General features: G+C 43.5%; 4 protein-coding genes and 1 long non-coding RNA gene across 8 annotated transcripts; 1 reads left to right on the plus strand and 4 right to left on the minus strand.

The window, feature by feature from the left end:
- Positions 1-1496: 1496 nt before the first annotated feature.
- SPARC (secreted protein acidic and cysteine rich) lies at positions 1497-24296 on the minus strand. The gene is made up of 10 exons (XM_055325143.1): positions 24171-24296; positions 14074-14143; positions 12756-12818; positions 12136-12223; positions 10519-10640; positions 8583-8703; positions 6364-6497; positions 5520-5668; positions 3103-3251; positions 1497-2696 (listed from the first exon to the last, which is right to left on the minus strand). Exons 2-10 carry the CDS (start codon positions 14128-14130, stop codon positions 2668-2670), a joined length of 912 nt encoding a protein of 303 aa, XP_055181118.1. The 5' UTR covers positions 14131-14143; positions 24171-24296; the 3' UTR covers positions 1497-2667.
- Positions 24297-54047: 29751 nt separating this feature from the next.
- LOC129509857 (uncharacterized) lies at positions 54048-59917 on the minus strand. The gene is made up of 2 exons (XR_008664423.1): positions 57462-59917; positions 54048-56774 (listed from the first exon to the last, which is right to left on the minus strand). It is a non-coding gene; the product is annotated as an uncharacterized LOC129509857 (long non-coding RNA).
- An 8269-nt stretch (positions 59918-68186) lies between these two features.
- On the minus strand, positions 68187-79807 carry ATOX1 (antioxidant 1 copper chaperone). 2 transcript variants are annotated; one of them, XM_055325738.1, is made up of 4 exons: positions 79671-79807; positions 75055-75130; positions 71254-71420; positions 68187-68325 (listed from the first exon to the last, which is right to left on the minus strand). In XM_055325738.1, exons 1-3 carry the CDS (start codon positions 79674-79676, stop codon positions 71296-71298), a joined length of 207 nt encoding a protein of 68 aa, XP_055181713.1. In that variant the 5' UTR covers positions 79677-79807; the 3' UTR covers positions 68187-68325; positions 71254-71295. The 2 variants fall into 2 exon arrangements, with proteins under 2 accessions (XP_055181713.1, XP_055181714.1); XM_055325739.1 differs by lacking the exon at positions 68187-68325 and adding an exon at positions 68736-70183.
- Positions 79808-94667: 14860 nt separating this feature from the next.
- On the plus strand, positions 94668-132535 carry G3BP1 (G3BP stress granule assembly factor 1). 2 transcript variants are annotated; one of them, XM_055325226.1, is made up of 12 exons: positions 94668-94786; positions 112479-112591; positions 118205-118286; positions 118815-118988; positions 121674-121764; positions 123448-123541; positions 124722-124923; positions 126128-126229; positions 126696-126807; positions 127012-127140; positions 127539-127648; positions 131060-132535. In XM_055325226.1, exons 2-12 carry the CDS (start codon positions 112497-112499, stop codon positions 131264-131266), a joined length of 1398 nt encoding a protein of 465 aa, XP_055181201.1. In that variant the 5' UTR covers positions 94668-94786; positions 112479-112496; the 3' UTR covers positions 131267-132535. The 2 variants fall into 2 exon arrangements, with proteins under 2 accessions (XP_055181201.1, XP_055181202.1); XM_055325227.1 differs by lacking the exon at positions 94668-94786 and adding an exon at positions 95239-95516.
- Positions 132536-151400: 18865 nt separating this feature from the next.
- GLRA1 (glycine receptor alpha 1) lies at positions 151401-236492 on the minus strand. 2 transcript variants are annotated; one of them, XM_055325598.1, is made up of 9 exons: positions 236437-236492; positions 202568-202695; positions 196970-197037; positions 177018-177241; positions 174233-174315; positions 172934-173071; positions 170616-170830; positions 158612-158758; positions 151401-151719 (listed from the first exon to the last, which is right to left on the minus strand). In XM_055325598.1, exons 1-9 carry the CDS (start codon positions 236490-236492, stop codon positions 151429-151431), a joined length of 1350 nt encoding a protein of 449 aa, XP_055181573.1. In that variant the 3' UTR covers positions 151401-151428. The 2 variants fall into 2 exon arrangements, with proteins under 2 accessions (XP_055181573.1, XP_055181571.1); XM_055325596.1 differs by having other exon boundaries at positions 151401-151743.
- Between the last annotated feature and the right edge of the window lie 51866 nt (positions 236493-288358).

The raw sequence follows: 288358 nt of genomic DNA on the forward strand, positions 1-288358 counted from the left end.
TAACCACTATTCACATGTGACTCATGAGCACTTGAAAGTGTCAGTGTCCAATGTGACTAAGGATTGGAAGTTTTAATTTTAATTAATTTAAACTTAAATCTAAATAGCCACACCTGGGTAGTGGCTACCATGTGGAGAGTGAAGCTCTAGAGTAATGCTGTGTCCTCCTATTGCACATACTCTGGCTTCCCTTCTTCTTCCTTCACTTTACTTCTTACTTCTTATAATTTGTATTTAGTTGTGCCATTTTTTTTAAATTCTATTTTTAAGTAATCTCCACATCTAACATAGGGCTCAAACTCACCATCTTAAGATCAAGAGTTACATGCTCCACCAAGCCAACCAGGCACCCCTAGTTGTGCAATTGTTTAATCTATTCCCTGCTAGATCAGAAGTTCTAGAACGAATGCTTTGTCTACTTTGCCACAACTGAGTCTCTATCACCTGGTATGGGACCTGGTGCATAGTAGGTATATCATAAACATTTGTTGACTGAATGGGTGGATGGATAGATGGATGGATGAACAAACCATAAGAGACTCTTAAAGACAGAGTAGAAACAGAGGATTGATGGAGGGAGGTGGGGGATGGGGATTAAGGAGGGCACTATGGTGAGCACTGTGTGTTTATGTAAGTGATGAATCACTGAAGTCTACTCCTGAAACCAATATTGCACTGTATGTTAGCTAAGTAGAATTTAAATAAAAATTAGAAATAAATAAATATGAGGGGGTGGAAAAAGAGGATGGATGGATGGTGGATGAATATAGTTGCTTAGCCTGGTGCTTCTATAATAAAGTACAGTAATGAGAAAAGCTCAGCACACCATTCATAAAATCAAAAGTAAGCTTAGCTATATGTTGGCAAATTGAATTTAAATAAGATAGAAAAAGGAAGGAAGGAAGGAAGGAAGAAGGAAGGAAGGAAGGAAAAGAAGAAAGAAAGAAAGAAAGAAAGAAAGAAAGAAAGAAAGAGAGAGAGAAAGAAAGAAAGAAAGAAGAAAGAAGAAAGAAAGAAGAAAGAAAGAAAGAAAGAAAGAAGAAAGAAAGAAAGAAAGAAAGAAAAAGAAAGTAAGTAAGTTTGGGGTGCCTGGATGGCTCAGTCAGTTAAGTGTCCTACTCTTGGTTTTGGCTCAGGTCATGATCTCAGGGTCCTGAGATCAAGCCCTGTGTCAGGCTCTGCACTCAGTTGGGAGTTTGCTTAAGATTCTCTCTCCCTCTCCCTCAGCCCCTCCCCCTGCTCTCTCTCTCTTTCAATAAACAAATTAATAAAATCTTAAAAGTAAGCTAGATTTGTGCTTATAGGAACTGTACATTCCCTGTGTACAAATACATCCATGGTATATAAAGAAGCCTGTGTGTACATCAAAGCATAGTAGTGTGTTTGCAAAGGTTTGCGGTTGTGCCGTTGTGTGCAGACACGTCCATCCGTGTGCCTGTGTGTCAGGCTAATTAGAGATGTCTAAGACTGAGACACATGCAAAATCACTCAGGAAGGCAGTTTCTAAGTCATTACTTTTTATTTTGAAAGATTTGTCAAACTCCCCACATTGTGGCAAGAGTTTGCACGATTAATAAGAAGCAGCTTTTTCATGAAATGCTTGGAGGTGAACGAGTTCTCAGCCTGTGAGATCCGACCATCCAATGGACTTTGAAGTTTCTCTTGATTAATAGGAGGAAAAACGTGAGAAAGGGAGAAAAGGAAGAACGTGCTGGAAACTGAGGGAAAGACCTCTTGTGACAGCTATCCAAATGTGAAAACAAAACAAAACCAAACCAATTCACCAACACCACTTTTTCTATTTTACAATTTTTCTACACCTTGCTCTTGACCTTGGCCTCTCTGGTCAAAACAGCCTCCCAGTCCTGCGTTTCCCAAAGACAGCTAGGAGGGGAGAAGCCCTACAGGGTGTGGTGATCCACCACCGCCCCCCCCCCAGGGGCCTGGCGGATTCCAGAGAACTGATGTACCACCCCAGCTCCCAAAAGTTTGTACAAACAGCCTAACATGAAGAGAAATGGCACTGAAAGATGAGAGGAAAATGATGAGGAACTAGGTTTATATGAGAATTAATATGTTTTCCTAACACAGACTCAGGTCCTGGCTGTGAGTGACCGCCTTGTCATCTGCAGCTCTGGCTGCTGGGCTCTGCAGGACTTTCTCCCACTAGTTCCCCAGCCCCAGAAACATCCTTGCCAGCATCACGTGCCTGCTACTTCCCTTTGCCCACCTTCAGGCCACACGAGGGCGACCCCCCAGCAGCCAATACCCTGAAATAAAACGAACACAAAGACTAACTTGGTGAGCACTAGTCTCAAACTGAGAAACAGAGAGAAAATCTGGAGATGCAATGTGTCGAAGGCAGATGCGAGCAGATCAAAGTTCCCACCCCTATGCCACTAGGACACGAGGCAGCGCAGCAAATGGCAAGAGAAGGGGACCGTTAGTGGGTGAGCAAGAGGCGTCGACAGCCTTGTGATGACTAAGAATGTCATGACTTGGGTTACAATTTTCATTTTTAGCACCGTTAATGTATTCGCTTAAATCTATATTAGCACCTTGTCCCCAGGCAGAACAACAGACCATCCAAACATTTTAAACATTGGGGGAAACAGGAAGGGAAAGATCAAAGAGGGAGGATCCGGGACTGCAGAAGGAGGCGTGGATTTAGATCACCAGATCCTTGTCAATATCCTCTGCAAAGCAAGAGAAAACAGAATTAGAAGTGAGGCCCTGTACAGAGGAAGACGGCTTCCCCAGCAGTCGGTGGGTCCCCCCCACCCCAGGCCAGCGGTCGGGGGACCAGCCCAAGGTCACCCAGGAGGTTGAAGACTAAGAACTGTGGTCTCCCTGACCCCGGCCTGTTCCTGTCACTCACACCCGCTGCCAAGTGACACTTCCTATCCCCTCTCTAGGTGCCTGCCAGCTACCAAAATAGTGCGAGGCACAGACCAAGTGCTGCGCTTGAGGAAGAGAAAGAGAAAGGGGATGGACCAGAAGGCGCCCGAGAAAGCAAGGCCCACCCGGACGGGAAGAGCAGAAAAAGGAGTTAACGAGGCACAGAGAGGGAACAGGACAGTGGCCCTTTGCTCAGACACTCACGCTCCTTGATGCCGAAGCAGCCCGCCCACTCGTCCAGGGCGATGTACTTGTCATTGTCCAGGTCACAGGTCTCAAAGAAGCGGGTGGTGCAGTGCTCCATGGGGATGAGGGGTGCACGCAGTGGGGCCAGCTCCGTGTGGGACAGGTACCTGCGGGCAAGAGGTTGGAGGGCCTGAGGCATGGGAAAGCCCCCCCATTCCACGAGAGCCAGGGGAGAGGGAGCCTGCCCCACAGAGCAGAAGGAAGGGGTGTGCAAGCAGAACAGGAAGCCGGGATCCTGGTCTACCCCTCACCGTACCGCAGACCTGCGGCGGGGCTTAGAGCAGGCACTGTCCCCCTCTGAGCCTGTTTCTCCTCCATCGAAGCGGGGAGAGTTGACCATAATATCTAAGAGCCCTTCCCGTTCTGAGATCCCATGGATTCGTAACAAAGGCCTCTCGGTGCATTTAACTACTTCCTAATTGGATGAGAACTGGGGCAAAGAAACTTAAAATGAAAATATTCTGCTATTGGTAGGCCAAAATCTGGTATGCAACCACAATGTGTGTTTCTGGTGGACACACATTTGTGTAGCTACAAATGCATAGGAAGAGTCTAAGTGTGCTTGAGTGGCTCAGCCAGGTAAGCTCTCTGACTCTTGATTTCAGCTCAAGTCGTGATCTCAGGGTCGTGAGATAGAGCCCCACGTCAGGCTCTGTGCCTGGGCATGGAACCTGCTTAAGATTCTCTCTCCCTCTGCCCCTCCACACTGCACCCCCCCCCCTTTTAAAAATAAAGTCTAAAAAGAGATATATCAAAATGATAACAGTGCTGCCTTCTGGGGAGAAGTGGGAAGGGACTGGGATTGGCAGGAGGGTCTGAAGAACCGTAACCTTCATGGAGCTTTAGTTTTTTGTATATCATAATGTGTGAGAGGGAGGCCTTCTCGTTTCTCTCCCACCGTCCTCCATTCCTACTCCTCTGGCCAGCCTTGACTCCAGAGCCCATGTATGAATTTTCTCCTTCTTTCCCAGAGCCCTCAACTAGTTGTCCTCAAAATATTCTTCCCCAAGGGGCTGCACTGTGATTCCAATTTTCTCTCTAACCCCCAGACCCCTTTGCCCCTCCCAACTCAGGAGGAATCACACAATGTTCGAATGGGAAGGAACACTCCCTCCTCTTACATAGTCTATCGGTCGGAAAATCAAGGCCCTAAGGGAAGCAGGGGCTCGGGCAAGGTCACCACGCAGCTCTGGGATGAGAAGAGGGGACAGCCGGATCCCCTGGCCCAGGCTGGAGCACTTTCCCAGATGCACCGCCCCCATCGCCCCAGCTGGAAGTCTCTTCTCCTGGTCCTCTCATGGTGGTGGAATCCAGATGCTCAGCCTGAGTTCCAGATGTCCTCCTGACTTTTCCCTCCCCCTCCACCGTGAGTGACTCAGTTGGATCCCAGCCATGGAAAGAGCCTGGGAGAGAAGCAGCGGGGAGTTTCCCAGAGCTCAGGAGACCCCGGCCGCAGGGGATGGCCGACAAGGTGGGCAGACTCCAGGCACACAGCCTGCACCGAGAACCAGGGGCGAGCCTCCAGTAAGGAGCACCCCTATACAGAGTGTGCTCCCCCAGGCATGTCAACAGCATGCCCCATCCTTCTCTGCTCCCGCAAGAACACCCGGCAAAAGGAGACCAGAAAGCTGTGCTGAGGGTCTGACAATCACTACTCGGCCTCACGTGCAGCAGGCCTCCACCTGCACCTTCTGGGAGCCTTTTTACTTGTTTCTTCGATCGTCAGAAGCCCATCATCACCCACAGCGTGAGCTTTCCGGGGTCAGGGACCATGTCGGTTCTGATTACTGTTAAAGCTCCTGCCTGGAATAGCGCTGAGCACGTAACAGACGCTCAGTAAGTGTTTGCTGACAGCTGCCTGACTGCTCTGTGGTGGACTTGCACGGCTCTTCACATTTGGACAAGAAGCAAGAACAATTAAACCAAGGCTTGCAACGTGGATGGGATTGGCTCCGTGGATGTTGCCCTATCGGGGCCGGGTCTCAGGTCCTGCTGAGGGACTGTGAGCACGCAGGCTGCCCCACCTCCGCCGCGCTGGCCCAGGGAGTCTGAGCGCCTCCCTAGCTCACTCTCCCTCAACTAACGGAGACGCAAGGCCAGAATGCACAGGGGTAAGGAGGGATTTTCAGTTCCCTCTGACTTCCACTTCTTCTGGCATGAAAACGTATTTGGCTTTCTTCCCCTCGGTTCTGCGTGTTTTCTCATATGCCTGCTCCTCCTTGCCTCGCCCCCTGCGCAAACAAACTGTGGGCTGCAGGGCTGGGAGCAGCAGAGACGGCCGAGAGGGTTTCTGACCAGACCCAGTGCACCTGCCAGCCCTGACCTGTGACACTGTCTATACCAGCGCCAAGGGATCCAAGGGCCGGAGGCCTTACCCGTCAATGGGGTGCTGGTCCAGCTGGCCAAACTGCCAGTGCACAGGGAAGATGTACATGTTGTAGTTCTTCTCAAAGTCCCGGGCCAGCAGCTCCACAGGGTGGTCTCCAGCCTCCAGGCGCTTCTCATTCTCGTGGATCTTCTTCACCTGTGAGAGCAGATGCTGTGTAACAAAGGATCCAGCGGAGACAGTCCAGGCCAGTCAGGGCCTCTCCACTGCTGACAGCAGGCCAGAGCCAGAAGAGGCCAGCTAAGGCCAAGGTTCAGAATGAGGGAAGGAAGAGGCAGAGATGGGTGCCAGTATCTCATCCACAAAAGCGGAGGCCTGGGCTGATCTCAAAGGAGTCTATCTCCATAGAGCTGCCCCGTCAAACTCATCTGGGGAGTGTGTTAAAATGCAGCTTCCTGGACCTGGTTTCACAGAGACCCTGATTCTATAGGCATGAGGTAGGGTTCAGGAATCTGTACTCTATCAGTACTCCAAGTGCTCCATAGATCCAATAAAGTATAAGATCCACAGACTCTGAAGGAGAAAAGCTTAGGGCTGTCTGTGTCCCTTTGTGTTTAACACTGGGCTAAACCAATGAACTGAGCAGGTCTCTTGATTACAAGACTTCTCAGGGTCCTTAAGAAGTGAACGTATACAGTGGGCCTCCAGAGGCCGTGAGACGTCTGTGTCCCAGCACCCAGAATGAGGGCACTCGTCAGAGCAGGGGTTGAGGCTCCCACCTGGGGGCCTAGTTTTAGGATTGGGACCTTGTGGATCTCAGCGAGCGTGGAGCCAGGAGCCATCTGGCTCAGAGCTGGGCAGAGGCCTGAGACAGGCCAGAAAGGGGCACTTACTCGCAGCTTCTGCTTCTCGGTCAGAAGGTTGTTGTCCTCATCCCTTTCATACAGAGTGACCAGAACGTTCTTGAGCCAGTCCCGCATGCGCAGAGGGAATTCAGTCAGCTCGGAGTCCAGGCAGGGGGGGATGTCTAGGTTCAAAACACAGGAGTTGCCAGCACAGCCCCTGACCCTGCGTGCCTGGGGGCCGACATGCCAGCTAGGCCGAGCTTCCCACCCCGGGCCCCTCCTATAGCTAGCTCCATCAGCGACCTTGGCTCAGTGGGCGATTCGGCCTTTCTGGGCCAGTTTCTTCACCCTAGTGAGCAAAGGAGACCGTGTGGAGGGAAGAATGCTCTGCAAATGGAGACACAAAGACATGCCTGCTGATCTGCTAAGGTAAACGGGTCACTCCAGTGACTCTTGCACCTTTCTGCATGATGGGGCCTGAAAGACAGAGGCCCAGGTCCCACACTGGTGATTCCAACCATTGGGAGAGGTCTGAAGCTGAGAGGCTGAGGAATAACGTCTCATAGGCCCAGCTTAGCTGGGGTGGGGAGGTCAGTAATGCTTACCCACCAGAACATTCTTCATGATAATGATTCTATCCTGATCTTTGGAACTTAGAATACCAGAATGTCAGACCAAGTCCACCCTCTTATTGGTCTTATTGGTTAGCATGGGGAGAAAGGGCTTGCTCGAGGCCACATGATCAGAACCTTATCCACCATCCAGGGCATATGGTTGTCCTGGGGCTTAGAGGCCTATCCTTCCCTCATCCTAAGTCTAGGGGAAGTTCCCTCTGTGGTTAGAAGCACTACCTTCTCCACCACCAGCTGAGGAGTAGAAGGGAACATCTGTAGTGGACACACTAGGAGTTGGAGCAAGTGAACAATATGCCCCAGAGGACAGTAAGAGCCACTTGGTGAAAGGCCCCTTGGCACACTCCTCAATCTCACTGCCCAAAGATTCCCATCAACATTCCTTCCCCAGTCCTCCTTCCCCTCCTCCTTCCTGTGCCTTCTCATTTCATGCCCTGGGTCCCAGAACTGGGAAAGTGGGGCTGACCACAGGAGAACCTGGTTTTCTTCTCCACCTTTGTGCATTCTGTATACCTGAGGCAGGTGAGTGGCCCTCCCCCATGGCATGTGATACCAGAATATACCAGGCACACAATACAACATGGGTGTTATCTTAGAGGAGGACCAGATGTACCCGGGAGGCACCTAGGCCAGTGAAATCTGCACCTGGAATCACTAACAAAAATCTGGACAAAGGGGACCCGGGTGGCTCAGTTGGTTAAGAATCTGCCTTTGGCTCAGGTCACGATCCCAGGACCCTGGGATTGAGCCCCACATTGGGCTCCCTATTTAGCAGGGAGCTTGCTTCTCCCTCTCACTCTACCTCCTGCTCCCCTTACTTGTGCTCTCTTTCTCTCTCTCTCTCTCTCTCTTTCTCTCCCTCTCTCTCTCTCTGTCAAATAAATAAATAAAATCTTAAAAAAAAAAAAAAGCTAGACAATATCCTGGCATTCTTTCCCCCAAATACCTAACTCCCAGGTTTCTAGAAGAGGATGCTTCATCTTTTTCAAGTGGGCAGTTAGGAATGTGATGGAGTGAAAATGCCAAGGATATGGCAACACCGAGTAACAGGGCCTAAAGGGAACTGACAGGCATGCCCCATATTTTAAAGCATTCAAATTCAAATATTTTCAAAACACTTTATAGGTCCAGGGTGCCTGGCTGGCTCAGTCAAAAGAGCATGTGACTTTTGATCTCAGAGTTGTGAGTTTGAGGTTGTGTAATGCAAGAGATTACTTAAATTTTTTAAAAAATTGTAAATGAAACAAAAATCTGTTATAGGCCCAGAAAGAACATCATTTTTGCCTTACAATATTGAAGCAGTAAAGATTTGGGTTAGCCCTATAGAAGAAAATCCTCATCATTAGAGAAGAAGAATGCGGTGTGTTGGATGCCAGCAAGAGGCTCCAAAAATCCACCCTGAACTTGTGCTTCCACAATGGCTCAGTCCTTCCTGGGAGGTGTCCTAAATGCAGAGCCCAGAGGAAGCTACTCATAGACAATCCTCTCCTTTTATAAATGGCAATCCTGAGGCTCAGAGAGGGGAAGAGACTTGCCCAATGTCACCTAGCGTGGGGCGGCAGAGCCTGTGTCAGCACCAGATCAGGGCTCTTCCTGCGAGATGGGAGCCTGGAAGAGCCACCAGGACAGACTCACATTTGCAAGGCCCAATGTAGTCCAGGTGGAGTTTGTGGCCTTTCTTGGTGCCTTCCAGGGTGCACTTGGTGGCAAAGAAGTGGCAGGAAGAGTCAAAGGTCTTGTTGTCGTTGCTGCATACCTGTCGGCAAAAAGCACAGAGCACCTCGTCTTCACTTCCAAAGCCCTTGGCTGGCACCACCATTTTTGCCCATTTCAGAGGTGGAGACACAAAGGGCCAGGCGAGGAATGCAATGAGCCCAAGGCCAAGCAGTGACTTAGTGGTGGGGCTGCAATAAGAACCTGCTCTTTGGGCTCCCGGGCCGATGTTCAGCCCCTGCTGAGAGCCACTGGTGGTCTCTGAGCAGAGCTACAACAGAATTAGGCTGAGACATGGGAAAACTAATCTGGCAGATCTGGAAAGGATGAGTTAAAGATGCGGATGGCAAAAAAGGCAGAGGGTACAGGAGAAAGTTACCACAGAGAGCCTGGGATTGCTATGCTTAGAAAGGCCCGCTTGCGATGTTGGCCCTTGGCTGGCATCATTGGCTGGTAAACAAGTCCCTGTGCTGCCATAAAACTTTCCATAGAAGATAAGGACGCCTCACTGTGCCTAGACTGCTTGTACAAACAATTCGGTTTATGCTGAACGTCTGCTTTCCTTCTGGGAGTCTGGAATCTGGGTATGTGCTAGACAGAGGGTGCCTACGTGACCAGTCCTCAATGAAAACTTTGAGTGCTAAGTCACTAATGGATTTCCTTGAGCAGAAACATTGCTCCATGTGCCAGTATCTTTGTAGCTGAGGAAAGAGTGCATTTTGTAAGACCCCTCATGCAGGTGGAGAAAGGAAGCAAGCCTGTACGTGGGTTCCTCCAGACTCTCCCTGTCTTGTTCCAGTATTTTTTAGCTATGTGTCTTTAACATGCCACTGCAGTAAGTCTTCACTGTGAGTACAACTGTACATTGAGGCATGCGAGTCCTCCTAATGAATCTCTGTACATGGGGGTGGCTGAGCAGAGGTGCTGAGGGCAGAACAAGGACAGTGGCACTATCTCTATCAGGAGGCTGGGAGCCTTGTGTCGAGCCTCCTGTATGTGCTTACTCAAAATTGCTTATATATCGCTGCAGAGGGAGAGCTGATGGGCACTGGAGACCAGTGGGATGGGAGGAAAGGGGTGAGGAGGAGGGAAGAGTTGGCAAGGATGCTAAAAGTTGGGGCCCATAGGAGAAGTTGTACTGGGGAGAGACTAAAGATGGAGAACCCAGATAGGAGGTTGTGGGAATAATGCTGATACCAGATTTGCTATCCTGAGCTAGGCCATCACTAGCATATTGGTTGTCTTGAGTGGGCACTCAACAAATAATCATATGGATGGATGAATGGATGGTTGGACAAATGAGTCCTATTGGAGGCAGAATGGATGGGTTTGAAAGATTTTTTTATATAGCATATGTTGGGTACTAAGTACTTCCTAACAAATCCACACAATAGTCCTATGAAATAAAGCCTATTTCTATACCCACTTTAGAGATGAGAAAGCTGAGACTTGGGAAAGTTCTACACTTAGTTAAGGTCTAACAGCTAAGTTAAAAGGGTGGCAATGAGGTTTGAAGTCAACCTTCAGTCTGACCCCAGAACCCATATTTTTGGGCCTGATGCTTTGCTAGGCTACTCCCAAGCAGAGAAAGCCCCTATCTCAGTGTCTGATGCTCTTGATATATTCCTTTCTAGATCTGATGAGGAGCTGGGAACCTGTTGGTGCCACATAAATTCTTGCTGGTTGCTGGAGAGACCCAGTGACAGGCAGAGGCTTCAGAGCCTTACTTCCACTTTGTGACTACATGGCAAAGGAACTTTTGAGACTAGAGCTGCCCCATAGAGCCACCAAGCCACTAGTGTTCTGGGCAGCCACTCCATGTTTGCAAGGGCTCAATCCCCCAACCCCCTACCCTTACCTTCTCAAACTCGCCAATGGGAGCAGGGCAGCTGGTAGGGTCCTGGCACACACACATGGGCGTATTGTTCTCATCCAGCTCACACACTTTGCCATGTTTGCAGTGGTGGTTCTGGCAGGGGTCTGGTGGAGTACAAGGACATGTAGTTAGCACCACCGGGTCCACCCCAGCCCAACCAGACTGATCCTTGGGTAAAAATGTCGCCCATGGCCCCCACTCTGGGCTTTGGACAACCCTGAGTCCTTTCTCTTCTGCTGAGCCCAGCAATCGGCATTTAAGGGAGAAATTGGCTCCATCTGGGGATTAGAGATTCAGTGTAAGGTCAGGGTCAGGTACTTTTTGGGGAGTTGCAGGCTTAATCTGGGACCTAGGAGCACTGGATACCATGTAACTCCCTTGAGGATTGAAATAACCACTGTGTTCTCAGCTCTCTGTTCCTCAGTGATAGTGAGGCATTTGGGTATTATAAAATAACCTTTCAAGAATGACTTGGAAAATCGGCTGTTGTCAGGGTGCCAAGGAGCTGTGAGGCCAAGCAAAACAGACTTGAGTGGCCATAAAGGAAGAGGGAGAAGAGCCCTGAGGCCCACACTGAACAATAGAGCCCAGCTGTGTCTGGTAAACACCGGATGAGGGTGGGCCTGGAGGAGGGGAGGAACAGACTCAGTAGATGCCCCTCTACTCCAACAAAAACTCTGTGCCTTCAGGATGACAGCTCAATCTAGCCGTTTCCTCCTAATACATGATTTGGGGTATTTTAGTCATTCTTTATTGGATGCTTGCCCTGCCAGGCACTGAGCCAAGTGCTCTGGTGCCTCATCTCATAATCCTCCAGCAGCTGTGTGGTGAGGGTCTTCCTCATTCCTGCATTAGAGATGAGGAAGCTGGGCTCAGAGGAGCTAAGCAGGCTGTCCGAAGGCACTCTCAGCATGAGTCAATAAGTTTAGAGGCAAACCTAGGTTGGTTTGCCTCCTAGGTCCTTGCTTTAACCCCTTGGGTATGATGCCTCTGTACTCTGTGGGAAGGAGATGCCAGCATGGTGGGCTGGAGACGAAGGACATTTCTCTCTTTCTGGCACCTACTCCAAGGGTAGCATTATATGAGCTATGTCGTGAAACCCAACTTTGGAATCAGGGCAAATAGCTGTGAGGGGGGAAAGCCATTTCCAGCTTGGGAACACCCCTTCCTGACACTCACAGAATTGACAGACTGGCTATACATAGATCATTCCTAGATTCCAGAGAATATTCCTAACCTTTGAGTCAACAGTTTCTCCTCCACAGCCCACCCTGAATTTCCTTGGGAAAGAACCGCATGTAGGCTGTCCCCATGCCCTGGGCTCAAGCATCAGAAGACAAAGACTGGGGATCCCTGGGTGGCGCAGCGGTTTGGTGCCTGCCTTTGGCCCAGGGCGCGATCCTGGAGACCCAGGATTGAATCCCACATCGGGCTCCCGGTGCATGGAGCCTGCTGCTTCTCCCTCTGCCTATGTCTCTGCGCCTCTCTCTCTCTCTCTCTCTCTCTGTGACTATCATAAATAAATAAAAATTTTAAAAAAAATTAAAAAAAAAAAGAAGACAAAGACTGGTCATGACAAGACACAAGAAAGGGACCTACTTTCAGCCACCACCTCCTCTTCAGTTTCCTCAGCACCTTCATCAAATTCTCCTACTTCCACCTGCACGGGGTTGGCTCCCACAGGTCCCTGGGGTGGAGGGAGAAGGGTGAGTTAAATGGCTCCTACCCTCAGATGTAAATGCTGGAGGGGATTTCCTTGAAGCTTCGGGTCCCACGAAAGGAGAGACAAGATGGAAAGGTGTGCCAGGCCCAGGGCACAGGAAGCACATAATGTCAGGGTCCAGAATTTGGATGGGCTCTTACAGACCCACTGAGATGCCTCAGAGGCTGGCAGAGGTGTTGGAACAGGAGGGGTACCAAGCCCGCCACCCCCGCCAGCCACATCGCAAAGCCCCCTTTATGTTTAATGTATGGGGAGAGAGTGGGTCTAAGAAAAATTGTTCCATAGCTTAAAAATAAAAAAATTCAAAATCATAGCTTCCAACTCTAGTGTGCCATGGAAGGTTTGGGAAGCATTCAGGAATGCGTCAGGATTGGGGGATACACAGGATTCACATCTGTGCTGTGTATGCACATGGGAAGGGACAAATGCCCATTCCAGGATCGAGACCCATTCTCCAGGGAATGAATGTAGAGGTCTGGGGTCCCCACCCACCTACCTCTGCCACCTCAGCCACGGTTTCCTCTACCACCTCTGTCTCATCAGGCAGGGCTTCCTGTTGCTGTTGAGAAGAAAAAATGGGGTTCAGAGAGGTCAGAACGATGTGTCTCCAGCCAGAGGAGCTAGGAGAGCAGCTCACTGGAGATCCCCAAGGTTATGCCTCAGGGACTGCCCTGGGTGGGGTGATGAGGGCAAACGAGAAGCCAAACACAGGGCTCATTGGAACTCTGGAGCACCCACCTTTATATATTTTATATCTGGGCCATCTATCGAAGATTTAGCTTGGGAAAGCATTTCCATTGCTTTGAACCCCTATGAATCTGAAAACCACTGATGCAGACCAACTCCTTTCATCTTAGAGTGGGACAACGGAGACCCACGGGGCATGAACATCATGGATTTTAACAGATGTCATTAGCTTCCCCAGGAGTGTGATATTATTATGATGATTTGGTGATTCCTTCTTGCCATGTCAACTTGGGAGTAGGAAGAAGCAAGAGGAGCCTGGCTGGCTAGGCCTTCTTCTGAAAGTAATGCTAACCCTGCCAAATCTTCTGGCAAAATCTACCTGCCAGAGCCCACCATCACTCACACCTCCTAGTGGAGAGAGGATGAGGGAATCAGGGGTTGAGAGAAGCTGTCGGCCGGCCGCATGCCTCTTCTTCCGTCTTCCGCTACTGGCTTCCAGTTTAGCTTTGGATGACTACTACTAGCCCCCTGCAGGCAGGTCTTGGCGGGAGTGTCTGTCAGGGTGCTCCACACTCCCATGGCCAAGAAGCAGGGCCAGGACCCAAGCTCAACTAGATTGGCTCTCCTTGAATTGTTTTTAAATCTTCTTGGCATGTTTTCTCAAGATGCTACTGGAGCAGATCCATTCAGATAGCAGCATCTCCAAGACCATCTACTTGTTCTTACCTCCCAGATCCTGAACCTGCCCTTTTCCAGTCTTCCCTAACATCTTTGATTTTATGATTTACAACTGTATCTCCTCACCCCCAATTTGGCCAGATTGGAGCCTGTTGCTTGCCATCAAGTGATCTGGAAACTAGCCAACCCTCTCTGTGGCTGCTATAAGTTCACCTTCTCCTTACATGGAAATCTCTCTTCCCTGGATTCTCCATCCAGCAGTCCTCATCTCAATCTTTCTCCTGTGCTTATTAGTGTTAAGAAAAAAAAATCTTTTTAAAAAATAAGGCAAATAATGAGATAGACAGGGAAGTCCCTGACCACCCCCAAGCATCCAGGGCTAGCAGATTTGGTGCCACTGGGCTGGTGGTGTGAGGAAGACCAAGCAAATATGCTCTTTGGGTACTTACAGGGGCTGCCAAGGCCCTCCCGGCCAGGCAAAGGAGAAAGAAGATCCAGGCCCTCATGGTGCTGGGAACCCTGTGGGGAGACAGAGATTGAGAGCTGAGTGAGTGGAGGAGGGCTTCTTGATGGGGGAGCTCCTTCTGACACTGAATTCCTGTGAGATGCAGGGTAATTTTAGAGGTGTGTATTAAGTTATAGTAAAAGATGGAAGAGAAATCTGCTTCCACTCAATTCTCTTCCAATCCCAACAATATGAAGAGAAACTCTCAGTGTGGTGCTAAGATGTCTCTAATACCTTTCTAGCACTCATCTATCTCCTTTGTAACAGAGAGCAGGTTCTGGCTCAGAGCCTCCGCAGGAAACTATATCCAGCTGGAATTCAACAAAGTTGTTTTGTCTTCTTTGTGTTTATTTTTATTGTTTCCTCCCATTTATGACAAAAGACAAAGATTTCTCCATTTATGGTAAAGATATAAAGTCTCTTTTGTTCTGTACATTTACTGAAGTTTTTTTGTTTTTTAAAGATTTTATTTATTTATCCATGAGAGACACACACAGAGAGAGAGAGAGAGAGAGGCAGACACAGGCAGAGGGAGAAGCAGGCTCCATGCAGGGAGCCCGACATGGGACTTGATTCTGGGTCTCCAGGATCACACCCTGGGCTGAAGGCGGCACTAAACTGCCAAGCCACCCGGGCTGCCCACATTTACTTAAGTTTTTAAAGAGTATTTCCACAAAGGTGGTTGGCTAACTAGTCAAGTTTGGGAGATACTGAGCCAGACCATCTTCAAGGACCCTTAAATCCTTGATGTTCCAGGATTCTTTTTTTTTTTTTTTCCTATTCCCATAACCTTCCTCCTCTTCCTTTTCCTCCTCCTTCCTACTCCTTTTGAAAGGGTGGGAAATTAATAGGCAGAAACCCCCTGCCAATTTGAGACAATGAGATCTACCTTCTAAAACAGAAAACAATAGTCTTGGAGTGTGACCAGTGGGAGCTTGAGGGTAGCCACATTTTTCTCCACTCTACCCAGAAGGAACAGCACTTCTCTGTCCCCTAGGGAAACTAACCAAATATTTGCATGTGTTCATGTTGTCTCCTCTTTCCTCTCCACAGCTGAAGAATGTTAGTTAAGATCTGAAACATGTTCCTGCCCTGGTAACTGCTAAGACATCACTCTCTAAATGCTAACCTCTTCACTCCAAAAATCTCAGGATGCCCAGGGATTTGGGAGCAGAATCTTCTCTGATGGTTCACTGCCAAAATGCCATCCCTCATAGAGGAACTGTAACAAGGTCATTTTATTTCTTGTTCTCACTAGATGGACTTCATTTCCAAATGGCTTTAGAAAGCTCTTCTTTAGATGGATTTAAATTTACCTCCCTCTAACTTTGGTCTACTCTGTCCCTCCTATGCCTACATGAAACAGGAGTGCTCCCTCTGCCCCCCAGTAGATTTTAGGAGACATGAGCAGTGGCCATGTCTTCCCTCTTTTGCCCCCACAAACTTCTGTATTGGGCTCATTATCCCTAGCTCTTTCCAAGACTTTTCAACTGACTGAGTACCTTGGAGGTAGCCTGGCATCATGGAAAAAAAAATACTCCGCTTGGAATTAAATGCCAGGGGTCCTTGATCTGCCTCAAAAATATCCTGGTGTATTGGTTAAATTGCTTGTTCTCTCCAGACCCTGTTCCCCCTTCCATCGGTTGTAAGGGTAGGACTAGGTAAGCTTAGAGGTCATAGGCTGGATTCTTGAAATGCCCTCAAAATGCTGCAGGTACACAATGGTCTTGGCATGTGTTGTCACCTGTGGTATAACCCTTCTTCACTTGGGTTATAGCATTTAAACAGTAGAAACAGGCAGAGGAGGAGCAGACTTCATAATGGCCCTTTATTGTATTAAAATAGACACAAAACCTCATCTCCTATTTCATGATGTGTGTATGAAATAAAACTAACAGAAATTTAATGGAATCCTCCAGGAGGCCTGGCATTGCTTCACCCTGGCTCAACTCTCAGAGGCGTCCAGTCTTTCCAGGCAGTTGTTAAAATGTTCCTGCCCCACACAGTTGTATGCTTGTTTCCCCCAGGCCTAAGGTGGAAAAATCTCCCTGCTTGCTTTCCCATTTGGAAGATACAAGCAAGACAACCCCTGCATATGATTTTATGAATGGAACAGGAGAGAAAGCATCAATGGATGACTTGTCTGAGCCTGTTTGAAGTCAAAGGGTCAAAGTGAGACCAGTAGCTAGAAACACAAAAAGATGTTGTTTGGGCTCCAGTGACAGAAGTCATGTCATTGGAGAGATACCCCAGCTAGGACTGGACATGTAATAAGCTTCTGGTTGAAGAGCCAAGAAGACCAACATCCTCAGAGTCTGTGTCCTTCATCTGAGCAGAGAGAGCAGCTGTGCTCCCTTCTCTGACCAGGGAAAGGTTTGTTGGTCAACTTTTTTGTCTGTCCTTCCTGCCTCACCCCCTTCCTACGCTTCTTTGCCAGTGGCACACTCACCCTTCCTGCTGCTGGCTTTGCAGCCAGAACCAAAAAATAATTCTAAATCTTATAGTGTATTTAGTGTCTAAAGGCCTCACTTATATGGAATCTATGATGCACTGGTGGACAAGGCATGGGTAGGCTCCTAGTCCCACTTTCCTGATGAGCCTGTGGTTGAGAGCAGGAAATCATGCAACATTCAGGCCTCTTGCAAGTCAAACTGCCTTGACAACGTCCCTTCTCATGGAGTTGGGCTAGGCCTAATAGGGACTATGTTCAGTCCACTGTGGGAGTAGAGGAGAAAGGCAGGAAGTGACAGTGTTAAGAAAATGACCCTAAATCTTGGAGAAAGAGTTCTTTTCCAAGTTTGGGGTTATCACCAATCTCAGAACCCTTTCTCTCCAGATGCTTTATCACCAATCCCAGAACCCTTTCCCTCCAGATGATAGGATGAGAGGGAAGGAGAACAGCTGGACTGTTCTTCCCACACAGCCATACTTCCTATACGCATGCAAGATCCCTCCCTGAGCCTCTCTGAAACAGGTCTGGCACCCATCTTACACAGCTAATGGGGTGCCACAGTAACCCCGGGGAGGTCAGACAGAGTCAAACCCCAACATTTAGAACACATACGTTGTCAATCAAACCTAGATCTGGTATTCCCAGTGAAAATATAAACAGCTTTGTAGAAATTACTAGTTTTAAATGAAAACTCCCTCCTTTGTGATGATGTCTATATCTGTCCTTTCCAAAGTGTCTCGGAGCATCCCACTGGAGGCTTAAGGGATATCTTGCTGTCCCATAGTACAGGTGAGAACACGGAGGCCCAGAGAGGGGAAAGAATCTTCCAAGAGCCCCAGGGAGTGAGTGGCAGGGCTGAACGAGGGCCCAAGCAGCCCCGCTCCACCACTGGCCAGCTCTTCACCTCACACAGTTTCTCTTGGCAGCTGCTCCCACCCAGGTGCTCACCTGAATGGAGCCCGGCTGGGCTGTGAACTGGCCCGAGGTACAGGGAAAGTAGACTGGGCCAGGGGAGGAACAGGAGGTGTGTTTCCCTTGGCTTGGTGGTCATCAAATGCGGACACTGCTCACCCCCACCCCACTGCTGCCTCCTCCCCCTGTTCCGTACATCAAGTCCCTTCCTTTTGCCTTTATTTGCTCTGGAGATGGCTGAAAACCCGTCTTCAGCTGCCAGCGGGACCCGAAGCTGAGGTCACTTCTCTCTTTAGAAAGACTCTGGGGATGGAAAAGTACAGCCAGCCCCCCAGTTCATCTCCCTCAAGATATAAAGGGCCTCATCCAGGCTCTCCCTGGACACTGAAAAATCCCTGAATGTCAGAACCGGGGGACATCTGAGAATCATGGAATTTTAGATTGCAGTCTTGGAATCATAGGCTCTTAAGAACGTGGAGCACAGTATCTGAGTTCGATTTGAGTAGAAAGAGGTTTATGGAGCAGTGCAGTCCAATAGAACCCTTTGGAGATGATGAAATTATTCTATATCTGCATTGTCCAACATGGTAGCTATTGGCCACATGTGGTTGCCAAACACTTGAAATATTGCTAGTGTAAATGAACTGAATTTTTCATTCTACTTCATTTCAATTATTAAATTTAAGTAGCCACATGTGGATTCTGGCTACCACATCAGAGTGGTTATACAGGTAACCACGGGTTATGCAGCGTACCATAAAGGTAAGCACACCGGCTCTGGAGATAGAACTCATGGGTTCAAATCCCCACTTGGCCACTTAGCAGCTGTGTGACATTCAGAAAGTGACTTTCCCTCTCTGGGCCTCAACTCATTTCTCCATCTGTAAAATAGAAATAATACACCTACCTTGAAAGGCTCAGGACGATTCATATGAGAGAATACGAGAAGTAAGCAATGTTGCTTGGAAGAGCATCTTAAAAATCCAAGGATCCCAGAATCTCCATCCCCCTCAAAAAATCCAGGGCAAGAACCCCGGCTCTTTGTCTGTGTTTCTCCCAAGGAGAAACGGTGCCGAGGTGGAACAAAGGAGACACTGCTCCTCTTGGTCAAGGGGACACCAGCCCAGCTTCCAGAGAACACAGTGAAGAAGCCTGGGCCCCTGGCTGGCCTCTTAGTTGGGCTGCTGACGCAAACCAAGCATCTCTCTCCCACTGTTTGGCTTGGAAACAAGGGTTCCAAAAAACACACGTTCCTGGTAAACAAGCCCCAAGAGAGAAAAACAAGTCTGGAGGCTAATAAAGGAACCCCCTCTGTGAGCCAAGCCCGCCAGGGAGCTGGGACTTGGAAGGCGGTCTGAGCCAGGCCAGAGAGGCGCCGCCAGAGTCGGTAGGACCTCACTAGCACTCAATGCCAGGGAGCAAGCACAGCCTCTCGGAGGTGGTCTCGTGACATGGAAGTCGTGAGTCCTAGGATGCAGTCTTGGCAACGCTGCTCCCGGCTCACTGCGCAAACTTAGGGAGGGCTCCTCTACTCCCTGGACCACACCTGGCCCTGCTCATCTGCACAATTCAGATCAGTGGTGTTCAAAATTATGTAAGCCCTCTCTTTCAATGAGGTCTTCTGCAAAGTCCAATATTTGAAGCAGCTAAAGGCTTTTGCATTTGTTGAAACATGGATATATTATGATCTGGTCAACAAATCAGTTTGGAATTAAAAAAACAAAAGCGGGTGTGAGTGGAGTTGAGATGGGGCTGAAAGTCCTCCACGCTCAGACACCCCTTGGAGCATCTCTGGGTTCTCCCGTGGGTACAGTTGGAAAACCCTGGGGCAAGGTCATCCTTAAGGATTCTTTCAGCCCTGATGTTCTAAGTCGGCTCAGATAGAAGTCTTTCAGAGTATCACCCCTCCCAACCTGTCCCTTGACTCTGCTTCTAATTTTAATCTTTCTTGCTGGAAGGGAAGAAGCTAAGGGAAACTTTTAGGGTGTTATGGGTGCTCAAGCCTAGGAGTGAAGAGGTTCTGGGGCAACTCCAAAGCAGCCCTGGAGTTTGGGACTAGAATCAGCCTAACAGAGATTCCATAAACGCACCTAAGATGCCACGTTTCACTGTTGCGTGGTGGTTAGGAGAGGCCCAGGGTGGGGCTTCAGGCTTTCCTCCTTGGCTCCCTCTAGGGGCCACTGCTGCATCCGGGTGACCACAAATGGAGGTGAGAAAGAACATCAGAATCCAGGCTGTCACATACCAAAGATAGCAAATACATGGTGAGTATGTCTCCACCTGCTCCTCTAGTGCCTGTGGCAGACATTACTAATCGATCACATGACCTTTTCCCCTAAAGTGCAGAGTGGCATCTGAATCATGAGCAGTTTCTCTGGCTGCCAGTACCAATGGATTTGTGTCGTCAAGCCATGTGAAACCTCTTTGCCATGCTCCTGGTTTTAGAGATAGAGGAATTGAGGCTCAAAGAGGGAAAACAACTCTCTCGAGGGTCATACGGCAGGCTGGTACTGATGCTAAACTTCCAGATGTTTAGAACCATCCAGATGTTCACCTTGTTTTGCATTGTTTCTTTTTTCCTCTGATCAGTCTGGGATTCTAATGTCATGACTAAGATAAGATGACCCAGAGGGATCCCCAGATGAGATAGGTTAATATCGAGTGTCTGAAAGAACCCCGTTCTGGACAGAGTTGGTATCACCATCCATATTTTTTCAGTAGACACCAAGCTGTATGTCTTGAGAGTGAGGGTAGAGCTAATTTCCTGTCTCAGACAGCTCTGACCTAGATAAGAGGAGGTGGCTTTTCTAAATAATTTTGCCAAGTTACTACTTGCTGGCTCTGGCTCTGCTCAGCCCAGCCTCCCTGAGTTCAGGGTTGGGGTCAAGATCCAGGCTCCGTGCTGTAGAGGAAAGTAGCTTCATTAATTCCCAGGTTAGGCTGAAAGCTCAGCTCCAACTCTCTCTTTCCTCCTTTAAAGATGGATCAGGCAAAGAGCCAGCAGGAAGCAAATGAGCAGCCACCTACTGGATGCATCATGCTGCCCAAATGGCAAAGCCCTGCAGGCTGGGATAGGCCACACTGGCCGGCAAAGAGGGAGAAAGTACCCCTGTCACTCATCATCCACAGGGCTTGTTGCCTATGGAGGGAAGTGCACAGGTGTGAAACCAAACTGAGCAGATGAAAACCAACCCGAAAAAAAAAAGAAAAAGAAAAAGAAAAGTTAGGCTCAGACATCAGTTGGCCATGTGACTTTCAGTAATTATCTTCCTTCTCTGATCCTCTGATCCTCATTCTCTATCTGTGAAGATAGAGAATACCAGTGATTTGGTATCGTATGTGTTAACGTGTCTACCTACTTGTCATAACCTGTAGTTCTGTCTGGCTCTGCACATCTGTGTGTGGCTACAGATGGCAGTAGCATCTACAACCCTGACATGTGTCTATATATAAATTATCTATGGCCTTGAGGACCTCTAGGTGAAGCATCGGTCTGTTTTGGCCCGTGTAGGTCAGGGCCAGGGTTTGTATGTGCACCAAGATGTATACCTGGAACTTGTCTGTGACTCAACATATCATTCAGGGGGAGGCATGTGAGAGTATGACCTTCTGTGTTTGCACATGTGTGCAGGCATTTATTTTTAGCTGTGCCCGTGGGTGTCTTTTGGTAAAATCCATGTTTGCAGTCTACATCTTCGTTTGTGTCTGTCCCTGTTTATCTCTACCCTTGGCTACCTATCTAAATAACCTCAAAAGCCAAGTATTCTCCGGTTTACCTCACATCCTGAGTTCTTGTCTTTTCTCCACCATCCTTTCCTATTTATAGCTTATTTTAGCAAGGAAAACTGCTCTTGTAAATAACAGACCCCAGCCATGCTATTGGTTGGCAAGTCTCTACAGATGGATGAAGATTTTAACAGGACTGTTACCCAAGATCCCTTAGCCCTCCTCTCCTGTTTCCTTTTCAACTAGGGGGATAGGGGTTAAAAACGTAGGCCAGCTATTTCTTCTCATGAAAGCAACCTCTGGGATTTACGTTTGCAGGACTTCAGATCTGGAAGGGCCCCTAGAGACCATCTAGATTCCCCATTTAACAAATTAGGAAGCGGAGACCCAGAGAAGGGAACGGTCTTACCTAATGTCACTCACTGTGAGTTATGACTTGCCTCTACCACCGCCTTGGCCAATGCTTTTTTCACACTGGAGGGTACAACACTCTTGGGAAATACGAAGGCGCCCAAATCAAAATGGATTCAAACAATATTTACTTTGCTTAAACGTGCCTGTTAGCATTTTTGATAAAGAGAAGTTATGCACAACCCTGAGATTATGGAGCTGCTGGACCAAAAAGCTGGAAATGAGTTCACCAAGTCTTTGGATGCCATAAGTTTATCAGTTCTAAAAACCCAATGCGTGGGGGGGCATGGAGGGGCCACAGTTTACCAAGTGTTTCCTGGGTCTCATCCTTTCTTCTGCGCAGTATCCCTTTTGAGGTGATTGTTGTTAATTGCTCTCTAACCAAGGAAGAAACTGGGGCTCAGAACGGAGGAGAATTAATTAGTTCAAGGTCAAATGACACCTTCTGACAGCAGTGGAACTAAAACTCAAGTCTTCTAACCTCGGGTCAGGGAGGTTTATCACAGCCCCACAGCTGCCCTGGGATCCTGGGAGATCAGCAGGGCAGGACCTAGAGTTTGCTGTCCTGGTATTTGGGGACTGAGTGGAGTGGGGGACATTCAGAGGGAGCCTGATGTTCTGTTTCAGTGTCCCCTCCCAGCCAGCAGGCAGAGACCCTGAAAAAAAGGTTACCGTGGCAACTCACATTCCTCCCAGAATGAGTCACGGCAAAGAAGAGCCTTTCTGTGGGTGGGACTTGGAGAAAGTTTCAAAAGTTGATTTCTTCTCCAGGCATCCCTCCCCCCTCCCCCCTCCCTTTGCTCCAGGCTTTGTCGATGTGGCAGCTGAGCACAGTGAGTTAACCCTCTCTTCCCCCAACCACTCCCTTTCAAAATTGTTTATCCTCCCGCAAATATACATCTGCTTCCAGTCCCACACTCCATCTCCCACATCATCATGCCCTCTGGCTATTTGGGAAGTAGTACATCCATTTGAGGATATCTTAAGAGTAAAGGCTGTGAACACTTCTTGTTCTCGTTTTCTCTCTCTCTCTCTCTCTCTCTCTCTCTCTCTCTCACACACACACACACACACACACACACACACACACACGCTACCATACAAACAATTTTAAGTGGCTTGCGGATGCCTTTAAGCTCATTCAAAGGCCAGTCCGTGGATTTCAATTTAAGAGACTTTTCCTTGAAAGTTCCAGATGATGTCAAAGACCATCAAGTCCAACCTTCTTACTTTATAGATAGGGAAATTAAGTCCAAAGGACTTACTTACCTAAGACAGCACATAGGATGTGCGCCTTAAGCCTGCCAACCTACTTATTTGCTTCTCCCTCTACTATCAGCACTTGGATGAGATAGAAACTTAACCCCAGGGAATTGCTAGTGAAAATGTCCTCTCTGTGTTCTGTGTAGAATGCTGTCCTTTCTGGGGGAAAATGTGTGTCTTTCTGTTCTCTCTTGGGCAAACTGGGCTTTCTTGAAGACATGCCTCATCTCAGTGCACCCTTTTCCCTTGGTGTCCCTCAGACCCAAGGAAGTCCACTCACCAGCCAGCCAATGAAGCTAACCAAGGAAATACAGGAAAGAGTATGTCCAAAGAGGACTTAATATCCTAAAAGGCAAGATACCATTTCCATATAGAGTTTGGGCTTTCTAAACAAGGAGGCGTGAGAAGGTTGCCCGGGACTCTATCTTTCGTTCCCCCTCCTCCCCTTCTTGGAACATCTTCCACCACACCCAGCCTCCCACAGGATGGAGAGCCTTGGTTGGATGATATCAGATGCCTGGAGTCTTCAGATCTACATAGACTAAGGGCTCCAGCCAGTGAGTTTCTGTGCTTACACCCAGGCAGCCCAGGATGGGAACAATGCCTAACCCAGAAGTGACTGTCTGACGGTGCTATTTCAGAGTGCGTGTGTTGGGGGGGGGGGGGTCCGTGGGGGAGGATTCCAGGGAAACAGAAGCCTTCTCAGAGGTGCTGAGTAAAGGTAGGGACCCCACCACCACCACCACTATTTGCCCTCCAGAGATCAATGTATCATTGATGCAGAGTTCCTTTTGGAAAACAGAACCCCTCCCGAGAACCAAGTCTAGGAAGTGTCTTCTCCTGGAATGAGGGAGCAGGGCAGACTCTGGCTGCCAGCCGTCCCCACGCAGCTGTGACCAGATCAGATTCCTAGGAACACAGGCTGCCACATTTGCGAAGGGAGCACAGAGGTTAAGCAGGCAGCCTCTGAAACCAGAGAGGCAGGCACAGAGAAAGACAGAGAAAGAGAAAACCACTCTCAAAGACACAGTGAGATAATGTACCGCACACCTAAAAGAGAGACCAAGTTATACCACCTGAAAAGCAACAGGCAGTGAGTCTGTGGCCCCTGCCCTTAGCGGGAGTGGTGATGGAGCCCTGAAGGAGAAGCACACCCTGTCCCTGACCCACAGACCTCCCAGCACTTCTCCTCTTTCTGTACCCAAACTGCAGGAGTGAGCTAGGGTGTCAGGGTGGAGCAACCAGAGAAGGGAGAGGCCAGGCAGGGTCGTGCGTACCTCAGTGGCAGGCAGGCAGCTGGCGGAGTGCGCTCTGGGCAGTGTGAAGGGCTGCAGGAATGTGGAGGGTTTAGAGCCAGGCAACAGGAAGCCACTCGCAGCTCTGGGCTGGGTCTGTCTCCCCTCCACCCCTTGGTCCCTCCTCCTCCTCCTCTGTCTCCTCCTTCTCCCCCTCCCTGCCACAGCCAAAGCCAGCCAGATCTTCCATTTATCCCCTCCTCTTCTTCTGGTGGGCTGTCCTGACTAGGCTCCCCAACCCTGGCTGCCTCAGGGGTTCTGGGGCTGCTACCTACACAGACTCCTGGAGTGCCAGGGCTGGAAGGGTCCACAGGAGTCATCTGAAACAATCTTCTCCTTGTTCCAAGGGGAACTGAGGCTTGGAAGGGGCAAGGGATTACCCAAAGGCTCCCAGGGGCAGAGCCGGGCCCAAGTGTCCCAACTTCATGACCAGTGATCTTTCCAAGATTAGGCAATGCCAACGAGGGCATTGCAATTCCAGGGGGGCTGTATCTGTGACAAAGGCAAAGCCAGGACTGGCCTCTGTGCAGACAGAGAAGCCGCCTCTGGTGGCATCATCGCTGATGATTGGGGGTATGATCTAAAAATAACAACTCTGACTCTAGTTGCACCACAAATAGACATATAAGAGATTTGCTTTCTAGCTGGGGAGTCTGTGTCATCAGTATAGAATAGAGAAGGTGACTGATGATAATGATCATAGGAGTGGCAATAGCCACGGCTTACTGAGGCTTAATAATCTTCACCAGCGAGTCCTTGACTAGGTATTGTTATTGTGCCCATTTTACTAATAATGAAACAGAGGCTCAAAACGGCTAAGTCACTTGCCTAAGATCACCAGGTTTAAAGTGGTCTGGGGAGGCTAAGTCCATCACAATTCAATTTGGTTCATTCTTATGCTACATGAACTTCTCAGTGCAACAGGTCTTGGTTGAATATTTATGAGCATATCGGGACCGCTGGGTGGCTCAGCGGTTTAGCGCCTGCCTTGGGCCAGGGCGTGATCCTGGAGTCCCAGATCCAGTCCCACATCGGTGTCCTTGCATGAAGCCTGCTTCTCCCTCTGCCTGTGTCTCTGCCTCTCTCTATGTCTCTCGTGAATAAATAAATAAAATATTTCTTAAAAAAGAAAATTTATGAGAATGTTGATGAATGTATGACTGTTTGTGAGTGCGTTCCTGGAACTTTGAGTGATATAAGAATGGATATCTGGTCCTTGTCCTGCAGGAGTTTTGGGTCTTGCTAAGAGGGCATGCCTTATGCATTAGTCCACTCACATGAGTGATACAGACTCTGAGGGTTCAGAGTGGAGGGATCCCTGGATTGGAGAAGGCTTGCTGGAATAGGTGTCTCTGGGAGCATGGATTTGGCTTGAATAACATGGAAAGGGAGAAGACAGAGAACACTCTCATAAACTTCTACATGATATGGCCTTTGCCTCTCTTGCCATCCTCTCCTTCTTACTTACTCTACTCGAGGACACTGGCCTCAGTTCTTCAAGGACCCTAGCATTGTTCCCATCCCTGGTTCTTTGCACTTGCTCTTACCTCTGCCAGGGCCAGTCGCCTGTCTGAATTTCCTGTGCCTGAACTCTCCTCATCCTTCAGGTGTTATCGTGTCATCTCCTAGAAGAGACCCCCCTACCCCCGACCACCCACTGGAACCAGCCTCCTTACCTCTCTCACAGGCATATTTCACACCAACTTACCCTGTCTTTTTTCCCTCCTATCATTTGTCATTATCAGAAATTATTTGTCTCCCCCACAAGGGGAGGCAGGAGCTTCACATGTCATGTTTGCTGCAATGCTCTAAATGTCTAGAACAGGGGCAGCCCCGGTGGGGCAGCGGTTTGGCGCCACCTGTGGCCGGGGATGTGATACTGGAGAGTGGAGATCGAGTCTGGCGTCGGGCTCCCTGCATGGAGCCTGCTTCTCCCTCTGCCTGTCTCTGCCTCTCTCTGTGTCTATGAATAAATAAAAATAAAAATAATTTTTTAAAAATAAAACTAAAAAAATAAATGTCTAGAACAGTGGCCAACACTGAGCTGGCATTCACTCAGTGAGGGGGTTGTCTTTTAGTAGCATTCCAGCCTGGAATAGTGCACAACACTCGTCTTCCAGAGACCCTCAAACCTACAAAAATTGATTGTAAAAGTTTGGGTGTCTGTGCATCTTTCTGTAGAGAAGGCTCATGGCTTTCATCAAGTTCTCAAAGGCTCTAGTGGGGAATCCAAGAAAGGACCTCTACTCCACATGCTCCCCAAGGCCTCTCCCTGATCCAGGGGCAAAGAGCTGATGCTCAGCCTTGGTGTTCAATACAGGCTGCTGGCGGACTCCTCAGATATATTTCATCATCTGGACAGATGCACATTTTTATAGGATTGGTTGCTATAGCTCCCAGGCATCATGGGGACTAAAATTAACTTAAGTGCTGTTATTTCTTTATAAACTAAGATAATGTTTCTGATGGGAATGAGCCAATGGAACCACTCTCATATGGCCTTTGCTTCAGGAATTGGAAAGCTCACTGGAGCTAAGGTAACACTCTGGGACAGAGGGGCCACTCAAAGGCCTGGTGGGGATAACTTGAGCCAGGATCCCTCCAAGGAAAGCTAGGTAGATTTCATATCTAGGCTAAGAGCACCTTCGGGGAAGCAGGAGCCTCTGAACCAAGAGTGACTTCGACCTAAGAAGGGAAACCGTTAGGACTGGGACTGGTCCTCTTGCCACCACCTAGGGCTCTAGAGGAAGAGAAAGAAGTACAACTGGACCAGGTGTGGTGGACCGGGGTGTGAGTCCCTGCTCTGCCACTGAGTCAGTGACTTTGGGCTCATCTTCACCCCCAATTGTCCACTTGTAAATAGATTAGACAGTGTAATAGCAGCAATAAGAACCAGAAGTTTTTAAACACCTGCTATATGCCAAGCACTGAGCTAAGTCCTTTGCATATATTTTCAGATCTAACCTTTATGAAATAGGAACTTTTATTACCCCCATTTTATAGACATGGAAAATAAAGTTCAGATCATATTGACAGTATACCCAAGCTCATGCACCCAGCACGTGGCAATCCAAAGATTCGAATCCAGGGTCGAGGGACACCAGAGCCCAGGTGTTCAACCAGTACACTCTACCTCCTCCTAAAATTTCCTCCAACTCTGACATCTGTGGGTCCGAGACATACAACCATTTGGTACCCCTCTTCTTAGTTGAGAATGCTGCTTACCCAACATCAGCTTGTAAAATGAGAAGTCCCCACTGCCTTCCCACCACCCTGTCCAGCCACTCTCCAGCCATGCTCGTCTAGGGACTACTTGTTCTACCTGGATCCTGCCCTGCCTGACCCTAGTGCCCAGCCACAGCCTTAGAACTCAAGGGTGCTTTACTGCCTTGGGAATGTCCACGAGTGCATGGCATCCAGCCTCTCCACACCTCCAGAACATCAGCTGCCTCCCTCATCCATTCAATAACTCCACTGCACTGGGGCTCTGGCAGTAAGTAGGACAGAGACACTCTAACAGCTAAGGCAGGTGATGAACTCCTTTTAGGTTGTGATCAATTCTATGAAAGAGATAAACAGGATGAAATGAAAAAGTAACGGGGGCGGTGCTAGGTAGCTCAGTCAGTTAAGCGTCTGCCTTCAGCTCAGACCGTGATCTCAGGGTTCTGAGATTGAGTCGGGCTCAATGCTCAGCGTGGGGGGGGTGGGGTCTGCTTCTCCCTCTCCTTTTGCCCCTTCCCCCCATGAGCATTCTCTCTCTCTCTCTCTCTCTCTCTCTCTCTGAAATAAATAAAATATTTTTTAAAAAGTAATGGGGGTTACTACTTTAGATGGTGTAGTTAGGGTAGGCCTCTCAGAAGAGGCAAACTTTGATAGAAAAGTTGATGGTGAGTCAGTGAGAAGGGCTGCAGGAGGAATACTGCAGATGAGGAGAGAATAAGTGCCAAGACTCTGGGGCAGGGAGAGCTTGGCATCTTCAAGTTACTGAAAGTGTGCCTGGAACTGCCAATCAGTAGAGATCCCCCTTCTCCTGTTCCTCCTCCTTTTCTCCTTCCTCTTTCTCCTCCTCATTCCTACCATTTTTATACCCTTTCAGCCATTTGAAGGTTATTTCCTCGTGTAATATCTCAGTCAGTGACAGAGCAGTCTGGTGAGGGAGTCAGGGTATCTCTCACAACTTATATTGTAGATATGGGGAACCTGGGGCCCCAACCAGCCTGGGGAGCTGGGGCTCAGAGCCAGATATCCTGAACCCTGACTCAGAGGCAGATTTCCAACCCCACTGAGAACTTGCTTGTCTTTCTGCTGGGGAACTCAAAAGTCTCTGTCACCTGAACCACCTGGGGGACCATCTCTGGGAGCTAGGCAGGGCCAGGTAGGCAATCAGTGTTCCCATGTATGGGCAGCAGTACCTGGACAGGGAGTGAGAGGTCTGAACTCTGGAAACAGATCGGGGTGTCTCTGCTAATTGGGCTTCTGGCAAGAAGGAAAGGAACCAAGCAGAAAGTTGAAGAAATAGAAGCTGTGCCAAAAAACATCCCCTGAGGCCTTATGTCAGAAACAGCGTCAGAATCTCAGTGGTTCAGATCTCCAGGCCATAAATCCTGAATGGGCCTGGCAGGTAGGAAGATTGACAAGTTTTGTGTGTGGGAATTGAAGACCCCTGGGGGACCAAGTCCTGAAGGAACAATTATGACTAAACTAGGAAGAAAGATAATAATTTCAGTAATACTGAGCGGACACTGGGCCAGACCCTTTATATCCATTATCCCATTTCATCTTCACTTAAATTTACACACTTAGTGCATTCATTTCCTCCTAATGCTGTAATAATTTGCCACTATCTTGGTGACTTAAAACACACATCCATTACTTTAACAGTTCTGGAGGTCAGAGGTCCTAAAATTGAGGTGTTGGAGGCTTGAGGGATGAACTGACTCTTTGTCTTTTTCAGCTTCTAGAGGCCACTTGCATTCCGTGGTTGGTGACCTGTCCTCGTCTTTCCAGACTGTCGCTCCAACTTCTGCCTCTTTATGAAATCTGTTTCTGGACTTTGACCCTCTTGCCTCCCTCTAATAAAGACTTGGGATTACACTGAGGCCATCTGATCACCTAGGGTAATCTTCCCATCTTAAAACCCTAAATCCACAAAGTCCCTTTACTATGTAGTATAACATTTCAGTTATGGGGTATGGGACACGGACACCTTTGGGGTGCTGTTATTTGACCCACTTGAAGGGTTGTTATTTGGTCTATCTCAATAGTAATTGAGTACAATTGCCATTCCCAATTAAAAGATGAGGAAACAAAGGTTCAGAGAACTAAAATCACTTGCTCAGAGCCCCACAGTAGTATAGCCGGGAATCCGCACAAGTAGCTCAACCTCAGGCCCCCTACTCTCCATTGCTTCTGTACACACACCTCTGCTGATGCCACACTTTGGGAGAGGCTGCATCCTGCCACATCTGCTCCAAACCTAACCATCCTTCAATATCAGACTGAATCTCTCCTATTCTTCAAAGCTTAGAGCTGATAGGCCCATAAGCCCTACTCAATCTTAATACCTTCCCTACAGGGCTAAGGAATTTGAGGATCCTAGAGCTCAAGGTCACAGTGTGGATAACCAGGCTGGGGCCCCGGATCTCCCAACTCTAGGCCCAGGCTGAGGCCAGCTCTGACTGCTCCAAGCCTCTGGAGGCAGGGACCGGACCCGCTGATCCCTTTGGGCTGAAGATTATGTATCAAAACTCTGAAATGCCCTCTTTGTGTGTCTGGCTCAAAATCAAGGTTGTGGAGCTAGCAAGGCCTGGGTGCCTGTTGTTTGTTAATGTATCTATCCCCAGGAAGGCCCTGCATTGGCTGAAGGGCACAAAAACCCCATTGTCATCTGGCCTTCGGTCCCCTGGGCAGAGAGTAGCTGCTGACCAGGCAAGGCCAAACAGAGAGGACGATGAAATTTCACTTCAGTCCCCTCCCCACTTGTAACACTCCCAACTGAGCAGCTTCAGATTTTTTCCGTCAGCTCTTCACAGTTCACAAGGGACTTTTAAATCTTCTTTTAAGATTTTATTCATTCATTCATTCATTCGATTATTTAGAGAGCACAAGCCTGGGAAGGTACAGAGGGAGAAGAGAGAATCTCAGGCAGACTCCCCGCTGAGTGCAGAGCTGGGCTCCATGACCCTGAGATCACGACCTGAGCTGAAGCCAAGAGTTGGACACCTAACCGACTGAGCCCCCCAGGGGCCCCCACAAAGGACTTTTGTACCCATAATCTTACTGAGTGGCGCAGTTAGTCTGTAAGGTAGAAAAGTCAGGATGCGCTAAGCACATGTTGGGCTTGAGCAGACAGCGTCCCTCCGGGACTTGCCCTTGATCACACAGCTGGCCCATGGGGGAACTGAAATGAAAAGTCCAAACTTAACAGGCAACCCAAGTCTCCTTCCAGTGCCCCTGCTGCCTCCACCCAGGGTTCCAGGGAGAGCTTGCTGAGGCATACATCATAGATCCCCTTCTTCACTGAGGTGACAAGTGGCTGACTGTGTGTTGGCCACACTTTCTTAGGTTGACACAAACCCACCAGAGAGACGTGCTAACCCGAGCTCCCAGTTGGATACTGCCCTTAGGAGGATCTGTGCCCTCAGGCCCTGCCCACAGTCTGTCCTTGAGCAGCTCATCTCTCCTCTGCACCTGGCTCTCCTTATCTGTAAAATGAGCATGATTACACTTGACCTTCCTGGGTACAAAGTCAGCATAATATTCAAGCGAGCATGAGTTTTAGAGTCAGTAAGCGGCGCAGCTTTGGAGTCAGATCTCTGGGCTTGGGTTCTATGGCAAGCTGTTGAACTCCGGAACCGTGGGGCACACTATTTAACCTCCAGCGGCAGTGCCTCAAGTGTACAGGCTAAGCCCCTGCTTAATAGGGTCCTTGTGAGGAGTCACAAGAGCATACGTGTCATACATTTGGCTCACTGTTGCATATCCTAAGTGACCCATAAATGTGCACTCTCTTACCATCAGAGCATGAGATTATTCAACATTTCCCAAAAGGTCTTCCAGAAAAGATTAGTCCTCAGGAAGAAGGGAGACCCTGGCTCAAGTGGGTTCAGGTAAAGTGGAGTTTGTCACCTTGCTCACAGATACTCCTGAGGCACATGGGAACATTAAAGCCCCTGAGAAGTTCTGCAGAAGAGAAACCATTTGAACTCTGTTGACCGGTCACAGAGCCCTCTTTTTCGTGAACTTGTGAGTGCCTCCCACAGAGCTTGTGTTCTGTGAAGAACTCCTCGGAAAATGTTTATTGGATCCAATGCCCTTGTCTTAAAAAGAAACTGAAGTCCAGGAAGGTGAAGTGATTTGCCCTGGCCAGTAAATGGCAGTGCTGGGGCTTGACCTGAGCTAATGAATTCTTTGGCCTCTCACTCATTCTATTAAACCACACTTAGAAAAATGCTTTCTGCTACTGATGCGGATACACACTCCCCAAGCATTAAAGATTTGTATGGGCTTGTGTGCAAGTGGCAGGGCCTTCAGCCTTTCTCCAGGGTTCTGTTTCCACGACTGACGGTGCCGGGCTCCCTCTGGCCTGGGCAGGGTTGGAGGAGCTCGGCGGTGGATTGGTTCTGTCTCCACCCATCCCTGGCTCTGTCATATTGCAGCTGCTGGTCCAGGTCCAGGGAACACTCACACGCAGGCACCAATTTTCTTCTGAAACCCCACACGCCTGGAAGTCTTTTCTGAAGGAGGGGGAAAGCCCAATAACCCAACCCTCCAACGTGGCAGATCTTACATGCTGCCTGACGTGGCCTGCAAACCAAACCTCTTTTCGGTTTTAGTAGCTGTGCAACCAGGAGTAAGAAGGGCCCGCCAGCCCGGCGACGTGGCAGGGTGACTCAGGCGACCCAGGGGACAGCTTGGGGGATGAGGAAAGGAGCTGGCCCACGTGGCTGAGCCCCCACCCCTCTTCTCCAATGGTAGTCTCCTTTTCTCCACCATTTCCTGGGATGAGGCCTCATTGCCCTCTTCTGAGGCTGGGCCAGCACTGCTCATCATGCCCTCTCTCCCCACCCCTGGGTCTGACCCCTTTCCTCAGACTGGAGCTTCTTGTAAGGAACCTTCATGATGCTCCGTATCAGTGGTATTCAGACTGCCTTCTATGCAGCTCAGGGAGCTCCATGCAGGAGCCATGCAGATCTCCAGGCCCCCGGCCCATCCCTCCTTCCACCAGAACTGTTTGATATGTGACATATTTGGACTTTTGCCTAAGATTTCATTTCTTAAAATGATTTCACTACTCAAGAAAAAAAGAAGAAAAAACCCTATGTAATGCACAAATTTATCTTCAGCTCTACCAGTGAAGATAAAATGAGCATGGAGAGAGAAGGGCATCTGTCCAAGGATAGAGTATCACAAACACAGACTGTACTGGACACAGCGGGAGGGGGCAGGTTCGAAGGCCAGGTGTGAGCCCCGGAAGACGGCAGACCCACTCCCCAGAAGCTTGCAGTGCGCTCACCCTGGCCAGATGGTGGGTAGTGCCTGCTTCCTCCCAGAAGCTGGAGGAAGGGACTCCATCCACCAGCCCAGTACCTCCCTGGAGGACAAACCAGGGGTGGCTAGGCATGCCAGCTCAGTGTCTTCAGGGACAGGCAGGTGACCGATGGGGGCATCCTTTCTAAGAAATACACCTGGACTACACCAGGGGGGCCTGAGAGGATATGCCACACCCAGAGGGATTCAGATACTTTCTTCCCCCTTTTCAATGTTTCTCCTCCAAACAAAATTCATCTGCTGGAGAAATATCCCCTTGGGCCACCAGTTTGGTACCTTTACTTATGGGGGCTGGATTCACCTTTCTTTAAGGGAATTAACCAGCCCTCTTCTGTATTCTTCTAGGGGAAAGGCTAGCATCTAACCTCCTCCTGGTTTGGAAAACTTGAAAGAGACCCAGCCTCTTGCTTCCTACTCTTCCCTAATCTGTTCCTCTTCTCTTTCATCTTCTCATATATTTTCTCTCCTTCCTTTTTGCTGGGCCTTCCTCTTTCTGTCCTTCCCATCCTTTTAAAAAGAGCACTGGGGGCACCCCGGTGGCGCAGCGGTTTGGCGCTGCCTGCAGACTGGGGTGTGATCCTGGAGACCCGGGATTGAGTCCCACATCGGGCTTCCTGCATGGAGCCTGCTTCTCCTCTGCCTCTCTCTCTCTCTCTCTCTCTCTCTCTCTCTCTCTCTCTGTCTCTATGAATAAATAAATAAAATCTTAAGAAAAAATAAAATAAAAAGAGCACTGGGCAAGGAGCCAAGAGACCTGGGCTGTTCATTCACTCTGTAAATGACTTGGGCAAGTCCTCTCCCCCTTCTGGGGCTTAGTTTGCTCATTTGAAACAGGAGGGTGTTGGATTAGGTCATAATTTCCAAACAGTGAGTGATGAGGACCAAGAGGACCAAGAGTCCAGGCTCTTCCCCTGGAAGCCTCAGAAGCAGCTGTTGTTTGGCTATTTTAATAGCAGCCTCTCATGTGAGCAAAGGATTCTGCAGCTAATAAAACTTGAAATTCACTAGGTCATTTAATTGAAGGCCTTCCAGCCTTTAGATTCAGTGTTTCCTCTTCTCTTTCTCTTCTGCCTCCTCTTCTCTCCCTCCCTGGGATCACTCGCTCAGAGACTAGGGTTTGCTAGCATTGCCTTCTGATCCTCCAGGGCTGCAACCCTGAGTCTATCCTGCTATCTCTCGAGAGGCTGGGCCCTGCAATTTCACTTGCAACATGAAAGAAGAGAGCCTTTCTTTCCTGAAATCCCAGAACAATGAGGGACACCCAAGGGCTATGATGAACCGTGGCCAGCCTGCTCACCCTATCTTGGCCTCTGATCCCGACACAGATCTCCAGCCCTCACTCCCCCACTACACTGCCTGCTTCCCAGCCGCATCCCAAGTTGGGTTATTCTCCTGATTCAGACATTTTTGTGGTGTGAAATCATCTCCGCCCCAGCCAGCTGAAGCCCGGCGCTCTCTCGCAGCCCAGGGCAGCTGGCGGGCCCTCCCTTCCCCGCCACGTCCCACACCCTCAGCTCCTCTCCTCTGAGTGCTCAGAATTTCCACTTGATTTCCTTCCAGTTCTGAAAAGAAATAGCAGACAGAGCGCAAGGGCATGTGGGCCTGTGCCCTGTCCTCCCACCGTAGCTGCTGGTGCACGTCCTGGCACACAGCTGACTCCCGGGTGAAAGTGGCTAAGATGAGTCCGCGAGATCAAGACAGAAAAGCAGAGCCAAAGGGAGAGAGAGAGACACCCGCAGTGTGTCATGATCAGGAGGGAGACAGAGGCGAGGAGGTAGACACAGGGAAGAGAGACACAGAAACAGATGTGGGGAAAACTTACCCAAACTTCGCAGTCACACGGAAGGCGACTGCGTGTCCCCGCCACGTCAGGCTGGAGTGTGGTCTGACCACCCTCCCCTCTTGGGGACGTATTGCTGTCTGACTTGCTACCTATTGATTAGGACTGATTAGGACTCTGGCTCTGCACGTACATCTTAACATGTAGGTTTCTGTGCAGTTAAAGGAAGACGCTCAGAGGTTACAGTTTGGGCACCTTTTAGGACAGTCACCAGTTTTGCAGATGACCTCGCAGTACCTATCTCCCTCTAAATTCTCTTTGAACCAGCTTTACCATCCTCAGTCCCTTTTTTAATGGAGTAAAGAAATCATCGACATGTGCTCATTCTTTATAAGAGTTGTTAACTTTAAAGAGTTATAAGAGTTTCTAACTTTAAAAAAACAACAACTATATTTTGGCAGAAATAGAATGAGACAGACAAGAGAGCGAGAAGGCCTCTAGACACTGAGAGAGCTCAGGAGAAAAGGACAGAGATGCAGACAGAAGAACAGTGGGCATGTGACCCAGTCAAACCCACACACAGAGTCAGACAGCAAGTCAGGGGCAGCCACACACACACACACACACACACACACGCACGCATTGCCAGAGGTAGCACCCACTTGGAGAGGGCATGGGGTGGAATAGAACAGAGATGTGGGGGACCTCCAGATTCGCTTCTTGTGAGCCTAAAATCACCTGTTATTTTATGCTTTTAAAATAGAGAATCAGGGCGCCTGGGTGTCTCAGTGGTTGAGCATCTGCCTTCGGCTCATATGGTGACCCCAGGGTTCTGGGATCCAGTCCCACATCAGGCTCCCTACAGGGAGTCTGCTTCTCCCTCTGCCTACATCTCTGCCTCTCTGTGTGTGTCTCTTATGAATAATTAAATAAAATCTTTTTTTAAAAATTAATTAATTAATTAATTAATTAATTTAATTAAACAAAATAGAATTAGACATAGAGGGAAAGGCAAAGAGCCTGGGAGAGAAGAAGAAACCACCAAAGGGAGACGACATCAAGAGGAGGAGGAGCAGAGTGCCTGGGTGACCCAGTAGGTTAAACATCTCCCTTGGGCTCAGGTCATGATCCCGGGGTCCTGGGATGGAGCCCCACATCGGGCTCCCTGCTTGGTGGGGAGCCTGCTTCTCCCGCTCCCTCTGCCAGCCGCCTCCCCCTGCTTGTGCTCTCTCTCTTTCTCTCAAAGAAATAAATAAAAATCTTGAAAAGAAGAGAAAAAGAGTAGGAGAAACAGAGGAAGCCAGATTCCAGGGGGAGGCTCTTAAGGGTGGGGACCATGAACCATACCTGGTTCCTGTCGGAGGCTGGCGCAGTGCGGCCCTATCAGAAGTCTGTGTGGGAGGCAGGAAGGAAGACAGAGGAAGCCAAGGAGGGAGACATGGGGCAGGCAGGCTGAGGGGCACCCAGACAGAGCAGGGACAAACAGCCCCCCACCAACCGTAGGTGGGTAGGTGGAGGGACAGACAGGAGCAGGCGCTGCACCTTCTCCCTCCTCCCGAAACCCGGGTGCTCAGGCCGGAGGGAGGACAGGAGAGCCACTTAGAAGTTCTAGAACTGGCGATGCTTCTCCTGAACCAGAACCAGCTCTGAGAGCTGCCAGGCCCACAGGCAACCACGTCTAGGTTAGCCTCATTAGGAGAAGGGAGCGGAGTGCTTGTCAAATCCAACCCCATTTAAGAAATGAGTTAAGTCAGGCCCAGGCAGGGGAGACGCTTGTTCAAGGTCACCTAGTTGGTCTGTGTAGCATCAGGACCCAGAACCAGGTCAGTGACTCCCTCTTTGATATTCTTCCCACTTTTGCCACATTACTGCCCATGTTACACATGCGCCTAGAATGACCCTTTTAAAATCCAAATCATTCAGGTCTCTGCCCTGTTTAAAACCCTTGCAAAATCCTACTCCCCAATATCCATTTTCTAGCCAGCAAGATGTGTGGAGCTGGAAAGGGATCCTTTCAGGAATCTGACTCCCCTACGAAGTCCATCTTCTTTCTTTTTTTTTTAAATTAAATTCTTTATATAGATAGGGGCCCACTCCTCCCACCAAAAAATTTGGCCAAGGCTGTGTACACCCTGAGGAGCTCTGCCTGTGACTAAATCCAAAAGTCTCCTGTATTGTGGACTCTCCTCCTCAGATCCCTCAAATGTTTACTCTTAGCAGGCAGAGCAGACTAAGCTGGGTCTCTTCATCTCTTCTCCTTCCCAAGAAGGCAGAGACTCACTCCTGGTGGGATGAGAAAGGACTCCAAAGGACAGGATTACTGTTAATTGCAGTACTACTTTGATTAGCATGTGGAAGTCCATCTCTTTTGCCCTTCTTTTCTTCCTTTTTCCAACTGCCTAGAACTCAGACACAATGGCTGGAATACCAGCAGCCATTATGCACCACAAAGCGACCTTAAGGATGGAAGCCATTAGCTGAAGTGATAGAACAGAAAAAAACAGGTTGGTGCCTGATGACCAAGGAGGTGCCTCATCAACCCACTTTCAGGAATTTTACCTGAGAGAAAAATAATCTTTATCTTATTTAAGTCACTATTATTTTGAGGTTTTTTTTAAAATTTTTTAAATAAATTTATTTTTTATTGGTGTTCAATTTGTCAACATACAGAATAACACCCAGTGCTCATCCCATCAAGTGCCCCCCTTAGTGCCAGTCACCCAGTCACCCCCACCCCCCGCCCACCTCCCCTTCCACCGCCCCTAGTTCGTTTCCCAGAGTTAGGAGTCTCTCATGTTCTGTCTCCCTTTCTGATATTTCCCACTCATTTTTTCTCCTTTCCCCTTCATTTCCTTTCACTATTTTTTATATTCCCCACATGAATGAGAACATATAATGTTTGTCCTTCTCCAATTGACTTACTTTACTCGGCATAATACCCTCCAGTTCCATCCACGTCGAAGCAAATGGTGGGTATTTGTCGTTTCTAATGGCTGAGTAATATTCCATTGTATACATAAACCACATCTTCTTTATCCATTCATCTTTCGATGGACACCGAGGCTCCTTCCACAGTTTGGCTATTGTGGACATTGTTGCTATAAACATCGGGGTGCAGGTGTCCCAGCGTTTCACTGCATCTGTATCTTTGGGGTAAATCCCCAGCAGTGCAATTGCTGGGTCGTAGGGCAGATCTATTTTTAACTCTTTGAGGAACCTCCACACAGTTTTCCAGAGTGGCTGCACCAGTTCACATTCCCACCAACAGTGTAAGAGGGTTCCCCTTTCTCCGCATCCTCTCCAACATTTGTGGTTTCCTGCCTTGTTCATCTTCCCCATTCTCACTGGTGTGAGGTGGTATCTCATTGTGGTTTTGATTTGTATTTCCCTGATGGCAAGTGATGCAGAGCATTTTCTCATGTGCATGTTGGCCATGTCTGTGTCTTCCTCTGTGAGATTTCTCTTCATGTCTTTTGCCCATTTCATGATTGGATTGTTTGTTTCTTTGCTGTTGAGTTTAATAAGTTCTTTATAGATTTTGGAAACTAGCCCTTTATCTGATACGTCATTTGCAAATATCTTCTCCCATTCTGTAGGTTGTCTTTGAGTTTTGTCGACTGTATCTTTTGCTGTGCAAAAACTTCTTATCTTGATGAAGTTCCAATAATTCATTTTTGCTTTTGTTTTTTTTTGCCTTCATGGACGTATCTGGCAGGAAGTTGCTGTGGCCAAGTTCAAAAAGGGTGTTGCCTGTGTTCTCCTCTAGGATTTTGATGGAATCTGGTCTCACATTTAGATCTTTCATCCATTTTGAGTTTATCTTTGTGTATGGTGCAAGAGAGTGGTCTAGTTTCATTCTTCTGCATGTGGATGTCCAATTTTCCCAGCACCATCTATTGAAGAGACTGTCTTTCTTCCAGTGGATCGTCTTTCCTCCTTTATCGAATATTAGTTGACCATAAAGTTCAGGGTCCACTTCTGGATTCTCTATTCTGTTCCACTGATCTATGTGTCTGTTTTTGTGCCAGTACCACACTGTCTTGATGACCACAGCTTTGTAGTACAACCTGAAATGCGGCATTGTGATGCCCCCAGCTATGGTTTTCTTTTTTAAAATTCCCCTGGCTATTCGGGGTCTTTTCTGATTCCACACAAATCTTAAAATAGTTTGTTCCAACTCTCTGAAGAAAGTCCATGGTATTTTGATAGGGATTGCATTAAACGTGTAAATTGCCCTGGGTAGCATTGACATTTTCACAATATTAATTCTGCCAATCCATGAGCATGGAATATTTTTCCATCTCTTTGTGTCTTCCTCAATTTCTTTCAGAACTGTTGTGTGGTTTTTAGGGTATAGGTCCTTTACCTCTTTGGTTAGGTTTATTCTTAGGTATCTTATGCTTTTGGGTGCAATTGTAAATGGGATTGATTCCTTAATTTCTCTTTCTTCAGTCTCATTGTTAGTGTATAGGAATGCCACTGGCTTCTGGGCATTGATTTTGTATCCTGCCACGCTACCAAATTGCTGTATGAGTTCTAGCAATCTTGGGGTGGAGGCTTTTGGGTTTTCCATGTAGAGTATCATGTTATCGGCAAAGAGGGAGAGTTTGACTTCTTCTTTGCCAATTTGAATACATTTTATTTTTTCAGTATGTGGCCAAACTTAATTCTAACTGATTTACCCTTAGTGTTTCCTGTTACATTAGAATAAAACCCAACTGCTTTCTCTTGACCCTCAAAGCCTTATGTAAGCTGACCCCAGCTATCAGGCTTCAGGTCCAACTACTCTCTCCATTGCTCAAACTCTTTACATACCTTCTCTATGTCAAGCATGCTGGTGGTTTTTCTACCTCAGGGACCTGACACTTGCTATTCCCCTGCCTGGAATGCTTCTAGCTCAGGTCTTCACAGACAAGCTACAACCCTGTCCCCCCCACCCCCACCCCACCCATACCAGCCATCCATCTGATCTCAGCTCAACTAATTCTTGAGAGAAACTTTCACTAGCCACCTAATCTCAACAAAATTCATTACCCACCCACAAAGTCCAGTCACTCTACCATAGCACCCTGGGGCCTTTTCTTTATAGCACTGTCACAAGATCAAATGAATAAGTGTATTTATTTATGGGCTAGTTCTCTATCTCACCCTCCCCAGAATCTAAGCGCCACATGAGCAGGGACCTTATCTGTCTTGGTCACTGATATAGGCCTTGTGCTTCACATAATACATACATCGGTTTGACAGTGATGACTTTTCCATTATCAGGAACTCACCATATGAATTTAATGTTATGTTTGTTTTATCATCATTTGACAAAATCAGTCTTTGTAGACGCCAAGGTTAGAAAGTTCAAGGCTTAATGCTACAGTTAGTATTAGGAAATTTACACTAATGAATGTTAGGCTTAACAAGAATTTTTTTTTAAGATTTTATTTATTTATTCATAGAGACACAGAGAGAGAGAGAGGCAGAGACACAGGCAGAGGGAGAAGCAGGCTCCACGCAGAGAGCCCGACACGGGACTCGATCCACAGTCTCCAGGATCACGCCCTGGGCTGCAGGCGGCGCTAAACCTGTGCGCCACCGGGGCTGCCCAAGAATTTTTTTTTTTTTTTTTTGATGTTTAACTACTGGCAAGGTCACACAATGTAATCCTTTCTAAGGACAACACATTAATTTTTTAATGTATCTTTTTTTCCACCTTATTTACACGGAAAGGGATTTCATGGAAAAACGAATTCATTCTATGGCAGGCATGTGCTAAGGGCCGTAAAGGTGCGACTTAGACATGAATTGTGCCCATGGGTAACTGATCTTTGTGGGTGAGAAAAGGCACATGTACACATAGCAACAAGACACTGAGGAAAGTCGTCCAACCAGACCTTGAAAGCACTGCACTTACATGAAGGAGGCAGTCACCAAAGACTCTATTACATTTATGTGACCATGATGCCATTTATGGGAAATGTCCAGAATAGGCAAATCTATATAGAGAGAAAGTAGGTTAGTGGTTCCCTGGGAAGGGGGGGGTGGGGAATGGTGCTAGGGATGGTGATGGTGGGGAGTTACTGCTAATGGGTGTGGGGTTTCTTTTTAGGGTGAGCAAATATCCTAAAGCTGACTATGCCAATGGTTGCACAACTGAGAATAGCCACTGAATTATAAACCTTACATGGGTAGGTTGTATGATGTATTTCTTTGCCAGGGCCACCATAGCAAAGTACTGTAGACTGGGGGCTTCAACCACAGAAGTGTATTTTCTCCTAGTTCTGGAGGCTAGATATCTGAGATCGAGGTACTGGCAGGGTTGGTTTCTTCAGAGGCCTCTCTCCTTGGCTTGTAGATGGCCTTCTTCTCCCTGTGCCTTCACTTGGTCTTCCCTCCACATTTCCTCTTCTTGTAAAGACACCAGTTGTGTGCAATTGGAGCCCATCATAATGACCTCATTTCAACTTAATTACATCTTTAAAGACTCTGTCTCGAAACAAGATCACATTCTGACGCCCTAAGGGTTAGGACTTCAACATATGGATTTGGGGGGACAAAATTCAGCCTACAGCATATGGTATGTGGATTATATGTCACTAAAACAGAAAAAGAAAGAAAAAGAGAGGAAGGAAGGAAGGAACGAAGGAAGGAAGGAAGGAAGAGGGAAGGACGGAAGGATAAAGGAACAAGGGAAGGATAGATCTACCTAGAGCAGAAGTAGAGCATGCTGGGGGATTCAGGAGGAAGAAATTATTGCTGAGGTCTTACTATTGCTCTGCCCCTGATGGGGCTTAAGGATAGAAATGTGGGGACAAGCTGAGAGCTATCTCTAGAGTACTGAGAAGAATCTTTTGAACACAAATCTGATTATGTCACTCCCCTGCCTAAACATTTCATTCCCTGCAGGCTACCCTACAAGCCCCATCAGGTGGCTGCAAGTCCCTGCATAACCCAGATTCTCCAGCCTCCCAATTGCTGGGTCAGGCACCTCCCCTACGGGCTCTGTGACTATTTACGCATCTGTCTCCCCCACTGTACTCGGGGTTTAGAGAGGGAGAAACAGACCTTGTCTCCATTGTGTCCCTAGCATTTGGAGAGCACCCAGTACCGAAGGGCTCAGGTACTCATTCGAGTGTGATTGTATCTAGAGATGGAGGCATGGACAGGCAACAGGAATGCCTCCCTTTAGAACTGCCTTTTTCTTCCCTCCCACCCCCCAACTGCACAGCTTTCTGCCTCCCTGGGTTCTTGGAGAGAAACTGAAATTCTCTGAAGTCATTACTCAGCCCTTAGGCCATGGCTGGCTTGTGAGCCAGAGCCAGGGAGGGCTGGATCGGAATACAGGCAGGGACTCTTCCACCCTGTAAAGTCCTTCTCCACTTTCCAACCCAAATGTTCAGCCCTGACGACAGGCAGCATCTCAGTTGGCCAAGGAATAAGAAAGAGGTCCCTGTGTTCCCTGGGAGGGTGGCCAAGGGCGTAGGTTGCAAGGTGGGGGGGAGCAGTCGGTGGAATGCCCAGGAGAGCCTGGGTCCATTTCAGGGGCTCTCAAACCCCTTCACTTCATGACCTCCCAGGGCCTCTCCTGCTCTTTCCAATTAAGAATATCCCTTCCCTAATGTTTCTCAACAAACTCTCAAAGGTCCAGAGGAAAGGCAGGTGGGGAGGGGCCAGGAGAGAGAGGAGGCTGCTACCTACAATACAAGAGGGCAGTCTGGTCCTGAGTAGGGCTTCCCAGATGTCTGTCACCTGGTACCACAGTCCCCTTACTGCCAATGCCTCATAACACCTATGGTAGTATTTGCTTTACTTCAACTTATCTCTTAAAACCTAAATATACTTAATTTCAAGGAAAGCTTTTATCACTATTAAGTGGAAAAAATTTCACTTGCTGTGCTGGCTGTGTCCTGTTTGTCCCTCAGAGCCACTCTCCACCACTCCTGTCTGCTGTGGGGTAGGGAGCCTGACCTTAAGCCCCCATCAGTGGTCTCCCATGATATCTGTTTCTATCTGGGATTGGTCAATGGGGAACATCAGTGGGAGATTGGGTAGTGAGAGAAAGAAGAATGTGGTTGGAGTATCTGTACCTCCAGCTTCTCCTCTGGGACCAGCACAGACTGACTGTGCTCCTTAGCCCCAAGGCCCAACTCCTGTCTGATGGCCCCTCTCTGGTTCTAAAAACCCCTTGCTCCCTTGCCGTTCAGGCCCTTTGCATTTGTTGATGTCCCGAGAAACTGTACCATCCCTGTGGTTTACCTAAGTGGGGCCTACATCTCTATGAATAGTTCTTTGATTCAGTTATCGGATTATTCATTTTGTTTTTTTTTTTTTTGATTATTCATTTTGAAAGTGCCGTCTGCTCCTGCCAGGCACCTGACTGATAAATTTTTCATAAATAGAAAGTAGTTGACACAGTGCTAGTAAAATTATGCTATCAAATTCTAATTCAACATAAAAAGGTACAAAGAATTTCTGCATAGTGCTATAAAATGATCTTCAGTTTGTATTACATGGAAAACAAGCAACAGCAAAAAAACAAGTTGCAAAACAATGTTTAAAATGCAAGGGAGGGAGAAATAAAAACATGCATGGTTGGACCTTCAAAAACACAGGTTTAAATTGCCCGGGTCCACTTACACATGGATTCTTTTTTGATAAATATGGTACAGCACTGTAAATGTATTTTCTCTTCTTTACTGTTTTCTTCATAACATTTTCTTTTCTCTAGCTTCCTTTATTGGAAGAATACAGTATACAATATACATAATATGCAAACTATGTGTTATTCGACTGACTATTAGTGTCATTGGTAAGGCTTCCAATCAACGGCAGGCTATTCGTTGTCAAATCTGGGGAGAAGTCAAAAGGCACATTCAGGTTTTTGACTGTGTGGGGGTGGGTGCCCTTAACCCTCACGTTGTTCAAGGGTCAACTGTATATGTATTTACTTATATTTTCAAAAAGAAAGAAAAATTAATAGAAATAGTGCCCTTACAGGGAAAGAAGAAAAAGGTTGTTGGTGAAAGCTAGTTCTCTGAATATACCTTGTTATACAGTTCTAACTTTGGAACTATTAACTGTTGTACATAATTAAAAATACTAAAGCATATGAAAGAGATAAAGTTAATTCTAAGTAAATGAGCCTAATTGTATACCAAGTTGGTGGCATAACCATCCTGAGAATTGTTATTTCAAGTACATTTAATAGTGTTTTAGCCATTCATCCTTAGTGAGATATATACTAAGGAAGGCTCAGTGGTTTAGCACTGCCTTCAGCCCAGGGTGTGATCCTGGAGACCCGGGATTGAGTCCCACGTCAGGCTCCCTGCATGGAGCCTGCTTCTCCCTCTGCCTGTATCTCTGCCTCTCTCTCTCTCTCTCTCTCTCTCTCTCTCTGTGTGTGTGTGTGTGTGTGTGTCTCTCATGAATAAATAAATAAAATCTTTAAAAAATAAAAAAAAAACGTTAAATGAAAGACTCCAGTCATCGAGCTGGGAATTCAGCAGCCCCTAGCTCAGGATTTTCTTTCCCTCCTTTCCCCAGCATCCTTTAGAAGCAACCAATCCACTGCATTGCACTCCTTATTCTAAGGTATTTTAGGACAGCAAATGCTCAGTCACTCAGAGTCTTGCCTTCTAGAGGTACTTGATTACAGGAATCTATAGCTAATAGTTTGAACAACTGTTCTGTCACCACATGCCATGGACTGCAAGTGACCCCTTTAGCACTGGAAACAAGGTCACAAGAGCCTTTAAATCTAATCCAACCAGAAAATCAACTCAGGAAACCCATCTTTAAGATTCTGTTCCTCAGGAGCCACTTTCAGTACCAATCTGAATCTGACTCTAGAGGAAATACAAAGGGATAGAGGAACATCTTTTAAATCACCACAAAGAGCACCTGACTGGTTCAGTTGGTAAAGCATGCAATTCTTGGTCTCAGGGTTGTGAGTTCAAACCCCACATTGGGTATAGAGATTACTTAAAAATAATAAAATGACCACAAGATCCAACCACCACAAGAATCCAACCAGCCAAATCCAGAATGTGGGAATTCTACAGGATAAGTAACATAGTTTCTTTATTAAATAAATAGCATGAAAAGGGAGGGGGGATATTTTGGGGAGGTGGCGAGGAACTTCAATAGCTTAAATGAGACATAAGAATAAAGTGTAGGGGTGCCTGGGTAACTCAGTTGGTTGAGGGACTGACTCTTGATTCTGGCTCAGGTCATGATCTTGGGGTTGTGGGATGGTGGCGCAAGTTGGGTTCCATGCTCAGCAGGAAGTCTTCTTGGGATTCTCTCTCTCTCTCTCTCTACCTCTGTCCCTCCCTCTTTTTGCATGCTCTCTCTAAATATTTTTAAAATCTTTAAATTTAAAATCTGTCTAAAATATTTAAAAAAATAAAGTGTAGTGTGTGAGTTTCTTTGTATCTTGATTATATCAACCAAATATAAAACATTTTTGAGATAATCTGGAAAATTTGAATATAGGCAGGGTTTTGGGTGATATTAAGAAATTACTTTCAACTGTGTTAGGTGAGCTGAGGAATTATAGCTAGTTTGAAAAGAAAGTCCTTATCTGCTAGCTACACGTACTGAACTATTTATGAGTGTAATGCTACCATGTATTAGATTTGTTTTGAAATACTCCTGAAAAACAGTGTGTGACAGAGGTGGTAGGTAAAATAAGCTTGATAAAATGTTGAGAATCATGGAAGCTGGATGATGGGCAGATGGGCACATGGGAGGTTAGTGATTATACTCTTAGCTTTGAAGCATGCTAGAACATTTCTATAAAACCTCAAGATAATAATATTAAGTTAAATTGTTACTTCGGAAGGCTCTGAGCCTAAAGTTGACTCCCTTGCTGTTAAAACAAAGATTAGCAAGTGCTGGAAAGGTGTTAGGAACTCAATAGCTCCAAACTAAGACTTTCTCTTTGATGTGATTGGAAGGGCTTGGCAAAAGTTTTAAAAGGAGATAATTTACTTATCTGTGGATTCAGTGCAATTTCATGCAAAAATACTCTTGGGAACAAAACATGGTAAATGCTGACCTTGAGAGGCTCTGGTGTTACAAAGCCAGCCCTGGACTGAGGGGCAGGGGGCCCTGGACCCAATACTCACTAGGTGCTGGTCTCACCGGGAAGCCCCTTGTCTTGATTTCTTCTGTGAGATGGGGGCATCAGACTAAAAGACCTCTGGGATCCCTCCAATCAGGTCAAGCTGTGATTCAGTAAGTGATCAAGGTACCTAACAGCTCATCCAGTCAACCGACAATCATCTCCTAAACACTTGCTATGGACTATGCTTCATGCTGTGATGCACCTGGACTTACTCCCTGCCTTCCCAGAGCTAGCTGTAATCTGCCATTTCCAAGAGAATGTTCACTATTCTGAAAATAGACACTGGCGTAGTGGTACATTTTGGAACGACTATGAAGCAGTTTTCTCCCAGATTTCCTGCCTTCTCAATGTCCTGACTGCCTTCCCAGACTGCCTGCACTTCAGAACAGCGGAGGGAGCAACTGATACCTCCGTGACCAGAGCAAGCAATGCTCTGATTGGCCACACTGAGAGGCCCTTCTGGTCTCTCAGCTGGGGGAGGCCCTTCCCAACCCCTCACAGGTACTAGGAGTGGGAGGAGGGATCCCCAGGGGAAAACTCAGGTGCAATAACTGGAGAAGAGGTCAATGAATGCTGAGGGACAAGACGCAGCAGCGCCACTGCCTTTCCTATCTCACTGCAAGTACTAAAATAAATATATGGAACTTTCCCATTTCCTCTGAGAAGAGGCAACATAAAGAAATCTAGTTGTGCTTTTTAACTAACCCCATCAATGGGAACCAGTCCCAAAAACCTGTGTTAGCCTCTCTATTTCAGTTTTCTTCTCTGTAGAATAGGAATAATGCTCTCTATCCCCATAGAGCAGTTAAGAAGGCTCAGGGAGGTAATTCACGGAAATAGCCTAGCACAATGCCTGGCACATGAAAAAGGCTCAATAAATGGCAGTTGTTTCAGCACCTCTTGTCCACCAGTCCAGCTCAACAGACCTAGAAAGCAACTCCCTGGCTTGCCCTAGAGGGTGACCTTCTCTTTCATTATCTGTGACCCCTGCTCCCAGCCTCCCCATAGGATCTGGCAAATCCAACAGTGGCTTTGCTCCTTCATCTTATGGCTCCTGAGTCATTCTCTGGGTTGAATGCTCAGCTTTGCTTAGAACTCTCAAGAAATCAATCAAATTCTTATTTATGTCCATTCATTAAAATATTAATGGCCATCCCAGCAAATGCTGGGCTGTATCTGCCCCCTTGTCTTTCTTGAAGGCTTTCCCAGTCCCTTGGCAGACACACCCAGCCCTTGTCTCCATTAGTTCTAACCCCAAGTTGGTCCTTTCTGCCTTATTTTAAAGTGCTCTACTCTCATGTACAGAACAGATTATTTTACCCTTGGAATTATAGAGGAACTCCCTAACAATTCTAAACTCTTTAAAATCCAACATCAGGGCAGCCCCAGTGGCGCAGCGGTTTAGTGCTGCCTGCGGCCCGGGGTGTGATCCTGGAGACCTGGGATTGAGTCCCACATTGGGCTCTCTGCATGGAGCCTGCTTCTCCCTCTGCCTGTGTCTCTGCCTCTCTCTCTCTCTCTGTGTGTGTGTGTGTGTGTCTCTATAAATAAAAAATAAATAAATAAATAAATAAATAATAAATAATCCAACATCAGTGGTTTTCCATCACCCACATGGTCAAGGCCAGTATTCTCAGCTCACCTCTAAGACTCCAACACCTGAACCTCAACCTCCACCATTATCTTTTTATTTAACCTATGCTTGATTCATACTTCAGTTATTATTCTATATAAGAACACTCACCCACTTCTTGCTTTCTCCCAAGTTCAACAAATCCTTGTACTTTAACTTTTTTTTCTTTTTTTTTTTTTTCTTAGTAGGCTCCGCACTCACTGTGGGGCTTGAACTCATGACCCTGAGATCAGGAGTCACATGCTCTACCCACTGAGCCAGGTAGGCACCCCTCCTTGTTGGACTTTAGGCAAGTGCTTTCCTTCTGTGTTATAATCTGATAGGCATTTCTCCAGAAATCAGCCAAATGTTAAGATTGGTGAAGTAGGAAGTTTAACTTATGAGGATAGAATGGAGCCTGTGGTGAAGCACAGTACCTGGGTTATTTCAAGACATTTGAAATGCTTAAGAATACAGTGATAGCCAGGCAAAATACATCTTTTGGCTTGGGATCTTCAGAAGATCATTGTTATCAAACTCTTTAAGGAGCACCTGAGTGGCTCAGTCGGTTAAGCCTCTGCCTTTGGCCCAGGTCATGATTCCAGGGTCTTGGGATTGAGTCCTGCATTGGGCTCCCTGATCAGCAGGAGTCTGCTTCTCCCTCTCCTTCTATCCCTACCCACTCACCTGCTTGTACTCTATCACTTTCTCTCTCTCAAATAAATAAAATCTTAAAAAAAAAAAAAACAACACTTCTTTAATAATATGCCCCAATTCTGGGCAGCCCCAGTGACTTAGCTGTTTAGCGCTGCTTTCAGCCCAGAGGGTGATCCTGGAGACCTGGGATCGGGTCCTGCGTCGGGCTCCCTGCATGGAGCCTGCTTCTCCCTCTGCCTGTGTCTCTGCCTCTCTCTCTCTGTGTCTCTCATGAATAAATAAAATCTTAAAATAATAATAATAATAACATGCCCCAATTCAAAATGAAATTAGACACAATATCCTGCTATAAAAATAATTAATAGTCGTGTTTTTTCAAAATAAGTTTATTTTATGATTTTATTTTTTAACGATTTCCTTTTATTTGAGAGAGAGAGAACAAGCAGTGGGGAGGGGCGGAGGTAGAGGCAGGCTTTCTGCTACACAGGGTGCCGGACTCAGGGCTCAATATCAAGACCCCAAGACTGCAACCTGAGCTGATGGCAGATGCTTAACAACAGAGCCACCCAGGAGCCTTTATATTCTGATTTTAAACATATTGCTTTATTTTTGTTTTAAAACCAAAGAGAAGAATAGGCATTGATGATCACAAAAATTTGAAACTGGAACTGGGTTTTTGATGACAATTGCAGATTTGAACCAGCCTCAGCCGTTAATTCATTGAACAATAATTTATTGCCTGATATTAAGAAAAATACCAACTTAAAGAGATATAGTTGTAAAGTCACCATTTTTAAACAGCTCACTTTGAAACAGAGAATAAAGGAGAAACTTTATTCCAAGGTCTGCACAAACAAGTTAGCCTAATAGCTGACCTCTGATATTTTTGTATACTTTTCTTTTTTGGGAATAAAAACTCTGATTTTAACTGGGTATGATGAACAGAATTTGAAAAGCTGAATTCCTCAGATTCTCTTGCAGGTAGGCCATATGACTAAGTTCTGGCCAAAAGAGTATAAGCAGTGGTGCCTAATGCAATTTCTGGAAATGTCTTGCTGACAGGTGCAGTTGGGGTGGGCATTTTAAGCAGCTCTTTGAAACATCAGGTTTAACCCCCAAGCTGGGTGTGACAGAGCAACAAAATTGAGTAAATCTAGGTCTCTTATAATCATGAGCCACAATCCTAGCCCTTGATAACTTGTTTCCATATTGTATTTATAGGAGAGCATAGCAAATTTTTACATAAGACATTGTTACTTTTGATTTTCTGTCACAGTTAAACCGGTCTGATACAAAAAGCTAAACCGATGTTGGCCTAGAATGTGTTAAAACTTTGTTATGGGATGCCTGGGTGGCTCAGCGGTTGAGAGTCTGCCTTCGGCCCAGGCCGTGATCCTGAAGACCTGGGACTGAGTCCCACGTAGGGCTCCCTGCATGGAGCCTGCTTCTCCCTCTGCCTGTGTCTCTGCCTCTGTCTTTCTGTGTTTCTAATGAATAAATAAAATCTTAAAAAAAAAAAAAAAACCAACTTTGTTCTGTGACATTACATGAGATTTAAGAGTGTCTTATTTAAGATTTTCAAGTAAATTTAATATCTAAAACAGCTAAAGAGTAGCAGAAATATACCACTTTGAAATATGCCAAAGTGACATGGGGTGGTGTGTTCTGCTACCCTTCACAATGGTTCTCAAACCTTTGGTCTCAGGACCCCTTTAGTTTCTTAAAAATTACTGTGGCCCTTAAAGCACTTTTATTTAGTGGGCTATAAACACCAGTATTTACTGTATTAGAAATTAAAATAAGACCTTTTTAAAACATAAGAATATATAAACACATCTCATCAGGTGTCAGAGCCACGTATTATGTAACTTCTGGAAAACTCCACCAGACACTTGTGAGAGAAAGAAAATAAAAAAGGTAAACGAGGGGATCCCTGGATGGCTCAGCTGTTTAGCGCCTGCCTTCAGCCCAGGGCATGGTCCTGGAGTCCTGGGATGGAGTCCCACTTTGGGGTCCCTGCATGGAGCCTGCTTCTCTGCCTCTGTCTCTGCCTCTCTCTCTGTGTGTATGTGTTTCTCATGAATAAATAAATAAAATCTGAAAGAAAAGAAAGAAAGAAAGAAAGAAAGAAGAAAGAAAGAAAGAAAGAAAGAGAAAGAAAGAAAGAAAGAAAAAGAAGAAAGAAAGAAAGAGACAAACAACATCTTAGTAGTATCATGAAAATAGTTTGGACCCTTAAGGGGACCTCCAGGTACCCCAGATCCCATTTTGAGAACCACTGATCTAAACCATTGAAATTTTAATCAAATACTTAGGAAGTTCTCCCACACCTTTGTGGCTTAAGAATCTCTGAACGTAAGGATGCCTGAGGTTCAGCAGTAGAATATTTGTTTATGATTTGTTGGGTTTGATTTGGGGCCACCAACACCCATTTCCCCTTCTTGGGGAACTATGCCTTGATTTCCTTCTCAACAATACCTTCTCCTGCACTCTTAAATCCAGCTTAGAAAAAGAGCATGAGACTAGGCTAAGCCATCCCATTCTCCACAGCCACAGGAACCAGGAACCGTTTCAGGGAGGAATTCGAGGTGGAATTCAACACAGAATCTGGCCTTTTCCTTCCAGGCTGGACTAGGAGTGGCTCTTACATCCGTAAGAGCCAAAATAGCAGCATCCTTCCTGACATCTCACGGAGGCCTGCGTGAGCCAGACACCAACATGAAGGAGAACAAAGTGGAGAAAGACAGAGACTGGCCCTGGGACATTGGCCTGGGAACCAGCCTGGGGCAGACACTGCTATTTGTCTGCTCTTTGGACTCATCAACAGACCCTCAGTTTTTCTCAGGGAGCTCTATGTCCAATCCCAAATGTTCAGCCTCCTAGGCTCCTTGGCAGTGCAGGGAGGCCGTGTGACCTGGTTCTGGCCAATGACTTGCAGCAGAGGTCAGTGGCTGGGGCTGCTGGGGGAGCTTGTGGAGGGAGAGAGGCTTTGCCCTTCCTTCTCAGATTGCAGACCTGAGACTAGAAGTGGAGCAGCAGGAGCAGGAAGCTGAGCTGGGGAGGCTGACAGAGATGCAGCCACACCATTGATGGCTTCTGCTCTACATCATCCCAAGGTGGCCAGTCTGCTTTGCAATGTGAGATAAAAGCTTTTGGAGTCAAGTTTCTGCTGATTGCAATCCTTTTGTGGGATACAGTCCTGCTTCTGGACTTCTTGTTAACTGGAGCCAATTAATCCCTTTTTGCTTACGTTCTTCTGGGTTGGGTTTTCTGTTGCTTTCAGGAGAAGAAACCAGATTTCTGGCTCTGAGGAGAGCTCATGGTTATTCAGCAGACAGATAGCCATTTCTTGTGTCTGTGAGATAAGGTGAGCCACAGTCATACCCTTAAGAGAAAGGACATGGGCAGCTCCCGTGGCTCAGCGGTTTAGCGCCGCCTTCAGGCCAGGGCCTGATCCTGGAGACCTGGGATCCAGTCCCACATCGGGCTCCCTGCATGGAGCCTGTTTCTCCCTCTGCCTGTGTCTTTGCCGCCCCTGCCTCTCTCTGTCTCTCTCATTAATAAATAAATTTAAAAAAAAATAAATAAGAGAAAGGACATGACATTTACGGCAAAGGAGACTCAACCCTCTGGCTCCAGAGACACATCAAAGCAGGCAGAGGAGAGAGGAAGAAAGACACCAGGCACGGAGCAGCCTTAAGGGGAGGAGAAAATTTGTTCCAGCTTTGGAAAAGGGCTGAAACAGTGTCTGGAGCTGCTGTCTGGGTCACAAGCATCATTTTAATGACTCTTCAGCCAAGCTATGTAGGGGAGGCTCCTCCAACTTTCAGCAAACTCTGGCTCTTACTCCTCTGAGGCATGTGAAGAGCTACATTCCTCCAGGGGCTGGGCCTCCTTAGAACTTTTCCTCTTTTCTAGAGAGGGTCAGGGAGGGGATGGGGGAAGAATATGAATTAATATAGAGGTGCCTGGGTGGCTCAGCCTGTTAAGCATCTGACTCTTGGTTTTTGGCTCAGATCATGATTTCAGGGTGGTTGAGATTGGGCCCCCATGTCAATTGAGCTCAGCGTTGAGCATGGAGCCTGTTTAAGATTCTCTCTCTCCCTCCCTCTCCCCTCTGCCCCTCTCTGCTCCACTCATGTGCACGCTTGCTCTTCCTCTAAAAAAAGAAAAAAGAAAAATTCATGTAAGCATCGACAAACTTTGGAATTAAGAAATCTGACTTTAAGTCCTATTTCTGCACCAAATTGCTAGAGATATTGAACAATGTATTTAATTTTTCTGGGACCCAGTTTCTTCTTATGAAAAATGATCATGAGAATAGTGATCTCATGGAGTTGTTGCAAGGATCAGATGAGCTATTAAAATGTAATAGGAAAGAATTATGTAAGATGTAACCATTGTGCGAGACTGGGTAAAGGGTACATGGGACCTCTGGGTCCTGCTGTCTTTTCAACTTCTTGTGAATCCATGGCTAGTTCAAAATAAGAAGTTCTAAAGAGATGTTTTTTGAATTAATAGGAAGAAAAGAAGGAAGAAAGGAAGAGACAAAAATCCACAGGTCCTAGCTGTGTGGTTTTGCATTTTCCTGGCAGTTAGGCACTAGGAGTGAGGGAATGAGGGAGTTTGATGGGACAGAAATAGAGTTTTGTATTGATTATTAATCAGGTCCCTTTTAATGCTCCTAGATATATGAAGTAAAGATCATAGAGCTTCAAAGTGACTTGTGATGGTGGGACGTCGTTTTCTTCCATTGGGACGCTGCACAGATTGTGCCATGTGAAGCTCTGGCATTTTCCAGGGTTATGCTCATGACAGAGGCAGGTCAGCGATGCTGTTGGCCTTTCACTGTCCCAACCCCGCTGTCTGAATGGGCAACCCAGCATGCCCAACCCCCACCAACATTCCTCTCAGAAAGGTGGTCAGAATAGAGACCAAAACAATACCTTCGGCCCCTGGGCCTTTCTAGAACCTTCTCTGAGATAAAGTCTCTCAGGCCCATTAACTCATCCCATCCTTCCTTGGCCTCTGGAACAGATTAGAAGCTTCCTGTGCTGGAGGACAAGGAGAAACCCAAAGAGCTGGGGGTGAGCTAAATAGCTCAGGTCTCCCCAGCAACTTCATGATGCTCCTGTCTTGAAAGTTTCCTGTTGTCCATTAGGCCAGACAATTCCTCAGCTCCTTTGCCCAGGGGAAAGGTGAGTGACAGCAGGCGGAAAGGCCTTGTGGCTATAGTGCCACTGTATTCAACACAGCAAGCTGTCACAAAGGAGGACCGGCTGCAGACTGCTTGGGCAAGGTCCAGAGACAGTCCAGAGATGCGGGAGGTTGTGAGATGTGCCCCCACAGCTAGGGACAGTACATTTGCAGGTTTTGATGCTCCATTTGGTCATCTTTGCATTGTTGGAGGATGGCCTCGCATAGGACAGATAGGACAGGTGCTCATGGTAAATCTGAGAGATGCGCTAGTGGAAAGTTTGGTATGCACACCTCAGGGCACATTATTCCCTGTGCTAAAACATCTTGGATTAGGGGAGCCTGGGTGGCTCAGTGGGTTAAGCGTCTGCCTTCAGGTCAGGTCATGATGCCAGGGTCCTGGGATAGAGCCCTGCATCAGGACTCCTGCTCAGGGGGGAACCTGCTCCTCCTCCCTCTGCTGCTTCCCTTGTTTGTGCGCTCTCTCTCTCTCTCTCTCTCAGATAAATAAATAAAAATCTTATTTTTTAAAAAAAGACATCTTGAACTAGACATCAAGCAGCTGATGATGGAGCACAAATTTGGGGCAAAGGGTGGTCTGAACGGATGTGATACCTGATAGGCTTCATCCAGGTGTTGAAGTGCTCCTGCTCCGTAGTGGTCTGTCCTCTTCACTCCAAGAGCATTAGTGGAAGGCAGTCCTTCTTAGCCTAGAGGTCAAAGTGCAGTCTCCACTGATGCACTGTCTAGGTTCATGTTCTGGTCCACACCAAGTAACAGTGAGGTCTTGGGTAAATCGAAATTGCAGCTTCCTGGTCCATAAAATGACTTAAAAAAAAGAAGAAAGGGGATGCCTGGGTGGCTCAGCAGTTGAGCATCTGCCTTTGGCTCAGGGCGTTGTTGTGCCCAAGATTGCGAGTCAGAGAAACCACCAAGGAGCCGACACACATGCAAACACACGAGGGTTTATTTACAAGCTTGAGCTTGGGTCCAAGTATACCCAACACAGCGGAGCAGGGACTTGGATCCCGAGGTGGGTTTCAGCTTAGTTTTAAGGATCGATCTAGGGGACCTCCAGAAGGGGTGGAGGAATTTCTCAAGTTCTGTCTACATTTGGCTTTCAAGGGCATTGAACTCTATTCTTATTGTAATAGGGGCTTCCTGCCCTTGGCTTGGGCTCTGTTCTCATTCTAATATGGGGCTTTCTAGGACTTTAAACTGTAAGCTGTTTTCTTCCTGTAACTGAAGTAAGGTAAATTTCAGCTCTTATTCACAGGGGCGTGGGATGGCTGTACTTGTGCTAACGCTGAACTTAAAATGGAATGGCCTTAATTTTCTTGGCCTCCACAGCCTGATCCTGGGGTCCTGGAATTCAGTCCCACATCAGGCTCCCTGTGAGGAGTAGGTTTCTTCCTCTGCCTATGTCTCTGTCTCTCTTTCTGTGTCTCTCATGAATGAATGAATAAATAAATAGATAGATAAATAAATCTTAAAAAAAAAAAAGAAGAAAGTATGCCTATCTCTCAGGGTATTCATGAAGTGTAAATGAGATCTTGCATGTCAGGTGCTTAACCCACCGCATGGCACATAGGACACATACATTAAATTAAACTATTGCAACTAGTGTGGATGAAAAGCATCAGGACAAGTCAGCACATGGCCCTGCCCTGCTGTAAGTTGCTAGTGACTTCAGATAATCTTCTCAACCTCTCTGGATCCACGCTTCTTCCTCTGAAAAATATAAGAATTGAACCAAAGGTAGGCCCTTCTACTGGAAAGAGCTTGAAAATCTTGTGGAAAGTCTGAGTTCCTCCCAGCTAAGACAGCCCCTGCTTTGAAATGCTGAGTCTTTTTCACTGCCTCAGTAAACTACACTTCCTCTGGGGAACTCCCAGCCCAAGAGGGAAGGCTGCTGAATGACAGCTTTTCAAGATATTTGGCAAGGGTGTTGCCAGCTCAGAAGAAACAATGAGCACAATTCTCGGTTCTGAAGGTAACAAGAAGTCCCCTGCCAGTCCCCAGAGAGAAAGCCCTCTGCAAACTCATGGCAAGGGTCAGGGCTTTCATAGAATTTTAGAAGGTCAAAGCTGGAAACGCTCTTTGGGAGTTTCTAGTTCAGGGGATTTAAGCTGTGTTTTGTGAGTGCATCTGCAGTGCCACAGACTATTACTATTCATCTCATTTTGTATACCTCAAGCTGTATTTACAACTGTGACAGAAAGACAGCAAAGACACCCGCATTAGTCACCCATTAATTTTGACACATCAGAAACCATAATCCATTAATATATTGTGGCAGATTCTGCTGGTTGTCCCCTAAATCTACTCTTCCTTTTTTACCTTTGTTGTGGACTACAGTTGGGTAGGGCCATGGCTACCCAGATTAAAGGCTACACACTCCAGCCTCCCTTGCAGCTAGGTAAGGCTTTGTCGTTAAGTTTTGTCAATGGGATGTGAACTGAGGATGTGAGCACTACTTCTAGGGGGTAAAGTGAGAGAGTGTACGCTTCTCATTCCTCTTCTTGTTGGATCTAATGTGGATGTGATGGTGGAGGTCAGTCAGCCATCTTGGGCTCTGGATTAGAAGTTTGTGTTGAGGTTGATGGACAAGAGAGAAGGAGCCTTGGGTCCTCGACGATCATTGAGCTCTAACCTGTTCACATTGAGCGCCTTACATGGCTCACCTCAGACTTCATTAACGTGAAGGAAACATAAACCTCTATCTTGTTAAACCACTTTTATTTTGAAGTTTTTGTCTTTTGCAACTAAACCTAATTGAACACAGTTGTGTTCTCAGTGACTGACTTTATAACATATTAGTAATATTTTGAGTGTTTACTGAAAGATTCTAGGAAAATATTTTCCACTTGTAACTCCCACTCAGGTCAAGAAGTTTGTAGCCACCCAAATGCCCTTTGTGTGCTTTGACCTAATCCCAACTACCTACTTGCTCCTAAAAGCACCTCTATCCTGACCTTTATAGTAAACACTTCCATAATTTAATGATGTAATATTACCTTAAAAACACTTTGGTTAAAGACTGCTTTTATCTGTTTTACATGGGATGACTCTTAAGACTGTTTGACAGAAGTCTTCCTCTGATCAGAAAGTTAGAAAATGATAGAGAAAGGGATCCCTGGGTGGCGCAGCGGTTTAGCACCTGCCTTTGGCCCAGGGCGTGATCCTGGAGACCCGGGATCGAATCCCACATCGGGCTCCCGGTGCATGGAGCCTGCTTCTCCCTCTGCCTGTGTCTCTGCCTCTCTCTCTCTATCTGTGTGACTGTCATAAATAAATAAAAATTTAAAAAAAAAAAGAAAATGATAGAGAAAGTCTGACCATCTCATTTTACAGGGGAAGAATGTAAGGCTCAGGGAGAGGAAAGACCTTTCTAGTATCAATCAGCAAATTAGCGGCAGAGTGAACTAAGACTCAAGTTCTCTCTAACTCTTTAGCATTTCATTTCTAGTTCTTTCCAGGAGAAAACGACCCTTGATATAAGATACCAGCCTTATCCAGTGACCGAAAGATGGGAAAGAATGCCAACACAGCCTCTTCTACAGGACGTTCCATCCTCCCACACTGAATCTGGCTCTTTCTGCATAGATCTCAGGGCAGAGAAGCTGTTAAGGAACTTGGCAGTGATTTTTCCTGGATGACTTTGCCTTTTACCTAAAAAACAAATGTAAAAAAAAATAAAAAATAATAAAATAATAAAATAAAAAACAAATGTACCAGCAAAGGTGGGAGTCACAGACAGAGGACATGCAACGGAGATGATAATAGTGTGAAGTGGGCATCTCTCCCATGGTGGTGTGTGCACTAAGCCTGACACACAAGAGCCCTAGAGATCACTGTGGTGAAGTATGATGCTGAATCTCTGGGACCAGCAGTGAGAAGCAGAGATACAGTCTGGAGTAAGCCCGAGCTCTTCTCCCACATTCACTCAGCTGTTCTCACTAGCATGGCGATGCTCCTAACTTAATTCCAGGGGAATCCCTTACGTTCATGAAAGTCAGTTATTTTATCTTGTGAAAGATGCCCATCGCACGTTTGCGTAGGACACAGCAGAACCCAATAGCGCCTCATTAGCCAGATTCCACAGCCTTCTCTGTCCTAGATTCTTGGATGGTTTACAGATAGGCCTGTTGGCTTTCCCGTGGACTAGAATTAGCAAGTACCATTTAGTAAAGATGTTGTTACATGTTCCCTGAAGGGGCAGGGGAGGTTCCAAGGACTCAATGTTTAGGAAGCCATGTATACTTTATCTCCTTTTTGAAGAGTCAGGAAGTGCAGTGTTAACATATTGAAGGCTCTGAGAATTCCCACAGTAAAGCATTTTACTTGATTTTGACTGACTTGCCATTTCCAGGGCTTTTTTTTTGACTTTTGGATCTGGTGTTTCACTAGTAGCATCCTGCATAGAACACGTTGGCCAGTGATGCTGCAGCCCCTCTGAAGGATAAAGGATGCATTAATACACATGTATCACACATACCACGTAACTAGAAAATCACCTTTCTGGCCCAGGTAGCCGATCCCTCTGGAAAAGTACTGAATTTTCCCATCCTCCTTATAGCCCCAAGAAGCAATTGTGGAACTGACCAAACCCTGCCCAGTCTGGGGTGGGTTCCCGGGGACAGCTGGTGGGGCTTCACCGCCTGGCACCAGGCTTGTTGTACCAAGAGCCCTGGCCAGCCGGCAGCCACCCAGTGTGTGTCTGGGCTTGTTTTTCCTTCCTTTCCCTGCTCATTTTGGAACACAGCTGAATGGCCTCAGTCTCTCAGGCCTACTCCTGGCCAACACTGGACCCCTCGAAGTCTGGCCAACTCCTCTCCCACTGGCCTTGATAAACACCCCCTCCGAGCTGGGAAGCACAGCACTGGCTGTTTTTCTCCCTCATGCACCCCAGGAAGCCTCTCCTGTGCCTGGGCTTTTTTCCCAGACCTTGGCTGCCAACCCATTTTAAACTCATCCTTAGCCCAGTCAGTCACCTGAAGAAAAAGAGACTCACAGAAGGCTCAAGATGAAAGAGTCTTTAATCTTGTGGCTTTCTGAGTTTTGTTTTAAGCAGGAAAGCCTTATTTTCCAAGCAAATTATTATGCAGAATTTACCAGTTTACAGAACAAATAAGCGAGGACATTTATGGAAGACTTGTTTGTTCCCACAAAACTCTAGAAAGAGACAAAATGTCCACTAGTAGGAAGCAGGCTTAATACAATTATATAGAGTCAAACACTAGAATAGACACAGCCACCTAAAAGTGTGAGGCAACCCTCAACACTAGCAAAAGCCCTAGGAAAAATTCTTATTCCAAATCAACAATATGTGGTTAATAATTTCATTTTAGGACAAACGCGAAGAGAAATTTTCCAGGACATAGGATTTTAAATGATAAAATCCCAGGCAAAGCCCAAGCCAAAAGATGACTTGGTCACCCTACACTGAAGAGAAATTAAGACATTATTTTAGAAAGAAAAGCTTATTATGAATTTTAATCCCAGTTTGTTCACAAATGAAATTGAACTAGTATTTATACTATAAATACAAAAGTAAAACTGTGTGGACTGATAAGAAACATAAAACCACCTCGAGATATAATAAGGAAAAAAAGGCAAGGTACAGAACAAGTGTGCCAAGTGTGCTCTCATTTTGTAAGTTTTCTCTTTTTCTCTCTCTTTTCCCCTAAAGGTCAGAGCAGGGGAGCAGTGGAAGATTTATTCATGTAATGAAGTGAAGTTTGTGACTTCTTGTCTACTTCTGTACCATATCATAAGAAAATTGCTGGACTGATTTTCACTAAATTCTAACATGCTTGTGATGGTCTGACTTAAAATATGAGTTGTTCGGCATACGAAATTTTCATGCTAAGGAGCCTGAGGAGGATACTTCAAAGAGATAATCAGTCATTCTCCAGAGAAGTTGACCCTAGTTAATAAGAGAGGCCCATGTATTCACCAATTGGGAAAGATACACAGATGGGTTCAGGTCCACTAAAAGAGAAAACAAAGAGTGGTTTCTAGTGAGTGTCCAAAATAAAGGGTCATAAGGTAGACTTTCCAAATGGAAGGCTTCAGTGTGTTGGCCTGCTTCCCACATGGGTGAATAGAATTAGACATCCAGGTGTGTAAGTACATGGGTATGTGTGTATATATGCTTCCGAGTGGAGCAGCAATTCCAGATATTAAAGCTTGCATTTGCATACCCCTGAAACTAATAATACACTATATGTTAACTAACTTGAATTTAAATCAAAAAAAAGAAAGAAAGAAAAGAAAAGAAAGAAAAAGCTTGCTTTTGCAGACTACTCCTGTAGGATGCATATGAAATGGATAATAATCAGAGTCTCCAAGGAGGATCATAGATCTGAAATGAACGGGTATTTATTTTTCATTATATAGCCTTTTGAACTGTTGGCAATATTTTCTATTTTTATATATAAGCTTTTTCTTTTAACTTATGAAATATTTCAAGCATACAAGGAAGGTATAGAGAATAATAAAGTTAATGTCTTTGTTTCTTTCTTTTCACTTGTTTGTTATTAAATTGCATGTAACATCTTCATCATGGATTTTCAGAGGAGTTTATTTTATTTTATTTTTATTTTTAAGGATTTTATTTATTCATTTGAGAGGAGAGAAAGAGTGTGTGCACGCACAAGTTGTTGGGGAGGAGCAAAGGGAGAGGCAGAGTCCCTGCTAAGCAGGGAGCCTCATTCAGGATTTGATCCCAGGACTCTGAGATTATGACCCCAATCAAAGGCAGATGCCTAACCAACTGAGCCACCCAGGCACCTCAAGTTAATATCTTTGTATTGGGGCACCTGGGTCACTCAGGTGGTTAAGCGTCTGACTTTCGATCTCAGCTCAGGTCTTGATCTCAGGGTTGTGAGTTCAAGCCCCGCATTGGGTTCTATGCTGGGCACAGAGCCTACTTAAAAACAAAACAAAACGAAACAAAAAAACTTTGTGTCTACCTGCTAATTTTTACGAATCTTAACATTGTACCATATATGGTGGTACTTGGAAAATCCTAGTTCCCTTCTTGTGTCTTTCTTCTCTACTTTCACACAGAACACTTTGGACACATCCGGTCATCAAGGGAGTGGGGTATTGTGTTTTTTGTTTTTTTCCCCCACAGCAAGCAATTCTGTGACACCAGCTGAGTGTCTTACAGTATAACTCAATTCTGACACCATCCTTCTGGAGATAGTGTCAGATCCTACAGGTGAAAGCCTCAGTCCCACAAGACATCCACCCTCCCCACCCCACCCCCGCCTCAGATGCCAGGCCCAAGTAGTACATCTGTTGTAGACCCTCAGCTACCCACAACTTCTGACTTGGCTACAAATTGGAGGTTCTCATTACTCCCTCCCCTTTGGATCTGATCGTTTCCCACAAAAGGGAACTCAGGGAAAAACTTATATTTATCAATTGCAGGAAATGATAAAGGATGGATTTGAATAGCCAGATGAAGGGATACATAGGGTGAGGGCCAGGAGACTCCTAAGCATAGGCGATTTGGGAGCAGGAGAGTGAGGTTCTTTTCTCATGGAGTTAAGCAAAGTTACAGAAGAAGCTCTCAGGAGTGAAGGGTCCTAACAGGGTTGCCACTGGGGGTTTTTAGGGTTGGTCTTTTATTGAAAGCTAACCGGGGAACTTAAATCCTTTTAACATCTCTATTGATATCACCATGGAACAAGAATTAGCGTTATCACCATTAATGGCTTACTTCCTTTTTTAGAGCCTGGTCATTTTTCTTTGTCACAAGTCAATGTTATAATGAGACCTCATCTCTGACACCTAGGACAGGATGGTCTGATTTGTTTCCTTTTTGTTTGTTTGTTTGTTTTTTTAACATTTTACTTATTTATTCATGGAGAGATGCACAGAGAGAGGCAGAGACATAGGCAGAGGGAGAAGCAGGCCCTCAGAGGGAGCCTGATGAGGGACTCAATCCAGGACCCTGGGATCAGGCCCTGAGCCAATGGCAGACACTCAACCACTGAGCCACCCAGGCATCCCTGATTTGTTTGCTTATTTCTGGTTTCCTCTCACCTCCACATTTTTGGGATTTTTGTGAACCTGATCCCATAGCCCCCTACCTATCTCTCCCTACCTAGCCCTATCTGTCTGTCCCTTACTCACTCCTGTCCCTGTGGAGTTGGGGTGCATCAACTTCCAATACATGGATGTGTATTGAGATACCTGGAACTCACCAACCTGGAAGCTTTCTGAACCCCAACTCTTTGGATTTTCTACATGGATGATCATTCATCTGCAAATAAAGACAATCATATTTCTTCCTTCCCAATCTGTGTACCTTTTATTTCCTTTTCTTGCCTTATAGCCCTGCCATCTTTTTTCTGAGGTACTTGCATGGAACCTTAGATGTCCATAGAACATAGCTTAAATCACTGATCTAGATCATGAATTAACACATTTTTCTATGCGGGTCATATGGTCTCTGTTGCAACTCTTCAACTCGGCATGTGCAGTGCAGAAGCAGCTCAGATAACAGACATCTGAGATGAAGGTGTGTCCATACACAATTTAGTGAAAGAAGTCGGTTTATAAAACATCCCTACTAATAAAATGGTTAATGCTTGTCAAATGCCTACTACATGCCAGCTGCTGTAGTAAATGATTTACATGGCTTATCTTGTTTAATTCTCAGAACTGCCCTGTGATATAAATGCAATGATCTCCAATTAACTGATGGAGAAACCATTTATGTCTCCTTATATATACAGTTGACCATGAACAGCATAGGGGTTGGGGCACTGACCCCCTGCGTGCCCCAACCCCTTGTGCGGTTGAGAAAATCTTCGTATAACTCGAAGACTGATTTACTTATTTTAGAGAGAGAGAGCGCAGCAGGGATGGGCAGAGGGAGAGAAATTCAAGCCGACTCCATGATAAGCACAAAGACTGTTGCAGGGCTTGATTCCACCACCCTGAGATCAGACCCAAGCTGAAATCAAGTGTCTGATGCTCAACCAACTGTGCCACCCAGGCATCCCAAAAATCTTCATATAACTTTTGATTCTCCACAAACTTAACTACTAATAGTTGACTGTTGACCGGAAGGTTTCACCTCTCCCTCTCCCTCCAGCCCTTCCTACCATCTCAATGGCTTTTCTGGCCTCTCTAATTACCAGGAACATAGAGGGAACCACAGCTTCTGTTTAGAGCAAAGGAGGAGTTAGATACCCACAAACGACTGCCTGGGTGAGGGCTATTTCCAAATTGGACCCTGGGAGGGGCAGTGACTGAGCACAGTCAGGGCCAGGTCTGTTGGTGGGTGTGGCCTGACTGGGCAGGCCCAGTCCTTTTACTGAGTGGTAGGATTCAGGGACACGTCCTCAAAAATGTAAATTTTGAGATGCATTGACTGACCGTCTATCACATGCTGGGCACTCTGTGAACATTACCTGTGAATTAGGTGCCACCTAGAGCCACGTTTTCCAGATGAAGAGGGATTGAGTAACTTGCCCAGAATCCCTCTGTTTGAGGTACTTGTGCTTTCTCAATTCAGTCCAGCTTTTTCCATGCTGAGCCAGGAACCGTGTGGGCTGACGTAGAATCGGTGGGGTTCCAGAACTGCTTGGACTTTTCCATGGTTTCTTAGCTCCCACTATTAAGAAGGCATCAACAAAGAGGCTAGTGACCAGGTGGTCAGATAAGTCCAGCTCTGTCCCTGAGGAAACAGCATAGGGGAGGAGAGAATTTGTCCCTGAGGAGAGAATTTGGGTTACTCCTCATGAGGTAAGCCAGGGAGGGGCCATAGGGATTAGAAAGGGAAAGCATGTCTCTGAGGAGCCACCACAGGGAACTGTTAGACTGATGGCCTGCATGGCAGGACCAACATGGCCCCAGTCATGAGATGTGCCAGGGATATAAGGATGGGTTCAACACCAGAACCTTCCCTCATAGAGCTGTCCAGGGCGGAGTAAGCTGCTAGTGATGCTCCCTCCTCTGGGTGGTGGGCAGGCCAAGGCTTGGGGCCACCCATCAGAGGGAGTGGACATGGACGTTGGGTTGGATGACCACCTAGTTCTTCTCCTTCCCTAGGATCCTGCAATGATGATGATAGCCAAGCTGAGCACCCTTTGTGTGTGTGCATTATTCACGTCATTCTAAAAAAAAAAGATATCGTTATTATTGTTCCTATTTTACACATAGGAAAACTGAGATCCTGGGCAGTTAAGCAGCTTGCCCAAGTTCACATAGCTGATGAACAGCCAGGCTGGGACTGAACCCGTTTGTCTGCAGAACATGTGTTCTTATCCAAGATATGAGATAGAGACTGCTTCTAGCTGTCTGAGGATCTACCTTAGAATAGTATTAGGATTAGAATGCTAGGAACCCAGGTTAAGCAGACCAATGGGAGATAGATCTTATTTCCAGAGACTCTGACATTTTATTTCAAGGCAGTCAGGAGATTTGCAGACCTCCCCCATTTTAGGTAGCAGATTAGGAAACTCATCTTGTCCACTTAAACTAAGTAGCCATAGCCCCTAAGGACATGGAAATCTAAAATCAGCTCCGACAGACACTCCCTAGAAATTACAGACTTGAGGTTTTTAAGAGACTGGCACTAATTAGAGGAGAACACAAGAGAGGACCGTGACTCTAACCAACTGCTCACACCCACATGGAGCAATGCTGAGATTTCATTTTTACTTTTTTGTAGTCTGCCATGGTCAAAAGGACGTAGATCAGATGTTTTTCTTTTTCTTTCTTTCTTTTTTTTAAGATTTTATTTGAGAGAAAGAGAGCACTAGAGAGGGAGAAAGAACAAGTGGGGGTCAGAGGGAGAGAGAGAAGCAGACTCACCGCTGAGCAGGGAGCCCAAGGTGGGGCTTGATCCCAGGACCTGGGATTCATGACCTGAGCCAAAGGCAGACAGACACCCAACCAACTGAGCCACCCAGGCGTCCCATAGATTGGATGTTTATCAAATTTCAGTTTCAAGCTTTAATTGTATAATGGTGAAAATTTTTGTTCAAACAAAAAGCTTCATTTGTGAAATGCTGTCACCAGGCATTTGGCATGTAATGTTCTTCCTTAAGGCTCAGAATAGCCACATGGGGTAGATACTACCATGATCCCCATTTTATAGATGAGGAAACTGAGTTGCACCAAAGAATCAGTATCTTTCCCAAGGCTCCACAGTTACTAGGTGGTGAAGGAAGAATTTGAATCAAGAGCTGCCAAGTCCAGAGGATGTGGGCCTGGGCTGTAGAAGGAAGCCAAGCTGATAAAACTATCAGTTGAGCTGCCTTAGTTCGGGTCTGGGTATGCTGGGTTGGAAGAGTCCAGCCCACTGAGATTCTCTCTTACGCACTGCAGGGCCCTCGGGAAACCATGCCAGCACCAGAGAGCAGTTTCAAAAACTGGAAACAACTCAAATGTCCATCAACAGGTGAATGAATAACCATTCAGGGCTTGTGGTAGAGCCATGCAATAGAATACTTACTACTCGGTGTTAAAGAGAAAGGAACTATTGATACCCATATTAACAGATGAATTTCAAACTAATCATGGTGAGTAGGGAAAAAAACAGACAAAAATGAGTATATACTGTATGATTGGATTTATGTAAAAGTCTAGAGCATTGAAACTGATTCTGGCAGAAAGCAGAATGGTAGTTGCTTGGGGGGGGGGGAGGGATTGCCAAGAGACCTGACGAAACTTTCTGAGGTGATCTAATCACTATCTTGATTGCGTATCAGTTCATGAGTGTGTGTTTGTGTCTTTAAAAATCACATATGTAGGGATCCCTGGGTGGCGCAGCGGTTTGGCGCCTGCCTTTGGCCCAGGGCGTGATCCTGGAGACCCGGGATCGAATCCCACCTCGGGCTCCCGGTGCATGGAGCCTGCTTCTCCCTCTGCCTATGTCTCTGCCTCTCTCTCTCTCTCTCTGTGACTATCATAAATAAATAAAAAAAATTAAAAAATGAATAAATGAAAAATCACATATGTGGGACTCCTGGGTGGCTCAGTGGTTGGGCTTCTGTCTTTGGCCCAGGGCGTGATCCTGGAGTCCTGGGATCGAGTCCCGCGTCGGGCTCCCTGCATGGAGCCTGCTTCTCCCTCTGCCTGTGTCTCTGCCTCTCTCTCTCTCTCTGTGTCTCTTATATAAATAAATAAAATCTTAAAAAAAAATCACACATTTAAAATGTGTGAAATTAATTGAATGGAATTATACCTCAGTAAATCTGTTTTTTAAAAAACAGTAAAAAAAAATTAAAAAAGTCAAAAATAAAAATCTTGTATTTAACAGGAGGCTGAGCCAGGAGGTGATTGGCTTAAGCTCACTCAGCTTGTGGAGGGGCTCACTCTGGGGCCCACACCACCGTGGGGGGGACACAGTCTCACTCAAGTCCAGCCCCCAGGCTCTACCTCCAGCATCTTGAGGGGCAGAGGGCTTCTCTGTAGCTGTGGGCTCTGTCAGCACTGGACAAACCAAGGCTCTGGCCACAGATGGGTTGTTTGACAGAGGCAAAGCTGCTAGGAGCTTTACCCCATTAGTCCCAGAAATAATGACAATGACAATTATTGGGAACACCCCAGAGGTCACTCTAGGTTGCTGTACTCACAACCAAGGACCTATGACAAAAATATAAGCCTGCTGAAAGGATTAGACCAGGCAATCTCCTCTTCTGAAAGATTAACCCAACAAACATCTACTGTGCACCCAACACACACCAGGGCCTGTCCTCATCCACTGTCTTGTGAGGACCAGATAGGATGGAATGACATTAATGTAAGAGCATGACACCCAGTAAACACCCCCCAAATGGTGCCTATTACACAGCCATCAAATATTCCCTCAGTGCCTGTTCTCTGCTTGGCCTGGTCTGTGAGGATAGGGAAGACACGTGGACCAAAAGCTTTGTCTTAACACTGAAGCTGGTGGGACAGATGCTGTGAGGGCCAGGAGAAGAAATAAATTACTTCCAGTTGTGAGAGGATTCATGGAAGCTGTGGTATGTAAGACAGGGAAAGAAATTTGTACACGGAGACAGGGTGATGGTGGACAGGCAGGCAGAGAAGAACATTTCATTTACCGGGAGCAGCATGGACTGATCTGGCTGCATGAGGGCTGGGTCAGGCTGGGTCAGGCTGGGTCAGGCTGGGTCAGGCACAGGAAGCCCTGAGAAGTATGTTGACACATGCCCCCCCCCACTCCTACCCCCACAGAAACTCCCACTCCACTATGTAAACTCACTTGCTCCATGGACAGCCAGCTGGGCTGCTGGCAGGCCCCTCTGGAGCCTCCAAGAACAGAACCAAGGGACTCAACAAGAAACTCAGGTGGGGGAGGGGGGTGGGAAAGAACTCCAAGGGCCACTTGTCCCAAGCAGCACTGGTGCCTCAATCCTGGGACGTTCTGGATGGGCCAGCCAGCCTGAATCAGGTCTCCTGGGAGGCTCTGAGAATGGAAAAACCCTCAGGTTCATCCCCCCAGAACGCACAGGACGGGTCTTTTTTTTTTTTTTTTTTTTGTATATAAACACAATTGATTTTTTATTGAAGTATAGTCATGGGACGGGTCTTAAACTTGTCCTGATGGTTAAACCCAGAGGACACTGCCATCTGGTGGCCAAGGAAGCCAGATACCATGAAGGTTGGGAGCGTCCCTGTGCTGAGGGCCACAATGGCAGAAATGGTTGAGACTTGTTTAATAATTTCATAAGGGGGCCAAAATTATGCTAGCACACAACTTAGAGTTGAAACAACGTCTTACTTCTGGATACCAAGCTCCCTGAGGTGCAGGCATCATCTGGGTACAGAGGAGGAAACTGCCTCCGGGGAGATTAGGTTGCTTATCCAGGTCACAGCTGCAGAGCTGGGTCACATCCAAGCCCAGCTGCGCTGGTTCTCCCCATCAATACCCAAGAAACAGTTAAAGGGACTCTCAACGTGTGGTACCAAAACCCTTTTAGAAGGCAAAGAGGGAAAAGCTATTTCTGTAAGGAGCCTTTTTCTTTCACTAACAATCATACGGTGAAATTTTCCAGAATCTAAGTGACATGCAATGGCTTCATCTAGACCCAATGGCTAATGGGATGCATACACGTATATTCTTGTTTCAAAAATTTGTTTTAACTTCTAATAAGGCACAACCTACATAACCAAAAGCTCTTTTGAGATACACAGTAAGAATTTTGAAGAGTATAAAAGGGTCCTAAGACAATAAGTTTGAGAATGGCTGGCTTAAAGAAATATATTTCTTTTAATAAAGCTACACACAGTAAAACATTCCCTTTGTTTTGACATATTTGAAAGAACTCTGCAAAACACTAATTTTTAGGCTGACTGGAATTATGTGATTTCTATAGACGGATGGTTAGTGAAATACACACAAATGAGTGAATAAAGAATGGTTTACGGTTGGGATGCCTGGGTGGCTCAGTGGCTGGGCGCCTACCTTTGGCCCAGGGCGTGATCCTGGAGTCCTGGGATAGAGTCCCACATCAGGGTCCCCACAGGGAGCCTGCTTCTCCCTCTGCCTATGTCTCTGCCTCTCTCTCTGTGTCTCTCATGAATCAATCAATAAAATCTTAAAAAAAAAATGTTTACTAACTGGTAGGCATGACTTGAGGTGATTTACACGTGTCACCTCATTTATCCACACACCCCACCATTTGCTGTAGATGCTATTGTTACATTTTATGTCTGTGGACACCAAGAAATTATGTGGCCCAGCTGGGAGATACTGGAGCTTGGACTCTATCCCAAGCAGTCTCCCTTTTACCCACTATTCCAACTGTTATAAGATTTAACATCCCTTAGATGTGATGCACTTGATGACAGACAAGTCTTTCAAGATACTGAAAACAAAGGAGACGGGGGTGTCACCCATGTGGCCCAACATCTTCACTTTGTAGATAGGAAAAGGGAAGCATCGAGAGGGCAAGTGACTTGCTGGAGATCACAGCCCAAAGAATCAGGATCTGTCAGGCCAGTTGCTTCCAGCTGGGAGCCCTTAGAACTCCAACCCGAGTAAGCACTGTAATTACTCTTTTATTGCACGTGAGCAAGTAACATCCAGACATTGCAAGAGACGACACCTCCAGCAAAAGTGGCTCAACTTTATTACAGGGAAGCTAGGGAGGAGCGGGGCAAGTGAGGGTCTCTGTCAGGAACTGCTATCGCTGAGCAGGACTGCCAGGCCCCAGGTCTCTCTGGAAGGCAGGAGAGGATCAGCATCCTGGAAGAGATGAGAAGTTAGGTGGAACAAAAGCACCATCTGCTGTGCACAGGAAGGCATTGCAAAAGCAGCAGGGGTTCACTAAGGGGCAGCTGTGGGAGGCGAAGTGGGAAACCCAGGTGCTAGAGTGGAACTAGCGCCCCGTGTTCAGCCCCACACACTACGCCCACCAAGTCTGTCATAGTGGCTGGCACCCACTAATCTCACGCAAGCCAAACTCTGCCAATGCCTTTTTCTGGGGAACTTCCGGGGCTGCTGGGATGATACTCCTTGTCCTGTTTCAATGCATACAGGGGAGGCAATGAACAAAATCACAAGCAAACAAATCTGCCAATGAACAGACAGTCCAGGTGACTTTATTACCCAGAAATGCTCTATCTCTGATTCCCAAACCTGGCATCACATCGGTCATTGGGGAAGTGTCTTTTTTTTTTTTTAATTTTATTTATTTACTCATGAGAGACACACAGAGAGAATGAGGGGGGGGGGGCAGAGACACAGGCAGAGGGAGAAGCAGGCTCCATGCAGGGAGCCTGACGTGGGACTCGATCCCGGGTCTCCAGGATCACACCCTGAGCTGAGCCACCAGGGCTGCTCCCTGGGGAAGTGTCTTAAAACAGATTGAGATAGATGCAGCAGGGATGGGCAGGGAGCTGTTTGGCAGGTGATTCTCACCCAGTGCTGTGCATCTGAATCTGCAGGAGCCTTTCCATACTACTCATGCTTGCAGACATGTGCCCAGAAAAAATTAGCTGGTATGTAGAAATTGCTTCAAAATAATAGGGGGAGGCGGTGGCATGCATAGATGAAACAGTGATGGCAATGGCTGATCATTGGATCTGGGTGATGGGTACATGGGGATTCATTTTACTACTTGTATGACTAAAATTTCCAAAATAAAAAAGCAAAGGTAAATAAATCAATTAAAAACTCTTGAGAATTATTCAGCCATAGAAAGGAATAAAGTGCTGATCCAGCTACAGCTTGGATGAATCCTGAAGACATTATGCTAAGTGAAATACTACGGTTCCTTTTATTTTATTTTTTTAAACTTATTTATTTATTTATGATAGTCACACAGAGAGAGAGAGAGAGAGGCAGAGACATAGGCAGAGGGAGAAGCAGGCTCCATGCAGGGACCCCGACGTGGGATTCGATCCCGGGTCTCCAGGATCATGCCCTGGGCCAAAGGCAGGCCCCAAGCCGCTGCGCCACCCAGGGATCCCCTACGGTTCCTTTTAAATGAAACAACCAGAAGAGGCAAATCAGAGACAGAATGCAGATTAGTGGCCCCCAGGGGCTGGGAGGGGGGGGCAGTGGAGTGTCCGCTAAACGGGTTTTGGCCGTTTTTTGGGGGGGGGGGGATAAAGCTTTGAAACCAGAGTTGCACAACACCGTGAATGCAGTGAACCCGCTAAATCGTACACTTTAATGGTATGTTATGTGAATTTCACCTCAATAAATTCAAAGACTACTATGAGAAGAAGACACATCCAGTTATACATGGGTTTACAACTGGCAGGCAGTACTCTTTTAGCTGAATAAGATGCACATGCTCAGGCCAGGAGTCTCCAATGCAAGGGGTCTACGTTGGGGCTCCCCCAGGTGTTTTGCCCACTCAGAAAGTTCTGTCTCTTCCCTCCCTCCATCCTTTCTTGTGGAGCGCTTATATCAACCACAATCTCACAATCTTACATGGAGACCCAGTATGAAACAGAGCTACTACCTGGGATGGCTGGAGGGGCCCAGAGGGCCACGCATCAGTCTCCTCCAAAACTCCTCAGGGTGCAGGGACCATATGATGATCACTGATCCTCGCATGGTGGAAACATTATCCTCCCTTTGAGCATAATCCTTCCTATTCAGAGGGATTTCACAGGAATCCCCATAAGGAAGGAAAATAGGATAGAGGTTGTGGCCCCATCTTACAGATGAAAGGCTTGAGTCTCCAGGATGTAAGGAGAAGTATCCAAAGTCATAGCGTGACATGAGGACAGAGCTGGAATCAGAATGCCAGAATTCTCATTATTCATCCCAAGCTCACTCCTGATCATGGGCTGTGTCCATGGACGGACAGGGGATCAGGAAAACAGAGGCCTCTGACCCCTCATGATTTGCATGTGACATCACCACATACACAGGACACCAGCACAGCCCAGCAGTCAGTTGGGAGAGGAGGGTCTCATGGGCCTATTCCCAGGGATGAGGCCACTGGCCACTACAGATTCCAATTTGGGACGCCCTCATCCTGTCTCTGCCACCCTCCTGGGTGGGGCTTCAGTCAAGGCACTTCCCCTTGCCAGGCCTCATGTTTCTCAATGGCATTGAGAGGGCTGATCCACATCAGGGATGTGGCAATCACTGTCATTCAAGCACCAAAGGCACTGCAAGGGCAGTAACAGCTAGGAAAGGCTGTGCCATGAAGGATTCTGAAGCTGGGGTTGTGCAGAGAGGGAAGGAGTGCTGGAGCGATACATAAGGTCTATCCTGGTTCTGCAACCAACTGATTTTGGCCACCTATAAGCCTCTCTGGATTCTGTACAATTAAAGGGGACATCCTGCTTGTATGTGAGGATTTATTCTGCACCAGTCGGGGGCAGAGGGCATGCTCAGGAAGCTGACAGCAGTTCCAAGCAAGGAGAGAGGCCAAGCTGAATTAGCTGAACCTGGTCAGCACACAGGAGCATGAGGCCCAGGAGGACATAGGTGTCCTTGCAGATGGGACAATTTATCAAAGCACTGCTCAGGCTCGTACGCCCTATACTTAAACCCTGTTGGTCATGAGATGCGTTCCCCAAGTCATAAAAGGGACCCTGGGAGACATAACACAGTGCTCCGCATATTCTCAGGGGGCTGTGAGGATTCCCTGAACTCATGATTTGCATTAGCTAATGAAATATTCCATCCAAGGGCTGGGGCCTCACCCACCTGCTCCCTTTGGTCATCATGGGCTCAGGGTCCAGGCCCTCACTACTTGGGGCCGAGGTAGGAAACGGCCTTTCCTGTTTTCTCCAGGGTCTCCAGCAGAATGTCCACGCTGTGCTCAGAGTTGATGCAGACCTTCTTGTTGGGCAGGTCAATGTCAAACTCAACTCCTGCAGGAAAAGGAAGTAGGGTGTGTGGGGAGGAAGCAGAGACCCTCCCAGTTGGGGCAAGAAAGAATGCTGGCTCCAGAATTCTTATTCACAACCACCTTCCCCTTTCCTCCATGCCAGAGATCAGCACATTCTTCCTATAAAGGGCCAAAGTCATGTTTTAGGCATTCTGGGGCCAAATGCACTCAGCTACATATTCTTGTCTCTGTGTGTATTGCTTTTACACCCCTTTAAAAATGTTAAAAACCATTCTCAGCGGTACAAAAAAAGAATGTGGGCTAGATTTGGCCTGTAGACTATAGTTTGCCAACCCCTGCCTGAGACTGGGGCTTCTTTTAAGTTTTCTCTTCTTTTTAACTTCAAAAGTAATAATACACACCATTGGGAAAAAAAAAAAAAAGCAAACATTTCTGAATAAAACTGGAAAGTGGAAGGCCCCCTACTCTCTCCTATCTCCAGAAGTCACTATGAACAGCACAGCATCTACCCAGTCTTTCTCTCAGACAGACAAGTGAAAAGTAATTGTAGTGGGATAATAGTGCAAAATTCGAAGCAGCAACCTCAGTGTCCCTCAGCAGGGGATCGAGTAGATGTATGGGCGTCCACACTGCGGATTATCACACAATGCTACAGTAAACATACTTGAACACATCCTATAAAACTTGTGAAAATATTTCTATACCATGAATTTACAGAATGGAAATTGTGAGCAACCAATGGGCACATTTTAAATGTTGATATTATAAAACCACCCTAAAGTGCTATATGTCAATTTCGAGCTTCTCCCTCCCCACAGACCAGTACATGGGAATAGCTAGAGACGCCATCTTGTGGAGACGATGGGATCCAGAGGGAGAGGCCGCGATAGGTTCTAGGCCTGGCTTCATCACTGACTTGCTGGATGACCACAAACGGGTCCTGCCCAAAATGGGCCTCAGTTTCCCCATCTGTACATGAAGGAATTGGGGGTGGTCAGCACCTGTGATGTTCACACAGGCCATTAGCTGTGATTCCTCAGGCTCAGCACTGCTCATCTAAGGCCCCAACTCAGAAAGCCCTTCTGACCCACCTCAAAAGGCTACCCAAGTAGGGACAGTGGTAAAAGATGGGGCCATCTATCCAAGGTCAAAGGGAGATTCCCCAAACATCAAAGAGCTTTAAAAAGCCCACAGTACAGAATGTCTGAATTTGTACCTAACAGACACTTAGGGAGAAAAAAAAAACATAACGTGTCCTTACACACTAGATTTTTGTCTTTTGATTCAGAAGTTTCTCCCTCCTTGGCACTTGACGGGATGAGCACCGGGTGTTATACTATATGTTGGCAAATTAAACTCCAATAAAAAAAATACAAAAAAAAAAAAAAAAGGAAAAGAAAAAGAAGTGTCTCCCTCCTCTTTGGAATAAATATTTTGGCGGCATCATAAACCTGGAAGAAACTCTAGGATCATCTAACCCAGTGGGTTTTAAACTGTGTTGCTTACAGCCCAGACTCCTGGTCGGGAGTTCTCAAGTCATCAAGAGTGAAAGCAGGCCCACCTGCACTCCTCACTTCATCCAGAATGTGACACTTCATATTGGAGGGGCCCCTGAGCAGTTTTCCTCTTACGGTATCCACGGCAGAAGCTAACATAGGCTGACACGCCCATACCACAGCTGGGGAAATAGGCCCCAGGGAGAAGAGGCTGCAGTCACATGGCAAGTCAGCAGCCAGGTTTTCCCCGCTGCTTCAGACTTTCAAATTAAGATTATGGTTTCCATGACTAGAAACCAGCCATTGACTCACTTTGGGCAAGTCACTTCCCCTCCTGGGCTCTGGTGTCAACACTCCCATTCCACAGATGGAAAGGCCAGCTCAGAGATTGAAGTGCTAATGAGATCAAGTCCATGTGGAAGGCCTTTGAAATCTGGGTATTATCTAGGGTTGTTTTTCTTCTTTAAAGATTTTATTTTGGGGGCAGCCCCGGTGGCGCAGTGGTTTAGCGCCACCTGCAGCCCAGGGTGTGATCCTGGGGACCAGGATCGAGTTCCGCATTGGGCTTCCGGCGGCGTGGAGCCTGCTTCTCCCTCTGCCTGTGTCTCTGCCTCTCTCTTCGCTCTCTCTGAATGAATAAATAAATAAATCTTAAAAAAAATAAGGATTTTATTTCTTTAAAAAAAAAAAGAAAGAAAGAAAAAAAAGGGGGGTAGGCCGGGTGGCTCAGCGGTTTAATGCCGCTTTCAGCCCAGGGCCTGATCCTGAAGGCCTGGAATCGAGTCCCACGTCAGGCTCCCTGCATGGAGCCTGCTTCTCCCTCTGCCTGTGTCTCTGCCTCTCTCTCTCTGTGTCTCTCATGAATAAGTAAATAAAATCTTTTAAAAAATAACTAGAATTATGTTTAATGAAACATTCTGTGACTCTCATGAATAAATAAATCTTTATTTTATTTATTTTTTTAAGGTTTTATTTATTCATCAGAGAGAGAGAGGCAGAGACACAGGCAGAGGAAGAAGCAGGCTCCCTGTGGGGAACCCGATGTGGGACTTGATCCCAGCACCCTGGGATCATAACCTGAGCCAAAGGCAAACACTCAACCACTGAGCCACCCAGGTGCCCCCTATCTAGGTTTTTTTTTTTTTTTTAAGATTTTATTTATTTATTCATGAGAGACACATAGAAAGAGAGAGGGAGAGACACAGGGAGAGGGAAAAGCAAGCTCCACACTGGGAGCCCGATGTGGGACTCAATCCTGGGATTCCAGGATCACGCCCTGGGCCAAAGGCAGGCGCTAAACTGCTGAGCCACCCAGGGATCCCCGCTATCTAGGGTTTTAAAAGTGAAAATCTTAGCACTATCAGAACACTGGTCATATCTCAGTCATTACCTCTCGGAAACCCAGGGCCAGACCTCAGTCTCCCCAGTTGAGAACCAAGGGGGCTGGATGAGAATAATGATTTTCTAAATATGTCCAGAAGAGGTGCTTTAAGAGTTTTGCACATGACTCGAGTCAAACTTCATTTTTTTAAATATTACAATTTTCTAAATGTTAATAGAAAATGACACTCAAATGTAGCATATGCAAAATTATCACACTGAAGACCACCAACACATTAACTAGTGCTGCCAGGACTCTGAGCTAGACTGTGTGGCAAATCCCAGCTCTGCCACTTACTGTGTGATCTCAGCTAAGTTGCTTAACCTCTCTGAACTTCAGTTCCTCTTGCTGAGGATGGAGATAGTCCAAGAAGCAACCTAAATGGCTGTGGTGAGGAACAGATGATGTGGTTCACAGAAACCACACCAGGCAGAGTAAAGGGCACATGCTAAGTACTCAATACATTTTTTTTTTAAGATTTTATTTATTTATTCATAAGAGACACAGAGAAGAGAGGCAGAGACACAGAGAGAGAAGCAGGCTCCTCATAGGGAGCCTGATGTGGGACTTGATCCCGGACGCTGGGATCACACCCTGAGCAGAAGGCAGACACTCAACCACCAAGCCACCCAGGAATCCCCTACTCAATACATTTTAGTTTTACTGTTATTAGCAGCTTTAACTCAAGCTTCTCCTGATCCATGTCTGCAAGCATTTGAACATGATTTAAGTGCGTCAGCCTCCCCAACCTCACCCCTAGCCGAGGGCCACTCACTCACCTCCCAGCTTGTTGAGCACCCGACTGACCGCGTTAGAGCATCCTTCACAGGTCATGTCCACAGAGAACTCGTGCTTCTAAAATAAACAAAGGGGACCATAAGCAAGTCCTTCAGCATGACACACACACTCCACCAGCATGCAGGCCCACCTAGAGGCCAAGACAGAAAGCAGAGACAGGCCAAGATCTGGCTGTCATCAGACTCACCAGTAGCTTGTTTCTGAGCCCCACTCTCTTAAACTGGAAAGTGGAGTTAAGTAAGGGTTTCTCCATCTCACAGGTTGTTTTGAATGAGATAATCCCAGGACACCTGGGTGGCTCAGTAGTTGAGCATCTGTCTTCAGCTCAGGGCATGATCCTGGAGTCCCAGGATCAAGCCCCATAATGGGCTCCCCGTGGGGAGCCTGCTTTTTTCTCCCGTTGCCTGTGTCTTTGCCTCTCTGTCTTTCATGAATAAATAAAATATTTAAAAATAAATAAATAAATAATAAAAATAAAATGTTGGTGTCTAGTCTGACCTTCAAAATCTTGATTCTTGAGCTACAGGGTTTGTCTCAAGACCACTGATAACTGTGATTTGAGTAGGCCCATGGACTCTGAGCAATGCTGATCTGGTGGTCTTATTTATGCATCAGAAGATCATCTTATGCATTAGAATCATCCAGGAACTTGCAAAAACTACAAGTTCTGATCCACAAGTCTGGGCTGGAGTGTCTATTATGGCTAATAAGCTTCTCTGGCATTCTGATACACAGAGATCACTGTTCTCATCCACGTGCTGTCAGAGGCAGCACCCGAGTCCTGGGACGAGAAGGGATGTGCCAGGTCTCCCAGCGGGGTGGAGGCTGGGCCAGTAAGGGAACCCAGACTCCTGGACTCCTCGTACAGGCTCAACATCCTATAGTGTATAAGGGCCTTAAGGCAAGCTTTGTTGAATTCACTGCTGCGACCCGATACTTGAACAGCGCCTGGCACAGAGTGGGTGCTTACTACATTTTGTTGAGTGAACAGATGATTGACACAACTGGTTGAGGAACTCTTTGCTTTCAGACAAAGATTTCTATACCAATACATCTTCTATTTTAAAATCTCTGGAAATAAGGCCGGCCTCAGTTCCCAACTCTGGCAAGCTGTATGACTATGAGTAAGTTATTCAGCTCCTCTTTGCCTTGGTTTCTACATCTGCAAAACGGGGACGAGAGTCCTTTCTCTAGGTTAGTGAGTGGGATGAACATTGTAAGTATGGGAGCCAGCATGCAAGATGGCCCCAGTGACCTCTACCTCCTGATTTATGCCCTGAGGAAATCCCATTCCACAATGTCTCAGGGTTGCTCTGTGTGTCCAGTAGAATATGGCTTCAATTACATCATGTGACTTCTAAGGCCAGGTCATGAAAGACACTGTGGATTTTTCCTGGAATGGCAGAGTTGAGTAGTTGTAAGGGACCACATGGTTCATGAAGCCTCAAGCACTTAAAGTATTTACCTGACCCTTTAAGAAAAAGTGTGGTGACTCCTGCTCTAGAATAACCAGCAGACAATGCAGATTTGTCAACAGTTTGCACCTGCATATACCCATCCAAAGCTTTTTTTTTTTTTAAGATTTTATTTATTTATTCATGAGACACAGAGAGAGAGAGGCAGGGACATAGCAGAGAAAGAAGCAGGCTCCTTGCAGGGAGCCTGATGTGGGACTCAATCCCAGGGCCCTGGGATCATGTGCCCTGAGCCCGCCCAAGGCAGACACTCAACTGCTGAGCCACCCAGGCGTCCCAACCCACCCAAAGCTTTAAAGGGTTTGTAAGACCAATATAAGGCCTAAATCTATTGTGCCTGAGTGCACCTCTGTGCCAAATGCTCTGTATATGGTATTTTAAATTAGTTCTCACTTGGCTTGGAAAGGGAGCTCGAGACCCTATTTTACTCCAAAGGAAATTGAAGTTCCCAGGGGTTCACTGAGCTGCTCACAGTCATGTAGCGAGTCTGTGCTGAGGATATGAACCCAGGCCTTCCTGGCTCCAGGGACATTTTGCTAGTTGTGGAGCAGCCAACTGCACTGCCAGCTGCCACCCTGCGACCCTGACTCTCAGCAGGAGCTCTGGGAGTGGGACAGCTTGTGAAGAAATGCAAGTTTATGCTGCCCAAGAACCTAAGTCAACAGAATATGTGAAGCTTTCTGCCGCTGCCTACAGAGAGCGGGTCTCCTTTCATCCTCCATAGTACAGAGGTCAGAAACCAGGAGGCGGCGTCTGGGTGGCAAAAGTTACAATTCAGTGCTCTTCCCCTCAGACTTGCACAAGTCAATTTGAGGGTGGTAGAAAATCTACTTTGTGGATAGAGTAACCCATTCTTAACAGAGAATCCCAATCCCCTGTTGCCTCAGCCCCTCAGAGCCTCAGACTGGTCTGTCACCTCTAAGACATGTCCTTTAAAGCCATGAAAAAGTCCAGTAAATGTGCAATTCTTTAATAGAATCTCAGAACTGGAAGGGCAGAAATGCAGTGGGGTGGCTGTCCAGCCCCCTACCAGAGAAGGAATTCTCAAAATATCCCGGATATTTAATCTTTGAACACAATGTCAGTCAAGGGTTTACTAATACTAATATTTGAATGTGGACTACATGCCAGATATTGTTCTAAACACTTTGTGTGCATTACCTTGTTTAATCACCACAAGGTTCCCATGAGATGGGTGTTATTATCCCTTGATACACAAGGGTTTGAGATTCAGAGGTTAGGGCACTCACTCAGGGTGACACAGCTAGCGAGGAGCCAGGCCCTATACTGAAAATGTCTCCAAAGCCTAAACTTTTAACCACTGTGGTCCTTGTTAAAATGGGATTAACACCTGCCTGCCTGTAGTTCTACCCACTTGTCCTTGGTCTACACGAGAGCTAACATTTCTTGGGAACTAGCAACATCAGTGACTATATGCTACATATTTTACTGGCATTCTTCCAGATAATACTAACAATAGTCCTTTGAGATCACAGCTTTTTATCCCCATTTTACAGATGATGAAATCAAGGCACAGAGAGATAAAGCAGCTTGCCCAAGGTCACCCAGCTGGCAAGCAAGGGCACATATTTTTCAAAGAGGCCTCTGAGATTCCAAGTTTTTGTCTGAGAAACCTCTCGGGTGACACACTGACCAGTTTTGACCACAGCCCTTGACTAATACCCTCCTTTCTTCAGTTGCTCATCTTGTGAAAGGTTGCCAAGTACCCTCTTCATTCTGACCATCTGCTCTGGAGGGTCTCTAGCTTGTCAACAGAGTGATCCTCAAGCTGGCCTTTGCTTCACTGCCACCCTCTACAAACACCTGGTGACTATCTCAGTCCCAGGGTGATTAATGTTGTCCTCTTAACATTGCCACAGGCAGATTTGCTCAAGGAGGAGGGCCGATTCTGTTAGGTTCTTTGTCCATACTTGTGTTGTCTGAGGATTTGTCTCAAGGCACCTGGCAAGCCCCAAGGGAAAGGACACCTGAGATGGTTGTGGCTTGGCCCAGGGGGCCACTGGCTTACGTGTCAGCTCCCCAGAGCTAGGCTGCTAAGACACAGGGCATCTGTGGAACACCTCTGGGTATCCCCTTGAATCAGAGCCATAAACTAGGCACTCTGGGGGAAATCGCTCAACACCACATGACCCCAAACCAGGATCTACAGGATATACCTGGCATCACAGCTTACTTTCAATCCGGTATAACTACTTTTGTCTGGCATTTATTTCCCAAGTGGTCAGGCCAGAAGAGACTGGGAGCCTGAAGATAAGGGGCTTAATCCTAGCCCTACTCACTGACTGCCTCAAGGAGACCATGAGTAAGTTACTGGGCATTTTCTTTTCTTATCTGCAAAAGTCCTGAATTTCTTATCTACAAAATGAGGTCCTGAGCAACCATGTATGTGCATTAAGCCTGAGTGAGCGGCAAAGGCGCCTAAGACCTACTCATTCCTCCCCAAACTCTGCCTTTGAGCAACTGGCAACTGTGAGCAGGTCCCTTAACCTCCCATGGGCTCATAGGTTCGGGGTCGGAAAGTGATCGGTAGGAAAGGTTACAAGCACTGTCTCCATTCAGTGTCGCCCAGGGCTGAAGTGAAAATGGGCCACAGTAGGCAAGAGGAAGGAAAGGAAACCACGGATCTCTGAAAATGTGCCCCATCCAGGAGGCAACAGCCACCCCACCCCCTCCCCCACTCCCCCCTTCTGGCCAGCTCGGCAGACAGGGGCAAACAGGGGCAAGCGGGGGGAGGCGCAGGGACTAGCCGTCCCGGTTCCAGTTCGCCACAGGCTCGCTCCCCGGATGAGCTCAGCGACTCGGCCCTTCGCTGGGCCTCAGTTTCCCTCGTCTGTGCTGGGAAGGGCTGGGCTTGCAACCACTGGAGGCCCTGCCGCTCCGATGTCCGGAGGCCTGACTCCTACATCAAACCCCTTTCGGATCTGGGGGGATTTTCTGGAGGGTCGCGGAAGCTGGGAGCAGATGGGGAGGGAGGCGGCGAGAAGAGAGGCAAGAGCTCCGGCTGCGGCCTGGGCCCTTGAAGAGCGACGTGTGGCCGATGCGCGGTGCAGCCGGGGCGCAAGCCGGGGCCGGGTGGGCGCGGGTCGGGAGCGGGCACTCACCGGCATGACTGCGGATGGCGGATGGCGGGTGGCGGGTGGCGGCGGCGGCGGCGGCGGCGGCAGCGACGCTTCGGCCGGCTCGGAGCGCTGGCGCGGCTGTATTTCCGGGGCTGGGCGCGGGGGAGGGCCGACCCTCCCGCCAGGCCCCGCCCCACTCGGCCCGCCGCCGGCTAGGCCCCGCCCCCGTGTGCGGCCAGGCCCCGCCCCCGCCCGCCCGCGGCTAGGCCCCGCCCCCCCGCCCGCGGCTAGGCCCCGCCCCCACGTGCGGCTAGGCCCCGCCCCCTGCCCCCCACCCCCACCCCGGCGGAGAGCCACCTGACTGCCGCTGGCCGCCGCGCCTCCTTTCCCGCGGTAGGGGCCGGGGACTCCCCGCTCGTCCGCCGCGCGCTGGGCCGGCCTCCAAGGCCTACTGGCCATTTTTAGACCACCTGCATCGTGTCAGGCGCGTATTCGAGGCTGGGAATGCCAGCCCCACCCCCACCCCCACCCCCCGCAGTGAAGACGACAGACTCCGCCCCTCCCTAAAGGGACAATCCCATTTATTGATGTAAATGAGTCCCAGCCTTGAGCCAGCGCGGTGCTAGGTAGCCAAGATGCACTAGTGAAAAAGACCTCGCCTCTTAGGGAGCCAAGGAAGCAGGCGGTGAAAACGCTGTGTTAGAGGGGCTGTATCGTGGGAGCAGAGGAAGGGTCTCTAACTCAGACTGGAGTGTGTTGGGGGCAGGAGAGGCGTTCCGGCTGAGGAGGCTTCGGGAAGAAGTACTCGAGTCAAGGGTGGAGAGCACACGTTCATCTGGTGAAGATGAGCTACTGGGGAAGGAGGGAGGCAGAGGGAACAGCAAGACGGAAGATGAGGGTGGGCTTGAGAGGCAGGCACAGAGAGAGGTGGAGAAGGATATGAGATCCACAGCCTTGGGTGAAGACAGATGAAGGACACTAACAGAGACAGGCATGCGGAGACTCGGAACTTCAGACACACACACACACACACACAGAGACGAGCTTGGGGTGAGGGGGCTCTCCCCTTGGAACATCCAAGGAACCTGCCGGAGGGGTCCGGTCTGAGTAGTTTCAAAGATGTCCCTCATCAACAGAACTGCTTGGACATCTTATTAACCCAGACTTCTAGGCTTCACCCTAGATTCACTGCCCCTTATTCTCCAGGTATACTTTTAGTCCCCCTCCTCTGCTTGGTTTGGGGAACCACTGGTCGAGGAAAACTATAGTCTTATTACATGAAACTTCTTTAAGAAAGTGTGCTCATGATTGATTTATTGTCTCACCTCCAATTCACCCTTTTTGTTTGCTCTATGAAGATGAATCTGGACTCTTTAAATATTTTTTTTTCCTTTGCCTTCTGGCAGGATTTTTTTTTAACTTTTTTTTAAGATTTTATTTATTCATTCATGATAGACATAGAGAGAGAGAGAGAGAGAGAGAGGCAGAGACACTGGCTGAGGGAGAAGCAGGCTCCATGCCGGGAGCCCGATGTGGGACTCGATCCCGGGACTCCAGGATCGCGCCCTGGGCCAAAGGCAGGCGCTAAACCGCTGAGCCACCCAGGGATCCCTGGCAGGATGTTAAAATTTCTCAGTAAAAGTTCTGGGAAGACCCTGGAAGGGGAACGGTTTTCCTTTCTGGTTCCAGTATGCTCACTTGCCAAACCCTTGCAATGTGAGTGGTTGCCCCATGCCCATCTTCTGAGAACGGCTTCCTCAGCACCAGGCTCCTGCTGTGTTCAGGGACCAGCAGCACCTAGCAGCCTAGCACCTTCCTTGTGTCTATCCTTCCTTGTGTACTTTCAATAGCAGAGTGCCTTCGGTGAAGTGCCTCTCTGTAAATAGCTTTCTCCAGCACCCCAGAGGGAAATTTTCCAGCTGGAGGATGGATGTCTAGCAAGTTCCACCAGCCTGGCATCATAGCCATTTCTCTGCCATTCTGTGGGCCACACGGCCTGGATCTCAGGCTAGGATGAGGCTTGGGAGATTCTTCTCTGTGTAATACTCTATGTTACTATCTTGGCCTTACCAGCAATGGCTGCTCCTTGTATCTGCTGTTTCTATATTCTTTAAAATTCTCTTTACTTCTTACTAGCCAATGCTTCATCACAGACTCATGATTTTTAAACTTTCCTTGTTCCAATTATGGTGTGGTTTCTTTCTCCTGATTAGAACACACTGATACAGGGAGTGACCACAGCTGCCTGCTTCAGTTTAGGGAAGAGGGTAATGGATCCACCCTTGGCCTAGGTTCAAGGAACACAAAATGGAAGGGATAAATCTAGGCCAGAACCTGTCACTGACTCACACTGGCCCTGAGTGAAGAGGCCCACCTCCAGCATGGTGAGTGGAAGGAGCATGGAAATGAGAGCCTTTCTTAGTCTGCTCAGGCTGCTATAACAAAATATCACAGACTGGAAGGCTTAAAAAATATTTATTTCTCCCAGTTCTCATAGTTCTGGAGGCTGGAAAGTCCAAGGCCATAGTGCTGGCTGATTCAGTTCTTGGTAAGATTGCTCTTCCTGGCTTGCAGAGAGCTGCATTCTCGCCATGTCCTCACATGGCAGGGAGAGCTAGCTCTGGTATCTCCTCCTCCTCTTCTAAGGCCACCAGCCCTATGGAATTAGACCCCAGTCTTATGACCCCATTTAACCTTTATGAACTCTTCAAGGCCCATCTCCAAACACTGTCACCTTGGGGATTAAGGCCTCAATGTGTGGATTTGGAGGGAACACATTTCAGTCCATATAAACCATATAGAGGGCAGCCTGGGTGGCTCAGCGGTTTAGCACCTGCCTCCAGGCCAGGGCCTGATCCTGGAGTCCCAGGATCGAGTCCCACATCGAGCTCTGCCCGTGTCTCTGCCTCTTTCTCTCTCTCTCCTTGTGTCTCTCATGAAAAAGTAAATAAAATCTTTAAAAAATAAATAAATAAACCATATAGAGCCATAGACACCAGAGTTTGAATTTTAGCCCTATCATTTGCCAGCTGTATAATCTTTGGCAGATTACTTTACCTCTCTAAACCTTAATATCCTCACTTTTAAAACCAGGAAGTTAAGGTGACTATACAATTTTTTATCCAAACCTTCTGAGAGTAAAAGGGGTTGCCAGGACAATAGGCATACACCATGACTGTTCCAGGTAAACCAGGACGTATGGGTTTCTCAAAGAAAACTATTTTGTGGTATTATTGGGAAGAACATAAATGATACTGTCTACAAACCCCTAGCGCATTACTTGGCACATGATAGGCATCAAAAAATACTAGAATTCTAATTGCTGGAATTGGTCCTGGCCTCCCTGACATGGCTCTTCCCCTACTGGCAAAATGCTCACCCCTTAACCCTTCATACCTCTTTGTGACCTGCCAAGCATTTCCTTAGGTCCAGTGAAGGCAAGGCTCAACATTTTAGTAGCACTGGGCACAACTGTGTACTGGGGCACAACTGTGAAAGGGACGGGGGCACTAAAGGAAAGGCAGAGGAAGAGTGAATAGGTCAAAGAATTAGGGAAGAGGGGAGGTGAAGCAGAGAGAGCACAACTTAATGAGAGGCAGCGTCACGGAAACGGAAACTCAGTGCACTTGACAAATGAGGAGAGGAAAATGTGCGTGATAGTTCCTATAATCTGCATACGTTCCAGTTATTTACATAACAACTAAGCCTGAAATGAACTACAGCAAATGTTATAGAAGTTATCTGGAATGGATGCAGGATTATAGGCTCTTGATGCACATACTATTTAAGAAATTCCAAATAGCACAGAAGGGTATATGGGGAAAATAAGTCTCCCTCCTGACTACCCCTTCTTAAACAAAAAGCAGGGCAGCCCGGGTGGCTCAGCGGTTTAGTGTTGCCTTCAGCCCAGGGCCTGATCCTAGAGACCTGGGATCGAGTCCCTTGTCGGGCTCCCTGCATGGAGCCTGCTTCTCCCTCTGCCTGTGTCTCTGCCTCTCTCTCTCTCTCTCTCTCTGTGTGTGTGTGTCTCTCATGAATAAATAAATAAAAATCTTAAAAAAAAAGTTAAAAAAATAAAAAGTAAAAAAATAAACGGCATCTATATACAATTTTGCAGCTTGCTTTTGTCACTTTACAAAATATTATAGAGTTTATTCTTTACTTGTGGATATCCCCTTCATTCTTTTTAGTGATACATAATGCTATAGTATTCAGTTGTACCATAATTTAACTAGTCCTGGGCAGCCCTGGTGGCTCAGTGGTTTAGTGCCGCCTGCAGCCCAGGGTGTGATCCTGGAGACCCAGGATCGAGTCCCACGTCAGGCTTTCTGAATGGAGCCTGCTTCTCCCTCTGCCTGTGTCTCTGCCTCTCTCTCCTCTCTGTGTATTCTCATGAATAAATAAATAAAATCTTAAAAAAAGTTTAACTAGTCCTTATGGCAGAAACCATTGGTTGGCTAATCCAACCCTCACTACCAGTCTTTTTATCTTGCTACTGTAGAGACCAGATCCCTAAATACCCTAAATGTTTCCTTTCCCATCCTCCCTTGCAGCCAAGTGTGCCCATATGACATGACTATGGCCAGTGAGTCAGAAGCAGAATGTTTCTGGAAAGCTCTTGCTTTTTTCACAAGGAGAACAGATACTACTCCTTTCCCCTTCCTGCTGAGAATACTGGCGTGATACCTTGAGTACAACCATGAGGGAAATGCCAAGAGAATTACAGAGATGCTGGTTCTGTGTGCTCGCTGAACTGATGCCAGCTGCAGCTTGACTGCAGACTTGTTACATGACAAATATAAGCCCCTCTTATTTCGACTGCTACATAGACTACCTGTTACTTGCCCCTGACATATTCTTGATATAGTCTCTCACTGATATACAGGCTGCTTCCAATCTCTTAATGCTAATAAGGATGATGTAATGACAGTCCATATACATAGATCTTTGCTTAAACGTTTATGTAGAATAAATTCCTAAGGTGGAATTGCTGTTTGTTTTCAATTTTGATAGTGAGATTGCCTCTCAAAGAAGTTTTATGAACTATGCTTTCATATCTTCAGATCTATGTGTGCTACTCTCACCCATTTCCAATATTATTGATTTTTCTTTCCTTTCTTTCTATTTTTCTTTGCCATGTGTTCTATAATATGTATTAAGAATCTCAGGAGGGACGCCTGGGTGGCTCAATGGATGGGCGTCTGCCTTTGGCTCAGGGCGTGAATCTGGAGACCCGGATCGAGTCCCACATGGGGTCCCTGCATGGAGGCCTGCTTCTCCCTCTGCCTGTGTCTCTGCGTCTCTCTGTGTGTGTGTCTCTCATGAATAAATAAATAAAATCTTAAAAAAAAAAAAAGAATCTCAGGAAAAAATTTTTTGAAAAGCAGATTTCAGGGCAGCCCCGTTGGCTCAGCAGTTTAGCACTGCCTTCAGGCCAGGGTGTGATCCTGGAGACCTGGGATCGACGCCCATGTCAGGCTCCCTGGATGGAGCCTGCTTCTCCCTCTGCCTGTGTCTCTGCCTCTCTTTCTCTCTCTCTCTCTCTGTGTGTGTGTGTCTCTAATAAATAAAATCTTTAAAAAAAAAAAAAAAAGAAAGAAAAGAAAGAAAGAAAAGAAAAGCAGAATTCAGGAATTCTGAGTTCCAGACTACGCAGGAGTCTTATTACTGGCCTTGTAAACTTGAGTAAGTAGATTTAGCACTAAACCAGTGGGCTTGGGAAATGAGCCCTTTCCCAGTGTTGTTATGATGATAGGAGTATATAGACTGTAGTCATGTGTAGATGACAAGTTCACAGACAAGTGGTGGGTATCTTCTTTCTGGTATATCCTATGTCTGGACCTCACCCTACTGGAGTGACCCTTTGGCAGATGCTGGGGTCAAGCTCTGCAAAGAAAGGCCTTTGTAGCTGTTGTCTATTCTCTCTGGAATACCAAGTGTCTGTTTTTTGTGTTATAGCAGAGGTACACGCTGGCTGCCTCACTGCTTTATCCATCAAGGAACCTTCAGATTAGGATCAAAGGTTCTGAGCTGAAAAGGCCCTCAGAAAAGCCTATGCGTGGGAAGAGAAGGGCTGCCAAGCACAGGTGGCCTGGGGTGCAGGCTTGGTGCAGGCAGCATGGTATCAGGAAGAGTTGCGATTTGGCTGCAGCTGGTCTGCAGACATATTTTATTTAGTTCCTTTTTTTTTCTTTTTAATTTTTTTTAATTTTTATTTATTTTATGATAGTCACACACACAGAGAGAGAAAGAGGCAGAGACATAGGCAGAGGGAGAAGCAGGCTCCATGCACCGGGAGCCCGATGTGGGATTCGATCCGGGGTCTCCAGAATCGCGCCCTGGGCCAAAGGCAGGCGCCAAACCGCTGCGCCACCCAGGGATCCCTTTTATTTAGTTCCTAAAATGCTCAAAATATTTTTTAATTAGTTGACAACATTTACAAACATGGGAGCTTGGTTGCACAACAGTGTGAATATACCTTTAACTCCACAGAATTGCACACTTAAAAATGGTTAAAGTAGTAAATTTTATGTTCTGTATATCTTACAATTTAAAATCTATTTGTAGGGCAGCCCTGGTGGTGCAGTGGCTTAGCGCCGCCTGCAGCCCGGGGTGTGATCCTGGGGACCCGGGATTGAGTCCTTCATCAGGCTTCCTGCATGGAGCCTGCTTCTCCCCCTCTGCCTGTGTCTCTGCCTCTCTCTCTCTCTCTGAATAAATAAATAAATAAACCTTTAAAAAAAATAAAATCTATTTGTAGCATGACATGTAAGCATAGTTGTACCAATGTTACTTTTCAGTGACCAAGAAAAGCATTTTTTTTTAAGAAAAGCATTTTTATGAAATATATCAATTCCAAATAAAGTTTTAAAAAAGAATAAATTTGGGACACCTGGGTGGCTCAGCAGTTGAGCGTCTGCCTTCAGCTCAGGGCGTGATCCCAGGATCTGGGATCCAGTCCTACATGGGGCTCCTTGCCGGGAGCCTGCTTCTCCCTCTGCCTGTGTCTCTGCCTCTCTCTCTCTCTCTCTCTGTCTCTCATGAATAAATAAATAAAATCTTTTTAAAAAAAGAATAAATTCAACTATAGTCTTCTTAGAATATGTTCATTGTATTTTTAGAAGAACCAAGGGGCACCTGTGTGGCTCAGTTGATTGACCTCTCTTGGTTTGGGCTCATGATCTCAGGATCTTGAGATGGAGCCCCTAGTCAGGCTGGGCATGGAGTCTGCTTCAGATTTTTTTTTAATTTTTATTTATTTATGATAGTCACAGAGAGAGAGAGAGAGAGAGGGAGAGAGAGGCAGAGACATAGGCAGAGGGAGACGCAGGCTCCATGCACCAGGAGCCCGATGTGGGATTCGATCCTGGGTCTCCAGGATCATGCCCTGGGCCAAAGGCAGGCGCTAAACCACTGCGCCACCCAGGGATCCCTGCTTCAGATTTTCTTCCTCTTCCTCTGCCCTGCCACCTGCTTGCGTGTGTGCTCTCTCTCAAATAAATAATCTTTAAAAAAAAAAAAGTGAGGACCAGACACTTTTATACCATTAATAAAATGTTAAGAAAGAACACTGAATGATCCAGATTTTGAGTGTCTGGTAAAAAACTGGAAGATCTAGAAACTTATCTGTAACTGGCAAGACAGGCCAGGTAATGCTATAGCAACAAACCATCACAAAACCTTAATGGCTTAAAACAACAGATTTTCTTCTTGTTTATGTCATATGACCATTGCAGGTTGGGCAGTTTGGAGGAGCAGCTCAAGGACCCAGGTTAAGGGAAATTCCCCAAATAGAATGATATTGAATATGGGGGCTGGTGTGGGGAGGGAAGAGCTCAGCAAATAATCACTAGCTCCAAAGACTTCTCTTCCTGGAGGAGAGATATGTCACATTTGCTCACCTTGTTTTGGCCAAAGCAGGGCATGTGGTCATACCTGTCTATAGGAGGGCAGGACAGCATAATCCTGCCAGGTACTTGGAAGGACTGGAAACAGCTATGTCAGAAAAAAATACAATAAGTCATAAAAATGAAAAGTACAGCATAGGCAATATAGTCAATAATATTGTAATAATGTTGTATGGTGCTTAGTGAAATGAGTCAATTGGAGAAGGACAAACATTATATGTCCTCATTCATTTGGGGAATATAAGTAATAGTGAAAGGAAATGGAAGGGAAGGGAGAAGAAATGGGTAGGAAATATCAGAAAGGGAGACAGAACATAAAGACTCCTAACTCTGGGAAACAAACTAGGGGTGGTGAAAGGGGAGGAGGGCGGGGGGTGGGGGTGACTGGGTGACGAGCACTGGGGTGGACACTTGACGGGATGAGCACTGGGTGTTATTCTGTATGTTGGCAAATTGAACACCAATAAAAAATACATTTATTATTAAAAAAATAATGTTGTGATAGATGGTGACTACATTTATCATGGGAACACTATAGAATTGTTGAGTCATTATGTGGTACACCTGAAATCAGTGTAACATTGCCTGTCAACTATACCTCAATTAAAAAAATATATATATATATAAACGACCACCAAGGACTCTTCAGATAAGGCATGAGCCCTTTGGCCACTGCAATACTTCTCTAGGCATCAGGGATTTAAAGCTATGTGTAATGAGACACTCTAGACAAACCTGTGTTCAATTCCTAGCTGTGTTGGGCAACAAACCTCTCTGAACCTGAGTTTCTTTCCCTGTAAGATAAAGATAATAATTAGACCTATCTCATAACATTATTGTGAGAAATAAGATAATGTTCATAAAATATTTAGTTCAGTGCCTGACATACAGTAAATACTCAGAAGCCACGCTTACGGTTATGCCAGGTTGTTTTTTTTTTTAAGATTTTATTTATTTATTTGTTTGTTTGTTTATTTATTTATTTAAAATGTGTGTGTGAGAGAGAGAGAGAGCAGGGGGAGTGGTAGAGGGAGAGGGAGAGAATCTCAAGCAGACTTTACACTGCATGTGGAGCCTGATGTGGGGCTTGATTTCACACCCTGAGATCATGACCTGAGCTGAAATCAAGAGTCAGATGCTTAACTGACTAAGCCACCCAGGTGCCCCCCAAGTTACTTTTTAAATTACATAATACAAGGAAAGTTTCTTAATGTAAAAATTTTTAAACAATCCAGATAAACTGAGTTTCCTTCAAAGCCTCATTATCGGGATCCCTGGGTGGCGCAGTGGTTTGGCGCCTGCCTTTGGCCCGGGGCGCGATCCTGGAGACCCGGGATCGAATCCCACATCGGGCTCCCGGTGCATGGAGCCTGCTTCTCCCTCTGCCTATGTCTCTGCCTCTCTCGCTTTCTCTCTCTGTGACTATCATAAATAAATAAAAATTTAAAAAAAATATTTAAAAAAAAAAAGCCTCATTATCACTGTTTTCCACAGAGGAAGTAACTATCAGATTGCTGTACATTCTTTCAGACCTTGTTCTGTGGTTTCACAAACATTAATAAATACATATGCATATATCATTTTTGGTATTTTTTTAAAGCATGCATGATATACTGTACACAATTTGTAAGATGCTTTTTTCTTATAAATATGGATTTTTTAAAATTTTTATTTATCTATGATAGTCACACAGAGAAAGAGAGAGAGGCAGAGACACAGGCAGAGAGAGAAGCAGGCTCCATGCACCGGGAGCCCGACGTGGGACTCGATCCCGGGTCTCCAGGATCGCGCCCTGGGCCAAAGGCAGGTGCCAAACCGCTGCGCCACCCAGGGATCCCCATAAGATGCTCTTTTTAATAAACTACATGGTCTGGGGATTTATATCTACGTATATTGTAATATATGTTTTTAAAATTTTAAAATCCTGCAGATTTCTAGAATTTGCCATGGATATCAGAATTCTCAAATCACCTGGAAAGCTGTCTCTGTAGCATTACCTGATGGCATACTTGAGGCCCTGAAATAATTCCAGCCTTTCAGGGATTTCTGAGGAGGCCAAACCCTTTTCTTACTTGGGGCTATATTCTTTTTCCCTGGGCAGTATTGAGAAGTAGGTAAATGAAGATGAATTTGAAGTCAGAGAGACCTAGTTTCCAACCTCAGCTGTGTGACCTTGGGCTAGTTGCTTACCCTCTCTGAGCCTGTTTCTGAGAAATGAGAAATATATTTTTTTGTGGGCATAAATGACATCATCTTTGTAGAGAATATTCACAAGGTTGCCTGGCTCATGATCAGCATTCCATAGAGTTTCAGGAAGTCCTATGTTTGCAGACAGTCAATGCCAAAAAAGGAGAAATCCAATTAGGCATGCTTTTTTTTTTTTAAGATTTTATTTCTTTATTCATGAGACAGAGAGAGAGAGAGAGAGAGAGAGAGAGGCAGAGACATAGGCAGAGGGAGAAGTAGGCTCTCCAAAGCAGGGTCGATCCCAGAACCTGGGATCATGCCCTGAGCGAAAAGCAGACCCTAACCACTGAACTATGTAGGCATCGTTAGGCATGTGTTTCTAAGCCAGTAAAGTGTCTCTTTAGATTTTTGTATGCTAAGGAGCAAAAGAAAAAGATGTTTGTAGTCTGGTAGGCAGGCTGATTAAAACTTTGATGTTCATTTTCAAAATCCCTCATATACCTATAAAAGGATAAGGTGTTTTTTTTTAAATTTATTTCTATTAAAGATTTTATTTTCAAGTAATCTCCATACCCAAGGTGGGCTCCAACTCACAATCCTGAGATCAAGAGTCTCATGCTCTAGCTCTACCGACTGAGCTAGCCAGGTGCCCATATTTTATGTTAATACCAGTGTAGTTAACATATTAGCTTTTGGTCTACAATATAATGATTCACCAAGTCTAGAAATTACTCACTGCTCATCAAGATAAGTGTACTCTTAATCCCTATCCTGTTTTAAAGATCAAAGTTTCCATATTTGTAGTTCCTATATTTAACATCTGCACTTAACATTGAATTTCTTTTGAAAAATAATACATGCACATGTTAAAAAAAAATTATCAGTACCAAAGTGTACTTTGGATGAATGAAAACTAAGCTGTTCTCTTACAGGGCCCAAGTTCACCTCCCTGTTAGAAATCATTAACAGTTTCTTGTGATCCTTCCAGACAGATGTAACCTATGCATGTACAGCAACACCATCCAGGAATGTGTAGAGATAACTAGAACAATCCAGCATACCTTAATAGAAATAACTGCCCCATGGATTACTGCCCCCCTTTTTTTACTCGTTCCATTATTCTTCACTTTGCAGATTGCTCTGTAACTGTACACATAGACCTGCTTAATTTTCTCTATGGTTGCAAGACAGTCCACCATAAGAGTAGTTCCATATAGCTCCATATTTGGGTTGTTTCCTATCTCTAGTACCAGCAGTGCTGTAATGAATATTATACTAGATCTTTGTTCACAGGTGAGAGTTTAATAAATGCAAAGGCACACATTTTTAAGCATCCTCCATAAATGATTTGATATATTTGGGGAACACTGCATTGACATTCTTAGGATCATTCCTTACCTAGTAATCCCCCCACGTGCCCCTCCCTCTCCCCTATACCCCGCTAAAGTGTATTTTCTGGGGTTTTGGCCACGTTTCTTCCTACCTTGATTCTCATAGCTTTGGGGAGAATTGGCAGAAAGAAGGGTCAAGTAGTGTACAGGAGAGGTATCCAGATTTTGCTTGCCAGTAGAGAGAAAGACCAGCAGGAGGCTGGGGACTCTCCCCTACACGACTCAGGAAGACAGATCAGGGTCTCTTTGAGAGCTTTGGCACTATTGACTTTTTTCGCCAGAAAATCCTTTGTCATGGCAGGGGTGTGGGTGTCTTTCCAGTGCATCTGTGCATCCCTCGCCTCTGCCCACTAGATGCCTGTAGTCCCTCTACCCAGTTGTGACTAAAGCCACAAGTCTCCTGGGGGAAAATCTCCCCTGACTCCCCTGCTTTAGAACCAGTGCTCCACACAATTCATTGGTAGTAAATTACTCACTGAACATTTACTAAGTATCCAGCACCTGAGTGCTGAGGGTATTTATGATTTTTAAAAAATAATTTATTCACGAGAGATAGAGAGAGGCAGAGACATAGGCAGAGGGAGAAGGACGTTCCCTGTGGAGAGCTGGATGAGGAATTCAATCCCAGGACCAAGCCAAGGGCAGTCACTCAGCCACTGAGCCACCCAGATGTCCCCAGTTTTTATGATCTGAGTGAGGAAGCTACCACAGAATCTCAACTTGCTCTCTCCTGTGGAAGATAGCAATGGCCACGTGAGGGTTCTTGTCTACCTTCTCCCTCTGGTAATCCAATTCCCCTTCTTTTCTTCCAACCTCCCATTATACAACACAGTACATGGACACAGTCTCATTGTAAAACTTTTGAATAATACATTATCCTCATCACTCTCAACCTGGGGGATTCTCTAGGGGAAATAACTATTGTTTTAAATTTAAAATTCTTCCTATGCATTTACATATTGATTTTAACATACTGAAATCAGGCGTTTTGTTTTTTGTTTTGTTTTTGACATAAATGGGAATACACTGTATATTTTGTTGAACTTGATTTTTTTTCAGTTAATCCAAATAACAAAAGGAGACCCACCCATATCTGTATAATTCTATCTTCTTCTTTTTAAAACTACTGCATGATATTCTATATTATATGCATATCACTGTGATGTAGTTTCAGAATATAGGTTCATCAACTGGTTAACCAGTTTGTCAATAGATGAGCAATTACATTTTCAGTTTTTTAAAAATGATTTTATTCATTTATTCATGAGAGACAGAGAGAGAGGCAGAGACACAAGCAGAGGGAGAAGCAGGCTCCCCGTGGGGAGCCGGATGTGGGACTTGATCCCAGGATCCCCACCTGAGCCAAAGGCAGAGGCTCAGTCACTAGGCCACCCAGGTGCCTCTACGTTTTCAGTACTTTTTTTTTTTCTTTTTAACATTTTCAGTTCTTAAGTGTTGTAACAGAGCTGACAATGCTGCAGTTCAACACCCTGATATACGCTTCTTATGGAAAAAAAAAAGTGTGGCTATAAAGCAAGAAGTACTATTATTGTTTTGGATGATATACACAATTTTAATAGTTGACTGCCAAATAGCCTTACAAAAATAGCCGTATCACTTAAAATTCCCTCCAAATGTGATCCCAGAGTAGTCTTGACTCTTATCACAGGCCATCTGGGTTAAATTACTAATCAGCAAATTCAAAGTTTTGCAAATCTCTCATTAGCATTTCAATTTGGAGAGTCGTCTTGTAAAAGGAAATCTCTTTAAGAACCGTTTCAGGGGCTCTGCACTGCCCAACGGAATAAAGCTCCGAATTCCTTAGCACAGCTGACCCCATCGATCCCGGTGTGGGGCTGGGTGGGCGGGGGCCCTTACTCTAGGACACTTGAGCGGCTTTTCTCCTCCGCGTTGGGTTCCACCCGGTGCCTTCATTGTCCTAGACGCCTGTTCCCCCTCCAGAGGGCGGTGGGGGTGGGGGGCTCCCGACCCAGCAAAGCGCCCCGGTCGGTCCAACGGGGTGACGAGAGCCGAGACGGCGTTCGGTTCCTCTCCGGGCCCAGCCCTTACCAGGAGCTCCCTAAGCGTTGAGTGAGCTGGGTCCACCGGGCAGTGGGACCTGCGGGGCCGGAGGGACGCACTCGCTTGGTTTCTGGGGCGGCCGCGAGTCTTGTCTGGGGCCGGTCCCCGCGCAGGGAGCTGGAGGGATGCGCCCGGGTCCCGGCAGGTGGCTGCCGGCGCCCCTTCTGCCCCAGCAGAGACGCTCCGGGCGCTCCACTCCCAAACTGTCTGCAGAACTTCCCCGGAGGCCACGAGCCTGGAACGAGAACCGGCCGAGGCGTCCCTGTGTTTCCTTGCAAGATGCTCATGGTGACCGACAGAGGGCCCAGCGGAGCCCCGAGAGGCGGGGACAGGACCGGGCTGCAGCGCCGCTGAGCCCCAGCAGAGCTTCGGGAGCACGCGGGCGTCCGTGCAGGGCTCTGACAAGCCACCCTTAAGGACGCCAGGGCAGCCCCACACCCGCGGCTAGTCGAAGGCTGGAGGGCAGCGGTGGTGACGCCCAGGATGTTGCCTTAAGCACCGAGCGTGGCGCAGACTCTCCAGGCTGCGGCGCGTCGGCAGCAACGGCCGGGAAGACCTCGGCGAGCGGGCCCCGCAGCCGGCCCGGGCCCCCTGCGCTTGCCACCAGCCGCCGGCCGCACAGACCGTGTCCTCGGGCTCCGCAGCGGCTCTCACGTGCCGCCTCTCCACGCGACCTCGGGAAGGCCCCCTGAACCGCTGTCCCCCCAGAGGGCTGACTAATGGGAGGGCCAGCAAGTGCCCTTAGGCGGCCACATGGAAATCAAAAAAAAAAAAAAAAAAAAGAAAGTTGCCCTAAGAGGAAGAAAAAAAACCCCAAGCAACGGGAACTTTCGCACTTGGTTTCCCTAGTGCCAAACGGTGCAGAAAAGACGGGAGAGGGGGACTCAGGGGCTAGACCCAACGAGCGAGGGAAAGAAAGGACAGAGGACTGGAGCCCGCGGCCGGAGAGCCCCCGAACCGTCCCCGGAGGGCACGGCGGCCCTGGGGCTCGGTCTCCTCGGCGCAGTCAGTCCCACCCCCGCGTCAATCAGACCCTTCCCGCTTCGCGATTGGCCGGGGGCTCCCTTGGCCTCCCCGGCGCCCACCTCCTAGTTGCTTGGGGTTTACTTCCCCAAAGTACACGGGCCCCACCTTGTGGAGCAACCGCTCCTGCACGGACAACGGATCTCCGCCCAGGGGAAAACACATCTTGACGAATGGGAGCGGCCCCACGCATTCATTGGCTGCTCTGGGCATCACTCAAAGGACTCCCCGCCCTCCTTTCGACGTCCCGTGAAGTGATTGGCCGCCCTCCGTGCCAATCCGTTACTAGGGAAACGAGATCCTCAGAGTCTCATAGGCAGAAGTCAAAGCCAATCAAGAGCCACGCCTTCACCCCGAGTCAGTGCCCAATTGCTGCTCGAAGAGCGCAGAGGGCGCAGTTGGGATTGGTCAGCCGGCTGCTCGACCTGGCCGCAGCAAGTTAGGCTGAGGCACGGTTATATAGACCGGCGACGGAGCACGCGTGTGTGCGGACGCAGTTGCGTGAGGGGATTTCGCCTTCCGCCGTGCCGTGGAGCAGAGCTTGTTCCTCTCCCGCTCAGCCGCGCAGGTACGCCCGGGTGTGGGTGTGGGTGTGGGTGTGGGCGGGGCGGGGCAGGGCGGCCCCGGGACCGAGACGAGCCGGGGCGCTTGAGAGAGAAGTCCGGGCGGCGGCGGTGGCGGCGGCGGCGGTGGTGGCCTCCGCGCGAGGCGTGCGCACCGCCTCCCCCCCCCCCCCAACGGCCGCAGGCGGGCGCCCGGGCGCGCGGAGTTTCCCCGCCCCCTCCGCGCCGCGCTCTCACCGGTCGGCGCGCGTGTCCGCGTCCGCGTCCGCCGCATGCGCGTGCCACGCCCAACGGTCGCGCGGGCCGGGAGCGAGCGGCGGCCGCCGCCCGGGCCCCAGGGCCGTGTCGGGAGCCCGGGGCCCCGCGCGGCCTGCTCGCCGGCCTCTCCCGCTGCCGCGCGCCCGCAGAGTCCCCCCCCCCCCGCCCCCGGCGAGGGGCTGCGGCCCGGGCCGGCCCGGGGGCGCGAGGAGGCTTCGGCTTGGGAAGCAGAAGTGCTGCTGCTCCCGGGTTTTACAGGGAGTGGAAAGGGGGAGCGCGAAGGCGCGGAGGATGCGAGGAGGGAATAACCGCTCTTCTTTCTGAGCCGTCGCTGGGAGCCGGGCCCTGTGCTGAGCAACTTGGGTGGCTCTCCTGTACTCCCACGGCGGTCCGGCGAGGTAGGTGCGGCGAGCTGCCTGTTTTGCAACGGACCCGGGCGTCCAGAGGCGGAGAGACGTGGGCCCCGACACGCCGACGGTAAGGGGCAGGCATCGGGGGCCCCCGGCCCGTGGCCCGTTGGCGTCCTTGAGCCGGTGCCCTCGGAGGGAGCACTGGTCCCCGGGGAGGCCAGCGCGGCGGCCTCTGTGCTGGAGCCACTTGTGGGCTTGCAGGGAGGCGCGGCGACAAAGGACACGGAGGGCGTTGGGCTTGCGGTCCGCGTGTGAGCGCACGGCCAGCTGATGGACGCGCGGCCCGCCGAGCTTCCGGAGAAAGCGGCGAGGAAGTGCCGGCGGGCGCGGACGGTGCCCCTGCGCAGGTTTGGTAACTCGCGGCGCGACGGTGGGAAGTTCCCGGCGGCCGCGAGCGCAGGCCCTGCGCTTACACCGTAGACCTTTTTCGTCTTTTCTTAACCGAGGCAGACTTTTGAGAAAGACCGTCCGTGAGATAGTTCAAGACTTGCTCGTTTTGTCGTTGGACAACATGCGGGGCCGAGCGGGGACTTTGTTCAGATCTGGCCCGCCAAGGGTGGGTTGAAATGTGAAGTTGGGGTGGAAAGGATGGTGCCCGGTTACAATATGAATTAAGCCTCTGGCGCTTATGCTCGGTGAATTAGGAGTGATTGAGGTGTGTTAGGAATCTTGCCCTTGGGGCTAAAGTCGGAATCTTCTGTGGGTGAAAGCCTCTCTACATTCATTTCGTTTGTTTACCGTTTACTGTTCGGCTCCCGCGTGTAGTATCTGCGAGTAGGGAACACACCTTCAGAGGGGAGCGTATATATTTGCGATTTCTAAAAGCCGTCATGCTCCCTGTCTTAGTAAAATAGTTGCAGGTCCAGACCATTACTTGACATCACAAACGTCTCTACTTGAGATAGAACTAACAAAAGTTTGGGCTTTGGCTCTAATGAATTAATTTTGCTTGGAATGGCTTTCAACCTCTTTTTTTTTTTTTTTTTTTAATATTTATGATAGTCACACAGAGAGAGAGAGAGAGGCAGAGACACAGGCAGAGGGAGAAGCAGGCTCCATGCACCGGGAACCCGACGTGGGATTTGATCCCGGGTCTCCAGGATCGCGCCCTGGGCCAAAGGCTGGCGCCAAACCGCTGCGCCCACCCAGGGATCCCTCTTACTTGTTTTTTAGAGCCTTTAGGATTAGTCTTTCAATAAGAATTTTTTGCAGTCAGAGGGAACCTTAACATTTACATCCTCGTCAGCAAACTAAAATACTACAAGGAAGCTTAATATTTGTAAGTGTTTCCATTTACCCGTACTTTCCATGTTTCTTAACAGAAAGTAGCAATAAAGGATCAAAATATTGTATGGTCCAAGTTCTTATTTTAGTTGGTGTTGCTTTAGAATATAACATTGTTTTACTTAAAACGTGCCTTCATGTAGCAATTCTAGTTACCTTTATTTAGATGGTCTTAACTATTGAGTTAGCATTTTAGGTTTCGAATTTTAAAACATAGTAACATACATTTAAACTGTTAACTTGGAGTCCAGCTAATGGTGTCAGTGCTCAGAGTAAAATAGATTAGGATGACATTTGCTTGGGCCTTAATTGAGGAAGAATTTTGTTTCCCTTTCAGATATTTCTTAGCCTGTTCTTTGCCTCGCCTCTGGCCTCCGTTGGGTGGAATATGAAAACTGGTAATTTACAAATTGGTAGCCCAGTGTCTCTCTCCATGTATGGATTTATTAAGAACAAATGAAGCAGATTGTAATATATGAGAGTAGCGTGCCTTCCTTCTTCCCAGCCAAGTCAGGTTACTTTTGTTATTGCTAAATCCTTTCTGTTTAGGCTTTTGTACTTCTGATAGAAAAGTAGGCAGTTCTTTGTTCTTTATTTAACTCACATTCAGTTTGCTGTTCTCAGCTGACAGTCTGCTAAGAGTGCATCAGAAGATTTGGTAATGTTTGTTGCTGACCTATTTTGCAGTAGTTCTTGTAATTTTCATTATTTTACTTGTTATAGTACTTTGCATAGAAAGTAAAGGGTAGAGGTTAGTTTAAGCTTTTATTACCTTTGTGAATTGTATATGGTTCATAGGATGAATAGGGCAATGGCAGGTAAGAAATGAAATTTAATATAAAGCCTCAGTTTGTAACTGAAAGCAGTTTTTTTTTTTTGCCCGTTTAATAAAGTTATCTCTGATTTTTTCACATTTTGTAACTCATTTTTTTTTTAAATGTTATTTTAGAATTCGGTCATGCATTGTTCAGCAGATGGGTTTAAAAAATGCCCCCCACCCTTTCAGTTAACGACTAGTGAGAAAAACCTTTAGTTGCAACACTGTCCTTCCAGCCATGGAGTTAAATTTAGACTCAGCAATTGTAATCTCACTTGTAGTTGGTGATCACACACTGGTGGTTAAATTGGGTTTATTATATTTTTAAATCTCAAAAATCAGCTTTGTACTTTTATTGAAATATTCTTGGACACCCTGTTTGTCTTTGGCCAGAGAAGTTGAATTGCAAGCCAGGTAATACGGTGAAGAGCTAGGAATAATCTCCATACGAAGAGTGGGCTTTTATGAAACAAAGTAATTCAAAAAATTTCACAGATTGTGGCCTTAGTTTTTAGATGGCTTTGAATGCTAGATCTCTCCTTTTGTTCTCTGGTGGTCGGTCGTGTAATATTGTTTAACTGTTCACCTTGTTGTCTTTCCGTTATTAATGATAATTTTTTAGAGATTTCTTTATTTTAGAGAGCATGAGCTAGTGAGCTGGTGGGGGCTGGAGAAGGAAAGGGATAGAGGGAGAGAGTGTCACAAGCAGACTCCACAGTGAGTGTGAAGCCCCACTGGGAGCTTGATGTTCCAATCCTGAGATCAAGACTTGACCCAAAACCCGAGAGTCCGATGCTTATTGACTGAGCTACCCAGGTGCCCCAGGTATTTAATAATCATTAAAGTAAATGTTAGAGCTGGTTCAGAAAAAGGGGCCTCCTAGATGGGACACACTTCGGCTTTGTGGGGATGTCATCCTTGGTGGCTGTTAACTTAATTGGCTATGTAACAGCATCCTTGTGTGTTTTGTATAGCCCTTTTATGTTCTAAAAGTGCTTTTACATAGCTTAGTGTTCTTATCTTTTTACTTATAAAAAGAAGTGAAGCTCTGAAACCCAAATAGTTGTATATTTTGTAAAGCTTGTATATCTAGTAGGGCACTGTAGACTGTTATATCTTAGCTTTTTCCTTATTCAAAAACGTTTGAAAGTTTCAGAATTTAGAAGGTGTGTGACAAATACTTTCTAGGCTTTTGTAGGCTATACCTCAAGTATACTCTGGACTCTGAGCTTGCTCTATGCTTTGTGAGATCTGAAGGGTGGGAAATTCATGTTTTTAGGAATTTGTAGATGAGACAGTAGTATTAATTACAAGATAGTTTTACATTTCAGTCTATGAGAAAGAACATAGACTGTTGCCTAATTATAAATCCATCTGACTGACTTTTAACTTTGGAGTGGGGAATGGATGCTAAAAAACCAAGACAAACTAGTGAATTGTTAAGTTTTTCAGCTCTGTCTTGAAGTTTCTTCTTTTGAGTTTAAGATAGCTAAGAAATTGACATTGAATGAAATACTGTTAACTAAATGATTGCCCTTATTTGGATTTCCTTATTTTTTTCCACTAATGTCTTTTTTCTGTATCAGGATCCAATCCAAGATACACCCCATTGCATTTAGTCCTCCTGTCTCTTTAGTCTCTCTCTGATATGTGACAGTTTCTGTCTTTTGTCTTTTGTGATCTTGACCCTTGATCTCAGTTGGGCTACATCATGAGTAAGTAGACTGAGGTTATGAATTTGGGGGAAAGAATACCACAGAGGTAAGACTTAAGTCTTCTTATCACATCAGGGGGACATTAATTTACTGGTTGAATTTAGCCTTGGTAAGTTGAATAAAGTGGTACTTAAAGTCTGCCAGGTTAGGGTTTTTTCTCTTATTTTGTTTATTAAAAACCAGTCCCCAATGCCTGAGTGGCTCAGTTGGTTCAGTTGAGCATCTGCCTTTTGGCTTGGGTCATGATGTCCATCCAGGTCCTGGGATCTAGCTGGCATTGGGCTCTCTGCTGTGCAGGGAGCCTGCTTCTCCCGCTCCCTCTGCTGCTCCCCCTGCGTGTATGCGCTCTCCTCTGTTGAATAAATAAATAAAATATATATATTTTAAAGGTTATATATTTAGAAAAAGTCCCCCAGGGGGAGGAGGATCTGAATTTGTGGACCTATATTAGCTGTATATTAAAGCTACCATTGTAATTATTAAGTATTTGGGGGAGACACTTCGAAGCTATTCTAATACTGTTTCTATAAAGGTTCCCTCCTTTTAGCATTTATTAGTGGATCTTGCTTTTGACTATTTTTTTTTTTTAAAGAATTTATGTATTCATGAGAGAGAGAATGGCAGAGACACAGGCAGAAGGAGAAGCAGGCTTCATGCAGGAAGCCCAATGTGGGACTTGATCCCAGTACTCCAGCCCTGAGCCAAAGGCAGACGCTGAACCGCTTGTGGTGTGGCTATTATTTGTAGTGTTCTAATGGTGATTCTTTATTTCCTTTGTTTCCTCTACCTTTGAAATTCCTCTGTAGGGCAGATTTGTTTTTTCTGTCCAGTTTATTTTATTAAGACTTTATTTTCTTACCCATTAATTTCTTTATTTATATCACTATGGAGTCATGGATATTTTATTCTTTGGGTTCTTAATCCAATGTTATCTAACTTACTTTGATTTTTTTACTTATTTAATTGCTCAGATTGTTCCAGTTTTGGCCCTTGTGTCCTTTTAGTAGTCCCCTATGCTTTGTGTTTTTATTTTATTTTATTTATTTTATTTTTTTTATTTTATATTTTTTTTTATTTATGAGAGTCACAGAGAGAGAGAGAGAGAGAGGCAGAGACACAGGCAGAGGGAGAAGCAGGCTCCATGCACCGGGAGCCCGACGTGGGATTCGATCCCGGGTCTCCAGGATCATGCCCTGGGCCAAAGGCAGGCGCCAAACCGCTGCGCCACCCAGGGATCCCATGTTTTTTGTTTTTAAAAGCATTTTCTTTATCAGGTACCTAAGGCTCATCTTGTATTTTGCCTTTTCCAGCCCTAGGGTCAACCATTTCTCCAAGGAGCTATCATGAAGAATTTTGAAAGGAAGTGACAGGTGGTAAATGAGAAGAGTTTAGAAAATAGATTGAATAGTAGATCCAGTGATGGTGATAGTGCTCTTGCTTTGAGCATAGACAGTGGCTTTTATATTAGAATTTCTCTAGTTCTGGGACACCTGGATTGCTCAGTGGTTAAGTGTCTGCCTTTGGCTCAGGACATGATCCTGGAGTCCTGGGATCAAGTCCCATATTGGGCTCACTGCATGAAGCCTGCTCCTCCCTCTGCTTGTGTCTCTGCCTCTCTCTTTGTGTCTCTCAGGAATAAATAAAATCTTAAAAAACATGAAATTAAAGTTTCTCTGGTTCTAAGAAAACATTTTGGTTTTTCTTAATACCTAAACCAAATTTCAAATGTTTGAATACATAGCATAAGCTTGCTACAAAATTTATGACAATTTAATATATACTCCTGTCAGTTCATAAAAACCTTTGGTGTTTATTTTTTCTTATTGGTCTTTGATAAATTATTAAAATAGGATAAACAGACTACTTCAATATCCTAGCAGTTAGAATTGACGATTAGCATTTTGCATCACTCTTTTAAGTAGGATTTCTTTTCTTACACAGGTTCCATTCCCCTCTTCTCCTAGGCTGTTTTTGTTGGAGTTAAAAAAAAAAATATTTTAGGGTGCTTGGGTGGCTTAGTCAATTAAGTCTCTACCTTCTGCCCAGGTCATGATCTCAGGGTCTTGGGATCAAGCCTGGCCCCTGGCTCTCTGCTCACTGGGGAGTCTGGTCCTCCCTTTGCCCTTCCCTCACTGCTTGTGCTGACTCTCTCTCTCTCTCTCTCTCTCTCTCTCTCTCTCTCAAATAACACTTGATTTTTTTTTTTAAGATTTAATTTATTTATTCATGAGAGACATAAAGAGAGAGAGAGGGAGACAGAGAGACAGAGACACAGGCAGAGGGAGAAGCAGGCTCCATGCAGGGAGCCTGACATGGGACTCGATCGCAGGTCTCCAGGGCCATACCCTGGGGTGAAGGCAGTGCTAAACCGCTGAGCTACCCGGGCTGCCCTCTCTCTCTGAAATAAATAAAATCTTAATTTTTTTTAGGGATGCCTGAGTGGCTCTCTGATTATTGAGTGTTTGCCTTTGGCTCAGGTTGTGATCCTGGGCTCCTTGGATTGAATCCTGCATCAGGCTCCCCATAGCAGCCTGCTTCTCTCTGCCTCTCTTTCTGTGTCTCATGAATAAATCTTTTAAAAAAATTTTTTAAAAAGCTTTTTTAACTGCACATATTTAAAGTGTACAGTAATTTTTGTCATTGTTTATATCTGTGAAACCATCACTGCAATCAATATAGTGAACATACACACCCATCACCCCCAAGTTTTTCCATGCCCCTTTGCATTGTCTCTTTCCTATTTCCTATCTTTTCTGCCCAGAGGAATTTATTTGCTGTCACTGAAAATTGCATTTTATGCATTTTATGCAATCTGCAGTTTTTATGTAAGTGGTATCCTACAGTATGTGCTTTTGAATTTTTTTCTTCTATTCTGTAAGTACACCATAGTTTATCTACTCATCTGCTGGTGGATATTTGGTTTGGTTCTAGCTTTTGGCTGTTAAAGCTTCCTAAGAAACTGCCTAACTTTTCCAAAGTGGTTGTACCATTTAACATTCTCGCCAGCAGTGTTTTGAGGGTTCTACTCTCTGTATCCTGGCCAATATTAGCATTTAAAATTTTTGTCGTTCTACTGGCAGCCCCCGGTGGCGGTGGCGCAGCGGTTTGGCGCCGCCTGCAGCCCGAGGTGTGATCCCGGAGACCCTGGATCCAGTCCCAAGTCAGGCTCCCTGCATGGAGCCTGCTTCTCCCTCTGCCTGTGTCTCTGCCTCTCTCTCTCTGTGTCTCTATGAATAAATAAATAAATAAAATCTTAAAAAAAATAAAATTTTTGTTCTAGCAGGTGTAGTGGTACCTCACTGTGGGTTTAATTTGCATTTCTGTGGTTACTAATGATTAGCATTTTCATGGACTTATTTGGCATTCAAATAGTTTCTTTGGTGGAATGTTTCTTTATATCTTGCTCATACTTTATAGGATTGTTACTCGGTTTTGATAGTTCTTTGGGGATCCCTGGGTGGCGCAGCGGTTTGGCACCTGCCTTTGGCCCAGGGCGCGGTCCTGGAGACCCGGGGTTGGATCCCACGTCGGGCTCACTGCATGGAGCCTGCTTCTCCCTCTGCCTGTGTCTCTGCCTCTGTCTCTCACTGTGTGACTATCATGAATAAATAAATAAATAAAATCTTAAAAAAAAAAAGTTCTTTGTATATTCTAGATATGAGTTTTCTTTTAGATATATGCTTTGAAATATTTACTCCCAGTCTGGCTTATGTTTTCATTCTCTTGATAGTGTTTTGCACAATGGAAAGTCTTCATTTAATGAGATTTATGGCATCTGTACTCTTACAGATCATGTTTTTGGTGTTGTATCTAAAATGTTTGCTTAACCCAAGGTTATGCAGATTTTACAGTTACAGGTCTTGCATAAAACCACTTCAAGTTAAATTTTTTTTTTTTTAAAGGAACATTGACCCTGACCTTCAGCTCTCCGGTCAATGCCTTTATTTATTTATGTATGTATGTATGTATGTCACACACACAGAGAGAGGCAGAGACACAGGCAGAGGGAGAAGCAGGCTCCATGCACCGGGAGCCCGACGTGGGACTCGATCCCGGGTCTCCAGGATCACGCCCTGGGCCAAAAGCAGGCACTAAACCACTGCGCCACCCAGGGATCCCCTCAAGTTAAATTTTTAAAAAAATTTGGAGAGTGTGAGAGTGCATGTACAAACAGTGGGGGAAAGGCAGAAGGACAAGAAGACTCCCCGCTGAGCAGGGAGCCTGACTGGGGCTCTTGGGGCTCTATCTAGGGCCCTGAGATCATGACCTGAACTGAAGTCAGATACTTAACCACTGAGCAACCCAGGCATGCCATTGAGTTAAATTTTAAGATGATGTGATGCGTGAAGGGGGTTCATTTTTTTTCTATATCTGAGTGTGTAACTGATCCACCATTTGTTGAACAGAGATATCCTTTTTCTGTGAGATTATCTGCATTTAATATTGAAAATCCTAATTGTCCGTTTATGTGTGCATATATTTTTCTTTTTTTTTTTAAGATTTTATTTATTCATGAGAGAGACAGAGAGAGAGAGAGAGAGAGAGAGAGAGAGAGAGAGAGAGAGGCAGAGACCCAAGCAGAAGGAGAAGCAGGTTCCATGTTGGGAAAACCCGATGCAGACTCCATCCCGAGTGTCCAGGATCACGCCCTGGGCTGAAGGCGGTGCTATACCACTGAGCCACCAGGGCTACCCTGTGCATATATTTCATAAGTATTCTGTTCCTTGGATCTGTTTGTTTTTACATCCATACTGTTTTAAAAATAAACGTACCTGTGAACAATATCTGATGTTTCTTTTCTTTTCTTTTTTTTTTTTTTAATATCTGATGTTTCTAAACACGTTTAAAAGCTAGTTTTGCAGGGTAGCCGGGGTGGCTCAGCGGTTCCCTGGTGTGATCCTGGAGACCCGGGATCGAGTCCCATGTCAGGCTCCCTGTAGGGAGCCTGCTTCTCCCTCTGCCTGTGTCTCTGCCTCTCTCTCTCTCTCTCTCCTCTCTGTATTCTCATGAATAAATAAATCTTTAAAAAAAAAAAAAGCTGTTTTGCAGTACATATTCAGGCGCTGACTTTTCATTTTAATGTTGTTTTTGAGATCTCTTCTGTGCTGACTTTGACTGCTATAAATAGGATGACTTTGTCTTGGTTTCCCAGGGACAGCCCTAATTCACTCTAGTTAACTTGCTATAATTATAAATATAAATAGTACTGCTTTTCTATCTTTTAAGTGCCCCATTTGATGATCTTAGATAAAGGAGGTTTGAGTAATAGGCATAAATGCAACTTAATCCATCCATTTCCCATATGACAGATACATAGGTGATTGTCTTATGTTTTAGAAATAGGGTGGCAGTTAATTTCTCAGTTTGTCTTGTGCACATGAGTGACTTGTGTATATATCTAGAAGAGAATTAATAGATTCATTGGAACATTTTTGATTTTTTTTAAAGATTTTATTTATGAGAGACACAGAGAGAGAGAGAGGCAGAGACACAGGCAGAGGGAGAAGCAGGCTCCATGCAGGGAGCCTGACATGGGACTCGATCCTGGGTCTCCAGGATCATGCCCTGGGCTGAAGGCCACGCTAAACTGTTGAGCCACCCAGACTGCTTGACTGGTATTTTAATGCTTCAGGATATCTTCCGTGAGAACTGGTAGGTCTTATTTAAAAAAAAAAAATTTTTTTTTCTTAATTTTTAGAGTTTATTTCTAAATATTTAGAGCACTACTTGTGAGTGTAAGGGCAGGGCAAAGGGGAAGGGAGAAAGAATCTCTAGCAACTCTGTTTAGCAGGAGACCTGGGCTGAACGCAGGATTTTGAGATCATTGACTTTGCCAGAGTAAGCTCTATTAAAAATTCAGGTGGATTATGATGGTCTTCATCATGGTTCCCTGCTTTTGGAACAGAAATAATTACAGCTTTTTAGACTCCGTTAAAGGAAGCACATTTAACGTTCTTGTGAACTTAAGCAAAATTATTGATGGAAACTTCTTTAAAGTTGCCATGCAATCTAGTAACTTGGGGTTAAGTAGGAATTTTTTTAAAAGATTTATTTATTCATGAGAGACACACAGAGGCAGAGACACAGGCAGAGGGAGAAGCAGGCTCCCACAGGAGCCCAATGCGGGACTCGATCCCAGGACTCTGGGATCTCTCCCCAAGCAGAAAGCAAATGGTCAACCACTGAGTCACCCAGGCATCCCCATGTACTGTACCTTAATCATGCTTTTCATTGTTTGCTCTGAGGGATCCAAGTGCCAACACAAAATGGTATTCTTGGAAAAATGATTGTATTACAGGCAAAAAGTGCATTCCTTCCTAAAATTGGAAAACTTTTTTTTTTTAAGATTTTATTTGTTTATTCATGAGAGACACAGAGGCAGAGACATAGAGGGAGAAGCAGGCTCTCTGTGAGGAGCCTGATGCAGGACTCCATCTCAGGACTCTGGGATCACGATCTGGGCCCACGGTAGATGCTCAACCACTGAGCCGCCTAGGCACCCTCAACTTGGAAAACTTAAACAGAAAGTATTCTGATACAATCTTCTAAAAAAGCAAAGTAAATAGATATTTTAAGACCAATTTGAAGGTGAAACTAAGAACTTTTTAGGAGAATGCTTAGCTCTTAGACTTTAGCACTGAAAGTTGTGAGAAAATAACCAGATAAGACTTACTGCACTTGAAAAAAATTGAAATTGGATCATCCATACCTGCTGTTAGTAAATACACGGAGATGTTGTATTCTCAGATTAGTGGAAGTATCCCACTCATACTAATAAAAATCATAAGAGTGGAATTAGTTTATTTATGGAATATTAAGTCTAAGCAGATTTTAGGGCAGCCCAGGTGGCTTAGTGGTTTGGTGCTGCCTTCGGCCCAGGCCCTGATCCTGGAGACCTGGGATCCAGTCCCACGCCCGGCTCCCTGCACAGAGCCTGCTTCTCCCTCTGCCTGTGTCTCTGCCTCTCTCTCTCTCCCCGTGTTTCTCATGAATAAATAAATAAAATCTTTAAAAAAAAAAAAGTCTAAGCATATTTTAAAGATCTGTTCAATAGAGCTAAAATATGTATAATTGCATACCACTAGTTTTACTGGTTGTTGGTCGTACCCTTTCTTGCATTTTTTAATTTTGAAAATAATATATGTTGCCCTTAGGGCATTGTAGCAATACAGAGGTGTATGGTGTATGAATTTTACTGTTTTTAATTGTTCCATAGCATTTCATTATGTAAATTGTATAGAATATAACTTTCTGTAACACTGCAAAAGTACTTTTTATACCTTATGCTTATATGTTTTTCTACCTGTGTTTTTTTATTTACACCTTTTGTTTTTTAATAATCATTTTTTGCATGGACAGTTCACGAATAATAAAGTTAACCCTTCCTGAAAAGAAAAAGTGATTACTATTCAGTTTTTAGGTTGCTAGTGTTGGGAATAAAGGGAGATGAATGTTTTGACTGTTATTTTCTAGTAGCTTTTCTCAAGGGAAATAACTCCTCATGGCTTTGATGAGTAAAGATTACTTCAGAAATCTTTCAGTTCAGCAAACTTTTTTACCTAGCATAAGACTAGACTAAAATAGTGTTGCTTATAAGAAAAGTAAAACTTAAATGCTTTAATTTTTAAAAAGAGCAGGAATTTTTGTTTTTGTAAAGATTTTTATTTATTTATTCATGGGAGACCCACAGAGAGAGAGAGAGAGAGACAGAGACAGACAGACAGAGACGCAGGCAAAGGGAGAAGCAGGCTCCATGCAGGGAGCCAGATGTGGGACTGGATCCCGGGTCTCCAGGATCACGCCCTGGGCTGTAGGCGGTGCTAAACTGCTGAGCCACGAGGGCTGCCCAAGAGCAGGAATTTTTATACATAACAGCACACACATAAGTAAGACCATTGTAGATTCATAACGCATGTTTTAAAAATTAAGATAAGTGTGCACTGATTAGATTTTACAGTTTGTGCCGTTAAATCCTGTAGGCACGCAGAAAGTCTTCCCTATGTAGTAACATTCATAGGCTGGATTACAACAATCATAAAGTCAGCTTAGAATTTCTCTGAAAAGTTAGTTTTACATTATTTGGGCTTCTAGAATTCAAAGTACTCTGTACAAAAATTCTCAGAATAATCATCCAGTATTTTAGTACTGCTAGCAGAGTACTTAAGTAGTCTTCTGGGAACAGAAAAGGGTGGGATGTGAAAATGCTTTCTTTAATTAGAGTTAGTTAATAATTAGAGTTAATAGTAACAGCTTACTTTCAGTGCTTGCTACTTATTTTTAAAGGTTTTATTTATTTATTCATGAGAGGCACACAGAAAGAGAGACACAGACACAGGCAGAGGGAGAAGCAGGTTCCATGCAGGGAGCCCAATGTGGGACTCGAACCCGGGTCTCCAGGATCACACCCCGGGCTGCCCAGTGCTTGCTATTTAATAGGCAGTTTTTGCAGTTATGATTTTGATTTTATGAAAGAACTGGGGTGCATAGAGATTAAGTTACTAGCCCAAGAGCACAGCAAGTGAATGGTATTGGAGAATTTTTTTTTTTTTTAAGATTTTATTAATGAGAGACACAGAGAGAGGGGCAGACAGGAGAAGCAGGCTCCATGCAATGAGCCTGATACGGGACTGGATCCCAGGTATCCCTTTATTTGAATCTCAGTACTTTCTCCGTATTCTAAAATTGAGCACTCAGTTTTAGATTTGCTTTGGATTTGGATGGTTCAGTGAAAACCGGTAAACTGAAGGTCATGTTTAGTATTTTTTTCCTCAAGCATTTCTTTTCCTTCTATTTTACTTATTTAGAGACAGTGTGCACAGGGATGTTCAAGTGGGGGTGGAAGGAGAGAGAATCTCAAGCTGACCCCTCACTGAGTGGGGAGCATGATGTGGGCTTTGCTCTCGATCCTGAGATCATGACTTGAGTCCAAATCAAGAATCCGACTTTTAATCCCCTGAGCTATCCAGGCACCCCTGAAAGCATTTTTTATATAGAATTTTGGAGGTGCAGTTTACAAATAATTAAATTATAGAATTTAAGGATTCAGCTTGAAGAATTTTTGCATCATACATTTATAGTCATCATCCCCAAACAGTTGATCCTTTTTTTTTTTTTTTTAAACAGTTGATCCTTAAGATGAGTTTGAACTCTGTGCGTCCACTTGTAGATGGGGTTTTTTTTTTTTTTTTAATAATACAGAATGGTTCTGGGAATGTATTTTCTTTTTATGATTCTCAATGTTTTCATTGCTGTAGCTTGCTTTATTGTAAGAATACAATATATAATACATATAACATACAAAGTTTGTCATTTGTTACTGGTAAGGCTTCTGGTCAGCAGTAGGCTAGTAATAAAGTTTCTGGGTAATCAAAGGTAAACGTGGATTTTCAGCTGTGGTTGGGGTGGGTGTCCATTCCCTTAACTGAGGGGGGGGCACGGTATTTGAAAATCAACTTTACATACATTTTCTCTACGCCCCCCCCCCATCCCTCTCAGGAATTTCTGAATTGTAGCACCACTTTTCTTTTGGGTTTTTTCTTAGTCCTTAAAGAAGCAGTGTTGTGGCTGTTATCTTAATCTAACTTCTGAAAAACCTGACAAATGGATGATAAAAAATCCATTTTGGTTGTATAAAATTCTAATCTTTTGTGTGAGAATGTTGAACCAAAGAAAACTTTATTCTTTGTCAGACATTCAAGTTTTGGGGCTAGAAAGTTACATAAGAAATGATCTCTATTAAGAAACAATATTTAGGAAGAAGCTTGCATTCTTTTTTCAAAATGTTTTATCTGACCCTGACTCATGAGGAATTCTTGAAATCTTGGGCTGTTTTATTTTTTTTTAATTTAATTTTTATTTTTTTTCCTTTGGCTGTTTTAATTTAGAAATCAGTTTCTTTTTTTTTTTAATTTTGTGATACTTTTTTTAAATTTTTTTTATTTATTTATGATAGTCACAGAGAGAGAGAGACAGAGACAGAGACACGGGCAGAGGGAGAAGCAGGCTCCATGCACTGGGAGCCCGACGTGGGATTCAATCCCGGGTCTCCAGGATCCTGCCCTGGGCCAAAGGCAGGCGCCAAACCGCTGCGCCACCCAGGGATCCCTAGAAATCAGTTTCTTAAAAAAAAAGAAATCAGTTTCTTTTTTTAAGCAGTGAAACAATATAGTTTCTTTTCAATAAAATGTACATTATTTAGTCCCATGATCCCATGAAATGTTACTTTTTTTTTATGGAGAGGTAATTGACAGGAATATTTTATTTTTTGACAGGAATATTCTTTTTAAATAGTATTTCCATTTTCCTTTGAATTCATTGGTCTGTATTATAGAAGAGCTGAAAGGAGAGACTTCAGAGCCAGAGCTTCTACTGTAATGGAATTATATGGTGCTTGGAGTGTAAATATGAGCCCTTAGGAGGCTACAAGGGTATTTGAGGCAACACTGATGATTGACGTTAAAACTTGTAACTTGAGTAGCAGAGTATTGAAAATTTGGTTTCAGCATAGCTATTGCATGTTTCTGAAGTTGAAAATTTCAATCTAAAATAAAGTATAACCTATTTAGAAAAAAATAAAAGATGCTAATTGAGAACCCAGAATATTCAATTTATTAAACCATTAAGCTAATAAAGAAAATGAATGTTGGAAACTTGGTAAATGATGTGGATTTTAGTATTGGCTTCAGAATTAATAACAAAAATCCACAAACGAAATGAAGTTTGATTTAGCATATAAATATTTAGCTTTTCTTTTTTCTTGGTTTTAGAGGGATGACCTGAAATAAAACGTTGATAATGGTGTAACTAAACCAATAATGAACTTTCTTTATTCTTTTAATTTGAATTATGTAGGTAATCTCAATGAGAAAAGAGAAGCTTTAGTCTAGAGGTGGACAATAGATTATAATTTTTCTTACCTTTGATAAATAATCTAGAGGATTTTCTTTATTTTGCATGGGGATATTGGATATCAGAAAAGTAGTTGCTAAGAAGATTTTTAGAAATTTGTTATAATGAGACTACTTGGCAGTATCAAAAGATGCAGTTAGGTTGATACTATTGGTCTAGTAATGATGACATTTATAATATTGACTGGGTAATAAGATGAAACTTGAGAAGCAAGTGCAACTAGAATAGAAAAATAGGGGTTTACTTAATGTGTGCTGTTCCTCTGTCCTGTTGTGAAAGTTCTCTTTAAATTGCCTTTTATATTGGGGATATATTGTATATTTTGGGTAATAGAGGGAAGCAAAACTTTCTGTTCAGCCTCTTAACTATGTTAGAAAATATGCAAGTCCAACTAATGGAATGAAAATAATTGACCAGTTTCTGAGGAATTGGGAGAGAATGGTCTTCTGTGAGATCTGGTGGATGATCACAATGATGGAATCACATTGGATTTTTCCTTTTATTTGAGATTTGGTCAGATGTTAGTGACTTTTGATGAGATTAGCTAAGCCCTTTTAAGAAAGTAAAAGTTATGTGGGAACTGTAATAAAAAATGCAGTTGCTCTGGCTTAAATGAAGTAATGGGAAATCTTAAAACCTGAAAACCATAGGCTAGATGACATTTAAGATCTTCAATGTTGGGATCCCTTGGTGGCTCAGCGGTTTAGTGCCTGCCTGCAGCCCAGGGCGTGATCCTGGAGACCCGGGATCGAGTCCCCACGTCGGGCTCTCTGTGTGGTGCCTGCTTCTCCCTCTGCCTGTGTCTCTGCCTCTCTCTCTCTGTCTCTATGAATAAATAAAATAAAATCTTTTAAAAAAAAAGATTTTCAATGTCCAACTCTGAAGTTCTCAAAAATTTAGGATCAGTGAGAACATCTGAAATTACTTTTTTTTTTTTTTTGGACTATGAGCCATGGAAGAAATAACAGCAATTTCTTGTTCTGCCTTTGAGTACATTAGTTTAGGACTTACGATCCAGATTCCTATTATTGATGTTCTCACAACTGCCTGCCGAACTGCTCTCCATTGTGACTGGGAAGGTGTTCTGTATTGACCTCGTTCCTGTAATCTGGAGAAAATGCAGACCAACCTTGAACTAATTTCTTAGGTTTTGGTGAAATAAGTAGTAAATGGGACACATATTCAAGAATAATGCAGATGTACTAGATAAGGATAAACAAATCTCCACAAATTGTTCATAATTGACCGATCAAGTTCATTCTTTCACCCATCCTTTGAGGAAACTGAAATAAAATTTCTTGCCTTTTATACTGTAATTAATCTGTATATATATCTCTTTGTTTGCTTGTATGTTTAACTTCAGGATGATTTTATCTTCTCAAATGAAAAGTTGGATTTTTTTTTTAAATTTTTTATTTTATTTTTTTTATTTATGATAGTCACAGAGAGAGAGAGAGAGAGAGAGGCAGAGACACAGGCAGAGGGAGAAGCAGGCTCCATGCACTGGGAGTCCGATGTGGGATTCGATCCCGGGTCTCCAGGATTGCGCCTTGGGCCAAAGGCAGGCGCCAAACCGCTGCGCCACCCAGGGATCCCGAAAAGTTGGATTGTCTCATACCAATGTCTTTTCAAAAAGTTTTAATTTGATCATAACTGACCATAATTGAGGACTTAACCGTGTGTCAGTTGCCTTTCTTAATACTCAAAGATAAGTAATGATTTTGAGGTGTTGAAATCATTTTGTTGAGTAAGAACATTTTGTTTAACTCATTTTCAGATTATTTTTGGTTTCATCATAAACTAAGCATAGAATTTTTAGATTTTGTGGTTTCTCTATTAAAGATACTAAAAATTTTTCTGATTTAGTTTCACTAAAAACGTGATCATATGTTGTCTGTAGGTCAAAACTATATTTATCACCCTTGAATCTAATGCTGCCACAAATAAGAATGTTTGGAATCTTAGAACTGGAACACTCTTAATTGGGTTTAAAAATATAGAGAAATTATGGTAAGGTACATGATGGAAAATGTGTACCTTTCAAGTTCTTATATTCATTCATTATAAAGAAATTGACTGTTGGGAATAATAATCCCCCCCACCCCAAATTCATCAGATTGCAATAAATTTCCGTAAAAATCTCTCCTGGTGTGTTGTGTGGGTTTTATTTGTTCTTAAAACCAGAACTGTTGACATACCTTGTCTTACTTTGAGTTGATTTATTTAAATGATTCCGTTTTCTCCCCTGCTACTTTCTCGCCTTGTACTTGTAAGTTGACTATATTTGACTTTTTTTTTTTTCCAGGTTGAATTGACCAAAGCAATGGTTATGGAGAAGCCTAGTCCCCTGCTGGTCGGGCGGGAATTTGTGAGACAGTATTATACGCTCCTGAACCAGGCCCCAGACATGCTACACAGGTAAACCTTTTTTAAAAAATTTTTATCCTGCATCATCTAATGTTTTTTAGCATGGGAGTACTTAGTACTTGATTCTCTTATGCATCATGCATAGTATATGCAAGTATGAAAGTCTCCTTCAGAGAGTCGCATATATATTTGCGATTTCTTTTTTTTTTTTTTTTTTTAATTTTTATTTATTTATGATAGGCACACAGTGAGAGAGAGAGAGGCAGAGACACAGGCAGAGGGAGAAGCAGGCTCCATGCACCGGGAGCCCGACGTGGGATTCGATCCCGGGTCTCCAGGATCGCGCCCTGGGCCAAAGGCAGGCGCTAAACCGCTGCGCCACCCAGGGATCCCCTATATTTGCGATTTCTAAAAGCCATTATGCTCTCTGTCTTAATAAAATAGTTGCAGGTCCAGACCGTTCATTATTTGATATCACAAATGTCTCTTACTTGAGATAAAATAAAAGTTTTGGCATTGGCTCTTCTGAATTAATTTTGCTTGGAATGGGTTTGCTTGCAGTGTTGTTGCATAATAGTGCTTTCTACATACGAGCCAGTAAATGATAGCTGTTAAAATTATAATTTTATTTATTTTTTGTTTAGAAGTTATTTTAAAGATTTATTTGTTTGCAAGAGTGATCATGTACACACACAAACGGGGGAAGGGCCAAAGGGAGGGGGAGAGAATCTCAGGTAGATTCCCTGCTGAGCATCTAACCCCTGTGAGATGATCCCAACAACCCTGAGATACGACCTGATCTGAAATCAAGAGTTGGACACTTAGCACTGACTGGACTGCCTAAGTGCCCCTAAAATTAGAATTTTAAGTAGAACATACAAATAGAAGGAAATTAGACTAAGTTACCTAGACTTTCACATTATCAGAAAAATAGTGCCTGAAAACATAAAGGTATAGAATTTGTGCTTTTGTTTGTTTTTTTTTTTTTTTTTGTGCTGTTTTTTTGGTGAATCCTGAATATTTGGTATGAATGTGTTCCTGTGATAATATTTTTATGTTGATTGCTTTTAAAAATTGGGGAAGCTTGGGACACCTAGGTGGCTCGGTTGGTTGAGTGTCTGCCTTGGGCTCAGGTCATGATCCCAGGGTCCTGGAATCAAACCCCATGTCGGGTTGGGGAGCCTGCTTCTCCCCCCTCCTTGCCTGTGCCTTCTGTCGCTATCTCTCTCTCAAATAAATAAAATCTTTTATAAAAAAGAAAATGAAGAAACTTTAGTGGAAATGGTATAGGCTTGTAAATAAAAATTTTTTTTTAAAGATTTTATTTATTTATTTATGAGAGACACAAAGAGGCAAAGACAGGCAGAGGGAGAAGTAGGCTCCCTGTAGATAGCCTGATGCAGGACTCGATCCCAGGACCCCAGGATCACAACCTGAGCCCAAGGCAGATGCTCAACCACGGAGCCACCCAGGTGTCCCATAAATAAAGTTCTTAAACATGGAAAGCTCTACTAAAACCATGTTTACAGATTTTCTTGTATGGACGTGCAAACATTTTTAACATACTGTCTTCTTTATTTTTTACTTGATAATCTGGGGTCCTCTTATAACGATAGTACATATATCACATTCATTTAGTATCCACATAGTTAATTTATAGAGATGTAGCATACGTTAATCCTCAGTGATGAGTTTGTCAGTTGCTTCCATTATTTCCTTTAACAGTCTTGCATTATATAGAACTATAAATATGTCTATGTGGACTTGTTAGAATAATTTTTCTTTCTTTTTTTTTTAAAGATTTATTTGAGGGAGAGCGAGCATGCTCTTGCATGCTCCACCCTCTCATGTGCTTTTAGCGACTGTGCCACCCAGGTGCCCCTAGAATAATTTGAGATTTTGAAATATATATTTGCTAGACCAGACTCTTTTTCTCTATCCTTTGACAAGCTTGTGTATTGGATATTATATGCTATTGGGTGCAAAAGAAAATTTATAAATTTGTTTTGAGTCCTTGCTCTGAAAATGGAAAATACCTCTTTTTTTTTTTTTTTAAGATTTTATTTATTTATTCATGAAAGACACACAGAGAGGTAGAGAGAGACATGCAGAGGGAGAAGCAGGCTCCCCATAAGGAGCCTGGCATGGGACCCTATCCTAGGCCTCCAGGATCACACCCCCGGGCTGTGCTAAACTGCTGAGCCACCCAGGCTGTGCCCCTTTGACCTGTTTTCTTTTGATCTTTACAGAAACCTTTAGTAAGACCTGTTAGGATAACTTTATTTTGCAGATAAAGATGCTAAGGAGTTAAAAATCTGGTGCTGATAGGACTATTAAGTGATTGAAAAAATTTGAAAAGTTTTCTTATTTTTGTTGTTTTATGTAAAAATTTGATTTTATGCCCTCAGGTTAGATAAGTTTGGAATTTGAAAAGGACTGAGAGTTGAAAGATAGCTAAATGAATTGATGTATTTCTTGTCAATATTGATATTAATTGACTCAAAGACCTCTTCCACATTTTATCTCTAAAGTACAGCTTAGATATACAGGCATATCTTGTTTTGTGTTTTGCTTTATGGTGCTTTGCAGAAACTGCATTTTTTTGCAAGTTAGAGGTTTGTGGCAATCTTACATGGAGTGAGCTTATTGGTGCCATTTTTCCAATAATAGTTGCTCACTTTGTGTCTTTGTCACATTTTGGTAATTCTTAGAATATTTCAAACTTTTACACTATTATATTTATTGGTAATTTACGATCAGCGATCTTTTTTGTTACTATTTTGGGACTCATGCCCATTCATATAAGACTGAACTCTTTTTAAAATTATTTTTTATTTTTTAAAAAGATTTTTATTTATTTTTTCATGAGAGACACAGACAGAGGGAGAAGCAGGCTCTGCACATGGAGCCCGATGTGGGACTTGATCCCCGGACCCGGGATCACTCCCTGAGCTGAAGCCAGATGCTCAACTGCTGGGCCACCCAGGTGTCCCTGAACTCCTTTTTTTTTTTTTTTTTTTTTTTTGTAAAGATTTTATTTATTTGAAAGAGAGCAAGAGGGTGAGCACAAGTGGGGAAGGGGTGGGGTTGAGGTAGAAGCAGACTCCCTGCTGAGCAGGGAGCCTGATGCAGGGCTCAGTCCCAGGACCCTGAGATCATGACCTGATTTGAAGGCAGCTGCTTAACTGACTAAGCCACTCAGGTGCCCCAAAACCATGAACTTAATGTTAAATAAAGGTGTATTCTCTGAATTCTCCACTGACAGCTATCCCCCATCTCTACCTTTTTCTTGAAACACAACAATATTGAAATTAGGACAGTTACTTAACCGTTAAAATGGCTTTTAAGCATTAAGTGAAAGGAATAGACTTTCCTTATAGTAGTCTTTCCCTTAACATTAAAAGCTAGAAGTAAGCTTAGCGAGGAGAGAATGTTCAAAGGGGGGATAGGCCAAAAGCTAGGACCACTTAGCTAAGTTGTGAATGTAAAGGAAAAGTTAATGAAAATTAAAGTGCTACTTGAGTGAACAGACAAGTAATAAGCAGAGCAGCCTTCTTATGGTTATGGAGAAAATTTGAGTAGTCTGAATAGAAGAGCAAACAAGCCACAACATTCCATTAAGCCAAAGCCTCATCCAGAGCAAGGCACTTACTACTTACTCTTCAATTCTTTGAAGGCTTACAGAAGTGAAGTTGCAGAAGTAGAGTTTGAGCTAGCAGAGGTTGTTGGTTCATGATATTTAAGGGAAGAAGCTGTCTCCATAAAATAAAAGTGCAAGGTGAAGTAGCAAGTGCTGATGAGAAAGCTGCAGCAAGTTCTCCAGAAGATCTAGCTCAGGTAATTAATGAAGGTGGCTACACTACCCAAAAGATTTTCAGTGTTGATGAAACAGCCTTATATTGGAAGTGGTTTGTGGGAAGATGTCAAAATATCAAGATAAACAGGAGTTGAGAAGAAGTTGATTCAAGACTTGAGTAGAGGAAGTAACTAGATGAGGTAGAAATAGGAGAACTAGAATAGAAGTGGAGTCTGAGGATGGGATTGAATTGCTGTAGTCTCATGATAAAACTTGAACAGATGAGGAATTCTTATGGATGAGCAAAGGAAGTGGTTTCTTGAGATGGAATCTATTGATGAAGACACTGTGAGGATTATTGAAATAATATCCTAGAGGATATTATGTAGACTAGTTGATAAATTAATGGCAGGGGTTAAGAGGATTAACCCTCAATTTTGAAAGAAGTTCTGTGGGTAAAATGCCATCAAATGGCATCACATACTATAGGGAAATTGTTAGTGAAAGGAAGAGGCAATTGATGGGGGGGAAACTTTAAAAAATTTTAAAATTTTTACTTTAAGAATTTGGTACAGCCAATGCCTTCTGCACCTGCCACCCTGATTCGGTCACCGCCAAGTGGAGGTAAGACCCCTCCACCAGCAAAAAGATGAGGACTCACTGAAAGCTCAGGTGATCAGCATTTTTTTTTTTAGCAGTAAGTGTTTTTTAATTAAGATATGTACATTATTTTTATAGAAATATTATTGCACACTTAATAGACTAAGTGTAGTGTAAACATAACTTAAATGCACTGGAAAACCAAGAAATCTTTTTTTTGACTCTATTGCAAAATTCTCTTCATTGCACTGGTTTGGAACTGAACTTAAGATATCTCTGAGGTATGCCTGAAATGAGAAGTGGATTGGCCAGCAGTACTGATTCAGTGGCTGACATACAGCCTTTTAATAACTTGAAAGTTTGCAGGGTACACTGGGGTACCCATGGGCCCAAATCTCCCCACTTTTGTGGGGAACAGGCAGAAACAGGATGTAGAGTGACATGGGGTTCATTTGTGGAAAATTGTGTATCTGTAGTATAGTTATCGAATTGTAATAGCAGTTCTATCTGTGCTGGGGCACTTTTGGTTGTATCTATCAGGTTTTCCTGATCCAGTATTAAAATGAAAACAACATTTTGAGGATATAGATAAATTAAAGCTATCCGGAATTAAAGTCTGAAGCTCTTATTGCATCAGCAAAAATTGCTAAAAATTACTCTTAAATTTCACCTGCATGAGTTACTGGGATTTTATTTTATTTCATTTTAATTTAAATAGGCTCCATGACTGGCATGGAGCCCAAGGTAGAGGGCCTGAACTCTTAGGACCCTGAGATCAAGACCTGAGCTAAGATCAAGAGTTGGACTTAAATGACTGAGTCACCCAGGTGCTCCAGTTACTGGGTTTTTAATGGAAACCCCTCAAATACATTCTCAGATATGTAAAAGGATTGGACTCCCCACGCTTGTGGGATGGTATAGATGTTCTCATCTGTATCAAAACTGCCTGTTTTCTTCTTGAGTGAAAATGGGAACTTCTGTTTTTCATCCTAAAGTAGCCTTCCTAACTGACAAAATCATCCTACTCTGAAATCTGGAGCTCAACATTTTATAAAATAAGTGTTCTGCCTCATTGACCAAAATCTATTTCCATTTGGCAAATAGTGATATAGAGGGGGGGAGATCTATGAATGCATATGCACACAGAAATGAAAAAGAAAATACATTCTTCTAGGAGTCTGCCAGTGAGGCAGGTAGGTACCAAACATGAAAAATAAGTATCTAAGGATACTTGATACTGAGAAATAAATTATCTCTCTGTTTTACAGATTTTATGGAAAGAACTCTTCTTACGTCCATGGGGGATTGGATTCAAATGGAAAGCCAGCAGATGCAGTCTACGGACAGAAAGTAAGCATCCCAAGCTTTCTGTAGGTTGTTACACAGCTAGAAAATAACCCATAAAATTGAGGCAGATACATATTTAATAGATTTACTGTTTATTTATTTTATTTTATTTTATTTTATTTTTTTATTTTATTTTAGATTTACTGTTTAAAGATCAAATTTTTCAATTTCTTTTTTTAGAAATTTTGGTATTCAGAAGCTTCTTGGTAAATATGGTAGCCATTGATAAGCTTTAGGGTGTTACATTTCTTCATTTTGAGTGATGTATTCTGAAGATTTTTTGTTAGGAGATAATTAGTTTTAGCATAGGGATCATTTATTTACTGTAAAACATTTTAGGTTTGTCAATTCAGGACAATTTAAAAAAGCTCAAGGTGGTCACTAGGGATAAACTGTTCTAAGGCAAATCAGTACAGGCTGTGTAGTTTGTAATTTAAGCATGCAAGGTATCTCTACCTGTGTTGTATTGGAAAGTTCTTTGTTGGAGATTGTCTAAATTTTAAGTCATTAACTCTTGCCTTGATTCTTTAGGAGATCCATAGGAAAGTGATGTCACAAAACTTTACCAATTGCCACACTAAGATTCGCCATGTTGATGCTCATGCCACTCTGAATGATGGTGTGGTGGTCCAGGTGATGGGGTTGCTCTCTAATAACAACCAGGCTTTGAGGAGATTCATGCAGACATTTGTCCTTGCTCCTGAGGTATGAAAAAAAGAGACGATGAAAGGTTGTGCATACCTTTTTAGGAACTGTTCATTTTGAAATTTCAAACATAAAAGTTGTAGTAATAGTACAGTAGCTCACACATACTCCTTACCTAGAACCACCGCCAACACTTGCTGATACGTTTGTAATTCTTTTTCTGTTTACCTGTCATTTTAATTCAAAACCATTTGAAAATAGGTTGGAGACATCATGCCTAGTCACTGTCATCCTTAGGTATTTTAGTGAGCATTTCATAAGTGTAAGGAATACTTTTTCATAACTACAGTTTTCAAATTCAGGAAGTACTGATATTAATAGAATTAGCAATCTGTAGCCCATATTTAAATTTTGGTGGTTGTAACAATAATGTCCTATGTGGTATTTTTTTTCCCTGGTCCAAGAATCAGTCCAGGATTCCATATAATATAATATAGTTGTCGTGTCTCTAGTATCCTTTAACCATCAGTAATTCTTTAATTTTATGTTTTTCATGGCACTGACTTTTTTTTTTTTTTTTTTAAGATTTTGTTTGTTTATTCATGAGAGACACAGAGAGAGGGAGAGACACAGGCAGAGGGAGAAGCAGGCTCCATGCAGGGAGCTGGACCTGGGACTTTATCCCAGGGTCCTGGGATCACGCCCTGGGCTGAAGGTGGCGCTAAACCGCTGAGCTATCCGGGCTGACCAGCACTGACTTTTTTGAAGAGCGCTGTCAAAGTGTTTCATAGAATATCTCTGTTTGAATTGTCTATTTTCTTGTGATTAGATCTAGATTATGCACATGTTAGTGTCCTTCAGTGCCCACCCCACATTAGGAAGGCACTAGATGTCATTTAAGTCTTAGTGTTATTAACATTGATTACTTAGTTAAGGTGATGGTCACTACGTTTGCCACTGTGAAGTTAGTATTTTTATTTATTAGTAAACACATTGTGGTTCATTTCTTTGAGACTGCAGTTATCTCGTTCTTCATCAGACTTTTGTGTATGCTAGTTTTAGCATTCTTGCCGTAGTCAGCTGCTACTCTGATGGTTATAAATAGTGATTATCTATTTCTGTCATTTGGTATTCATTACTTAGCATCTTACTATAAAGTACTCCACCTTCTATCTGCTGTCACTTGTGGAGTTTATTTAATGGATTTAACCCACTGATTAACTTAATGGCTGAAATATCCCAGATCTATTAAGTCTGAGCTCCTTCAAGCTGGCTTGTATTTGTCTTGGTGAGGGGAATAAATTTTTTTTTGTTGCTGTTAAATATTTTATTTATTCACAAGAGACAGATGGGGGAGCGGGGGCAGAGACACAGGCAGAGGGAGAAGAAGGCTCCATGCAGGGAGCCTGATATGGGACTTGATCCTGGGACTCCAGGATCACGCCCTGAGCCGATGGCAGAGGCTTAACCTCTCAGCCACCCAGGCGTTCCAGGGGAGTACTTTTTAACTTCTGTGACACAAGATGTTTCAGGGTCATTTTGGACTCTTCCCTGCTCTAGCCCCGGCTCTGGAATCTGCTGTTTCTTCAAGGAACCCTGCTTACTTTTAGTTATCATGCTTGTCATGAATGGGTGGCAATTTATGTTGGCAACTATATTTGTACTGTTGATAATTATATTTGTACTGCCTTCCTGACTGGTGCAGACTGAACACATTCAGGATGCCTATCTGCACAAGTGTGTGGAAGTGGCTCAATAGCGGCCTGCTGGCTAGATGTTTTCTCTAGCATTATCCTTAAGATAGTTTTCTGTCCAGAGTAATGAATCTAAAACCCTGTCCTTTTATGGTATGAATAACTCGATTATCTTTTTGAAAAGCTACATGTTTCATTTTAGTCATAAGTTTCAGAGGATGGCTTAGATTATCTGTAGTATCAAACTTGAGGCACTTCTAACTATATAAAGAATCATGTGGGGATAGGATGACCAGTTATTTCCAGTTTGATTAAAGTTCCTTTTACTATTAAAGAGGAAGAATCTGATATTACCGTAATAAGGTACATTTTTACATGAATTGTCTCAAAGCTAATATTAATACTCAAAGCTGTAAGGTGGTATCCTTTCTTCAGATGAAGACAGTGTTAGAAACTGAATGACTAAAAAACTAAAAAAAAAAAAAGAAAAGAAAGAAACTGAATAACTGGTTGTATTCCCATGCGTCTTCTACCTAGTGTGGGCAAACCTTTTTAGCTATACCACTGTTGAGTGCTTTATCAATATTGTTGGATACAGGGAATTAAGGGAATTTTAAATACCTGCTGCAATTGGTAGTATGTATTTATTATCCAAAAAATGATTTGAGGTGTGTGGCATTGTACATACTTAGAGCTTTACCAATGTTTGGATATCCATTTGTTGGTATTTTAAGCAGCAGTATATTTGAATGTAGTTTTTAATGGCTATAATGTAGAGCAGGGTCTTTCGTCTTTGGTATTACCATTTTGGGCCAAATAATTCTTTGTTGTGACTGGCTGCTCTGTGCATTGTGGGATGTTTTAGCAGCATCCCTGCCCTCTTCTCCGTAGTTTCAGTTGCACTCCCCTGTGTGAAAACTGAAATCTCTCCAGACACTGCCAAATGTCTCTGGTGGTGCAGTATTGCCCTTAGTTGAGAACCACTGGTGTAGGGTGATTTGGTTTTTTTGAAAGTCTGCTGAATAAATCAAAGTTTTTGTTGCCATTGCAGGGCTCTGTTGCGAATAAGTTCTACGTTCACAATGATATCTTCAGATACCAAGATGAGGTCTTTGGTGGCTTTGTCACTGAGCCTCAGGAGGGTAAGTTACTTCTCTCAATTTTTTTTTTTTTTTTTTGAAGGCATCAGGTTGACCTGAAGAAAGTATGGGTTTCTCGGACGTTTTTATTACACTCTGTATTTTCTTCATTAATAACTTCTAATTGTCAAGACGGAGAAAGGGTCTCAGTTTTTAACCTACTTAAGAGCTAACAAGTTAACCTGTTTCATGGAAGACCCAAAACTTCTAAGTCATGAGTACATAATTACTCACTGCAACATGATAATGTATTTTTGCCACAATTTCTTTTTTTTTAATTTAATTCTTGTATTTTTTTTTTTTTTTTTTTTTTAGATTTTATTTCTTTATTCATGAGAGACAGAGAGAGAGAGTGAGAGAGGCAGAGACACAGGCAGAGGGAGAAGCAGGCTCCATGGAGGGAGCCTGATGTGGGAGTTGATCCTGGAACTCCAAGATCAAGCCCTGGGCCAAAGGCAGGCACTAAGCCACTGAGCCACCCAGGGATCCCTTTGCCACAATTTCCACAGGATATCCTGAAGTTCATATGATACCTGCATTGGAGTGGGGTGCATTATAGAGCTGGAACCCTAAGTTTAAGGAATCAAAATCTTTTATAATGGGTGTAAACATGCCTGCTCTTTGCTCTAAAGGGAGACATTATTTTCTGAGGCTGTTTGCTGTTTAAATGTTCCTAAGAAATTTAGGAACTGAAACAAAGGTTAGCCATTGCTTTAGTTGTAAGATGTGCAGAAACACAAACCCATGACAAATTGTCTCTAAACACCAATAATAATTAGTATATTAGTGTTTTCTATATGGCTGAAATGATTCTAAGTGCTTTGTATTTATTGTGTAATACAGCAGGCCTATAGATAAGTACTATTCTCATTTAATGTATTAGAGCACTGAGATGGCAGAGAAATACTTTGCCTGATATTGTATAGCTAGTTAGGTGGTAGACCCTGCATTGAATTATGGACAGTATGACCTAGACTCCCATGTTCTTAACCCAAACACTCTCGTAGCCTTAATTCTGTCCTTAAAGCTTTTGCCGTAATTTTACTAAATTGCTATAATTTACTTACATTTATATACATATGCTTATTTCATTACTTATTTTTAAGTGTTTAAATTCCAGTTAGCATACAGCATAATAATACTAGTTTCGTGTGTATGATATAGCGATTCCATGCTTTAGTACAACACCTGATGCTTATCACAATAAGTATACTCCTTTATCACCCAGCAGGTATTTAACCCATTCCTCCATCCACCTCATCACTCCACCCACAGTGAGCATTGTGAAAGTGAATATAAAGCTGACCTTTGAACAACATGGGGGTTAGGGGCACTGACACCCTCCTCCCCCCCCCCCCCCCCGTAGTCGAAAATTCCCGTATAACTTTTGACTCTCCAAAAACTTAACTATTAATAGCCTACTGTTGACTGGAAACTTTACTGATATATAAACGATCAATTAACACATTTTGTATATGTATTTTACGTACTGTGTTCTTAAAAGTAAGCTAGAGAAAAGGAAATATTAAAATCATAAGGAAGAGAAAATATATTTACAATACTGTATTTATCAAGAAAAATCTGCATGTAAGTGGACCTGTATAGTTCAAACCATCTTCTTCAGGGGTCAGCTATATTTGAGAATTAAATAAGCACAAATTCCTTGAAATTTGTTTTCTTATGTAGAATCTGAGGAAGAGGTAGAGGAACCTGAAGAAAGACAGCAGACACCTGAGGTGGTACCTGATGATTCTGGAACTTTCTATGATCAGAGTGTCAGGTAAAGAAAAAATGTGTTCATCTGTCTAAGGCTGCATGAGAATTTGGGTTGTGTTCTCTTTGGTTGGAGGGAGTTACATATTCTCTCAGAATTATCTCAGAATATAAGTTATTTCCTAAAAGAAAGGTTTTTGCTTTTAGTATCTCTGAGCTAACAAAAATGTTGTAACTTGCTGACAGTAGGTGAAAAACAGATTCTGGGACTTCTTATCAAGTATTTAATGTAAGAAGGCATTGCATTAAGTGCTTTGGGGGAAGTACGTTGAAGGACTTATTTAGAGATCAGGCATAAATTGATAGAAATTCAGACATGAATTAAATGACTATTAAGACAGTAAATGTGTGACTGTCTTAAGCTGTTTTTTTTTTTTTTTCTCTCTACATCCGGAACAGAAATGTTTGATAGGAATAAAAATTAATATTAGTTGCCATGTGATAATGAAACCTTTGGTGTTAGTATTTAGTGCTTAAAGGATATTTTCATGTATTTCTCAAGCTTGGTGATGGACAAACCACACCACTCACCTGGGTTGCTGGTTGAGAATAATCTATTGTCTCACCACAGACATGAGCCAAATTAGATTTCAGGGGGGAAAACACCTGCCATGTGAACAAATATTGTGATTCGTGTGGAAGTTTTAAGAGCTAGTGTTCTGAATCGCAACTATTTTTTTCCTCTAAATTATTTGGGTGATTTCTTTGAGAGGCTTTTTTGATGGTAAAAACTGCATCATATGAAATTTAAGTGCACTGTGTAGTAATGTTTAACTCTATGCACGTAGTTGTGCAACAGATCTCTAGAAGTTTTCATCTTACAAAACTAAAACTATACCCATTGAATAACCTCTCTTCCCCTTCCCCACAGCCTGTCTTTTGTTATGTGTGGTAGGTAAATTGTGAGTTTTTGGGATTGTGACAGAAAATCATGATTTGGTTCATCTTTGATCTGTTTTGATGTGCTTACTTATCAGACTTTAGCAAATCTGATTGCAGTAAGATTTGCTCATTGAGTGCTCTTCCAAAAAGTCTTGTTTTAATATGCAGATGTGGAACTCCTAGATCTTTTTTTGGAGAGAGGGAGCTATTTTTTTGGTTCAGATCTCTATAGTTAATAAAAACTTCGGAATTTCTTGCTAAATCATTTGAGGCATAATGATATTTCTTAAATTTTCCTGTGAAAGCAATGACTTGGAAGAACATTTAGAGGAACCTGTTGCTGAACCAGAACCTGATCCTGAACCAGAACCAGAGCAAGAACCTGTGTCTGAGATCCAAGAGGAAAAGTCTGAGCCAGTATTGGAAGAAACTGCTCCTGAGGATACTCAGAAGAGTTCTTCTCCAGCACCTACGGACATAGCTCAGACAGTACAGGAAGACTTGAGGGTATGCAATGTGTCTTTTTATTCTTACTCTATTTCTGATTTATTTTAAAAAATACCTCTTCTTTTATTAGTGTTTCGTTGACTTCTCTAGGTATGTTTTTCAGTTCAGGGAAATTTCTTACATACTGAGCCATACCTCAGATAAGAAGTAAGATGCATATTTTATAAAAGTAACTCCCCTCCCCTCCTAAGGAAACTTTAATACTCTTTTTTTTTTTTTTTAAAGACCAGAAATTTCAGGTGCTATTTTATTACCGTATCAATAAGCCCTCATTTTAAAAATATTTTATTTCAAATTATGACATGCTTGTTATAACCAACAAGTGATAATATATCTTTTTGAAAAATACTGTGGCATAGCAGACTTTCCTTTTTTCTGAAATCTAATTGAGGATAACCTTAAAGTAGAAGTAGAAACTACTGAAATAATAGCTACTCTTCTAATTAGAATACATGATTTCAAAAGTTTGAAGCTTTTCAGTTATTCCTGAGCCTCATTAGGCTGATGTTAACTGAAATCCCGGAACCTTTACATTTGATGCTCCGTGAGGGAATATGTTTTAATGCTTTATTTATGTAGTCAGGATTCTTACATCATTTATCTAACAATTAATTCAAGTGCTTCTGTGCTAGGCATTGTCCTAAGTTTGGGAACTATTGGTAAAACAGTTTTTGGTCTATCTCTGGCAGTGATTAGGTGAGTAGGAATGAGAAATGTAAAATGACTTTGCTTGCGGGTAGAAAAGTAGGTTGGCTGGATTAGGAAGGAATGACTAGTTAGGTGGCTATTGTAGTAGTCCTGGAGAGAAAACTGACACCTGGGATTAAGGTTGTGGCAGTGAAGATCTTTATGCAGTAAGTAGCAAGATTTGGTAAATTTGATGTGTGTAGATTGAAAAGGTGTTCAGAGTAGTTCTAAAGTTGATGTAATTGGGTTGACGTTTACACATCAGTTGGAGGAATCATAGGAGGAAGATATGGTTTTGGAGGAGAGAATTTTATTAAACTTTTCATATTTTGCTGGTACTTGATGAGTAAGGGAATTTTAGTACTAAATTTCTAAGTAGGAGGAGAAAAGGAATCTCGAGGTACTTAGAAACTCTATCCTATCTGAAAATGTGGTTCATATGTATGAGAAATCTAATAACTAAGAGCTTTTATATTGTTTTGATATGGTCAAGCCACTAATGTTGTTGTTCCCTTAGACATTTTCTTGGGCATCTGTGACCAGTAAGAACCTTCCACCCAGTGGAGCTGTTCCAGTTACTGGGATACCACCTCATGTTGTTAAAGTACCAGCTTCACAGGTGAGTTTCTAAGTTTGTGTATTAGGCATATTTGCTTGTATTTCATGTAATTTGGTTTCACACAGGTTTAGAGAATGTGGGAGCTGGTACACAGAGCAGAGTCCAAGGTTTTTTTTTTTTTTTGTTTTGTTTTTTTAATAATTTGTGAGAGAATTGTCATTTATTTGTCTGAGAGAGAGAGAGAGAGAGAGAGAGAAGGAGTGCAATCTTGCACTGAGCTGAGGCCGGTGTGTAGGGTTGGGGAGGGAGAGGGACAAGCTGACTCTGCTCTGAGCACGGAGTATGACAGGCCTCAATCCCAGGACCCTGAGATCATGACCTGAGCAGAAACCAAGAGTTGGATGCTCAGCTGACTGAGCCACCCAGGTGCCTCTTTCATTTTCTCTCTTAAACCTTATTGTTAGCGAAGAAACTTTTAAAAGTAAGCTTGCTTTGTTTTTACGCAGTTGACTTATAAATTTTTCAGCCTCGCCCGGAATCTAAACCTGAATCTCAGATTCCACCGCAGAGGCCTCAGAGGGATCAAAGAGTGCGAGAACAGCGGATAAATATTCCTCCCCAGAGGGGACCCAGACCAAGTAAGAGCTCAGAAGGGTGACTTACCTAGTTTGGGGGAGTTTTAGGTGAGAGCTTGTGTCTTAGGGGTGGTTGATATTTTCTACTTTAAAAAAAATTGTGGAGCTGATGAAATTACCTGGTTTTAGGGGTGGAGAAAAAATTTATTAAATGAAATAGTCACTGAAAATTGTCTTTATCTTTCATTGCTGTTTTTGTTTCTTAAGTCCGTGAGGCTGGTGAGCAAGGTGACGTTGAGCCCCGAAGAATTGTGAGACACCCTGATAGTCACCAACTTTTTATTGGCAATCTACCACATGAAGTGGACAAATCGGAGCTTAAAGATTTTTTTCAAAGTAGGTTATGGAGTTAAACACTAGATCCATCTAATGCAGTGCTGTCTAATAGAAATAGATGAGCCACGTATGTAATTATAAGTTTTTAGTGGCTACATTTCATTTCTGTTTTTAGTGGTCACATTTTAAAACGTAGAAATGAGGATTTAATTTTAATTTTATTTAATGCAATGTATCTAAAACATCATTTCAATATGGAAAAATAAGTTATTTTATGTTTTTCCATACTAAGTCCTTTAGGTCCAGTGTTTATTACACTTAAGGCATTTCTTGTTTTGGAATTGGTACACTTCCAGTGGTCTGTATCCACATGTGACTAGTGGTTATCATTGGATAGTCTATGTATGATATTTAAAGGGCATGTTCTCATAAGTTGAGAGTCTGTGTTTCACTTACAGGTTATGGGAATGTGGTGGAGCTACGCATTAACAGTGGCGGGAAATTACCCAATTTTGGTTTTGTTGTGTTTGATGATTCTGAGCCTGTTCAAAAGGTCCTTAGCAACAGGGTAAGCAGTTTTTGATCTTTTTTAAAAAAAAAACAAAAAAAAAACAAAAAAACAAGACTATCTTGGATATTGGAATGTATTCATCCTAAAACTGGTAAAGTAGTATTCACTCCAATGTGTTTGGGTAATAAATTCATTCCATGGTGATTGGCCATTGTTAAAAGACTTGCCTGGGAGTTTAAAGTAACAAAACTTCTGTCTAACTTAATTTTGAAGACCTTGAATGAAGAGATTGAAATAACTAATAGTTACCAATGCACCGAAATTTATGCAGATTTCTTTTCTTGGTGAGGCCTCTGGTTTAGGAGATGAAATACAGTGTACTTCTAGCTGAGTCAGTTTCCCCTGGGTAGTTTTGATATAGGACTGTTATCTGGGTCTAACTATGAGGAGCTTCTCCTTTTATTCTATAAGTTGTCTAGGTTTGGAGTCACTCTACCTGGAACCACTTTTATTAACAGAACTCTTCTTACCAGTGCTTTCTAATAATAGAGGGATTTTGTAGAATCAGAATCTTACTATTGTGTAGTTTATAAGGAACCCTTCCCTTTCCCCGTATCTTTTTCTTTTTTTTAAGATTTTATTTATTTGAGAGAGCATGAGCAGGATGAGGAATGGGGGGAGAAGCAAGCTCTGATCTGAGCAGGGAGCCTGACCTGGGGCTCCATCCCAGGACACCAGGACCATGACCTGAGCTGAAGGCAGATGCTTACCCAACTGAGCCACCCAGGTGCACCTCCCCATATCTTTAATTAAGAAAAGATCACGTCTTGTAGTAGTAGAGAATAACAAAAGTGTAATAATATTACTAATTCACTGAGGTGACTATGGGAGTTAAAAAAAAAATCTCACTTTAAAAAAAATGGAGGTGAACTTCACATAATACAAAATTAAACCATTTTATTTTATTATTTTTTAAAAGATTTATTCATGAGAGAGAGAGAGAGAGAGAGAGAGAGAGGCAGAGAGAGACAGAGACAGAGAGAGACACAGGCAGAGGGGGAGAACCAGGCTCCTTGCAGGGAGCCTGATGCGGGACTAAATCTCAGATCCTGGGATCACTCCCTGAGCCGAAGGTGCTGAGCCACCCAGGTGTCCCAAAATTAAACCATTTTAAAGTGTAAAATTTAGTGGCTCTTAATACAGGTTGTGCAACCATCACCTAAGTACACAACATTTTTGTCAAAAGTAAGCCCTTTGTCCATTAAGCAGTCCTTCCTCATACCCTTTCTCTGCAGCCCTTGACAACAACTAATCTTTCAGTCTGCTGATTAAAGCTACACGTTTTGTTAACCATGTAATAGAAATGTAGATCATTATTTCCCATGGGTTGTATAGACTCTCTAATGTTCTTGACATTGTTGATGACTATACTGTAAAGTTTAATGTTGTGGTCCTAATCTGCACATGTGTATTCTATTCTTTCAAACTATTTAACCACTTTTTATGAAGCTTCTCTTGCAAAGAACACAGAAATGAGGAGAGAACAGTGTCTAGTCTTAGCATAGCCACAGAATATTGAACCTGGAAATGTCCCATTTATGTGTAAATCCATCATTCTGTATGCAGAAAAGATCCAGTGGCCAGCATTTTTGGTACAGGCTTGAATTTATCCTTAGAGGGTAGGATATTCACAGAGGTCCAGAAGAGGTCAGATCTGATAACTGGCTTTTTTCATTGTCCAAGGTGTGAGGGTTTTTTTTCATTTAATGCACATAGATAAACCATTAAGAATTATTTGAAATAAAATTTCCTCAGAAAGGTGTTGTATGTTACATTTTTCTCATTCAAGTTGCTTATACCCTTGTGATAACTCACATGTCTTCCATTGCTACCTATTAAAACATTCCCCCCTCAAATTCTCTCCCCTTATCTTTTAGACTTTACTATGGTTTTGTTTTTCCCATTGTATATAGAATATTTCCTGGAGCAGGGCTTCATATTAATGTGTGTGAAGAGGTTTATATAGTGTGAATATTAAAAGTTACGTAAATATTTTTAATATCTTAGTCTTAATGTATTTATTAATGTACAAGTACAAATATGTATTTAATCAAAATTTTAAATGTAAGTTAAAATTGTACAAAAGGCCCCCCCCCCCCATGCAGGTTTCTTCATGTGTACTTTCATATCTCCCCTTTTCCTCTGGGATTTCATAAGTAGCTTGCCTTTCCCTCTTCTTACTGTGTTGGCTCCTCTACCATACTCTCTTCAGTAATTCTTTATGAGTACAGAAATAGCTTCTCTAAGACAGATGACCATGGTGTTTGACATGCAGTAGTATAGCTTTGTGGTTTAAAGCGTATACTTGCCTGTCAGGATGCCTTTGTTTATATTCTGCTTCCATCGCTTATTCTGTTGTGACCCGTGGGTTAGTTCCATAAACTTCCTGGCCCTTGGTTTGCTGGTCTCGGGTGTAATGACCGCTCTCATGGGTGGCGGTGGACATTAAATAAGTGTGAAGTATACAGAACACTTCTCTGCATGGTAAGCACTGTTAGATATCTATTTAAAAAATATGTCACTTAGAAAACCAGTGTGTGCCAGTGAGGAGCATAAATTAAAGTCGTTGCTATCTCTAGTAACCCTTTGGTTTCTACTTCAGATCTATTGGGCTAAAAAGAAGGCCCAAGACTTAGTGTGGGTGTCTTTTTTCTTTTGCTAAGCTTTGTTATCTTTATTGTCTTCAGTATTTTCCAAAATTTTGTTAAGGCAAATAGCATTTTGTTCCAGTTCTGTTTAGATGAAATTAATGATGGTTTTGAGATGTATATATAGTTTACATAAATACTGTGCAGCACAGTCTTTCCACGTTAGGTGATGATGGAAGATTATTCTAAGCCTTCAAATCCATGGAGAAGGTGGCAAGTATACATACTCTGTTTATGTAATTCTGTGGGGAAAAGAACAAGTACAATGAGAGTTGGTTGTGCTGCTATGTTAATGTAAATTGTCTTTTTTTTTTTTAAAGATTTATTTATTTATTTATTTATTTATTTATTTATTTATTTATTTATTTATTTATTTATTTATTCATTCATTCATTCATTCATTCAGAGAGAGAGAGAGGCAGAGACACAGGCAGAGGGAGAAGCAGGCTCCATGCAGGGAGCCTGACGTGGGACTCGATTCCGGATCTCCAGGATCACACCCCGGGCTTCAGGCGGTGCTAAACCGCTGTGCCACCAGGGCTGCCCTAAATTGTCTTTTTTTGAACTAGCCTGTGTATCTAACTCCCACCTTTCCGTGTATTTGTTAATCGGGAGAATTACGTATTCTAACTTGGAAATAACTGAAGTGAGAATGTAGCTGATTTATAAGTTGCTGGTTCTTGATAATAGCTTTGTTTTATCTCCGGTAGTTGGTAGCCCATAAGCACTCTGTTAAGTCTGCTTACCTTGATTCCTACAGCCCATCATGTTCAGAGGTGAGGTCCGCCTGAATGTGGAAGAGAAGAAGACTCGAGCTGCCCGCGAAGGGGACCGTCGAGATAACCGCCTGCGGGGACCAGGAGGCCCTCGAGGTGGGCTGGGTGGTGGAATGCGAGGCCCTCCCCGTGGAGGCATGGTGCAGAAACCCGGATTTGGAGTGGGAAGGGGAATCGCTCCAAGGCAGTGAATTGCTCTTCATTGATCTTCACACAGCTCCTGCAGAATGGTGAATTTCTTACACCAGCGTTTGGTATCCTGGAGTTTGACCCTAGTCTATGATAAACTGCTTAAGTTTGTACAATTTTACTTTTTGTGTTAATGATGTGTGCTCCCTCTCCCGCCCTTCCCTCTCCTCACCTTTTAGTCCTTCACTTCCAATTTTGTGGAATGATATTTTAGGAAAAACAGATTTTTAAAGAAGAGAAAAAGACTGAATTTCCTTGCTTTACTTTTGCATATACAGACTGGATTTTTTTTTTTTTTAACAGCCGTTTCCCCAAAGGAATGTGTCTTGCTTATTACTGACATTTGGTATGTTTCATTCATTGGAATATTTCTTATTTTCTATGTGTTGCAAAAGCCTGTGAGAAACACAGGATTTGGTAAACATTTGAAGGCAGGAAAAATCCAAATTGTTTGTTCTTTGAGAGTCATGACTACCTTCTGGTGTGTAGAAATTGCCATTGGAAAAATTGACAGTTCTGATTCTTGCTGGTATGGTTAAAAACTGAATAAAAGGTATTAGTAGAGTTTTTTTTTTTTTCTTTTGATATGTGATCACCAAACAATTACAAACTTAACTGTTTTTACCATTTAAATTGTGAGATAGGTTTTAAATGTCTAGAATGCAATTGATTGAGATTTCTTTTGAAGTAGAGTTTTTTCATGTTTAATTTGTATTTGTAAAAAAAAAAAAAAAAAAAAAAAACCACACAAAAAGCCCAAAAACAAAAAGAAACCCCGAAATCCAAATAACATAAAACCAGAGCAAAACTGTTGTGCCTTCTATTTATCTTTGTTTCCAGCCTTGGCAGTTAAAGGAAAAAAACAAAGTCTAGATTTGTTTTACCAGGTGTAGAATATGTTGGGATTGAAGAATCCCTCTTTTCACCTAGTATGTCTTCTGTTCATTTGTTACGCCTTATTCTTAAAATTGAGTCTCAAACTGGAATGCCTTTAAGGACAGATATGCTTCTATGGAGGTCCTTTGACCTAAATAGTCCAGCATTTGTATTTTTATTTCAAAATCTGTTCAGAATCCTAATCATAGCCCCATACAAAGGAATATAACTTTATTATTGGACTTTGTGCTGTAGTGTCTGCCCGTTTTTTTTCTTTAAATCATAGCCATATGGTAAATTTTCTATTTTGTTATGGTTCTCTTATTGATGGGCATGCAGTGGGTGTTTCTTGGAAATGGCCAATTTTTATTAAAATATTTCTGGAAGAAAATGTATTCTGGCAATATAGACTAATATTCGTTTTACATAGTATGTTAATTTTTTGAGTGCTGTGAGGTGGGTGAAGGTTTTGTTTACACATTTGTGAAGCAAGCCTTTGTGTGATAACTTGTGAAACTAATTGAAAGGGCAACAAGGTTGTCAAATTTAACTTATTTATTTTCTTAACAGTATTCATCATTAGGACTGTTTGAGGGTAGAATATGAGTAGAATAGGAATCTTTGTTTTGCTGTTACTGGGAAACTCTAGGTTTGCTGAAGGGTGTAGTCTTAAACTAAAATGAAGTTTGACATTATCGGTCCTCAGTACCTGAAATATTTGAAAATTGGCAATATCTCCTTCATAAAGAAACTTATATAACTGGGTCACAGGGCTGTTTTTGGGTCAGCTTAAATAACTATTTGGTAACCACTTCATTTGACCCAGGCCAGTGATAATTGGAAGAAATTCAGTTTGTACTTTTGTAGCTTATATTAAGCCTGTGGTGGAAATAAAAAATTTAGCTGAAGTTGTTTTTGAAAAAAAAAAAAAATACAGTTGCAGTAACAGTAGGGTCATAAATTAAGGATAACCTAGAAGTCATTTTTCACAAGTAAATGCTCATCTGTACACCTCACTAGGCATTTTTTCTTACTCAGTAGTTGAAGGGCACCAGCTGGATGCAGTGATTCTCAGCTCAAGCTGTTGTTATATCTTAGAGAACATTTGGAAATGGATGAGATTTGGGGAGGAGGGAAGAGACAACACGCCTGGCATTTAGTGGATGGGGCCAGCAATGCCAAATGTTGTATAGAAATGAAGCAAACCCCACTGAGATGGATATTCCTCATTCCCTATAATGCTGCATGGAGGATGGAGGGGTGGATGAGGACAGCTGGAGTGAAGACTCAGTCCTTTGAAAAATAACCTCAGATAAATGAATTAGCAACTAGAAATCTCTTTTCAGGAATTATAATAACATCTACTGCAGGTAATTGATAATCTCACTTTATTTTTACCCATGTATGCTTTTAAAGAAATATTTGGAGAGGAAGTAACAATGTGTTAGATGCTTCTTGTAACTTTTTGCATAAGCTTAGAAAACAAAAGATTGCTTTAATAATTTCAAGTCATCAGAATGGGATGGTTGTGGAGTTTTAAATAGCATTGGACTTTATATGTCAGATTTAGCATCATGATTAACACTATGAAAAATCCCAGTATCATTGTTTACATTATTGCTGATAAAATAAATATGATAACCTAGTACCTACATACTCATACACGTAGAAAATGAAAATAGGTTAGGACAAGATTTTCTACAGGCAGCATCAGCTCATCACATTCATCTTTTTGGGTTTTAGAATAAGATTCCATCTGTAAGAATGGCCCAATGTACAGTTATTTTCTGCTGAGCTTTAAACCCTTCGCCCATGAATATTTTAGCTAAGTAAGATTAGTTTGGTTTGATGGTCTTAGTTTTTGAAGGCCTGTTGAAAGTAAGCAGTAGATCTTGGGCCTTAAATGTATTTGTTTTCCTTTGTGGTGAGGTTGGGCTTACCTGTGTATTACTACGTTCTCAACTTTTTTTTTTCTTTCTTACGTTCTCAACTTTTTGAGCTTTTGCTGGGAGCAGTGAAGTGGATAATCCAAAAACCATTATTTGGCTTTGGGTGGTGGGTAGATTACCCCCAGAGTATTAGTTGAACTGCACTTTGGTTTTAGGTTATAAGTTAATTTTCACAATTAACCCTGTGGATTAGGTGCTGTTTTTTCCCAAAGTAATAGATGAATAAGAAATTGCGTCAGAGCAGTTAAATGACTAAGCTTCTAAGTCATCCATGTAGCAAGGAGCGCTGATTGGCCTCCAGACTGATGCTTTTTCTCTAGAACCCTGATGCCTACCTATTTCCATTCGAGTGACCTACTGAAGAATAGGACATGGCCATAATAAATTACTACAGTACAGATACGAGTCTGTAACATTCAGAGAAAGGTTAGCGTTATTCTCCATTTCCTTGAAGGTAAACGAGATAAGGAAACAACTGATTTTGCAGGGCTCCTTTTGATTTGTATAGACGGTAGTAACACAGTAACAATGACTTGTTCTTAGGTTATTTTTTCTTATCTGTTTTTTTTTTTCCATCTGTTGTTTTAAATACGTGTAGGACAACCTTGAAATCTGAATGTGGAAGGTAACTTTTTATAATACCTTAATCCAGGTGGGTTTGTAGCAGTTACGTTTTGTGCTTATAACTGCCATCCTTTGATAGTTTTCTTCATCCCCTTATTTGAAATTCCTTGTAGAGTTTAATAATTTAGTGGGAAACATGGCACTTTATAGAAAACAATTTGTTGAAATCTATATGGAAATAATCTTCCTATGAGGTTTAAATTTATAGTCCATTGTTTATGCTGAGTGGCTTATTTCTTTTAAGTAAATGATTGCATTTGTCAAACCTACTGATCTAAAGATAACTTATTGAAGTTTTATTTTTGTGTTACTTAAAAGAATCTTCAGGAACTGCATACAAACAAGATCATTGTTAACCTTTTGGTTCAGCAATTTTGAACCTTGTGAAAAAAGAAAAGCAACTTCAACTTTAGTTTGAATATGGGGTTTTAGCTAACAGTGTAATATACTACAGATGGGAAATTAGAGTCTTCCACAAATGTTTTAGAAACCTTAAAGAATGTGTTAGAAACTTAGCAACATTTTGTGTGGGCAGTTGCTGATCAAGTAATGGCCATGTGGCAGTAGATAAGTAAATATTTCTTATTTTAAGGTAATACTTTTTGGGATTTGTATTTGTTTACTGTGATATTGAGGTTCTGGGGACCATAGGTAGGCTTGTGAACTCTTAGACTGTATTACAGGAGAAATAGTGGCACATGTGAGATAAAACTTAATTACTTCTTAATAGATACGTTGCTAGCTCAGGATAATGGCTAAAATTAGTCTGCTTTGCTCATGATTTCATGAAACAGTCTCATTATGGCCTGTATGAGTAAAAATCTGATTAGTAGTGGTTTTAAAAACCCATACTCCGTTTTGGTTTTGATTATACCTATGTATTGGCTTACAATCAAGCTTGTTTTTGATTATATGACTTGTTTTGAAAACCTTGGACAGACTCAGCTTCTCCAGTTTCCACTTGAACCTGGTAGGTTTTTTTTAGTTCCCTACGAGAGGAAAATCGTATTGGAAATCAGTACCACGGTTACTTCCATAGACTGTGTGACCTGGCCAATTATAGAAATCTGTACTCATTTGAGAACTTTGGAATATGGCCAGTGTCACAGATTCCTAAGGGACTTACAGCCATCCAATGTGTCTTCCTCTTTTAAAAAAGTAAATTAAGGGATGTTTACCAGAAATTCACTATTGAATTTAACAAGTATTTATTTTTCAGAAACCTGCTTATGGGAAGTTTGCCTGTATTTTTGGTAGTAATTAGACGATTATATCTTGTTTAATCTGTATATAAACAGTTTTAACTATTGCTGTAATTAACCACCTTGGTTACTGATTTTCTCCCCCAAGCTTTGATGTCACCTGTTTGGATTTGATTTAAATTCTTAAATGTTCTTGTGAAGAGTATATTCACTGATTTGGCCCTTTTAAATGAAGACATTATACCAAAAAGCTGGCATAAGGGAGTTTTAGGGGAGAAGAACAGGTCTTGCTTTCTTGAAAGATACAGTGTATGCTTTAGATTATGTAGAACACATCATGTTACAAGTAAGTTTATATAGGTAGATGTTAGATTTTGAAGAATGGGTGGATGTGGAACTTAGCTCATGGGATAAGAATCACTTGTGATTTATATGGGGAAAAATTTCTAAGTAAGAAACATCATAATATTTTAAGTTTTTCTTCTCATTCTGATTATTAACCATAAGAGGCAGGAGAGACTCCTAGAATTCACTGAATCATAGTTTGTGCTGGAAAAGACTAACATCCCCTTCATTTTTCAAAAGATAGATGGCTCAGAGAATAGATTATTAGCACAGAGTCCCAAATTGGCTTGTAGAAGTAACATGGAGCACCTCCAGAGTCACCACCACTCTGCCCTAGGTTCACAGTAGGAAGCCAGAGATGTTAAAGGTCAAGATGTGGGGAGAAAAGGGAAGGAGCCACATTTTATATGCTTATTCAGTTGCTACTATAGCTCGGTTTTCATACCCAGTTTTTCTCTATTTTCTTAGAACTGTCTTAATGCCCAGTTCTACCAGGGCCTATTGTCTAAGGATATTACCTTGTGCTCCCCTCAGGGATGGGTTTACTACTAGCTGTCAGAAAGCTATTGGGTATCCTAATGTGTTAATAGCTGAAACTCAGCTGTAATTTTCTCCTAAATCCTTCAGCATTTTGCATTCTGTACATTGTGGTGCTTTTCCCCACCTTGTATTGTTATAACTGTAAGCTCCTAAGGGGCAGCAATTTGGTCTTAGGCATGTACCCTGTTCAGTGCCTGGCAGTGCCATGTACGTATCAGGGTCCTAATCTTCCTTTCCAGTGATACTCCCATTCTTCATGGAGGTGATGCTCCAGCCATGATAATAAATTACTTAGGATTTTTCAAATAAGCCTGGCGTTGCTGATTTTGTGGCTTCAAGTGCCTTCTTTCCTCCCTGAAGATAGACTTGCATCTATATCCCCTTTCCCCAACTCTCTTGCCATCGAAATTACTTTTTTCAAGACCCAGTTCAAGAGCATTTTTCTTTTCCCTAAGAGAAAAGTTTTGTAATGGGAGGGTGGAGCCCCCCCCCTTTTTGGGTTAATTTGGCCAGAATTTGAAGTGGGGGGCAAATTTCATTCTTGTCTGATTCCCTTTTACATTGTCCTTCCTGTTGGAGATTCTGTCCCAACCTTCGTTTTTTAAAAATACGTGTTCGTAGAGCACTTTATACCTTTCTTCTAGCCCATAATTTACCCCTTCAACCTACAATTAGAATGACCTATATCTGTTTTACTACCTTATTAGACCATAAGCTCCTAGAGGAAAAGGACTAGGGGGTTATCCCTGTATTTCACCAGAAGGTACAGTGACTTCCATAAAAAGAGTCCTTAAAAGATGACTCATTGAGTTGAATAATGTATTTCTGTTTTCATTCTTACAAGTGAGGCATGCCTTAGAGATAGGACTTAATAAATTGTAGGCACTATGACGATTCATAGTGGAGGGAATTGTTGGGAAATTTTAAGGGGTGGGCAGAGGAGGGAGGAAGTCACTGGTCATTCAGCGGTACTTCCATCCTTGGTCTGGGTGAAAGGCCATTTCTTTCTACACCCAGCCTATCCTAGACACTTCGTTCCTATGCAGGAAAATTTTATGTGCCAACTTTGATTTCTTTTCACAAACTGAACCCATTGTTCTCTCAGTTCTTGTCGTCACCCATGCCACACGTCTGCGTCCTCTGCTGCTTTTTTCCTTACTCAAGCTAAGTCCTGTCATTGCTACCTCAAGTCTTTCACATCTCCTCCACACTCAGATAATCTCAGTGGACTCTTGGCTTCTTTTACCTGTTCTGATCCCCCGCCTACCTTATACACAATATTAGGTTCATCTTACTGAAACATAGCTCTGACCATGTATCCCATGTATGTGTTCTATCTCCCCTACTAGACTGTAAGCTCCTTATGGGCAGGATCTGTGTCGGAGTCATCTTTGTATCTCCCATAGTACCTATCAATAAATATTTCTTGAATGAACAACATAAAGCCTTGTCTTAAGTGAAATGATGTTTTCCAGATTAAATGTAGGTTCCTCTCTGAGGTAATCACAGTATTTCAAAAGTTTTTTTTTACATATAAAGCGGGTTAAACAGTAACTATGAGTTAACCACAGAGAAAATTTCAGAAAACTTTTAATTTTTTTCCATTGGAATCAGCATGGATATGTGTATATGGATGGTTCAATAAATATATTTTTATATACATGTATCACAGAAATTTTACATTACATTTTCAAACTGCAGAAATAGATTTTTTTTAATAAGCCAAAAAATAACTGCCGTAACATTTATGACTTCATGCAAAAATGGAGGTAAATGGAGTAAGGGGTAAAAAGGGAATCGGTTGTTTCAGGTTAAGAGTCCAGTAAGAAGTAAAAATGTTACATTAAGGAAGCGATTGCTTAACACGCTGCTTAAGGTGGTAGCCAAACAAATCCTTAACTGCAGCATTAAGGCCATACCAAGTTTATACATATATACAAAGGAATTTCCATATAAAAGACATACTATCATATTTTCTTCTGGGAAAGGGTGAGGAGCTTTGTAATTCTGACCCAATTTTCCAGGCCAATTAATTGTTTAAGATGTCCCCAGGCTCCTTCTAAATCTCTTCACTTTGGCTAGCTGTCAGTTGCTTTTCTGTGGGATTGTGACTTTTGTAGTTTCTTATGTGGAAGTATGAATCATCTTGAACCTCTTCCATTATGGGTGATGAAACACTTTGTAGTTTAACTCACACTGCCCAGGCCAGCATATTTTTAAAATCTCCTCCCAAAAGCATTGGAATCACAGTTGGAATTGTGACTTGCAGTCGTTTTACCTGTAACAGACTGACTCCTCAGCCAATGCTGGCATTATGACCTGAAGAATTACACAGTTGGTTCTTCGGGGTTAAAGTAATTTTTTGAGTAAAGTTTAATGAATCAAATTGTGAGGTTTCCAGGTAACATTCCCTGGACCTGTTGAAAATTAACACTTTTATCCCTTACATGACATAAACTTAGGTTCCTTTTTGGAAAAAAGGAAGTGTAAAATCACTCCCTGGAAAATAACATGGGTTTTGCTCTTCTGTCTGAACATCAACTCAGGCAACTTTTAAGACAAAGGGTAGGTCTTGTGCAAATATCCAAATGTGTGAAATGGGGCAAGTCTAAGGGCAAGTCCTTTGGAGATGACTTCCAGTTAGGCAGAAGTCATCTGATTTGGCAAGGTTGGGGTAAGACCCTTGAGAGTGCACACTCTGGCTCTATTGGCAGAAACTGGCCCATCTTAGTGGATGAATCTTAAGTGAAAAATAAAGGTTACTAAGCCTTAGGTAAATTATGTAAATAAGCCCTTTTCCCTTTTGGTGGAGCCTTTATTTGATAATGTTCTAACTACTTTGGAATGTCGTAAATCAGTCTAATACTACCTTTTCATTAATGTTGCCTTGGCTTTGAATTGGAAATCACTAGTATTCCTATTTATCCTATGTTCTCTATGGGCTGTTTTTCAAGTATGGCTCCAACATGTTTACAACAATTATGGTTGCAAGGTAATTCCATCTCCTGTGGGTTCCCTGGGGCAGTCAGGGTTGAGAATGAGGTCTCTGGACATGGCCTATCTTGAGAGAACCAAAGAATTGTGGTTTGGAAGCCCTTTTGTTATGCTTGAACACTTAGAGAGTGAGCACTCACCTTTCCAGTCAGGCACCAACTGCTCTTAATCCAATGTGATGCTATTTACATTACAATAATTTCATCAGGTCTAGATAAAGTGATTTTATTTTAGCCAACAGGTCAGTTTTGATGCTGATCTACACAGTGAGACATGGATGTCCTTTGGCTGTCTTGTTCTTACCTAGAGGGCTTAAAAGTGTTATGGGTTTTGTCTTGGTCACTTTGTGGTTCACTTTGTGTACATTTCAAGTCATTATAGCAGCTCAAGACATGTATTGTGTCCAGCTTTTCAAACATATTTGGAGGCCTCTGAGGTACCAGCTATATTTGTCTTGAAAGTAGAACTTGGCTGTTGAGCTTTTTTCCTCTTTAGGTAGCTATTTTATCTGTGCTCAGTATACTAAGTAGCAAGAGGGATTTAATTCATCCCATTTTAACTCTCATTAGTGCTGAAAATATAGTGGATTGAGTACTGGAAGATTGAACCATTAAAGTATGAAATAATACGAATTTTAAATGCTCTGAAGTGCAGTTTTTTAGCTTTCTGCATGACATTCAGGCATGGGAGCATGCTACACCTTTAAATGAGGTAGAATAAACCTAATGTGGAAACCATGGAGTTTAGCAAACTGCTTATTTGATACTTAAGTACTACTTTTCAACAAGATTTGAGGAAGTCTTTCATTTACTAGGGTAGGTAATACTGACCTATTGCCCCACAACATTCTTTCTAAAGATTGCCCAAGAAAGGAAAATGGTTAAGAAAAAAACTACATGCTTTCAGTAGAATGACTTGATTAAAAGCCTGTGACGTTTTCTTTTTTTTCTATTCATATCTGGCTCTTCCCGTCCCCCCCCCCACCCTTTTGTCTTTATGGACATGATCTTATGGTTTGAATAGAGAAGTTCTGTAGGTTGGAAGGAGTCATTTCAGATACAGCTAACTAATAAAAGACATGCTAGACTGTATTTTCCTTCTGTTTACTATTTCAGATCAAAAGGTTAGTAGTATTTGGATCACAAGCTCTCCTTTAGAAACGTGCACTGTATTAAGTATTGGCTTGATAGTTGACAAAGCTACAACTCTGGAAGTTTTTTCAGAATCACTGTAGAATAGTGAGCTAACTGTAGAACTATGACTTTACCATACCTGTGTTATCCCTTTCTGGTGTCTACCTAGCACAACTAAATGCTTAATATTTAGGTTGATTGATGCCCTTGATGTGAATTTCTAGTGGGTACTATATTTGCTTCTAGATGAAGGAAAAGATCAGTTCTCCCAAAGTAATAAGTACAGGGAAATCTGAATTAGGTTGGAAATATCAGCTAATAGGAAGAAGATGGGAATGAGCTGCTCTGCTCATGAAGGGATACTTTGTTGATTGTCTTGATCCAGAGTCCTGATCCCTTATTTTATATTTAAGAATGTTATGATGTATTTCAAATCCCATCTTTCCAAACAAGCCTATTGTTCATTACACTTTAGCCAAACAGGTCATCGCTATACCATGTTTGTAACCCCTTGTTTTTTACCTCCACATTTTTACTCCTGTTGTTCCCTTTGCTGGAATACTCTCCCAATCCATCGCAGCCTCCTCTTTAAGGTGGTACTTCTCAAATGGCCCATAAGCCTTGAAATGTTCCATGGTTTATTTTCTGCTCCATGGCACCCTCCTTTCTCCGTTAATATTTTCTGCATCCCATATTAGTGATTATTTTGGCACTTGGATCATCCCCTTCTATGTTGAAAGAAAAAAGGCTGTGTTTCATTCTGATGCTATGCTTTTAAGGTACACTGCCCTGCTATAATAGATTTAATAAACAGGTGGATGGGTGATAGGCAGGTATAAGGGAGGTTAAAAAGAAAGCTGACAGACTGGAAAGAGCATACATATTCTAGTCCTGACTGACATTAATTTTTTTTTAAACACTAATTTTTTGAGACCTGCTCCCTGAGCTGCTTTGTAACTCAGACCTTTGAAAGGCTGAGCTGCTTTTTCTCCAGGCTGGGACATTTCAAAAAGTTATCTAAAAGCAAGTCTGTAGAGTTACCTGAAGACTCACTGAATCTGACTCAAGGTGACTAAATAGGGTCCATTCAGAGTGTCCCTTTTCTCACCAGCATCCAGAACTGCACAGGAGTTGCTGCAGTAGCTATAAGCCATTCCTGGTGTCACTGCTACAGCTCTTGTTCTGTATGCCAAAGGCCAAGCTTCTGGATACAACTGAAGAGACCCAGATGAAGCCAAGTGGGACCTAGGAAATGGCGGTAAGCAGAGGCCTTGTCCCATGAACTTGTCTGGCTAATTAGCACACATCCAATTACCCAGGGGATTAAGTCAGGAACAAAAGGATTTGGAGGCAAGCTACGGTTCTACTTAGAATATTTTTTTGGGTGGAGGGGTCTTTCCATGCATTTCCCTGTAATTCCATTTTCTCACTTTATTTCCAGAGCCTGGGGGGTGGGGAAGGGTTTTAAAGAAGCATTAGAAGGCCCTCCTTTACTGAAACATTGGTCAGCTTGCCATTTTTAATACTCTTGTTGCAATGGTATCTCATAAGAAGAGATGCTCCCATTTTACCTGAATACCTGCCTGAAGGAAGTGGTTTACCTGTGTTAACCCTTTGAAAGGTCGGGGAGACCACAATTACATAAATTCAGAATTAACTACTGTATTAGAGACTTAGCTCACATGTCCTGTTGTCCATGAGACCTTGGATTGTCCTTATGAGACACTTTCTCTGAATTCTGTCTCTGCCTCCTCCTCTGTCACCATATCTTCCCTTGAGTGAGTTCTTCATATCCATGTCCTATCTCCCTGCATTTTAAGTTCTTTAGTTAGGGATGGTGTTTATCTTTCGTTCCCGTGCCTTGGCATTGTTTGTAGTAGGTTCTTAGTCTTGGTTGAGTGAATGCCTTATAAAGGGATTCCAGAGTTTTGAAAGACTTAAGTCTAGTCCTTACTCTTGATGCTGGCCAAATCTAAGCCATTCCAGGCACACCCTGCTCTCATGCAGGACCACAAACCAGCATATTCTCACTATTCCTCCAAATGGCATATATTCCCATCCTGCCTTGTTGCTCCACAATTCTACAGCCACTAAATGGCCCATAGCAACTCTAAATCCTTCATATGCCCAAAACTAGATTAGTAGGCTCTCAACTTTTAAGGTGGGCTGATAGATTTGCATTGTTTGTATCCAAGTTCTGAGAAAAGGAAGGCTAGGCTACAGCTTGTCCTGTTTGGCTCTTAAGAAGATTGATTTTGAGTCTATTACAGGATTGTATTCCTTGGTGTTTAACAAATTATAGGAGCTTAGATGTTTGTGTAAGTAGACTGTACCAAGGCAAAAGGGTCCAGCAGTTACAAGATTCATTTAAATTAAAATGAACTAATAAACACATTCTTTTTTTTAAATGATAAGTAAGTTACCACATCCATCACTTGGTTTTTATACTCAATAATTTGGGAAGCTAGAGCTTTTTACAGGGTGACTAAGGTCACAGTGGGCCAAATAATTTGTTGAAAGTCAAAAAACAGGTAAGTGGAAGAGGTAAACAGATCATGCCTATTTCCAAAATTTAGCTTCATGTTGTCTATAGAATCATATCCGAACTTTGGTAAGACTTTGACTTGGGCTAATAAACTTTCTGAGCCTCAGTTTCCTCATCTATATATTGAGAAGATCAAAGCCATTGTGGGAATTATGTAATTTAAATTGATATATAGTGGTACCTGATAGCTGTATTGTGATATTGAGCATTCATTCACAATCTGTTACTAGTCCACATGTGATTGACACCTATTTGCAGAGCTATGTGTGCTTTTTATGTAGGTAGTATTCAAATGATACCTGGGCAAAAGGGATATAGGTGCTTGATAAGTGGAATCAGGACTAGAATTTAGGTCTTTTCAGTGTCTTTTCAAGCTCTGAGGTAAGCACTGAGGGGCTAGTCCTGAAATGTCACTGAATAGCCTGGTCTGCAGTGCAGGTGGATTTGGTTTTTGGGGAGCCAGCCTCAGTTCTGAAAGCAAGCTCTTGGATGACCTCTTCTGGCAAACAGAGGAAGACGTAAGAATTTCAGAGAGAGTGAGACAATGACAGTGCTTTACATTGTTTACAGTGAGGGGGTGGGGTTAATACGAATTGTGTCATTCTTATCCAGACAGTGGACCTGTGATGTGGTTGTTACTGTCTCCAAATACATAAAGAAGCCAACTGCGTGCCCATGGTAGTTGCATCTCCGCTTTCTTGGAAGCTAGTGCCCTTTCTGCTGCACTAGAAAACCACAAATGGGTATAGAGAGGAAAACTGAGAGGGTAAGATGAAGAGTGGGACCAGCTTAAGTCTGGAGGCCTTGTTTTTTTTCAGCAGCTAAAAGACAACTGGAGAAGTGGCTTTAAAAGAAAACTTGACCACTGGTGGAGGAAACCCTTCAAGCTCAACGAATTCAATACTTCTGTTGTACAGATAGGAAAGCTGAAGCTTGAGGGGGAAAATATGTAGAATTTTACAGGGACGATATGGTAACCACCTAGATTATGCAATCACCATTTCACTGTATTTGTGAAACATTTGTTATATCATGTATGTATCCCTTCTAGAGTAGGGTAGGAAATGATTGATTTACAGTATGGTTTCTATTTTATTATGGGAAATCTAAAATGGTCTTTAAAAAAAACTCTAAACCTTGGGAACAAGAAAAAAAGTTTCGGTCTGCAATATTCTCATTAATTCCAGGACCAGATGAAGAGAATGAAAATCATTTGTCATAATGTCAACCTATAAATATTTTGAAGAGATTCCATTGATATAAAGCATAAATATCTCCTTGCTGAGAAAGATAGGAGCAGTGTTTTCTGACTATAAGGAGTGTGTGTTGGAGCTACAGGAGTATGGAAGCCATTTCAGAAACATTGCCTGGGTGAGGTTTTGTTTCTGGGTCTGGCATGGAGTGAGCTTGCCCAAGTCCAGCTACACCTGCTATAATATTTTTTCTTTATATTACTATAGTGTAGCTCAAGGTCTGAATTTAGATGACTCTCTCTAGTAGTCTGGAGCAGTCCCACTTTTTCTGCCTGTAACTGCAGGCAGCATAATGGACAAATAGGGGAAATATTCTTAAATCTTGCTGGAAGTTTCTTGCTATGATTAAATTGTATGTGTGGGGAAACAGGCGGGGAGGGGACTTGGTTGGAGTCATTGGAGTTACTTCCCTAGGACTATTTCACAAGTTCTGCTCTGATGTGTTTCTCTTTGATTCTTCCAGAGGCTCTGGCAGAGAGAACTCAACTGCCATGGGAAATGGGTTACAGCCTTCATAGGACATACATGCTAAAATACCAGAGTGGAATGTTGTCCTGGTGTTTGATGGGATTCTCAGGTGAGAAGCCAGTCTTAGAAGCAAGTCCAATAGTGCTGTGAAATACTTTCTTTCATGGCCAAAACAACAAGAAACTAAGATTGTAATCAGCTTGAGGGCCAAGACTCTCCTCTTTCTTAACCTCTCCCTACCTGCCTACCACAAGGTCTGGGATGGGGTTCCAACCTTGACACTGAAACAGGGAAATAATGAAACCTTCTCTAACATACAGTATACCCTTTTCTTTAACCCATCAAAGTATCCAGTATTTGCCTTTGAAAAATCTCCTTCAGCTTCCTCTTTTTAATAGGGTAGTGAGCAGGCCAAGAAAGGCCAAGTAGCTTACCTGTGTTTCCATGGTGAGCCTGAGGGAGCACCAGAACAAGGACTCACTTCTTATTGGCCTCTGTCCACCTCAGAAGGCAGGTGTTTTAATAGGATACCGAATTTCTGAAGTCTTTTAAGAAAACAGTGGAATCTAAAGAAAGGCCAAAACCAAGGCCATGCAGGGAATTGTGTGGCAGGGCAAGTGTGGGAATGGGAGACCGTTATGCTTACATCTGTATGAGACAGCAAATGCCTTTTGTCCCCAACATGAGGTGGCTGGTACTGCTCTGTAGCTGGTTAATGGCCTTATGTAGAACATAATTTTCATCACTGGGCTCTTGAAGGGTATATTTTGGGCTTGCCATTCTCTAGACTCTGACTTTTTGACCCAATGTTCCAATGGAAATTTTCCAGAGCATTTAAGTTTCAAAACGCACATACAAGAGGAAGAATAGACATTGCAGCCTCAAAACAAACAAGACAGGAGCTACTATGTCCATTCTAGTCCTCCCCACCCCCCATCCCCTCAGAAATAAACCAGCATCTTCTGGAAGTGTTCGGTTTCACAAAATGAGATGCACAAACTGATGAGAAAGGAAATGCTGGCAGGGAGGCAGTGGGAGGGGCTGGGGGAGAGCACAAGAGGGAGAAGTAATGGTCTGGATGCTAGCTGAAGAAGCCTTAATGATCCTAAAAATTATTGGGCAATAATTTCTACTTTGGAACTCATTTTGCTGTTCTGAAGAATGATAAAGCACCTTAATTATTGCTTTAAATAACCACACAGCTCCATCAAAACAGCATGTAATAGCACCCATGTTTGAACAAACCTATCTCCTGCCATTGCTGTCTTTACAGCTTGAGAAATTCTAAAGGAAGCAACAGGATAATTTGGTAGAGGCATCTATTCTGGGCCCTCAGCATTCTAGATTACTTGGGTGGGGAGGGCAGCAGTTTAGGATTTTTCAAAGTTCAACCTACCCAAGGATATTCTTATTGGGATTTCAGGGTACTGTGAAACCAAAGCCTTTCCAACATACACTTTTCCTTAACGCTGATACAAGTAGTTCAACAAGCCAGCTCAAACACAAGGCATATTTCTTTTACTCTTTCCTTTGGTCAGGATAAGCTATTTCTGGCATTGTAGAGCTGCAGAAAAAATAGAGGATTCTCAATTCAAGTTCCTGGAGTTGATTTCTGGGAGAAGGAGCTTAGTGGAGGAAGAACAGATAAATCATATTTTAAGAACAGGTTTGTTTAGAGAACTTTTGGTCTGATAGTTTCCTGGATCAAAGACACTTTATATCAGAGAGTAGAGTTCCATTCGACCTTACTCAGCAGACCATACCAGCCTCTTAGAGTGCAAGCTTTCTAGTCAGTCCGAGAAACAACAGCCCATAGGGAAGACCCTTTTCAGAGCTGGAGTGGAGGGCGGGGAGACCGTGCAGAAGGTACTTGTTGAGTGAATCTGGTAGCTTCCAGAGAGCGGTACTCATCATCTCTGGGCTGGGATTCCAGTCAGGCAGGAGAAACATTGCCAGTCTCTGCTCTCGACCCCAGTCGTCAAGTTCATACAGATTGTACCGCCAGCAAGCCCTTCACTTGCCAGCTGCTTTTACTAAGGAGGCAGCTACTGCAGACATGGTGAGAACTCTGCTCCCTTCAATTTCAATGCATTACAGTTAACTAAGGAGTCTCATTTTCACAGAAGACTGACTCACCCGTGATGGTAGCAGCTTAGCTGGGACTGATCTCTGCAATCTAATATCATGGAGCCTCAAAAAGACACAATCTCTTTTTAATGATGCCCATAAAAATGTGTGCTCTTTTTTTTTTTTTTAATGTGTACTTTGAAGGGAAGGGACCAACTCCTGTCATATTTCTCCCTAGTATGAAAAAAGTCTATGACAAATATTGATAGGCTTCTTATTGAAGCTTAGAAGAAGAAATAATTTGGGTCAGATCACCTTCTTTTATCTTTTTATCTCTGTCTCTCTCACATGCACACTCTGCATCTTTCTATTCACTCCTGTCCTTGGTCACTCTCTATAGCCTTAGCCAAGAATGGACTCTTGAATGTTTGAAAGGACCAGAGGGTGGCAGAGCTGAGCCATTTATTTTGGCTGCTCCTAAAACTAATCTAGGTAAGTTGCAAACTAAGGTGAGAAGTTATTAGTATTATTATCTATCTGCTTAGTTGATATTTCTTAATTTAGGTGTACCTGCAGTATTGGAGGTGGGTGAACTTAACCATCTGCTCTATGCCAGTATCCGGTTCAACCTTCCTGTATAAATACTGGTCTAGCCATGTAGAGGGTTTGAAAACCAGCAAACCACTTATTACATCTAAATAAGGTTTTCCCCCTCCCATAACATTTGGCATATGTCATCCCCAAAACAGAATATATCCTCTGTGCACAAACTGAAGAGGAAATTAAGAAGGCATTGTCCTATATTTTGGAGCCAGCTAAAAAATGGTCTTGGCCTAAATTATCTAGTTGATTTTTTTTTTTATAATGATAAAATCTATTTTTGTTGATATGGTAAAGATCATATCATGGTAAAAACCATTTGATATGGTAAAAAAATTACCATTTGATATGGTAAAAACCATGATAAAAACCAATTTATTGCTCAATCCTTATCTCATTATATATTAATGATAATACCTTCTCTCTGAGCATGCTCCATTTCTAATTCACGATGGTATTTTTGACTTTATAATGATTGTTCTTTTCCCACCACTGCTCATCTTTAACCAAGTGGAGCAAAAAGCAAAATCAATCTGCAAAATTTCCGAAGAAGAAAGGTGACAAGGATTGTGTGGGTCCATGTACGTGTGTGTATGTGCATCTGGAGGGTTCAGAAATCAGGAAGTGACATTAAACTTTTCACTGTGTAAACCTCCTGTAGTTCAAGCACATGGACCAGTTAGAACTGGAAGGGGTTAGAGATCTGTACCACTCTCCCCACTGTGTTTGTAGAGGAACTAAAGCTAAATCATTTACTGAGGGTTCCCCAACACATTAGTGGTCGGACTAAAATTCTGCTTCTTGTTTTCACTGCTATAATGTATTCACTCAGATTAATTTTCCACGAGGAATACCAAGTTTGAAATAGTTGGAGGAAAAATATCAGTGACCTCGCTCTGTGTCTCAAAAAGATGACTCTATTGTCTGTTAGATGCTGTCAACTAGCCCTGGCAGCTCCCATAGGCCTATAGGTTGGGTATGGTGGCAGAAGTTCAAGGACCCAGCAGAGGTTGGGCAAATGGCCCAGTGATTTCTCTCTTTCGGAGAGATTCCAGACACCTTGTACGAGGAGCCCAGTTTGAAATGTGCAGATACTGCTGTGTGAATGGAGGCAGAATGTCTTGGAACAATTGGTGCTGTCTTTAGTCCCTGACAGAGACCTAATGCCTTTGCTGCTTGATCACCTAGACATCAGACATTATGAATTTAGTCCAGTAATGAGTAAACTAGAGAAAAGGGCTGCTTTAATTTTTTTTAATTAAAAAATGTTTTTCCCCTTAAAGTGAATAAAGTGCTAGTGAAAGGGTCAAATAGCCTCTCCAATGACTCACGCGCCACTGCAGAATTGAGGATTTCCTCCCTTAATTAAAGTGAATGTCGTGCTAATATCAGTTCAGTCTGGAACTGGCAGTATTTGTTCAAATCTCTCTGTTTCACCTTTCCTCCTTTAGATGCAGTTTGTGGTGGGGAAAAGGATAGTCGTAGATGAGAGATTCCTACTCAGGATTCCGGGTTCTATCCCACATCATCCAAGGCTAGAATACAGTTTAACTTTCTGGTCTACCCAGGCCAAGAGAAGGGAAGGCAATGACTTACTGACCTTGAAGCTGGATGTAAACAGTTTTTTCATTCAAGCCTCAAAGCCAAATCCTTTTTTGGCTGCACAGTGCATTTTCTTTACCAAGATCACACTAGATCTTTGTCTTGGCTTGGTTTTTTGGGGGCCTCTATAGAGGTATTAGCTATTGTGCCACAGGGAATGGGAGAAATTTCCCTAGGGGAAGGAGCTTTAGGGAAGAGTTAGGCTCCCAATGTCTTCCTTCTCTCCTCCCCCACACTGGGGATACTCTAAAGCCACATGTGAAACCCCAAGCCTCAGGACAAACTGATTGTCTGCTGTGTTCCACCATCTACCACTACTTTGATCTAGAGCCAAGACACTAATATGCAAAGGAAGAAATGTACCCAGTATTCTGGTCACAGGCCACAGCAGGAAGCATGCCCCGTACAGCAGTGCCATCATTTCAGGCATGATGCTATTGGCAGAGAGGACAGAGGCTCCTGGAGGCTACTCCTATCTTTAATTCTATGGTCCCTTTTGCAGACCTTCCATCAGTGAACATCCATGTCCTTTAGCAGGCCCTCACCCTTACAACTTATTTCCTAGTCTCTCTCCTTTTTTTCTGGAGTGCGCTAGCTAACCTGGGATAGTTCTGGCACTTCAGAGTTAGAAGGAAAGAAATATTTATCTAACTTTCCTAAATGTTAAAGCTAAGCAAAGCACCAAAAGAAAAACAAAAAAGACTTATAAAAATATAATGGGGTCATCCCCCCACGCTTCCCACATTATTTGTGGCATATGAAATGTCAAAATATAATGAACAGACTTTCGCAACATCACTATCTCTTTCCACCTGTATATATCTGAGTTGTGGCTGCCTCATTACTACCCTTTCACATCTTAAAACTTCACTCGTAGAACCACTATATAATAAATCTACTTCATCCCACGGACCCCACCTTCCCAAATATATATCCACTTGCAATTCCAAAGAGACTCTCCAAAAAAATAGATATTTGAAAAAAGTGCATCTGTGTATACTCCATCTATCTGCATATTTTTCTTGAGATTATTACTTTTTTTTTTTAAACCATAAAAAAGATTGCATATTAGCAATATAATGGGAAAACCATGGCGGCCATTTCTGGGTGGCAGTGAAGGGTAAGTGGGGTGGGTGTTGAAGCATAGAAGCAAGAGGGCTCAGAGAGAGGCAGGTGTGGTCCTTAGCCTTGAGACCTGAGGACTGATATGGGAGTTATCTTGATTATCAATCCTTGGGCCTCTGAGATTTCCCATCTCCTTAGTCATACCCTCTCTTCTCTCCATCTTTCCCTATTTCCACACCCATGACCAGGCCGCATAACCCTCTTGAAGCAGAGGTGGAATGGCTTTTTGGCATGTGTCCACCCAGGCCAGTTTGAAGACAGGCATGGCATTTGGAGGGCTGTGATATGGGACACACACCAGAGCAAGCTTATTTGTGACTATTTCCACTCTGGGAAAAATTGTCCGTCACTTCTGTGACTATAAAAATTTAAGCAGTTACTAGGCTGATAGGTTTAGAAACAAATCTTTTGTTCTTGTGTTTTGCATTAATATTAAGCATGAATATATATCATATATTACATTGCTTTCCTTCTGCTCTGGGGCAGACTGCACTCTTCTTCCAAATAGGAAAACTGCACAGCCCATGGACTCAAATTTTTGAAAGCTGTTATTCCCCCACTCCCTACCCCCCACCCCTAGCCCTCCCCTTCCTCCCGACCCCTCAGTTCTTACATTAGAAAAGCCCTTCCCACCCCCCTCCCACCAGCCCACCCGAGGTTAAATAGTGCCACATTCTAAGATTCATGCATCACTGCATTTTGCTATTGCACATAGTGCAGAGAAAGGAGTTTGTATGTGTGCCCCCTCCCTCTCCTTTTCTCTTCCTTAGGCTCTCAGATTCCTGTGCTATTCCCACTCTGCCCTCTCCCAGCCTCCCCCCACCCCTCCATCCCAGACCCATCACTGGTTGTGGACATCCTCTCTGCGGACAATCTTGTAGATGATCCAGTAGAACATGTTGAAGATGAGGAAGGCCATGGGGAAGCCAATGCGGGATATTTTGTCGATCTTCTTGGCCCTCTGGATGAAGAGTTTTCGCATCTCCTCTGGGGACTTAGATGGTGCGGGAGGGGGGTTGGTGGTATTGTTGTTGTTGGCTCCTTTAACCGAGATGCCGTCTTTGGCCTGCAGACAGGCTGGGCCCATCCCATAGGCAGAGAAGTTGAAGCGGCCTTCTCCAGCCTCATCCTCCTGGAATAGATTCAGCATGGGGCTCTACTTAAAATAAGACAGGGGCTGGGCACCCTCCCTGCAAGGCACTCCCCTGGGGGCCAGGCCAGGCCCATCTGGTTCTCCCTGCCTCTATCATTCCAGGTTTTCTGAAGGCTTTTAAGCTGGCTGGGGAGTTATGCCTTATAGAGGGGCGCCACTTGCATGCTGAAACAGATGCAAACCAGGGGATAGGAATGTGCCTAGAGTATGCAGACCTATGTCCAAGTCTGGCTTGGTCACTTGCTGGCTGTGTAGCCTTAGGCAAGTTACTTCTTTGAGTCTCAGGGGTTTTTACTTCATCGTTTCCTGTGAGGGAAAATATTCACCCTACTACATCAAAAGGTTCTTTTGATCATCAGAGTGAACATCTACATGAGCAGATGTTCTGGGTGCTGTTTTGTTAGAAATCAAGGGGAAAATTTGGAGAGATCCCCTGCTTTGCCTCTGTTGCCTCCTTGCCCTCTTTCTCCACCCCATTCCCCAGATGATGTTTTCTTGGGCATGGGTTGGAGGGAGGGGGCAGATGGCCTAGGAGAGAGCAATGCTATGGACCTTACCTGTTTCACACGGCGGGGAAGCCATAGCTTCTTTCTCCCTCCACGTTCCCACAGCCCTGGCACTTGTGACCTCAGACGTACCTCTGGATTAAGTTATCATTCAAGGCCCTCCATCATTTGGCTCAACTTACCTTTACAGGCTTCTGTCCTTCCCCTTGCTTTCTGCTTTGCATACCTGGCAGTTCGGTTGCACTTTGCAAGTCAGCCCTTGTGCATTTCTCTCTCCCTGCCTTATATGCTCACTACCAACATGCCTGGTGCCTTTATTCCTCTAATTTCTCCCTTTCCTAGCTCCTGGTTATCTTTTACTGATCTGACTTATGGAGACACTGTTGTCTGCTCTCATCATGTCTGGCTTTATCATCTTCCCGGGTGAGCTCTGGTGGCACCGAGAGCCTCAGCTGAGCTGTTGATTCAGTGTGTAGCTCTGGGGCATTTTTATCAGCTCACATTGTGCTTCTAGGGAGTGAGGGTTCTTAGAGTAGGAGGCCTATCTTCTGCTTGTTCCTGTGTAGGACAGGGCTGATGTAAAACAGAAGACACACACACACACACACACACACACACACACACACACAAACAAAAACCAAGACACAGTAGAGGAGCCCCTTTCCAGGTCTGTTCCTCACCCTTGCTTGGGCCACCCTAGGAGCAACTTGTGACAACTTCAGCCCAGTCTTCCTCCTGTCTCCAGTCCGGTCCCCCCAACCCATCTGAGTTGTCATAACACAGATCTTATTGGTCTTTTGTTTGAACTTCTTAATAGGCTGCCCCTGGCTTCAGGATAATTAACATCCTCACATGGTAAATGAGGCCTTGGATGACCTGAACTCTGCCTGCCTCTCCAGTCTCATCTGTGCCGTTCTCCGTCTGACATTCTATGCGCCAGTCACCCTGAAATATGTACATATATTCAAAAGTGCCATTCTCCTTTTTCAGCTTGGGCCTCTGTTCAAATTGTTCTGTCTTCCTGGCACATACTCCTAACCTCTGCTTCCAATGCCTTCTCTTTCACTGAACTAATGTCTTACTCTGAAGCCTTCCCTGAGGGCGAGGATAGTGAGGTGCTCTTGCTATGTGCTCCATGAGCTCCATGTACATCCCTCTCTTTTTTTTTAAGCTCTTATCAAATTATGTTTCTTTTAAAAAAATACAATCTTTATTTCTTGCAAACCTTTTTATTTTTTAGAGAGTGAGGGTGGAGCAAGGGCAGAAGGAGAGAAAGAGAATCTTAAGCAGGCTCCATGCCCAGTGCAGAGCCTGACATGGGGCTGGATGTTAAGACCCTGATACCATGGCCTGAGCCAAAATCCAGAGCCAGATGCTGACTGAGCTACCCAGGCGCTGTACATTATGTTTCTTGATTCATGTCTATTTCTCCCATTAGACTCTAAGCTTTATGAAGGCAGAGTCTTACTCATGTTAATTGCACCCTCAACACTGAACATATGCACAGAGTTCCTGGACTTAAGCTCAAAGCTCAGTAAATATTTGTGGAATAAATAATAAATGTTTACTAGTATATCTTCACTACTCCTAGTTTCCTTTTTTTTTTTTTTTTTTATGAGGTTGTATTCCTGGCACCAGGGGATTTGAGACGTGAAAAATGCTCAAGAAATCTTTGGCAAATGGTTGAATCTGGTCCAACACCCTCACGGCAGAAAGGGGGAAAGAACATGTGCTTGGCAAATAGATCTCAATAAATATTTGTCTCTGAGTAGGGCAACAGTAGAAGGTTTGTGCCAGGGCCAAGGAAAGGAGTTGGGGGCAGCTGTCCAAATTACTGGACCCTGCCCCTGGAAGGGGGTTTGAGTCCAACTCCATTGCTTATGAGTATAAATCTGCCCTAGCTGCAGGATGTGATGCTTGAAAATGTTTTCTCGCTGGGTTCTAGTTATGCAAGGGAAGCACCAAATTAATTTTATATACAGCTTTGGGCGAATTATTCTCTGCCTTCCTCATCTATTAAACATGGGAGTGGAAGGGGTGGAGGTGTGGCCTGGAGGCCCCATCTAGTTAGATGATCATCAATTTCACACTTTAGCTAGGAGAAAGGAAATTCGCTAGAAAGGACTGGAGAGAGGCTTGCTATTCCTGTTCTCTCCAGCAGATGGCAGGAAATGAAAGCTTGGGGATGGAGTCGGGGGGAAATCTGGTTGTCTCTTCTAGAACCCAGGGAGGTTGGGCGTATGCCTGCCCAGTCGGGATCGCAGATTTCCTAATAATCTGACTAATGAGGCCGGCCAGGGAATTTGAGGACCAGATGCTTTGTGCCCAACAAATGAGGTAACATGGGAGGATGGTGGGAGTTGAGGAGCCTGGCCAAGATCACAGGCTCTGACAAACTCAGGCATGGAGCTAGTTACTTTTCACTCCCCATCTGGGGCTGAAAACCCCCTCTGCACCCTTCCCACTGAAGAGAGGTTTCTGCAGCCCAAGCTTATGCACTGCTGATGTACAAGCCACATCCAGAGGGGTTTACTGCAAAGGAAGTGCTGTTTTATGCAATTCTGCATCCTTGTAGTTTCTGACATTTCAGCCAATTTCAGAACCCTTAGGAACAAGGTCACACTGATTCAGCCACACATAAGGGGCTGTGCAGGAGAAATGTGAGTGAAGAAATGAGCCAGGGCTAAAAAAAATCTCTAGTCAGAAGAGACCATGGCAAAGCAGAGAATGTGTTCCTACCCACAGGCAGTTCTTATGACCTTGTATCAGGTGGGACATGAATCCAGTGGGACCAGAGGCTGTGACTTTTTGAGTGAAGATAAAAGTGTGATTTTTAAATGCTGGCACCTTATTTTATTTTATTTTATTTTATTTTTTTTTATAAATTAGTTTTTATTGGTGTTCAATTTACCAAAATACAGAATAACACCCAGTGCTCATCCCGTCAAGTGTCCCCCTCCGTGGCACCTTATTTTAGACTTCTAAGACACTGCTAGTGAAAATACAGATAGATGCATGTTGAATTAGAACTCTGGCTGCTGGTTTTTGACCTTTGCCTTGGGATAAGTCTTGCTTCTTATTTGTGATCTAATAAATCTCAGGGTTATTTTTATTGGCTTCAGGTTGGAAACATTGATGGACAGATAAGCAACTGATTGTATAGGGTCAGAAGGAGCCGTGGGACCTCAAGTACCTACCCTGCTTTTGGCCCTAGCACCTCTGTGATCCTAGTGACTTGCTTCTCCTTGCTATTGTCACTTGCATGGGCAGAGTGGACAGAGATGCCCTCTAAGAACTCTTTCAGCACTACTAACATGCTGTGAGAGAGGGAGGAGGGAATGGAGCCCAGATTTCTGATCAAATCTGATAGTGGCTTTATTGACATTTCACCTGGCCCCAGAGAAAGTTTAATTTTCCTCTAGTGCATAAAACTGGTAGGGAGTTGGTGAGGGTGGAGGCAGCCTTTGGAAGTACTGTAGGCCCCTCATACCGCACATTTGCAGGGGATTCCATTTACATTTAGCCTATGCAAATAGCATCTCCTGGAGTTGTGCAGCGCACAGTCTACTGGCCTGATGCTAGTCAAATATTTTGGACATAATCTTCCCAAATAAGTGTCCCTTTAACAAATATTAACCCTCTTTTACCCGAGGAAAATGGAAAAAGCAGCTAGCCAGTGGGAAAAAAGGAAAAATAATAAATTCTCAAGATAGGCATGTTTGGTCAGTTCCTTGCTTGGATTATTTTAATAGTCAAAGGCTAAGTATCCAATGGGCAGTAGGGTCTAAAACTAGAGGTCTTTTGAGAATGCCTGTCTGACTTGCTGCACTGAAGATAGTTTTCTCTTCCTTTTTTTTTTTTTTAATTTTATTTTTTTATTCATGAGAGACAGAGAGAGAGGGGCAGAGACACAGGCAGAGGGAGAAGCAGGCTCCATGCTGGCAGCTTGATGTGGGACTCGATCCGAGGACTCCAGGATCACGCCCCTGGCCAAAGGCAGGTGCCAAACCGCGGAGCCACCCAGGGATCCCGATAGTTTTCTCTTCTAATGCAGATTTAGAAGGATGGTTACACCTGAATGCCCATAGACATTTTCTGTCTTGAAATGTCTGCCTCCTGCCAATGGTAAACTACTAGAAGTTAATTGAATCAGATAGCTGATGTTTAAGAAATACACTGATGAGAATACTGTGTGCGTGTAAACATTTTATTCCCTGGCCCTTATGTGGCAGGTATAAAACTTAAAGCTACCTCATAATCTGATTTAATCTTCACCACAGTCCTCCATTGTGCCAATTCAGTCCATTTTACAGATGGAGAAACTGGGCCAAGAAAAAGGCTATCTTTAAATCACAGTGATTAAAAAAAAAAAAAAAAAAAAAAACAGGGATGGGACACCTGGGTGGCTCAGCGGTTTGGTGCCTGCCTTCGGCTCAAGGCGTGATCCTGGAGACCTGGGATCAAGTCCCATGTTGGGTTCCCTGCATGGAGCCTGCTTCTTCCTCTGCCTGTGTCTCTGCTTCTCTCTCTCTCTCTCTCTCTCTCTCTGTGTGTGTGTGTGTGTCTCTCATGAATAAATAACTAAAATCTTAAAAAAAAAAACAGGGTCCTTTGACACAACACATTGCAGCTGATTAGTAGACAGCTATTTGAAGCAGGTCAGTCTAAAGCTTATACATCTGTGGTGTATGGCAGGTATTTGGTATGGCCTGACAGGTCATAGTGTATTATGGGTTCTTGTTTGCTCTAATCTAATCTATTGCTGGAAAAACTTCTGGGTAGGCTCTCTGACTGGAAGGGCTCCTCTTTGTTCATTAGGTTATCCCTTTGTCCATTTGTTCAGTAAATGCCTATAGCATATTCACTATGTGTCAGGCATTGTGTTAGTTACCAGAGATAGCACTGAGCAAAAATAGACATGGTCTCCACCATTATGGAGCTTATAATTCAGTGGAAGAGATAAGCACAAAACAAATACATCATTGAATGAATACATCCCTCCTTTCTAAACATATGAATGGGAATCCCTTCCTTTGGCTGATACAGTCTATGCTGAGACAGGTCTTGGGGAAAAGTGCTTCATTGGCTAGGGGCCTGTGTAGGATATAGTCTGCATGGCCATACTTGACAGCCTTGCATGAGAACCTCACTACAGGACCTAGACCTTGACTCAGGTATCAGGAAAGATGCCTCAGCTAAGAACCAGAAAATAAGTGCTTGGTTAACACTAAGCAAATGCACGGGGAGGGCATTCCAGGAAAGAACAAGACATCTAAAGTCCTATGTGTATGTTTGAGCAACAAGGGAAAAAATTAGGGAGTTGGTGCTCAGAGATCAAAGGAGAAAGTGGTGTAAAGATGAGGCTGGAAAGAAAAGTGGATTCTCTGATATCCAGAGGTGAGGATTACTAGAGAGCATCTCCAGTTCCTCCAGCAATAGCCACAAATTCTCCAACTGTGAGACTGCACTCTCACCTTACATGTCCCAAAAAGATGGATACAAATCTTTCTCTTCCTTATCTTAATGATGGTACTTTTTTCAATTTCTGGAAAAATAATAAGCCCAACTTCCCTTTTGACTACAGTCATATTAAACAGATCACATCAATGATAAATGTCACCACTGTAAAAACTACTTAATTTGTAAGGAAATTCTGTTTCATAGTAAAAATAATTGTGGTTGGAGAAAAAAAAAAGGTGAGGTGAGGTCTTTGGGGAAATATTTATAGACCAAGGTGTACAATCAGTTTGTTCCCACAGACGGCACTCTCCCCAATGGCATTTGCTGGTTGGAACACAGCCTCTGAGTTAGCAGAGGTTGGTGACTGTGTATAGATGGTCTGCCAAGTAGTTTTTTATTCACACCCTCATAAAGTGAGAGAATGCACTCTGGGGGAGAATCTTGCATGAGGCCCCTTTTATGGAAGTAGGAAGCAAAGACCTGGCACTTGGACATTCTACTCAAAGATCTTACCTTTTGTGGTGCAATGCCCTTCTAGAACCAAACCCTTGGAAATAATGCAGCCTTGCAGAAAACACCAATAAAAATCTTTCAGCCTGCCATGCTTCAAGGTCACAGCTAGTTATTATCTTAGCCCCTCAGTGTTTGCTCTATCACTTCTGTTTTCAGGTATAACTGGATCATTTCTATGTGTTATGGTTGGAAGAATAACTGCCTACAGACCCAACAAGGCATTATTTATGGGATGGGAAGTTAGGTCTTCTAGGACTTCAATCCCTATTTTATATCTGCCTTACGCACTGAGAAGGATGGTCCAGTGAAACACATATCACAAGACAAGGCTGCTTGGAACTCTTCTGTTTACTACCAACTCTCCCTCCTTAGGTAGTGATTCAAAGTCCTACCTTGTGATGTCTTCGCTTCCTCCTGAATCGGAGCAGCTCTTTGTGCTGCCGAGACACAAAGTTGACAGCAGCATACTCAAGCAGGGCTGAGAACACGAAGAGGAGGCACACTGCCATCCAAATGTCAATGGCTTTCACATAGGACACCTGAAGTGGGGATGAGAAGAACACAGGGGCATGAAGGTAGGGGAGAATGAAATATCTCAATATTTCTGCTCCTCAGTAGCTCCCCCATCACCCACTGCTTTTCCCTCCTCAGCTGGGATATTAGGAAGGTACAAAGGAAAACAGAAGAAAAATGAATCAAGAAGACTGTCTAAAACACTAGGGAAAATAGAATATGGTACCCAGAAGAGTAGTAAAGAGAGGAGGATGGGGTACTAGCAACAAAATTGAGTGAAATGAAATGTTGTGTTTAGTCTAAGGGTGATAGGAACAGAATGGTGTATATATATCATTAAAAGTAAACAGATGATGTTAAAAAGTATCAGAGTAAGATCTTCAAGAATTCTTTTCTCTATAAAAGGAATGAAGACAACAGCAGAAATGGTCAGAATCAACTGTCTCAGAAGCTCTGTTAACCAAAGGCTAACAGCAATCTTGAAAGAATTTACTTAAAAGTCAGCTGAATGCCAGTAAGAGCATCAAACTTTGTAGCATTAAAAAAAAAAAAAACTAGCTTCATTGAGATGTAATTCATATACCATACAATTCACACACTTAAAGTGCATATTTCAATAGTTTTTAATACATTTGAGATATATGCAGCCATCATCACAGTCAATTTTGGAATGTTTTCATCACCTCCAAAAGAAACCTAGTAACATTTAGCCATCATTCTTTTCCCTATTCTGCCAATTCCTGTCTCTCCCCCTACCCCATCCCAAGCAACCATTAATCTACATTCTGTCTTTATAGGTTTCCCCATTCTGAGCATTTCCTATGAGTGGAATCATACACCATGTGTCCTTTTATGACTAGCTTCAATTACTTAGCATATTTTCAAGATTCATCCATGTTGTAGTCTGTCTTTTTTCTTTCTTCTTTTTTTTTCTTCCTTTCCTTCCCTTCCCTTCCCTTCCCTTCCCTTCCCTTCCCTTCCCTTCCCTTCCCTTCCCTTCCCTTCCCTTCCCTTCCCTTCCCTTCCCTTCCCTTCCCTTCCCTTCCCTTCCCTTCCCTTCCCTTCCCTTCCCTTCCCTTCCCTTCCCTTCCCTTCCCTTCCCTTCCCTTCCCTTCCCTTCCCTTCCCTTCCCTTCCCTTCCCTTCCCTTCCCTTCCCTTCCCTTCCCTTCCCTTCCCTTCCCTTCCCTTCCCTTCCCTTCCCTTCCCTTCCCTTCCCTTCCCTTCCCTTCCCTTCCCTTCCCTTCCCTTCCCTTCCCTTCCCTTCCCTTCCCTTCCCTTCCCTTCCCTTCCCTTCCCTTCCCTTCCCTTCCCTTCCCTTCCCTTCCCTTCCCTTCCCTTCCCTTCCCTTCCCTTCCCTTCCCTTCCCTTCCCTTCCCTTCCCTTTCCTTTCCTTTTCCTTCCTTTCTTTATTCATGAGAGACAGAGACACAGGCAGAGGGAGAAGCAGGCTCCATGCAGGGAACCTGACGTGGGACTCCATCCTGGGACTCCAAAATCTCACCTCGGGGGGATCCCTGGGTGGCGCAGTGGTTTAGCGCCTGCCTTTGGCCCAGGGCGCGATCCTGGAGACCTGGGATCAAATCCCACATCGGGCTCCCGGTGCATGGAGCCTGCTTCTCCCTCTGCCTGTGTCTCTGCCTCTCTCTCTCTCTGTGACTATCATAAATAAATAAAAATTAAAAAAAATACAAAATCTCACCTCGGGCCAAAGGCAGGAACCAAACCGCTGAGCTACCCAGGGATCCCCTATATTTTATTCTTTTTTTTAAAAAAATATTTATTTGAGAAAAAAATAATGCAAGCAGGAGAGGAAGAGAGAATCCCAAGCAGATTTCCTGCTCAGCATGGAGCCTGCTGCAGGGCTTGATCTCATGACACTGAGATCATGATCCATGCCAAGACCAAGAGTCAGACACTTAACTGACTGAGCCACCCCTATATTTCATGTCATTCTTTATTATGGCCAAATAATATTTCATTATGTGGATATACCACATTTTGTTGATCCAGTCATCAGTTGATGGACATTTAAGTTTTGACTTTTGGGCTATTATGAATAATGCTGCTGTGAACATCTGTTGTACAAGTTTTTGTGTGCACATATGTTTTCATTTCTCTTGGGGCCTTGTGGTGTTTTAACCTGCCAAATTCCTGTTCTCCTGTCTCCAGTTCTGTGCTAGCCTTGAAAACCAACAGCCTGTAATCATTCTGAAAACCAGTATCCAGGCAATCAGTGGATGGGGTAGAACAGAGTTGGAGCTTCTTTAAAGCCCCATTCCCAGAGAACTGTCATTATTTAACTTGTCTTCCTTTCTGAAAGACCTCACTCACAAAAAAGGCTGTCTTTATTTGGCCTGACTTGGAGCTGGCCCAATGTGAAAGCCTTTTCCCTGGAGGCATCTGTTGAAAACAGTCAGTGGCAATTGTTGAACATCACATCAGCCTGAGGCAGTAGGTAATAGTTGAGGCAAACAATAGGCTGATTAAAAAAGCTTAAAAGGAAAATCTGGGGGAATGAGATGTCCATAGGGGGCTTTAGAAAGCTCTGACATATTTCTGGGAATTGGTGTGCATACTTAAGCCTGTGTTCTACTCAGGGAAGACCTGAGAAGGCCCCTTCACTCTCAACTCTGTCTAACCTTGACACACTGAGCAAGCTGCAAGTGAAGGGTAAGGCAAAACTGTAAACTGCTTGGCTGAGTGTTGGAGATGTGTTCTAATATATCTGTAGAGCCTTAGGAGAAAGTTGGGAGATTTCTAGGTTCCACACATTTAAGCAAATTTCTGTCCAATTTTAGCTAACCACCAAGCGGGGCAGAGACTTCACTGACCCTACACAACAAAGACCATATACAATACAATACAGACCTTAGAGAATTAATTCACAAGAGTTACTAAACAAACAGCAACAAGAATCTGATTTCCTGAGATGCCATTACATTATATAAAATGTAGTTTTCAACCCAAAATTATAAGATATACAAAGATATAAAGGATGGCCTTGCAATGGACTAAATGTTTGTGTCCCTGCCCCCCTCCCTTCATCTTCCACAGTTTGGCTATTGTGGACATGGCTGCTAGAAACATCGGGGTGCAGGTACCCCGGCGTTTCATTGCATCTGAATCTTCGGGGTAAATCCCTAACAGTGCAATTGCTGGGTCGTAGGGCAGGTCTATTTTTAATTCTTTGAGGAACCTCCACACAGTTTTCCAGAGTGGCTGCACCAGTTCACATTCCCACCAACAGTGTAAGAGTGTTCCCTTTTCTCCGCATCCTCTCCAACATTTGTTGTTTCCTGCCTTATTAATTTTCCCCATTCTCACTGGTGTGAGGTGGTATCTCATTGTGGTTTTGATTTGTATTTCCCTGATGGCAAGTGATGCAGAGCATTTTCTCATGTGCATGTTGGCCATGTCTATGTCTTCCTCTGTGAGATTTCTCTTCATGTCTTTTGCCCATTTCATGATTGGATTGTTTGTTTCTTTGGTGTTAAGTTTAATAAGTTCTTTATAGATTTTGGAAACTAGCCCTTTATCTGATATGTTATTTGCAAATATCTTCTCCCATTCTGTAGGTTGTCTTTGAGTTTTGTTGACTGTATCCTTTGCTGTGCAAAAGCTTCTTATCTTGATGAAGTCCCAATAGTTCATTTTTGCTTTTGTTTCTTTTGTTTTCGTGGATGTATCTTGCAAGAAGTTACTGTGGCCAAGTTCAAAAAGGGTGTTGCCTGTGTTCTCCTCTAGGATTTTGATGGAGTCTTGTCTCACATTTAAATCTTTCATCCATTTTGAGTTTATCTTTGTGTATGGTGCAAGAGAGGGTCTAGTTTCATTCTTCTGCATGTGGATGACCAATTTTCCCAGCACCATTTATTGAAGAGACTGTCTTTCTTTCAGTGGATCGTCTTTCCTCCTTTGTCAAATATTAGTTGACCATAAAGTTCAGGGTCCATTTCTGGGTTCTCTATTCTGTTCCATTGGTCTATGTGTCTGTTTTTGTGCCAGTACCACACTGTCTTGATGACCACAGCTTTGTAGTACAACCTGAAATCTGGCATTGTGATGCCCCCAGCTATGGTTTTCTTTTTTAAAATTCCCCTGGCTATTCGGGGTCTTTTCTGATTCCACACAAATCTTAAAATAATTTGTTCTAAGTCTCTGAAGAAAGTCCATGGTATTTTGATAGGGATTGCATTGAACGTGTAAATTGCCCTGGGTAGCATTGACATTTTCACAATATTGATTCTGCCAATCCATGAGCATGGAATATTTTTCCATCTCTTTGTGTCTTCCTCAATTTCTTTCAGAAGTCTTCTATAGTTTTTAGGGTATAGATCCTTTACCTCTTTGGTTAGGTTTATTCCTAGGTATCTTATGCTTTTGGGTGCAATTGTAAATGGGATTGACTCCTTAATTTCTCTTTCTTCAGTCTCATTGTTAGTGTATAGGAATGCCATTGATTTCTGGGCATTGATTTTGTATCCTGCCACGCTACCAAATTGCTGTATGAGTTCTAGCAATCTTGGGGTGGAGGCTTTTGGGTTTTCTATGTACTAGATTGAAATCCTAATTCCAATGTGATGGTGTTTGGTGTTGGGGCCATTAGGATGTCATTAGATCATAAGAGTGGAACCCTCAGAAGGGATTAGTGCCTTTATAAGAAGATACCAGCTAGCTAGCTAGTTCTCTGTCCACCCTGTGAGGATATAATAATAAGTAGGCAATTTGCAACTGGAAGAGGGTCCTCACCAGAACCCTACTATGCTAGCACCTGATCTCAGACTTCCAGTCTCCAGAACTCTGAAAAATAAATTTTGTTATTTATAAGTCACCCAGTCTCTGGTACTTGGTTATCGCAGCCCAAATTGACTAAGCCCCATACACAGAAAAAAAAAAAAAAAAAAGTAGTCAAAAGAAGCTGCCCCTGAGGAAGCCCAGATGTTGGATTTACTGAAGGCTTTTTTTTTCCCCCAAAGATTTTTAATTTATTTATTCATGAGAGACACATACAGAGAGAGGCAGAGACATAGGCAGAGAAAGAAGCAGGCTCCATGTAGGAAGCCCAATGTGGCACTCCAGGATCACGCCCTGGGCCCAAGGCAGACACTCAACTGCTGAGCCATCCAGGTGTCCCTTACTGAAGGTTTTAAATCAGTTACTTTAAATGTGTTCAAAGAACTAAAGGAGACCTGTATAAACAACTAAAGGAAAGTACCAGAATAAAGTCTTACCAAACAGAATAGGAGATAGAAATGATAAAAAGAACCAAATAGAAATTCTGGAGTTTAAAAATAACTGAAGAGTTCACTAGAGAGGATAAATAGCATATTTGAGCCGACAGAAGAATCAGTGAAGTTGAAGAATCAGTGAACTCGAGGTTATCTTGTCTGAAGAACAGAATGAAGAAAAATGAACAGAGCCTCAGAGATCTGTGAGGAACTATCAAATACACTAACATGTTTAATGAGTGTGCCTGAAGGAGAAAAAAGAAGCAAAATATTTGAAGAAATAATGGCCAAAACATCCTCAAATTTGAAGAAAAACACTAATGTCCACATCTAAGAAGTATGAACTCCAAGCAAAATAAAGAGCTCCACACCTACACACTTCATAATCAAACTGCCAGAAGACGAAGAGAGAATCTTAAAAGCTGCAAGAGAAAAGCAACTCATCATATACAAGGGATCCTCAATAAGAATGACAACTGATTTCTCATTGGATTGATTATATACTTTTAAGTTGGAGTGGGGGAGTAGAGATTATTAAAGCACAGAGATGACCCATGGGCATAAAGAACTGCATTGCAATTGTGAGGAGTGAGTTGTTTTTTTTTTTTTAAGATTTTATTTATTCATGAAAGACACACACACACACACACACACACACACAGAGGCAGAGACACAGGCAGAGGGAGAAGCAGGCTCCATGCAGGAAGCCGGATGTGGAACTTGATCCCAGGACCCCAGGATCACGCCCTGAGCCAAAGCCAGACACTCAACCACTGAGCCACCAGTCATCCTGAGTAGTGAGATTTCTCATTAGAATTCAAGCAGTCTAATACAGATGGCTAACAGACACATGAAAAAATGCTCAACATCACTCATTATGAGGTAATAAAAACTAAAACCACCATGAGAGAGAACACCTTACACCTGTCAGAATGGCTAAAATTAACAACTCAGGAAACAACAGATGTTGGTGAGGAGGCAGAGAAAGAGGAACTCTCTTACACTGTTTGTGGGAACGCAAAGTGATGCAGCCACTCTGGAAGACAGTAGGGAGGTTCCTCAAAAAGTTAAAAATAGAACTATACTGTGACCTAGCAATTGTACTACTAGGTACTTATCCAAAGGATACAAAAATAGTGATTTGAAAGGGCACATGCACCCCAATGTTTATAGCAGCATTATCAATAATAGCCAAACTATGGAAAGAGCCCAAATGTCCATCAACTGATGACTGGTAAAGAAGATGTGAGGTGTACACACACACATACACACACTGGAATATTACTCAGCCATCAAAAAGAATGAAACCTTGTCTTTTGCAATGACATGGATAGAACTAGAGGGTATTATGCTAAATGAAATAAGTCAGAGAAAGACAAATGCCATATGCTTTCATGCATGTGGAATTTAAGAAACAAAACATGAACATAGAAGAAGGGAAGGTAAAATAAAATAAGATAAAAGCAGAGAGGGAGGCAAACCATAAGAGACTCTTAACTATAGAGAATAGACTGAGGGTTGCTGGCAGGAGATGGGTGGGGGTGGGGTAAATGGATGATGGGCATTAAAGAGGGCACTTGTGATGAACAATGGGTGTTATATGTAAGTGATGAATCACTAAATTCTGCTCCTGAAACGAATACTATACTATATGTTAACTTGAATTTAAATAAAATCTTGGGAAAAAAAGAAAAGAATCAAGCAGTGTAGAAGACAGTGGAATGACCTATGAAATGAAAAGACATCCTGTGCTTATGGATTGGAAGACTTGCTATCATTAAGTTGGCAACATTCCAAATTCATCCACAGACGCAGTGCATTTTTAATCTAACTTCCCTTTTTATTGTTGTTGTGGAAATTGACAAACAGAACTTAAAAATTCATATTCTGGTTCATATGGAAACATAAGGGACCCAGGATAGCCAAACCAATCTTTAAAAAGAACAAAGTTAGAGGACTCACACTGGCCAATTTTAAAACTTACTACAAAGCAAAAATAATCAACAGTGTGGTACTGACATAGGATAAGTATGTCAGTGGAATATAACTGAGAGTCCAGAAATAAACCTATATATTTATGGTCAGTTGATTTTTGACAAGGTTATAAACTCAATGGAGGGAAAGGATAGTCCTTTCAACAAATAGTGCAGTAGTAACAGGACATCCACATGCAAAAGAATGATATCCCTCCCTCATACTATATGCAAAATGCAAAATGGATTAAAGCCTAAATTAGGGCTAAACTACCAAATTCTTAGGAAACAACATAGGTATAAATTTTTGTGACATTAGATTAGGCATTAGTTTCTTAGATATAATACCAAAGGCCAAGCAACAAAGAAAAAATAGGTAAGTTTTACTTCATCAAAATTAATAACTTTTGTGTATTAAAGGACACAAGTGAAAAGACAACCCACAAAATGTGAGGAAATATTTGCAAATCATGTATTTGATAAGGGATTAAAATTCATAATGCACAAGGAACTATTATAACTCAATAATAAAAAGAGAAATACCTTTATTATAAATTTGTCAAAAGATTTGAATAGATATTTCTCCTAAGAAGTTACAGAAATGGCCAATAAACACATGAAAAGAATACTCAACATTATTAATCACTAGGAAAATGCAAACCAAAACTACAATGAGATAGATACTACTTCACATCCATTAAGATGTTTATAATAAAAAAAGATGATAGAAGTATTAGTGAGGAAGTGGAGAAATTGGAACCCTGGTAAGATTATGAAGTAGTGTAGACACTTTGGAGAATAGTTTGGTAGTTCCTCACAAGTTTAATATGTAGTTTCCATATGACCCAACAATTCCGCTCCTAGATATATATATATCTATCAGAGTTGAAAACATATGTCCACACAAAAACTTCTACACAGATGTTCATAGCAGCATTATTTACAATAGCCAAAAAGTGGAAATAACTCAAATGTCCCTCAACTGATAAACAGATAAGAAAAATGATAGACCCATACAATGGAAATATTACTCAGCTACAAAAGAGAATGAAATACTAATACAATGTACAGATGAATCTTGAAAACATTGTGCTAAATGAAAGTACATATATTACATGATTCCATTTATATGAGATGTCCAGAATAAGCAAGATCATGAATGTGAAAAGTAGAGTAGGCATTGCCAGAGACTGGTCAGAGAGGCGAATGAACGATGACTATTGATGGGTAATGGGGTTTCTTTTTGGGGTGATGAAAATGTCCTGAAATTAGATAGCAGTGAGGACGTGCAACTTTATGGATATATTAATTGCCCCTGGATTTTATGTTTTTAAAAAAGTGAATGAGGAAGAATGTGAGGTTGAGTGCTAATAGTATATGGAGCCAAATACCAAGTCTGGTGTCAACAATGAATGGAGCAGAATGTTGAGTCTATTGTAAATCATAAGTGAAAGAGAATGTGGCACCAACAATAGACAGTGGAGCAGGATGTTGAGTCTAACACAAGGAAAAGGAAGCAGATACATATGTTGTTACAATTGCACAGAGCAGAATGTGTTGCCAAGTGGTAACAGTAAATGGAATTTGGTTTCAAGCATTTATAGTGAATCTAGCAGAATGCAAAGTCTAGTGTCAATAGTGCAAAGGGCAGATTATTGTTTTTTTTTGTAAGAGTGAATAAAGGAGAGAGTGGTGTCTAGTGTTGATGGGAGATGAAGCAGAATGTCATCTCTCACATTAAAAGTTAATGGAACATCTGTGGTGCCTGGGTGGCTCAGTTGGTTAAGTGTCTGCCTTTGGCCCAGGTCATGATCTCAGGACTCTGGGATGGAGCCCTACATAGGGCTTCCTGTTCAGCGGGGGTCTGCTTCTCCCTTTCCCTCAGACTGTCCCTCCCCCCCAACCCCCATGCTTTCTTAGTCCCAAACAAACAAAATCTTTAAAAAGTTAATGGAACATGAAATATTATGAAAACAAAAAACAGTGGGCTGACTATTCTAGATTAAAAGAATAACCATATACAATATGAATCGTGACTGGATCCTTGATTGGATCCCTCACCATTTTTACTGATGATATTTTTTGACAATTGGGAAAATTTAAATAAAGTTTCTGTATTAGATGATATTATAGAATTATTTCTAATTCAATAATTATATAAAATTGATATATGATATAAATATAATTGTTGAATTAATGTTAACATTTTTAAAAAAATTTTTTAATTTTTATTTATTTATGATAGTCACACACAGAGAGAGAGAGAGAGGCAGAGACATAGGCAGAGGGAGAAGCAGGCTCCATGCACCGGGAGCCCGATGTGGGATTCGATCCCGGGTCTCCAGGATCGCGCCCTGGGCCAAAGGCAGGTGCTAAACCACTGCGCCACCCAGGGATCCCCTGTTAACATTTTTTTAATATGAACATTTTTAGATGTGACAAATATCATTGTGACCCTTATTCCTTATTTAGAGATGGCTTGTTATGATGTCTGTAACCATCAAATGATTCAGCAAAAATTGTGGCTGTCTACCTACCTACCTACTTACCTACTTATCTACCTACCCACCTACCTATCTATACAGAGGAAGAACTGAAGTCAATGTGGCAGGATTATAACAGAATCCAGGTGAGGGATATTAGAGTGATCATTGTATATTCTTCCAACTTTTCTATATCAAAACAGAATATTAAATGAGGCATTAATTGGAAATGGTGCAGAATGGTACATTTAGCATAAAGCTGAAGGAAGAATATGAAGTCTGGCATTAATGGTAGAGCTGAATGTTGTGTCTGCTGTTGAGTGATTAAAGCAGAATATGGCTCAAATGATAGTAGTGAGTGTAGTAGAACGCAGTGCCTAGCATTAAAAGCAGAATGAGGCATCAAGCATTCATACTGGAGGCAGCAGAATGTTGTACCTCACATATGGGTGAATGGAGGAGTATGTGGTGTCTGGCATTAATAGTAAATGAAGCAGAACATTATGTCTAGTGTTAAAAGTGAATTAAGCAGAATATGAGGTCTGGTGTTAACAGTGAAAGGAACAGAATGTTGCATTTATTGTAAGGGTGACTGGAGGAGAATTAGTGGCTGGTGTCAGTAATGAATGAAGTGGAACGCTGTGTCTGGTGTTAGAAGAATGGAGCAGAATGTTGTGTCTAGCACAGAGTGAATGGAGCAGAATGTGTATCTGGCTTTAATAGTGAATGGAGTGAAGTGCTGTGTCTAGTGTTAATAGTGAATGGAGCAGAGTATGGTTCAAGAGTGAATAGTCAAAGTAGCAGAATGTCATGTTGAACATTAGAAACGTAAAAGAGGATTGAGGTATGTACAGAAAAAAATTCACGTGTGATTTTTCAGATGAGGCTGCTATCTTGCAAAGGACCTGCTTGCAAGATTGGCCCTTGGTTGACATGTGGGAACTTGGATTTGGGGAATGTTTCCACTTTCTCTAACAGATAAGGATGCCTCCCTGTGCCTAGACTGCCTATATAAGCAATATGGTGTATGCAGAGCATCTGCTTTTCTTCTGGGAGTCTGGAGTTTTGGTATGTGCTTGGCAGAGGGTGCCTATGTGACCAGCACCCAATAAAAACCATCAATACCGAATCTTAAATGAATCTCAAAATAATATATCTATCTCCCTGGGCAGAAACATCCCACACATGTGACTGCCTTTTGATTGTTAGGGTAAGAATGTGCTCTGTGTCGTCACTCAGTGGGAGGGAGAAAACAAGAAGCCTGCACACGGATTTCTCCAGACCCTGCCTGTGTCTTTTTCCTTTATCACCTAGCTGTGTATTCTTTTTAATTTAATTTTACTTTATTTTATTTTTAGAGATTTTAATTTTTTTCAAGGATTTTTAAATTTAATTTAATTTAGTTTTTAAAAAGATTTTATTTATTTATTCATGAGAGACACACACACAGAGAGGCAGAGACACAGGCAGAGGGAGAAGCAGGCTTCTTTCAGGAAGCCTGATGTGGGACTGGATCACGCCCTGAGCTGAAAGCAGATACTCAACCACTGAGCCACCCAGGCACCCCTATTTATTCATTTTAGAGAGAGAGTGCATGTGTGAGTTGGGGGAGGGACAGGGGGAGAGGGGAAGCAGACTCCTTGCTGAGCTCAGAGCCCCATGTGGGGCTCCATTCCACGACCCTGAGATCATGGCCCGAGCAGAAACCAAGAGTTGGACACTCAACCGACTGAGCCACCTGGGCGCCTGCCTAGCTGTGTATCCTTAATACGACACTGTAAGAAATCTTAGCTGTGAGTACAACGTTTTGTAGAGTCCTGTGAGTTGTACTAACTCTCAGAACATGGGGGTGGTCTTGGAGACCCCCATCCCAAAGTATCTACTGTTAATGGTGAAAGGAGCAGGATGTTGTATTTAGCCACAAAAGTGAATGGAGGAAGTGATGGAGTTGAGTGTGAATAGTAAATGAAACAGGATGTGTGTGTAATGTTGGTAGAGCATGGAGCAAAATGTGGGGTTTGGCCACTGTATACGATGTAATGTTCAGTCTGGAGGAGAGGATTTGATGGATCAGCATGCTGGATCCTGCCAAGTGTAGTAGATAAAGAAATAGTGACTAATGCCTTGTGCTCCCTTTCTCTCAGGCAGGGTAGGGAGATGAGTACAGGTGTTCTGTGCTCTCTGGCAGTAGGACTTACCTTGGGCAGGGATGCTCGGGAGCCAGAGCTCTGGGTGGTCATGGTGAGCACAGTGGTGATGCCCAGGCCCACACGGGCTGGTGCGGCATCCATGTTGATCCAGAAGGAAATCCATGAGAGAATGACAATGAGCAGGCTGGGAATGTACATCTGGATCAGGTAGTAGCCCATCTGTCGCTCCAGGTGGAACCGGGCCTCAATGCAGGTGAATTTACCTGCAAGAAATTATAGTGAGAAGGCAAAGTAGCCTGGTGAGTAGGAGCCAGACGTTGAGGTCAGAACAGCCTCAGCGGGGGTCCTGGTTCAGCCTCACACTAGCTGTGTCCTCAGGCACGTGATTGAATCTCTATGTCTCAGTTTCCTCATCTGTGGAAAATTGGGGATGATGATGATGATGATACCTACCTCATATGGTTACTGTGAGGATAAAATGAGATGATGCCTATAAAGAACTTAGCGCTGCCCTCACACCATGTATGCTCAGTTGCCATCACCCTCATCAGCCATGTTTTGTTGCTAAGAGTGTGCCTAAGTGGACCATTCTTTATCCTTCTGCCAGTTATTTTCCCCAAACGTGGCTTGATCTTGTTACTTCCTCTTATGAAAACCTTTCTTTCCTTCCTTCTTTTCTCAAACCATAAAATCCCCATTATTTACAAGAAAAAGTTCAAACTTTTCAGTCTGCTGTTCGTAGTCATGCTGTGGCCTGGTTTTCCATCCCTTTTCCCTTCTTCCTTCACCCAAATCATGATGCCTTCCACTGTATCCTTTGCCTTGAACATGTCCTACACTTTGGCCTTTCTGAGCTTTGGCTCCTGCTAATCCCTCTGTCTGGGATAAACCGGGGACTCCTCCCCACAACCAGCCAGAGCAACCCTCCTGCTCCTCTGCGGTGCAGAATGTGAAGTCTACCCAGGCAGAATGACTCTTCCTTGCAAGTTCCTTCAGTTCAGTTCTGTTCATGCAGTTATCTGGCTTTTAGGGCATAATACAGTGAGGGCATAGTCACGTTGGTGTGTCTCTCTCTCTCTTCTGCACTGGACTGCAGGCAGCTGGTCTTCTCCCCATCTGTGCTTGCCTGAAACTGGGGCAGGGCTGTCCCATGGAGGGGGGCTGGTTCTCATCTCCAGCCCACTGCAGTGCAGTTACTAGGGAATTTCCTAGAGCTCCCTGGACTGTCTGCTGCATGTGGGCAGGGCCTCATCAGCCTCTGCCCTTGTATCCACAGGGCTTAGCACAGAACTCAGCCCTCGCTTAAGTGGAAATAGTGAAGAGCCAATGAGATAATGAATGAGAGAATGGTGTTTCAAGCTATGGTATGCGAGTCAGTGTGATTATGTGATTCGTGGGAAGTCCCTGCTCTCATGGCTGCTAATGGGCATATCGTTACTTCTCTGTATCTCAGCATGCCCAGTGATCAGGAGAGTATCTCTGGAGGTTCTGAGACATCTTGGAGGTTACCCAGGAAGGGGCAGCTGTCCTCAAGAGACCAGAGACCAGGCTGCCTGCCCTTGGTCTGGGCCTTCTCCTTGTACCAGGGCACAGTGTGATTTCTCTCAACTCCCCTGCTTCATTCACCTCCTCCCCTCCCTGGCTTCTGTCAACAGCCATTTTTATGCAACCACCCTTTGCAGTTGGGCTAGGAGAGCAGCGTCCTACCCAATACTCCAGCTGGCATCCTAACTGCCTATCTTTCTTCCACTGTGTCTCTGTGAGCTCCTTTCCAGACCAGGGTAGGGCAGGAAAGGCCAGTCTTGGTCTGATCTTCCACCAGAAGCTGTGCTGTGCCTGGAAGACAGCTGAGCAAAACAGTCATGGTTTCTACACCCTCTTGCAGTTCACAGTCTAGGGGACCCTTTCCAATTGCACTGTTTACAACCCTAGTGGCACCTCTCAGCTCCCTCCTGCTGTCTGATGAGAGCATTCTGTGTTCCTGTGCCCTGTCAGAAATGCCAGTTCCTCTGTGACAGACACTGTCAGATGCCCTAATATCAGCTCCTCCCTTCTGCCTTAGGAATAGGATTCATTTGGAACTGGGCATGCTGCTACCTGGAATGAAGACAGTCTCTCCTAGCTTCCCATTCAGTGAGGTGTGGCCTAAGCTTTACTTACTTGCCCCAGGACATCCAGGAAGAAAGTGTCAGAGCCATTTTCTTGGTTTCAAAGACTATTCTCTTAACCACTAGGTAATAAACACATAACCATGTCCATCATAGGCACCTGAGAAGATCTGTTGAATCAAAGGTTGAATGAATATTTGGAATTACCTCTGACCCTGGTTTGGGGGTGGGACCTGAGGAGGATACCCTTGCACCTACCTGTGTTGTAATGCTTCGTGCAGTATCTCAAATCTTTCTCCTCTTTCAAGATAAACTGGGGTAGAGTTAGTCCATCTGCCACCTGCACAGCTCCCTGCTCCTGCCACTCGAAGATCAGGTCATTCATGGTATAGCCAACTGGGATGGGGGATCAGAAGAAAGAGCAGTCACCACCCAGAAGCACTTATTTGAAGCATGTCAGAGTTGGTTTGGGTTGGAGGCTGAGAGGCATCAGGCACTAGATGGCACTCATGAGACCTTGTTGTCTTACCAACCTCCTCTTCCACCCTTCCCCTTCCAAGGAGGTTAAAACTGGTTTGATTGTTTATATCTAACCCCCTGCCCTTCTACCTCCCTTCTTATCTCTCCCACCACCTTACATTAGCTTGTCCTTTTGCTTCCATCCTTACCCCCACGGTCATAGTTTACTACATCTGCTATTTGACCTTGCAAGTTCCCTCCTCTACTCACAGCAGCTTTTCCTCTGGGGAATGGCTCTATAGAATGCTGTTGTGGGTCTATTAGCTGGGGGCCAAGGTGTTAGATAAGGTGTTAGATAATGACTCAACTAGACCAGTCAGATGGTCTGTCCCAGGACTTTGAATCTTGAGTCAAGTGACAAAAGATTCAGAGTTGTGTCTCTGAGGTGGGACTCCAAGGGACTGCTCCATTAGTTCCCACTGCCTACATTCTCTGCTGTGGTGCCTGTACTTTCAGCTTCTCTTCCAAGTCCATGAGGAACCCCTAAGTCCTTCCATCTAATTCCACCTTTTAAATTAGATTGGTTTCTGTTTGTAGTCAATGAAGTCAGCTACCTCCTACATAAAACTCCCTTCAGTACCCCCTCCCTTTCCTAGTCAGAAGAAAGCACTCTCTGCCATGAGGCCACAACATTTGTACTTCCAACAACACACTTACCACTTGCTGCCCCATGTTAGAGTTATTTGTGCAGCTAGCTGTCTATCTCACCAGCCGCAGGGAGCACCCCTGTGAGTTCAAGGACCATGACTTATTCAAGCTCTTTCTCCTCTGTTCCTGGAGAGCATATTCACGAGGGACATGGAACAGTGCCTCTTGGGAGAATAGTGCTGACTCCAAAGCTAAGCCTCAGCGAGACAGTATAAAGGGGGTTGCGTTTCTAATGCATTTTCCAAAACAAAGCCCCTCATTTGGTATTTTGGGCTAGTACAGTAATCTCTTGGGGTCTAGCAGTTAGAAGCAGCTGTATGGGAATTTCTGTAGGTCCCATGGGTAAAAGGGAGCCTGGTTCTTTCTAAAGCCCTCATGCAAGGGACTCACAGCTTTCCAGTTGCATGATACACGTCTGGACGTCCATGGGGAAATTCTTCAAGTCCATGGGGCAGGCCAGTGTTAGGGTGATTCTGGGAAGAGAAGGGAGTTGATTGATGCTAGAGCCACAGACCTGGGAAGTTGTGCCTCCATTTTAGTTATTACCAGAAAATCCCTTATCTTGGAGAGGTCAAGGAGGTCAGGGAACTAGTATTTATGGAAATAACATATGTATATTTCTACCTTCCAGATATGGAAATGGAGGTTCAGAGAGATACTTTATGTTGCCTAAAGTCACACACTGTCAGTGGAACTTCTGGTTTCTTGTGGAGTCTGTCTGGCTTCTAGACATCTGCCTTCAGCAAGTGGCCTGAAGGCCTGGAGGCCAGGGGTTGACCTTGATCCCTACTCTTCTGCAGAGTTTGAATTTCAAGTTGAGCAGCCCTAGGGCTCAGGCATCCAGTACCTCTGCAGCAGGTGCTTCAAGTTGTTCTTTACTGCCTCCCTGCATACACTGGACTCAGCAAAAGTTATTTTAAAGAGGCCCTTGCCTTCTGGGTATCCAAATAGAGCTGGCTCACATCTGTGGACCCATGCCAGGGTCAGTTGGGAAGTGGTGGGTGCCCCTGGCTTCTGGGAGAGCTATTTTGGGTTGTTCAACCATGCTGAGGCTGAGCCTTAGAACTAGAGGGAGTCCCCCTCACAGAAGCAAAGTCCACAGCTCAGGCTGGGATGCAAGGCCTCAGCTTGAAAGGCTGTGCCCACATCTGAGCACTTGCTGCAGAGAATAGAGAAGAAAGACTCTCAGAGCTTAGATCATCAGGCCAACTCCCTCATTTGACAGGTGAGAAAACTGAGGTACAGAGAAAGATTGGTTAGGACTCCTGCAAGGTCACATAGCAAGTGATGGCTTAAAGGCAGGATTCAAAACTATACCTCTTGGCCTTTGGATTCTGAGCTCATGTGTTTGCTTTCCAACACTATCCTGAAAGCACCTCATTGGTGGTGGTCTAGCGACACTTGGCTGCTGGCACGTTAGCTGCAGCTTCCTTCCTCATGTGCACACCCACTGCTCTGGTTTTGGGCCCCGTTTAAGCACAAGGTAGAAGCAAGAGGGGGAAAAGAGAAGGAAGCGGGAGGGAGATGGTGAAGAGAAAGTGAACACAGTTGAATTTCTGAAGATAAAAGCTCCAAAGTGGGGCAGCTGTCACACTAGGTTAATTTCCCGAAGTTGAATGACCTTGGGAACATCACTTTCTGCTGATTTGTCCTTCTGTCATGCTGCATGGGGCTTAGCTCTGTGGAGATATGAAACTAGCCTGGCAGCAGCAAAATCCAAGCAGGGTAACCCCAGCCAGTCAGGGCACTGGCGGCCATCCTGAGCCCATCACCCTTCCATCTGGATGTACCCTGGCAGGATGGGCTCCAGGGTGAGGAAGGCTGCATCAGCCTCTGGCTCTTCCCACTCATCCCCTGCTTGGTGCTTCCTTTCCCTGCTAAGGTTCTTAAGTCCCCTCTCCCACCTGGATTATTCTCAGAAGACACCCCGGGCCCAGTCACATCTGAAGGTTAGGACGGTTGCAGCCTCTCTGATGGGCCTGGACATTTAAAGCTCATCTCCTAATGGAAACAGGAAGATTTATTTCCCCAAAAGAACTGGAGGGTGAGGAGGAGTCATTTAGGGCCAGTGTACCTTGTAAGCTCTTTAAAATAAAAACATATTCATTCATTCAACAAATGAGTGCCTACTGAATGCCCTGGACTGTTCTGCCAAGCTCTGAGTGGGCATCAGGTGCACACAGATTACAATCTGGGCTGTGCCACTAGGTTCCTGTAGCAACTTTGGCAAGTTACTTAAACTTGTAGATTTTCACTTCTCTAATCTGCAAAAATGGGTGTAATAGAAACTACTTCATGGGATTGTTAGAAGGATTACAAATAACGTATGTAAAATACTCAGCCTAGTCAGTAAATTCTCCGTGAATACACATGTGTAAGAATGTAACAAGGATATTGGTCATTTTCTCCATGACTTGGGGGAGGAAATTGGGAATTACATGGGGAGATTTGGCAGGAGACTCTGAAAGTTTGCCCCTAACCAGTATCTGCAGGGTATTTCCCAGCTGGGAAGGGGGTCCAACTTCCTAGAGTCAGTGCAAGGCATGGAGGATAGAAAGGGTTTATAGAAGGGAGGGAGCAGCCCTGGCTTATACCTGTGAGTAGCACCATCCGCTTGGAAGGCCCATTTTTGTTGAAGTTGCTATGACTTTTCAGGCTTTGTGCCTTTGCTCCTGCCTTTTTTTTTTTTTTTAATTGTGGTAAGAACATTTAACATGAGATCTAGCCTTTTAACAAAAGGCTATATATATTTGTGTATAATATAGTATTGTTAATTCTAGGCATAGTGTTGAACAGCAGCTCTCTAGAACATACTTACCATTTTGAGTCACTGAACACCCCTGCTGCTGAGCAGTGTCTTTGAATGCTCTTTTCCCTTCTTGTTTTATCAAAATGCTGGGTAAGCTTAGGGGCCTAACCTTAACGCCTCTCTCTAAGGTGCTTCCTTGGTTCCCCTGGTTATAAGGAACCATTGACTCCTAGTACTTTGCATGGTCTGTTATTCTTACTCCTGAGTGTAATTTAATAGCTGGCTCTGCATATTGTGCAGGGGTGTGGGATTGCCAGGGCCTGTTTATGGCATGGTTGGCCCACTTGTTAATGTCTCCTCCCAGGAGGCAATGGGACAAGGTGTGTTCTGAGGCTGACGGCAGGGGTGAACCTGTGAGGAATTCACCTGATGCTGTAGAGGACATTTCCGTTCCGGGAGATCCTCAGCAGTTTGTTGTCTGTGGTGATCTCATGGAAGTGGGCCCCCTTCTCATTGGCGAAGAACAGGTCAGGTTTCCAGATGGAATCCAACATGGATGGGTCCAGGTCCAGAGAGTCATCTGGGTATTCATTGTAGGCCAGCCGGGGGTCATTCCACTGCTGCCGCAGGAAGATGTTAACCCTATAGTCCTATAGCCAGGAAATAAGGAGTTAGAGTCAGGGGGTTAGACCCTGGGATGTCAACTCTTGGAGGGCCCAGGTGCTTTCATTCAGTGCTCCGCGAAATCCCTTCTGGAGAATTATGAGTGAGGTTGCAACTTATGAAGTTCATGCATCAGGAAAAAGTCAGGGGAGTCATCCCTGAAAATTCTCTAAATGCCCTATTAAATATATTAAGTTCTGAATTGAGATTATTTCAATGTTATTCTTGTGAAAAATCTTAAAGTTCCAACTGATGTAATAAACATCTATTGTCATCCTGTTGACATTTTGTCATGTTTGTTTCATTTTTTTGAAAAGAGAAAGAGTACGTTACAGATAAAGTTGAAGTCAATCCCTCTTTTATTATCGAGGTCATCAGGGCAGTAATTCCCATGCACAGTGAAGTTTGAGGGTCGCTCTGCTAGATGGACTGAAGGAGCAAAAGGAGAGGCAAAAAGCTGATGCCCGATCATTCAAACTGTTCTGTCTGAAGAGAACAACTAATTCCCAAGCACTGAAGGAAGGATGGGTGAATTCTGTGGTGCTCCTGCTGGCCATAGGGTTCACACCACTTTGTTTCAATACCAGCCTTCTGCAACCTTCTATCATAGGTGTTGATTTATGTGTTTGGGGAGGATTTTCTTTTTAATTTTCTTTTTCTGATGTAAGCTCTAAAACCCAATGTGGGGCTGAACTCATGACCTGGAGATCAAGAATCGCATGTTCTCCCAACTGAGCCAGACAGGTGCCCCTGGGGAGGATTAATAGGTGCTGTGGAGTAGTATCTTACTGGGTTCTAAACTCAGTGCTAAGCCTAATGCTTCTTTGATGGGACTGTTATGTAGTCTGCTGGAAAAAAAAAAAAAAGGTCATGATCAAACCAATTAGGGAAATGTTGGACTAAACCAAATGCAACTGATTTTTTATTGTAGGGCTTCTCAGAGACCTGAAAAAGCTAATTATTTCTATGTATCTCCAAGAGGGGAACAGAATATACATTTCCTGGATTTATTTTGGGCATACAGCTCTTGCATTTTGTGCATGATGCTTGCCTTTTATGGAACGTATGTTAGTAATTGCCATCCTAGTCAAAACTCCCTCTCCCACCCTCCACCTTTGTTTCTTTTCTGAATGGAGAAACTGAAGTCCAGAGAGTTAAGACTGATCCAGTTTCACTCAGAAGAGGCAGGTCAGAGCTGATTCTGGAGCGCGAGTCCTGACTCCCTAGCTGAGGATTTGTTCAACTGGTCCTAGAGTTGTTGATAGAGTCCATTCAGCTCCCATGCACAGCCTGAGAAGCAGTTAGTGGTTTGGGGAGGTCTCCATGCCATGAAAGTAGGTCATGAAGTTAAATATTTTCATGAAGACATGTTTTCAATTTTGTTAGGGAGGCATTGTAAATCTGGGATCCATAGTATCACTATAGTGCAAGTAGAATTGGGTGTTTGTGTTTTCCTAGGAAGAAGTGCATGGCTGTCTATATTAGATTCTCAAAAGGGTCTATAGCTCCCCAAAAGATTAATAACCTCAGTTCAAGTCCAACTCTGAATGCTGTCCTTCCAGGAATCATCTCCACACAGGAGCACCTGGTGCCGTTTTCCCCGAAAGTGCTGGATAAATGAGATCATGCTACATTTTCTTTTCCTAATCACTCTTGATCTGTCATCAGCAGGGATGGACTAGAACAAATGACCTTCCTCACCACTCTCACCCTCACCCTTACCCCTGCCAGTTGCCCCCATGGTACATGCCTCATTCTACTTGCCTCCAGAAATATCAATAGCCTCATAAAATGTTCCAAAGTATTTTATAGGATTGTTCTATAATTTAATTGAAGACTCTCCCTCCAGCCCCATAGAAAATGACATTTGGTCTCATAATCTCATGTCTTATAAGTCCCGTGGTGGAGAGAGAACTCTAGGCCAGAGCTGGATGTTGATATTTTGTTTATCCTGCTCACAGTAACGGACAGCTCCCAATCTGGCCCCCTCTTATCAGGGAATTAGAAATAGCCTTTCTCTCTTGGATATTACATGAAGTGTGTGTGCGTGTGTGTTTGTTTCCATATGTTTGCGTTTGTGTGATGGGGCACTGGGCAAGTCATGTCAGAGGAACACAGGCTATGAGTGGTTGGGCAGGAAAAGCCTTCAGTCTGCAAACCCCAGCTGCACTTTTGATGTTCTTGCCAGTGACATGACAATCCTGTTGATGTGGCTGGAAGGAAGAAAAGAAAGTGGCATTTATTAAAACAGTCTGTTGGGCACCAGGCGCTGTTCTAGATACTGTCACATATACTTATTCCTTGCAAAACCACCCCTCCGAAACTAGACATTCAAGTTCCCATAGTGAGCGGAAGGAGACTGAGGTTTGGAAAGGTTGTGAGACTTGTCCAAGGCCCAGAGCTAGTAAGTGGCCGAGTTGGGTTCTGAAGGCACGTCAGTCAGCCCAACCCGCTGTTCTGTCCCACTGGTGCACATGGCCAGTTCTGTGCCAGGGATGCTCCTCTTTATTCCTCACTGCCTCTGTGAATTTTGCCTGCTTAGCTGAGGCACAGTCTCCTGCAGTAGCCTTGATGCCCCTAGGTGTCCACGGTCTTTTCCTTTTCTGATCTCCTAGCAAAATGGAATCACTGGAAACATGTCATTTAGCACTGCATGTGTCTTATCTTCTCGACTTGATTGGCAACAGTTTGAGAGGATGAACCTGACCTACCCAATACCTAGAAAGAGGAGGAGGCAAAGCCAGAAAAAGAGCAGGAGGAGCTTTCCTCATTTTAGACTGGAGAGACTGAGGCCTGGAGAGGGAAAGCATTTTCTAAGGTCACACAGCAATTCAGGAAAGGACTAAAATTTGGAATCTGAATTTGCTTTTCTAAGCCTCAGTGTTCAAAGGAGTTAGCACAGATGGTCTTTAAGGACCCTCCCAAATCAAATAGCTAATTGTTATTTAATTTTTTCCAGCAACATTTAACTGAGCATCTACTGAGTGCTAGGCATGGTTCTAGGCCCTGGAGAATCTGCCATGAACAAGAAACACATATTCTTGCAGCCACGGAACCTGAGTGTAATATTTACACCACACGGAGCTCAGGGCTTCCCTATGGATTAAGTACAGGGTGCCAGGGAGATGCAGAAGACAGGTTCTCCAGCTAGACAGGGGCCTGGTGGTCAGGGAAGGCTCCAGAAGAAGTGATATTTAGTGAGACCAAATATGGTTGAGCCCAAGAGGAAAAGCAGTAGGAGCCCCTATATTGGAAGGCCTAGAGGCAGAGGAAGGGCATGGAAAGAAAAACATGTACATGAGTGAGGGGAGGATGCTTGCAGGGCCTCGCCAACTGTCCTGAGGAATTTGGACTTCATCCTGAGAGTCGTGTGGAGTCTTTGAGGAATTTCAACTAGGGGAGGGCTTTGTTACATTTGCATTTTGTGACTGATATTTTAAAAATATTGATTTTTTTCTAATTACAAAAGTAAATGCGTGTACATTTACATGTACATGTACAAAAGATAAAGGTACATCCCTTAAAAGAAGAAAAACGAAATAAACGTGATAGGGTCTCATTATGAAATGACTAATGAAAAGTGAGAGCAGGAGACCTGGAGAATGTATCTGGTGTCCTCAGGCAGCTTAACTCCTTCTCCTGGCAGCCCCCGCTCCTCCCCTTAGCAGCTGCTGCCCAAACAAGCTGTTACATCGATTTTTCTCCTCCCTAGTTGGGAAACAGCAGTGGGATATGCAGTTCAGAGGCGATCAATGTAATTGGCATAATAGGCTGAAAACTAAATGCAGTTTTGCTTACTTAGCCCTGCAATCACACTGGTCAGTGTTCGACATGCTGGGGGTCTCTGTTCAAGTTCAGGGGTCAGAGGAGCAACATTTGTGTTCTCCGCCCTAGAACCTCAGGTTCCCCCTCCAGTAGTTGGCTTCCAGGTCTCAAGCTCTCAACAGTGGCCCATCTAAATCTGAGGTGGGAGGGATTTCCAGAGCTCTAGCTCAATAGTCTTTAGCATCAACTCACCTATCCTCTCTGTGAGAGTCCCTGATGGTCTCTTTTCTGGTAACAGGGCAACTACCTTGCTTATAAGACCAAGGTAGAGCAATAGTCCCTTCATTCACTCATTTTGTCATTCAATAAATATTTATTAGCGGCTTCCTGTGTGCCACCTGCCGTGGGATCTGCCCCCCCACCCCGCACTGCCACCCCTATTGCGTCAAATTCAGATTCTAATCTTTCCCAGTAAATTCCTCTAAACTCAGTACTCTGGCAAAATAGGAAGCATGAGTGGTTTAGCAGGAAAGAGCCTGCATAAGTGTGGTGGTGAGAAGGGGATGTGGTGGGCAGGATGTTGCCCATTACAATCAGAGCCAAGAAACATCACCCAAGCCCTGGACAAAGAACTAGATTCTTATACCTTCCTAGGTCTCAGCATTCTGGCTGTCAAAGGGGTGTCTCTTTGCTCAATCCATTTCTATTCTATAAACATTTATTAGGCCTAGAATGGTAAAGATGGAGGCATAAGGTCTTGGTTCTACCCTCAGACAGTTCAAATTATCTAGCAGGTGAGGTTAAGAGATGGACACAAATATCTACCACATAAAACTGACAGTGATAGAGGTCAAAGAGGTTCTAAAAAATTGCTATTAGATATTGCTTTCAAAGCCATTGAGATAGCTTCTAGCTAGGTTGGATTATTCTGGAAAAGCTATCAGAGAGAAGGTGACATTGGAAATAGCCCCTTTCAGTTTGCTCCATCCTACTGAAGTTAACATCTCTGCTCTGAGATGGGAACTATATCTCATTTCAGCTGGAAAGGAGGCCAGTGATATGTGAGGGGGACATCCAGGTTTGAAGTATCAGGCTTAGAGCAGGAGGGACTTGAAGACTGTGGTGTGGCCTCAGAGTATTTAGATTAGGATGGATATAGTCAGGTCAAAAGGAATCTTGTGTAGAAGGTACAGCACAAGCAAAGGTGTGGAGGTAGGGACATTCAGGCCGTTCAACTTAGCTCAACCACTAGCCATATAAGTAATAAAAGGTCCCCCTTATTGAGGACCTACTATGTGCCAGGCATTACGCTAAACATGCCATCATTTCATCTTATTTTTTTTAAAGATTTTATTTATTTATTCGAGAGAGAGAGAGAGAGGCAGAGACATAGGCACAGGGAGAGGCAGGCTCCATGCAGGGAGCCCGATGTGGGACTCCATCCCAGACCCCCCCGATCATGCCCTGAGCCAAAGACAGACCCTCAACTGCTGAGCCACCCAGGCATCCCTCATTTTATCTTTAAAACAATCCTATTACATAGGTATTTTCAACCTAAGCTATGGACGAAGACTCAGAGAGGATGAGTAAATTGTTCAGACTTACACAGTAGTCAGTAGTAGAGTCAGAATTCGAATCTGGATTGTCTGATTATACAAATTCATGCTCTCAGCTACTCTGCTGTGCTAAGGCTGTAAAATGGATTGATTTGAGACTCTGGATATCATTCACTGCCAAACCAAGGGGTTTGGATTTTATTGTGTAGTCAACTGGGCACCTCTGGGGTCTTAAGCAGTGGAGCAATATCTCCATTTGACTTCAGGAAGGTCAGTGTGCCAGCAATGGCCAGAAATCTTAGAAATGAGAGAAAACAGGTATAGGGAGATCCATTTTGAAGCTCTTGTGGCAGCCTAATTAGGGCCAGCTAAACTAAGACAGCAGTAATGGAGAGTGGCATAAGTGAGAGAATCAGACTTCTGTTACCACCATCATCAAATATTACAGTTAGAAAGAACCTTTGGAGAATTCCGTCTCAACTTCATCATTTTACACATGGCCCAGAGAGGGAGAGGGACCTTCCTTGGGCCACACAGCAAGTCAGTGACTTAGGTGTGACTTGCATACAGACATCCAATCCTACCCCACTTTTTTTTTTTACGATTTTATTTATTTATTCATGAGAGACACAGAGAGAGAGGCAGAGACATAGGCAGAGGGAAGCAGGCTCCCTGTGGGGAGCCTGATGTGGGACTTGATCCCAGGACCCCTGGATCATGCCCTGAGCCGAAGGCAGACGCTCAACCACTGAGCCATCCAGGTGCCCCCAAAGTCTGCTTTTAGGTAGTATACTGCATTGGCTTTTTAAAATTAATAATGTGTCATATTTAGTTGCTGCTTTTTACTTTTCAAAGCACCTTTACATTAATTGTGTTCTATGACATTTGGCATAAAGAGAAGGTTCTTTTCCCCATTGGGCAAATGTAGAAGCTAAGGCCCTAAAATCCTGAGTTCTCACCACTAGTTACTGGTAGATCCAGAACTGATAACAATGGTGCAAATAATACTAATTTGTAAGATTGAGACTTTACCACATGGAAGGAATGATTCCAAGAGCATGATGTGTGTTATTTTATCTTCATAATAATCCTGTGATGTAGGTTCTATTATCATTCCCATTTTATAGTTAGATAAATCAAGGCACACAGAGGTTAAAGTACTGTTTCTGACATCACACAGCTAGTAAAGGCCAAAGCTGACATTTGGACCCAAGTTGTTCATGCCAGAGCCTAAACACTTAACTCCTAGACTGCACTGCCCAGGATCTCCTAGAATTGCTCCAAGTGACAGTTTCATGACACCTCAATGCCATTGGAAATATTACTCAGCCATTAGAAATGGCAAATACCCATCATTGCTTCGATGTGGATGGAACTGGAGGGTATTATGCTTAGTGAAATAAGTCAATCAGAGAAGGACAAACATTATATGGTCTCATTCATTTGGGGAATATAAAAAATAGTGAAAGGGAATAAATGGGAAAGGAGAGAAAATGAGTGGGAAATATCAGAGAGGGTGACAGAACGTGAGAGACTCCTAACTCTGGGACACGAACAAGGGGTGGTGGAAAGGGAGGTGGGCGGGGGGATGGGGTGACTGGGTGATGGGGCCTGAGGCGGGCACTTGACGGGATGAAAACTGGGTGATATGCTATATGTTGGCAAATCGAACTCCAATAAAAAGAAATTTAAAAAAGATGCCATTGGATACTGTCGCTGGCTGCAGGTATGTAGCTGTGGATTTGTAGATATCCACAATTATCAGGAAGTATTAAAAGGCAAAAAAAAAAAAAAAAAAAAAAAAAAAAACTTCTGCCCCAGTTTCCAGAAGTCTGCTAGAGCTCCTGCCTCATTTCCAGTTTGACCCATTGTCTGCTCTACACTCAAGTTCAGTGCTGGTGGACGCCCCAGATCCTGATCTGTTAAATCCTTGGTTCCAGGGATCTGCTCTGTGGCTCAAACCTCTCCCAAGTCACCATTCCTGCCTAGTGCATTCTCGTTTAGATTTCATGCAGTCAGAGATACATTTGTTGTGAAGAACTGTAGATGGTTTGGACCAGTGGAGCTGAGCATCTTTGTTTGTCTTTAGGGGATCACTAAAACACAGCGTGAGTTTAATAATTACATAAAAATGCTAATAGCAGCTACTTTTATTGGGAGTCTTGCATTTGCTAGAACTTTATATGCATTGTATCTCTAAACCTTTCATCAACCTAGCAAGTTGGGTATTATTATCCTCATTTTATAGGGGAGGAAACTAAAATCCAGAGAGGTCAAATAGAGGTTAAGTGTCTTGCTCAAGTTCTCATAGCTAGTAGGTGCTAGAGCAGGAATATGAATCCAGGGCTGTCTCACTCCCAATTTCACATTCTTTTGACACTTAATGCTGCCTCTCTAGTTCCTTTTTTTAAAAAAACAAGTTCCTACATGGGTAGATGAAAAATACAGCAGACATAGTGTATTGGGACCCCACTGAGCCTATGTGACAGGTTGGTTCATGCATGCCCTTATAATCAGTAGCAGTTGGAGAACTTTGGATTGAGATATTAACCAGTGAGGTGGCTTCATAACTGGTTGCCAAAGGGTGCAAACTGGGGTGGGGGGAAGTTAGCCTGGAAAGAGGAAAGAAGACAGTGTTGGCAGTGCAGGGAGGAGTAGTGAGATATGCCACTAACACATTTAGAGATATGGAAAAAGAGTTGCTCTGTGTAAGTTAAACTAATAACAGGGAAGAATGTGCAGTAGAGGAGTTTGGCAAGGCCCAGCATCAATCACAGTGTCTTACGTGTAATCCTGATGATTTAGAACAGGCCTATGCTTGTAATTTAATAACTGAAACCCTAATTTACTGTACTGTGTCTCATTTAGGGAACTGTTTATAAACATATGGGAGACATTCGTTCAGTAGTATGAGAAAAGGGTGTTTGAGGAGCAGGAATTTGGCAATTGGTAATCTAGCATCATCTGGTTGGGGGAATACCAACGTTTTCATTCCTGCAAAGAGGGTTTCTGAGTGGTGAGGCAAGGATGCTTTCTTAGACCTCTTTCTGGCCTAGATGAAATTTCCCTCAAGACTATCTTCTTTGCCTTTAGTTCCAGATATGTCAAATGTGACTCCTGATTGGCTTCCCTGGTATTCGGAGAGTGGCAAGGGAGTGCTTTCACAGAGGACATGAGCATTCCTATTACTTGAATAGAAAGCCGCATTGTAAATTAAATAACGTGGCAGTCTTATTTACCCACTAGAGTATTTTGTGGGGTTGAGTGTCATGAGTCAGCCTTCCTGAATCTGATCTGATTGAGGGCCAACTCTGAGCTGTCACGAATTCCCGATTGTTATGCCCCCCTCGGTGGTGTACTGGGGAGAGAGGCATCCAGCAGATGATATCAAGGCTGCCTACAGCCCCATTTTCTGTCTCTAACAGACTCTAATGGCATTTCTGAGCCTTCTCTCCTTGGCCTTCTTTTAGTATTCAGTTTACCGAGGCTTTGTAGAGTGTTGAGCCGTATCTAATTGGATGACATTTAATAGACTTTCTCTTGGATCCCCAAACCCAAGAGTATAAAAAAATGACCTAGCATGAGCTGTGTAAAGAGACTGAAGTGTAATGGAAAAAAGCAACAACAACAAAAAGAATCTCATTCAAAATAGCAATCAACCTCACAAAGTATCCATGAATAAACCCAACAAGAAATATGTGACTCCTAGATATTTAAAAAAAAAATGAACCCAACAACTCTAAAACTTTACCGAAGAGCATAAAGGAATACCTAGATAACTGGAGAGACATATTGTGTTTATATAATATTGTAAAGATGTCAGTTCCTCCCAAATTAATCTATAAACTCAATGCAATCCCAATAAAAACCTGAGGTGATTTTTATCAGCCTCAACAAGCTGATTCTAAGGTTCATATGGAAGGACAATGGACTAGAAACATCAGGAAAATCTTAGGAAAGAAAAACAGCAGAGAACTGTCTCTACCAGATATAGAAATATAATGTTAAACCATAGTAATTAGAATAGTGTGGTATTGGTGCAGAAACAGACAAACGAGCAGCAGAACACATGGGGACTGGAAACAGACCTAGGTATATATGGAGATTTAGTTTATGAGAAAGATAGCATTTCATATTGGTGGAGAAATACTGATCACTTAAGGATAATGATGGAAAGATTACTATCAAATTAGAGAAAAATAGAGGTAAACCACCACCAAATACTTTACAAAAGATGAAACCAACTACATAAAGGAGGTACACGTAAAAAGAGAAACCTATAATATTATTGATAATGCTCAGTATGCAAAACAATATGCAAAGATACTCAAATTCACTAGGAGTCTGGAGTGAAAATTAAAAATGATAATGAAGTACCATTTTAAAAATCCCATTTGGTAAAATGAAAAGGCTTGATAATATCTTGGGTTGGCAAGGATAAAGAGAGACAAACACTGTTGTGGGGACAGTGAATTAGAAGCTTCTTTGGAAGTGAGCTGGGTAATACGTCTGTCAAAATCACAAAAAAGTTTCATGTCTTTTGATCTATTCATTCCTCTGCTGGAACATATCCTGAGGAAACGCGCAGAGTTAGGTACAAGAATATTCTTTGTGGCATTGTTTGTAATAGTGAAAAGCTGCATAAATGTAAAAGGTCCATCAGGAAAAGAGTGGTTAAATACCACAAAATGATGGCCTGTTCCAAACATGGCATTTTTTAAAAGACTTATTTATTTGAGAGAGAGAGAAAGAGAAAGAACACATGAACAAGGGGAGGGGCAGAGGAAGAGAGAGAATCTCAAGCAGGCTCCCTCCCTGTTCAGTGTGGAGCCAGATGATATGGGGCTCTGTCTCACCACCTGAGCCTAAATCAAGAGTCGGGTGCCTAGCTGACTGAGTCACCCGGGTGCTCCAAGGAGCATGGGATTTTACAGGCAAGCCATAAAGTTTGGAAACAGATTAAAATTATTTGTCATATCTGGAATGTGGTAATAACAAACCACCTCTTATATTCCAAGTTGGTGTTATGCAAAGAGGTAAGAATGAGTTAGACCCATATGCAGTGATGGGGAGAAATTCCAAGACATAGTGAAGGAAAAGAGCACAGTCCTACTTATATAATGGTTGTGCATGTGTACATGAGGGTATGTGGGATCAAGGAGGGCAGTAGGATATACACTGACTTATTTATTTGTAGTGGTTAACTCAGGATAGGGCAGTAGGAATTGGAGGAACACGGGAGGCAGGGGTATTTCTGTTTTCTTTCTCTCTTTTCTTTTTCATTAGACTTATTACAAAAGCTTCTTTTTATCTCTTACTTGTGTACTTAAAAGAATGTTCCAGAGTTTAGCTCTCTGTAGCATAGTGTGAGTCAACACTGTGACATGGCTACCTAAAGGAAATGTCTTTGGGTGGCACGTGTAGAAATGATTTTAGTATTCTGAGAAGGTTCCCTGGGAGGCAGGGATTAAGGGAAAAACCGAGGGAATGAGATTCCTGGCCTTTGCTCCACTTCGTCCAGAATAGCCTGGTTTGGTTTGGTTTAGTTTAATCAGTTTGTCAAAATGCTACGTAAGATTTAGCTTAAAACTGAACTGTGGTGGTAGAGCTGTTTTTAGAAGCAATGCTTTGAAGCCCACTAACCCAGAATTGGGATGGCAGTGACCTCGCCTTGCTCTGCTCTAAGTACTCTTGGGGGCTCGGGTTCAGTTGTTGGCTTCTCATCTCAAGATGGAAGTTGATGGCCCTGGATGTACTTGGAGAGCACCATGATGGTAAAGGAACTGGGCACCAGGGGGGATGGTTGAAGAGTCCAGGTGTGGGCAGGGGGTAAGAGGACTATCTCAGTTATTTGAAGGGCTGTCAGGTGAATAGATTGGTTCTCTAGGAACAGAATGAAAACCATGGGTAAGTGGAGATTTCAGAGTTGTCCAAAGGCAAAATGGGCTGCCTTGGAAGATAGGGAGCTCCCTGCATCTGGAGGTATACAACAAACTACTTGGCCACAATGTTTATGGTAGAGATTCTGCTGACAGATGGCCATTCAACTAGCAGACCTCCAAGGCTAATTCTTTCTCAGTATTGATTGAGTGCCTATGGTTCAGGCAATGTGTTGGGTGATTGAGAGAGACAAAAAACCCCTTCCAATAAAAAAGCAAACAAGACAACTAACAAGTGAATTTTTACATTTGAGACATTGCTTTAACGATACTAGAACAAATGATGTGATAGTGACTGGAAGGGGGGTCATTTTTAGATAGGGAGTCAGGGAAGAGCCCTCTGAAGAGACATCTGAGCTGAGACTTGCAGGATGAGAAGGAACCATTCACACAGAATCTCTCTGGGCAGAGGGAACAGACCAGAGGAAGGGAAATTGCTGCAGGGTTTGAAGAAAGAGAATGTTGTGATCTGATTTAGGGCTTAAAAACATTCCTCTAGCCACTATCGGAGGGGAGGACATGAAGAGGGAAGGCACAGAGGCCAGTTAGGAGGTTGTTTTAGTCAAATAGGAGAGGGGTGATGTCAACTAGACCTGACAGCAGTAGAGTTGGAAAAAAGTAGGTGGATTTAGTTTTATCTTCTATGATTCAAAATATCTGCTTCATTAAGTCATTTGACCCCAGAAGTAGGTTTGCACTGTAAAGTACTACTTTCCAAACGGTGTGTTAACATTTAGGGTTGAACTAAGGGGCATTTAATCTCCTTTGTGATAGCTGTTTTTGTGTATCTTGAGGTTTCATTTGTGAATATCCAAAGGGATGAATGGCCAAGGTCTTGTTGTGGTACAAGTTCTGATAGAATCCCACAATCCTACTGATTAACTAGACCACAGTGCAGAAGACCAGGATAAGGTCAGGTCCTCCCATGGCCCATCATCCTGTTGGCTCTGCCACCTTTCTTCTTGCCCCATGCTGTGTAGGTGGACCAGGCCAAGAGCAGGGCTCCAGAAGTCAGGCAGCCTGGAGATAGTAACTGGCGAGGACATTTATCAGCTGGAAAAGTGTGAGTGAGTTAAGTCTCTCTCAATTTTAGTTTCCTCATCTGTAAAATGAGATTGTTAGATTATATGGATAATCCCCATAATTTGCTAACCACAGATGCCTGGTTTTCAGTAAAGTGGTCAATAAATGACAAACACTGCCACCTCACCTTCTCTTCAGAGCAGAACTTTTTTTTTTTATTTTTTTTCAGAGCAGAACTTTTTGGAAGAATTATCCTCCTACTGTCTTTGCTTCAGTTTGTCTTCTGCTCTCTCCATGCCCCTGAGGTTACATTTCTAATTTCATACATGTTCCCTTCCCGTAGCCCACACTGCTAAACCCATTGGATGCTATTGTCTTTTCTTACTCGACTTTCACCCTCTTTTAGCACTGTTGAACACACACGGGTTTTTAAAAACCCTCTTGCTGTTGGGTCATTCCATGGCATCATTCTCTGCTGGAAGGTTTTAACCTGGAGAGTACCATGATCAGATTTACGCTTTAGAAAAATTACTCAAAATCATACAACAGCATTTTCATAGCACCTGGCACATTAGACATGTGGAGTGAGCATTGGCTAATACTGCTATTGGTCATCATTATTTGCTACGTCCCACAGTATCCTGGGCAAACCTCTGTTATCTCTCTCATCACTCTGCGTTGTTAGCTTTGGTTTTATTGTTCACCATCTCCAATAGAGAGAGCAGACACCTACTATTTCCGTTTACTTCTGAGGACTTGAGGGGATTATACTTTTCTTCAGGCGGCACCACAAGACATCCTTTGGAGAGTGAAATATGAACAGAAGTGGTCTATGTCACTTCTGGGAGGAAAGAATTGACTAGCTGCAGCTCAAGCCTTCAATGCTTTGTTGCCTTGCATGGCAAATGTGAAATCACATATTGATATGGAGATGCCATGCTCAGCCACGACATGGAGGACAGTAGTTTTACAGAGTTCCCTGGATTTGTAGCAGATTTTAGATGAGTGATAAATCAATCTTTGTTGTTTTAAGACTTTGAAATTTGGGGGGTTATTTGTTGCAGCAGGAAAGCCTAGACTAATGTGAATAAGACAGAACTCTTCCTGGAGCTTATTGCCATGTTCAGCACATATAGGATGTTAATAAATGGAGGTGGAAAGGATATATGAATAAATCGGGAACAGAAGGAAAAAAAAACCCAAGAAGCCATCTCCTTAGGCTTGCATGTATTGGAGTCCTTGGCTCATTGGTTTAGTAGTTAACAATCCTTTACATTTCTGTAGCATTCATGAAAGGCTTTCATACCTCTTACTCGTGTGTTCTATACACCACTCTTAGAGCCAGATACCTAGGATGGACTGAGTCTCAGTAGCATTAAATGATGGCAGAGCTAGAACTCAACTCCCAGTATCTCGATTTCTGGGTCAGGATTCTGTCCATTGCTTCTTAATATCTACAAATGAGGCCAAACTTGTGGACTATATTTGGATAGGCTGTCACCAATCACTGGGGGTCCTGGACACAGTGTGCCTGTCTCTATGCCAAACTAGCCCAAGACTTGGCAAGAGAGTCTGGAGCACATGTCCTGGGATTCACGCCCGAAGGACGTCAATCCACCTGCACTCAGACACACATACTCACACACATACATACACTCTGTCTCTCTCTCTCTCACACACACACACACACATAAAAAATATATATATTATAATTATATATATATATTATATATATATATATATATTCTACATGAATTCAAGCTGCCAGGGTGTCCCCATATGTGGGCAATCACATAGACATACTCGTACTCACATACTGATACACATTTAATTTTGTATCACTTATTCACATGTAATTGTGTGTATACACATTCACACACATGCATATACACATATAAATGTGCTTATTCAAATATTGAAGTATACTTAAATATGTGCTCATCTATTCACAAATACCCATATATAATTGCATAACTGAAAATAATATACTTCATTCCCTCTTAAGAACTTTTACTTATTCTTACGTTTATGTGTGCACACAGATATCTGTGCATCCCCACTTACTTACTTGTACATGTAGAACCACAGAAGCAGACATACTTATGCTCATACCTGTACTTGGCCATAACATTTCTCTTTAAGGTTACCTGTTTCAATATCTTTAAGCTACCATGTATATATACACATACCTATGTGTACATTTGCACAAATATACAAGCCCACAGTATACACATGTGCATAAACACTGCACAGAGATGCTGCTGCATAAGCACTTAATACACACTTATGTGTGTCCAGACAAGCTGGATGGATTCTTCTAGGTTCTAGCTCCAGATCCTTCTCTTGCAGCCTGCCACAGGGGCTGCTCTAGTTCAGGACCCCCTTCTTTCTTCTCTCTTTTCCATTCCCATTACAACCCTACCTTTATTTTCTGTGTAGACTCAATGGAAGTATCTGGTAAGGTCAGATGAAGGGCTGGCAGCTTCAGCCTTCCCCTCATCGGGAATGGATAGAGACCCCTGTTGCTTTTCTGGCTGCCTCTCTGTGCTCTCAGGTCTGTTAGCTCCGGTGAATAAAGCCAGGCCCTGGGAGGCAGACAATCAGGCCTGGGGACTCCAGCTGTTTATAGAGCTGCTATGCACTCCTGCTGCTCTTGGAGAACAAACACAGCCTGGAAAGTTTCTGGCATTGGGACTATGTCCATATTACCACGGGCCCAGGAGGCACAGCTAGCTCTTTGCGTGGTTGGTGAGGCAGAGTCCTGGGCTGGAAGTCTATTCAGTGAAGTTGCCTTTCATCTCTGATTTCCTTATGATGAAAGGAAACAAGTAGAGGCTGGGAAATTCCAAACATCCAGGATTAAATATTTATATTTGGCTCAAGAGAAGATGGGCTTTGGGGTGAGATAAGATCTGAGTTCAAATTCTATCTCTGCCACTGATCAGTTGTGTGACTTGATACAAGTCACTTAACCTTTCTGAGCTTCGTATTACTTATCTATAAAATGGGGATAACATTTCCTGCCCCCTGGAGATTGTGGTGAGCTTGGAATGAGATGATATATGCAGAAGTGCTCCCCACTCTGCCTGGCATGCAGTAGCATTTAAGGCGTGGTGTGGCTCTTGTTTTTAAGATGAGCCCAGTCTTACTCTCCAAGCATGACAAGAAAGGAGGTTTGAATGGGGAAAGTGGTTCAAAGGGTTTGGTGGGGTGAGAAAGAAGCTGAGGGGGAGGGGAAGTGTTGGCCACTTGGAAAAGCGTCAGACCTGGGGTTTTGTCACACTTGCTCCGTACTTTGTGGCCTTGCTCAAGTGATGTCCCCACTCTAGCCGTCATATTCCCTCTCTGTAAAATGAAGGACTGCAAGGACTGCCATAGACAATTTCTTCAGGTTTTCTTCTAGTTCTGAGATATTAGGTTACGTCTTTCTGAAATCATCTGCAAAGTAAATTAAATGCATATAGATAACTAAGGACCCAGTGGAAAAAAGTCACGGTATTATGGAATGTACAAGCTGAAAATGGTAACTCCTATTCTGAATTAACATTAAGTAATAAGGAGAAAACTGTGCCACCTGTGGACCACTCCCAAGGAGGCACATCATTGCCAATTCTTCATTCTTCGTCTGAGGATTCTGTATCTCCACCGCAGGGGGCCATGCCCCCCCACCCCCAGGCTTCCCTTGGGGCTCTTCCCATGTTCCATCTGTTCTGTTTTCCCCTGAGGTGTGCTGAGCCTGGCACGATGTGAGGTTGGGTTTCTACTTCTGATAATAGTTAGGTGGTTGCTTAAGCGTGCTGTGTGGGTCTGTGGTCTCTCGGCTTCCTGAGTCATTGCCTTTTGATGTTATGGCAGTGTGGGGCACTGCAAACACCTTCTATGGGTTACGAGAACAGGATCTTCATCCTTGCCTGGTAGCTCACTAGTTCTGTGATACAATGTGTCCAAATCTATTTCTTTAGCTGGAAACTGGGGGGCATAGTGTTTACCGTGTCTACTGTGTAGAGAGTGGTTGGAAGACCTAGTATTTAGTGAAGGAATCAGATGAGAGAGTGGGCATAAAATATGTTGAAAATTATGAGTAGTATTTAATAATAATAGCTGACATTCACTGTGTGTGTACTTTGTGTCAAGCACCATGCTTGGCACTTTCTACACTTTATCTCTGAATCCTCACCACATGTGGCAAGGTGGATGCTACTGGTACTCCACTCTACAGATGAGGAGAGACTGACTCAGGCTACTCTGCCCCAGGTCATAGAGCTGAACCTCATGTTTTGCTTGGCCATGGAAGACTGTGTCCTAATTGCTACACTATCTCTATAGAGAGCAAAATGTAGCAGGAGTGAAGTCTAGAAAGGTAGGCAGGAGACATGGGAGAGGGGAAAATGGAGATTCAAGGTCACACAGATGATTAGTGATAGCTCTGGGGTCACCATCATCATCTTCATCATCAGCATTATCATGGGAAACATTAAGAGCACTTACAAAAAGCATTTACTGTGACAAAAACTGTCTTGCACTTAATTTCCACCCATGATACCTCGATGAGGTCAATATATTAGTCACCATTGGGATTTTACAGATGGGGAAATTTAGGCTTAAAGACATGAAGAAAAGTGGATTCTCATATATCGTGAATGAGACTGGATCTATGTGACACCAAGAGCCTGGGTGGTAACCACCACACAAAATAAAGGCAAACTGCTATTCTTTTAAGAGAGAGAGAGAAGGGGGAGGGGGTAAAGAGAAGAAGAGAGAGAGAGAATCTTAAGCAGGCTCCACGATCTCTCTCTTCTCTCTCTCTTTGACCTGAGCCAAAATCAAGAGTCAGATGCTTAACTGACTAGGCCAGGTGCCCCAAACTGCCGTTCTTTTAGGAGGAATCTGTGTCAAGGAAATAGATCTCTGTGTGGCCATTGTAGGGAAACAGGTTGGGGTGGGCTGGAATGCTCTTCCAGGTGGTTGGGGTGGTTCCAGGTGGTTGGGGTGGTTGGGGTGCTCTTCCTGCTGGAAGAGCAGGAATGTACACCTGTTCTTAAATAACCAAGTTCTTTACATAGCTGGGTGGTCCTTGACCTAATCTGATAACCATGTATCATTCTAGAAGAGTGCAAGTATCAACACTCACCACACAGAGAGTATGAATAATTCCAGTGTCAATGTGCTTCTGATTTGGGAGGAACAAGAAGAAAAACATTAGGAGCTCTTAAGACATCCATTCAAAGTGTGGAAAAACTTGCCTTTTTGACCTGGATACCCAGTGAAAAGCAGTCATATTTGTTCCTAGTCAACAGGTGGGATCATCTCCATTTGGAAATAATAGACCTATTCATTTTAGGGAATTTTTTTTATCATTTGTCCTTTGGATGTGAGCAGGGTCTACTTGACTCTATTAAGACAGATCTCTTTGCAAAAGGACAGATTTTGGACCATTTGCTCCACAATCTATAGAGATCAGTGATTTTTGCTAGTCTGGGGCTGAAAGATTAGATCTACTCTCCATAAATGCTTAGGACCCAATCATTGTACAAATCAACAGACAATATACTTGATTTGGTTTATTTATTTAAAAAAGTTATTGAGTACTCATTATTAAATCACTGTTCCAGCTGCTGAGGTTACCACAGGAAATGAGACAAGATTCCACCCCAGAAATAACTTACATTATAGCAAGAGCAGGAATGAATAAGCAGACCATTAACCGTGTTACTTGTGAGTGGTAAGTGCTATTATGGGAACTGTAAAATGTGTCATGAGAATGGGTGGAAAGAACTCCTTGTAGCCTTGGGTCAAGCACACAGGTGAACTCACACACGTACACACGTGTTTGAGTGTGCGGGCTGCTTCTGCAGGTAATTCTAGCATAGACTTAAAGGGGAATAGGAATCAGCAAGGGAAGAGGAGCTAGTGTGGGTGGTCTAGGCAGAGTCCTCAATGGCATCAACACAGAGACACACCTGTCTAGAGAACTCTTAGGTGTTTCCATTATCCAGAAAAGGAAGCGAGTGAGAGAGAGAAGAGTTGAAGCAGGGCAGAATCACGGAGGACCTTCTAAGCTTTTCAAAGGAATTGGGGATTAATGGTGAAGCTGAGGGGGAGCCACCAGGGAGGTGTAGAAGCTGGATGATGGTGGGGTTAGATCTGTATTTTAGAAAGACCAGCCTGTGAGAAAGAAGGATCGTAGTGGAGCAAGATGAGAGTTAAGGCTCTTTTGCAGTAATGTGAATGAATAAGCCCCATGGAAGCCTGAACTAGCCAGGGGCAAGGGATGTCTAGAAATGGGTAGCTGTTTTTGCCTTTTTTTTTTAAGATTTTTATTTATTTATTTATTCGAGAGAGAGAGAGAGAGAGAGAGACAGAGACAGGCAGAGACAGGCAGAGGAAGAAGCAAGCTCCATGCAGGGAGCTCAATGTGAGACTTGATCTCAGATCCTGGGATCACATCCTGAGCTGAAGGCAGACGCTCAACTGCTGAGCCACCCAGGCATCCCCAGAAATGGCTAGTTTAGAGGATTTCCTGGCAGTAACATCTGTCTATAGGACGTGATGATTAGCTGGCTGCTCTCATTTGGCTCATAAAGAGATGACTTTAGGCTGCTTAAATTGTTTTCTCATGAGCTAGATCACTCCCTTCAAAGCAAGTACAATTGATTTTTGTTTTGTTTTCAAGGATTGGAAAAAAAATTTAAAGTATCATTGCATCTATTTATAATCACAAATGTATCATTTGCTCCTTGCAGAAATTCAAAAAATAGGGAAAGACTGAAAGAAGAAAATAAAAAATTATCCATAAGTCTGCAAGCCAGGGATAACTGCTATTAATATTTTGGTATTTTTCCTTCTAGTCTTTTTTTCCAGTATAGCTGGTTTATTTTAAACTTTTTACTATGCGAATTTTGAAATATACACAAAAGCTTAGAGAAGAGTTGAATCAACCCAAAAGACCCACTGCGGCTTCTATAAGCAGTTTTCTGCTATTGCACAGTTGAATTGTAAACTTACATGCAGCTCTTTACATTTTCTTTTTTTTTTTAAGATTTTATTTTTTCATGAGAGACACACACAGAGAGGCAGAGACATAGGCGGATGGAGAAGCAGGCTCCCTTACAAGGGGCTTGATGTGGGACTAGATCCCAGGACTCCAGGATCACACCCTGAGCCACCCAGGCAACCCTATAATTTTGTTTCTGCATCCTGGGTGTTTGGCATGTGCTAGCCCTGCTGGCTCTTTGAGCATTTGCAGGTGTATGTCTTCACCCCAAACATTGAATAGGAGAGTAAAAATGCCTAAGTCGCTTGGTATGTACTGGAGATCTGAAAAAACACCAGATTCCCCACCTTCTTGGGGAAACTCCATGCAGAGCGTACATATTTCTGGGAGAGAGATGTCCTCAGCAGGAAATAGCAGCCCATATTTTGTTTCACTCACCATAGTTGTCTCAGCAATGGAACCAAAGCTGTTGATGAAAATATTGCAGCTCACATTCACCGGGGGACCTGCCAATCAAGAGAGATTCCTGCTTAGCTCCATGGCCCAGAAGAAACCCACAGGATAGACCCATTCCTGGAACAGTGACTTCAGGGATGGATTCCTCTTAGCAGAGGAGACCCTTGCTTGCCCTCCACACCAACCCTGAGCAGCAGGGACTCCCAGCCACATCACTCTGCCAGATTCCCTGGTCCCCAAGTGAGCATCAGGTACAGAACACCAAAGGCTGAACTGAGATGTACTTTCATTAACACAGGATGATTCATCATTCTGCCATATGGTTGAAATCCCTTCTCCAAACCCCATCGGCTGCCTTCTAATTTGTGGCTGAAATGTATTTATGGCTCCAACATTTGGAGGCCATCTTGGGAATCGCAAGGAACAGCAAGTTCCTTGCCTTGAACTTATGAACCAAGAGATTGCCTGAAAGGGTGTTGATGGGAATTACCAGCTGAAGAATCCAGAGGGAACCTTGAGGGAAGTCCATAAGTCTTTATTAAATACTTTTCAGACAAACTTTTTAAATTCTACTGCAAAGGATAGGAAAGAAATGAAGGAACATTTGTCTTTGGGATCTCATTGTTAGGGGGCCTCTGTCAATCTTTTCATTTTATACTGTGCTAAGAGTGTTATCGATACTATCTCTATATCCTCTCAACCACTCCAGAAGAGGACATGGTTATTACCTCCACTTTGCAGGTGAAGAAACAGAGAATCAGAGAAGCCACACAGCCAGCATATGGTTGAGCCAGAGTTTGAGTTCAGATTTCTCTAATTCCAAAGCTGGTTGTACTTGGAGGAAAGAGATTCAGAGAAATGAAGGGGCATGTTCAAGGTCACAGAGTGGCGGACTCCAGGATTTTAAGCACTGGGCCTCTACATGAACTGACAAGGGGGCTGAGATAAAATATCCACAGAGAAATGTGAGACCATGGGATAGATTGCTATAAGCAGGAGGAGTTTAGGTATAAGAGAGGTTCTGGGGAACAAGGCATTAGGAAAGACCTCATGAAGGTGATAAACCTTGAGCTGACCTTGAAGGCAGGTAAGACTTGGGTAATAAATAGCTCATCATCCTTCACATGAAGATTGCAATGGGCAATCTGTGAATTTTTTCAGGTCTGCTTTTTTGTTAATCCCCATGAGGTCCTGAGGGAGCCATGGCAAAATTACTGTCCCTGCTATGGAGCAGAGAGTTTTAATAACTTACTTGGGCTTATTTATCAAGCATGTGGTAGAGCCGGGACTCACACCCAAGTTTTCTGACAGTGGAAAGAAGGAAGAAGATGTCTTTGTGTCTTCTGTTACCTCTTTAAAAAAGTAGCCCAAACATTTTACCCAAACTCAGTCAGTTTCCTTCTTTTCAGAAATCTTGGTGTGCAGGAAGGGACTCAGTCTTAAGGCAGGATCCAAGTTTTCCCTCCAAGGTTGTGCCAGGCTCCCTGGGTTTTCAACACAGCTCCAATACTCATTGGCTATTTTATTCAGGTGCGTCTCTTCCTGTTTCTGGGTTACAATTTCCCCATAAGTCTGGGAGAGTAGTGCATGATCTGGGTAGACACTTTGAGCTCCTTTGGTTTGGAATTCCCGTATGGAAGCTATCCATGTGAATTACGTGGTTACAGTATTTCAGGGCTGGAAGGTTTCTTAAAGGTCACCTTATCAATTTCTTCCCAAAGTACTGTCTGTAGTAGAATCACCTGGGGTATAATTTAAACTGCAGATTCCTTGGCCCAAGCCCAGACCAGTGAACCCAGATCTCCGGAAATTAGCCCAGAATGTATTGTTTAATGAGCTACCCGGGTGATTCTCACACACAGCCAAGTTTAGGAACCACTGTTGTAGTGGCACCAGATGCCCATTCAAGGCTGAACACCTCAGTGATGGGGAACTCATTTTGTCTTGAGTAGCTCTTTCCATAGTTGGATACTTCTGTCTGCTAAAACATTTCCCTTATGCTGAGTGAAAATCAGCCTCCTTGTCACTTCCACCTAAACAAAGACCCATTAAATTTTTCCCCTCATTTAGACTCAGACCCAGGCTTTTCTTTTCATTCAGTCTCATACCATTAAGATGCCCCAAAGAGTTACTGCCAGTGCCTTGAAATGACACACTCAGAGTTCCCACCCAGGCCCTGCAAGCATCTGGTGCTGTGACTCCCATATAAATTAGATCCTGATTTATGTGTGTGAGAGGGCGCCAGCCAAAGGGACCCCATGGGGAGGTGTGGTTCATTGATATAAATCTGAAATTAAATTATCCTCGAGAAAATTACAATCCGGCCGCCTTTGGCAGCAGGATAATGTATACATTTCATTAAATATTAAAGTTTAATTTTGCTTTTGTGTATGTGTTTGTATTAGGCTGTGCCCCAATCCTGGGAGCCATTATCCTATACAAAGTCTTAAAGAAGATACAGACTATCAGAGCTAGAAGGTCTGAAGCCCTACTGGATCCTTCTGCAGATGCAGAAACAAAGGCCCAGATATGTCAAGTGATGTACTTCGGGTCACACTATCAGGTCAGTGGTGGGAGGACTGGACTCCAGTGTTAGCATGCTTTACTTCCGTATTCTGATTTGCATTGCCACTGTGTTCTGCAGACTGAGCCTGCTGTTCCCTGCCATCCTGATCTTCAGGAGAGTCAAGAGCAGGCAAGATTTCTGGTGTTTGAAGGAAACTGCTGGGTGATTAATCACTCTGTAGAGTTTCCAAACAATGCAGACCTCTTCCTCTTGTGTTAGGGTTACAGAGGCCTTATCTGCATGGCCTTTTCAGGAGCTCTGTGTTTGTAAGCCTTGTGGCTTTTGGAAGTCTTATTTGTGCCTTGAGTGGAAGTGTGAAAGGACCTTGGGACTCAGGGGCAGAAGAACCTTCATGCCAATGTTTCACCCCTTACCACAAGGCAGAGTGGTGAAACCTTGCTTCCCAGTTTTAGAGAGTAGGGTGGGGGGGGGTGTCCTAGAAGATTTACCTTGCTCAGGGCCTGACTTAGAGGGGACTGAAGGGAGTAGAGACACTGCAGGTTTGGGAAGCGACTAAGACATTATCTAGTGCTGTAGATTTGGGGACCAGATGTTCAAAGTAAGGCTCCCAGATGGGGATAGGGAGGAGAAGAGCCCTGATTCAATAATTTTATAGTCTGAGCAAAATTTTATTTCTTAAAACTGTCCATTGCTAAGTAAATAAATTAGTTAATGAATAAACAGATCAACAAATCACTAGCATTGTACCAAGAATTGAGTAAATGTAGCTGAGTGAAAATCCCTAATCTAGATGGCATCCTTTGGGAAAGTCACTTAACTGCCTTATGTCTTTGCATATATTTTGGTTCCTTCGTTCATTCATTTGTTTTTGAAAGGATTACTGAGGGCCATCTATGTGCCAAGTACAGTGCTATGCACAAAGGATAACTAACTAATACGTGAACGCTGTATGGTACACATGCAACGACGGGATTCCTCTCTCGGGAGAGCGAGACACTCCGGCTGGAGTTCCGAGAGAGCCCACCAGGGGGCGTGGTGAGCTGGAATTCGGGAAAACTGAAGGCGGCACTGGAGGCAACCTGGTGGTCATTGTTCTTGACCATGTTTGGCCAATGGAGTGTCTAAACGGTGTCATTTAGCTGCCAACTTGGAAGACTTCCTAGAAAACCCTCAAGTCTTATCTCGGAAGGCCTGCTGCCCAGGGCCTGTATTCCTACCTGGCAGCTACTTTAGCACCTGACAAGTGAGCCTGTACTTTCTGTTTTTTTCTTATCCCGGTCCCGCTTCACTCATGTGCCATACATGATCCCTCTGCGTGTTTGAGGTTGTGACCCTGGTGAAAGGCGTGGTCCCAGGCACTATGGCAGGAACACTGGTCATGATTTACCTGTTCTTGAGGGAACCATGGTCATGCTAAGGATGCTGGGAGATAGGGCCCAGGGAGAAGGGGTCAGAGGAGCCTGGAGGTAGAGAGGAGTGGGAGGTGGGCCCCAAACAACCAACCCCTATGCATTTCACAGAGCACTTTCCATTTGCAGAGCACTCCGAGAAGGGTACTTGGAGAAGGGGGAGCCAGGTAAGCAAATATTAGGAAGCTGTTACTAGCTGTCACATCCCTTGTTTGGTCTTGGACTTGAGCTGAAAAGAACAGTGAGGAAGGGCATCTGGAATCAATAATTGATTAGGAGGCTGGCAGTTGATCCTTGAAATAAGATTTTAAAGGGGTACTGGAAGGAAGGTCAGAGAGCATGGGGTCCCAGGGAGCTCCTTACAATCGCACCTATAGAACTCTGCTTGGCAGTTTGGGATTGCTGCAACTTCTTTGGGTATCCACAGACATGACGAAGGGAACCTGTCTCCTCTCGTAGCAGATGTCAGGGTCTCGTAGAAGAGCCCTTCAGAGCTGAAAGAAGCTTCTTAGATCACGCTGGTGAGGATGTGTAAATTGGTCACCCACAGGGCATATCTGGCTCACAAACATGTTTCTTTTGAATTCACATGTTTTAGGAATCAGGAAATTTTGCCTAAATCTTGATTTCTGGCTCTTCTGAGAGAACTGGATGATTAGGAAACATGAGGCCCTAATTCCTGTAGGGTAACTGTGGCCTGGGGCTAAGGAGAGGCTGTGCCCTTTCAAGGAGACTGTACCTCTGTTTCTCCATAGTGGCTACAACTCCCTTTGGCCTCACTTTGGGCTCACCTTACTTGTTATCCCTGGAGCCATTTGAAATTGTGACTCTGATTTAGACTAGACCTTTTTTTTTTTTTTAAGATCTTTACTTATTTATTTGACAGAAAGACAGAGTGAGAGCATGAGTGCACATGTGCAAACAGCAGGAGCAGCAGAGGGAGAGGGAGACTTCCTGCTGAGTAGGGAACCCAAGGCAGGGTTGGATTCCAGGGTCCTGGGATCATGACCTGAGCCAAAGGCAGATGCTTAACTGACTGAGCCACCTAGGAGCCCCTAGACTGGACTATTTCAAAATTATATACTAATCCTTGGGAACTTTCAGCAGATGAATTTTAGTTGGAAGTTTCTTCTCTAAAATAACAGTAAACTGCTTGGAGGAAAAGTGAGGGTGGGCTTGCTCATTATTCCCTGTGTGCCTTTTTTGGGCACATGGTGGAAACCTGAGAACTCCATGAAGCATAGTTTATAACCCACAGATACATCCAACTCTATCACTGCAGAGATGAGGAACTGAGGCCCAGAGAAAGGAAGAGGCTTATCAAAGTTCAGAGGATACGTTTGCACCTGAAGCAAAACATGAACCCCTTTCTCCACGTTCCATATTTGTCTATCTGTCTGTTACACCAGAGGGAGCAAATAGGGTTTCATTCACATACTAACCCCTGGCAGCCAGAGGTACTGTTGAGCTGGGTTCTCTGAAGCTTTGTTTGGGCTTGGTGGGGAGAAGACAGAACAATGTCTGCATCTGGGAAAGAGTCGGAGTCATACCATGTGTTTGCCATCTGCGTACAATACCATGCTGTTTGCTTCTGTAATTTAGGAAAGCAGATCCCTGAGAATCTGGAAGGAAAGTTTTCTCTACCTTTGAAGTTGGGCCTGATCCTGGCATCATATCCAGAGGTTCTCCCCATTAGCTTATCCAGGAAATCCGAGGGTGACATGGGCTTGGGTGCAGAGCGGGCAGCTTCAGCCTCCTTGGAAGCAGCAAGGCTAAGAAAAGAGAGGAAAGCAGAGGGTTAATGATGGCCTTGTGATCATATCCCAGCCTTGCCCAGATCCAAGAACCACCAGAGTGTTCTCAGCCTAGGAAATAGGGAGTGTGGGTCCTTAATGAGGAAAGGCCAGGTTAAATTGTTTGGCCAGACATCAGCCAACATGGAATCCTGTCAGGCAGCTGCCTGTCTCATGCTGTGGAGAAGCTGCTGCCTCTTTAGGTTGCATCTCTGGGGTTTTGTGCAATCATACTCGGCTGCTGGGCCTACCTGGGAGGAGATTGAAGGGTCAACTTCCCCCGAGGCCCAGCCCCGTGTTTTGAGTGACTGCACTGTCATGGGTCTGGGGAATAGCACATCTAGAGAGAATCTTAGAGATCTAATAGTTCAGCCTTTCCCCAAAGTTTCTCTTCAGAATCAGTCACTAATTAAAAAAAAATGTTGCCCAAGTCAAATGCATTGGGGAACAGAAATTTAATCAGGCATCTTTACCTCGAGTCTTCTCAGAAGCTTTAACAAGCTTAGAGGCCTATACTTATGGGACTACCATCTCATGAAACATACACTTTAGAAAATGGTCAGTTGGGAAAATTGAGGTATAGTTAGTGGAAGAGAACAATGTAGGTCCCAGAGTAAATCAGTCTGCCTCAGTGTATCAGGATTGGGGGATTCAAGGCTGCTGGAGTGCTTCACACTGTTTCTGTCACCAACCCCCATCCCCCACTCCCACGTGACACTGTAGTTTCGGGTCCTCATTCATGCCATAGCATGAATTACTGAGTCTAAGGACAGTGGCTGTCCCCCTGCCACAATCTCAAAGGTGGATAGATTTCTAAAAGAGTCAAGATTGAAAGCTTAAGGGTGAAAGAACAATCATTCAGGTTCTTTGGGCAACTGAGCTTTCCCAGTCCTGAAATTGTACCAGGAGATAGCTGGATCAAGTGCAACCCTGGGGTGTGGTGCTCTCAGCAGCTGGTAAGTTGAAGGATGTGCATGCATAGAGGGATGGGTGTGTGCACATACACACACGTGTGTGTGTGTGTTGCAGAAGATGGGAACTTCTGTCACCTAGCCAAGTAGGACATTGTGTTCCCCAAGGATATGCACTCAACCTCTCTTGTTCTTCACCTTGGCTTGTTTCTGATCTCACAGCTGTAACGGTTTAAGTGATCACCTTTAATGGATGACTTTCAAATCTGTATCTCTGCCTGGCTGCTCAGGAAGCCCCCTTTCCTCCCATGCAGACACCTGCAGGGCATGTCTATCTAGATGTCCTGTGCCTCAAATTCATCTCCCAAACTGAATGCCATAGCTTCCTCTCTGAACCAGCTCCTCCAGAGCACACTTCCCCAGACAGCACCAGCGTCTGTCCACTGGCTAGGTCTACAAGCTCCAGAGCTGTCTTGTCTCCTTGTCGCCTTTTCCACTCATCCCCTCATTCACCAGGTCCTGGACTGTGCTACCTTGTAATATAGTTACTTGTGTTTGCATTTGAAGACCAGGAATCATGGTGTTTTTTTTTTTTTTAAGATTTTTTAAATCTATTTATTCATTCACGAGAGACAGAGAGAGAGAGAGAGAGAGAGGCAGAGACACAGACAGAGGGAGAAGCAGGCTCCATGCAGGGAGCCTGATGTGGGACTCGATCCTGGATCTCCAGGATCAGGCCCTGGGCCAAAGGCAGATGCTCAACCACCAAGCCACCCGGGCTGCCCAATCATGGTGTTTTCATTTATTGTTTATTTGTTCTTTTAATCCCCTGCTATATCTATCACGTATCTCAAACATAATTGGTGCTCAGTGATTGCACAGTGAATGAATGAATGAATACTATGCTACTTTAATTAAACAAATATTCTGGTTAGGAGGGTATTCATAAATATTCATGTATGGACTAACAATTTTAAAGTAATTACGCTATTATTTCCAGTAATGAAGAATACTGAAAGCAATCTGGTATTCCTGTGCAGGTTCAGAAGGCATTCCAGGATTATTCAGACACTCATGTTATGTCACCTGAAGATCCCTTACCCATATACTAAAGAGCTCGTTTTGACTGACAGGATGAAGGACAAATGCATTTTCCTGTTTTTTTTTTTTCTTTTGTGTGTGACTCTGGATGTTTGTGAGTTGGTGTCATGTGTACAAGTGGGTAGACATGTATGGATATGTGTGGGGATTGGGATGTGATAGGTGTTTGTGGATGTGCAGTGGATTGTGTTACATAGATACACGTTTGCAAACGTGAATACCTATGTTCATGTGAAAGTGTGTTGTTAAGTATGGCATTTGTGTGTGTATATGTGGGGTGGATATATATATATATATATATATATATATATATATATATATGAGCTATAGGGTATGAATATATGGAATGCTTGTGTGGATGTATGTATGTGGTATGTGTAGTGCATATATGTGTTTCCAAAATGAACTGTGAGAGGTAATATAAGAAAGCACAAAAAGAGTGAAAAGAACAGATGATTGGAATTTATCTTGTCTCACTTATTTATAAGCTGTGTGACCTTGGGGAAGTTACACAACCTCTCTGAACTTGAGTTGCCTCCTAGGTCAAATTAGTTTTACACAAGCAGTAATTGATGTAAAAAACACCTAGGACGGTTCTTGGAACATAGTGGGCAGGTAATACATTGTCTTGCTCTTGCCTTGCTGTGTGTATGTGTGTGTGTGTGTGTGTGTGAAGCAGTTCAGAGCCAGTCTGGGGTCTTCTTTCTGGTCTCACTGCTACTTTCAGTGGCACCATAGGCTCCACATGGCTGGGAAGTCTTGCCAGATACCTTCCATGGCTCACAGTCCCGGCCTTTTCCCCATTCAGCACCAGACTCATGGCCGCTCTGTGGCTCTGGTGTGAACAAAAGTGACCACAGGCATGCAACTGGTGATTTATGACTTTTCTGCTGCTATAATTCACTTCTAGAACCTTTCTAGGAGTGGGGTTATGAAGCTTTCATAAGTTCCCGTTCTCTCTGCAGCCGCTTCTCTCAGATAATAAGATTTGGGAACATAGTACTCCCTCCCAGCAGCTACTGGAGCACCAGCCATCTCTTAGCCCTTAGGCCTCTTTCATAAGCCTGAATCCTATTATGCTGTACAGTGAGAGAATGAATTTGCCCCAAATTATCCTCTACCACTTGCTTTTAGCAAAATGTGCCATTTAATACCTGAATCCTCCCCCAAGCTGAGGAGTCCTCTGGTCACCCTAGCATTCATGTCTGCAGCACCTGGCCACTGACTCACTGCAAACCCTGGCAGGGGGAGCTGAACATGAAGGCATGGAGACTCTGAGAGGTTAAGTAACTGGCCTCGAGTCACACAGCACTTTAAGGACAGAAGGGTTTAGAAATCAAACTGTTAAGGTTGCTTCATCCAAAAGCTACAATGTATGGGAAAGCCTTGTAAATTGCAAAGAGTATCAATAACATAGCTGCTCTTGCTACTATCTGTTACATTCAGGAACATCAGAACATGAGTCTGACTTCCAGCAATTCTGGAACAACTCCACTCACCACACTGTAAGGTGGAGAAGAAAGAGTTGTGGGTCACCACATGATCTGTTTCGTCAAGTGATTCACAGCAGAATTCTTTGAAATTCTGAGATTTGCTAGTCCCAACTTCCCCACATATCACATACCAGTGGGTTTTTGGATATCCCTTTCACGTTTTTGGCCTTGTTTCTGCACCACCTCTCCTAGTCAGTTACAATGTTTCCTTAAATTGCCTCACTTCTTTCAAACTTACTCTTTTTATTTTTAAAAGATTTTATTTATGTATTGTACACAGAGAGAGAGAGATTGATTGAGCACAAGCAGGGGGAGTGGGAGAGGGGAGAAGCAGGCTCTCCGCTGAGCAGGGAGCCTGACACTGGGCTCGATCCCAGGACCCTGGGATCACAACCTGAGCCAAAGGTAGATGCATAACCCCTTGAGACACCCAGGTACCCCCAAACTATTTTTAAACACTGAACTTGGTATTTTACTGCTTAAAAATGAAAAAGCAGTATTATTTGCCGTAATAGACATAACCCCAATAATGAAAGTAGTGAAAACAAAACAAAAAGAGAAGTCTAAAATTCTACTAAAGAAGTCTAAAAATCAACACATGGTTGATCACCAACATTCAGAATGCAAAGCCTGCCGGGAATCCCAGGGGAAGACCAGGAGGTATCACAAAAGTTTGGAGACATATTAACACCTGACTGAGACTCTTCCTGAGATAACGAGAAGAACCGAAAGACAAATATACAATAGTAATTCACTGATATTGTGGGTGAACCACCCCCAGCCATCCCCCATCCCTTTTTTGGCCTACACCAAAATTTCTCTAATTCTTTTTCAAATACAAAGGCTCCATTTGAATGTCAAAGTAGCCATGCACCTCCACTGGATAATCATTGTACATTTCTGTCTATATTTAAAAAGTACATTTTGCACAGAATTAGTTCAAGGGCCCCCTATAGTCAGTCTGTGCTCTGTGCTTGTGTGCAAAGTAAATATGCATCAAGGAACCCTTGGTGTACTTTTAGAACCACTACCTCTTTTATTTTATTTATTTTATTTTTTTAAATAATAAATTTATTTTTTATTGGTGTTCAATTTGCCAACATACAGAATAACACCCAGTGCTCATCCCGTCAAGTGCCCCCCTCCGTGCCCATCACCCATTCACCCCCACTCCCCACCCTCCTCCCCTTCCACTACCCCTAGTTCGTTTCCCAGAGTTAGGAGTCTTCATGTTCTGTCCCCCTTTCTGATATTTCCTACCCATTTCTTCTCCCTTCCCCTCTATTCCCTTTCACTATTTTTTATATTCCCCAAATGAATGAGAACATATAATGTTTGTCCTTCTCCAATTGACTTATTTCACTCAGCATAATACCCTCCAGTTCCATCCATGTCAAAGCAAATGTTGGGTATTTGTCGTTTCTAATGGCTGAGTAATATTCCATTGTATACATAAACCACATCTTCTTTATCCATTCATCTTTCGATGGACACTGAGGCTCCTTCCACAGTTTGGCTATTGTGGACATTGCTGCTAGAAACATCGGGGTGCAGGTGTCCCAGCGTTAGAACCACTACCTCTGGTGAACTTGAACGTTGGCCCATAGACTGTGAGCTACACTGAACAGAGAAGCTGGGGATGAATCTGAGAAGGGAAACATTTGATTGTTCGGATTTGCTGACCCTATGAAAGTATTTGGAAATGATGCAAATTGTTTCAGGGATTACTGCACTGTAATGCTGTGAATCAGACTCGATTGAGACAAATTGATTCATAGTAATTTCAGAAAGACCGTGAGAGCTTCAGGGACCAAGTGTTCTGTGCCTCGCCGAGAAGGCTTTGTGGCAAAAGCCGCACAGACTGGACAGAGTGCTAAACTCTCTGTCACCTTTTAGTTAGGAGATTTGTCATGCTGGGAGACTTTGGTACTTAAAGCCCCTCAGTTTTGACTCCTAATGTAAGAGACCATGGAAAAATCCAGGAGTGGGTTTCCCAGCCAAGGGTGGGGGGATGGAGGCAGGGTGACATGGTGAAGTGAGAGCTGTGTGACTTTCTCTTTATGGCTTTCAGTTTCCCAAGCTATAAAATAAGGGGGTTAGAATAATCTCAAGGAGTCCTTCTGGCCCTAGACTGTCATTTTATTAGTCTGTAATATTCCTTTTTTTTTCTTTTTCACACATCTCATCTGGACATCTAAATTTGTCTGGACTCTTTTGGGGGAATGTGAGCATGTTTGTGACTTGGTTTTTCCCAACCCAGTCTCGAGATTTCTCTCCAATGGAACAACTCATTTTCCAGGGATTTGTTGCAAGAAAGGCCAGATCAATGCTCAGATTCTCATTCTCCTGTTGCAACATCAATTGGAAATAGGGAATCAATATGGAGCTGTCCATCCGAATTTCAGATGAACTGGGCTTGGCAACAATACTGGGGAGAAACAGTTTTCAATTATACCCTGCATGACACCGCACCAACAAGAACCATTCTGGGTTGGCAGAGGGCATCCTCCCCACAGATTGCATCTCCTTGGTTCAACACCAGTAGAGAAGTCAGGAGGTCAAGGGGAAGGAAGGATAAAGTGAGGTTCAGAGGAGAGACTAACGGGCAGAGGGTAGCCAAAGGAGAGGCAGGCACACTGGAGGAGAAGCTGCAGGTGCAGGCTGAGAAGAGAGGGGAGGTGGAGTGGGGAGCAGAGTGTGCAGATGTGAAGGTGCCTGAGCTGTGGCCAGTGCTATACTCAAGGGGCTCAGTGAGGACAGGGGACGAGCACTTGACTGCACGTAGTGGGAGGGTGGGGGCTTTCCAGGGGGCTTTGAGGAAAAAGCCAATTTTACAGTAGAGCTTGCAGGTTGGGTGTGGAGTTGGCCTGGAAGAAAGAGGGGAGGAGGAGTGTTTTGAATAGAAGGAACAGCATGTGTACAGTCTAGAAGTGAAAGAAATTTAGTGTGTATGAGGGAGAGAAGGAAGGGGTGGAAGAGAGAGATACAGAGAGAGAGAGAGGGAGAGAGAAGACAATGATAAGAGGTAAGGATGAAACATCCTTAAAGTCTTAAAGTCTCTGTGGTTGGGAGTAGTAGAGATTGGCCCCCCACTGGTCTATGTCCTAATGGTGGATCTAACATTTAAGGGAAGATTGCCTGTCCCCTAATCCCTTTACATTAAAAATAAGCCATCCTGGTTTCTCTGCTCTTCCTGGTTGTACTGAACAATGTGGTCTGGCCAAGCTTGAGAAATGGGCCCTTCAAAAACAACTGCAAATGAGGGGTGTCCAATTTGGCTTCCAGGCAACTTATCCTCTGAAGTGGGCTGGAATATCTAGCCGTGCTTTGCCTTGGAAGGGACATTATCCAATGAGCCAGTATTTATTCTGTGCAGAAAGTACCTGGAAATCTAGTCAAATGTTGGTTGAAAGTGTGCTCTGTGCTTCCATGGGCATTTACTCACAACACAGTTTTGAACGTCACTGTGGGTATAGCCATCGATCTATCTCCAACTTTCTGTGTGGTCTTGGGCTAAATCTTTCTCATAGGTGGACCACAGCTTCATCGTCTGTGAGTGGCAGATTGGCATTAGATTGGGCATGATGAATGTTTTGTGTCGAGTGTCCACTCCGTTCAAGGTGGTGGCTGCTTGGAGAGCAGCTCTGGGGCTTGACGCAGCAGGGAAGGTAGAATGGATCATCAGTCTGTCAAGGGACTAGATTGTGGAGTGTGGGGTCATCTCAGTTTTGCAGGCCCTCTTGCTGTGAAATCCTGTGATCCTTCTGATTGATGAAGCACCCCCTATATGTATAAAGCGTGCTGGGGAGATGCAGATGAACATGTCACTGCCTTATAGAAAAAGCCCCTCAGGTGGGCAGAGTTTGTGTCTGTCTCATTCAGTGCTTGGCATGTGGTGGCAATCAATAATCATTTGTTGATGAATGGCCTTTGCCCCCTTGTTGCCCTCTGTTGCAGGTAGAACAGATTAGGTACATTAACAAATATCAGAGGCTGCCACCCAGCTTAGGTGACATAATTGGACTGCTATGGTGGTTCAGAGAAGACAGGCAGTGTTTAGGGGGTGGTGGGACATGAATCAGAGAATTTTCCTGAGTTTTATTAATTTTAACCTCTGCACTTTCAGAGAGAACCAACGTTTGCCATTGTCCACGTTGTGTATTTGGGGGAGAAAGCTTTCTTCTGCCTGCAGGCTGTCCTGGGGAAAGGAATGGGAAGAGGTACTGGGGAGGGCTCCATATCCTAGCCTCCTGGGAAGAGGTGTGGCTGGCATTCTCTGGCCTTATGGACTGGACCAGTTTCCCGTCCCTGACTCTGACAGCCAGGAACCTGGGGGTTGTTGTGCAGGGTGGCCCCTGCTGGTCTCCCTCAGCTTGGCCTGGGTTGCATCCTTAGGTCAACATCTGGCTTTTCATGGCCAGCTGTGCAATTCCAATTTTATTTGATTGCAGTGAGGGGCTTAGGCTGGCCAGGGAGTGCCTGACATCTTATTACTCTTGCTTCATGATCTGCTAAGCATCCCTGGGAGCAGAATGTCACAGTTGGCTTGCTCAGAGTCCAGTTCCCCCAGGGACTTATGGAAAAACACTTCTTTCCCCCATCCTACCCCACCTCCCCCAGCTATATCTGCTTCCTATAAGAAAACCTTATCTGTATCAGAAAGCACAAGTATTTGAATACAATCTGTTGTGAAGAAAGATAAAATCTTGGATCCTTGAGCTGGAAGGAACCTTGAGACTCCCTCTGGTTTTCCCTCTGCCCCTAGGGAAGTAGGAATCTCTAGGGATCTTTCATTTACCTTATCATTGCTTCTGGTCTGTTGCTCTGGATAACCTTCTATCTACAAACTCTTCTGCTTTATTTCATGTATCTCTATGAAACAGGCCAGCAGTAGGGCAAGGGGAGGACACTTCCTGGGAAATTGAAGGAGACACTCACTCTCAGGGTTTTGGACATGCCAACCATGGGGCCCAAGAGTGAGCCCCTCTTTAAATTTGGTATCCTGGGTGCCTTGCTTGCCTAACCCTAGTCCTAGCCCAGCTATGGCATCACAGAGCCTCAAATCCAGTCCATCTAGGGTAGAATTTCCTGTAGGTAATCAAATCCCACAGGAGAGGGAGTCTGTACTTCCCATAGCCTCTCATTTTATTTCCCAAAAGCTGTGTTTTTATTTTTCTTGTTTGGTGGCAACAAATGGCATGATATCTTTTATTTCATTTTATCCTGCCAATAGCCCAAGTGGTAAGATGTCTATCCTATTTTACAAGTAAGTCAATGAAGGCTTAAGATGTGCACGGTGATCTAGCTGTGGACACCACACTGTACTTGCTTAAATGACATCCAAATTTTCCCTCCTCTAGCTCCTCTTCTTGTCCTCCACATGTTGGTCTCCAGGCTGGAATGACAGCAGCCCTTTGTGTTTTCTGTTCAAGATCAACCTTCCACTCTATAGCCTTCCTTTTCTTCAGGATTGGGGGCAATCAAGGGGCCCTATAGACAAGACCCTGAAAGAATGGTGTTTGCAAGTTTCTTTCCAGGCTCTTAATAAGTATGGTTTCCATGAAGCACAGAGCCTGGCATATGGTCAGGGCCCAATAGATGTTTGTTAAATGGGTAAGAAGCACCTGGTATCCCAGGGGAAGCAGAATTTAGCTGTGCAGATACTGGGCCTCAGTGATGTGATTTAACCCAAATTCTGGCTCTGATACCTTTAGTCAGTCTCTGAGGAAAATACTTGATGTCCTCTGGGAAAATCCAAGGCAGGAAAATAGGAGAAGCCATCCTTTTCTTTTGAGAGCATCCATAACCCTCCCATGGGTTGACTCAGGCCAGTGGCCTAGGTCAAACCCAGGTCTGTGGATAAACCTCACATTTCTCCCCACATAGATCCCTAAATACAATTTTTTTTTGTTTTCATTTACTTATTTTTTATTTTTTAAGAGGTATATAATTTTTTTACATATTTTTTAATTGGAGTTCAATTTGCCAACATATAGCATAACACCCAGTGCTCATCCCATCAACTGCCCCCTTCAGTGCCCATCACCCAGTCACCCCCACCCCCCACCCACCTCCCTTACAATAACCATCTCACATTGTCAGTTCTACAACAACCATCTCACTGACTGTCCCTATATGTCTCACTTGGGTCAATTTTCCCATGCCTCTGACCATCTGTGTCATTCTGCAATCTGGTTCCATGGCAAAAGAACACTTGGCTTAAGCCTGTGGTATCAAATAGCCTCCCACCCCGACTCTCCCATGAATTATAGTATGAAGAATCCAGGGGGATCCTTCAGAGACTTGAGTGCTAAAGAACAGGCCAATGGGGTTTGCTGTGCCAGAGTCAAAGCTCTTAGCAGGCCCTGCATAATTAGCATGCATCCCACGAGCTGGACAGGAGAGCAAATGGCTCTCATTACCTTCGATGCAGCTTTCTTTTTAATCAGATAAATCTCACTGGAAAAATATGTCTTTGCAGAGAATGGAGCTCAGGGCTTCTGGACAAAAAGTTTTGGGAGGAAAAATTGCACCAAGCAGGGTTTGGTCATTTGAGGTTGCTAAGACCTGGGAGTGTAAATATTGAGAAGAAATAATGAAAGGATAAAAACAGATAAAGTCATGATATTAGCTCATGGTAGTGATAGCTCCCATTCACTTAGCACTTATTATGTGCTGGGTATTTTACATGTGTCACTATATTTAATCTTCTCAACAATCCTATGAAGAAGACATCATTACTTACATTTTACAGATGAGGAAGCTGATGCTTGCATTTTCAAAAATGTGCCAAGGTGTATAGCTTATAAGGGACACAGCCTCTAAAGCCCACACTATTAACTATTACACTCTACTGACTCTTCCAAGTGGTAGTGATTGCAAAATCCCTCTGAGGAGCCACTGTGGTTCATGATAAAATGTTTGCATGACTCTCAGAACGACCGATGGGAATTCCTAGAATTCTGGGAATCAGGAAGTATGGGTTGAGAACAATATGATGGATCACTCTTATACAAATAATGCTTTCCATGTATATGGCACTTCCATATATGTCACTGCATGCCCGTGACAGCATCTCTGTGTACTGGTGATGACATTGAGCCTCCACTGGAAGGTTGAGAGATCTGCTCAGGATCTCGGGTAGCAGAGCCATAATGTGACTAGGATCTCCAGGTGTGGTCTGGGCATCCTGACTATTTGGCCATTCCCAAAAGACTGGAAGGGGATGGGTGAACCCTTCTTGGCTGTTCACTAAATTGTTTCTCAGAATATCTCTGCCATTAACTTGACTTTCATTTAATTTTTTTCCATCTCAGTTCATTCATCTTTAAATACAACCTGCCTTTACCACTACAGGTGTTGTTTGAATGGCCAAACGTCCCGTGCTTTTACAGATGCAGGGGGAACAAGCTCTTCCTTTCAGAGGGCAGTCAGCCTTTTTCATTCACTAGGCACTTGAAGGTCATCATCCTCTCATTTGAGATAGCATTAATTTATTACTTCATCTGTTTACTTATTTATCTCAAGCTATTTATGCAGTGCCTACTGTAAGTCAGGCATTTTACTAGGTTATTAAACAAAATATGAATAATGTAATAATAACAGCTGGCCCATGTTGAGTAGTTATAAAGTACCAGGGATTACACTAAGAGCTTTATTTTCAATATTTAGTCCTAATAATATAATCCTAATATAATCCTATATCCTATGGGTTGGGGTTCATTACTCCCATTTTACTGATGAGGAAACTGAGGTTCAAAAAGGTTAAATAACTTTTCCAGGTACACCAGACCTGACAAACTTTTCTCTTAACTTTATCAGTAGTGAATAGTGCCCGGAGTTTGCACGAACTCCCAAACTGAAAGAGGAAGTCCTTCATGAAGACACATAAATGCTTGAATATCTGGCCCTATTAGAAAAAAACATCAATTTTCCTTCAAAGTCTATACCAGTTCAGGCCTGTAGTGGAAAATAAGCCATGCTGCAATGAAGCCATAGGAAATGCCTCAACAAAAAAGGGGCTATTTATCCCAGAGAAAATAGAGGTTTTCATGAGTGGAGCTTGGATGTGTGTGGCCCTCAAGCATCCAGGAGACTAATTTCAAAGGATGATGTTGAGAAAATAAACAATCTTCGCTGGGCTCTGAGGAAGAATGACTTTAAATTGTAGAAAGAGCAAGTTGGATTCAAGTCTGAAGCTGCCTTTAATCAACTGAGTGACTGGTCTTCAGAAAGAGAACACTTCACTGTGAGTGGAGAGGGTTTAGTTGAAGTGGGGATTTGTATGTAAATATGGAGTTTTCCAGAAGCTCCAGGGCTCTAATACTTCTCTAAAGAGCCCTTGTTCATTCCCCTGAATCCTCCTAAGACAGGGAGCTGCAGCTCTGCTCAGTGGGGTGGAACTTCTTTGTCTCATTCAGCAGGTTCCAAAGTCTTGGGGAAGACAGAGGAAGAGGAGTCATAGAATTATAGGACTTGGTCATCTTGTACATTAAAAAAAAAAAGTTATTGAACACCTGCTGTAAGTTAATGACCGTATGTTACAGTTTTACAAAATCAGTAGGGATGATCATCTCTATCTCATAGAGAAGGAAACTGACTCAGAGGTTAGCTAGCAATAAATAGCAGATGCCGTCAATGCTTGAACAGTTTCTGGGTGTCACGTACAGAGCCAAGAACTTTTCCATACAGGTTTTCTAATCTATCCAGCAACTCTAATGAAATAGGTACCAGTTTCTCCTTCATTTTTCAGATGAGGAAACGAAGGTGTGGAGAGCTTAAATGACCTAATAACCAAGGTGCTCTGATGGCAGAATTGATACATGACTAACTGAGGTGGGATTTTGGCCTAAGTTTTGCAGCAGCTGTTCACATGTGCTAAAACAGCTCGCTCAACTGGAATATGCTTTGTGTTGAGTTTCCACTCCTCTATGGTTCAGTATAAGCTTCTGTAAGAAACATTGACTGAGGAGAATTCAGGAGAAGACGTGTCCATGAAACCCGTGGGACCCAGTGAGGGGAAAAGAAGATGGATGGATGATGAAGGAAAGACCAGGTGCCCCTTTCTGGACTGAGGATGAAGGAGGCTAATGGCTGCAGGAACGCAAGGGTCTCTGCTGAGTTTGTCTTTTCCTTTTAGAGTTTCTTTCCTTTCTACCCTGCAGGATCCTCCAGCAAGGTCACCTCTTTGTAAATCGTGGGGGGACCTTGCAGGGGGGTAGATACCATTGCCTCCTGCTTTTTTTTATTATTAAGATTTTATCTATTTATTCATGAGAGATACACAGAGAAGCAGAGATAAAAGCAGAGGGAGAAGCAGGCTCCCTTTGGTGAACCTGATATGGGACTTCAGGACCCCGGGATCACCATCTGAGCCAAAGGCAAATGCTCAACCACTGAGCCACCCAGGCGTCCCTGCCTCCTGCTTCTTGCTGTAGGTCTCAGAGACTGTGAGGAGAAGTAGCCCAAGGGATAGGACAAGCAGTGGATGTAGAGTCAGAAATCCTGGCTTTGACTCCCCTCCCCCCCTGCCCCACCCATTCCTCTCTTGTGTGATGTCGAGCCAGCCCTTCATCATCTTTAAGCATCAGTTTCCTCATCCATAGAATATAGATACCTTCTGTCCTAACTTATAAATTACTATTTGAAATCATGTTGAAAACGTAAGGTGCTACCCAAGTAAGAACTCCCTTCTGAACTGAAATGGGAATGTTCCATGGACTTTGCCATCATGCTCAGGCTCCGCCTTCTACTAGCTGTGTGGCCTTGGGACAAGTGACCCATCCTGTCTTTGTTTCTGCATGTGTAAAATAGGGGTAATGGTAGTTGCTGCTCCTAGGATTATTGCAAAGAATAAGTAATTCTTTTGTAGTGCTTATTTTGGTACTTGGCACATTGTGAATGTCCAATACAATTTTTATTGATTCAGAGAAAGTCGGTTGATCTAGGCTCTATGATGAGGGATAAATAGATGAATTTCTAGAGGCTTCTTTGTGCTTTGTGCTTGAATGTTCAAGGACCACCCACTGTCACACCTAAAGGAGCACTCTCTGGGGATCCTTCTCCCATGCTCTAGTAATTTATCTGTTAAGTAGTAAATTATTAGCATTACTTTGGCATTTCAATCAATAGGATTAAGATGATCTGATGGTAACAGAGTAGTAATTGCTGCTGCACAGATGGAAACTGTCCAGTGGCAAAAACCGTTTTTCACAAGCTGGCTGGCTGCCCTCAGACCAGATTCTTTCAACCCTTTAAAAAATAACATTTTCCTCTGATGATTAAAACAATAAATGTACATTGGAAAAACACAAATTGAAAAAAAAAACACCTGGAAATCCCATTATCTAGATACCTACTGTTACCATATTAGTAAATTTCTTCTGGGTTTTCTTTTTTCCTCTACAGATTCTAATTGGTTTTGTTTCCTGCTTTTTTTTTTTTTAACTGAAGATTCTAAATAAGCATTTTTCTCTTGTTATTAAACCTTTAGAAACACGATTATAAATGACAGCCTATGCCAGTGTGTGGCGTTATTAGCATTCACTTAGCTATCCCTCTACTGATGGGCATTTGTATTATTTTCAATTTTTAGCTATTATAAATGTTGCTATGAAAACTCTCCTTGGTCACAAACCTGTGTTCATGTCCTAGAAGCAAAATAACTTCCTTTGGTCACAAACCTCTGTTTGTGTCCTAGAAGCAAAATTGCTGAGTCAAGGAGTATGACTATTTCTAAGGCAAAAAAATGACACCAGTGTAAAGGAGTTTCCATCTCCCCCAACCCCACAACCAGCAGGCTCCTCATTGAAAATGAGACTCTTTATAAGGTAGAGTCTGCTAGGGGCAAGGGTTGAGGGAAATGGTGAGGCACTGAAAGTTAAAAGAAGAGAGATGACCACTTCTATCTTTTACCTTTTTCTCCATTAACTCATATTACCCAAGAAGCCCTAGGCATTGGAGTGTATTAGAAGGGAGAAGGAGAGACCTTTGTGACAGCATAGTTCAGAAGTCCAATGTTGTAGGTGCAATACGTTTCTTTTTTTTTTTTTTTAAGATTTCATTTATTTATTCGTGAGAGACACAGAGAGAGGCAGAGACACAGGCAGAGGGAGAAGCAGGCTCCCTGTGGTGAGCCCGATGTGGGACTCGATCCCTGAACCGGGATCACGCCCTGAGCTGAAGGCAGACACTCAACTGCTCAGCCACCCAGGAGTCCCCATTTCTTTTTTTTTTTAATATTAAATTGCCCCTGCCTATGTCTTCTGCCTGTATCATACCCAATTTTTTCTTTTATCCCTGAAAGTACTTAGATATGATAAGCATTCCAAAAATGCTTGATATGAGAGATAGGATGGCGTGGTGGACTCAAATCTGCCACATAGCTATGTGATCTTGGGCAAGTCATCTAACTTCTTTAAATCTATTTCTTTATCAGAAAAAGGAGAGTAATAGTGTATTCCTAGGACTGTTGGGGTGAAGGAGAAAATGTGTGTCAGATGCAGATGTGGTGCTAGACACATAGCACACCACTTGGTGTGTTAGCCATTATTACAAATAAAATTTAAAGTTTCTTGAAGATTCAAACATTCTTTGCTAAAATTTTATGCCCAGTCTAGGTTACACCTGATAATCCTGAAGAACTTCAAAAAAAATATAAAGACTAAAAGAGGCAGGTATGGCAGGAAATAAGGGATGTGGGCTGTGCTTCCAATCTTGGCTAATTTATTATATTCCATTGTAGGCCTTGCATTTTAAGAAGGGCATTAGCAGGTTGGAACAGGCCCAAAAAGGAACAACTCGGCTGGTAAACAAACTTGAAATTGACCTGTAAGGAATAATTAAAGACTCTGTGGGTGTTAGGCTCAGAGAAGATTTAGGCAGAGAGATCATTTTTTATAAATCTCTGTTGGGTTGTCGTGGGGAAGAGGGACTCAATAAAATAATGTTCTTGAATATTTACTGTTTGCCAGGCACTGAGTTAAGCCCTTTGCAAGCATTATGTCTTTTTTCTTCTCCCAAACACTAGACGTCATACATATTTGTGTTGCACGGATGAAGAGACCGAGGCACAGATGGTGGAAGTGACTTGGTTGAGAGTGACATGACTGGGAGGTGGTAGGTAGGAATAGAACCAGATTTTTCTGAGTCCGTAGCCCAGGTACCTTTTACAGCCCCCTGTCCTGTTTCAGGTGGCCAGGGAAGGCAGGTGGGACTTTCAGAGATGGAGGCAGCTGGCTGCCTGATACATGTGAGGGAAGACTGTATTGACCATTAGGGCCACCCAGTAATGGAAGAGGCAGCAGCATCAGGAGGTGGCATGTTTCTTGTCACCAGAAGTATTCACGGATAGGCTGAACTGAGCAATGGGCTGTAAGGACGAACCGGTTAAAAAGTGGACTAGATGGGGCACGTGGGTGGCTCATACAGCCTTTGGCGCAGGGCGTGATCCTGGAGTCTCTGAATTGAGTCCGGTGTTGGGCTCCCTGCATGGAGCCTGTTTTTCCCTCTGCCTATGTCTCTGCCTCTCTCTGTGTCTCTCATGAATAAATGAATAAAATCTTAAAACAAAAAAAGAGTGGACTAAAATTGTGACTTTGCTACTTACTTTATGACCTTGAAAGTTGCTTAACATTTCTGAGCCTCAGTTTCTTCTTCTGTAAGCTAGGAATACTTAATTCTAACTGTAGGATTGTTAGGAAGAGTAAAAAATTCAGATAAATTGCTTAGACAAGAACCTGGTATACAGAAGTTGCTCATTGTTATGTTAAGTGAACAGTTATCCAAGATCTTTTTCTTTGCACCTGCGTTTATGTAGTGACGCTGTCTACTCACTTCTTCCCTTGGGTCAATTCCAGATTTGGCCCGTCACCTGCAGAGTCCGTACTCTACCTCACTTCTATAGAGGCTGGGCTCTGCCAGGTTCTGCCCTCTTAGGCAAATGACAGGTTGGACTTTGAAACAGGGGCAGTGGAATAAACAAAAGGAAGAATGTTTAGACTGAAATGTTGAGCAACAGAATAGATATTATTGGGAGAGAGAATAGAACCGTATCACCTACTGATCAATTATTGGCGAGCCCACTGTGTGCCCAGCACCCTGCCCTGTGCATTAAGGGTGTATTCAATCAATCAGAGGTGCTCACATCTTTGTCCTCAAGGGCCTCAAGGCCTGGGGTGGCTCAGACAGCTCTGCAAGCTGGAGAATAGGACTGAGTGTCCCTCTGTGCTAACTCCTTTGGCACAGGGCTCTTAGGGAAGGGATGCTTAGAGGCAGGAGGTTGGAGAAGATGACCTTGAAAGATCTCTTGGTAGCCTGGGATTTTCTCTGTTTGGTGGTTCCCAGAATTGCATCCTTGCAGGCACGATGTGATAATGTTGCAGCTCTAGCTCCTTTGGGCACACCCTCTAGTTGCTTCCCGGGGACATCCCTCAGAACCTGGGAATATGCTAATCATTGTTGTCCATTGTAGGCCCAGAGGAGGAGGGGCTGTCCTCCTTCCTAGACCCGAGAACCGGCACCCCCCCCTCCCATTTGCCTCCCTGGGCTGCTTCAGGGTCCTGTTCTTCAGACATCTGCCCTGGCCCTCCCCCGCCCAGCCATGGCTCCCACGGGGGTGAGGCATTGGAGCTGACTGCCTGAGGATAAAGCTTTTATTGCTATAATTCTGGATATGAGAGTCCTTTCTTCTCTTTCAACAAGAAGGCAGACTCCAACTAATTTGGGAAATGCCTCTTGTTTTTCTTTCCTTGTTTCCTTCCCCTTTCATCATTCCTCCTTAGCATTTGCCTCTTTCCTTCCCTTCTTCCCCTCTAGTTTTCTACCTTCCTCCTTTTCCTTCATTTGTTTCTGAATCCTAAAATGAGGGAGCTGAGAGAGATCTTTAAAGTCAGCTAGTCCAGTCCACTCATCCACTTACAGAGGAGAATACTGGGGTCCAGAGGCGGGCGAGACTCACCCAGGATGGTCTTGGTTGAACCCGGGCGAGATTCTTCCCTCTTGATTACTCTGCTTGTCTCCCCTTTTCCCCCCACCCCTACACCTTGCCCCCCCTTTTATGTCTTGCCCCATATTATTTCTTTTTTTCCCCATATTATTTCTTTTTTTCCCCCCATATTATTTCTTATTCTCTTTTGTCTCTTCATGAATCCATGGTGACAGATGGAAAGGAAATTAGGACTTTGGGTGGCAGAACTGAGGGAACTGTTTCATCAAGTTCTCCCCACCTCCTTTCCTAACTGGGAAGGGCTATGAATGGGGGTGAGTCTCTCAGTTTTCTTCTTCAGAGACTCCCTTCCCTCCACTCTGCCCCGACACACCTCTGGAGAGGTTTGTCCAGTGTCTTTCTGCATATGAAGACTTTGGACTGGATTGGCCTCAAGGTGTCCCAGATTGATAGAATCACTGCTTTGGCGTACTCATGCACGAAATGGGGGTGGTAATGATACCTACTTCATAGAGTTGCCTTACAGATTAAAAAGTTAATGCATATGGAGCTTTCAGAAAAGTTCCTGGCATATAGTAGACTCTAAATACATGTTATTTGATAATATTATAAACATCATTTATGGGATCCCTGATGGCTCAGTGGTTTAGCACCTGCCTTCAGCCCAGGGCGTGATCCTGGAGTCCCGGGATCGAGTCCCACATCGGGCTCCCTGCATGGAGCCTGCTTCTCCCTCTGCCTGTGTCTCTGTTTCTCTCTCTCTCTCTCTCTCTCTCTCTCTCTCTCTCTCTCTCTGTCTCTCATGAATAAGTAAATAAAATCTTAAAAAAAAACCGCAAACATCATTTAGAGGAATTTCTGTTCATAAGACAAAGGATTGGGAGTCATAGATGTTAGAACATGAGAAGGGAACAGAAAACTATGAATACAGTTTCAATAGATACTGCTGGTAACCTTGTCCCCACGGTGCTCTGTCTGCTGAATGCACCACTTTTTACCCAAACATGCCTTCTTTCCTCCAGCTATTTGAATTCATTTAGCAGCCCATGTCCATGACCCACACTGAGAAGCTGTTTGAGATTTAATGATATAGTTAGGCATTGCTCAGCACTGAGTTTCACTCTTTCTGATGTTTTCCATCTACCCCAATGGCAGTGTCAAAGATGAAATGGTAGAGTCCAGCATACTTTAAACTCAAATTGCCCACGTATTGTATGACAAGTTTTGCCCAATTCATAATGTTTTTTTAAATTTTATTTTTTGTACATTTTTTATTGGAGTTTGATTTGCCAACATATAGTCTAACACCCAGTGCTCATCCCGTCAAGTGCCCCCCTCAGTGCCCGTCACCTAGTCACCCCTTCTCCCTGCCCACCTCCCTTTCCACTACCCCTTGTTCATTTCCCAGAGTTAGGAGTCTCTCATGTTCTGTCACCCTCACTGATATTTACCCTTAATTTTATTTCTTAGCTTAACAAAAACTACTAGCATTACAATGAAATTGCTAAATTCTAGTACCTAGTAAAAGAAAATTCATGATAAGTAAAATTAAAGAAAATTATCCTGTACCATTGAAATTTGTCTTGCACACTATCAGTGGAACAATCTTTAGGTTTAAGGGGAAAATGTCTTAGTGAGAAGAGACATAGAGTCCTCAGTCCTTGTCTGGGCTGGGCATTAATTCACAGTGGACTTTAGACAAATCTCTTTCCCTCTGGCTTCTGTTCCTCCCTGGGAATTGAAAGGATTGGGTCAGTTAATTCTTTCCATCTCTAAGTTTTTTTTTTTTTAAATGACCAGGAGGATTTTATGAAATTACAAAAAGAATTGGGTAGGGCTTCAGTATCCTGATGAAAATATGTTGCATCCATCACTTGTTCTGAAGCTCAAGTCTATAACATAACTCTGGCCTCTCATTTTCCAATGACATCTTACTTCTAGCACAGTGATACCGGCGGGGGGGGGGGGGGGCGAAGAAACTTCCATTTGCTCAGAAAATTCCTCCAAACACACCAAACAGTCTTTGCCTCTAGGCTCATTTTCATTTGGAGAAACCAATCAACTGGGCACTGGTTCAGACCACTCCAAATGTCTTTTTTCCCCTACCTGGTACATGTGTCTCTTATTTAGGTGGGCTCCAAGTTTGATTGTGTTCCCATGCTCTCTGACAACCTCTTTTGACAAATCTATTTTTCAGCTTTCAAAAGTAATATATATTGTAAAACATTCAAGCATTACCAAAATATTTAATGTAGGAAATAAAATTCCCCCATAGTCTCATTCTCAAGAGATAATAACAACTATAAACAGTTTTGGGTCCATTTCTCTAGACTTCTTTTTCCCTATACGAGAACAATAAAACATTAAAAAAATAAAAATGGGATCTTACTGTACATACTGTTTTGCTACTTGCTCTCCACGCTCCCCCTCAATTTTAATCTTTTGTCCTGGATATTTTTGACTTTTCTGCATGGAATGAGGTCACCTGCCTGTGGAACTTATTGGCCTTGAGATTTTGGATGAATCATTGCTCCTCTCAGAGTTTCAGTTTCCTCATCAGTAAAAAGAAAAGGGCTTTCCTCACCTGCCCATATCCCTATGATATGTCTTTCTTTTTAAAGATTTTATTTATTTTAGAGAGAGAAAGAGAACACAGTAGGGTGAGGGACAGAGGGAGAGGGAGGGAGAGAATCTCAAGATTCCCTACTGAGCACTGAGCATGGAGCCTGACACAGGGCTCCATCTCGTGACCCTGAGATCATGATCAGAGCCAAAATAAAGAGTTGCATGCTTAGTGGACTGAGCCACTCAGGTGTTCCCTGCATGATATAAGTCTAAGGGAGTTGGTGTTTGCATGTGCAAGTATAGGCAGCCTGGGGTGGATTCCAGTAGACTATTCTCTGTCCCATCATCTGATTTACTCAGGTTGTAGTTGTGCTCATGACCTGAAAATCTATAGTTTCTCAAGTTGTTTGTTTGTAGACCCTTCTGGAAGTTAAGCTGCATGAGAGCAGAGACTACATCTGTTCTGTTCATCACTGTATCTGTCCCCAGAACTTAGAACAATTCTGGCTTATAGTAGGACTTCAAGAAATATTTTTGGGATCATGAGCAAATTGCCCACTCTCAGCTGGGATTCCAGTTGATAAAAGGCCCCTTGGGAGGGAACAGGACGGAGCAGGACTGGGCTGAGCCTGGTGACTGTAGATGGCTGGCCCTCGCAGTGTCCTTGAGCTCCCCATCCTCCTGCTTGTCTGTTCTGCAAGCCTTCTCCCTCTGCCTGCAATATTCTCTCTTGGCACTTGCTGCCACCTGGTGAATTAGTCATTCTTTGTGGCCCAGTTTAAGTGTCCCAACTCCTTCAACTTTGTGCTGTCTCCCCACCTCTAGGTAGAGTTAATCAGACTCCTCTTTATGTTCTCACAATGCTCTGCACCTATTCCCTTTCAGTAATAATAGTCATCATGGCTTTCCTGCTTTGCGTGGTCTCTGTGTGCCACATGTATGGCTAACACCCTATATACCATCTCCCATTTAATCCTTAGGATGATTTTTTTTAGGTGTGGGGGAGTGGATACTAATCATTGCCATTTTACAGATGAGGGAAACTGAGGCTTAGGAATCTTAAAAATAATCTCTGTCCAGGACATACAGGTATCAAGTGGTATAACCAGGATTCCAGAATATGTCTGACTGATTCATAAGAGTTTTTAACTGCTGGGTCTTCTCTGAGACAACTTAATTTAAGAATTATGCAATGACAGATGGAAAGACCCATAGTCTTTACACAGTCCAGTCTTATTATAGGGATGGAAAAACTGAGACTCAGCTACAAACTTAGAGCAGGAATTGCAGGGGAAGGAAAATCTTGTTCTCATCTCCAGGATGTTTGATTTTGAGGCAACATGGGGGTTACACCTTTTATTGAATCTTGTCACCCTCTTTTCCAGGAAGCCTAGCTTTTTTTAATTTTTAAATTTTTATTTATTTATGATAGTCACACACAGAGAGAGGCAGAGACATAGGCAGAGGGAGAAGCAGGCTCCATGCACCAAGAGCCCGAGGTGGGATTCGATCCTGGGTCTCCAGGATCACGCCCTGGGCCAAAGGCAGGCGCTAAACCGCTGCACCACCCAGGGTTCCGGGAAGCCTAGCTTTTTATGTTCCAAGGCCTATTCAACGGAATCCTCCAAGCCCCTTCTCTCTAGATGTGATGCAGTCTTTTCTCGGCTCCTGTCAAGAGTTTTTCTTCTAAATGTTTTAGGTCACACCAAGTAAACTATCTGTGATGAAGTTCATGCTTTCTGCATAATTGAAAACCATTTTAGGAAGTTTGTCTTATCCCTATGGAAGGGGCCTTTCTGCAGACCTGGGTCATGGTGGGAAGCAGCTTGATCTGTATTGGCTCAGATGTTTTGAAAGGCCTAGGGTTTGAACACGCTCATCTAGATGGCAAGGATAAAGCTGAGCAACTCACTGCAATGGCTACTGAGCCTGGGCTGAGCTGCCATGTCCTGCTCACTGTCACCGTGACTCATGCCTTGGAGCAAAAAGGGGTCACAGTGAGACACAGGAGTGCTTTGGGGTTCGCTGGTTGGAAGCCTTCTGGTCTTGGGCTTCTGCAGAGCCAAAAAGAAGATTCTGGGAGCAGGCATGTGGGGACCAAGCAATTCAATTCACCAAGCACTGAAACCTGATATACATGAACCACAGGGACAATGCTATGTATGAGGAAGGAATAGAACAAGTTGAAAACTCTGGGAAGCACCAGGGGGTGTGTTTTTATCTTCTTGTTGTCCTTCCACATGTCCCACAAAATTCATTAAGTTTCTATACTTTTAAGGGCTTACAGTCCAATAGGGAAGTTAGAAGGGCACTCAAATGCACAGAAGGCCACTGTGAGTAACCCGAGTGCTAAGGGTCATGCCTACATCTCCAAGGGGACTTAGGAAAGAGAGTCTATGGCCAGTTGGGTGATGGTGGTCCAGGGGTTGCCTCACAGAGGAAGTGAGGCTAGAGCTGGACCTTGAGGCATGGATGGGATCTCAGAGATGTGGAGAAGGAATTGCCATTCGTTAAGGGCTTATGTGCAGTGTGGAAAAAGTGCATGAAAGATAACTTCATTGATCTATTGGTGAAGTTCTTATCTTTAGTTTTTAAGATGAGAAACTGGAAGCTTCAGAAAGGTTGAGAGCACTGCCAAGATCATACAGCAAGGAAGTGACAGAGGCAGGATTCAAAGTCAAATTAACTAGAATTCAGAGCTGGTTGGTATGGCTTTCAGGGCAAAAATGAGGGAGAGTTTTTTTTTTCCCTAGATCTACGGAGGGATAGGGAACAGTATGAGGACAGTATAGGGATGGGAATAACAGGCATACTGCAGAGACCAATGAGAAGCTCAGTTTGGGCTGGAATTTGGTTTGTGTGAAGGAAAAGAGCTGGACATGGAGGTGGAAGCTATACGGTGAAAGGCAAAGTTGTGTCCTGCTAAAACTTGGCAGGCTCAGCAAAGGGCAGCACAAATGCAGAAAGGAATGAGATAAATCTGTATGCACACTGGCAACGTATTAGTGAATGAAAAAAGGAAGTTGCAGAACATGGTGTTTAGTATAATTTCATTTTTGTAAAATAGAAATGGCTCACTAGAGTAACATGGCAGTTAAAGTCCATCTGAAGCCAGACTGCTTGGATTTCAATCCAGCATTGCCATTTCCATGGTGGGTAACCCTAGGAAAATTATTTAACCTCTCTGTTTCCTTGTCTGTAACCTCATTTATACAATGAATGAACAATGCTTTATAGGAGTGCTCTGAAGCCTACGTGGCTTAATACCAATTCAGCTTTTAGAAAGATGTCAGGCACATAGTAAGCACTCATGTTTTTGTCATTATGTTATTAAAATCATCTTGAATGCTGAATATCAAACTGTTAAGTGATTTACCCCAGGGGGTAAGACTTCTGTGGATTTTAGTTTTAATCATATTTCCCTATGTGGTTTAAATATTTTATAACAAACCTGTAATGCTTATTATGTAAACAAACCAGCAAGTTTTTTTCAAGAGTCGATAATAGGAGACTTTGTTTTTATTGTATTTTTTCTTCTATTAGCAGCAGACCTGCTATGGATACACTTGGAGAAGTCTCTGGTGTCACTCAGAGAGCTCTTGAAAATGCATGTGTGAGAGAGCAATGTTCGAGCTTCCCACAAACCAGGCCTGGAGTGCCGCTCATGATTACAAGGAGAGCTGGCCTAGTCCTTGCTTCCTGTCCCCATTCTGCTCCTGCCATCCTTATCTGGCCCAGGTGTGGTTTCCCAGACTAGAGATGTTCTGAGAAGCCCTTGACCATGCTTTGGGAATGGCAAATCTGGAGCCTATGGTGAGACTTCCAATGCTAGAGGTTGGGCTGCCTCTCCAACCTCCTTCCCTGGAGATTGGAGATAAAGGGAAACTGAGTATTCTCAGTCTTGTGTGTTTGTGGATTAGGAAGCAAGGCTTTGGTCTGAGGACTAAGGACTGACAATTAAAAAGATTTTTAGGGGCCCCTTCGTGTCTCAGTTGATTAAGCATCCGACTTTTGATTTTGGTTCAGGTCATGATCTCAGGGTCGTAAGACTGAGCCCCAAGCCAGGCTCTATGCTGAGTGTGGAGCCTGCTTATGACTCTCTCTCTCCCTCTGCCCCTCCCTGCCCCTGCTCACATACACACACACTCTCTCTCTAAAAAAATTTGAAAAAAAAAAAACGTGGGCCACAGATTATGCTGCCTTTCTTCTCAGCCTCCCAGCCCAGGCAGAAATTGTCTTACAGAACCCTCAACAGCTCTTTCAATTAGGCTCTTTTCTTCATAAGGCAAGGCAGATGAAGAAGAAAGGTATTGTAGTGACCTGTGTGCCCTTAGAGCCCTCGCCACGACTCTCTGTGATGGTGGTGGGAGTTAGTGCCATTCCCCTCTTATGAGAAGGGTGGAGATTGAAAACTCACATTTGATTATAGATGTACATTAACTTTATGATTATCTGGAACCATCTGAAAGAGATGAGCCCTCGGTTATCTAGAGAGGGAAATTAATGTCTTTGCTACCTTTGTCTTCATCCGGTTCGGTCCTCTCTTTCCTCCTCCTTAGTTCATTCTTGGAGTAATATCAGTGCAATGACTAAGAGAATGTTTTCTGGAGTTAGCCTAGTTTTGAATCCCGACTTTGCCTCTTACTGGTTGTCTTACCTTGGGCAAATTACGTAACCTCTTTATGCTTCAGTTTTATCAACTGTAAACGGGAATATAATAGCACTTATGTCTGAGGATTTTTGTAGGGTTATGAGAAGAGGCACATGATGTTGTGAGCACAGGACCTGGCTTTCAATAAATGCTCAATAAATAGTAACAACTATTATCAGTGCTTTGTTGCAGCCCAGCTTGAGAGGGAGCATGATGAGGAAGGAAGAAGGGAAGATTTGGGAAGAAAGGAACATTAGCCTGCAGTATCTATTCACATAAAAGATGCACATACTCTGTGCCCTAGCAATTTCATTTCTTGTTCTTGTTATCTGCCTGGAAAAACATCACATGTGTTCACAAAGATGTTGGTACACTGAGATTATTGCAGCACTGATGGCAGTGGAAAATTTAGAAGAAAGTATAAATACCCATCAGTAGGGGGATGGCTGGAAAACAATGGGATATACATAACATTAAATGCTCTGCAATAGTTAAAAGAATGAGGTGGAGCTGTATGCCTCAACAGGTAAAGCTTCCCAAGACATGGTGATATGTGAACAAAACAAATTGCAGAATTATATAGGCAATATGATTCCTCAAAATAATAAGATATATATTTCAATAGTTGTACACATGTATGTATGTATCCATATACACATAGATATATGAATAAAAATTATCAAGTACAACACCCCTTAAAGAAACAAAAGCTGGGACAGACCTGGAGAGCCTATCAAAAGGGATTCTTAGGTTGAAGTCTAGTATTAGATTTTTAAAAAGGAATGTATTCATATATTGTATCATTAAAAATGACTAAGAACAGAGAAAGAAATACCTATCTGGCTAAGAATCAGAGGAATATGGCTGTCAAACTAAAGGCCTGATGGAAATTCCCAGCTCTTCTCTTGTAGGCTTCTTTCCATCCTCCCACTGTGGCCCACTGGCAGAAGGTGGGGCTATTAGCCTTAGAACTGTACCAGCTCATTGGTCTGCAGCTTTAGGAATTTTATATGTGTGTGTGTGTGTGTATTCTTAGGCAAGTCACTTTTCCAAATCTCAGTTTTCTCAACTCTAAATGGGGATAGTAACCACTGTCTTGTATTTATTTTTTAAGGTGACTGGGATGCTACCATGGGATTGTGAGTGCGAAACACTCAGCAAACTGTCAAGTGACTCTCTTGTAAGAGAGTGCTGCAAGTCTGCCTGGCAGCTAGGGTCGCTGCGGCTGTGCCGCCTTTCTCTGGAGCTGGGCAGTGTTGCAGAACTGAGCACATAGCAATAAACACGCAGCTCTCAAAGGCCGAAGATCATAGCAGTTACTTTTTTTTGATGAATAAGATAATAATGTGCTTTGTGGAAAGGATAAAAAGTCTAAGAAGGCAGAGAAGAAGGAAGGACGTGGTCCTGAGGTTAGACAGGTAGTAGCATGGGGCAACAGCCTCTGAACATCTGGGAGTCCTAAACAATACTCTAGTTATGTTGGGTTGACAGTGCAATGTGTGCAGGGGTGCTGGTCAGTGAGGTTACCCTTGGAGCGAGAAACCACAGATCTCCTTCTGATCACCTTGGTCTACCTCCTCCATCAATACCGATAGATTCTCACTTCTGTGTCCTAGGGCCCCCTGCGGCTGGGATTCAAAGCCTGGTCCTCAGGTGCCCCTTCTCTTTACCCAACATCATGACAGGAATTCCCAGCTGTGTAAATGAGACCTCTTGTACTAGGACCTTACGGCCCAGGCCCCCAGTTTGAGAATGGGGATAGCTCTCTGAGGAACCCTTCTTGTGGTGTGTGTCTGTGTTCATGAGGGAGGACAGTGTGTGAGAGTGCCAAACGAAGAAAGTGCAGTGGCAGAGTTGAGGGCACACAGCCCTGAGAGATGACACGCAGGGTGATAAGTTTGGGGATGAATATAATTATGTAGGACTTGGGGGAGCTCCACTATTTCACTCTATAACCTTAAGGAAGTCATTTGTTCTCTCCTCATCTGCAAAATAGAAGGGTTGATCTATGTCAGGGGTCCCCAGTCAGAATCATTTAGAGCCCTACTATTGAAACCTTTGGTCCATGGAAGCATCAGCATCACCTGGGAGCTGTTAGAAAAGCAGACTCTCAGGTCCTACCCGAGACGAATCAGCAGCTAAATGAGGTTCTCAAGGGGTTCATACTGAAGTTTAAAAAAGCACTGATTTAGAGACTCTTGCTAACATTATGAGTTTCTGGGTCCCCCTCCTGAGAGATTCTGATTCAGTAGTCTAGTATGGTGGCAGGAAACTAGATGTTTGACAAGCCCCTCACAGCTAGATTTGAGAGCTATTGAATTATAGAACTGCCTTAAGTCTCCCTGATTCTGTTGGTACTTAAAATGCTCAGAAGGAACGTGTGATTCTCTCAGGGTGAACGGGTGGGAAATTGAGGACTTTGCCATGAAGGGAGCAAAGGCTTATAGCCTAGGTGCCTGTGGGTTCTCCAGTATGCGAGGCAAGAGAGAATGCTGCCCATTTCACGGCTGGGATTAATGACTGTCAGCAGCTCCCTGTTAAGACGGTAAACTCATTTAGCAACGGACACTGAAAAACAGCCGAATCCAAAGGCAGAGAGTGGTAATCTAATTGCACTGAATTAGCCTCGGGAGACTCGGACAATATCAACTTCAGAAAACCACAAAGGGATCTTTTATAAGGAGTTTCAAAAGCTTTGGGGCCTCAGCACCCCTCATCAGGGCTTACATTACAAAGCAGAGGCACTGTGCGGATAAGCCCCTCTCCTCAGCATCCCAGGGTATTGTTCCCTTCCAATGTGCTTTCTGAATGAATTTGCTGGCTGGCCCTATGGTGTTTTCAGTTGTGTGTTAGGCTTAACAGAGGCTTGGTTCAGGAGGGACGGCTGGAGTTCAGGGTTGAAAGACCTTCAGCCATACAGGCCACCGTGCCCATGGACTTGTCTGCATACCGGTGCACTACCTAGTGGTCTTTCTGGCTCTGATATGTTCTTATTCTGAGGTCCTTCTCATTTCTTAAAACCCGCCTCTTACATAACCAGGTGATTTCCTTTTAATAATCCTTTGTTGCATCGTGTGTGTGCGTGCACACGCATGTGCGCGATCATTTCCCAATTTATTCATCACCAATCCATTTTGAAGAAGGAAATGATTTGAGTGAATGCGTGTTTGTGGCACAGCCAGAGAGCTTACAAAGATCGTATCGTAATTTGGGGGTCAGGAAAGGAGGGAATAGAAGTATTGTGAAGATTTGTCTCTGACCTGCATTCATTGACTTTAATGCAGAAAATTATAAATCTCAATCTACAAAAGCAGCTTGAATTTCTTCAACACCCTTCCTGGGAGGTGGATTTCTCTGCTTTCATACCTCCAGTGACAGGGACCCTTACTACCACCGAGGTAGCCCATTGCACCATTTGACAGATCCGTCATTAATTTCCAAATTACATTGAACTAGAATGTGAGTGTGTACATTAAAATAATTATCCATCAATTTGCTCCATTTCTTCTCTTGGAGCTATATAGAATAAATCGAATTTAATGTTTCCCAAATGGGGTCCCTGGATACCTAGGGGGTTCATGAAATAGTAATGAGGATTCAGAATTCATTTTAAACATTTCAGAGACTCTAACAAATTGCATATTTACTTCTGACAAAGCTCTATGGAGTCACTAAAAAGCATCACATGTCTCTACTTTTGTTTTCTCTTAGGTCAACTCAGGGTGGTGACGTCGCTTATCCCATAATGTTCAGAGTTCCTGACAGTTATGTATGCCTTTGATTAATAAAGATGAGGAAAATAAGTTAATGACGAATAGGCTTTGGCAAACAAAATTTTAGAAACAGATTTTATGGGGGAGGAAGAAACCCAAACAAAATCCCTGGTGAAAGTAGAGAAGTTTTTGGTCTTTTTCTTATGCCACTCTTCGGATCTATGGGGATACTAAATCAAGCACCCGGTTTTTTCATCATCCAAAGCACTTCCTGGGGAAATGGACATATTTATGCGATTTTTCAATAATTGTATCTAGAGTGGGATAACCCTCCAGAGTGAAGTTGCTTAATAAGGTCCTCAATTCTTTCAGACTTTTGAGCCTGAATATGATGCAACATTGCTATTTCTTATAACTGTTGAAATATGCCACAATATTTGTAAGCAAAACTTCTTTCATGGAGGATATTGGAAGAAGATAATCCTTAACTGGCACAGTTAAAAATGATTTTGGAGAGCGATTTGTTGATTCCTTTCATTTTACAGCTGGGGAAACTGAGGGCCAGAAAGGTCATGGAACCCTCTCAAGGTCATGCCACTGGCTAAATTCTGGATCCCAGGTCTCATGCCCTTTGGGCCAACGCCACTTTTCCTAAAGCAGCAGAAAACCTGCAGAATAGCATCAAGATGGCCAGGCGGGAGACAGTGCCATCCATCTTAAAAATCATTCTGGCTTCTGCCAGCTGATGAAGGAAATAAACTTAATGACGCCCACATAAATGTGATGCTGTCGCAGGACGCGTACACAGGCTGTCTAGAGAGGAGCTCTACGGGCCTTCTGAAGGAAGAAAAAGGCTTTTAATGTAGCTTTAAAGGGAGCAGTGTCTCTCCTCTCTGCAAGGACAAGGACTGTGGCATCTGTTACCTTTGTCCCCTCTGCAGAGTGCCTAGCTTTGGACCAGGTGCATACATACATGATAAATAAATGCCTGGTGAAGAAAAGAAGTCAGTGTCGGCACTGAGGCAAATTCAGTTTGAGCCTTTGTGGGTACGGGCCTCTGTCTTTTATAAAGACCTTACCCCAGATTGGAGGGCACTTAAAGGTGCTGGTATCAGTCATTTGAGTTGATTGGTGAGCAAATTGAGTTCCCAATGATGCAAAGAGACTTGTCAAAGCCATGCTGCAGGATAGGAGCAGAGCTGACTTTAGAAGGGGAGAGGTGGTTTTCAAATCATAGCCTAACTGCTCTCTCCACTGCACCACATGTTTGCAACCTCTTTCATAACAAGTTGGTCTCAAGAATAAATTTCCTAAATATCCCCAATAGGTCATTACCAGTTTTGCAAATATGCAGAAGCTATGTGTCAATTCATAATTCTATTTACCAGCCTAGGGTCCTTGTCTAAACTGTTCTTTGGGAATAAAAGACTTGATGTTTTCTTTTCTCTTACTCAACATTCCTAAGCTCCCAGAAGAGGGTAGACTGACATTTTGATTGGCCCTGGTGCAAACTTGCCCAAGAAACTTCTTTCCTTAGGAGAAAATCCTTGGCCCATTTCAGAAGCTCTTAGATACTTTTTGCAGTGCCCACAATACAGTGGGTAAGATTTGAGGGAAAATACAGTTATGCTACCAGGAGGAAAGATCGAGATGGTTATCTGCCCCTCTTGGCCAGTGTGGAGACTGAGAAACCGGACAGGCCACCTCAAAGGAAGACTCATTCACCCTTCAACTTGGTGGTTTTCCAGGACCAAGATATGAAACAATATTTTTTCCATGTTCCTTTTGGCCCTAGTGTGAATAGAGACATCTTTCCTTCAAGGTTTTGGTGACCTTTCTTAGTAAATGAGTGCCATATTCAGCACAAAACCCTGTGCAAAGAAGCATCTACTGGGGTGGCAGATGGAAGTGGCACATAAAGAAAAGCTGATCATCTTTTGGGAAAACCACCCATCTATTAGACTTAGTTCATCTCCTATACCTTTATTCCCGTTGCAAGCATAAACTAGGTCCTTTTTTTGCTTCATTGGGGCGCTTTGTGTGGTTCATAAGGGGCATTTTCTCAAGGAAACTAGACCTTTCTCCTCATTATAATTAGTATATCAGAACAGCAGATTAAATATTTGGTCATTCTATACCAGTGGTTCTCAACTGCAGATAATTTTTGCACCCCAACCCTCACCGCAGGATTTTTGGCAATGTCCGTAGACATTTTTGATTGTCATGATGCGGGGGCAGGAGTGCCACTGGGGCCATGGTACTACTAAACATCTTACACTGTGCAGGACAGCTCTCCTAATAAAGATTATCCAGTTCAAAATGTCGATAGTGCTGAGACTGAGAAACATGTTATATGCTATGAGTCTATTTGAATAGAAGATAAAAAATGTTGGGGTCTTCCTGGTCCCCTCCAGCCATAAGCCACTGGAAGGGCTCTGGGAATCAAAGCAAGTTCCCTTTGGCTTGAAAGGAGGTTTGAAAGGAATGTGCTTCTACCATAAAAACAACAACAACAACATATCTTTGCCTATTATTTTTGACTAGTCTGGATATAAAGCCTCATCTCCAACTGAAAATAAAAAGCCAAAATTTAGGTTATTGAATCCTAGAATGTCACTCATGGAATTTTAGAACCATAGGCTTTTAAAATACCAGAGCAGGAACCTCAGCCAAATCACCTCATTTTACTTATGGGGTCATAGTTGATGAGCACTGCAATGCTGTGTGCCTCCCAGTACCCTATATCTCTCTCCCCCAAGCTCTGTCTAAGGCCTCAATTTGTTCTGTGTTGGCACCATCTGATATTTCTGGCTCACTTTGATTGTTATTTTGTTTTACCATCATTATTGCCATTTTGCTGCTTATGTACTGAGCCAGCGGTACTTCTGTTATTGATGGCCTTTCCTTTTCTAGCCCCTAGACTTCCCCAACAAGGTGAGCAGCTGGCATCATTTAATCTGAGGAGTACCTGGGTGCCTAAGATGCTTGGACTGGCTCATTCCAACACAGGTACCTGTCCCCTGGGGTGAAAGAGTTATTCACATGGAACCTGCTAGGGAGCTGCCTATCTCTATTTACCCCCACATACAATTCTATTGAGTCCCCAGATTTTAGTGCTTCTGTATTTTCACCTAAAATTTAAAAAAATGAGAGAGTTATAAATGAAAGTACCAATTACACAAAGACAATACTTTTCCTCCTTTTAACCTTTTTTTCCCCATCTCTCTGAAAAATTGCTAATGGTATTTCTCTAGTTCAATTGCTAGTTTTATTATTTTATGTTTCAGAACATTTCTGAAACAACATTTACTCCTCAGATGATGTAGCCATTCCTATATTTTGAAAGTGCAGTAGTGCCAACCCCTTCCCAGCTCTCCAGAGTCATGACTCTTCTTTCCTTATAAACACAGAATCCCATACACATTGTGGCTTAGATATGCCTTGACACACGTAGAGGAAGGAGATGTAGAGTGAGGCTTCTTGACGGGCCACCACCAGTTTACTTAAAGAATTAACACAGTGGATTCATCACATTATGAAAATGATTACAATGCAAACCTTTTAGACAGTGTCTCTCTTTTGTGAAAGACAATGTCGGAGAGAAGAAAATCAAGCATACTGTTGTTCATCAAGAAAAAAGGAATCCGATGTGTGCATGGGATGGGTGATGTGCTTGGTCCTATTAATTTGCTCTTTAATCTTTCTGGTTCAGTTCTGTCTCGGTAAGCCAAACAGAGAATCAATTTGCATACAAATGTTACCAAGTACCCCACATCCACATCATTTTACAGTGCTATATGTATGGAAGGGAGAAAGGATTTGATATTGTTGAGAGGATACTTCTTGCCCTTTCCCCCATAAAGTAGCTACATTTCACTCCAATTCACAGGGCCCTGGGTTGTTGCACTTTTTTCATTTTATCTTAGTCCCTGACTATTTGCATTCTGAGCTGTGGGAGGACTATGGCCTATCAAAGAATTATTTGAACTGGAGATTAGAAGCTTTAGCGCTGGGTATCTCAGGGAAGGAGGGGGGTCTTTTCTTCATCTCAAGAGAAAGACATGAAGAGTGATTCATATATAGACCCTTACAACCTGGGGTCTGAGAGAGGTGTCATTCATTTAATAAAGCAGCCGACAGGTTAATCAAATCAACAATTCATATGCAGAATTCTCTATAATGTTAAAAGGAAAACCAAGAATTAGTTGCTGGTTTATGATGGGAGAGAATAATATTTGATGGTTACTTATTTTTAAAAATAACCTAGAGTATTTTTTTTTCAAATGGCTGTTAATACAATGCCATGGTAAAACATGAGAGTCAGGTATCTAAAATGAGAAAGATTAATGATCCCTGCGGGTCATGGAAGAAGAAACATTTTTTTTTCAATTCATATAAATGGAATTTATCATAACCATCTCTGATGATGGCTGATTCACCCACTTACAAAAGGACTATCTATTTCAATGCTTCCCGAAAAGGTGATTTTTCACTTTTCACTTGTACTAACATAGAATGCTAAGTCTGTGGGTAGAAAATTTTAACCTGGGAGATAATGGGTGAGGGAACTCAGCTGCAGACTAAGGAACAGATATAAATTAAACAAAACAAGCAAGAATCGTCCATCAGTTCAGGATCTTCAGCTAACAAAGTAGAGTTTGGAAAGGTGAGTGGGTGAGAGGAGGGAGTCAAAGTTTCAAAAGGGAAATGTTTCCCAGGATCTGTTCCTAAGTAGATGCACCCAAGTTCAGGGCTTTACAACCTAAGGTCCTAACACTATTGTTTCCAAGCAGTAAACCTCAGCAACTCTCCCCCCCCGCCCCATCCCCACAGCAGAAAAAGAAAACAACAACAAAAAAGGAGAGAAAATAAAATGTTCTGTGTCCAGCGAGTTCTAGTGCAACCTTCCCCGTCACCGCTAGTTGTCACTTGGCTCCCAGACGGGAGAGCTGAGGTTTTCGGCACTGCGGTTAGAGAGAATGCAGTCCTAATTAAACTGAGTAACTCCTAAAGCTTCCCCTTAAAGTCCTCAGCCCAGTGAGAGCCAATATGCAGAGGGGCTGGGGGCCAGGGATGGGGCGGGGGTATAGCAGGTGGAAGGACAAACAAATTACAAAAAACAGGCAAACAGATGCCAGAGCAGAGACTGTCTCAGACCTCTCCACGCACAAGCCAGACACCCTGCGGGCGGGGTGGGGGGGGCGGGGGAATGGAAGGACCCGATTGCAGCGGTATACAACAGCCCCCTCCCCCCAAATGGGGGGATCACGGACAGAGTCAGCCTCAGTGCTCCTTTCCCCCATTTCCATTACAGCGATGTGGTCAGTAGAAAATTGCATACCTGAAGAATACAATGGTCTCCCAAAGGTAGAGTCGGAGAGTATTGAAGCTGTACATTTTTCAGGTCCTTGTGCTTTGTAGTCCAGGAGTTATGGGGGCAAAAATGTTTCAGATTGGCACTTAACAAAACCAGCGAGCGCTATTGAAAAAATAATCCAGATGCTAAGGGGAGGTGGAGAACAGGGGTGCGGAGGAAGAGCCCCGGGGGAAATTGGAACGAGGAGGCTGTAGGTACCACGGACAGAGGCAGCCGCGAAGCGTTTCAGCACCACGGAGAGCGCCCAGCCCTGCTTTTCAGGAGCGCGAAGAGTATTGCTGTTTGTTAAACTCCAGCTTGTCTGTTGGCTCCCTGCGGCGCTGGGGAGGCACGTTTGGGGGTGGGTATATTTTCTTTTTTACCCCTGTTTTTCTGTTTAAACGGCCAGGTCCATGCAAGAAAAAAAAATCTTCTGTGGCGATCAGAGTGCTGGCCTCAGACCGTTAGGTTGGGCGAGCATCTTGGGTAGCGAGAGCTGGGCTTTATGCCCCTGGGCTGGCCAGAGGGGGTTAGGGGCGAGGGCAAGCGATTGACGGTGCTGCCTTCAGTTAAATCCCGGAGAATGTGCCAGGCTGGCGCATCGCGACCGAGTCCCGGAATCTCGTTCCCCTGCCTGCGTGCCGGTCTGCTGTCGTCTTGCGATCCCTGTTCTCTGGTCCCCGCCGAATAAGTTATGATCGCTGCAGGAAAGGTGTCCCATTGCTCGGGGCTGCAGGCGTGAGAGAGCTCAGGGCAAGTTTCAGGGGCTGCCGGGGTCCATGGCGACCCCGCGGGGCTCAGGAGCCCAAGGCTTCAGATGCATCTCGATTTTCTGAGCTCGCCCATCTTCCTTTGGCCAGGACTCCTTCAGATCTTCAGACTTTCTTACTGCATTAATTTAACAAACTGGCGGCATGGGGGTTAGAAGGGGGGTGGCGGGTGAAGGCCGATGGGAGGGGGGTGGAGAGGGAAAAAAGGGGGGAAAAACTCCTTAGTATCTTCAAACCCTCCCACTCGAGGTGCTCATTGGCCCGCGGCTGCGAAAACCAGATCTTTTCTCAGTGTTTGGCAAATCACGTATTAGACTCTGGGTTGAGTTTAACGCTTGAAGTGCTGGATGAGATCCGCGTCTCTCCTCCCCTTTGCAAGCGCAGTGGGGTGGGTGAGATTATGAAGTTAATCTCTTGAGGTCTCAAAATATTGCCTCGATATTTAAATTATGTAGTTGTATGTAAGTAAAACAAACACCACAGGTCCCACCACAGGCAGTTCAAATCTGCCTCGAGGCTCAGTGTATCATCTTAAAAGGGAAGAATTGAACCGGATCCCTGGGTTTCTTTAAAGCTCTGAAGTTGTAATATTTGGTACAGAGGTAAAGGAGAGGTTTCAAGAAGTCTGGTCCATAAAAGTCTCCTCCTCTTCCCCTGGAGCATTGTTCCACTGCAACAAGAAAATGCAGGAGAAATTCCTTGAGCATTGTCCAGGGTCAAGAGGGAGCAGTCCTGGCCTCACTGCTGGCACCCTTTGGGGAGATAAGGAAGATATGCCCTCTTCCGACTGGACAGGAGACAGTTTTACTTACATGTCACAAGCTGGGGCAACAGAGCCTAAGAGAGCTGTGTCCTGATCCCTAATAATGATTGAGCCAAGCTGTACACACAGGTATCCAGTACTTAACCATTCCTACTCTCCCCAGCATCCTGCTTCTCTGTTTCCCCCCTTATTTGAGTCTCAGAAACCAGCTATACATTTCACTCTAGAGCCCAGCTGGGGAGGTGGAGTTAATCAGATTTTCTCCAAGCTACCAGACTTTAGTGGATTAATAGCCTCTGCAGGATTTTCTGACTGATTTGAACTGGCTGGAACTCTCAGGTCTCTCCCTCCCAGCCTACTGAGCCAGACCACCCTTCCCTTTTTCTCAGCAGTGTTAGGAACTCCTTCTTTTGAGATTTTGGAGGTTGGTTCTCCCTAGTATAGTTCTTAACAGCTTAGCTGTCTCCAGGCCTAGGCCTTCTCTCCAGAGAAGTCTGGAAAGCTTTGTTCACCAGCCTCCTACCAGCAGGGATCCTTCACCTCCAACCTCCATGCCACTGTTATGACACACCCCACATTACTCTCTTACTCTGTGGCGTCTACACACTGGAACAGTGAAGGGCTGCTTAGAATTTCCATGAGATTCAGAGTAGTGACTGAAAAGGAAATTTTGCTTTGAAGGTAGTTATTCATATGAATCTGATACACATTTGTATTATCTATCCATATACATCTATTGCTAGCCTTTATTACTTGCCTTTTATGTATCAGGTACTAGTGTGCAGTTCACATAATCTCACTTACTTCTCATGGTAATACCTTGAGGTAAATATTATCTTTGTGAATGTGCTATTTGTGAGTAGCTTGGGCAAGACAAACATGTTTATTTCTATATATATAAATTGATTTGTGATTTGGTATCTGCCCTAATTCTGAAGCGAATGGGCAGTGCATATGTGTATTTGTACATTTGTGTTTGTAAATGGGTCTCTGTCCACATGGGCATATATGTATGCATCTATTTGTGTCATTGTTGTACCCCTGACGGTACTAAAACAAACTGTGATGTCACAACTTTGTCCTTGTTCCTTACCTGGCTAGGAAGCAACTGGATTCAGTGAGTACAAATTACTTTTTCTTTTCCTTCAAAGGATACTGTGTGTGTGTGTGTGTGTGTGTGTGTGTGTGTGCGTGTGTGTTTTGTTGTTGTTGTTGCTATTGCTGCCGGTGTGACTGGCTTCAAGGCTTTGGGCTGTGCAGGAGATGAGAATACTTATTACCTTGGGGCCCCTGTTTTCTAGTAGGCTTCTCTTTACTCTGAGGCTGTTACTTTTAGTCATCGTACTTGAGTATGCCAAGCATTGGGGATCCAACAATATGTAAGATGAACAATACTTTGAACTTCTGGACATGAAATCACTTCAGAGGTTCAGTGGGAAAAGTTCCTTATTGCTGTGAATCTACACTTTTTTACCCCACGTTTCATATATTTCTTATGCCTCTAAGCATTATACTTGGATCTTTCTGTCTTCTGTAAGTCACTATTGAAAATATCTGCAGGCTTGGAGGTCAGAGATTTATGTTCTTATTTTATCTCTGCCTTAAAAAGGCTGGATGAGGGGCACCTGGGTGGCTCAGTGGGTTAAGCACCTGACTTTGGCTCAGGTCATGATCCTGGGGTTCTGAGATCAAGCCCCACATTGGGATCCCTGCTCAGTGGGGCAGCCTGCTTCTCCCTCTCCCTCTGCTGCTCCCCCTGCTTGTGCTCTCTCTCTGTGTCAAATAAATAAATAAACAAAATCTTAAAAAAAGGCTGGATAATGTTTGGTAAATGACCAAATCTCTTTGGGCCTAAGTCATACAGGGAGGGTAGCATCTATTCTTCTTGTCACAAGAAACTGAATAAAATAAATGGCGTTCAGGTCTAATCTTATTATGACTACCATGCCATGAAACAGAAATCTCAATGGAATGGAATGGATTGGCTCCAGCAGATGGTCCCTTGTGTAATGGTGAGTATTTTGTATAGCCTAATTCCAATACTTGAGTGGCTCCTTATAGGTAGCCAGATTTGAGCTCTTCTAAGTATGAATACATTTTAACCTACACTTATTTTATTCCCAGAGGTGATTCATTCTTTCATTTCATTCATTCATTCATTCATTCATTCATTCATTTATTAAGCATTTACTATGTGTCAGTCACTATTCTAGGCACTGGGGTTACAGCAGGGAACGAGACAGATAAAGATCTCTATTCTGATGGAGTGTATCTTCCAGTGGAAGGAGAGAGAAGATAAAAAATTATGATGGATTAGGCAATCCTAAGGATTAAAGAGAAGAAAGCAGTCTGAGGGCCTAGAGGGATACAGAGGTACTACTTAATATAGGGTCAGATCAGAGAATGCTTTCTGAAAAGAAAACATTTGAACAAATGACTGAAGAAAGTGAAGGAATGAACCATGTGACCTTGGGGAGGGGAAGGAGAGCTTTCCAGGCAGTGGGAAAGCAAATACAAAGATCTTGAGAGGTGAGTATGCTTAGAGTGTGCAAGAAACAGCCAGGAGGCCAGCATGCCTGGGTGGAATGAATGAAGGTGAGAGGGTGAGGAAAGAGGAGGTTAGACTAGTGCTTGGAGGCGAGGGCATATACTACCTTCAGGGCACGGTAAGGACTTTGGGTTTTATTTTGAGTGAAACACTTTGGAGAGTTTTGAGTAACAAGATCTGACTTAACATTTTAATAAGATTAGTCTGGCTACTGTGTTTAGAGTGAAATTTGTAGGGAAGGGAGAGGCAAAATGGAAACAGGGAGACTAGTTAGAAGCTACTGAAAAAAGTCCATGTGAGAAATTCTTAGACTGTTCTCATTCAGTACTTTTATTTACAGGAAAGGAAAATTATATCCCGAGAGGTTAAGTGACTCACCCTTTAGACTAGTAGTAAAGTTGGGACAAGAATACAGGTACCTAATTATAGCTAGAGGGTCTTTCCACTATTTTTTGTTCCAACTGAAATGAAGGGCATGGAGTGAGAAGGTAAAGGAAACCTACCAAGGAAGGGACTTCACCTGGCTGAAGTTACTGACATATGTCTAGCACCTGGCACAGTGCCCGGCACATAGGAGGAGCTCAGTAAATATTTCTTGCAAGGATGAATGAGTGAATAAATGAAGGAAGAAGAAAAAAATTCAGGCAGAGGGTCTGAAGGAAGAAAGAGGAAGGAATAGTGTTAATCAGGTGAGATTATGCAGGCCTGAACCTGCTAATGTTAATTAACGCAATGCCAAGCCTCTGACCATAATGGCATTCACAGAGGAGAGTCCTGGATGTTTCAATACTGCTTTGACAGGCTTCAATGATACTTTGTAAAGAGAGATGGATATTTGGAGCAACTGAGCAGCTTGCCTAATTGTGCTGAAGTATTTTGATGAATATGGGTCTTCAAATGGTGTTATGGAAGAGCCTTTCGTCCAAGGAGCAGGAGGCTTACTACCAGCCTTTCTTAACACAGCCCAACTTAGAGAATGAACTTGCTCCTTTTTTTTTAATTGCAAAGCAATGGTATGTCCTTTGTGCTTAGCTTTTTTCCCCCAAAGATTTTATTTACTTATTCGTGAGAGACACAGAGAGCGAGGCAGAGACATAAGCAGAGGGAGAGGCAGGCTTTTGTGTGAGGAACCCAATGCAGGACTCCATCCCAGGACCCTGGGATCACGACCCGAGCCAAAGGCAGATGTTCAGCCACTGAGCCACTCAGGCATCCCTGGATATCAAATCTTAACAAAGAAGACTAGAACTCAAGAGTGGAGAAGTTATTTACACTTTACACATCAGAAAATATTGTGCTTAGTTTTTTAAAAGACTTTATTTATTTATTCATGAGAGACACGGAGAAAGGCAGAGACATAGGCAGAGGGAGAAGCAGGCTCCCCACGGGAAGTCCAATGTGGGACTTGATTCTGGGACTCCAGGATCACGCCCTGAGCCAAAGGCAAATGCTCAGCCACTGAGCCATCCAGGTGTCCCGTCCTCTGTGCTTTAAAGGAGGGACTTCAGAACTCCTTGGGACATCTCAGGGGCACTAGGAGAATTTTTAATCATAAGGAGTGGGTGCTTAAAATATTGAGACACCTTTCCTCCCATTCTTCTGATTAGTCACCAGGAAGCCTGGAAATTTGAATGATTGGCTTAAGGTATCCCTACAAAGCTGAATCTAGAACCCCGGACTCCTGTCTCTCCAGTCCTAGCTCCCAATACTTTCATTTGCAGACCTAAAATAAAAGAAGAGGAGGTAGGATCAGTGAGGAAAAATGCCTCATATCAAGACTGATCAGCCCCCAGCTTTCTGCCCAGAGACTACCCCAATTTAGTTTTGCAGCCACGTCTATCCCCGTGTGCTGGGCTCTAGCGGCTTGACGTCCATGTGAGACTCTTCATTATCCCCTTGTGCTGCTTTCCAATCTTTCCATCAAACCATCTCTGTCTCTTTTTTCCCACTTTCTTCTCAGTCTGTCCCTAACTCTTCTTTCATGTTTGTTCAGTCAATTCCTTTTATTGGGTCTCTCACTGTCTCCACAAGGAGTTTTGGCATTAAGGTTTGGCAGAGGATATGTTTTTTTTTCTTCTTCTTCTTCTGAGTTTTTACTCAGTGGTTCATTCGTTTAAAAAGTACATATATTTTGAACACCAGCTGTATGTCTGACACTATGCTGAGGTTTTAGACCTCTAATAAAAGAGTTGTTCATTTGGTTTTTAACAAATATTTATTAGTTGCTTTCTCTATGCTGGGAACTATGGCAAATGGGTCATAATCAGTGTTGGTTGAAGGAAGGGGGTGATGCAGAGAGATTCTTGTATTGCATATTTAAAAACCATTTAAAGTGGAAATACACATATATAAAATGTGTAAGTTTTGTTAAGTTACTTACAAAATGGGTGCTATGCATACCATGACATAGAACATGACCAGCACCCTAGAAACCTGCCTCATATCCTCTGCCAGTCATTATATGCCAAATGTATCTACTATTCTAATGTCTATTACTTCTATTTTGCTTGTTTTTGGCAAAATTAAATAATCTTCATTCATGACAGAGATTAACTCAGAATTTTCCTTTTTAAAGATGTCTTTTTCAGGTTTTGGTATAAAGGTGGTGGTGGCCTCATCACCACTGTTTTTTCTATTCTTTAGAAACATCTATGTAAGATCGGTGTTATTTCTGTTTTTGGAATGTTTGGAAGTGTTCATTGGTAAAGCCATTTGGGCCTGGGGATTTCTTTGTGGGAAGTTTTTATTTATGGATTAAATTTATTTATTAGCTACAGGATTGTTAAGATTGTATATTTCTACTTGTAGTGATTTTATAAGTTGTTTTTTTCTAGGCACTTGTCCATTTAATGTAAATTTTCACATTTATTTGCATAAAATTGCCATAATCCTCTTACTTTGTCTATAGAATCTGTAGTGATGTCTTCTTTTCTATTTGTCATAGGATAATTTGTGCTTTCTTTTTTCTTGATTGTTCTTTCTAGGGGATCAGCTGTTTTATTGGTCACTTCAAATAACTAGCTTTAACATTTTTTCTATATTATAAACTTGTTTTCTATTCTTTCTTTTCTTTTTCTTTCTTTTTTACTCTCAACTTATGCATTTTTTTTGCTTGTTTAATTTGTGGATTTTTTTCTGGCTTCTTGAAGTGGATGTTTAAATAATTGACTTTTAACTTTCCTTATTTTCTAATATATATTTAAGACTTTGTCCTTTCTCCTGAGCTTTACTTGAAATGCATCCCACAAGTTATGTTTTCAATATTACTCAGTTCAAAATATTTTCTAGTATCCTGTCTGCTTTAGATTTTGATCCTTAGAGGTATTTGGAAGTATTCTGTTGATTATGTCATTCCATTCTTTTCTGCCTGATATAATATCTTTGAAGAGTCAGCTATAGGCTTTATTTTTGTTCCTTTAAAGGTAATGCATCTTTGTTTTCTGGTGGTTTTAATATTTTACTGACTTTGGTTTTATCAGTTTTATATCATGTGCCTATGATTGTTTGCTTTTTTCCCAAGGAGTCAAACACTATTCTAATTAACTAGTTATTTTGTGGGTGTATGTGTGCATATATATTTTTTATTGAAGTATAGTTGAAGCAAAAAGTTACATTAGTTTCAAGTGTACAACATAGTGATTCGCCAGGTCTATATGTTATGCTGTGCTCAGGAGTGTAGCTACCATCTGTTACCATACAACACTTGTTTCAGTATCATTGATTGTATTCCCTATGCTGTACCTTTCATCCTATTGAACACTGTTTTAGAACTACATAGGAAAGATTGAATAAAGTTTTATGTTAAACTTTGCTGAAAGACATTTTCTCATTAGGCTCTATGTAATGGATTATATCAGTCCCATTAACCACATTTATACCATTCACAAACGATATACAAATTGTGTCATTTGCTTGAGGAGTCAGGTTTGAAAATAGCAACTTTCCATTCCTTTTGCTTTCAGAATAATTCTTAAACACATTTATTATGCTCCCAGCCCATAATTGTTCAATTAAGTGTTTTTTCTAAAAATAACTTAGAGCAAGAGAATCACTCACTTTATACTTATTAAAAAATAGAACTCACCCATTTTCTCCAGTGTTCGATAGAGGGAAAAACTGGTTCAACCAAACAGAGTAGAAACTATGATTTCCATTTTGGCTTCTCTCTTTCAATGACCAAAGAAAATCCTCTGTCATTTTCACCTTGTTTTGACACAGCGCTATCAATATCCTTTTCTTCCTCTGAATGTTTTTATTTTTTAATTTTTTATTGGTGTTCAATTTGCCAACATATAGAATAACACCCAGTGCTCAAACCATCAAGTGCTCCCCTCAGTGCCCGACACCCAGTCATCCCCACCCCCCACCCACCTCCCTTTCTACCACCCCTTCTTTGTTTCCCAGAGTTATCTTCCTCTGAATCTTGATCTGGCATCAAACACTGATATTTTACATCCGAAGAATGAATATTTCAAACCTTGCGAGATCCTTCCTTCAAACACTGGTGATGGGATTTGCCTTCCTGGAGCCCATACTCCAACTGAAGCAGGCAGGTGTCCAGGCCCTCCTCTAGGCCCCCTGAGCGCCACCTTCTGCCCCATTCTAGAGATCCCCAGACCCAGTCTCCCATCCACGGCCACCTCACCCCAGCCACTGTGGACTGCTGAGGTTTGGTGTTCTTATGAATATCCTGCTGAGACTTACAGAGTTATTTCGAATTTGTGTCTTGATGTAGTTCACCAATAGTATTTCTTTCATTATTGCTCCTCCATTCTCTCCTTTCCAGTTACACACATGCTAAGAATCCCAATTACACACATGCTAATACCTTTTTGTGATGTTCCATGCCACTATATGCCTGTTTTTGCATTTTCTATTTAACACTCTTTCTCTGAGTCTTCTGGATCTTTTCTACTCTTTTCACTAATCGTCTCTTCTTCTGTGTTTAATCTGGTTTTACACTTGTATACTACTGAATTAATTTCAATTGTTTTAATTTTCAGGCTAGCATTTTCATTTCTTTTTAATTTTTTTAAAAAGATTTTATTTATTTATTAATGAGAGACATAGAGAGAGAGAGAAAGGGATATAGGCAGAGGGAAAAACAGGCTTCCTGTGAAAAGCCTGATATGCGACTCCATCCCAGGACCCCAGGATCATGTCCTGAGCCAAAGGCAAACACTCAACTACTGAGCCACCCAGGGATCCCTCTTTCTTCTTTTTAAAAATAGATTGCAGTACTCTGGAGAAATTCCCCATCTTTTCATCAATTTTCTGGAACATAATCATCACAATTATTTTAAAATTCCTGCCTAAGAATTCTAGAATTTGGGCTATCTGCTCTCTCTATTGCCTGATATTTTAAAAATTGGATTTTTTTTAATTAAAATTTTTTTCATTGGAGTTCAATTTGCCAACATATAGCATAACACCCAGTGCTCATCCCACCTAGTGCCCCCCTCAGTGCCCATCACCCAGTCACCCCAACTCTCCACCCACCTCCCCTTCCAATACTCCTTGTTCATTTCCCAGAGTTAGGTGTCTCTCATGTTTTGTCACCCTCACTGATATTTTCACTCATTTTCTCTCCTTTCCCTTTATTCCTTTTCACTAATTTTTATATTCCCCAAATGAGTGAGACCATATAATGTTTGTCCTTTTCTGATTGACTTATTTCACTCAGCATAATACCCTCCAGGTCCCTCCACATTGAAGCAAATGGTGGGTATTTGTCGTTTCTAATGGCTGAGTAATATTCCATTGTATACATAAACCACATCTCCTTTATCCATTCATCTTTCGATGGACACCGAGGCTCCTTCCACAGTTTGGCTATTGTGGACATTGCTGCTAGAAACATCAGGGTGCAGGTGTCCCAGCATTTCACTGCATCTGTATCTTTGGGGTAAATCCCTAGCAGTGCAATTGCTGGGTCGTAGGGCAGATCTATTTTTAACTCTTGAGGAACCTCCATACAGTTTTCCAGAGTGGCTGTACCAGTTCACATTCCCACCAACAAAGCAAGAGGGTTCCCCTTTCTCCACATCCTCTAACATTTGTTGTTTCCTGTTTTGTTAATTTTCCCCATTCTCACTGGTGTGAGGTGGTATCTCATTGTGGTTTTGATTTGTATTTCCCTGATGGCAAGTGATGCAGAGCATTTTCTCATGTGCTTGTTGGCCATGTCTGTCTTCCTCTGTGAGATTTCTGTTCATGTCTTTTGCCCATTTCATGATTGGATTGTTTATTTCTTTGCTGTTGAGTTTAATAAGTTCTTTGTAGATCTTGGATACTAGCCCTTTATCTGATAGGTCATTTGCAAATATCTTCTCCCATTCTGTACGTTGTCTTTTAGTTTTGTTGACTGTATCCTTTGCTGTGCAGAAGCTTCTTATCTTGATGAAGTCCCAATAGTTCATTTTTGCTTTTGTTTCCCTTGCCTTCATTGATGTGTCTTGCAAGAAGTTGCTGTGGCCAAGTTCAAAAAGGGTGTTGCCTGTGTTCTCCTCTAGGATTTTGATGGAATCTTGTCTCACATTTAGATCTTTCATCCATAAAAATTGGATTTTGATCATTTTTATCTGTTTACTATCATGCCTGGTGTTTTTGCAGTAAATACTTTAAATTATATATGAAAAAGTACACTGGCTTTGAATCAGGTTATCTTCTAGAAAGGATTACATTTCCTTCAGGCTGGCAGAGTGTGGACAGATCACCTTCATTCAACCATACATTGAGATGAATTCAAGCTTTGTTTCAGGTTTTGTAAGAAGTGTCTATTTCCTCCCCCCTCTTTTTTTTTTCAGTGTAACTTTTTTGGGCGTAAAATTGGTATGTAACATTATATAAATTTCAGTGTACAACATTATAATTTGACATATGTATGCATTACAAAGCGATCACCACCAAAAGGGTAGTTACTATCTGTCACCATATGAGGGGTGTCCATTTCTGATTTGCTTTACTCCTTGGGCACAGCCCGTCAGGGTCTCAGCTAAAACCCAGAACATTCTCTTTGGTGGGTCCTGACAACTCCAGTTTTTGTTTCCACAACTCTATTGGACTGCCAGAATCATTACTTGGTGTTTTTACCTCTTCAGCTGCTTTTTCGAACATAATCTTTTTAAATTTTATTTTGTAATGAAGCCCCTCCCTGACCATCCTCCTTGAAGTACCACCTGCATCATTATCAGTCATTTTATTTTGGAATTTACAGAAAAGTTCCCATATACCCTTCACCTAGTTTTCCCTCATGTTAACATCTTACATAATATGATACATTTGTCAAGAGTAAGGAAGCAATATTGACATATCACTATTTGCTGAACTATAAACTTTATTTGGATTTTTCCAGTTTTTTCTTTTTTTTTTCCTTTTATTGTTGCAGACCCCAATCCAGGATACCAGGATACATATTACTCATCATGTCTCTTTAGTCTCCTCTGCGATGTGATGGATTCTCAGTCCTTCCTTGTTTTTCATGACCTTTATGGCCTCAGGAGTTGTGGTTAGGTATTTTATGGAATGACACTCAATCTGAGTTTGATTTTTTTTTCTCATGATTAGACTGAGGTTATGAGTTTCTGAAAGAACACCATAGTGGTGAGGTCCCCTCCTTGTTATGGGATCTCAGTGGGTATGTGATATTCCATGACTCTTAATTTAGGTGGTGTCTGGCAGGTTTCTCCACAGCAGAGTTACTGTATTTCTGTTCCCATACTCTGTTCTCTCCATGTGTCATTAAGTCTTACTCTCACTCAAGGAGAGGGAAATCAGCTCCACCTCCTGGAGGAGGTTATCAGTGATGTTTGCTTGGCTTTTTAGACTCTCACCATCTGAGAACTTGGCAAAGGCACTGATGAGAAATTGCATGCGGATGTTGGTCTCACTTTTCTGTGATTCCCTTTTCTCTAGGGTCTTGGCTTTTCAATTTCTGGGTGCCTATAACTATAACTATTTTTAAATTTTTGGCCTTGTACCCCATGTGGTACGAAACTGTTAGGCCACTGTTTTCTACTTCTCCTTTTTGTTCTGCAGTGAGAATCAGAAAATGTCCTGAGTACAGAAAGCACTGATTCAGGCTTTTGAGTCATGGCTGCCTTGGTGGCTCCACATACCTTGAAACACTCAGTTTTATTTTGATCCATTTTTTTTGTAGTTTTTCACAGTAGGAGAGTTTGTCAGACACAGGTTGCTTTTTCATAATAAGGAAGCAGTAAGGAGCCACTGAGGATTCCCGCCACTACTCTGCACCATGCTCATGACTCCTTCAACTGGCTTCCTTAGGGCTCCTTTTTATCTCTGTCTTAGGCTTTCTTAAGGGATTGGATGTTACTTTTTCCACTTCTATTCTTCCATCAAGCATTTTTTCTTCCCTAGCTCTTATTTTTACATCCAACCATAGTCCATTATTTATACAGAAGCCAGAGTAATCTTTAAAATATTAAACCTTTGTGGGCACTTGGGTGGCTCAGTCAGTTAAGCATCTGCTTTCTGCTCAATCATGATCCAGGGTCCTGGGATGGAGCCCTGCACTGGGCTCCCTGCTGGGTGGGGAGTCTGCTTCTCCCTCTCCCTCTGCTCCTCCCTCTCTGTTTGTGCTCTCTCTCTCAAATAAATAGATACAATCTTTTTAAAAATAAAAAGTAAAATATTAAACCTTTGCATTTAATACCCTTTGTACTAAGAATGAAATATAATTCCTCACCACAGACTTATATGATCAGCCCTAACTCCCCTCTGTGACCATACCTCATGCCACTCTCCCCTTATCTTACCAAGCAACCGATCTTCACATAATTAGTTCTTTTTGTCATTCATATCTCTGTTAAAATGCTACTCCTTAACAAAGACTTCTCTGATCATTCTCCCTGAAGTACCTCTCTCCCATCACTATCTTTCATTCTGTTTTATTTTTGTCATGACAATTATTCTTACCTAAAATTTTTTGTTCATTTATATATTTGCTTTTTAATTTTATTTATTCTTAAAGATTTTATTTATTTATTTGACAGACAGAGAGAGAGAGAGAGAGAGAGCACGAGAGAGAGAGCGAGCGAGCGCACAAGCAATGGGGGCAGGAGAGGGGGAGAGAGAAGCAGACTCCATGCAGAGCAGGGAGTCTGATGCAGGGCTCAATCCCAGGACCTTGGAATCATGACCTGAGCTAAAGGCAGATGCTTAACCAACTGAGTCACCCAGGTGCCCTGCTTTTTCGTTTCAGAATATAAGCAGCACAATAATAGGAACTTTCTTCCTCATTGTATTACCAGTTCTTATAGTAGTTCTTGGCACATAGCAAGCATTGAAGGAATGAATGAAGTCCTACAAGATTTATTTACTATGTGACATGCACTGTGCTTCATTCTTCTGATAACTCTTTTATTAAATGATCACAATGACCATGTGAAATAGAGTCTATTATTGTCCCCATTTTACAGAGAAATGATATTTAAGGCATAGAGAGATCAAGTGTTTTGCTCAGTTATAGCAGCCCATATCATTTTTCAGACTTATGATGTATAGCGTATGTTTAAGGTTTTGTTATAATCAGTTAGGCTTTCTATTAATTTTACATGTGACAACTTTCTCTCAACTAAAGAACGGTTTCCTTGATGAAAAAATGTAGCATTATTGTGTATTTCCTTTTTGGATTTCCACCAGAAGAATTTTGAGAGTAGACATCTGTTGTCTTTGCCCAACCAGCATCCATTTGTCAATCTTCTCGTAAAAGCATCTGGTTTTTCCTTGAGGAATACCCTTACCTCACCCATTGTAAATCTAGGTGGTTGGATGGGATTAGTCCAAGATCCAGAGGTGGGAGGGTCTGACAGGACTGCTTCATCAATATACTCCAGCCCCTGAACATGGATTCAGGAATAAACATATGACCCAAATCTACTAATTAGACTTCATGCTTTGAGGATGTAAATAGGAGAGCCCACTCCCCCTTCCTCCCACCAAAACAAAACAAAGAAGATGGAGCCAATATGAGGAAATCAGAATCGAGAGTTGGAGAAAGTTTCCCAGCGATACTGTTTGAGTGCCTGCATCCAGCCAGCCTCAAATCATGATCAGCCTCTTTTAGTTAAATGGACCAATTAATTGATTTTGTGCTTAAGCCAGTTATAGTTGGATTTCTTTTTCCTTTGCACCTGAAAGAGCCCTGATTCATATAGTGTTCAATATATGCCTCTTGATGGTTGATTGACTATGTGCACATGCAACTTGTACCCAACCCAATTATGTGTCGGTGTAGCCTGGTTAGAGGCAAAAGAGTATCTTGTGTGACCTTGCAGAAAGTCTCACCATGCACCTCTCTGAGCTTTGGGCCCTTGAGTCCGTGTGAGGGCAGACTCTCCTTTCTCAGGTGGAGGTCATAGCGAGCCAAGCAGTGGTTGCCAAAGCTTGGATATCAATTAGTGAAGCTCTAACTGCAGGAAAACCTCCCAGACATGTCCTAAGTGTCTTAATCTCTCAGTGGGCCTTCTCCTCCCAAGGCTTAGGTGGCTGATAATATGTTTGAGCTGTTGATCCTTTCTTTGATCATGCCTTACAGGATTATTCTGTAATGAGATGGTGCTGAGGAACTGAGGCTGTTATTTGGTTGCTTTGTCTCACACTCAGACCATGTTGCTGGTCTCTAGATTTTGGTTTTCATTCTTCTCCTTCTGCTTGTGCTGGAATAGAAGTCTGTCAATGCGCTGTCACCAAAGCAGGTGTCTTCTGATACTTCTGGCTCTCACCAAACTGTGGAAGTGCCAGAGTAATCTCCAAATAAGAAAATATGGCTTACCAATTCCTGCACACTTGGGGCATTTTGCTCTCATTATCATCTTATTTTAAAACCCTTGCACGTGATCCTCATGGCAACTTGGGGAGAGTCAGGGCAGGTGCTGTTAGTTCCATTTTATAGATCCTTGCCTGAATGAGGTGTAGAGAGACAGATGCCGTGTAGTAGATCTGTTCCCAGCCCAATGTTCTCATCGTTATACCACCTTAGGACCCTTCGTCCACTCCGTTCTTTGCAATGGCAGATGGTCAGTAATGCTCCTCAGTCTTCAAGACCAGGCTCAAACAACATCTCTGGGTCATCTTCACATGCCCAGCTCCAGCTCTTCTGAACCCATACAGCCATTCTTCAGGTATTCTTACAGTTTCATAATTTTCCACCTTGTAATGTAATCATTTGTGTGCATTTTTATCTTCTTTTCTAGAATTTAAGCTCCATGGTTCCCTCGGCACATAAATAGCAGAGTGTTTGATCTGTGGTCGGTATTCTGGCAATGTTTATTGAGAGTGTGAACAAGTAAATAAATGCTTTAATTTTTTTTCTATAGCTGTAGGGAGAGATGGGGGTGGTATATCTAAAGGGACCAGAATTGTCATTTTCAAAGTACCCAGAGGGCTGTTAGGTGGAAAAAGGGTTGAACTGGCTCTGCAAAATTTCAAAGGGCAGAAATAAGACCAGTGGGTAGACATTTCAGTGAGACGTATTTAATTCAATGTAGGATTTCCTGTAGTCAGAGCTCCTCAAAGGTGAAGGGCTACGGTGTAAGTTAACAATCTGTGTCATTGAAGATATGAAAGCAGGTATTGGGTGACCAGTTGGCAAGGATAGTGTAGAGGAGATCTGAGGAGGGATGGGGCTGCTAGGCTACCTTCCTTTTCACACGGCAGTATTCAAGGTCTTTAGTGTAGTTGGCTGTGGAATGTTCTTGGAAGCAAAGCTTATACTCAAGATGCAAATCCTCATTTAATATACACATAGGCAATGGTGACAGTGACTAAGAGTGTAGCCTGTAGGGTCCAAATTCTGGCTCCCCTACTTACTAATGTGTGACCTTGGCAAAGCTACCTCTCTGAACCTCAGTTTCCTTATCTCTAAAGTGGTGGTCACAGCACAGTACCTACCTCCTACCTCACTGGGATGTTGTGTAGTAATGTACAAAGAGCACTTAGCCTGGCACAAGGAAAGTGCCCCACTGTCCCCATCACCCCTCACTTCTCTCTCTAGCTGCTGAGGTCGTGATCTCTACTCGGGGTCTGTGACCTGTGCTTCCTGGGGGCTGGCTCTGTCCTCCCCTTCTGGTACTATCTCAGGTCTCAGGCAAAAGAGGTCTGAGCAGGCCCGCAGGGGCCCCACAGCCTGTGCCCCTTAGCACTCAGTGGACAGCTGACCGTGAACCTGGAGATCTGAGCCTTTGAGCCTCTGGTTACCTTCCAAAGCCAACAATGTGAGATAAAAACAGAGTATCATTTCTCCAAGCTCTTCTGGGATCCTGGATGCCGGCACTCGTTAAAGGCAGTTTTCTCCTGAATTTCAGAAGCAAGGGGTCCTTTTTTTGTTTTAAAGGCTTAAAGTCTAACATTGGATTCCCACAAGATTGATGGCAGTTTCTTCAGTTTCCCCCCAAATCCCTGACCTGAATTTCCAGTGCCTGGGTTATTAGTGCATCAACAAAGTACGTTCCTTGGGAAGAGAAAATCCATCCTTGTCCTTTGGTCATTTAGAGAATGGTAAGAGGAGATCTCAAGTCCTCAGCCCACCCCTTGCTTAAGAGCAAAATTGTTCCCAGTGTAAATCTCCGTCCTGCAAGTTTTGAGATTTAATAAAAGTGGAACAAAATTGACTCAGACTCATATAAATTCTTTTATATAAGCTCCTTGATAAGAAATGATTACACATGGTAGGTACTTGAATATGTTTTATATACTTAATATCATCTCCATTTTAAAGAAGAGAAATGAGGTAATGTTTTCACTTCTGCTTTGAAGATAAACACAGGCATGCTAACTCCTCCCGCCCAGCTAATAAGGCATAGAGTTGAGACATCAAAGCAGATCCACCTGACCCCAAGGTTTGGACCATTGCTGGTGACTCCTATTGCCTTCTGTTAGGAGGACTATAGGAGAGGACTTATTATTTATATAATAAATTTAACAAATTGACCAAACATTGTAGATCTGACAAGATAACATGCATGTACAATGAGCCAATAGGTACATCTTCACATTAAGCAATCAGGCCAACCCTGAGAGGTTGATGTTCATATTCTTGATTTAGAGATAGGAAAACTAGGCACCAGGAACATAAGGGGTTTGCCCAAGGAACCCAAGCTGGGATGAAAACCCTTCTCCATGAGCAACTGGGGGATGCACCCTCTATCATCATGGTTGTTGCCTACAAGAAATATTTTAAAAACCATGCTCAAATATGCCTTCTTTAATTTTTCTAAAGCACAGTAAGGAATCTTCTTGGAGTCTCTCAGTGATTCAACAATCGTGGCAGGGTAGGTTTTAGGTACCCTGTTTCAGTAATGATGGATCTGAGGCTAGAAGGTTTGCTTAATGTCAAACAAGGAGACCAAGCAGCAAGATGGGTTTGAACCAGCTGTTCTCACTTATGGGAAACTCTGCTTTGGTTCTCCTTTGTTTCGTGTTTTGTCCTGCCTCTCTAATTCTTTGAATTGTTAAGTTTCTCTTGACCACTTAGGATCTCTAATCTGGTGCTCCTTAGAGCCTCCTCTTCCCCATCTTTCATGTAGTCCACACATTGTATGCCAGGTAGTTGTCAAGGGGAGAGTTGACCTGAAAATGAGTCAGCCTGCTTTCCCCGTTGCTTCCCCACTCCTTCTTTCCCTGGGCCCCATTTACTGGCACCTGTTCTACCCCTCAGCTACCCCAGACTTCATGAACAAATTGTGTTTTATAAACTGTTTATGTAGCCCAAAGTGTGACTTTCATGTAGAAGTCAGTGTGAGAGTGGGAAAGGTCAGTGACAAATTCTTAGAGCCAAGAGAGCTTAGTATTGAGAAACTAGTCTGATAAAGTGTGTTCAAGTGTCTGTTGGTCCCTTGTTAGCCGTGTGACTTTAGGCAAGTTAATTAACTTTTCAACCTTGTTTCCTAATCTGTTAAATGAGCTAATTTATAAGGTTATTGTGAAGATCACAGGAGACAATTAATATGAACTGTTTAGCACAAAGCATGTGCTCTTTTATTATGGTGCCAAATAAATGGGTAGATAAGACTTATATAAATTAATTACAATATAAAGCAGTGACTGTATTTTAATGACTGCTCAACCCCAGTGCCTATCTCAGGGTTTGGTATAAAGTCGAGGTTCTAGGTCTATAGCTGTGGGTGCCATCTGTTGAATGCTCTTCTTGCTCCAGGCGCGTGCTAAGAATTTAGCATGCATTATGTCATTTAACCTTCCAGCAACCCCTGGGGAGGATAGTATGGCTCTTACAGGTGTTACAGATGATGAAGTTGAGGCTTAGAGAATTTAAGTGATTCACCCACTGTCATGTGGGTTATTTTAAAGATGTGGAGAGTCTGGGTTTGAGGTCAGTTATAGCTGACTCCCAAGCCTGTGTTCACTTGCTTATTCCATGAGTAATTTATTTATTCAGGCAGCATCCTTTGAGTATCTCCACGGGGAGAGGTCTTGGATTTAGTGCTGGGAATGCTGTGGGGATGATGACATAGTTCCTGCACATAAGGAATTCATCATCTGGGAAACAGCCCTCTAACATGGGGAGGGGAGGACGAGTGTCATGAGGTCACTCATGCAGGGACTGTGGACACACTCCAGAGGGACTTGTTGCCTCCTGAAGGAGGTGGACTTCAAACTTTGGGGAGGGCCAATGGTAGATCAAGGAGGGGAGAGTATTCTAGAGAGTAAGCTTAGGAGGAGCCAAGGGTTAGAAGAACTCCCTTGGAAGGTAGCCTATGGGTCTCAGCCAAGGATATGGAGGAGACCAGTGAGGAATAAAGCTGACAGGAAACATGAAATCCAAACTGTGGCTAAGGCAAGGTAGGCAAAGTTGAGTTAGAAATGAACCCACATTTGGGTCTATGGGAGCTCGCACCCTCAGAAAGCATTTGCCAGAATGTGAGAAAGTTATGATGAGTTTGCAGTGTTTTTGTTTTTCATGAGACAATCTTCCATCCCAGAGTTGGAGGCTATGCATTTCAGGTAGGTGGGCAGGGTCAGAAAGGTCATTTAAGGCAATAGGAGTTTTGGGCTTAACTCACGTCAGGTACTGGGACTCAGCTGTTCCACTTTCAGGAAGTTGTGAGCACAGAATGAGCTCACGAGGTGAGCTTTTTGCAAGCCCCAAAGGTCTGTGTTCACTGGGGGTTGACTGTCACTAAGGAGATGTGAGGATGGGCCTGCTTCTCTGCTGTTACTGCCAGGGGACAGTCCTGCTGCTTCTGTGGAGCTCCTTGAAGAGGCGCTGCTGGGCATTTTCTGCAGCTGCATTGCAGCCAGGTTGCCTTACACTGCTATTCTACTGGCCACTCAGAAGGTTATTGAGTTATCCAACACTCTGGGAGCACTGCAGGTAGGAAGCCCCTCCCACAAAGTACATTTGCTTCTTGGTGATTACATTGCAATCTATAAAGGAAGGACAGTTCCCATATTTATGTATGGGTTTTCAGAGGAATGTGAATGCAAGCAATTGAACATATGCTATGTTTTCTGTTTTTTTTTCTATTAAATATTTTTAAAAATTGAAGTATGGTTGACATACAAGGTTACATTAGTTTCAGGTATACAAATAGTGATTTAACAACTCTATACATTAAACAATGGCTTACCGCTATAAGTGTAGTTGCCATCTGTCACCATACAAAGTTGTTACAATATTATTGACTATATTCTCTATGTTGTACTTTTCATCCCCAGGAGTTATTTATTTTATAACTGGAAGTATGTACTTCTTTTTTAAATATTTATTTTTTTAAAAGACAGAGCAAGTGAACAGGGGGAGGGGCAAAGTGAGAGGGAAAGAGAGAATTCCAAGCAGACTCCCTGCTGAGCATGGAGCCGATGCAGAGTTTGATCCTAGGACCTTGAGTTCATGACCTGAACCAAAATGAAGAATCAGATGCTTAACTGACTGAGCCACTCGGGTGCCCCTGAACACTTGTTCTTCTTAATTGCCTTCATCTGCTTCATCCATTTCCCTATTCCCCTTCCTTCTCACAACGAGTTCTCTGTATTCATGAAACTACTGTGTGTGTGTTTGCTTGCTTGTTTTGTTTTTTTTGGGTTCCACAAATAAGTGAAATCATAAGGTATTTGTCTTTGATAATTCATTTAGCATACTACCCTCTAGGTCCATCTTTGTTGTGAATGTCAAGATTCATTCTTTTTTATGGCTGACTAATATTCCATTGTGTATATGTGTGTGTATAAAGCATCTTCTTTATCCTTTGTTCTATTGGTGTATACAGTTAGCATTCTTTCTTTTAAAAAATTACCATCAAGTTTGTTTCATTCTCTTTCCCATACCACTTCTGTGTGATATAGTATAATCAGTGGCCCTGGAGAACTGGTCCTGAATTCATATTCTGTTCATGGCATCAGAGCAGGGCAGTGGTGTTTAGTGTTGAAAGCATTTGATTTGGAACCAGCTGGTTTCTCACTACAGTCACACAAGTGAGACCATCCTGGTCAATTCTCCTGTTAGAATTCCCCCTTAACTTTGGCTGGAATTAGAGTAACTCAGTGTGGTCCAAAACAGTCTCTCATGAGGATAATTGGTTAAGAAAACAGAGGACAATTATCAAAACTTAAATCATGTGGTTTAGGAAATTGAAGTATTTTGAAGCCAGGAATGCATGAAGGTGAATGTGAAATGGGTCCTCCATGGTATAAAAGTCAAGAGCTGCCAGGTCTAATTAAACTTTCTATGGCATGAGCCTCCTTCAGAGAGCCTGGTCAACATATCTTTACCTCCCTCACATAGAAGAGCCTAAAAATACAACCGTGCACGTCTGTTGACTTGGGGAACATGTGAAGAAATGGGGGAGATAATATCTAAAGCCCATAGTATAGATTGAAGTACATAGCATAAAAGTTATTCCCTCTTCGGTATTTCTAGTTACATCAAGAGGAAAGTCTCATGCTGGTGATGCTGTGTCTTTAACACCTTTTTACCCCCTTTCAGTTTCTTTTTTCAAATAAAGGCAGAGGGCAGGGCAGGCCTCAGGCCCAGAGTCTTTGACAGTGGTTGTGAGTAGCTAGTCTTAATAGTGCTCATTTAATTGTATTGTTTTTCTTTATGTTCATTTTCTATTTTTTTGACTAGTAATATGGGTTTTTCATTTACTGAAGTATTATAACATTGAAAAAGAAACTTATTTAAGTCAAAAGGTGAGTCGGTGATGGAAGAAAGGTTTAAATAATAGAAGTTTCCCCACAGATACGACTAGTATTGTTGAAGTTGTAGTGTAATGATTGAAATGAAACTTAAGATAGTTCTCTAGGAATAGAATTGGTTATGCCTTTCTTTCCCTCAAGTCTGTGAAGACAGGGGCTATACTTCCTTCCTCTTTGAGATATTCTGGAACAGGAATTGGGAAACTATCCATAACCACATCTAGCCTACTGCCTATTTTCATGTGGCTCCCCCTGCCCCACCCCATCAGGGTCTTACATTTTTAAAAGGTGGAAAAAAATTAAAAGAATAATATTTCATGAACATGCAAATGACATGAAATTCAAATTTCATTGTCAATAAAGTTCTCCTGTAAACACTGCTGTGCCCATTTGTTTACATATCGTCTGTGGCAGCTTTCGCTGTGCAACAGCAAATTGGAACAGTTGTGACAGACACACAAACATAACATAATGTGTTCACTCTTCAGCCCTTTGCAGAAAAAGTTTGCTGACCTCTGTTCTAGAAGGTCATTGGGCTTGGAGTCAGGAGGCCTGAGGTTGACCCCCGGCACTCCACCTGTCACTGGGTGACCTTGGGCAAATCAAGTCTTCTCTCCAAGCTTCAGTTTTCCATTTAGAAAATGGAGCTAATAATAGTAACTACCACAGGGCCATTGTGAGGATTGGATGTGTGTGCCTCCACTTCATAAATGTGAAAGCATTAGAAAACCAAGATATTTTTATTTCCCTTAATAGGTCTAACCTTTGTTTTGTGAGAGACTGTGTGTACTCATAAATACCAGCTCCATCGAGTCCCTCATATTTTCTACTGGAATCTGGAAGCCTCTTCTATTTTTAAGGTAAGGAAAGATTATTCTCTCCTTGCTTTCCTGCTTCTAATATTTGTTATCTTGCTATTATCCACATTTTTCTCCTCCCCATCCCCAACTGGTGATGAAGAAGCACTCCCTGCACACCTTTGCCTTTGAACATTGCCATCTTGGCCATTGTAACTGACTCCGCTCCAACCCTACGATTCTTCCTCCAGATCACACTGTACTTAAGGAAATACCATCATATCAGAAGCAAGAACATATTTTCTATTCAGTATTGTCCTAGATGTATTGTGTACTTGAAGAGCACGCTGACTTCTTTTTGGCTTTTCAAATAGAATTTGCTCTGGTCAAGGAGGGATATTGGAGTGAAAATTCAAATGTGTATGTGTGTGTAAGAGACCAGCCTTGGGTAAAAGATGCTGAAGGAAATTATTTAACATTTATTGAGCATTTATTATGTGCTGCACACTTTGGTGAAGCATTTGACACTATCTCATTTCATCTCATTTAATCCTCTCAATAGTATTAAGAGGGAGATAAAGTTATTACCCTTACTTCACAGACTAAGAAACTGAGGCTGAAGGTTGAAGTCACTTGCCCCAAGTCTCCCAGCAGGAAAGAGATGGTGCTGCGATGTCTCTACATCTCACTGCACTGGAACTGATACCCTTTCCTGGCTCTCTCTGAGCCCCGGTTTGTGCTCCTGGTGGCATGTGATCCCAGCTCCAGTCCTTGTGACACTACCTTGCAGTTGCCGTGTAGTGCTCTGTCTCCCCATCTAGCCTATAAGCCTGAGGAAGGCAGAGACCTGTTTGTTGCCATATCATGGCACCCGGCCCAAGACTGGTCCAGAGTGGTTGCCCAAAGATGTTTACTAAATGGATGAATGAATACATGAGTATGATGAGCATTCATATAGCTCAAAGCATTCACTGGGAGCTTAAAGGGAAGGAAAATGATAGACTCTTGCGACTCACCAGCCGCGAATTCTGCTGCTAAGGAAGCCTGGGGAAAGAAAGGAGAAAGGAAGTGGGAGAGCCCAAATTTTCATTTCAGTTGGAAAAACGAGGCAACAGGATGTATTATTTCATGATTATTTAATTCGAGAAAGGAGGACAAAAGTTACACATCATCTACTCCTTTCCAGCTAAACCAGTGCTTTTCCAATTTTAATTCTTTGTGTACTATCTTTGTGATTTGTGCCAGCTATATTATTTACTTAATATTTTAAAAAATCAGCCCACTTTAAAAATCATACATATATTTACTTTAAAAAGGATTTTTATAACACTCCAACCAATGGGAAGCTCTTACCATTTGCTTTAAAAAGTAGATGATGCAAAAATTAATAAATAAAAATAAAGTAATTATGTTCTAGCAGGTACTATTGCTTACTGAAGGACCTGGGTTAGGGCCTGCTTTTTGTTAGAAAGGATGATTCATAAGTGAGAGAACAGGGTGAAAGACATACTGGTACCAAGTGGAGGCTTCCTTCTTCATCATTAGAAGAATTTAAAGAGAGTTGGGAAGGAGATAACCTCCTTCCTGAATGAGTCACTATGATTTAATGTTGTGTCCGCATCTTACCTAAAGTCATCTGTACCATGTGAAGTCAGTGTCATACTGGTTGGGAAATACCAAATCAGTGGAAGCAGGCCCCTCTTCTCATGTGTGAGATCTTAGACAAGTCTGCTAAAAGCACCCTTCCTCCTGAAAAGAATCACAGTGGTTTATTTCTTCCTGTCTCCATGGACAGCTCTGTCCCAAGGCAGGGAAGAGGGTAGAGGGGTAGAGGGCAGGCTGCCAATAGTCAGGGTCCTTCTGTTCAGGGCTACTTGCACTCTGGGTCTTCAGAGGCTCACCCCAGGTCACATGGGAGGGCCTGGAGGACAGTTGCAGTCCCAGGCTGGAGCCCACAAACCAAGGGGGTCCAGGAGCCTTTGCAAACAAAACATATCTACTTCAAGTCACCTCTTCAGCACAGAACATTTTATTCTAGTGAAATCTCTCTCCTGCCCCAATTCACTCACTGCAAAAACCAACATAATTTATCTTCTGGAGGGAAGGGTGCAGACTTCAGTTTGGTAGTGGTTGTGTTTTTTTTGTTTTTTGTTTTTTTGGCTCAAGCAAGAGCTCAGCCTAAGTCACTTGAAGAAAAAGATGGTGGAAAGGCTAGAGCAGGTTGCCAAATTGCAAGTCTGAAAATAAAAGGCAATGTGGGCATTATCTCAAAGGTTGGAGAGAAGATTGCCTTGGTGTTCAGGAGAGGCAGGAAAGGAGGGTTCCACATCCATGTTTTGTTTGCCCTATTTTTGTTGGAATCACAGACTTTTAATAATTTTATGAATCTTAGGATCAGGGGATCTTGGAATTCTGTGTATCCCCTTAAGAAGGAGGGAACTAGTGTTCACTGAGTACCTATGTGCTTGGCAGGCAGCACCCCATGATTGACCAAAAAGGTAGAGGAAGGGTCAGCCACATTCTAAAGATTAGGAACGCTTTGCCCAAGGTCATCCAACCTCTAAATAGCAGAGCCAGGACTGAACTGCATTATTCTTATCCTAAAATCTATGCTGTTTATTCTACTGCCCTTCAAGAATCGACTAGAACCTGAGACTCGGAAGGAACTTCAAGGCTTCTATTTAGTGTTCTACCTGCATAGGATCTGCTACAGTGTCCTCTACAGATTCAGCCTCCACTTGACACCTTGTTCAGTAGAGTCAAACCATTCCATTGACAAAAAACATTAGTTGTTAGTGGGCTTTCATTGAAGTCAGAATACCCTCCATATGCTGCTTTCCCCAAAGACCTCCTCCTTCTTCACAGGCATCACATCAAAGACCCTTGGTTACCATCCTTAACTTCCATAGCAAAGGGATCCCCAAGGGACTGTGCATTTTAGAATCTTTTTGTATAAACACAGACCAAGCTGATTGCTTTCCTTTCAAGCCTATAAACCCTACAAGATTTATTTCCTTCTTTTCTTGCTGTCAGGATTTTTAAAAAGTCTTTTCCTGACCAAGGAAGCTATTCATTACAGAGCAGATGAGAGGAGTCCAAGGTGATTTATTTAGGCCATAAAGGGGCTAAAGGCCTATGTTAGGTTAGGCCAAAGGTTCTCACTTGTTGGAACTAGCAAACAGCTTGGCCAAGACACCAAGAAATCACAGTCCTCTCGTTAAGGCTGTGTGCAGATGGCACCCAACCTTCTTGCGCATGGTGTGCTTGGCACCCAACCTTCTTGCGCTTGGTGTGCTTGTCTATAGACTCTGGGGACATCTGGGGACAGAGGCCAGATGACTGTGGTTTCGCAAGCCACCAGTCCAGCGAGTGATGGTCCCCTGTCCAGGGCTGCTGGGTGCTGTAGAGGGCGTTTCTGTTGAAGAAAGGCTAATGGGAGCATCTTAGGGTTTGGTTCTTTGTGCTAATTTACTCTGTTGTCAACCCCTTCTCCTCTCTGGGCCTTGGTTTTACTTTCTCTAAGAAGAGGATGACTGTGTTGGCTCTTTGGGATCATAGAGTTCCTGAAAAAGAGAAACACACAAAGTCTGTGTCCTTCATTGGATACTTAGAATGGGGAACCCTGAGCTACACAACAGCTTCATGCCTTCCACTGAAATGAACAGAGTTGTCAGCATTTGCTCTCCTGGGGCCTGCCGCCTCCTCTTCCCTGGATCCTGACTTTGGGCTTTTGTTTCCTGGACACACTCTGGTCTCGTCCCTGGTCCCTGGTCATGGCCCATAACTACAGTTCTTTGGTACTGATCGTGTCTCTGGGAGATATTCTGGTGTTGGTTGTAAGTCTCTCTTAGCAGCCTGGCTGGGGGTCTGTCAGACTGGAGTCCTGGAGTGATCATGTTCCAAGTGTGTTGTTTTCGCAAGTCCCCTGGATGAAGCTTTGTTGCTCTCTTTTAAGATTCCTCCTTTTTTTACATTTGAGGATGGTTATGCATTGGAACGTGAGCTGGAAAGTGAGAGGCTGTTTGTAAAGCAACATGGAAGCATGAGGCAGGGCAGCGGGGTGCTGGGGACTGCTAGCACCAGCTGGGACTGCCTGTGTTTAGATCCCGTCCCTCTGTGGCTTGAGTCTGTGACCTGGGAAGAGTTGTCTGAACTTGCTATTATTGTAGGGAGGTGCTTCTGGAACTCACCTTGCTGTTGCAAGGATGACATTTTACGTCGGTGAAACATTGAGAACCGAACCTGACAATTCAATAAAAACTATTATTATTGAGACTGTATTCATAGTTTTATTGTTAGGATGGGCTGCAAACTGTTTAAGAGAAGGGACTTCAAATGGAGACAGAGAGGGATGAATAAGCAAGACTTCCTGGAGGAGGAAGACTCTAACTGATCCTTGGAGCCTGGGTAGGGGAAAATTCTAGGCAAAGACAAGGGTGAAGTCAAATGTCAAAAAATGGAAATGGTGGTGACGGTGGAGAGAAGAAGATGCCCTAGAGGGAAACCTAGCTCTGAAATGGTAAGTTGTTGAGGATATATGTTCTTCTGCAGCTTGTGATCACAGCATGTGTGTGTGCCCGTGCCTGCATGCGTGAGTTGAGAGGGGGTTGCCTTTTTTGTTTTGCTCAGTAAGGGCCAGTGTACCCCCCACTGGGGGAGATGTGGAGGAGGAGGAAGGCAAGGGTTTCTCATTCAGACAGGCCTGGGTTGGAATCCTGGTTCTGCTTTTCATTGGTGGAGGGACTTTGAGCTGATTTATTTCACTCCCTTAAGTCTCAGTTTTCTTACCTGTAGGGATATTGGGAAATGACTTAAATAAAGAGCTCTGTTTTCTGCCATCTTCCCCTGACCCAATTCACTCTTTAGGGGAAAGGAATCTCTTGGACTGTTCCTACAGCTGCCTCCCATGATCATGTCAGTTGCCAACCGTGTGGCAGGGTGGCAAGGGGATGGTGCCATGGGAGAAAGTTGCAGGTACCACCAAAACAAGAAACAGGAGAATTTTTTAGAATTAGAAAGGTCCTAAGTGGCTCTTTAGTGTGGCTCACAAACGAGTAGACACATGAGAGTTTTGTTTTGCTATGTTTTTGTTAGACCCAGAGTTTCAGCTGGGTGACGGTATAAGCAGCTCAGCACCATTGCCATCTGCCCACTCATCATATATATGGGTGTAAACTGCCTCCCCTGCACCAAAGCATTGAAATGTGTGCACCTCAATCTTATTCACATTTTTCTTATTAGAGATGAGGAAACTGAGGTCGAGAGGGTAGAAGTGACTTACCCAAGGTCACACACTGGTTGGGCTAGACCATTTGGATCTACACTCTGAGCTCTTTCCTTTGCACAGAGAATGGTGTCTAAAGTTCTTGGTTTGAGGAGATGCTTTGTAGGAAAAAAGGGCAGTTGTCGTATAGGTGAGGTCAGTTTTTCCTGGATTATTTGGACTGTTTAGACTAGAATGGGTGTTCCTTTTGGATCATGCTTGTAGAATCCCGCGGATTGGATGTTTCTCACCATCCTTTTAGGCTTGGTGAAAAAAGAAAAAAAAATGATCACAAGCCCCGAATTTCTCTGAGAACCTGCAGCTTTGGCTCCCCTGCCTCCTTTCAGGGCCCCTCCCTCAGGCAGGTTTTTAAACATGATGAATTGCCATGGTCAGCCACGGCAGTGCGCTGTGCCCAGGGGAGCCAGCCCTTGGCTCCTTGGCCAGCCTGCATCTCTCCAGCAGGCCAGCCCACTGCATGCGTCCCTGCGTAGACAATGTCGCTGCTGCTGCATTCCCTCTGTCCCAACGGAGGCGTCACAAATCATCGAGAGGGATGTGTCCGCTCCCTGGCCCGGCAGAGCAGAGAGAGAGGTGGGTGTTGCAGAGTCGGGAGAAATTGCTTCTGGTCACTTGGGGCTGGAATGACCCCCACAGGACTCTGATTTTGCCGTGTTTCTTATAGGAATGAACTCAACTAGAGGCTGGGTTATGAACATGCCTGGGGCCCTGGACACTTGGTCCAAAAAAACAGCCAACACTTCTCTGCTTGTTTAGCTATTTCAGCAAGCATGTGTTGAGCTTCTAATGTCATACTGCATGAAATGGGGGATACAGAATTGAAAGACAACTTCTGACCTTCAGTTTACATTCTAGTTGAGAAGCATGTATAAAAGTTAATGTTATAAGCCTGTGGGAGACACATTACCAGGTAGCATATTAATAATAGTGTAAATGTTTATGGAATGCCTACTGTATGCCAAGCATTGGCTTATTATAGTTGAAATTCACTGGTCAATGAGCTCAAGGGGTCTGAAAGAAGGAAAAATGTCAGTATGGTAAAGTGTTCTCATCTAATAGCAACTAATATTTATCCCCTGCATGGTGTTAAACACATTATGTAGAAACTTATCATCCCATTTACAGGTGGATCCAAGGCAAAGAGAGTCTAAGAACACCCCCTCCTTTCCCATAGGCCACTAGCTGGTAAGTGGCAGGGCTAAGATTAACCCCTTGTCTAGTTGACTCCAAGACCTCAATCCCTAAAGACTTGGCTCTCTGGAAATTGAAGAGTAGGCAAGGCCAGGGAGGAAGGATTCTCATGGGTTAAGCATTTTCAGATGTTTACACTTTCTTAAATGTTTTAAGCTTCCTGTTCCAAAGATAAAAGAAAACTGGTACTAGTATAATCTTCTTAGTGGCCCCTGCACCTTCCAGGCTGCCCATTTGTTCAAATCAATGACATTAACTTCTCCATGTTTAAACTTACTCCTATAGAGGAACAAGCAACGAATGATTCCATCTTCCTAGGCACATTTTCTCCCTGTGTCCTATGATGGCCCTGGGGTTGCCTGGCTCCCACAGTTGCTACCTGCGTGACTTCAGATGAGTTACTTGACTTTATCAAGACTCAATTTCTTTATAAATGGGGATAATAACAGCTACCTCTAAAGGTTGTGAGGATTCAGTTAGGTAATATTAAGTGGACAGTTTCTAGAGTAAGGGTTCAAGTTAGTTTTTTGTTTGTTTGTTTAAGAAGGAAGAGGGGCAGAGGGAGAGAATCTTTTTTTTGCGGCGGGGGGTGGGGTGGGGAGGGAGCACAAGCAAGAGGAATGGCACAGGGAGAAGCAGACCTCCTGCTGAGCAGGGAGCCCGAATGAGGGGCTCTATCCCATGACCCCGGGATCATGACCTGAGCTGAAGGCAGACACTTAACCAACTGAGTCACTGAGGTGGGCCAGAGACAGAGTCTTAAGCAGGCTCCACATCCAGCCTGATGTGGTGCTTGATCTCACGACCCTGAGATTATGACCCAAGCTGATATTGAGAGTTGGATGCCCAACTGACTGAGCCACCCAGACAGCCCACAACCTTTTCTTAATTATTTTATGCATTCTATTTTGCTTTAAGTCGGATTGCCTTAAGGTACTTCTCACCCCATAGAATCTAACATAAGGCTTGAAATATATCATGAAACAAAAATGAATGAACATCTAAAGAGATGTTTTCATATTTATATTGGGCAATGCTGGGTAGGAGCTCATTTAGCCATAGCCTCCCATGCTTTCGTCAGTTATATTTTTAATTTGCTTGTTCACTTTTTCACTCTTACCCACCCACTCACCAGTCATGGACTCATTTCTTACTAGGGACACACAGTAAGTGCCAGGAATTAAATTTTTTTTGTAATGGAGGTGTTTAAAAGTATAGAAAAAGTAGAGTGATATAATAAACTCATAACCCAGTTCTGAAGTTATTGGTATTTTGCTAATCTTGTTTTAACTATCCCTCTACTTTTTTTTTTTTTTACACTGGAGCATTTTAAAGTAAACACCAGAATCCTGTCTTTTTTTTATTTTTTTGCTGTAAATGTTTCATATTTAGCTTTAACTGAGAAGGACTTAATTATTGTGCCTAGCAACATTTATAATAACCCCTTAATATCATCTATAGCAAATCATATTTAAATTTTCCAGATAGTCTCAAAAAATGGCTTCTAATAGTTGATTTATTGAACTCAGGATTTAAATGAGGTTTATACTTTGTATTGGTAATTACATTTCTTTTCTGATTGTGTCCTCTTCTCTCCAGCTTTTAATACCATTGAGTTAGCTAGAGAACTTGGGTCTTTTGTCGATTATCTCACATTATGGATATAGTTGATTACTTCTTCCTGGTGGTGTTCAAGTTGTACTTTTATCTCCAGCATTTCCTATAAAATGGAATTGAGTCTGTAATATAATTATATTCAGGCTGTTTTTTTTAAATTTTATTTTATTATTATTTTTTTTTTAGTCTAGATGACCCTGTAGGCATAGTGACAGTGTTCTTGCTTTTCTGTCACATTTTGGGCGTGTCATGTTAGGCTGACCTAGTCTCCACGATGTCAGCCTGGTCCCACCATGATAACATTCTCCATCAACTTCTTACCTACTGGGTTTAACATCCACTGATCATCTTGTCTACATCCATCTTTTCACGAGTGGTTGCAAATGGTGACCTTCTAATTCTTTCATTCCTTCTAGGTCCTCTTTTGTATCTTTTTCCTACCCTAATCTTTTCAATAGCATCCAGCAACCGTCAAATGCGAACATGTATGGGGGTTCCCAAATTTAGTTAATAGATTGCAGTTGGGCTGGCTACATAAAAATCGACGGGGATCTTTATAAAAACGCAGATGCCATTGTTATACTACTGTGGTTTCTGAGTCAAAAGGTCTGGAGAAAGCTCAGGAAATGTTCGTAGTTTTTAAGCAAGTTGCTAAGATGCAGCTAGTCCAGGGAAGGGGAGCTCTAAGTCCGTCACCACTTAACATTACAAAGGATGAAATTTGCCACCATGTATGCCTGCACTTGTCTGATGGAGGGTAAGAGAAGCTGAAGTGAACCAGGAGAGTTCCAGGAGGTATTGTGGCTCTCCCACGCTGCCCCTCCCTTGGAATTTGTGGTTGTACTTTCCTTTGCTGATCCTGGTCTCCCTCATTGTATGAACCTCAGAAACTTCAAATTGCATTAATATATGATTCCTATGTGCCTCTCCCCAGTCTAGATCTAATTACTCTGAGCTGTTGGGACTTGAGCATGATGACAGAGGATTTTCTAGGATTATGCTCAACATGTGACATTCAATTACTACTCCCCAGGAGCGCAGGGGGTTAGCCAGGCAGGGAGCTGGTAGGATGGATAGGATTTCCAGATAAGAATAGCAAGGGTCGGGATCCCTGGGTGGCGCAGCGGTTTAGCGCCTGCCTTTGGCCCAGGGCACGATCCTGGAGACCTGGGATCGAATCCCACGTTGGGCTCCCGGTGCATGGAGCCTGCTTCTCCCTCTGCCTGTGTCTCTGCCTCTCTCTCTCTCTCTGTGTGTGTGACTATCATAAAAAAAAAAAAAAGAATAGCAAGGGTCTCAGGTATCTGGGTGGCTCAGTGGTTGAGAGTCTGCCTTTGGCTCAGGGCATGATCCTGGGGTCCTAGGATGGAATCCCACATTAGGCTCCCCCTGATTCTCCCTCTGCTTGTGTCTCTGCCTTTCTCTCTGTGTCTTATGAATAAATAAATAAAATCTAAAAAAAAAAAAAGAATAGCAAGGGTCTCAATTTCTGGAGGGAGTCTAGACTAGTGCTGCCTAAACTATAGAGCAAGGTTGTTAAAAAGTGCATTCTGGGATCACACACCTGACAATAGGTTTCAGTAGGTCTGGGTTGGAGCCCAGGAGTTAGCATTTTCAATCTCTCAGATGATTCTGATATTTGAGTCTCATGAACCTTGGAACCTCATTGTAGTGGGCCCTCAAAAACCTTGGAGACTGGAGGCTCAAAGTCATCTGGAAAAGCAGAGAATAGTTTAGAGCATGTATTGACCTGGACTTTAGGAGACCAAATGCTAACCTAGCTCTATCAGTGACACTGAGCAAGCACTCTACTTCCCCAGGCCTAACTTGCTCTTGTATAAAATAAGGGAGTTGGTTGGATCTGTGATTTAATTTTTTTAAAGCACTAGACTGTTTTTCCACTCTCAATATTTGATGGGTTAAATGGGGGCTACTCTGGTGGAAACAGGGGCTAGGTTAGTTCACTCAGCTTAAGCACTTGACTCTCTCATTAGACTCCGAGACTCCTGCCTGCCAGCATCCACACACAGCTCTAGATTTTGTAGATCCAGTTTGAAAACTACTGGACTGGGTGGATGGCTGAAGTTTCTTTCTACTCTAACATCTGATCCTTCTATACATGAACACAGATCTAAATCCCAGACTGTGCTCTTATGAACTTTATAAGAGAGTAAGAATGCTCTCAGTGCTCTCCCCTCTGAGGGACTTTCTGAGTTCCTACTTTGAACAAAGCAAGTGGTGCTCAGCATCATGGAATGAGGTAGACCTAGCTCCTTCTTTGAAAGAATTTTTATGTGGGAGGTTCTTTTATTTTTTTGATTGAAATATAGTAGGCACACAACATTGTGAAAACTTAAGATGTGCAACATGTTGATTTGATATATTTATATATTGCACTATAATTGATATTTGGAGATAATGAGTACCTCTATCCTGTCACATAATTATTTCTTTTTATAGTTGGAGTAATTAGGATCTAGTCTTTTAGCAAGTTTGATCCTTATAATACAATATTACTGTCTATATTCACTCTATAGTGCATTAGATCTCTAGAATTTATTACTCACTGTGAGTTTGCACTCCCTTAAAAAAAAGATTTATTTATTTGTGAGAGACACAGAGAGAGAGAGGCAGAGACGTAGGCAGAGGGAGAAGCCGACTTCCTACGGGGACCCTGATGCGGGATTCAATTCCAGGACTCTGGGAGCACAACCTGAGCCAAAGGCAGACCCGCTCAACCACTAAGCCACCACGTACCCCAAGTTTGCACCCTTAAACATCTCCTTAGTTCCCCTGCCCTCTCCCAACCCCAGCTCATGGTAACCACAATTTTGCTTCCTGTTACAAGTTTGGCTTTTTTAGATTCCACATATAAGTGATATAGTATTTGTTTTTCTATGACTTACCATACTTAGCATAATGTCCACAGGATGTCTGTCTTATAACTAAATAATATTCCATTTATATGTATTTATCTTTATCATCTTTATTCATTCATCTGTTTACAGGCATTTAAGTTGTTTCCATATCTTGGCTATTGTGAATAATGTTGCAATAAATGTGGAAGAGCACAGGATCTCTTCATACTGTGTTTTCAATTTCCTTTGAGTGTATCTCCAGAAGTGGAATTGCTGGATTATCTGATAGTTCTATTTTTAATTTTTTGAGGAACCTCCACATTGTTTTCCATACTGGCTGGATTAACATACATTCCCACCAGCTATGTACAAGATTTCCCTTTTCTCCACATTCTCACCAAAAATTCTCTTTAGTCTTCTTGATAATAACCATTTGAACAGTTATGAGGTGATATCTCATTGTGGTTTTGATTTGCAATTCCCTGATAATTAGTAATGTTAAACATCTTTTCATGTACCTGTTGGTTATTTGGATGTATTCTTTGGAGAGATGTGTTTTTAGTTCCTCTGCCTACTTTTTAATTGGATTAACATATGAAAAACAAACTAATTAACATGTGGGAATATGGAGTACAAAATTGGTGCTATAAAATGAGAGAAGAGAGCTTTGAGGAATACATTGATAACTTAAAGAATGACTGGGTTCACTCTCATACTATTGGTGGAAATGTGAGCTTGTACAGCCACTCTGGAAAACAGTATGGGGATTCCTCAAGAAGTTAAAAATAGAGCTACCCTATGACCCAGCAATTGCACTACTGGATATTTACCCCAAAGGATACAAATGTAGTGACCTGAAGGGGCACCTGCACCCCAATGTTTATAGTAGCAATGTCCACAATAGCGAAACTATGGAAAGAGCCAAGATATCCATCGACAGATGAATGGATAAAGATGTGGTACACACACACACACACACACACACACACACACGCACACACACAGAGGAATATTACTCAGCATCAGAAAGGATGAAATCCTACCATTTACATCGACATGGATGGAACTGGAGGGTATTATGCTGAGCAACATAATCAAAGAAAGACAATTATCATATGGTTTCACTCATATGAGGAATGTAAGAAACAGTGCAGAAGAATCATAGGGGAAGGGAAGGAAAAATGGAATGGGAAGAAATCAGAAAGGGAGACAAACCATGAGAGACTCTTAACTATGGGAAAGAAACTGAGGGTTGCTGGCAGGGAGGTGTGTGGGGAGACGGGGTAACTGGGTGATGGGCATTAAGGAGGGCATGTGATGTGATGAGCATTGGGTGTTATTATATGCAACTGATAAATTACTGATTTGTACGTCTGAAACTAATGATGCACTATATGTTGGCTAATTGAATTTAAATAACAAAAAATGGTTGGGCTTATTTACCATTGTTCTTAAAAAGTGTTCTTAAAAAGTGTTCTTAAAAAATGGTTGGGCTTATTTATCATTGTTCTTAAAAAGTGATATATACACACATCTGGCTATTAGAAAACATACATGTTAGGTCTATTATGGAAATCCATTTCACTTGGTTTAAGAAGGGATCTACTGAATGACATGGTTAGGAATTTCAGGCATCAGGCATGATTGGATACAGAAGCTCAAATCATGTTATCAGGGCTCTTTCTCCATTTTTAGCTCTACTTTCTCCTCTGCCTTGCCTTCACTTTAAGGCATGGTTTCTCCCTTAAATATCACGAAAGCATGAAAATAAGTCTCCCAGCAGTTTTTGGCTTATATGATCTTTTCAGCTTGAAATTCCAGAGGGAAGGCAAGCTTCTTTCTCCTACAATGTTCAGATATTAAATCTTAGAGGCTCACGCTGGGCCATAAGCTCTCTCTGAACCATCCATTATGTGCAGGGAGGCAGAGAACTTTGCTTGGCTAACTTGAGTCATGTGACAATCTTGGGGGTGGGGCGGTGATGCTGGGGGTGAGGGCAAGAGCACCATGATTGCCCTGCCACAACTGTTGGGGCAGGGTGGGTTGTTCCCCAAAGGAGAAGGAGAATGTAGATGTGCTAAATCAATATCTGTCTACCAAAACTATGGAAATAAGAAAGAGCAAAATCACTGGCAATTAACACTGAGGAGGTTCATGCACACAGATGTGTATGCATGTGCAGAAAGATGTTTATGCTACTCTAAGGGAAAAAATCATGATAGAAAACAGTTCATACAATAATATCCCATTTTTAATTTTTAGGGTGTGTGTATTCTATTTGCATATGCAACAAATGTATATGCTTTGACAGTATAATAAAATGTGTTTTTGTTTTGTTTTTTTAAAGATGTATTTATTTGAGAGAGAGAAAGAGAGAATGAGCAGGAGGGGCAGAGGGAGAGAATCCTTAAGCAGATTGCCCACTGAGCACAGTGGGGCTTGATCCCAGGACGCTGAGAGCATGAGCTGAGCCAAGATCATGAATCCACCACTTAACTAACTGAGCCACCCAGGTACCCCTGTTTTGTTTTGTTTTGCTTTTTAAAAGCATGAACACTATTCCTTGTCATTAAGTGTCACCCTGTACTATCCTTTTTGTGGCCCTATTTTGTAGTATGGTTGTAGAATGAGCCAGCTGATATCTGAGTTCTTTTTGAGCTGGACAGCATGTATAGAGCTGGTATTGGGATCTGCTGCCCCAGCTGTCCCTGCTAACTTGTGTTTCAGGTCAGAGAGTGTCTACCTAGCATCTCCTTTTTGAGTCCTTTCCAATGGGACCCAGTCACTTGGGTCTCAGGCAAGCTTGGTGAGTTGAGTGGAACCTTTAAGCAGGAATGTATCGACTACTTCTGAAATAGGAATGTCAGGGCACAGGCATTTATATATAGCCTTTGTCTCAGCAGCCTTGTGCAGAGCTGGCATTTTTGGGGTCAAAATAGGAAAGGTCAGGGACAACTAAAAACTACAGGGATTGTTGGTGGAAAGTAGGTTGTTCCAAAGCTGAGGTTTGGGTTTGGGCCTGACAGTAACTTAGCATGACCCCAGAGAAGTTGCATGCACATCTCATGTGCCTTGTAGAACCATCGAAGATGAGACAGCTGGCTGCAGGTGAAGCAGGGGGAGGGAAGGGAAGCACAGAGTAGGCTGAGTAGCTGCCATTTGCTTTGAGCTCTCAGGAACCTGGCTGGATTTGGTGGTAGCTTTGGTGCCAGTGGAAGGTACCAGCAGGTCACTAGCATGTGTGAGGCTGGTAGAGGGCACACTTTTGGCAGGGATCTCAACTGGTGGCCCTGCAAAAGGCCCATCATTTCACTTCTGGGAAGAGGTGGACCTGTTATCTGACTGACTCATCCAAGACAGAGGTAGGAGGCCTAGAAAAAAAGAGAAAAGTCAGCTGCTCCTCCATTTCAGAGCAGGGCCTTTCACATTGTGGGCCTCTTTCTTAAAAGGAAGTGACACTCAGGAGAGCAAAGGGGTTGATTTTGGCTCTACTTCTTGCTGGCTGTATGGCTTTGAGCAAGTTAATTTTTCTACCCCCCCCCCCCCAGTTTCCTCATGTCTAGGATGGGAATGAAAACAAGAGTGATCCTACAAGCTCACTGGGAGTATTAAATGAGATAATGCATATAAAAATGCTTGGCACATGACCTGACACATAGTAAGTGCTCAATAAATATTACCTGATGCTATTAACAGACATAGACATAAAAGTGGACTTGTTTTTATTGAAGCAGAGGTGGGAGATGTCACCTTCTAGAACACCGTATTTAACATCATACACATATAGTTACACAGAAGCAAAAGAATGAGCAACTCAGAATGTTGTAGAAAGTGCACTCAGTTGGAATTTGTGATTTCTGCATTCTAGCCGGGATTCTGACCTAAGCTCACATTGAGACTCTGAGTTAATTTGCTTCTCTAGGCCTCAGTCTCCCCATTTGTAAAATGGGCTCTTAGATGGCTGGCTTTCAGATTGTTCTCTCGTGTGTTCAGGTTTTGGAGAGGTGCTGGTGATTCTGGGGTGGGGGTGGGGTGCTCCAACTCTGTAACGACTAGAGCAGTAGTCCAAATTTAATGAGTTTGACATATTGGGGTTCTACATAAGATTCCTTTTGAGAATATGTTTCCACCACTGATAACCTGCATTGCCAGTTGCTTTCTGAGTGTCCTCGGAGCTCTGGCTAGCCTTGTGCAGCATAAGACTAGAAATCTAAGGGCCATTCCATCTAATTACAGCATTGCTATGACAGTGGCTGACATAACTCTTCATTTTAAAGATGAGCAAAGTGAAACTCAAGGGATTTAAGCAATGGGTCCAAAGACTAGCAGCTGATGCCAAGGCCCCATGTATATTCTGGGCTCTTTGCTCCTTTCCAGTGCTCATTTCAGTCCATTGCTCTGCCTTTCATAACCCTAGACACTGCATTTTATAAAATGGGATTTCCATAGGCTGGGTAAATTCAGTGTTCCTGATAAGCTACCCATCTTAAAATATCACCATCTCAGTATGCTTACATCTCAGACACATTTGTCACGAAAGAAGGGCAGATAGACATCCAGCATTCATCTGACCTTTAAATTACCTCTCTCTTATCAGCTGTGGCTGATCAGCTGCTCTTTCTGAGAGCGGGTGAGTTGACATGAGATTGATTGGTTTTCTCTGCAGGAGATGTGACTTGGCCCTCTCCAACTCTCTGACCTGCAGAGGTCCTCTGAGCTCTGAGAGCCTCAGCTAGAAACAAGAGCATGGATTAATAAAGCAGGGTGGTGGTGGTGGGGTCCTCTGTGCCTGGCTCCAGGATAAGGAGCAACTAGCTGATGAAAAAAGAAGACCCATCTCTGGGACCATGGACAATTCCCTTGGTCTGTCCCTTCTCAGGATTTAAGATCCTTGTGACAGTTAACTGAGAAGTTAGACAAATGGACAAACTCAACAGCCCATGATGGACCAGTGCAGGAAGTTTGAACTCAGAAGTCAGAAATGTGGGAGCTTTGGTTCCAGCAGATCTGGATTTGAATCCCAGACCTGGTTCTTGTAAGAGACGAAGTGGTAAATTGGGCTGTGAAAACTTTGGGCTGGTTACTAAACTCTGTGGTTCAGTTTCTTCATCTGGAAAAAGGGAAGAATCATGCCAAACTTTCAGGATTATCTGAAGTGTTAGGACAATCAACTGGCCTGGTGTCCACCTAATAGTGCTCAAAATGGTAGTTTTGTTATTGATATGAAATGCTTTATAAAATAAAGCCCTCAGGGGCAATGATTAATTTATTAGTTAACAGGATGATCTGTTCCTGTTGGACCAACTGATAGCAATTAGTCACCTCACAAAGAAAAATGATTTTGAGTAGGACAGAACACATGAGCTTCCTTGGTGCTTTTGTCTGGTGGGATGTTTGGTCACATTCTGCTATGCATCAACTAGTTATTGAACTAGTTGTATGAACTGAATCATGCACTGGCTACAGAAGACCACTTTGCAAAAGACTCAGAGACATCTTAGCCCTTTGGGAGCAAGCCCATCATGAGCCAATATGTGATCTGGCTGCCAATCCAGATCATAGGCTCCTGGAGTACATGAACAGAAGGAGCACACCTAGAATGAAGGGAGAGATAGTCCTTCTTCATTCTCTTCTGGCTGGGATACACTTAGAAATCTGGGTTCAGGGATGCTTGGGTGGCTGAGCGGTTGAGCACCTACCTATCTTTGGCTCAGGTCATGATCCTGGGGTCCTGGGATTGAGTCCCACATCAGACTCCCTTTGAGGAGCTTGCTTCTCCCTCTGCCTATGTCTCTCTGTCTCTCTCTCTGTGTCTCTTATGAATAAATACATAAATGAAATATTAAAAAAATAAAATCTGGGTTCAGTTCTCTAAGAGTCTCACTGTCAAACTTGAATGTGTCCTGAAGAAGGCAGTTGAGATAAGAAGGGTCTGGAAATGTTGCTAGTGGGGAACAAAGGAAAGAGCTGGAGATGTTTACCGTGGAGAAGAGAGATGTCAGAGTGATCAGTGACTTTAAATCTCTGAAGGCTACTGTGAAGAAAAGGGAACTGTTTGGTTCTGTGGGAGGGTCACAGCGCTGGGGGTGAGAGGGTGGCAGAGTCAGTGTCTTTTGGATAAAGTCACAAGTAGCTATGTTCAGCTCAATTTAGGAAGCACTCTTGTAGTGAAGACGTGTCTACCATGGAATTGGGCCACTTCATGGGGTGGCGTGTATGCTGGCAATTAGAGACATTCAAACAGGTCAGCCTGAGTGAAGCGATATGGTATAGAGTTTAGAGAACAAAATTTGACATCAGATCTGGGTTTGAATCGTGGCTCTGCGATTTGCTTAGCTGGGCAAGGAAGTAAGCCTTACTAGGTGGAGTTTCCTTAGCAAAAAGAGGGAGACAGTGCTTATATTCTTGGATTGTGAGGATTAAATGAGATAATATATGTAAAGCCCTTAATCATCGTCATTATTATTATTTGGTTACTTGTGGAGAATGTTGTACTCACTAGGGTTTCCTTCTTGCTCCACAATTCTGGGCTTCTATGAATAAATAGGCCACTGCTTTTTCTTTGGTTGTTCTTTGTTCTCCACTTTGAACCAATTGCTGTTTTGCTGCATTTTGCTAATAATATGATTCTAGTGAAAGCTGGCCTGGCATGAAAGTTTTTTCGTTTGGTGTTTTAGTGTTTCTTCCTCATTAATTTAGATCTTCTTCTACAGCTGATGAATATTTTTGCTTAGCAGAAATTCATTACCACTCCCCTCCCCCACCCATTCTAGCAACACAATTGAAACAACATTAATCCGGTATTTAGTGAGAAAATGGAGTTTTATAATGGGAAACACTCACTTTGAGAGTTAATCTTTTTTTTTTTTTCCTCAAACATTTTCTTCTTAATCCTAATTTAATGACAAATTACCATTGCTTGTTGTGGAGGAAGGTTCGAGAGGAGATAACATATGAAGTTCTGGAATTATAGCGCCCCTTGTCTTCTAGATGAGGAAATTGGGCCTCAGGGAGGCTGAGATATGGACTCTGGACCATCACAGAGTAAATGGCAGAGCAGTTGGGATGCGAATCTCCTCTTGCTGTATCAAGCTGTGTGTGTTTGCTGTGGTGCCCCAGCCTTGGATCCTGTTTGTCCACCGTGTAGCCTGCACTTGGCAAGTTGTTTACTACACTGAGGCTCAGTGCTTTGATCCATAAACTGCTGGTCTGGTGACAGAGCCTTCCTTGTAAGTATTAGGGGTAGGATCCTGCAAGTAAAGCTGTTACAAAATCGCTGATGCCTCATGTGGATGAAAGAGTATTTGTGGAATGAAAGGGTAATAATTTAAGGTGGTTACTATTTGTGCTTATTATTTACCTGAGTGCTTCCCAAAGCCTTGTTGGGTTCTCCAAACGCTATGAGGTAGGTTTTATAATATGTCTCTATTGTTGGGAGAACTCCGGGATTTCTGTTCTTATTCCCCATTCCTGTCTTGTTTGTTACTCCTCAAACTTCATCTGTTTCCTGCAGGAATTAACGTGAAACCCTTAACATGAGAAGTTTCTTGGGGATTTGTTCCAGAATGGCAGAGAGGCAGCTCCTGGGGAGATGTCTCTTACTCCACAGTCCAGGGCTGAGCCCGCTCACTGTGCAGGGAGGTGGCTTGGCAGCCCCGAACAACAGAGGGGAGCAGAGGGAGGGAGACAGGGTGAATTGTCCTCCGTCCTGGAGGAGGAATTTGACTAATCATACCTTACACATCTGGACAACCAGGGACAGTTTCGTCCCCCAGGGGACATCTGGCAATGCTCAAAGACATTTTTTTGTTGTCTCAGCTGACAGGAAAGGGGACAGTTGAGTGTGGTACTGGTGTCTAGTGGGGGGAGACCAGGGATGTTGCTAACCATCCTGCAGTGCATGGGACAGCTCCTCATACCAAAGAGTTACCTGATCCCAAATGTCAGTAGTGCTGAGGTTAAGATATCCTTCCTTATACCCATCATATGACTGGGTCTTCACAGCAGCTTGAGAAGTCTGAGAGGAGGGAAGCTAATGTTGAGTAAGGGGAATGGGACCTCTTTGGTGCCAGACATTGAGTCAGGCTAGAGTGGGGAACATAGATTTTATTTATTTATTTTTAAAATTCTACCAAACATTTTGTTTTTTTATTTAATAATTTAATTTAAATTCAATTAATGAATATATAATATATTATTTGTTTCAAAGGTAGAAGTCAGTGATTCATCAGTCTTATATAACACCTAGAGCTCATTATATTACATGCCCTCCTTGATGCCTATCACCCAGTTGCCCCATCCTCCCACCCCCTCCCCCACAGTGACCCTCAGTTTGGGAAAATAGATTTTAATCTCCGTACCAGCTTGTTCAGTTGGAAGGCTTTCTTGGATCAGTCTACCAACAAGGATTCTGAGACTCAGCAGGAAAGAAGGTTGTAATCAGTTGACTCCCATTTCTGCCACGATGTAGCTGTGCTACCTTGGGCAATTACTTAACCTTTCTATGCCTTAGTTCTCAGATTTACAAAATGTTATTGGTAATAGTATCTGCCTCATTGAATTGCTATGAGGATTAAATAAATTAATATACCTAGTATACAACAGTGCCTGCCATGCTGTTTGTTGTCATCAGTATTCATTGTTGAGGACAGAACAATCTTGCTGTATACTTACCCATTTTATTCAAATTATATGCAATATCTTATGTAGGTAGGCAAGACATGTATAATTGGTTCTGTTTTTAGGATGAGGAAGTTGTATTTCAAGTTGGTTAGATAATTCAGAGAAATGGTTTAGAGTGTAAGGAGAGCCTTTACAGAGAGTGTCATCCTAATTCATGAAGTGTTTTCCTTAGCCAGTTTTATCTCTTGTCGAATTCCGAAATGTGTGTACAGATCCTCAGGGGCTAGTCTTGGCTGCCCATTTGTATTGTTCAGGTTTGTCATGAACTGTGTTCTTGTCATTAGGCAATAAAGAGCACTCTGGCACTTATTGATAGGACCTGTCTGTACACGTGGATCTTCCAGAAAAGGGGAGAAGTGGAGTCACTGAGACCAAATGTTGACATAAGCAGCCCACTTATAATATTATTTTGTCTCTCACAAATTTTCAAGCTTGAATTTGTGGCCAATATTTAAAAATTAAAGGATAGTGCATAAAAATTCAAGTCCTAATGCTCTTGAAAATGAGAATATCTCGTTAAACTAAGCTTATATTACTGCACAGCAATACTTAGCTGGGGTAGGCACTCTCCTCCCTTCAGATGCCAAACTTGCTAATTTTCTTCACTTGTCGCTGTGCTCATTGCATTCTCAACAGTGAGACTGTTCACACTCACTTTTGGCCTCCTTCCCTGGGTTCCACTGCCTGCCTCCCCTGTACTGGGTACTGGGGTTTGTAGCTATATGCACAGAGCTGATTATAACCCCTTATATTCAAAACACTCTCACATATGTTAGCGTCTACCACCTGGGAAGAATTCAAGGCAGGAAATTATTGTGCCCATTTTCTAGATGAGGAAATAGAAACCCAAAGTTAAGCAACTTACCCAGGATCACATAGCAACTCTAATGCTGAGGCGGGAGTAGTTTTATGGATGCTTAAGATTGGATTTGGTTTGTAGACTGTGACAACTGTTGACCAAGGAAAAACAAAAATAAATGTATGCATTTATTTGGGGTCTTAGGGATTGCAAACCAGGAGATACAGAGTCAACCAAAATGGAAAGTGTACTCACAAGAGACAAAAGAGGTTAAGGTTTTTCAAGAGGAAAGAGGAAATTTACCTAAGTTGTTTTGAACAAAATGTGATTGGTGCTAGTTAAAATAATGCTGAGTTGTTAAGGATTTGATTGGATAGTCAAATTGGAAAAGGTTGGAAAAGCATCTTTCTGGCCTTCTGGCCAAAGTGCATGGATGTTTTCCAGGATTTTGTTTGCACAGTCCTTAGGTGCAGGTTCCATCTGGGTGAGGATGTGCTGAAGAACTCCCCAGTGGCTCCCAGCTCTATTTTATGGCCCCTAAACATGTCTGACTCCATTTAAGGAATTTTCTTTCACAGAACATGATACATTTTATTTTTCTAAGGCCCTCTGGTCCCACAACTGTAAAAAGAGAAGTGGTATACCTGGTATACCAGGTCGGTGATTTTCAGACTTCACAGATTTCTAAAGCTTCCAAAAAATTGGGGTACCCAAGCACAGGGTTGTCAGCTTTGTTGTCAGTTTTCATTTTGCTGGTAAGAATATTAAAAACAAAACCACAAACCAAGTACTATCTACTGTCAGCACTGTTTTATAAAAGCAGTGATATATAGTGACTATAAAGGAAAGAAGAGCATAGTCTTAGGATAAAGGATGGTCTTTCTCAGGAAAGGTGTCTGTGCATACATACAAACCTCATTAAACATTTCCTCATTTTTTCACTTTGCTGTGGCAGACTCAGGGACTAGTTTTTGGAGAATCATGGGGCCAGGAGATCTTTAAGGTTATTTTCAGCTTGCTCATTCCAGAGCTGCCTCTTCCCCAGTGTTATAGGGAGGGCCAGTTCACCAGCCCAGCCTCCAAACATACATCAGAATGTCAGAGAGTATTATGGGTAGGTCATTTGGGCACATGCCCTTTGGTCTCTGTTCTGCTCCTGTTTCCAGAGTCTCTGGTTTGAATGACAGGAAAGAAATCACCTGGTCCTTGTGAAAAGGTTTTCAAGAGTTGAAAGTTAATTCCTAGTCACAAGTGGAGTTTCCACCTAGTAGAACCATGCTAAAGGCTCTCCAAGGGGGGTGATATGCAAGAAGTTGAACATACAGAGCCTGCCTCAACTCAGAAAGAAACAACTCTGAGAATGATGAATACCCACCATTTGCTTCAACATGGATGGAACTGGAGGGTATTATGCTGAGTATAAGTCAATCGGAGAAGGACAAACATTATATGGTATCACTGATATGGGGAATATAAAAAACAGTGAAAGGGATTAAAAGGAAAAGGAGAGGAAACGAGTGGGAAAAATCAGAGAGGGGGGCAGAACATGAGAGACTCCTAACTCTGGGGAGTTAGTGGAACAAGGGGTAGTGGAAGGGGAGGTGGGCGAGGGGATGGGGTGACTGGGTGACGGTTACTGAGGGGGGCACTTGATGGGATGAGCACTGGGTGTTATGCTATATGTGGGCAAATGGAACTCCAATAAAAAAAATATACAAAAAAAAAAAAACCCCACCACAACTCTGAGAAAGCAGTCTTGGAGAACTTTAGAAAAGTAAGGTTTAGATCAGAGGTTGGGAGACTGCAGATTGAGTTCCAATTTGGTGCCAGTTTACTGTGCAATCTTAGACAAGCTACCACCCCTCTCTGTGCCTGAGTTTCCCTTCCTTTAAAACAAAGGGATTGGAGGGAATAATATTTAGGTTCCCTCCTAGTTCCAGTATACAATGATTCAATCTAATTCAATTCATAAAATCAAAATATATCAAAATATTTCAAAGAGCATCTAGTAGAAGCATTGATCTCTCTATTCACTGAAATGCAAAAGAAAACTGCTCAAGCCCTTGGAGGAGCCCCAGGCATCCCTCTGTCTCTCCGAGCAGCACTTGTTCTGGGAAAGGCAGGGCAGCAGGAGCAGTAGGCTTGCTCTGGGGTGGGGGATTGGGGGCTGGTGGCTCAGGAGGAGGTAGGGGGGTGTTTAGGAGAGGACCTCCTTGTTTCACGTGCTTTCCTTCCTCACTGGACTGCCAGGCTCTTGTTATGGTGCAGTGGAGTAGGGGGTCGTCTGCCTTTTGGATTGTGTTTGTTAAAATTCCACTCCATCTTTTTATTCCCAGGAGCAAATAATGACGAACATTGTGGGATTACTGTTCTGCTGAAATGTTCTTTTTGGAGCCTCTGGGAACGAGGGGTAGGAAGTGGTGGGTGGGAGACGCCTGGGTGGCTCAGGTTGGGTGCTGCCTTCAGCTCAGGGCATGATCCTGGCGTCCTGGAATTGAGTCCCACATCAGGCTCCCCAGAGGGAGTCTGCTTCTCCCTCTGCCTGTGTCTCTGCCTCTCTGAGTCTCTGTGTCTCTCATGAATAAATAAATAAAATCTTTAAAAAAGAAGAGGTGGGTGTGTCCTTAGAATATCAGGGTTGGAGGGATGCAGAGGGACCATCCAGTTTGGATCCCCATCTGGAACACCAGTCTCTCCAGGTACCATCCTATCAAATGCTTTTCCAGCCTTTGCTTAACTGCCTAAAGGAAGCTCTTTATATTTTGGAGTAATACTGAGTGATGGTCTTTTTACTGATCTAAAATCTTTCTGTGATTTTTTTTTAAACCGGTTGTTTCTGGCTCTATCTTCTGTAGCCACCAGAAGAAACCTGTTTCCTCCTCAAGTTTCAGGTTGGTCCTGCATCTTTTTCTCAGCTCACCATCTTCTTAACATCACCCATTTCTCTTGTGATATAATTTATATACTTCTCATCATTCTTTGGCCACCCCCCTGAGCTACTCATTCAATTACTCATTCAACAAATAATTGCTAAGTGCCTGCAATGTGCCAGGCATGGTGCTAGGTGTTGGTGATGGAAGGGTTCAGGGATCTGATTCCTGGTTTCTGGAGCATGGTGGGGAAAAACATGCATTGAGCAAATGATTCTGGAGTTAGACTGGGTTGGTTTGAACTTGAGCTTCACTATTCACTATTTGGTGCTGTTAGGCAAGTTGATTCATCTTTCTGGTACACAATTTCCTCCATCTATTAAATGGGGGAAAATAATACTAGCTACTTCATTAGGGTTATGATTAGGAATTAATAAATGAAAAGTGCTTAGAGTCAAGGGTGGCACATTTTGAATGCTGAGAAAATGTTAGCTGTTGTTACTGCTGCTATAGTGGAGCAGAAGAAGACCCTCTGGTGTGTAGCCTGAGGAATTGTGGAGACACGGAAAAGTTTGGTAAGGAAGTAGCATATAGTTGAGGCTTCAGGGTGAGCAGGGGCTGGCTAGGTGAGGAGGGAGAGGAGCAGAAACAGCACATGCAAAGGTCCTGAGGAAGACAAGGTGCTAGGCATATAGTTGGGGCTTAGTTAGTGAGGGAGAGAACAACAGGAGCCAGGGGCTGGAGGGGTGCTGGGACTGTGTTGTACAGGACTTCTCAGGTCACTAGAAGAGCTTGGGTCTTCCAACAACAATGAAAATCACTCTGGGGGATCCCTGGGTGGCGCAGCGGTTTGGCGCCTGCCTTTGGCCCAGGGCGCGATCCTGGAGACCCGGGATTGAATCCCACATCGGGCTCCCGGTGCATGGAGCCTGCTTCTCCCTCTGCCTATGTCTCTGCCTCTCTCTCTTTCTCTCTCTGTGACTATCATAAATAATGCAATCCCTATCAAAGTACCATGGACTTTCTTCAGAGACTTAGAACAAATTATTTTAAGATTTGTGTGGAATCAGAAAAGACCCCAAACAGCCAGGGGAATTTTAAAAAAAGAAAACCATATCTGGGGGCATCACAATGCCAGATTTCAGGTTGTACTACAAAGCTGTGTTCATCAAGACAGTGTGGTACTGGCACAAAAACAGACACATAGATCAATGGAACAGAACAGAGAACCCAGAAGTGGACCCTGAACTTTATGGTCAACTAATATACGATAAAGGAGGAAAGACGATCCACTGGAAGAAAGACAGTCTCTTCAATAAATGGTGCTGGGAAAATTGGACATCCACATGCAGAAGAATGAAACTGGACCACTCTCTTGCACCATACACAAAGATAAACTCAAAATAGATGAAAGATCTAAATGTGAGACAAGATTCCATCAAAATCCCAGAGAAGAACTCAGGCAACACCCTTTTTGAACTTGGCCACAGTAACCGGAGAAGGACAAACAGTGTATGTTCTCATTCATTTGGGGAATATGAATAATAGTGAAAGGGAATATAAGGGAAGGGAGAAGAAATGTGTGAGAAATATCAGAAAGGGAGACAGAACATAAAGACTTCTAACTCTGGGAAATGAACTAGGGGTGGTGGAGGGGGAGGAGGGCGGGGGGTGGGGGTGAATGGGTGACGGGCACTGAGGGGTACACTTGACGGGATAAGCACTGGGTGTTATTCTGTATGTTGGTAAATTGAACACCAATAAAAATTAATTTATAAAATTAAAAAAAAATAAAAAAAATAAAAAATCTGCAGAAATGAAAAAAAAAATTAAAAAAAAAAGAAAATCACTCTGGCCACTCTGGTGGACTTTGAATATATGGAAATCTTTGGGATCATCATCTTAATTTGTACCCTCTACTTTTAATGGAGCAACCAAAGGTCACATTTACTTTTTAGGTAGTTTTACAAAACTAGTGGCTCACATGCAGAGTCTCATTCCAGACGCCTTGCTTTCACTTACTGGTCTTCAAACTCTCCAAAGAATTACATGATAAAAGCTTAAAGTATTATCCCATACGAAAGACTGCAAATCCTTTAGGCTGGAAATCGCTAGATTACAAGAGCACATTAGATTCTAATAATGTGGGTTCAGGCATTGCTGCAGGTGGTGGGGGCGATAGCTTTGGGCAGGGGCTCTTCAAATTGTCCTGAAATCCCGAGGCAGTCCTAGCCCCCCTGCTTTCCAGGCACAGACACCTACAATTCTGTGCCATTTAGGATGCCTCCAGAGTACAGTGAGGCCTCTGAGCTGACGTTCAGGTGGGGAACAATTCTTTCACCTCATTCCTTTCCAAGAAGCCACAGCTCTGCTCTAAGGATCTCCTCCTCCCTTTTGTCAGTGGCACTAAAAAAATAGGGCACGACTTGGGTGGATTGTAAGTGACCTGCTGCCATCAGAGTGACAGATCAAATAATTTATTTTCTTCTAAATCCGGATTATGCTGCTGTAACTCCCAGGAACTATTTTTAGTGCCCATCAGTCTTGTTCTGGTTGTGAGCATTTGAGGTATGCACACATACACATACACACACATTGCTCAAAGAAACACACACACTCAGATGGAAGTAGGTTTGAGCATATGTATGGGAGCTACCCCAATCACAGAAGTGCATGCAGGCCCCCGGCTCGCAACGTCTCATCGTCACCTATAGACCCACACCATGCACTGATAAATAGTCCCCCACAGGCCTGTCTTTAGCTCTGGAGAGGTCTTTGGCCATCCCTGCGGTTCTCTTGGGTCCAGTTAACTGCCTGATGAGTGGTTAGTCTCTTGCTGCTCGTGGGGATGTTGGTGGACCTCTCCGCTTTAACTCTTCCCTCTTGGAGCCTCCCAGTCCACAGTGAGTGTCTTCTTCCTAACCCTTAGCACACTTGGAATTATGTGTTCAATATCTGCCTTCTCCAAGAGATTGCAAAGTCCTTCTGGTGAGGAATCACTTGTCTTATTACCTACATAGGGACACAGTAAATATGAACTGAAATAATGAACGACGTACGTAGCTTACTCAAAGAAGAGTAGGAGTAAAAGTCATTCATTCATTCATGCAGAAAACATTTTTTAAAAGCTTTTATTTATTTTAGAGAGAGAGTATGTGTGAATGGGGGAGGGGAAAGGGAGGAGGAGAGGGAGAAAGAATCTCAAGCAGTCTTCATGCTGAGTGTGATGAGGGGCTCAATCTCATGATGCTAAGATCATGACCTGAGCCAAAACCAAGAGTCAGACACTCAACTGACTTAGCCACCCTGGTGCCTCCATGTCAAAAACATTTCTTGGGCATCTACTATGTGCCAGGCAGTGTACTGAGTCTTGGAGATACACACAGTTCAGGCCTGGGTCCTGATTTCAGTTGCTCGTGGTCTAGCAGGTGGAAATGGACATGTAAACTCCTAAGTAGAGGTGGGAGTCCCTACAAGTTGCCATGAGTCACATGAAGAAGGGGGTGATAATACTTCATCCTTGAGATTATTTGTTAGTATCTCAGCCAGGAATTTGGGCTCCTCTGTTTCTCTCTCTGTGAGGAATTGGCTGTTGCAGGGAACTTTCTCAGAAGAAACCCTTGGCTCGGAGGATATTCTGAATCTTGATTCTGAATTTTTCTTAATTTCTGTGGGACAATTTCTTATAGATGTTGATTTTTTTAAAGAGCAAACTTTGATTTAGCTTCTCTTTTTTTTACAATGCTCCTTCATTTCAGTTTTTTTTGGGTGGTTCCCTATCCTTCATTTCTTCCCAGAGGTCAGATAAAGAATAAAAACAAAACAAGAGCCTGAATAAGGAGAATTTTGGGTAGGAAAGGCAGTTACTTTTTCCTTTCCCGCCTTTTCTCCTTCCATTCCTCCTTCCCTCTCCTTTCTTATGTTCTTGGGATTCAGTATCATCTGTCTCCACACATGATTTAAACTAGCGGAGCAAACAGATAAACAAGCAATTGCAGCAAAGTGTAGCATATGCTCTGAAGGGAGGGAGAAGTTGCTATGGGAGCATGTAGCAGAAGTTTCTGTCCTGGCTTAGAGTCAGGAAAGGCTCCTAGAGGATGTGGGAGCTGGGAGATGAATAAGTGTAGGGAAGTGTCAAAGGTTGAAGTCAGTGTGTGTGTTGGGCAGTCAGGGTGGTGGGAGCGTTCCAGATTGGGCACAACACATGCAAAGGCCCAGAAGCAGAAGGGGCATAGGATGCTGGGAGAGCTGGGAGGAATTTGGAGAAGAAGGGTTTCAGGATGGGGGGGGGGAGAGACTGTGACCTTACCACCAGCACTCCGTCAAGCCACTTTAAGTTGTTTGGACTTAATCGTGGGTAAATGGGGGGCTAATAAAAGGTTTTAAGCTAAGGACTGGTACGATCAGCCTTGAGTAAGATTGTTAGTGTGGAGAACATAACATGGGGTGTTTAAAGTCAGGGCAAGTCATTAGGGGGCAGTCGTAGTTGCTTAGGTAAAAGAGCACAGCAGGCTGTGTGCCCCTGGAGACTGGGTCTAATGATGCTACAGGCCATCTAGACCTTGACCGCCACACAGGGAGCCTTTATTTGGCATCATGCCTGTGTGAAATGCTTCGTAATTTGGCTTCATCCAACCCTTGCATATTCTTGCCAAGCATTTTCACCTTCACCTATCAAAGGGGACAAGAATCCATGCCTTGTGCTTCTCTGGAGGGGTCTGGCAGCTACCAAAATAAGATGCTCTTTAGGAGAGGGCTTTGAAAAATGTAAACTTACTTATATGGAAGATTATAGCTGGGAAGTGAATTAGTGATATGTTGTGACTCTTGTCCCGACATGGGCAAATTGGGGGTGAGTGATGTGTAGGGATTTCAGAGACCTTCAAAGGCCCTCAGCAGCAAACTGCTTTCTCTGACACCAGCAGATATCCAAACCATGAGCACTCAAGTCCAAAGGAAACTCTGAAGGGTCAGTGAATATATTTATGTTGCAGAAGAGCACTGTGCATGCATGACATCAGTACTGATGTCTTTCTCTGGCCTAAATTTCTTTATCCTGAAATATGAATTTTCATGCATTTTGTTTCTTTTTTTTTAAGATTTTATTTATTTGAGAGAGAGCATGAGCAGGGGTAGGGGGAGAGGGGGGAAGCAGACTCCCCACTGAGCAGGGAGCCCGACAATCCCAGAACCCTGAGATCATGACCCGAGCCAAAGGCAGACACTTAACCAACTGAGCCACCCAGGTGCCCCTACATGCATTCTCTTCCATTCATCTACAGTCCTAAAACCCACAAGAGGCAGGAGGAGAGGTCTGGAATTATTTATTCCCACTTAACAGATGAAGAAACAGAGGAAGCACTGGAAAGAAAGTGACTTGCTCGAGGTCATCAGCAGCACTTACTATGGAGCCTGGGGCCTTCTCAGCACAATGCTACCTCTCTGCAGCTGGTGGTCTAAGGTCCAAGTCTGCCTTAGCTGAGCCAAACTGAGGCAGGAGGTAGGCGCCAGCGGAGGGCTGGGGAGAGAGAACATGAAGGCAGGAGGGCATAGGTGTCCTCCTGGTGGGAGCCCACCTGAGATTTCCTGATAGTGCCTTCGGTTGCAATCTGTTTGGGGTGATAGGCTCTCCTTCTCCGAGCCCCAGGGCTGTCCTGTGCGCTCATTCATCATATTTGCCTTCTGCTTTGCCACCGGGACAGAAAGTCAGGAAGCATTTGCTTTCATTTTGCATATTTACTTTTTAGATGAGTGAGAAATGGAAGTGGATCAAGGGGCCATGTCAGGCCAGAAGAGGGGAGGCGGCTACGTCACTGATGCAGACCCTCTTCACCAGGCCTGTTAGTTAAAGGAGGCCAGTGATGATGACATTAAAGATATTTTGTGTAAGGAGAGTTCTCTGTAGCTCAGAAAACGCTTCTGTCTCCATCATCTCACTTCACTGTTTTCTGGCACTTTCCTGGTAGGTTTATTGTAGGGACAATATTTTATAAAGTATGTGGAAGTGCCCAGCTATCAGGAGCAACTCCTGTCTTCCTTTCTGTCCTTCATCCTTCCATTGTCTTAGTAATTACTAAGACTGTCTGGGTACAGTCTTAGTAATAATGCTCAAAACTGCTTGCATATAAGGAATTGGCATTCACTAGAATGGCACTTGGCATTCACTAGAAGCCAAACACTATGCTAAACTCACACAGGCAAGTCATCCTATGTAACCTTCAGAACAACCCTTCGAGGAAGAGAATCTCTCTCCTTTTGTAGGTGAAAACCTAGGCTGAGAGAAGTAAACTCATGAGATGTGTAAGAGCTAGATTTTAAATCCAAGGTGTCTCTAAACCCCTTGCTACTGCTCAGCACCCTCTAAGTATCATCTTTCTCATCCTCAAATCTTTCCCCTAATATAATGGCTCTCAACCTTGGCCACACATTGGAATCACCAGGGGATGATCTAAAAACATGACTGCCCGGTCTTACCCCCGAGGTGCTGAGGTAACTGGACTGGGCCTTGGGATTTTGAAAAGCCCTCAGGTGATTCCAGTGTTCCACCAGGGTT

The sequence above is a fragment of the Nyctereutes procyonoides genome, unplaced genomic scaffold (assembly GCF_905146905.1).
Source record: "Nyctereutes procyonoides isolate TBG_1078 unplaced genomic scaffold, NYPRO_anot_genome, whole genome shotgun sequence".
NCBI classification, from domain to species: Eukaryota; Metazoa; Chordata; class Mammalia; order Carnivora; family Canidae; genus Nyctereutes; species Nyctereutes procyonoides.

What these genes read in the sequence shown, in the direction of transcription:
- GLRA1 (XM_055325596.1), bottom strand. Translation starts at nt 236,492, where the DNA reads ATGTACAGCTTCAATACTCTCCGACTCTACCTTTGGGAGACCATTGTA. An exon ending in CCCGAGCATCCCTGCCCAAG is followed by an intron (nt 158,759 to 170,615) that starts GTAAGTCCTACT and finishes TCCCCACTTCAG; the next exon opens with GTGTCCTATGTGAAAGCCAT. An exon ending in GGAAGCGAAGACATCACAAG is followed by an intron (nt 151,744 to 158,611) that starts GTAGGACTTTGA and finishes TATTTTAAGTAG; the next exon opens with AGCCCCATGCTGAATCTATT.
- G3BP1 (XM_055325226.1), top strand. Translation starts at nt 112,497, where the DNA reads ATGGTTATGGAGAAGCCTAGTCCCCTGCTGGTCGGGCGGGAATTTGTG. An exon ending in GCCCCAGACATGCTACACAG is followed by an intron (nt 112,592 to 118,204) that starts GTAAACCTTTTT and finishes TCTGTTTTACAG; the next exon opens with ATTTTATGGAAAGAACTCTT. An exon ending in CAGTACAGGAAGACTTGAGG is followed by an intron (nt 124,924 to 126,127) that starts GTATGCAATGTG and finishes TTGTTCCCTTAG; the next exon opens with ACATTTTCTTGGGCATCTGT.
- SPARC (XM_055325143.1), bottom strand. Translation starts at nt 14,130, where the DNA reads ATGAGGGCCTGGATCTTCTTTCTCCTTTGCCTGGCCGGGAGGGCCTTG. An exon ending in AGAGGAGGTGGTGGCTGAAA is followed by an intron (nt 10,641 to 12,135) that starts GTAGGTCCCTTT and finishes GTACTCCACCAG; the next exon opens with ACCCCTGCCAGAACCACCAC. An exon ending in CTGCTTCGGCATCAAGGAGC is followed by an intron (nt 2,697 to 3,102) that starts GTGAGTGTCTGA and finishes CTTGCTTTGCAG; the next exon opens with AGGATATTGACAAGGATCTG.
- ATOX1 (XM_055325738.1), bottom strand. An exon ending in GGTGCTCAACAAGCTGGGAG is followed by an intron (nt 71,421 to 75,054) that starts GTGAGTGAGTGG and finishes CTTTTCCTGCAG; the next exon opens with GAGTTGAGTTTGACATTGAC.